We start from the raw sequence: 243932 nt of genomic DNA on the forward strand, positions 1-243932 counted from the left end.
CACCAAAATGCCATTCTACATCAGTTCTCTATATGGTCATTTCACTCAATGTTTATTAATCTAAAATTTGCATTCTTACGTGAAAAGATGCAAATTAGAGATGCTTTCCTCATGAGCTACCCTCTCTTACTATGAAACCCCAAGAGAGTACTGTTCATAAATGAACCATACATGAAAGAGGAACTATAGGAAACAAAACTATGAAGACATGTCCAAAGAAAGGCAAATTTTAGGAATGCTAAATTTATCACTTTTAAAACAAATAATCAATATTGGTAAGAATGTTGAGAAACAGATACTCTTATCTATTGTGGGTAAACTATAAATTTAATATTAAATTTTTAAAGGTTGGTACTGTGTTTTCAAAACTAAGAATCTGGAAGTCTTATTAAAGGCAGATGAAGACCATGGGGTCTAGAGTTGGAAGCCCGTCTTTAAATCCCTATCCATTACCTGATATGTGACTCTTGACAGCTTTCTCAACTTCTCTGAACCTCAGAATCCTCATTTATAAACATTGGGATAATAATATCATCAACTCCTTAGGGCTGTTGTGAAAATCAATTGAGATAATATCTGCAAAGTATTTATCACAGAGCATATTAATTTTCTATTACTACATAGCACACCAATACCAAACTTCAGCAGCCTAAAACAGTAAACATTTCTTATCTCATGGTATCTGTGGGTTGGGAGTCTGAACATGGGCCGTTGAAAAACGTGAAACAACTTAAATGGCCATCATTTAAGAAACGCAGACTCAATGTAGCTGAGGCATACTGTGAAGTGCAAGAGGGTAATTGAACTATCAAACAAAGAGAAGCAGATCAGAATTCTTCTGACTCCCTACTGATGCTTTCAGACCACAAAGCCCATACTGTTATCAGACAGAGTGACCTGAGTATAACGATAACAGAAGTCGTAAGCATAGAAGCAGTAGGTAGTATAAAACAGCTCTTTTCAAGCTCCAGTCATGTGGCCGTACCTGCCTCCTCCTCTCCTTACCTCTGGCACTTGAGCTCTTTATTCCATCCCTTCATTCCTTGAGGACAATGTGAGGTACCAAAGTTCTGTCCTCCAATTCTGCACTATTAGTATGTTTTGTTCCTCAAGGTCTAAGAAAATTACCCATCCAATATTCTGGCTTTACAAATACTTTGACTCTCACAACCCACTTTAGCCATTCCTTACCTATGGCCAAGCTCTCAATTTTGACAGCATCTCAGAAATCTCAGCTTCCATCTTCCTCTCTGAGTACAGTGTTTGATGCTTTCTACTCTCTCAAATTTTCACTTCACTTTCATTAACTTTCTCCTTCAGAAGGGCTTCCAGAGCCTGGAACTCTATTTAATCTCCCATTGCATCAGGTCCTTCTATATTCATATTTTTTTGGAGAGAATCTCACTCTATTGCCCAGGCTGGAATGCAGTGGTGTGATCTCAGCTCTCTGCAACCTCCACCTCCCCGGTTCAAGCAATTCTCCTGTGTCAGCCTCCTAAGAAACTAGGATTACAGGCACACAACACCACACCTGGCTAATTTTTGTATTTTTCAGCAGAGAGGTGGTTTCACTATGTTGGCCAGGCTTCTCTCAAACTTCTGACCTCAAGTGATCCACCTGCCTCAGCCGCATTAATGCTGGGATTATAGACGTGAGCCACCATGTCCGGCCCTAAATCTATCTTTCCCAGTACAGCCAGATCCAATGGCCCATCCCTTCAAACATTCTCTTACCTCTTGAATTTATTTTATTTTTACTTTAATTATAAAAATATGTATATGTGTGCTGGTTATTCCCCATTACTTCCTTCACCCCTCATCCAGTCCCCACTCTTCTCTGTCTTGCTCTAGCCCTGGGAGGCTAACCCCTGTGGATTGCACACTTCAAGTTCCCATGCCACATGGCTTCCAGTTGGATTCAATCAATGGAAAGCACCAGCAAGATATTAGTAGGGGGGAAGAAAAACAGGTCAGGGTGGCACTTACCTCTGTACACCAGCTCTGACACTCTGGTTCTGACACTGTGACTCAAACCGGAAAAACATGAAACTCTACTTATACCCTTCTCCCTTCTCCTCCATAAAACAACAGCCTTAAGTCACTAGTATGGGGCAGCAAATTCTGTCACCCCAGGGAACAAATGAAGATCCACTGCAGCTTGAGAAAGAACAAAAGAAAAAAGGGTGAAAAAAGGAAATAAAGAGTAAAAGAAAAAAAGGTAAGAGTTCTGGGCCCAGAATACTGTGCTAACACAATTAACGGTCTCCTACCGCTGGAGGGGAACAGAAAACTCCCTCCATGCAAGATCTGCCACACGTACAAAACAGAGTTTGGCTTCCATGGAGAGGAAGAGCAGGATGACTGAGATGCCACACTAAACCCTGGCACAGAAGACCTAAGACTCAGACTATATCGGGATAACAGAAAAAAATACCCTGAACTCCACCACTAGATTTAGCAAGTACCAAGTAAAAATCAACAATAGACTACCTCTAGGGGCAGGGCAAGAGCATGGAGAGAGATCCCTCTCTCTTGAGAATTGGTGCACAAGGAAAGCAGAAAACTAAAACTAAAGCAGAACATTGAGGAAAACTCTCTGGTACCACAGTCCCCATTCTAACAAGGTTAACAGAGGAATTTGAAGGAATTTGAAGTTAGTGGTGTACAAACATGACCACAACAACAGAGCACCCAAATCTAGCTCAACTCCTGACTCAATTGACTCAGCCTCTGTCATCTACCATTACCATCGCATATACACACTAATGGTCTCACAGAAGAAATTGTGTGTCCGTTTCCAGGCACAAATACTGATATCTCATGATCTGCTATCCTACATGCAATGGACAGCATTCTATTAAAAATTATAAGACACTCACACAAAGGTAAGGGAAAAACCCACTGCCAAAAGACAAAGCAATTAACAGTACAAGACTAAGAGATGGCCTAGGTGTTTGAACAACCTGACAGGAAATAAAAAATTACTATGATTAATATCTTACAGGTTCTAGTGGAAAGGATGGATAACACGTATGAACAAATGAAAAATTTCAGCAAAGAGAAAAAGCCAATATAAATGCTTAAAAGTTTAAACACACATAATAATGGAGATGAAGCAGGCCTTCAATGTTATCATTAGTAGAACTGACGCAACTGAGGAAAGAAAAAGTGAACTTTAATGGTAAGTGAATTACAATTACCTAAACTGAAATATAAAGAATAAAACAACAGAACAGAGCATCCAAATGCCATGGGACAATATTCATGATCTAACATTCATGTAATTAAAAATCCAAGAAAGGAGAAACAGAATGAGGTAGAAGAAGTATTTGAAGAGAGTATGGTTTAGAATTTTTTGAAAATAATGAAATATATCAAACTATAGATCCAAAAATCTTAGAGAGACCCAAGTAAGATAGAAACCCCCCATCAAAAGCACATAGACACATCATATTGAAACTTCAATATATAAACCCAAAGAAGAAGAGAAAGTCCTGAAGGCAGCCAGAGAAAAAGAACATATTGCATCCAGAGAAACAAAGGTAAGAATTACAAAGACTTCTTGTTGGAAACTATACAAGCCCAAAGACAATGGAAGGAGATCTTTAAAGTGTTGCAGTTGGGAATTGGTGTGGGGGGGATGGGGGGGTCGATCTAGATTTCTACACCTAGCAAAATTATCTTTTATGAAAGCAAAATTAAGATTTTTTTAAATAAACAAAATCTGTTCTGAACAGTAAACATTTAACAATAATAAACAGTCCTTGCCCTCAAAAGAATGATGGTGTCTAATCAGGAAGATAAACTTATAAAAAGAATTGTAATATAATGTTGTATATGAAGGAAAGATAACGAGTTTCATGTGAATGACATCTGTGTCTGTAAGATGTCCAGTGAGCAGATGAAAATCTGGGTCTGGATTTCACGAGAGAAGAAGGGGATCTAGGATTCACTGATACATGGTTAGCAGTGTTTCAGGAAACCCTGAAATCACACTGGAAGAGTGTGTCATGACAGAAGAGAAAGGAGATGGTCCCAGGATGGAGCTGGAGAACACCAATACTAAACAACACAGAGAAGAAGAACTGTGCTGGGCTCCAGATTCATCTGTTTTCTTAAACTAACCATGAGCCAAGAAACAAGTGGAGGAGGCCAGATGAAAAGCAAAGGAAGAGCTAACACCATTTGAGCTCTTGGTGATGCCAGATATTGCTCTCAACACTTTGTATCCTTATTCTTATCAATTTATTGTATTTAATTCTCACAGCAGCCCCATCAATCAGGTACTTTATCCCATTTAACAAATGAGAAAACTGAGGCACAGAGGAATCCTGGGAAAGACTCTTACTCTCTTCTTGCTGGACACGAAGGAGATAGGATGTCATAGCTCAGACTGCCACAGTCATCTATGACCACATGAGACCAGAGTATGGAACCAACACTAATGAACTGGAGACACAGAGATGGAGGGAGGGGAAATCTTATTTAGATGACATCACTTGAGTCCTAGGTCAAGTTGCACCTGAAGCCATACTGATGTGAGCTACTACATTCCCTAGTCTAGTCTTAATCCCATTTGCATTGTGCTTACTGTTCTACCTGGCACATTGAGGGCAATGGCATTTGTGACAAGAAGGAAAAAACAGTTCTCTGTGACTTTTTCATGTAAAGCCAGGACCATGGTTACGTTGTGAATAAGGTCATGCAGCAAAAATAAACAGGGAGCTTTTCTTATTTTCTTCTTCTTAGACAGAGTCTTGCTCTACCACCGAGGCTAGGGTGCAGTGGCATGATCTGGGCTCACTGCAACCTCTGCCTCCTGAGTTCAAGCAATTCTCCTGTTCAAGCCACCTGAGTACCTGAGACTATAGGGTCATATAGTAAGTGACAGATATGGATCCTGATATGGTTTGGCTGTGTCCACACCCAAATCTTATCTTGAATTATAGTTCCCATGATCCCAACATGTCTTGGGAGGATCCCAGTAGGAGGTAATTGAATCATGGGGGTGGTTACCCTCATGCTGTTCTCATAATAGTGAGTTCTCACAAGATCTGATAGTTTTTATAAAGGGCTTTCCCCACTTTGCTGAGCACTCATTCTCTCTCCTGCCACCTGTAAAGAGGTGCCTTCCTCCATGATTGTAAGTTTCCTGAGGCCTCTCCAGCCACGTGGAACTATGAGTCAATTAAACCTCTTTTCTTTATAAATTACCAAGTCTCAGGTATTTCTTCACAGCACATAAGAATGGATTAATACAGATTCAAAGCCAGATGTTTAACCCACACCCCTGGTTCTTCCCACTGTACTATAAAGGTGATAGGAAGGAAGCATTGCTATATTCATAGCCACACAACCCTCAATCACATTAGAAGCTTAAAACCTAGAGGAGAGGTGGGTATCCCAGCTTTTTCCAAGAGACTGATAGAGGTTAATGATGAAGGATTTCTGGCATTGACTTTCCATGACATGCAGGGACTCATATACCCTGAAGGTGTCCAATCCAGACCTTGGCTTCACATTTTGTTTCCTTCTAAATGGCAATGCTGGCCCTAAGGTCATTTTTCCTCATTCAGCAGAAGCCTGCTGCATATCTGTGGAACCCGCCTAACAAAATAGGACAAGTAACCCAACCCTAGGAAGGTGGGATTAATCATAGATTTTAAAAAATAATAATATAAGGTATTTCTTTAATCATGAACATAATTTCTATTAGTCTGGAAGAGCAGAACTTAGCACTAAAATGCTAGTTCTGCAAAGCCAAGTAAGACACGTTACAAACTGAAATAGTACGTTATAATAAATGAAGGGTCTGTTTAGTGGCAGGAGGGACGGTCTTCTTAGCAATGCTCTACCCCAAAGATAGTTTTTCCTGCCAAAGATGGTAAAATCATTGTACTGAGAGTGTAGGACCAAAGAATAAACAGCTTTGTCTAGTGCTTTGGTTTTATTTTAACTACCATATGAGGAAGGACAGATAACTGGTATTTCACATACCAGAAATTAGAATGGAATTTTTAGAGTGTTGGAACAGGGAATTTAGCTTTTCGTAGGAACAGAATTTAAAACAAAGGTCGATTTAAGTTCAGTTACATCTAAATTGATTAAGAAATACAGTTTATAAACCATTATTACCTTTTATACCAGTCATGTTTTATAATTTTCCATAATTGTCTAAAACATATTCCATGGTTCTTGAGGGACACAAATACATGGCAAGTTTACCTGTCACATGGGTCAAAATGGCAAAGACCTTTACAACCTAGGATAGCAAGACCAAGTTTATTTGTGACCTTGTCTCCATCTGATTACTTAGTAAATATTTAGCTCTTTAATGGCAAAAATATATGAATTCTGTAGCTTTTCATATCAGCAAATAGAAAGGAAAGCAATTTACGGTGTTGGAATTAATGGTTTCCATGTCTCCTTGAGAACTTCCCTGTAAAAACTGATTTTCTTCATAAAGGAAGACTCATATTTCTGTTTCCTACATTTCTTTCTCAACGAGAGAACTTGTATTACTCTGTTTCCAGAGAAGAGAAACACACCAACAGACTGATGGGGAAAGGCAATGAGAATAAACTGTAGGACTAGGACCAGAAGAGAGAAATAAGAATGCAGATTTCTAGGCTGTGGGTCTGTGTGGCCTGAGACTCTGCATTGCCAATCTGCTTCCCAGTGACTCTTACAGTGCTGGTCTGAGGCCCACACTCAGGATAGTAAGAGTGCAGAAAGCATCCCTGCAAGTATACCCCAAGGCACTGACTCTTTGGGTGGCTGGAGCCCTAAACTGGTCACCTTCAGCCTCTGCAGCCTCCACTGGGGCTCCAAATCTTGTCAGTTTGCCACAGTGTGTAACAAAAGTATGTTCTTAGTGTGCCCTGATGGGTAAAAGGTCAGGAAACACTGCTTTAGAGGTCTGGAGGTGAAGATTTGACTTTCAGAAGCAGCGGCCTAAGAAAAACTTTTTAGAGATCATGCAGAGGGCAAAATGTGGAAGAAAATTTGAGTAAAAACAAGCCTAACATGGGAAAGCTCTGAGCCCAAGAGAAGGCAAGGCCAGAGTAGCTGTATATGAATGCACTGTAGCATGGTGGTAAACACTCATGCCTTAAGAGACATTCAAATTTCAATTTAAAATTAAATGAAATACAATAGAAAAAGAGATATTCAGGAGTCAGAGAGGTAAAGACCAATATGAAATATTATAATAAACACGGGCCTGGATCAGAAGGATGGGATTTGGAAAAAGTGGGCTAGAATCAGATTTGAGATTAGCCATTCCTGGAAGGAAGAGTTTGCCAAAATCTTGAAAAGGAATTGGAATTTAAGCAGGAGCACACCTCTGTCATTATATTAGATGATTGATACGCATGTGACTGCTTTTTTTTTTAAAAACAGACTTTATATCATTCATCCATAGTTATATTTTTGTTCTCAACTCATTCCTTTTGTTGTTTCCAATGATTAGAGCATTAAGGAATGTCTTCACATATTGCAAATGAGTCCTGGATGGTGAACCTTGGGCATACTCAGCCAAGTATCTGGTCTTAACGCCTCATATAAGGACTTTCCTTAATTAGGTTAGTCCCATATCCAGTACTTAAAAGAGATCTCAGTGCCTGGTTGCTTGCAGCAAAGAAACTCTGTGGTTAAGTCCTCTTGTCAGTCTTTCCCCAAAGTCCTGTACCAAACAGGACCTTTATCAATCCACTGGTTCCCACACTGAAGACGGAGGCTGTGAGCTATGCTCTTTGTCATGTTAGTGTCATCATACCATTCCCTGGAGACTTTGTCTTCACTCTCCCAGCAACACCAGTTCGGCCCTTTCAGCGGTTCAAGTTTATCTTCCGTCCTTTTCTTTCCTGGAATGCTTCTTGTATGCTTGTAACTCTTTGACTTACAGAAGTCTCAATATGGCCGGGCGCAGTGGCTAATGCCTGTAATCCTAACACTTTGGGGAGCCGAGGCAGGTGAATCACGAGGTCAGGAGTTTGAGATCAGCCTGACCAAGATGGTGAAACCTTGTCTCTACTAAAAATACAAAAATTAGCCAGGCACAGTGGCAGGCGCCTGTAATCCCAGCTAGTTGGGATGCTGAGGCAGGAGAATCACTTGAACCCTGGAGGTGGAGGTTGCAGTGAACCAAGATCACACCACTGCACTCCAGTCTGGGAGACAGAGCAAGACTTCATCTACAGGAAAAAAAAAAAGGCTCAGTATATGAATTAAACCTATTTGCTGTTTATTCCAATATGGTAAATAGTTCAGACCTGTAAGGTTGAGTCATTCAGTCCAACCCACTTGATATCTCAGACTTTCTCCTTTCTTCCTTCTTTGTGTGTTAAACAGGCACAAATTGAGCTATAATCAAAGTGCAACTTTATTTTTATCACCCACTGACTTTTTAAAATCAACTCCCTGTCACTGAATGAAAATTTGATAGGTGCCATGGCCTCTTCTGTTCTTTCTTGGGTTGTAGACTCTCCTGGGGTTCATAAATTACAAAACAGATCAACTGAGTAATTTGAATGCTCAGTCCAAGACATTAGTCAAAACTTCAAATTTGATTTACTGTTAAATACACCAAATATGGCTGGGCATGGTGGCTCACACCTGTAATCCCAGGACTTTGGGAGGCCAAGGCAGGCGGATCATGAGGTAAGGAGTTTGAGACCAGCGTGACCAACATGGTGAAACCCCATCTCTACTAAACATGCAAAATTAGCTGGGTGTGTTGGTGGGCACCTGTAATCCCAGCTACTCAGGAGGCTGAGGCAGGAGAATTGCTTTAACCTGGGAGGTGGAAGGTTGCAGTGAGCCAAGATTGCACCACTGCACTCCAGCCTGAGCAAGAGAGCGAGACTCCATCTCAAAAAAAATACATATATATATACCAAATATATTCTCCTCCTCCAGTTCAAACGTATTTTCTTGCAGTGGTAAAAAGTGATGTGGTTGATTTTGTCTTATGACCATTGCTTACAGCTGTACAAGTTGGGCACTAGGCAACTCGGGGGGAGTGGGAAATGTCCACCATTCATACTCATAGGCTTTTTCCTATGTGCACAAAAATGCTGGTTGGTGGGGTGCTTCTTGGCTTCTTCCCTTTCTCTCCACCTGCTCTGGCTTGCCTGGTCCAAACTGGTGCCCCTCTCAGTTACAGTTACACTATCTGCTCTGGCCAAAGTTTAAGGCTGGTGTTCTTTTATAGGCTCTTCTGATCTGGGGGAATTCTCCTGCAGGCTAGTCTAGCTATGATTCAGTCATGGGTTTGGGGAGTGATACCAGTTTTCCCTTCTGGCAGCTTCCAGTCCCCACAGCTCTCCTTTCCTGGGAATTTACCCACGCCCACTTGCACTGTTGAAGTTCCCTTCTCTCTGGTGAAGACCGTCTTGGTTAGGACTCAGACAGGTCCAGGCCAGCTCTTTTTCTTGTATGTGGGAATTGCTGCAAGTCCACCCCAGCATGACACCTGTTGCCACCACATGTGAGTTCTCACAGGTCGCCTGTGTTCTCAACTGCAGGGAGCACATGTCAGCTCTCCAGGGGGTCCCATGGAAGCCCTCTCACCAGGCTTGAAATGGGGGTAGCCCTCACCTCTCATTGGAGGGGAGTGGGGCTTACAACCAGACAGCATTTCTCTCCAAAGAAATTCATTCATGCTTTCTCCTTGTTCCATTCCAATCCTCTATTTCCTTAATCTGGCTAAAGGGCTCAACAATATGGAACAGTTCCACACAATTTTCTGTGTAAATGAAGAAATCAGTCTTACACTTGTTTTGTTACCTGTTGGTAATTGTATTGGGGCATCTTGAAATTAAACCCAAATTACATCCATTTTAGAGCCACTCCACTCTGCCTGTCCTAGTACTAACTAAATATTAAGAGTAAACAGTCAGGGGAAATTACAGTTCTCCTTTTCCACTCAACAGGAAAGACAATAGCAATGCTCATGGGGTCATAACCTCTGTCCAGCCCTGGGCAGCCAAGCTGAAGCTCTACTTGGTGTTCTCTCAGGCACAAGCTCCACAAGAGGCAGGCAGGCTTCTGGTCCAGTCTGTGATAGTATGATTCTCTCCATCAATTTGGTAATTCTCCCAGGGCTAAAGAACCAAGTGTTACCAAGTTGAGGAAGAACCAAACCATATCAAGTTGAAAAAAACACCCTAAGACAGATACATATCCCAACGCATTTGGCTTTTGAGATGAATGTGAATTCTTGTAATTACATTTTAATGTTGTCTTTCACATTTTGGGGAAATTCCTCTCAAACTCTCGCTGCTAGCCACAGAATGATTCCAAAACGATATCTCTTCTTTGGTGGCCCAAACTTCAGCACACAAAGGGTTTCAGAGAAGCTCCCAGTGCTCAGAACTCCATAGTCAACCTTTATGGGTGGAATTGAGCTTGCAAAGCAAAGGTACTGCTGTGTATTATTGCAAGGAGGAGGTACGGGAAGGAGGGCAATCTCTGTGGCTAACGGAGTCCTGACTACACCACTGAACAATGGACTGGAAAACCTAAAATCAAAGTGTTTCTGTTCCTGCCCTGAAGGACTCCAATAAACTTAGTGTCCCAGGAAATCCTAGTCCAGTCCAGACTGGAATCTAGAGTCTGGCTCTTTGAAAAACCTGTGGGCTGGGACCTCTTCCAGGTGTTTATTTGTCCAGGGTGGTAGGCCTAAGGGGTGTGTATGTGTTTGTGTACATGCATATCCAGCCCCCTGGATTATTTTTGAACCTCTGAATAAAAATTTGAAGCAGATACTGGAAGAAGTGTTTTCATGAGGGAATGTGTACAACTCTAGCCACTTGAGATACTGCTTTGGAACCCTGGAGATGAATGAGGTGCAAAGTTAGAGATGGGACTATCCTCCCCAATTTTTCATTGAGTCTAGGACTAGGAGATGACACCTTAACCTGGACACTGTTCTTACAAGGCACAACACAAGGTACCACTTGGGTCTCTCAGACTGTTCTGTGAATGGAAGACAGTGGCCAGGAAAGCCAGAGGAGATGGTAGCAGATCTCTGCAGCAGCTGTGCCTGATGGACTGGTCCCTGAGGCAGCCTCTCCCGGTCTCACAAAATGCCTAAGGCTGGGGGATGTCACCTGATCAGGTGAGAGCATGAACAGGAAATGTAGAAGACCAACTGTAACCATCCTTCATGTGCACCCACAGACAGATGCAGCCTTGATTCCTGACATTCAGCCAAGAAGCAGCATGTATACAATGGGAGCTCTTATGAAAACAGTTGAACCTGGTTATAACATGACTCATATTGCATGGGTTAGGGCTTATCTGGGGCAAATTCTGACTGAAAACCAATCCAGCACCTACTCCAACCTTGGGTTGCATAGAACCATCTTGAAATTCCCTCTGAACACGCAAGTGCAAATTCTGGGCTCATTTCTGGAAAGTCTGACTCAGCAGATGTGAGGTGAGGCCTGGTTATCGGCCAGCAAGCACCCTCAGGTGCTTCCAAGCAGTGAACCAAGGCCCAAGCTTTGACAAATACTGTATAATAGTAATAAACCACCCAGCTGGCTCATATGACCAAAAATTGAAAACATTTTAATTCCCCTGATAAAATGAAGATGAACATCTGCACACCAATGGTTACCTTGCCCCTGTCCTCAAACAAGTTGTTTCTGGTAGCAGGAAAAATCTTTGAAAAGGGTCTTGGTGCTGAAGTTCTCAAAGGTGACAAAAGTGTCCACCTGGCTGCCAAATGAAAAGCTGGCCTTTGCAAACAGGACCAATCTGAGGACACTTGCAACTTCCATATATATGCCTTGTGATCAGAATAAGGTCAGTCATGAAAGGACCCTTGAACAAATGAATGAGGCAGACAAACAAGGTGCCATGGCTTTGTGCTGGGGGTAGAATGAAGAAAATCTGTTAAGTTGTCCGATGAGAAAGAAGACACAAAGGAATCATCGTTAGTGAAGGAAACTAACACAATTGTCTTTATGAGCTTTCAAGAGAGAACAAAATCTTCAGAAGCTGAGTCCCCAAAACTTCAGAGCCCTGGAATGAAAAGTGAGAGTGGTATGGGAGGTAATAGGCAGAGTAACACAGCCTAAAGCATGGCCTTGCCTGACCAGTGATAAAGGAGCTGTCTACACAATGGTGTTACCAACTTGAAGGGAGTTGGTATCTGCCTTAGCCTGAGGAAAAGCCGGAAGGCATGAAGTAGGGAAGAGAAAGAAGGTCTGAAGGGTGAGCTGAGAGAGACAGGAAGCCACACAGAGAGCTAGAGAGGCAGCGGGCAAAGCAACAGCCCAGAAGGCAGCCCTTGCCAAAATACCAAGCTAAGCCAGGGGTAGTATTCTATGTAATGTGTTTAATTGTATTGCTGCTGACCTATTTCCAGCTATTATTCAGTTAATATTCTAACTTCCTTGGACAGGCATAAATTTCAGGCTTTTTTTCATTCCACAGTTCACTGGTTCTCCAGCTCTAGTGTGCATCAGAATCACATGGAAGGCTTATCAAAATACAGGTCTGTGGGCCCCGACCCAGGGTTTCTGACTCAGCTGGGTCAAGACCTCGGAAATTGTATTCTCACAAGTTCCACGGTGATGCTGATGCTGCTGGTCTGGGTACCACACTTTAAAAACCACCGATACAGAGCATCCTTCCTTTAAATAGGTGAAAGATCAAAGGAAGCTGGAGACACAGAGAAGGAGCCTGGTAGGAGGCAGTCTGTGACAATGGAGGTAGGGCAGGTTACTCCGTGCAGACTGATTTCAGCACCCATGGGAAAGTTAAGAATAAAAAAAGTTTATATCAGCAGATTGATACAATAAACTTCGCATGCGGAACTTACTGCCTTGATTTGAAAGCAAATTTATCAGTCATTTACACCTTACTCTGAGCAAGTTTTAAACTTCATATCTATATGTCAGATTGTCACCTGTGAATATAGACCATTTTACTTCTTCCTTTCCAATTTGGATGTCTTTTATTTATTTATTTATTTATTTTTATTCTGCAGCTTAACTGCTCTCACTGGAACTTCCAGTACAATGTTGATTAGCAGTGAAGAAAGTGGGCTTCCTTGTCTTGTTCCTGAGTTAAGTGGGAAAGCTTTCAGTTTCCCACCATTGAGTATTTGGCCATTCTTGTGTTGCTATAAAGAAACACCTGAGGCTGGGTAACTTATAAGAAAAGAAGTTTAGGCAGGCAAGGTGGCTCACGCCTGTAATCCCAGAACTTTGGGAGGCCGAGGCAGGCAGATCATCTGAGGTCAGGAATTTGAGACCAGTCTGACCAACATGGAGAAACCCTGTCTCTACTAAAAAATACAAAATTAGCTGGGCATTGTGGCACATGCCTGTAATCCCAGCTACTCGGTAGGCTGAGGCAGGAGAATCACTTGAACCTGGAAGGTGAAGGTTACGGTGACCTGAGATTGTGCCATTGCACTCCAGCCTGGGCAACAAGAGCAAAACTCCATGTTAAAAAAAAAAAAAAAAAAAAAAAAGAGAGAGAGAGAGAGAGAGGTTAAGAGGTTTAATTGGCTCTTCACAGGAAGCATGGTGCTGGCATCTGCTCAGCTTCTGGGGAGGCCACAGGGAGTTTTTACTCATGGCAAAAGGTAAAGTGGCAACTTGTACATTACATAGTAGGAGCAGGAGCAAGGGGGCTGGGGGAGGTGGCACACTTTATAACAACCAGATGTCATGAGGACTCACTATCAAGAGGACAGCACCAAGCCATGAGAGATCTGCCCCCATGAGTCAAACACCTCTTACCAGGCCCCACCTCCAACATCGGGGATTACAATTCAACATGAGATTTGGCAGGGACATATATTCAAACTATATCATTCTGCCCCTGGCCCCCCAAATCTCATATGCTTCTCATAGTGTAAAATATAATCATGCCTTCCCAAGAGTATCCCAAGGTCTTAACTCATTCCAGCATGAACTCAAAAGTACAAAGTCTCATCTGAGATGAGGCAAGTCCCTTCCATCCATGATCTTGTAAAATCGAAAGCAAGTTATTTACTTCCAAGGTACAATGGGGGTACAGGCATTGGGTAAACATTCCCATTCCAAAATTTGGCCAAAAGAAAGGGAATCATTAAAGGGAATCATTTGGCCAAAAGAAAGGGAATCCAGCCAGGCAATCATTAAATCTTAAAGATCCAAAATAATCTCCTTTTGTTACCAGGGGTTACCCAGTCCTCTTAGGTTCTTGGCCTCTCTAACCTGGGAGAATGGAGAAAGGGGCCCCGGAGGCATGGTGAGTTTACCATTGGAATATCATGGACCCAAAGAGTTTTGCAGGAGAGCGATTTATTACACACACAGGGAGAAAGAAGACAGCTATCTCACGCTGTCATGGGAGGGGAACCCAGAAAGGGAAATCCGTTCAGGTAGGATTTCCTCCACCAGATACTCTAGGTCATCACTCTCAAGTTCAGGCTTCCATAGGTCCCTAGGACATGGACACAATACATCCAAATTCTTTGCTAAGGCATAACAAGGGTGACCTTTGCTCCAGTTCCCAATAAGATCTTCATTTCCATCTGAGACCTCGGCAACCTGAACTTCACTGTCCACATCACTATCAGCATTTTGGTCACATCGATTTAACCAGTCTCTAAGAAATTCCAAACTCTCCTTCATATTCCTGTTTTCTTCTGATCCCTCCAAATCCTTCCAACTTCTGCCTCTTACCCAGTTCCAAAGCTTCTTCCACATTTTCAGGTATCTTTATAGCAATACCCCACTTGCAGTACCAACTGTCTGTGTTAGGTCATTCTTGTGCTGCTATAAAGAAATACCTGAGTCTGGGTAATTTATTTTAAAAAGAAGTTTATTTGCTCACAGTTCTACAGGCTGTATAGGAAGCATGGTGCTGGCACCTGCTCAGCTTCTGGGGAGGCCTCTGGGAGCTTTAACTCACAGAAGGCAAAGTAGGAACATGCACAGCACATGGTGGGAGCAGGAGCAAGAGAGAGCTGGGGAAAACAGAGGTGTCACACTTTACAACAACCAGATCTTGTGAGAACTCACTCACTATCGGGAGGACAGCACCAAGCCATGAGGGATCCGCCCCATGACCCAACACTGCCCACCAGGCCCTACCTCCAACATTGGGGATTACAATTCACCACGAGATCTGGCAGGGTCATAGAGTCAAACTATATCATCAACTATGAGTAAAACTCATATCTGAGGAGGTTCAGAGGGTAAGGAGAAGGGAAAGGCACAGAGACTGGAAATGGCCTATAATTTATTCATTTTAACCTCATTTTACCCATGGCTCACCTGAGGCTAAGAGTATTTATTTACTTATTTATGTTTTGAGACAGGGTCTTGCTCTGTCACTAAGGCTGGAGTGCAGTGGTATGACCATGGCTTACTGCAGCCTTGACCTCCTGGGCCCAAGCAATCCTTCTACTTCAGCCTCCTGAGTAGGCAGGACCACAGGTGTACACCACCACACATGTTAATTGGTTTTTTAATTTTTGTTTGGGTGCAGTGGCTCATGCCTGTAATCCCAATGCTTTGAGAAGCTGAGGCAGGTGGATCATGAGGTCAGGAGATCTAGACCATCCAGGCTAACATGGTGAAACCCTGTCTCTACTAAAAATACAAAAATTAGCTGGGTGTGGTGGCAGTTACCTGTAATCCCAACTTCTTGGGAGGCTGAGGCAGGGGAACCACTTGAATCCAGGAGGCAGAGGTTGCAGTGAGCTGAGATCGTGCCACTGCATTCCAGCCTGGCAGCAGAGCCAGACTCCATCACAAAAAAAAATTTTTTTTTGTAGAGTCACAGTCTTCCTGTGTTGTCTAGGCTGATGTTGAATTCCTGGCCTCAAGTGATCCTCCTGCCTTGGCTTCCCAAAGTGTTGGGATTATAGGCTTGAACCATCATGCCCAGCTGAGAACAAGTTTTAAAAGCCAAGTCATCAAGCAGGATTTAAAGTTAAAGCTGATGACCTAGTTTTAGTTCCAGTCACTGCTCTATATGGACTTGGGCAAGGTTCTTGCCTTTTTGGGACTTTAGTCTCCTCTTATAAAATACAAGTGGCACTAGATTGTCAGGTGGCACCCTGAGAGTAACAGCTTTCAGGATAGCCTGGGCTGACTACAGGATTAAAACTCACCAAGACTAGCCCAACCACAAACTGGGATTACATGCCTCTCCTTTCTCTCTCAGCACTCATTCCTTTGTACACTCAACTCAGATCCAGACTCTTGTCTACACTGCAACTCCTTCAAACCACAGATAAATATATATTCCCATTTTATAGATAAGAATACTGAGGTTCAGAGGGGCTTAAGTAACTCATATAAGGTCACATGGCTAATAAATAGTGGAAGTGAGATTCTTCTTCTGACGGAAGTATTTCATCTTTCTGCTTTACCACTCTTTGTACCAGGTTTACCACTCCCAACCTGGTACTCTTTTCCACACACCACACACTGAATCCTGGTCTCAGCCTAGCATACCTGGCAATAGCTCCATTTGAGCCTGTGCCCTCCTTTCATGCCCTCCTCAGTTACAAAACCCTAAAGCCAGGAAGGGGGCATTTCTTAACCTGCCTGCCTCTTCCCACTCCTTAATCTGCCTGCATAAGCAGATGGTCCCACTGTCTTCTGATGGGCTGTTTGTGAAAGGTGTGAGCTACAGGTTAGAATAAGCTCTGTAATTTATTCCAGTCACAGGAAACTTGAATATTAGCTACAATGCAACAGGAAAGCAGCCATGCAGGAGTAATACAATCAAACATTTTGTTCAGTCCAAACATATCTGCAGAAGGGAAAACAACTCTAGCTGTCTTCTAGTCTGCAGGAGCCACAGAGTTCTTTGTATTCTAGGCATGATACCTGACATACTGTCTCCAGGACAAAGATTCTAGTTTGAACATTAAGCATTTCTAAACTTGGTGTCGGTTAAAAGGCAGTAGCACTCCTCCCTAGGTAAGAAGGGTGCTGAGGCATGGTCCTGAAATGAAAAGCAGGCGGGGCACCCCAATGGCAGAACCCAGGAGTGTCTTGGACACCTTATTAAGTGACCTCACCACCGTCAGGGATAAGGCCACCAGAAAGGCACCTGACTACTCAGGACCACCTTGTCTCATCTGCTGAAATGCAGAAAAGCCATGCCCAATGAGGGCTGGGAAATGAATGTACATGAAGGATCCCAGCATTGCTAAGAAGTGGATATGAGAGTCCATTTACAGTTTTAAATGTTGTGTAAGGAATGTAATCAGAATAGAAGTATTGAAAGCTCCCTCCCTGGGTGAGGGACACAGAATGAGAAGGAAGAAATAATGAACTCACTTTGAATTGTTTTAAAATGGGGAGTCTGGGCCAAGCACAGTGGAGTATACCTGTAATCCTAGAACTTTGGGAGGCCGAGGCAGGAGGATCACTTGAGGCCAGGAGTTTGAAACCAGCCTGGTCAACATAGAGAAACTCTGTCTCTACCAAAAAAAAATTAGAAAATTAGCAGGGTGTGGTGGCGCATACCTGTAGTCTCAGCTACTTGGGAAGCTGAGGTGGGAGGATTGCTTGAGCCCAGGAGGTCAAGGAGGCAATGAACTATGATTGTGCCACTGTACCCTGGCCTGGGTGACAGAGTAAGACCCTGTCTCTAAATCAATAAATAGGGGCCAAGCACAGTGTCTCGCCCCTGTAATCCCAGTACTTTGGGAGGCTGAGGCAGGTGGATCACTTAAGGTCAGGAGTTCTGGACCAGCCTGGACAACATGGTGAAATCCTGTCTCTACTGAAAAAATACAAAAATTAGCTGGGTGTGGTGGTGAGCACCTATAATTCGAGGTACTTGGGAGGCTGAGGCAGGAGAATCACTTGAACCCAGAAGACGGAGGTTGCAGTGAGCTGAGATCGCACCACTGCACTTAAGCCTGGGTGACAGAGTGAGACCATATCTCAAGGAAAAGAAATAGTAGAGGCTGTTTAAGATGTATTTCTTGCAGCCATAAAAAAAGATGAGTTCATGTCCTTTCCAGGGATATGGATGAAGCTGGAAACCATCATTCTCAGCAAACTAACACAGGAACAGAAAACTAAACAGTGCACGTTCTTACTCATAAGTAGGAGTTGAACAATGAGAACACAGTGGACACAGGGAGGAGAGCATCACATACCAGGGCCTATCAGTGGGGTGGAGGGGTAGAGGAGGGATAGCATTAGGAGAAGTACCTAATGTAGATGACAGGTTGATGGGTGCAGCAAACCACCATGGCACATGTATACCTATGTAACCCACCTGCATGTCCTGCACATGTACCCCAGAACTTAAAGTATAATAAAAAATAAATTAATTAAGATGCATTTCTTATAAGTAATTGAAGCCATGAGTAGGAGTGGCTTAGGTGATTTTGTTATTTACTGTTTCATGGGACAGAAAATGGGTGATAGGAGATTTCAAGGCTGGTGCAGCCATGTAGCAGTATATTCAAGTCCCACGCTTCTTTTTCTTTCTCCTCTTCATGATCAGAATCTTGGCGTTCTGATTCCTCCTGGTGCTTGCTGCCTCATGGTCACAAGATGGCTGCCACTGTTCCAAGGATCATATCCACACAGAACTGTTTGAAGGCAGGGGCACAATGGGGTATGCCTGGCAGAGACATTCTTTTCACAAGCCTCACCCTTAACGAGGAAAAAATATTTCTCCACGAGACTCCAATAGACATTTCTTTATTTCATTAGCTAAACTGGGCCACTTGGTCATTTTGAGCAAGGGAGTCTGGGAAACCAAGTATGTGGCTTTCCCAGCTACTAACATTGGAAGTGGGAAAGGGCTTGGAATGGCTTTGGTAGACAGCTAAGAGTATCTGATATGTGAATAAATCAATGTGTGATCAAAAAAATAAAAATTCTTCCCATCAGGCCAAAAAAAAGGTTTTAGAATGTATCTACAGTTTTAGTAAAGAGAAAGTTTCTGATTTTTTTTAAAAGGCCTATGTATGTATGTATACACATATATACACACACACATACATATGTGTATATATATGCACACACACAATAGTATATATAGATACATCTCCACCCACAGGGCAGCTTCAAAATTCTGGATTCCTGACCCAATTTACCCCAGGGAAAGATCATGGATATGTACAAAGTTATATGTATATATGTGTGTGTGTGTATGTATATATATATATATATATATATATTTGTATATATATATATATATACACACACACGTATATGTATATATATGCACACACATATATACATACATATATATATGTGCATATATATGCACTACTTCTGCCTCATCCTGCTCTGCTGCTCTGCCAGGCATGGAGGTCAATTACAGAGTTGATCTGGAGAGAAGAATGACCCTCTCCCTTTTGTGTTACCCTCTTTGTGCTTTGTGCCCAGCACAGACAAGGTTTTGTAAAACTACTCTTTGAAGCTCCACCTTCAGTTCTATCTGGGAAGGTTTGTATAATGACATCCATGCTCCATTCAGAATCTCTGCCCCATCCCATCACTTAGGGTACACCCCCCTCAGGTCTGTCTCCTTCTCCCGGGTTGGTTCTCTCTGAGGAGAGCCTATGCATAGATAGATACTTTGGTTGAGCCACCATCACCCAAATTCATGAGTAGGGCCTAGTCTCAAATTGAGCTCTGTACTGCAAGTGATAACCAGTCTGAATTCTACACATTGCAAGGAGAGACTTTCAAGACAGAGGGGCAAGAAGTCGGCACCCTCGAGCGATCAATACAGTTGAGGAGACTGCAGGATGAAATCTACCGGGGCCAGGGACTTTTCCAAGCAGTGACATACTGTGCTGTTAAAGTTATTTGACTTGTCATTTGTAGAATGAAATACAAATTATTCCTTATTAGGGCTTATGATTTGTTCATTAGCCTTAAAAAGAAAATGTTCATGATAACAGCAAAAAAGGATGTTAAACTTACACAGATAATTAAGGTGAATGGAATGTCAATTGCTCCTAATGCTGTCAGCAGAGCAAAGCTATCTTATTTGTTAAGGAACACAAGAATATATTTCCCAGCCAACTACAATGTTAGATACTAAGAACATTTAGAAATTGATGCTAAAAATGTGCACAGCCAGTCTGCAAGATGGTACTGAAAACCTACACAATGAAGAGATTGTTAAAGGTGATATAGCAGGAAGCCATTAGCTCGGCCTTAGAAGACTTATTGACTTTAAGGTCCCTCTAAGCTAATGGAAATGTTCCAGCATAGAGTTAAAATTTTAGTACTAAATAGAAGCTTTGAGATAGTAGCTTCAATTACTGAGTGCTTATTGTGTGCTGGGTGCTATTTGAAGTGTTCCACATATTTACACAACACAAGAAGTTCATACTACTGTTCTTTCACAGATAATAAACTCCAGGCACAAAGACAACCAATTTGCCAGTCACCTGGCCAGCAAGTGGAAAGCCAGGATTTGAACCCAAGCAGTTTGGCCTTAAAGCCTGTGCTCTTCCACATCTCACAGTGCAGTGTCCCACACCTCGAGGCACCGTCCATGGGTTGCCAGTCAGTTACCTGCATCAAGATAGATTTAGGTTTCATAGGATGCAGCATCTCATGACCCCCATCTCCCAGGAAACCTGCTCTCCAGACCCAATTGTACAAATACCCCCATCTTGTCCTGACCAGAGATACAGCCCTCCTCAGACTGAGAAGGGCAACTCCACATACCCAGGGCCAAAGGACCTCACGTGACCCATCCTGGGATGACAGACAAGTGCTAGTCCATCCCATCTGTCTCCAGCTCTTCTCAGAACAGGCTGGAGAAGAAGGCTCTCTTTCTGACATTTCTGACCCTCCCCTCTCTACCCAGCTGGTGGATTAGCAAATATCAAAGTCACAGGTATTCGTGACTAGTCCAAGCTGCCTGATAATTAGAAAAGATGTGCGGTTTTGTTGGTTGTTTCATAACTGCTTGGGACCCGTTTATGGGAAGAGGCTCTTCCTCTTTCAGTTGGTACCAAAATGCAGGGTTTCCCCTTGATGCCATCCCCTAGATTTTCATCTTTGTACAGCCAGCCAGGAGGAGAATTCCTCCAAAGGCTCCTGCTGGGAGTTTGCCATTCTAAAGGGCCAGGGCTGAGCACATATATCTTCTGCGTCCAAAGGCATCTCTCTTGCCAGACACCAAGTTCCTCTGGAAACAGAATCTTCTGTCTTTAAAATCTGCATCCTCAGTCCCCTCCGTGAAGGAGCAGGCGCTGATCTGAGAAACCAGTGGTTCAAGGGCTCCACCATGAGGAAGTCAGGAGACAAGCCCTCAGGCAAGACATTTCTGTCATTTTCAAAAGCAGGTGCTACCCACAGGAAGGCCGAGGCCAGAGATGGGGACTGGGGACCAGGGGAGCAGCCAGTCATGGCTCTGGCCTGTCTGGTGAGGAAAGGGACTTGGCACAGTGTCTCTCCTATCCCCTCATCTGCCCTGCCTTTTGCTTCTCCTGGCACCAGGGAAGGCAGAAGGCCATGGCAGCTTCTGCTGGCTTTCTCCCCGCCCCATGCTGGGCACATGGGGGCTACTGATTGAGTTCTACATTGGTAGCAGCTGGGAAAATGCTAAAGCTATTTCTCCATCTAGGAGAATCAGATGCAATTAGCTTTGCTAAATTATCCCATCAGCTCTGTCCACTAAATTCCCCACTGACTGCAATAGCGTTGCCTACCAGCTGCTGCAGTGTCTGACCCTCACCTCTGCTGGCTTCTCCCCTGGAGCAAGATCACTCCTGCAACTACCAGCTCGCACCATCCCCATCCCAGGCCACCAGCCCTGTGAGATGGGTTGGAACTCTGTGCCGATTAGAGCTCACTGGGGGATTATGGGGAAAGCATAGGCTTTGGTATCAGTTAGAACTGGGAGAGAAGTCTGGTTCTATCTGTATCACTTTAAACAAGGAGCAGAACCTCTCTGAAACTCATCTCGAAAATGAGAGAAATGTTTTATTTCCTTTTCTCATTTATGTGTTGACCCTACTCTGAGGGCAGACATTGTGCCTGTCTTGTTCGTGGTTTTATCTCCAGCACATAACACAGTACCTGGCGCTTAGAAGACAATAAATATTTTGGAGGGAAGGAGGAAAAAGTACTTTTCCAATAGGATTAAGAGCACTAAATGAGATAACATGTAAGAATCTGGGTTACATGTGCTCTATAAATGATAGTTTCTAACCACTAGCTTATTATGATTATATGACACCAGACTTCTTGATTCAACTAATTATAATTGTCACTTTATCATTCATTCATTGAAGAAATACTGAGCACCAGCTACAAGTCATGCAGGACAATAAAAGTGTAAAGATGATGGCCCTACTTTAAAGCAGTTCAATTACAATTTCAGTACGCCATGTGCCACAGCAGTCATAAATACAGAGAGCCATGAGCACACACCTAGCCAGGAAAGAAGGCAGGAGCAGAGAAAAATCTAGAGGTGGAAAAAAAACTGTCTGTTGAACTCTGGTGCCCATTGACAAAGCTGAGTCCCTGGAAATGAGTAGTTGATGAATTTTATCACACAAAACATATGCTTGGAATAATTTTTTACCAGTCTCTTTCCTCAGAGATGTATCTGGATGTTGCCTTTAGCTAGTTAGACTCTGTCTCTTGGAGAACAGTATGAAGGGCAGTCCAAGTTCTCTGAGACTTTCGGCTCCAACAGAACCAAACCAACAGACTGTGGGAATTAGAAACAGGTGCTGCCTATGGTCTGTTTATTATTAGTCTGTTCTCCTATTGCTGTAAAGAAATACCTAAGCTTGAATCCAAAGGCGGAGGTTGCAGTGAGCCGAAATCATACCACTGCACTCTAGCCTGGGTGACAGAGCAGGACTCCGTCTCAAAAAAAAAAAAAAAAAAAAAAAGAAAGAAAGAAAGAAATACCTGACACTGGGTAATTTATAAAGAAAAGAGGTTAAATCGACTCACAGTTCCTCAGGCTGTGCAGGTAGCATGGCTGGGGAGGCCTCAGAAAACTTTCAATCACAGCGGAAGGGGAAGCAGACATGTCTTACAAGCCTGGAGTAGGTGGAAGAGAGCAAAGCGGGAAGTGCTACACACTTTCAATCAGCTCTCGCAAGAACTCACTATCTCGAGAACAGCAAGGGGGACGTCTGCCCCCATAATCCAATCACCTTCCACCAGGCCCCTCCTCTAACAGTGGGGATTACAATTCAACATGAGATTTTGGTGGGGACACAAATCGAAAACATGTCAGTCTGGAAATTAAATAAATTGAAGCAAGCATATCTTTATTTTTCACCACTTTATTGCCCTGAGATCTGGGCAAGACTTCCTGGAAAACTCTAAACTCTTTGAGCAGCATCTAACATTTTACAGGGTAGACCACATGATGTGTTCTCAGGTTTCCAAAATTTGTCATATGCAACCACTGGCCAGACATGCCATTGTGAATTTCACCTGTACTATTTCTTTTATTAATGCTTTTAAATTACTTTTTTACTTAAAACATGCCTGTAACCCCAGCACTTTGGGAGGCTGAGGCGGGCAGATCACTTGAGGTCAGGAGTTTAAGACCAGCCTGGCCAACATGGTGAAACCCCGTCTCTACTAAAAATACAAAAATTAGCTGGGCTTGGTGGCGTGTGTCTGTAACCCCAGCTAGTTGGCAGGTTGAGGTAGGGGAATCACTTGAACTTGAGAGGCAGAGAGCTGGGATCAGTGAGCCAAGATCACACTACTGCACTCCAGACTGGGCGACCAGAGCAAGACTCTGTTCTCAAAAAAAAAAAAAAAAAAAAAAAAAACTTTTCAAAGAAGATTTTCCAAATGTAATTAGCAAACAAGTGTCAACTGCCCTTGCAGTCTTGATGTCTTCAAACATTATTGCCACTTCAGTCATGAAGTGATGCTCAAACACAATTCTCAGCAAGCCATGGAGCATGACCTTGAGATGGACAAATGAAATTCTAAATTGACACCTGCCAATGGAGTGTGTTATGGAGGATGTGTAGGTCAAAGGGATCATATCCCACCAAAAATTGTCTTGGCTTCCACCAGCTGTAGGAATAGAAATTTGGGTGCACTCAGTGAAAAGATGATGGGATTTAAAACACGATGCCTAGGTTGGGGTCATGCCTTTACCACTTACTAGTTGTGTGACTTTGGACAAGGAACTTAACTTCTCTGAGCTTCAAGTCCCAAATAACATTATTATCATCATAATAGTGACATTATGACAACCATTTCTCATAAAATTGGTGAACTAGTGAAATGATTACAATGGCATGACTGCAAAATCACCTTGTAAACTATAAAGTATGCCTATTTATTAATTTATTGAGAAATCTTCAAGATATAGTGAAGCATACACTTTACTGTCAGAACTTGGACATTATCACAATTGATAAGAGACTATTGAGAACACAGCCTTTGACCATTACTCAGACAACTGAGTAGGCAACTGGAGGATGCTTCTCACCCCTTCTTTTCTATGATGTGTAAACATGCTAACCTGGAGAAATGATCAGAGAACAGGAGATGTGGTTGTGAGAGTTGGCACAGGATGCAGAAAGCCCAGATACACAGTAAGTGCTATCCTGCCATAAACATGTCATCTAGCAAGGTCCCATAAAACCAGGACAACTCTCCTTCACATGGTGGATCTTCGTTGCCCTCCGACTGTACCTCAACGCAGCCAGTTTTAACAAGTTAGTACCACCCCCAGCCATCTACAGTCACTTCACAATAGTCCCCACAGTGCTGTACACGTTCCCATTCCTAACCCAGCCTCACTTGTCTATCCCTCCCAAATGCTGGCCCTGAGCCTTTGGTAACCCCTGCTCCAAAATCAGTCAGTCAGGGCCTCCCTCTGCGGGCCTTATGTTACCTGAAACAGGGCATTGCCCTGGGAATTATTCCCATGTTGCCTTTCAAAGGAAAGCTTTTCTTTTCTCACACCCCATGGACCTCTTGGATACGTGGGAAAAGTTGGGCTGGGGTCCTTTTTGATCCCCCCTGACATCTCCAGACCATGGACACTCCATGCTTTTGCCACAATCCTGCTCTTTTAAGACTCACAACTCAGCTATACCTCCCTCTCCTACTCCTCATCTTGTCCTCTTGACAGTACCCCTCTTTCACTGAAGACTTAAAACTTGGCTCTCAAGATCCACCCAAGATGCAAAACCCTGGACTCTCAGCTCCCGACATTCTCATCACCAATGAGCAGACCTGCTTCCCCAGCATCAAACCCCAGCTACCTTCTCCCACACTTAACATGTTCTGAACCACCAATTCTATCATCTCATTCTGACCACAATCTCATCCCCTTCAAGAGCACCTGTTCACCTATGCCCCCCACCACAGTTCTTAGACCTAATCAAGACCCCAAGTCTTCTCATTCATCTATTTTCTCCAAATCCATGAGCCTCTCTTCATGTCTCTCTATCCAGCTAAGATTCCAGAGTCTATCATATTACTAGTAGTGGCATTTCTATCAATAGCCTTAACTCTGTTCCTCATCTGCACTTCCATACATAGAAAAATCCAGGAAAATCCCATTGTGAAAGCAACAATCCAGTTTTTATATATTTGCATCCTAGCAACAAATGTTGCTAGAGAAAAACCATACAATAAAGCAAACTGAATCTACTATGATCTTCATCCTCCACAATTGCTCCTTCATACCTCCCCTCACTGCCCCTACTCTTACTTCCAGAGGAGGTGACCTTATCATCTCTTTCACAGAGAAATTAAGTCAACAAACAAAGCGTTTACAATGCCCCTTCACTAAACTACAGAGATACCCCATCACCATCCATCCACCTTCCCTAGTTTCTCTCCTGATGCAATAGAGGAAGTGTCTGAGGTCAAGCCCTTCACCTGTGCTTTCCATCATCCCACCTTCTCCAGAGGCATACATTACCTTTTCACATCCCTCTTCTTACCTTTGCCAAGATTGTCTTACTGCATTCTTACCTCAAGAATTTTTCTCAATCCCAACTCTCACTTTGGGGGTTTACAATCAGCCTGCTTTTTCAGCCCTGCAGATTTAATTTCTGGAGTCTTTTGATTTCCTTTTGTTTTTTCCTACAAACTCACCAATTCTTTCCTGAGTTCATCTCTTTCTTATAATTGAGGAAATCGCTAATAATTTCCAACATTGTTTTTGACATGTCTTTCATATGTCCACTGGATCCATTCTCCACCCTGCACCTGGAGGCTGATCTGTAAGGATAACGTCAAGCTCCCTTGCCCTTGCTCCTAGTTGGTTTTGGCTAATGGGGAGCCATTGAAGGAGATAGGAGGCAAGAGGAAGAAAGTGAGAGTATTTTCTGGCTCCTTCTCAGCCAAGTTGCCTTAGGCTTGCTGTCTCCCTCTAAATGAAGACCACATCTTATCCACAATTCTCTCCCCCAGGTTTAACTCCTCCCTCAAACTTCACTCCTTGAATGCAGGGGTGGTAACGGCCCTGTAATTAATTGGTAGCCCCATGTACTACACTATTCTCTACTTTCTAAACTGTCTTTTTGTCAAACTTCTTTTGAATTACCCTAACTTGAATTGCCGTCTATTCTTGCTGAGGCCGATATTCACATAAATACCCTGATTATTTCCAATTACTTTTTTTTTTTTTTTGCTTCCAGGAACCAATTTCTGTTGTAACTAGAATCCTTTCAGCTGCAAACCAAGAAGCATAATTTGACCTATCTTAGGCCAAAAGTGGCATTTATTACCTTGAAAATGAAAACTATGCAAATAAGAATACAGTTGGGCCTCACAGGAGTTTAGAACTAGGACTCTCTCTAGCTTTGTCATTAGAAAAAAGTGGCTCTCCTTCTTCAGTTTCAATTAGAAAAACTAAGTAAGGACCTGGCCTGGCCTGAATCACATGCTTAATCCTGTGCGCAGACAGATGGAGTACTTACTAGTACTGGCAGCCCTGGGAGAACCACGTGGTGGGAGTGGGAGCAGCAGTCCCCAGAATTAAATGGCTGTTACTCCCAGACATTTTCAATCACTCCCTGATTGTAATGACTCCACAGCAGAAATTATATTAGGAATTTATATCTACTGGCAACTTCTTAGGTCTAGATTTGGGGCTCCTATACTGTCAAATTTTTCTACTAACTGAGAATATCTCTATGAGTGCAAAGTCCACAAAGTAAAAGATATGGTCACCTCTTTGTGAAATGGGGGTAAAGGTAGAGAAAGAAGGTATGAAAAAACAATTGTGCACAATGGAGGTCAACTTTACCAGGAAATTGTAGTAGGAATACCAGATAGTACTGAGATAGGGTAATCATGAATTCATAGAGAATCCAATTGCCTTGTATGACTTTTTCTCTGGCAGCATTTGGCTGCTCGGTTGCAAATACTGGAAAAACTAAGTTGTTTCATTCAAAACAGACTTGGGGATTTTTCTAAATTTTTCTATGCATGGTAAAAAGCAGATAAGAAACAGCATTGAGGGTACTGATATGAGTGCTACAACTGGTAATACGGTTTGTGGAATCTCAGCTGGAAACAGAGAGACATGAAGAGAGACTTATAGATAGGGGGAGAAAGACAGGTGAGAGAACTGGGGGTCTCATTTAATGTAAAAACTGTGGTTGGGGCGATAACTGAACAATACAATCATGTATTTATCTGCAGACACAAACAGCAAATACATACATTCCTTTATTAGGGTAGCCCTTGCACTTATAAAGAAATCTTCCTCAAAAAGAAAATACACAAAATGATGAAGCTACGATAGTTTATTTCAACATACTAAACCAAAAAAATAAGAAAACAACTCATTTATTTGGAAAAAAACAAATTCTGTACACACAGGGTAGACTTGATTGACCATAACGTATTTCAGGAAAAAAAAAATTAGATATACCACACATAATAAAGCTTTCTATGTACACAGTAAATAGTAAATAACTTTGCTAAATGACTGGACCTTTGAAATAATGAAAACACAGTTGCAAAACAAAGTACATAAGAATATTGTGACCTCATTTAACTGTACAGAAAGCAATCATTCTCTAGCCTTCCATTTTCACTTACATTTTCTTTAACAGGATTAAGCCCCAAGTAGAAGGGATTAAATCCTTTCTTCATAATGCCTCAGGAATATTAGATTCTCTTCCAAATCTTTAGCTGTTTACAAAGGAGCAGACCACTTAAAGGGAAACGGTGGGAAACAAAGAGATTAGAATTCTGTGCCACTCATCCAGATTCTGCTGAAGATGATTTCCCAAGTCCACTATCAATCCACTCAACTTCGTTTAAAAACATAATACCTAATTGTAGGACTAATTTGGCTTTCATTTAGCGCATCTGCAGCTTTATCATTAAAAATCAGCTCCTGACATTAGCCCTTAGCTTAATATCCACAAATGAAATTTGGGAATTCTATGACAGTAATGTTAGCATATTTAAGTGTAAAATGCAAAATGATTTATTTTAAAATATGCAAATGGCTACAATTTCTCAATAATCACTTTGTTCATGCACAAAAATGGCAACAGAAAAAGCAGAAAAATCTGGATGTTCCTAAATGAGACAATGAGACAACTGTAAAAATTTCATATATTAATATCAAGACAAGACTGGGGCCAGCTTACATTGTAAGAAAAACTATTATTGTATAAAATTGGACAGCAAAACCCAGTTCTGTCTAAAAGCAATGGATCAAACTATCTTCTCAAGTCCTTCCTGGCCATATTTCTATGTGCTACAATGAAACATTTTTAATAAATGCAATCTATCATAGAATTACAAGTTTTTAGATTCCTAAATAATGAATTTAATTTTAACTAGTATAGCAATGATTTAAATACAAGTGCTGTAAAAAAGAGAAAACAGTCGTAAACACAATAACACACTCTTAATTTTTTTCTTTACCTGCAACATAATATTTTAAAAAGATTCCACATCTTCTTGATTCTTTAAGAACTAAGAACCAAAGTATTGAACATAATAAATAAATGTGCAACCTGGAGGCCTGGAAAAGGATATAGAATACCAAATAATAAACCAGTGCATTAAAAATCCAGTATTTCAGTATTAAGACTTCTTCATCCAAATCCAGTTAGGTTTACTGCTATTATAAATATGGTTCACATTAAGGCATTTGTCATTACCTATAAAAAAGATTTGGATTCAAAACAAAGAAATATACACTGTACAACTTTTTTCTTTCATTCTGATGTTATATATATTATCAGTTTTAAATGTTTAGTTTTTGTATGGTAATATATAAATATCTTTAAACATATTACCTGAATATAGTTCAAATATTTCTCTATATTTTGATACTTTAACTTATATATTTAAAGCATATTCAATGAATGAGGAAATAGACAAAAGTAAATCAACATAGACGGCAAAGGACTAAATATAAGACATTACCACCTCTAAAGAAAATACTGTACAGACAGTGACGATGAGCGGATCTTGGCCAAGTCATTTAGCTTCCTTGAGCCTCATTCTTTCCATCTGTAATATTTCAATAACAGTTGCTCTGTTAAGCTGTTTTGAGATCAAATGAGATGAAGTAAAAACACTTGACAAACTGTGAAGCAATGCAAAAATAAATGGTATTATCATAGGCCAAAAGAGCACACGTTTCTGACAGTCTCTCCAATGAATAAAGTTATGGCCTACTCCTTTTGCACTCACTTGAGAACTCCCAGTTTTGATTAGATTGTTATGGAAAGAATGGAGCCAAAATTTATGTAAAGAGAAAATCTCTAAGTTTTAGCATCCAGAATTATATAAAGTACAGTTTGTTGGGAATGGGAAACACCTACCTGAAGGGGTATACAGAATACCAAATCATAAACTAATATATTAAAAATCCAGTATTTCAGTATCAACACTTCTTCATCCAAAGATAGGTTTAACTCTAACTAGGCTCAGGCTACCTCTTGATACTTACTAAAAATAAATAGGGGCAGACTTCTCAAAAACCTTCGTTCCTCGCCTTTCCTCAGTCTCTTCTAGAGGGTCCTCCGTTTCCCTCACCATTGGCTTTCATGTAGCATAGTCACATTAAAAGAACTATCTCTTGGCTGGGCATAGTGACTCACACCTGTAATCCCAAGAGCTGGGAGGCCGAGGTGGGTGGATCACGAGGTCTAGAGATTGAGACCATCCTGGCCAACATGGTGAAACCCTGTCTCTATTAAAAAGACAAAAATTAGCTAGGCATAGTGGTAGGCACCTGTATTTCCAGCTACTTGGGAGGCTGAGGCAGGAGAATTGCTTGAACCCAGGAGGTGGAGGTTGCAGTGAGCAGAGATCGCACCACTGCACTCCAGCCTGGTGACAGAGCAAGACTCCATATCAAATAAACAAACAAAAAAACAAAATAAAACTATCTCTTATAACAGCTCAAAAGAGTTTTAAAAGCATAAAGAAACACAGCCAAAGTCAATTGCTGGTACACTATTCAGCCTGGCATAAATTTGAAACGATTCAATAATCCCTACCGTGTGCTCTCCTTTTCTTAGTCCATAAGCCTTTCCTCTACGTGTAAATGGTTCTAGGCCAGCTTTTTCCAACCTTTGTTCTGAGGAACACTAGCTGGATGAGATGTTAACAGGTGAAAAACATCTGTGTTACGTATGTTGGGGATTTGCAGGGTGAGATAAATTTATGTGCCACTGAATTGCTCAGTCTTTGATGACTATACTTGCTCAAGAGAATGAAGTGTTCAGCATTTCCCAAACTCATCTGAAAACAGAATCCCTTTGTCCCCCACAAAATATCTAGAGGGGCTAACAGCTCCTATAATATTCTTTGGAACATGCTACTCTAACCTGATTCTGAACATTCCAGGGCTAAATCTGGCAATAGTTATATTTTTAATTTCTGAAGAAGAATCATTTTGCTTACAAAGTCAACCACCAGGATAACCTCCTGGTTTCTACTCCATAGTAGGCTTCCCAAAGCAACTAAGAACTAAATTTTCTTTACTACATACTGAGGAATTCAAAGAACCTATTCTTGTGTTAACGAGAATTATGTTCTTTTTAAGGAGATACTTATGTTCTTTCCCCTAAGCATTAAAAATACAAAGATCTAATTCTAGATCCTAGGACCTAGAATCACAATTACTTTAAGGAAATGAGAGTATTTTATTACAACATCACTGCAATTAATATTATCAGCAACATGATAATCAGTAGTGGTGTAACAGTAGTAGTGTTGGTTAAGCATTTAGTTTTGTATCCTAATCCTCATATCCACTCTATGAATTTAGGACCCACTATTACTCCCATTTTAAAGTCAAGTACACTGAGGTTTACCAAGATTAACTGACCTGCCAAGGATCACACACTAGAGTTAACGACAGAACCTTAAACTCATGTCTGGCCCCTCACCCACACTCTTAACTACATAATGCCATTTTATATTTCAGTGACAAGACAAAAGCATTTAGGTCACATTCTTGTTAAACAGGAAAATTATATAAATGCAAACTGTTTGGAATAGGTTTTGGATTTCCTTTAGAGCAAATCCCCAGTTCTTTAAAGAATATACTTTTAAGGTTTTTTTTTTTAAAGCAGAGGAAAGTAGACTACTATTTATCAATGACAAGTTTATACAATTTTAAAACAAGAGGTTTTTAAAAATCTGCATCCAAGGTGAAGACGTTGTCTGTGGTTTCTGCCATAACTGCAAAACGCTGATACTCTGAGACTCGTTTCTCAAAGAAATTTGTTTTTCCTTCTAAAGAAATGTTTTCCATAAAATCAAAAGGATTTTCTGCCTGAAAAAACTGAAAGAGAAAGAAATGTTATTAGACATTCTGAAGAGATCAAATTACATCCCCCAAGAAGGGCAAAGATGACAAAAACAGAGGTCAGGTTTCTCAAAACCTGTCTAGTCAGCTTTAAGATCACATCATTCCCCTAAGACTTGGGAGGCACTCAAGGGTGACAAATTTTAAGATGATCAACATCAACTACTAACACCTCAAGAAACTACACTAGCATCTCTGGTATTCTAACAAATAGAAAAAACAACTATTTCAGGAAATAAAATATTTAATACTAACCAGTTGAAAATGTTCTTGCAGCTTGAAACAGCCAATACAACATAGAAACTATGAGCATTTATAGGTACTACTAATAGATAATCACGCATATATGATACTACAAAATGTTAAATTAGCAACAATCTACTGTGGTTCTAAACATGCTTCTTAGTTCATAAGAGAAGAGATCATTGCAAATTGAAGGGACCATGATCAGGGAAGACAGAATAAATGTTATTCATAGTGACTAGATGTCTCCAAATAAAAAGGGGGACTATGCTGGCAAGAAGCTTTTTACTGCTTCAGAATTCAAGAAGCACAGTGGCTCACGCCTGTAATCCCAGCATTTTGAGAGGACCAGGTGGGCGGATCACCTGAGGTCAGGAGTTCGAGACCAGCCTGTCCAACATGGTGAAATCTCATCTCTACTAAAAATACATAAATTAGCTGGGCATGGTGGCAGGTGCTTGTAATCCAAGCTACTTAGGAGGCTGAGGCAGGAGAATTGCTTGAACCTGAGGGGTGGAGGCTGCAGTGTGCCAAGGTTGCACCATTGTACTGCAGACTGGGCAATAGAGCAAGACTCCATCTCAAAAAAAAAAAAAAAATTTCAAGAAGCAGACTTGGGGATACAGCTGTGGGATATTTCAGTGAATCACAAGGAGTAACAAAAGAAGATTTCTCAATTTAGGAGTATCCCAGCAAAAATATGAACACCACAGATAAACATATATTTAAGTAACTCGATTTTAAATATGGGCAGTGTTTAAATAGACAAACTGATACTTCTTTTAAAAAAATATACAAAATGAAAAGATGTTCAACATCATTATCCACTAGAGACATGCAAATCAGGATCACACCTACTCGGATGTAATTTTTTTTTAAAAACAGCTAGTAAGTGTTGGTGAGGATGTGGAGAAATTGGAACCCTCATACATTGGTGGGAATATAAAATGTGCAGCTGGTTTAGAAAACAGTCTGATAGTTCTTCTAATGATTAAACATGGAGTAACCATATGACACAGCAATTTCACTCCTAGTTATATACTCAAGAGAAATGAAAACATGTCCACACAAAAATCTGTACATGAACGCTCATAGTAGCATTATTCACGATAGCTCAAAAGTGGAAACAAACTAAATGCCCACTGAATGGATAAATAACATTTGATATATCCATACAGTGGAATATTATTTGATCATATAAAGGAATAAAGCACTGATACATGCTGCAACATGAATACACCATGAAAACGTTACACTAAGGAAAGAAGAGAACCATAAAAGGCCACATGCTATATGATTCCATTTGTATGAAACAGAATATACAGAATAGGCAAATCTATAGATACAAAAATTAGATTAGCGATTGCCTAAGGCAAGGCGGTTAAGGGGAGGAAAGGGGAGTGAGTGACTGCTAATAGGGACAGAGTTTCTTTTCGGGGTGATAAAAATGTTCTAAAATAGGTTGTTATGATGGTTGCACAACTCTGTGACTACACTAAGAACTACTGAATTGTACATTTTAAATGGGTGAATTGCATGCTATGTGATTTACATCTTTAAATAAAGCTTTAAATATCTATATATCTTTTTTCAAAAAAAAATCTCATATACTGTGTGTGGCTGAATGAAATTCTGTGAAATTCCCCATCAGAAATTGTGTGTAAAAAGTGAGGTAAAATTGGAGCTGTAATACACAGCAAGATACAGTGAAAGACATTCAACCAATAGCCATAGACTCACTGGATTTTAGAACTGAAGACTTTTCAAAAAATTGGATCTAAGCCATTCACAGCATGGACAAGGTAACCAACATCAAACTAAATTAAGTGGCTTTTTTTTTTTTTTTTTTTTTTGAGATGAAGTTTCACCTTTGTTGTCCAGGCTGGACTGCAATGGCACAAGCTCGGCTCATTGCAACCTCCGCCTTCTGGGTGCAAGCGATTCTCTTGCTTCAGCCTCCCAAGTAGCTGGGATTACAGGCACCTGCCACCACACACACACATACAAAAAGCCAATTTTTGTATTTTTAGTAGAGACGAGGTTTTACCTTGTTGGCCAGGTTGGTCTCGAACTCCTGACCTCAGGTGGTCCACCAGCCTCAGCCTCCCAAAGTGCTGGGATTACAGGTGTCAGCCACCGTGGCTGCCCAAGTGGCTTGTTTTTGACACACAGAAGTACTCTAGGCCGGGCACGGTGGCTCATGCCTGTAATCCCAGCACTTTGGGAGGCTGAGGTGAGCGGATCACATGGAGGGAGGGAGAGAGAGAGAGAGAGAGAGAGAGCGGGAGAGAGAGAGAGAGAGAGAGCGCGAGAGAGAGAGGGAGAGAGCGCGCATGCACGCACGCAAGAGAAAGGGTCTCTACTCTGTTGCCCAGGTTGGAGTGCTGTGGCACAATCTCGGCTCACTGCAACCTCTGCCTCCCGGGCTCAAGTGATATTCCCAGCTCAGCCTCCCAAGTAACTGGGACTATAGGCATGCCACCATGCCCAGCTAATTTTTTGTAGAAATAGGGTTTCGCCATGTTGCCCAGGCTGGTCTCAAACTCCTAGACTCTTCCACCTCAGCCTCCCAAAGTTCTGGAATTACAGGTGTGAGTCACCGTGCCGGGCCTAAAGGGTATATTTTTAATCTCTAAGTAGATGAAGCTTTTTGGCAATTTTTAAATCAATTTCTACTTTTATTGCATTAAAAATTTATGGCCGCCATAATTTCTGCTTTTTAGAATTTATTCAGATACTTAGAAGCCTGTGGAAAAACAAAGTTTTACATTGTAATTAGATCTTCTTCTGCAGGAGGCAGCATGTTTTACATACCTCCAGTTAACTAGTTCCCAAAAGGAAAATTAGACCCAAGGGTCAGTGGTTTTCTAATAGACCGCAGAACATAAATGTTTGGATGTGGGGATATGGTGGTAATGGGTTAAAGAATAATGAATTCGCTGTAAGACTTAAATAAGTAAATTAATTTTCTAATAACAAACATATTGGTAAAAGTTATGAGCAAGCACAATTTCTTTCAATATACATAGTTTATAAGTTTAGGATATTATATTAATATAGTTACACTCTAATTATTTCTCATTAATTAGTAAACACAAAGAGGATCTTGCAACTCAAACATTAAAATGTAGTTTATCTTACCAAAAAACCCTTCACCCAACCTGACTCATTAAGTACTTGGGTGGTTATCAGAATATAATTCTGCTGTATCTGCTAATACAACATTAGCAAGATAGATAAAGATTTACCACAGCATCATAGATTTCATAAGGATTCTCATTAAAGACAATTTAAACTTACATTTTCATGACAAGAAATCAAAATCTATAATTTCTAATTACCATGGTATAGTACATAGTGAATTTCTGTGTTTCACGTAAGTATAAAGTGATCATCTAGTGTGAATTTGCTATGTGTCTAATATTATTTTAACTGCTTTAGGTGTAGCAACTCATCAACAATCCTTTGTAGTAAATATTACTATCTCTGTTATATAGGTGAGGAAATTCAGATAGAGGTTAAGTAACTTGCCAAAGGTCGGTCATATAGCTAGAAAGTGGTGGAACCCAGGATTCAAACACAGATAGTGTGGCTGCAGGCTCCATGTCTTAAGTAATGGAAAAACCATATGTTTTGATGAAATTCTGGTACATTATCTTTGTTAAATGACAAAAATAACTTGGATAATTCTGTTCAAAACGTTACATTATGACAGTTAATGTCTTCCTAATAATTATTCCCTATTTAAAAGTATTAACTCCCAAACTACAATATAGACACATGGGGATTTATATGAGGGTGAATATATATATGGATATTAAATCTAATTCCTTGAAAATAATTTTATTAAATATATAGCTGCAATTATTAAAAAACAATTTATTGAGCTTATTAGTTCTAATATTTACCAACCTCCTGCTTCTGTTATTAATTTTAAATTTCAAAGGATTTTGCAAAATCTTGTTCATACGAAACAAGTCTCTGTCATGGACATTTAAAAAATAGAATAGTATGCTGCAAATGCTTTCAGTAAAATGTATTTTAGGGTCCTTGCCTTCCTATAATATCTTAACTAGTAGTAGTACATTTTTAAACACCTTACCTTTGAAAATCCAAGTTCCACAAGTAATCTGTCAGCTACAAACTCAATGTACTGTTTCATCAAAATGCAATTCATACCAATGAGGCCAACTGGCAAGGCTTCTGTTAAAAACTCCTGGATGAAAACAAAACCAGAATAAAGTACAAACAAAACTATAAAAATATATTTTCCAAATACAAAGAGGATTTTCGTTTTATTTCTAAGACACTGATTTTGTCCAGGGAAAATATATTAGGATAAATTCTTTCAATGTGGCAAATAATGGCCATAAGTTTAAAAATGTTTGGAGTATTGGCCGGGCGCGGTGGCTCAAGCCTGTAATCCCAGCACTTTGGGAGGCCGAGGCGGGTGGATCACGAGGTCAAGAGATCGAGACCATCCTGATCAACATGGTGAAACCCCGTCTCTACTAAAAATACAAAACATTAGCTGGGCATGGTGGCGCGTGCCTGTAATCCCAGCTACTCAGGACGCTGAGGCAGGAGAATTGCCTGAACTCAGGAGGCGGAAGTTGCGGTGAGCCGAGATCGCGCCATTGCACTCCAGCCTGGGTAATGAGCGAAACTCCGTCTCAAACAAAAACAAAAAACAAAACAAACAAACAAAAAAAAATGTTTGGAGTATTACTATTCACAGTTTTTCATGTTTTCAAAGAGCCAAAATAAATGGAAACGAACTAACAAATTACTGGATTTCTTAAAGTAGCAGATATGAAACTTGGATTGGTATGCTTTCTCAATAGAAAAAGGGAGATACTTTGTTCTAAAATATCTAGAAAAAGATTCAAAGATGATCATCATAAAGAACATAACTATGGAAGGGAGCTAGAAAAGAGAGAAAAACTCAATTAACAAAATGAGAAAAAAGACAGAAGCAGATTTGGGGGTTGGGAGATAAAATGAATTCCAACCATACTGAAAGACTACAGTGGTAAAGTGTTAATAGAGGAAAAATAAAAATAACCACTTGGATTTAGTTGACAAAATTATTAAAGATACCAATGTGCCTGTTATGCCTTTTTCCTCTTCCAATATACAAACTATGCCTGTTAAACTATGCAGTGTTAAAAAAAAAAAAAGTAATTTTAGAATGATAAAAACACATTCTAAGTAGAGCATATAGCTCTTTCTAGTAAGAAATCTTTACATACTTTAACTTAATTGTTACTATTCATTAACTTACTTATTCATTCTATAAAAATTTGTGTATGCTTCAAGCTAGGTACCTTGCTATGCTATTAAAAATACAAAACAAATTAAAAAATCATCACTGTTCTCCAGTCACCAAAAATATAAAAATACAAAGCTACTATAATTAGCTTATAAATTATAAACTGACATAATAATTGTAACATATCATGTATTGGTATTATCAGACTGACCATATAAAATTGCTGGTATTTTTGTTGATCTACAAAATGACAATTTCATATGAGTCAATCTAATAGCGGTATGAACATCAGAGAAAGAGAGATGTGCTAATTACACAAACTTCCTGGTTTACCTGCTCAATTTTGACAGCATCAACAATGATCTCTCTGACCCTTTCTTCTGAAGGTTTATTTACTAAGTATTGAAACATCAGGCATGCAAAATCACAGTGAAGTCCCTAAAAGGGAAGAAAAATGTCATTGTCAAATAAGTTTTAATCAGCTACTTGCACACAATGATGGGTCAAGCATTGTATAATGTGGTTCTAGGGATATAACACAGAACTTCTGGGAAATGGAAGAGGGGTTAATAGGACTAGGAGCTTCCTTCCTTCAAATCTCATTAAATGCCAATATAATAATCTATAATAAAATTTTCAATGGCAGCAAAACTTAATTCATCAACATTATAGAAAAATTAATTTATGAACAAACAAATCTGCAAATAAAAGCATTTTGAAAAGGAAAATAAAGAAAGCCTGAAATGAAAATTCATTTTTTAAATTTCAGAAATAATTAAGGAATGATTAAAAAAGCAGTATTTAAATAACAGACGAAACTCAGATTTCAAAAATACAAAAATTATAATTAAATAAGAAAGGCTCATAAAAATGAATCCAGTTGCAATGAAAATGGAAACTAGGGGGGACGATCCAAGATGGCCGTTTAGGAACAGCTCAGGATTGCAGCTCCCAGTGAAAGTGCAGAGGGTGAGTGGACGCCGCGTTTTTATTGCCCACAGACTAGGAAATTCCCGGGCAGAGGAGCTCCATGGTTGCCAGCGCGGCTGTGCCGGCCAGCACCGCTGCTTTGCCCCGCGCGGCTGCTTTGTCGGCGCCCCGGAGCCGCGGTTCTCCGTACAAAATACACTGGTCCCGGGGCCCTTTAGGCTGGCAATTGGAGCCACGGGAAGTCGCCCATACGCTGGTTCAAAAAGGGGACTGAGCAGAGAACCAGGACAGTAGATTCCAGGGCAAAAAAAAAAAGAAAAAAAAGCACCACAAACCTCAGTGCCGCTGTTTAAGCCAGCGCAGTGAGTGGCCACAGGGGAAAACAAACAGACCCCGGCGCCTCTTCAACAGGCGACTGGAACACCAACTTAAAAAAGGCTCTGAGGCAAGGAGCCAGGCGATCAGGCCCGGCTGGCCCCACCCCCACAAAAGAACAGCAACCAGGAACTCTGGATTGAGAATTTCACAGCAAGCGCAGCTGAACCCGGGACGGTCCAGCTCTGTGGGGGAGGGGCGTCCGCCATTACCGAGGCAGCCCGCCGTTGCCGAGGCAACCCGCCATTGCGGAGGCAGCCCGCTGTTGCCAAGGCAACCCGCCACAGCAGAGACTCTGCCCCAACAGAGGCGGGCCACCATCGCCAAAGCAGTTCTAACTACACCCATATAAACAGGACTGCAGGGAAGTTCACTCGTCAGCGGGGCGGAGCCCACAGTAGCTCAGCAAAGCTGCTATAGGCCGACAGTAACTAGGCTGCCTCCTTGCTGGGCTGGGCAGGTCTGAAGGAAAAAAAAAAAAAAAGGCGGCAGCATAACGGAAACTCATAAATAAAGCCCTAAATCCCTGGGACAGAGCACCTGGGAACAAAAAGCAGTTTATGAGTTCTGCTGCAGCAGACCTAAAAGTACCTGCCTAGCAGCTCTGAATGAACAACAACAGAGCTCGCAGCTCATCATTTGAGCTCCTATAAAGAAGAGACCGTCTCCTCAAGCAGCTCCCTGACCCCTACATATCCAAAAAGACACCTCATAAAAGAGAGATCAGATTGACACTAGGCGGGTATCCTTCTGGGACAAAGATAGCAGAAGAAGAAAACTGGTAACAACCCTTGCTGTTCAGCAGCTGCTGCAGGTGAACCCCAGGCAAGCAGTGCCTGGAGTGAACCTCAGTAGACCTACAGCAGGGGGGCCAGACTGTCAGAAGGAAAACCAAGAAACAGAAATAACCTCATCATCAACAAACAGAACATCAATCTGAAAGATTTGAGACCCAATCTGAAAGCCAGCAACTACAAAGTCGACAGGTAGATAAATCCTTAAAGATGGGAAGAAGCCAGCGCAAAAAGGATGAAAACACCCGAAACCAGAACACCTCTCCTCCTAAAAGGGATCATAACTCCTCACCAGCAAGGGAACAAGGTTGGATGGAGAACGAGTGTGATGAAATGACAGAATCAGACTTCAGAAGGTGGGTAGTAAGAAACTTCTGTGAACTTAAAGAACATGTTCTAACCAAATGCAAAGAAACTAAGAACCTTGAAAAAAGATTTGACAAAATGCTAACAAGAATGGACAAAACAGAAAGGAATATAAGTGAATTGATGGAGCTGAAAAACGCAACACGAGAACTTCGTGAAGCATGCACAAGTATCAACAGCCGACTTGACCAAGCAGAAGAAAGGGTATCAGAGGTCGAAGATCAACTCAATGAAATAAAACGGGAAGGCAAGACTGGAGAAAAAAGGGTAAAAAGGAATGAACAAAGTCTCCAAGAAATGTGGGACTATGTGAAAAGACCTAATCTACGTTTGATAGGCATACACGAATGTGACGAAGAGAATGAATCCAAGCTGGAAAATACTCTTCAGGATATTATCCAGGAAAACTTCCCCAACCTAGCAAGGCAGGCAAACATTCAAGTCCAGGAAATACAGAGAACACCACAAAGATATTCGTCAAGAAGAGCAACCCCAAGGCACATAATCGTCAGATTCACCAGGGTCGAAATGAAGGAGAAAATACTAAGGGCAGCCAGAGAGAAAGGTCGGGTTACCCATAAAGGGAAGCCCATCAGACTCACAGCAGATCTCTCAGCAGAAACCCTACAAGCCAGAAGAGAATGGGGGCCAATATTCAACATCCTTAAAGAAAAGAACTTTCAACCCAGAATCTCCTATCCAGCCAAACTAAGCTTCATAAGTGAAGGAAAAATAAAATCCTTTGGGAACATGCAAGTACTCAGAGATTTCGTCACCACCAGGCCAGCTCTACAAGAGCTCCTGAAAGAGCCTCTACACATATAAAGGAACAACAAGTACCAGCTCAACTAAAGGGCAAAACAGCCAGCTAGCACCAAAATGGCAGTATCAAATTCACACATAACAATATTAACCCTAAATGTAAATGGACTAAATGCCCCAATCAAAAGACACAGACTGGCAAATTGGATCAAAAGACAAAACCCATCGGTGTGCTGTATCCAGGAAACCCATCTCACATGCAAGGATACACAAAGGCTCAAAATAAAGGGATGGAGGAAGATTTACCAAGCAAATGGAGAGCAAGAAAAAGCAGGAGTTGCAATTCTCATCTCTGATAAATTAGACTTTAAAGCAACAAAGATCATAAGAGACAAAGAGGGACATTACATAATGGTAAAAGGATCAATGCAACAAGAAGAGCTAACGATCCTAAATATATATGCACCCAATACAGGAGCACCCAGATACATAAGGCAAGTTCTTAATGACTTACAAAGAGACATAGACTCCCACACAATAATAGTGGGAGACTTTAACACCCCATTGTCAACATTAGACAGATCAACCAGACAGAAAATTAACAAGGATATCCAGGACTTGAACTCAGACCTGGACCAGGCAAACCTAATAGACATTTACAGAACTCTCCACCCCAAATCCACAGAATATACATTCTTCTCAGCACCACATCACACCTACTCTAAAATTGACCACATAATTGGGAGTAAATCACTCCTCAGCAAAGCAAAAGAATGGAAATCGTAACAAACAGTCTCTCAGACCACAGTGCAATCAAGTTAGAACTCAGAATTCAAAAACTAACTCAGAACCGCACAGCTTCATGGAAACTGAACAACTTGCTCTTGAATGTTGACTGGATAAACAATGAAATGAAGGCAGAAATAAAGATGTTCTTCGAAACCAACGAGAATGAAGACACAACATACCAGAATCTCTGGGACACATTTAAAGCAGTCTCTAGAGGAAAATATATAGCAATAAGTGCCCACATGAGAAGCAAGGAGAGATCAAAAATTGACGCCCTATCGTCAAAACTGAAAGAGTTAGAGGAGCAAGATCAAAAAAACTCAAAGTCTAGCAGAAGACAAGAAATAGCTAAGATCAGAGCAGAACTGAAGGAGATAGAGACACAAAAAACCCTTCAAAAAATCACTAAATCCAGGAGCTGGTTTTTTGAAAATATCAACAAAATTGACAGACCACTAGCCAGATTAATAAAAAAGAAAAGAGAATAACCAAATTGATGCAACAAAAAACGATAAAGGGGATATCACCACAGATTCCACAGAAATTCAAACCATCATCAGAGATTATTACAAACAACTCTATGCACACAAACTAATAAACCTGGAAGAAATGGATAAATTCCTGGACACTTGCCTCCTCCCAAGCCTAAACCAGGAAGAAGCCGAAACCCTGAACAGACCCATAACAGGGTCTGAAGTTGAGGCAGCAATTAAGAGCTTACCACCCAAAAAAAGCCCAGGTCCAGATGGGTTCACAGCTGAATTCTACCAGACATACAAAGAGGAGCTGGTACCATTTCTTCTGAAACTATTCCAAACAATACAAAAAGAGGGAATTCTTCCCAAATCATTTTATGACACCAACATCATCCTGATTCCAAAACCCGGCAGAGACTCAACAAGAAAAGAAAACTACAGGCCAATATCCATGATGAACATAGATGCAAAAATCTTCAATAAAATACTGACAAGCCGATTGCAACAGCACATCAAAAAGCTTATCCACCATGATCAAGTAGGCTTCATCCCGGGGATGCAAGGCTGGTTCAACATACGCAAGTCTATAAACGTAATTCACCACATAAACAGAACCAAAGACAAAAACCACATGATTATCTCAATTGATGCAGAGAAGGCCTTTGACAAAATTCAACAGCCCTTTATGCTAAAAACACTCAATAAGCTAGGTATCAATGGAACGTATCTCAAAATAATAAAAGCTATTTATGACAAACCAACAGCCAATATCATACTGAATGGGCAAAAACTGGAAGCATTCCCCTTGAAATGTGGCACCAGAAAAGGATGCCTGCTCTCACCACTGCTATTCAATATAGTATTAGAAGTTCTAGCCAGAGCAATCAGGCAAGAAAAAGAAATAAAGGGCATTCAAATAGGAAAGGAGGAAGTCAAACTGTCTCTATTTGCAGACGACATGATTGTATATCTAGAAGACCCCATCGTCTCAGCCCCAAACCTCCTGAAACTGATAAGCAAGTTCAGCAAAGTCTCAGGATACAAAATCAATGTGCAAAAATCACATGCATTCCTATACACCAATAACAGACTTAAAGAGAGCCAAATCAAGAACAAACTTCCATTCACAATTGCCACAAAGAGAATAAAATACCTAGGAATACAACTAACAAGGAATGTAAAGGACCTCTTCAAGGAGAACTACAAGCCACTGCTCAACGAAATAAGAGAGGACACAAACAGATGGAGAAACATTCCATGTTCATGGTTAGGAAGAATCAATATCGTGAAAATGGCCATACTGCCCAAAGTAATTTACAGATTCAATGCTATCCCCATCAAGCTACCAATGACCTTCTTTGCAGAACTGGAAAAAACCACCTTAAACTTCATATGGAACCAAAAGAGAGCCCGCATAGCCAAGTCAATTCTAAGCAAAAAGAACAAAGCGGGGGGCATCACACTACCAGACTTCAAACTATACTACAAGGCTACAGTAATCAAAACAGCATGGTACTGGTACCAAGACAGAGACATAGACCAATGGAACAGAACAGAGGTCTCAGAGGCAACACAACGTATCTACAACCATCTGATCTTTGACAAACCAGACAAAAACAAGCAATGGGGAAAGGATTCCCTGTTCAATAAATGGTGTTGGGAAAGCTGGTTAGCCATGTGCAGAAAGCAGAAACTGGGCCCCTTCCTGACACCTTACACTAAAATTAACTCCAGATGGATTAAAGACTTAAACATAAGACCTAACACCATAAAAACCCTAGAAGAAAATCTAGGCAAAACCATTCAGGACGTAGGTGTAGGCAAGGACTTCATGACCAAAACACCAAAAGCATTGACAACAAAAGGCAAATGGGACCTAATCAAACTCCACAGCTTCTGCACAGCAAAAGAAACAATCATTAGAGTGAATCGGCAACCAACAGATTGGGAAAAAATTTTTGCAGTTTACCCATCTGACAAAAGGCTGATATCCAAAATTTACAAAGAACTAAAGCAGATTTACAAGAAAAAAACTAACAAGCCCATTCAAAAGTGGGCAAAAGATATGAACAGACACTTTACAAAAGAAGACATACGTGAGGCCAACAAACATATGAAAAAATGCTCATCATCACTGGTCATAAGAGAAATGCAAATCAAAACTACATTGAGATACCATCTCACGCTGGTAAGAATGGCGAACATTAAAAAATCTGGAGACAGCAGATGCTGGAGAGGATGTGGAGAAATAGGAACACTTTTGCACTGTTGGTGGGAGTGTAAATTAGTTCAACCATTGTGGAAGACAGTGTGGCAATTCCTCAAGGACATAGAAATAGAAATTCCATTTGACCCAGCAATCCCATTACTGGGTATATATCCAAAGGATTACAAATCGTTCTACTATAAGGACACGTGTACACGAATGTTCATTGCAGCACTGTTTACAATAGCAAGGACCTGGAACCAACCCAAATGCCCGTCGACGATAGACTGGATAGGGAAAATATGGCACATATACACCATGGAATATTATGCAGCCATCAAAAACGATGAGTTTGGGTCCTTTGTGGGGACATGGATGAACGTGGAAACCATCATTCTCAGCAAACTGACGGAGGAGCAGAAGATCAAACACCGCGTGTTCTCACTCATAGGCGGGTGTTGTACGATGAGAGCACATGGACACAGGGAGGGGAGCACTACACACTGGGGTCAGTTGGGGGGAAAGAGGGGAGGGACGGTGGGGGATGGGAAGCTGGGGAGGGATAGCAGGGGGAGAAATGCCAGATGTGGGTGATGGGGAGGAAGGCAGCAAATCACACTGCCACGTGTGTTCCTATGCAACAATTTTGCATGTTCTTCACATGTACCCCAAAACCTAAAATGCAATAAAAAAAATAAAAAAAAAAAATCAATCAATAAATAAGAAAATGGAAACGGAACAATGATGAATATCACCTGAAGCCATATAAAACAGACAGAATCTTACACATAACTCAACCAAAAATGAAAATAAACTTGTGAAAAATCAGAGTATGGTTATACAAATACAATAAATAGTACAGAATGTTAAGTAACTGAAGAATAGACCAAGGAGAGTCAACCTACAATAATCAGGACTCCAAAACACAAAATAGATAGTATAGAGCTGAATATAAAAAAAAAAGAAAATTTTAAAAATTCAAAATAAAAAAAGAGAGAGGTCAGATAAAAAGATGGAATTCCCAGGCCAGGCGTGTTGGCTCATGTCTGTAGTACAGCACTTTGGGAGGCCGAGGTCAGCAGGTTCCTTGAGCTCAGAAATTCGAGACCAACCTGGGCAATGTGGCAAAATCCCATCTCTACAAAAAATACAAAAATTAGCCGGGCATGGTGGCACATGCCTGTAGTCCAAACTAATCAGGAGACTGAGGCAGGAAGATCACTTGAAACTGGGAAGTCAAGGCTGCAGTGAGCAGAGATCACGCCACTGGACTCTAGCCTGGGTGACAGGGAAACTCTGCTTCAAAAAAAAAAAAAAAAAAAAAAAAGGAAGAAAGAAGAAATTACCATCAAGGCTGAAAGCTGTTAACGTGTTGATTAAAAGTGACAGACAATCTATTACAGAAAGCAATACCAATCAAAATCCCGAGGCGGGGGGAGAGAGAGAGACAGAAAGGGGGGGTGTGGGGGGGAAGGAGAGAATGAATGAGTGTGTGTGTGTGTGTGTAATTTATTTTAAAAGGCTTTAGAGGAGAAAAGAAGGGAAAGTACGCTTGGAAGAGTCCCAAGTGGGCATGGAGGTCAAGTGCCTAAATGGAATTGTTTTTAATTCAAAAGTTAATCTGGAAGGCTGGGCACGGGGGATCATGCCTGTAGTCCTAGCACTTTGGGAGGCCAAGGTGGGCAAATCACTTGGGCCCAGGAGTTCCAGACCAGCCTGAGCAACACAGTGAGACCCTGTGTCTACAAAAAACTTTTTTTTAAAATTAGCCAGATGTGGTGGTTAATTAAACACATGTAGTTCAGCTACTTAGGAGGTTGAGGTGGGAGGACTGCTTGAGCCCAGGAGGTCGAAGCTACAGTGAGACAGGGTTGTCAAATAAATGATTCATTCATTAGAATATTATATATTTAACAAAACTATTATTTTCAAAAGATTCTAATGTCATAGAAAAATGATTGCAGTATTTTGCCAAGTGGAAAAAGAACATCTCAACTCCTAAAAACCTAAATGATTACAATGTTTATGTATCTAAATAGAATATAGAAAAAAGTCTAGAAAGAAAGAGATTTTAACAAAACAGTAAATGTGGTTCTGTGTGTTGAGATTAATTTTTTATTCTCTCAATTCTCTATAATAATCCTATATGACATTTCTAATAAAAGTTATTAGAAATTTAAAGACATGACAAAGCAAAAAGTAATTATATGAAGCTTTTATGGCATTTAAAAAATACTTTCATATACACTATTTTATTGCATTCTAACAAAATGGTTAAATTATATAGTTATAGAAACCAAGGTTCAGAGAAGTTAAGGATTAGCACAGGCAATAAATGTAAACTGAATGGCTAAAATAGCCAAAAACACTAAGAATAGAAAGATAAATAAGACAAGGTACCTGCACTAAGGAACTTAAGGTCTAGCAGAGGAAAGAAATAAGAAGTACAATACAGGCTGTGGACTCTAAGACACAGACAGGTTCAGGTTTCAAATGGATACATAAAGGAAAGAGTGGACACTTTCATCTAATTGATCAGGGAAGTTCTGGGATGTCTCTTCTGAGAATGTAATCCAAAAAAACTTAAAAAAAAAAAAGGTGGTAAGAAACATGGAAAAGGTATAGGAGGCAGAGGGAGACCAGGTTTAGTTGCTGACTGCATGTGGCTGAAAAAGAAAAGAAGCAATCTATAATGACTCCTAGATTTCAAATTAGTTAACTGGAAAGAAGCGTAAAGACACTCAGTGAAACAGGGAAAACAGAAGGAACAACAAATTTTTGGAGAAAGATGTTGAGTTTGATTTCTGAAAGAAAAGGTTTGAGATACCTGGGGGAACTTCAAGGGGAAAATGTCTAACATGTACTAGCATACATTGGTTTGGGACTTAGGAAAGAATATCTGGGACAAAGGGAAAGTTTTGGGAGTTATGAGCATTTAGATGGTAGCTGATTCCATGGGAGTAAATAAGATCAGTCAGGAGGGCATGTACATGCCAGAGTGGGAACCTAGGAGGATACTGATATTAAGAATGACCAGGAGACTGAGGAAAAATGTTAAGAGGCATCAGAGGAAAATGCAGTGTCTTAAAAGCAAGAAGGTGTGACTACCTATTTTAATTACCACAATACGTGTGTCACCACAGCATTTTTCAGGAGAAAGAAAAATAAATGGGAGGGGCACAGTGGTTCATGTCTGTAATCCCTGCACTTTGGGAGGCTGAGGCAGGCAAATCACTTAAGCCCAGTAGTTCAGGACCAGCCTGGGCAACATGGTGAAACCTCATGTCTAAAAAACAAAACAAAAACAAAAACAAAAAAAAAACAAAAATTAGTCCAGGTAGGCCAGGTACAGTGGCTCACACCTGTAATCCCAGCACTTTGGGAGGCCAAGGCAGGCAGATCATGAGGTTAGGAGATTGAGCCCATCCTGGCTAACATGGTGAAACTCCATCTCTACTAAAAATACAAAAATTTAGCCAGGTGTGGTGGCACACATCTGTAGTTCCAGCTACTCATGAGGCTGAGGCAGGAGAATTGCTTGAGCCAAAAGTTGGAGGTTGCAGTGAGCCAAAATCACGCCACTGCACTCCAGCCTGGGCAACCGAGCTAGATAGACTCCGTCTCAAAAAAAAAAAAAATTAGGCCAGTTATAGTGTAGTATGCCGGTAGTCCCAGCAACACAGGAGGCTGAGGGGAGGAGTGCTTGAGCCCAGGGAACTCAAGGTGGCAGTGAGCCATGTACTCTCCGTACTCCAGCCTGGGTGACACAGTGAGATCCTGTCTCAAATAAAAAGAAAGAAAGGAAAGAAAAATAGATGAACATCAAATATGAATGCAAATATAACCAGAAAAACATTCCATTCCTTACTTCATCTCTGCTGATGAGTTCATTGGAAAAAGTGAGTCCTGGCATAAGACCTCTCTTCTTTAGCCAGAATATAGCAGCAAAAGATCCTGAGAAGAAAACTCCTTCTACAGCAGCGAAGGCCACCACTCTTTCCCCTGGGAGACATAAAATCGTTTCAGTTTTTGAAATATCACATACTGCAAACACTGGCACATATATATATATATATATAAACAATAAACACCACAACTGTTTTGCAAAGAAACAAAATACACAAGTTAGTACCACAGCCAAAGATCTCCATAGGAGAATATGTGCCACCTCCACCTACTGGAGCAGAAAGGTATGCCTCCTTCAAATCCTCTGTCAGACAATGAACTTCTATAGGTCTTATTGTCTGGACACAGAATGGCCTTCCATACTCAAAACAAGAGGTGATTTACATGTGCACCACACATGACTGTGAGTGCAGGTACATGCATATGTGTGCAGTATGTATACATATGTGTGTGTATACTGGACTGGAGAATAGATGGTAGACTTTATGACAAATGTCCTCCTCTGAAAGGAGGAGAGGTTGCTTAAGTTTATTATTTTTAGAAACCTATGGTATCTTAGAGACTATCTGTAGACATTTCAAAAACCATTGGCATGCATTTGCAATTAAAAAAAGATAAACCCAAGTGAGGATAATAAATATATCTGTTAGATAAAAAGTCCCCATAACATAAGCAAAAATACTGTTTTCTGCTAAATATAAAAGGGCCAATTTTAAGGGTTCGGCAAGGACTTTGTAGAGGTCCATCTCCTATTAATAAATTGTCTACAGTGGCATCCTATCTGTAACATTACCAGGATGATCAGAGGTCTAACCCAAAAGGTCATTCACAAGGTGCTTATGTCACCACACTGCATATGCTTGAGAAAAGTATTATGTATGTCTAAGGAAAAAGGTTTGGTCTATAAAACTGTGACATAAAGGCAGCTGAGTGCTTGAGTGCATACAACCTTTTTTATAGGTGACATCACAGTTTATATCTCAGTACATGTCACAGGACCAAACACAAAGAAGTCAATAAACGAGTCCTAAACTGACTTAATGGAACCTATGTAAGTACCAGATGACAGAAGACATTAAAATCCATTCTAGGCCAAGCGCACAGTGGCACACATCTGTAATACCAGCACTTTGGTAGGCCGAGGTAGGGGGATCACTTGAATGCAGGAGTTAGAGACCAGCCTGGGCAACATAGCAAAACGCCTTTCTCTACAAAAAATTTAAAAATTAGCTGGGTGTGGTGGTACACACCTGTAGTCACAGCTACCCGGGAGGCTGATGTGGGAGGAATGCTTGAGCTCAGGAGGTCAAGGCTGCAGTGCACTATGATCACACCACTGCACTCCACCTGGCGACAGAGGAGCCCCTATCTCAAAAACTGTCGTTGTTGTCATTGTCATCATCATCACTATTCTTAAGATAGAGATTTGTCATTAATTTAACATAAAACTTACTGTATCTTTTATCTTACTATTAGGATAACTGATAGTTATTGATACATTTTTCATTGGCATTAAGGTAACATCACATGGACAATTATCTGTAAGGGAAGTAGACTATAATTAAATGCAAACACAAATATGTGAATAAAAGAAAAATTGATATTTATATTTTTATTAGAGACAGTCTTACTCTTGTCACCCGGGCTGCAGTGCAGTGGTACACTAATGGTTCAAACAGTCTCAAACTCTTGGGCTCAAACAATGCTCCCACCTCAGCCTCTGACATAGCTGGGACTATAGGCGTGTATCACCATGCCTGACTAATTTTTTTACTTTTTTAGAGCTAAGGTCTCTCTACGTTGCCCTGGCTAGTTTGAACTCCTGGCTCAAGCCATCCTCTCATCTCAGCCTCACAAGAAGCTGGGATTACAGGCGCAAATCACTATGCCTAGTGGAAAATTGGTATTGCAACCATTCTATACATTCATGTGAATACTAAAGAATGAAAATAGTAACATAGTTATAGAAGGCTATTCCTTTTTGGAGATTAAAGGATTATAAATGGTACATTTTACAATTTTTTTGAGAACATAAGTGAAGTAAAAAGAGGCTTCCAGAACATTTTTTCTAAAAACTACAGTGAATGTAAAGGCCTTAAGATTCATTTCAGAGAGGGGAAAGTAGGATATATTTTTAAGATACAGCTGACCTCTATGATGGCAATGTACTAAGATTGTGTGACTAATACTTCTTTGGGCTTGAAATGAAATTTCATTACATATATTAAGATTTAATCTACATATGTTTTAAAGTTATTTAAAGAGATTTTAAAAATTAAACAGGATGGGTCAGGTGCAGTGGCTCACGCCCATAATCCCAGCACTTTGGGAGGCCAAGGTGGGTGGATCATGAGGTCAAGAGTTCAAGATCAGCTTGACCAAGATAGAAAAACTCCATCTCTACTAAAAATACAGAAATTAGCCAGGCATGGTGGAGGAGGCCTACAATGCCAGCTACTCAGGAGGCTAAGGCAGGAGAATCACTTGAACCTGGGAGGTGGAAGTTGCAGTGACCTGAGACTGTACCACTGTACTCAAGTCTGGGGGACAGAGCAAGACTCTGTTTAAAAAAAAAAAAAAAATTAAACAGGATATCTCAATTTAAAAAAAAACTATGCAGATATATAATTAGGAAAATTTTAGCTCTATAGGAATTCAATCTCCTTATAATGTAAACTTTCAGACAAACTAATGATGTTTTAAAAAATATTCTCAGTTTCTTTTTAGCTCAAAATAAAGGCTTGTAAGAGTCTGGATATAAGGAAAAAATAGTTGCTATGCTGGATCTTAGCGCAAAAAGCACTAAGGTCACCAAAAATGTTAGGCAAAACCCTGAGCCAGATGAAAGAGCTGCCCTTGTCAACTTATAGCTACCAACGGTGCAGGTGGCCCAATCAGTTCATAAAACAGCACGTCCTCAGCTGGTTAAAGTAAAGTAGCAGTGTGCAGCAAAACAAGGCGATATGTATTTTCAGGTTATTGTCTTTTAGCTCCACTCCCAAAAAGGAGAGCCACCAATGCACTATTCACTCTTTTCCCTTTCTCTGTTCCACTCTCCACCCATTCAACTCCCCCTCCACAATTTTGGAACATGTTCTTTCCTCTGAGACCCTAAATTAGAACCCCAAATGGGGTTTGCCTTGAGATTAAGCAATACGGATAATCTAGCTGGTATCCTCATGTAGTTACGTGGTGACTGCCAGCCTTCCTTCCCCAGTTTCTCTATTTCTAGGTTGTCTTTCTTGGGTAGTTCATGAAATACATGCTTTCCGTGGGCCTGCTCATCATTTTCCATCACTATCTATCCATACTAATATTTTCAGTGTATATGGAACACTCTGCCTTTTCCCTTCTTTTTTCTCTAAAGCCAGCATTTCCCAAAGTGTTTCTGAAGCTCCTTGTGAGGGAAGCAGCTGAATACAAAATGCAGATGCCTCAGTCCCACCTGGGTCTCCCACATTACCTTTGGCAGGTTACTTAAAGAGTTTTTCCACAAATTCTCCAGTTGAATTTTATATATATTGATAACCAGTGCTTTCCTCCTTCCTCTTTTTAAAGAAAATTTTTTTAGAGTCTGGGTCTTGCTCTGTCACCCAGGCTAGAGCACAGTGGATCACAGCTCACTGCAGCCTCAAACTGCTGGGCTTAAGTGGTCCTCCTCCCTCAGCCTCCCAAGTAACAGGGTCTACAGGTGCACGCCACCACACCTGGCTAGTTTTTAAATTTGTTGTAGAGATTGGGGTCTTGCTTTGTTGCCCAGACTGGTCTTAAACTGCTGGCCTCAAGTGATCATCCTGCCTCAGCCTCCCAAAGCACTGGGGTTACAGGCACGAGCCACTGAGACTGGCTGCTTTTCTCATTCTTGAAATAAACTGAAGGCAAGGAGGCAAACACATCTGTTTCATCCCTGATATACTACATGCTGGCCGATATACAGACTACATCACTGGTTCTTGGGTGTAGTCCAGGAGTCCCTGAGAGATCCACAGACCCAGGAGATCTGTGAGGTCAAAACTATTTTCATAATAGCATTAAGGGATTATTCACGTTTTAATTAACAGTCTCTCATACTTTACAATGGTATTTTCTAGAGGCTACATGACATATCCATAATAATTTGAAAAGCTTAACAAAATATTCCTCCCTTTTCTAACTATAACACATATTTAAATGAGGCATATTATATATATATATATATATACACACACACTGCAACAAATTGAATGCAAAGGCAGATATGGTACTCCAACTGTTTTCTATTAAGTCAGACTTTAAAAGATTTATAGAAATATAAAGGAAGGTGCTACTCTTTTTTTGGAAAATATAGAAACTTATAGAAAAATGTTATCTGTATTAAAATGTAATGGGTTAATTACTGCTATCTTAGAATGTACTAATAAATATTTTAAAATTTTCTCAATGTTAATTGCTAATGCAGAAATATCAATAGCTATAACCTACCCAAATAAAGGCACTCTGGAGCTCTCAATAATTTTTAAGAGCACAAAGGGGCCTGAGACCAAAAATTTTGAGACTTGCTTCCCAACATAACAAATAAAACCAGAAAATAAAGAACACCAATTAAAAATAGATAAGAATGAAATGGGTACTTAGAACTATCCAAAAGATATATAAATATTTTAATTATATTTAGTAAATATTTACTGAGCAACTACTATGTATAAGACATAATACAAGATACTTCCTTAAAAAATGATACAGGATCTCAACTCACCAGAAGGGTGTTTGCATTTAGCTTACCTATGAAAAATAAGACTGTTATTACAAATTGTTTTTTGTCCTGGTTGACCACACTAATCTTTTTGAGAAACTAGATTGTTTCCTGAAAATGTTAAGATTTCATTTGCTTTAAATTCCTAAAATAGGCCAGATGAGGTGGCTCACACCTGTAATCCCAGCACTTTGGGAGGCCAAGGCAGGTGGACCACCTGAGATCAGGAGTTCAAGACCAGCCTGTCCAACATGGCGAAATCCCCATCTCTACTAAAAAATACAAAAACTAGCTGGGCTTGGTGGCAGGCGCTACCAAGCCCAGCTACTTAGGAGACTGAGGCAGGGAGAATTGCTCGAACCTGGGAGACAGCAGTTGCAGTGAGCAAAGATCATGTCACTGCACTCCAGCCTGGGTAGCAGAGTGAGCCTCTGTCTCAAAAAAAAAAAAAAAAAAATCCTGAAATAAACTTAAAAACAGGTATAAACTGTGGATTGCTATAATATTATCTTGTTAGATTCTATGTGACTGACTCCTATTTAACTGTCATTATGTGCTAACATCTTGACTTTTCAACTTGCAACTTATTAAGTAGAATAGATAACAGCTTTATTTTTATGACCAGTTTCTAATTAATCATTAGGAATAATGATTTTGATAAAGGTGCATTTGAGACATTTGTACTCCTTTTCCATGCTGTAACTTTTTGATTAGTACTGGATAGTCACACCACATAAAATACTGTCCTATCACCTGAGGCAAATCTGAACATACATAAATTAGAGCCACATACCAAAAGTAGATTTTCTATCTGCTATCCATCGCAAGGCCCAATCTGCTTTTTTCTTAACATATGGCATGGTTTCAATGGCATTAAATAAAAATTCCCTATAAAAACAAAAGAATGAATAGCAGAGTTATTCACTTGTTTTTCTCAATTGGACTACACTGTAATAGTTCAATCAGAGATAATAATTGTAACTCTATGGTATGTTACCAGATCTGTAGTTTTTCTACATTTTTAATTTTTTATTTACATTTATTTTCTTGCCATAAAACAGAAATAAAATTCAAATTATTGATTTAGATTTGGTCTCACACAAAACCAGCTAAATTTGAATATTCAATTTCTAAACAGAAGATGCTACTGAACAGTTCTTAAAGATAAAATATCTAAAGGTTAACTGGTTCTATAACAAGTTTTTTTTTTTTTTTAAGCCAACACATTATTAAGCAATAGAAAATATTATGCTCAGAAACTTCCATACTTGAATAATCTTTCCTTAACACTGAGTTTTGGAATAAATTCTGCTCTGAACATAACCAAGCAATAAGCAATATTTCATAAATAAAATCCCAACAATAATACCTTTTCTTGGGATCTCTGATGTAAGTGTCTATTAGCAAACTGTACATCTCTGAATGAACATTCTCGATGAGAATTTGAAAGCCATAGAAACAGCGAGCCTCTGGAACCTGCACCTCCTGACTAAAGCGCTCCACCTAAGAAGATAAGGGAAACAGATATATCCACTTCTATAGGCTCTCGTTAAACACTGCAAGTCAGAATCTGGACATCAGCATTATCACTTAAAAACTGCCTGTCATGTAAGGAACAGGTCAGAAAGACCTTGTGGATTATTTTAGGCAGCATCCTAGGCAATACTGCCTATCCATCAATCCTCCATGGTAAATTAAATTCCTAAGCATTAAAAAAATTGACCTGTTAGGTAGAGATACTGCCTATAGAGCCAAATACATTTTAGAACATCTACCAAAAATAATGCTTTGCTTTGTAGAACTGATCTAAAGTCATTTTTTTCCTGACAGTAGAGGGATCTTAAAGCCTCTTCGAGTTCATGATGAAAGTTCTTATCTTTCTTTTTAAGAAGTTATGCCTCCTGATCAACCATAATCAAGTTTTAAAATGGGGAGCCAGAACCCAGTGTTCTATTACAGAGCATAATTATTATAAAGGTTATTAAGGTGCAGGTTCTCTATTAAGCTTACCATCTGAGGGTAAAAATCAAACTCATGTTAATGCATTGTAAGTAGTTTTGACTGGTATGGTATGTTTATGCTTGGTTTCATAATAGTTTGCTGGTCAAAGGATAATCAATTCATCAGAAAAACATTTAAAGAGTTAAGCTTCATCTAGTTCATGTTTTAGACATCTTTTCTCTGGCTCAATTTAATAGTCTTACTGACATTATCACCATTTAACTGCTAACGGAGAACAAAAGTTAAATCAAACAAAAACCTTACCAAATTTTCATTTACAATTCCATCACTGGCTGCAAAAAAGGCTAAAATGTGAGAGATGAAATACTTCTCATCTGCTTTAAGCTTGTTCCAGTGAGGCAGATCCTTTGATAAGTCGACCTGGAATAAAAAGATATTCAAAAATTTTAATTTGGAGTTAAGTTCTTCTCAACGTGTTTGGGAAACTAACTTCCATTGTAAAGTTAAGTAGGAATATGCTACTACCAGTAAACTATGGAAAAAGAAAGATGTCAGCATTGCAAAGAAATAAAACAAAAACATTATGTTAATAATAGTGTATTGTATTCAGAATGTTTGTTAAATGAGTAGATTTTAGCTACTCTTGGTGGGGGAGGGGGAAATAGCTAACTATGTGAGGCAAAGGAAATGTTAATTTGTTACACTATGGTAACCATTTTACTACACATATATATATATCTTATAACATCATGTCCTACACCTTAAACATACACAGTAACACTTACCTTTAAAAAATTATAACAGAATTGAATTTTCTGGCCAATTAAGTTGGCCAGGATGCACTTTAAAAATATTAAAATGAACATAATCTAGTGGCACTGGAGCAAATGAAAGAAGGATTAAAAGAGGTGGAGGGAGAGTAAAAACTAGTCAAGAAGGCACTGAAGTGAATAAACTAATGCTTCTCAACAGTCATTGCTTTAATATTTTATATAATATTTGCTATGGTGTTAGATAGATAATTAGGCACCTATTAACCAACTGTAGCTGCTACTTTACTACCAGGTAATCTACTTTTATATCCAGAAGTAATGCTAGGCAGGTAACAACCTGAGTTTTGTTTCTGTTTTGTTTTGTTTTTTTAAAGAGACAGGGTCTCACTATGTTGCCCAGACTGGTCTCAATCTCCTGGCCTCAAGCAAGCCTCCTACCTTGGCCTGTCAAAGTGTTGGGATTACAGGCTTGAGCCACCAGAAGTGGCCAACAAACTGTTTTTTAAAACAGTTTATAGTGATGGCTTCCATTGGGAATGGAAATATATGTGAAAATGTTCATTAGAATTAGTCCTTGGAATCAAGGGAGATGTACTTTAGAATTTGGTGAAATGTACAATTTAGAATTTGTCTATTTTTTTAAATTTTTGAGATGGGGTTTCACTCTGTCACCCAGTTTGGAGTGCAGTGGCACAATCTCAGCTCACTGTAACCTCTGCCTCCTGGGCTCAAGCAACCCTCCCACCTCAGCCGCCAAAGGAACAAGTAGAACCACAGGCACACAGCACCATGCCTGGCTAATTTTTTGTATTTTTGGTAGTGACAGGGTTTTGTCATGTTGCCTAGGCTGGTTTCAAACTAGTGACCTCAAGTGATCGGCCTGCCTTGGTCTCCCAAAGTGCTGGGAGTACAGGCCTGAGCCACTGCATTCAGCCAAAAATAGTTTTTAAATGTACCTTGTCTTAGTCAGTTCTGGGGGCTATAACAAATTACCATAGGCTGGGTTGCTTAAACAACATCCTTTTTATTATTATTATTATTTTTAACATTTCTGGAAGCTGGAAGCCCAAGATCAGGATGCCAGCATGGTTGGGTTCTTGGTGAAGTCCTCTTCCTGGTTTACAGATGGCCACCTTCTTGCTGTATCCTCACATAGCAGAGACAGAGAGAGAGGTTCTTATCTCTCATGTCTCTTCTTATAAGGCCACTAATCCTATTCATGAGGGCTCCACCCACATGACCTAATTACCTCCCAAGGCCCCCCCCCCCAAATGCCACCAGACAGCATATACAGACATAATGACAGCATATATCATTTTGATAGGGACAGGAGGCAGGGAAATTCTGGGAAGAAGAAGGTGGTCCCCAGCTAGGGCTCCACCCTCAATCCTGGAACTTCGGCCCAAAGTGAGAACATGCATTCCTATTTTCCCATTCGAATGTTGCCTTTTCCAAAACCACCCATGGCCGGCGCTTCTCCCCTACTCTGGGCCCATAAAAACTCCAGGTTCTGCTGGCAGAGAAGAGGAAAGAAGAAGAGGAGAGGCAGCTGGAAGTCAGAGACTATGGTTGAACATCGGAGAGAAGCAACTTAACTTCAGAGGAACAGCTTGACAGCATTGCTTTGGAGAGGAGTCAGCCAGGGATGGTCAAACTCCAGGGGAAGATTATCTTTCCACTCCATTCCCTTTTCAGCTCCCCTTCCCACTGAGAGCCACTTTCATTGGCAAGAAAATCCTCTGTATTCACCACCCTTCAATTTGTTCACATGACCTGATTTTTCCTAGATGCTGAACAAGAGCTTGAATGCCACAGGTGCAGATGCTAAAGGCTGTCACAATGACCCTCTGTCCTTGCAGGTAGAGAGCAAATGCTTCATGTGAAAAGGCAGAGGGCACACTGAGCTGTTAAAACTTAAGCCATCCTTGGACAGGAAAAGCTAAAAGACGGTTGACTATAACACGTTCCTTCTGGGGTTTCAAGGGTTGTGGGTACTCCCCATGGATGCTGCCATGGGGTAGGGCCGGCATGGAGTTTTCCTCCTGCCAGTGCCCAAAAGCACTTGCCCAAGCTCCGGCCCTGCTCACCTGCATGCTCCCTCCCTCAAGGGGTTGAGCACAATGAGTTCAAGTGAGTGGAGTTTGCCTCTGCCAGCACTGAAGCAGCCAGCTAGCTCCAGCGCCCATACTCCAATTTCCGCCCAAGACGGGATCAGAGAAACTATCCTACTTCAATTTGGTCAGAAAAAATATTTTAAATATTTTCCATAATTCACATCGTAAACATTTGAAATATGTAATTGTCCTTGTCTTTTGCCCTTCTTTTATTTACTCTAACAAAGCCTCAATCTTTGACCTCCCCAAAAAAGACTAATGGCCCATTCTTTTAATAATGTGTTATTTTCTAAAACCCTTTTTCCCATTAATTTATTCTTTGTTTGCTAAGCACTTACTGCACATCAGACACTGTGCTAAGCACTGGGGATAAAACAGAGCAGGATAGGGAAATATTTGTCTTCATCTCTTAAAACATGCAACTTAAAAATCAAGTTCTGTTCTATTAAAAGCTCAACTCAGGTTTAACTGAAGGACATCTCTCTTTGTTCTTATATATTATAACCCTCCACTTTTTTTATTTTTATTTTTTGAGACAGTCTCACTCTGTTGCCCAGGATAGAATACAGTGGCATGATCTTGGCTCACTGCAGCCTCCACCACCTAAGCTCAAGCTATTCTCCTGCCTCAACATCCTTAGTAGCTGGGATTACAGGCACCTGCCACCATGCCTGGCTAATTTTTGTATTTTTAGTAGAGACAGGGTTTTACCATGTTGTCCAGGTTGGTCTTGAACTCCTGACATCAAGTGATCTGCCCATCTTGGCATCTAAAGTGCTGGGATTACAGGCGTGAGCCAACATACCCAGCCTCTTATGTATTATATACTTGATATTAAATGTTAATATTGTAATATGCTTCCTCTTAAATATTAAAATTATTTCTTTGAATACTTGGTTTCAAAAGCCTTATAAATTTTATTTATACTACATTGGTCATACTCCCTTCATGCCTAGCTTTTTCTTATTTGAGCAAATTCTCAATTTCATCATTTAAATACTGATTCCAAACTAGACAATTACCATAATTGCCTGAGTGGCTTTAAAGAAAAAAGTCCCAATCCCCAGACTTATTGTCTTTTTATCAGGGTTTCTGTTGATCAGTCATATTTAAGAATTAAGCTCAACCATTTAAGCTGATTAAATGGTAACTTACATAATTTGTTTAAATGAAAAATATGTAAAACTAAAAATGTGTTTGGCTTATCTTCAAAATATGTATTTGAATCTTCCTATGTTACCTACAAAACATGTACCAAATTTCAGTTTTCAAAAACTAATGTTTCTTTGTTATAGGTCATATATTACCTTTACAAAAAGATGCAAGTTAATTTCCAAATTAATCTCAAGAATCCTAAGAATCATAAGTACCTTTTTAACATGATGAATAAAAAAGCCACCTGTGTATTCCACTTGCTCTCTGAACCATATCTAACAAAAAAACTTTCTAAAAACCACAGACAGTTAGGGACAGTCAGGTGTGTCAAGCATTATGACCCAGTATGAAAATATCGGGTGTTTTTGTGTGGTTGGTTTTTTGCTCCATATGTCAACTATAATATAACAAAGATGTTGACAATATAACACTCCAATATAACAAAGATGGGTAAGTGGGTAAAATTAGTATAATAGAAGCCTTGAACATTGGTGCCTTCTGATTTAACCTAGAAAGGTTAAATCTTCTCCCTTTCTGTATATAAAATAATAATTTACATTTATTTAGTGCTTACTAAGTGCCAACTACAATTTTAAACATCTCATTAATCCCCCACAACCCAAATAGCCAAGTACAATTAGCCTAATTTACCGATGAGGATACACAGAGAGATTAAGCAACTGTCCCAGTTCCACAGCTAGTAAGTAGTGGAACAGGATTTGTACCTAGGCAGTCTGACCCCAGAGCCTACATTCTTAGCATGTGTTTACATTTATAGAATTAATTTCTTGAAAAATAGATTCAAATATATCTATCCAAATAGCTACATATATCTATAGAGATACATATACAAACACATACAGATACAGAACGAGAGTGTTCTATACCTGTAGAGAACAAGAGTGCTGTCAAGGTACTACCCATCATATTTAAAGATGAAGAAAGGAACTATTTGTTCAGTTAGACTACAGGGCAATCATTTTCATGACCACTGTCCTTATCGACCAGCAAATATTTTCTAGTTTGCTGTGTTCCGTAAATGATTTCCTAGGTGGAATTAACAAAAAGTATTCTACAGCTGATCTATTAGTGGCAAATCTGTCACATTTGATGTAGCTGAGGACATGGCCAAATTGGGAGCAGCACTGTGAATTCCACCGCCAAGAAGATCAAACTCTTCATGTGGTAGCTACTTTTCTACAATCAGGTAAGTCTCTCAATTGAAAGCAGGGTTGCTGCAGCTTTCACTCATTTTTTGACTATAGCTGCAATTTTTTACTTATTCTGCTGACCTTATAAGACCAGTCAGACTAGCCTTACTTGGCCATACTAAACTAAAAGTATGTTTAAAAACAGAAAATGTTCTAAAATCGGGCCAGATGCAGTGGCTCATGCCTGTAATCCCAGCACTTTGGAAGGCTGAAGTGGGTGGATCACAAGGCCAGGAGATCGAGACCATCATGGCCAACATGGTGAAACCGTGTCTCTACTAAAAACACCAAAAATTAGCAGGGCATGGTGGCACACACCCGTAGTCCCAGCTATTTGGAAGGTGAGGCAGGAGAATCCCTTGAACCCATGAGGCGGAGGTTGCAGTGAGCTGAGATTGTGTTACTGCATTCCAGCCTGGGTGACAGAACGATATTCTGTTTCAAAAGAAAATAAAAGGTTCTAAAATATATTGGAAATAAAAATCTGGCAGAATTAGATGCCATTGTTGCAGCAGAAAACTTGTTTATAGATAGTAATCTAAACTAAAACATTGAGAACGTTGTATTTAGCCTCAGTAATTCCAAAACTTAACTTCTACAACTGATCTTCGGCAATGTGTAAGTTAAAGTTTTTCAATATCCTGTAAAACAAGAAGGGAACACTGCACTATTGGACATGAATGCTCATGAAGGCAATGCCACGTACCTCTTCTGCTGTCCAGAAGGAAGCCTGTGCCTGTTTATACATTTTCCAAATATCGGGATACTGGATTGGGAAGATGACAAACCGGCGAGAACTCTTTCTTAGAAGTGGCTCTTCATTTGACTTTATTTCATTTTCGTTGCTATCTGAAGATGATCTCTTTGAAAAATAAAGCACAAACAGCCATTTTATATAGACATTTCCTCTTTATTCATACCTAAACATTCATCTAGGGAAGTCAGGGAGACAGTATTGTTGGAGAGCCCGCCTGTCTGGGTTGAATCCTTACCGTTGCCTGATAGCTAATACTGTTAGAAGTGTGTGTGAGACCACAGGAAGTTGCTGAACTTCTCTGACCCTCAGTTTCCTCAGCTATAAAATAATTCCTGCCTCATAGGTTGATTCCGATGATTAAAAGTGCTTTAAACAAAACCTGGTATATAATAAGCACTCAAAAATTTATTGTAATTATTGTTAGTTTGAGGATAAGTACAGAGCTAGACCCCATAAATGTCACGATGGGCAAATTTCTAAGTTTGTAAACAAAATGTCCCTTAGAGCCTCTCTGATATAGAATGCTGGAATGAATAAGCTACTGGTATAAACTACTTATGACTTTCTTTCTACTTTTCACAATACTATAATGCTTATCTGAAAACCCATTACCTACAACTTAATCTTTGTTCATTTTAACCTTCCAGTATTCCAATTTGTTACTGGTATCTACATTTTAACATTACTGCAGATGATCTCACTGTGGGCTGTCTCAAAGCTTTGTGAATAAAGTGAGAAACACATACCTATATTCATACTGCTTCAAAACATGACGACACACTAAGAGTAAATGGTGCCACATATATATTTTTTAAATAGTAGGAACATCAGAAGAGGATCAGAACAGATGCACGTGCATGAGAACGAGTATAAACAAAAGCCATACAAATAAGCTAAACATATATGAATCAGGATTAGAACACAAAAATTCTAGACTCCTAACCCAAACTGTCTCCCTCTACTGTGACAGGCCAGTTATGTTCCTTACTCCTGCCCACACCCACTGTCACCTCTCCAAAGCAAGCATTATAGCGGAGGAGGCTAAGGCTTATCAAGAAGAAAGCCCAAAATATAAGCATAAGGCTATGCAAATACAGGGGGGCTTGCATGCTTTATACCTACTACCATCACAGTATGGATTGTCTTGATTTTAACTACTTGTTTAAAGGTGTGGGCCTCCTCAGATACAGCACTTGAGCCCTGGAGAAGAGGAACCAATTTTCGTTTGTTGTGATGTTCCCAAAGCTTAGTACTATATCAAGCCTGTTAGCTAAGTAAATGGGCTGCTAATTTCTCTTCTTCCTGTGCTCAGATTTCGAGGTACCTTTAGAAAATTTAATTTAACAGAGGACCACAATATATCAGTGAGACAACCTAATAACCACTAAAATCGATCACGTTTCCCCCTCTTCACATCACCCCAAAGGCCTGGTTTAGGTTCTAGATATAAATACATAGTTCACTGCAATTTAATTCCCTGTTAATTGTCTATAGTTTCCTGTGCTTCTTGAAAGTAAAAACCATCTTCACCCTTGTAGAATCTCTTGTGCCTAGCACAGCACCTGGCACGTAGGTGGTACTCATTGCGCAAATACCTCAGCAATTTTTTTAAGACTGGGTCTTGCTCTGTCACCCAGGTTAGCGTGCAGTAGTGTGATCATAGATCACTGCAGTCTCAAACTCCTGTGCACAAGCGATCCACCTGTCTCAGCTTCCCAAGTAGCAAGCACTACGTGTGCATGTCACCACTCCTGGCTAATTTTTAAATTTTTTGTAGAGATGGGGGTCATGCTGTGTTGCCCAGGCTGGTCTCAAACTTCCAGCCTTTGCTATTTTTGTTACTGAAATTTGGGATATACTGAAAGTATGAAAGTTGGAACTCCAACCCTTTTGTTATTGAAAATTGGGAAGGACACCACAAGTAGTCACTCTAGCACCAAAAGCCCTGACAATGAATGAAGCTTTTAAATGATAATAAATAATTGATCTGCTGAAGACTAGTACCTTTAAGTTAAAATAGAAGTCACATTTGTATATACCATCTCCTTTTCTATCCTGATAACCTGTAGACTGTTAAGAGGAGAAGCTGGATTAGGAGTGTATTACAAAGGATTTTGCAATGTGAAGAGAAGGAGGTTAACCAACATCAACATTTGAGTTGGACTAGAGATGACATATTATTTCATAGTGCTTAGATACACGCACAAACATGCATTTAAATACAATTGCAGAAAGTTCATGCATCTTGAAACTCTAGGCTCTCCAGGGTACCCTCTGTGGGTACCCTCTGATCTAAGGGCCCGTATTTTAGAAGAAAAAAACAACATGAAAAAAGATATGATGGTGGCCAGGCGTGGTGGCTCACGCTTGTAATGCCAGCACTTTAGGAGGCTGACGCAGGCCGATCACCTGACGTCAGGAGTTCGAGACCAGCCTGGCCAACATGGCGAAAACCCGTCTCTACTAAAAATACAAAAGTTAGCTGGGCATGGTGGTGGGCGCCTGTAATCCCAGCTACTTGGGAGGCTGAGGCAGGAGAATTCCTTGAACCCAGGAGGTGAAGGTTGCAGTGAGCCGAGATGGCGCCAATGCACTTCAGCCTGGGCAACAAGAGCAAAACTCTGTTTGAAAAAAAAAATGATGGTATGTGACATTTTTAAAGAACTAGAAGTAATTTTCTAAGTCTGGACTTCATGGTATGTGGGGAGCAATGGGAGGAGATGAAACCTAAAAGGCAGCAGAGAACAGTTCCCAGTGGTTTTTCCAAATGTGCTCTGAAGAGCTCTGTGATCTCCCTAATGTCATCATGATCACCAGGAGAAAATTTCACTTTTAAATGTTTCCATCCTTTTAAAATAGTAATAAAAATAACTGAAACATGTTTTCTACTGTACGGAAAGGAAATCAGCAAATCACCAATGCATAAACTTGTGTTTCCAGGTTATCTTTCTTTCCTTTTTTTTTTTTAAGATGACCTCAGATGAAAGTTTCTCTGGGTACCTCTGCTTAACTGAAGAAACACCATGAGAGTGAAAAATAAGCAGTTTAAAAAAATAAATAAAAAACTTGTAACCATTTGTATGGATTTTTCAGAATTAAACCAAGCTTTCTTTTTTCCAAAACCAAACAAAATTGAAAAAACAATTTTATAGTGACAATAATACAGTAGAGACCTTATTATTCAAAGTGATCCAAACGGGTAGTTGAAAATTGGCTAACGGTAGGAATCATAAGAAAACAATGTGGCTTAAACACGTAATTTTTTTTTTTTTGAGTCTTTCTCTGTCACCCAGGCTAAAGTGCAGTGGCATAATCTCAGCTCACCGCAACCTCTGCCTCCTGGGTTCAAGTAATTCTCCTGCCTCAGCCTCCCAAGTAGCTGGGATTACAGGAGTATGCCACCACACCCAGTTAACTTTTTTATTTTTCATAGAGATGGGGTTTCACCATGTTGGCCAGGCTGGTCTCAAACCCCCAACCTCAGGTGATTTGCCCACCTCAGCCTCCCAAAGTGCTAAGATTATGGGCATGAGCCACCGCGCCAGCCTAAACACATACATTTATATTTATTTTTACTAATCTTCTGCCATAAGGTCAAAACTTTTTGTTTTTTTAGACTTGGCTGATTGAAGCCCCAAGTGTTTTGAACATTCCACACCATAATGTATCACCTATACTTTCTAGTTTCAATATTTTTCTTTTTTTTTAAGAGACAGGGTTTTGCTCTTTTACCCAGACTGGAGTGCAGTAGTGTGATCATAGCTCACTGCAGCTTCAAACTCCTGGGCTCTAGGTAACTTCCTGCCTCAGCCTCCAGAGTAGCTGTGACGACTGACACATGACACTATACCTAGTTAACTTTTTTTTTTTTTTAATTTTTGTATAGATGGGGTCTCGCTATGTTGCCTAGGCCGGTCTCGAACTCCTGGCCTCAAGCCATCCTCCTGCAGCAGCCTCCCGAAGCACTGGGATTACAGGCACAAGCCACTTTGCCCAGCCTCTAGTGGAAACAGAAATATATCAGTGCCGCTGAATGCAGTGGCTAGCCAGGTGTGGTGGCTCATACCTGTAATCCCAGCACTTTGGAAGGATGAGGTAGGCGGGGATCACTTGAGGTCAGGAGTCTGAGACCAGCCTCCAGCCTGGCCAACATGGTGAAACCCCATCTCTACTAAAAATACAAAAAATTAGCTTGGGGTGGTGGCACATGCTTGTAATTCCAGCTACTTGGGAGGCTGAGGTAGGAGGATTGCTTGAATCCAGGAGGCAGAGGTTGCAATGAACCAAGATCACTGCACTCCAGCCTGGGCAACAGAGCAAGACTCCATCTCAAAAATCAAAATAAAACAAAAATAAATATATGGGTGTATGAGAGAGCAGCCTACTAGCTATAGAAATTCTAAAGCTCATGGGTATCTATATATTTTACAGGGTTAATTGAGCAAAATTGTTTAGTAGTAATCTGATTTTTTTAAAATTTCGGAAGTCAAAGTGGTCTCTGATATAAAACACTTTGGCATCTAACACCTCTAACATGTATGCTATTGGGAGCCACTGAAAGTTTTTAATCAGGCAAATAACATAATCAGATCTGTGTTTTAAGATCACTTTTGTAGAAACATGGCTAGATTAGAACAGAAATTGGAGGCAGACGGAACAATGAAAAGATTATTGTACTACCCATATCTTGCCTGAACTAGAAACACACAAAAAACTGATTTCAGAGATATTCAGAAGTAGAATTAATTATTCTTGCTAAAGAATTTGGATTTGGGACAAGGGGACAAGGAAGAGCTGCCCTTGATGCTCCCAGCTCCAGTAACTTGGGTAATAACAAGAACTAAAAGGCACACAGAAAGTGCTCAGTACCTGGAGAATAAATGAATAAATCAAAAATCTTGCTTCTCACATTAGATGTTTAACAGTTTAATTTAACTCCTCCCACCAACCCAAGCGACAACAAAGTTACACAGTATCCTTACAAAGTCCACTAGGTCATTAAAAAAGATAATGAATTCAGTATCAAAATGTCCAGTGAGCAGTTAAAAATAAAACACTAGGCCAGGTGCAGTGGTTCACGCCTGAAATCCCAGCACTTTGGGAGGCTGAGGCGGGTGGATCATGAGGTCAAGAGACAGAGGCCATCCTGGTCAACATGGTGAAACCCCATCTCTACTAAAAATACAAAAAATTAGCTAGGAGTGGTGGCATGCACCTGTAGTTCCAGCTACTCGGGAGGCTGAGGCAGGAGAATTGCTTGAACCCAGGAGGCAGAGGTTGCGGTGAACCGAGATCGTGCCATTGCACTCCAGCCTGGGTAACAAGAGCGAAACTCCGTGTCAAAATATATATATATATATATATATATACACACACATAAACACTATAGCACAGGAGTGATGGAGCTCCCATTAGTGGTTGCCAAGGGAATGGATGTGATTATTCAGGGAGAACATATAGAACAGCAAGACAACTGAGGATCCAGCCTTAGAGAATGCCGGTATTTAAAGGGCAGATGAAAGAAGAGGAGCCAGCTGTGATTAAAATCAACTGAAATGGATGCAGGACAAGGAAAAGCAAAAGTAGGAATAATGTGATCTGGCTAAAGCAAAGGATCCAGACTCTTAAGACAAAACAAACTAAGAAGTCAGGAATTAATTTTGTGGCCAAAGATTTTCAAACACTGGAGGTCTGGAAGGCTCATACTCCAATTCTCCCCATTTACCCCCAACCCCAGGTGCTGGCATTCATTGCAGGGTACAGTTTGAAAATCTGTACCCCACAGATTTGGGGGTACAGTCATGGAGAGTTTCTGAATGGGAATTAACATGAATAGTGGTGGCATTAGGAAGACTCATCAGAAACCCATGTATAGGATTAATTCGATACATATCTAGATTTTCCTCGCAACTAAGGGACCAATTTCAAAGATGGAAATGAGAATCTGAATTAAGATGTGGCAGTTAGCATGAAAAAAAGCAGCTTCAACAAGACTTTGCCAGCCTGAGGTGACTGCCAGGCTTTTTTGTAGGAATTGAGGCCCTTTGGGGAGTTTTTTGGGGGGCCAGGGTCAGTGACACAGAGGCACTGGTCCAATAAAGGATTAACTTGGCAACAGTAGTTAGGATTAAATGGCAGGTAAGACGGGAGATAGAGAAACAACCAAATTATTGCAGGTGCACAGGTGTAAAGTGATAGAATCTGAAATAAAGTTTAGCAGAAGGCATTCCTTAGTGACATTCTACTGTATTTTCCAGAATGGTACTTCCAGTTTCTGACTGACTCAATTTCTGGTCACCTAGTTGGAAGACATGCCTGGGCATGTCAGGAAAATTTAGGTCAAGATTCCCCAGCAAGCACTTACGATGTCCCAATCTAAACCGGCATCATACATGGCTCTTACCTCTCATTCAGCCCCAATTCCACCACTTCTGTGTCTTTGTCTTTATGTCTCTTCTACTTCTGTAAAATATCTGCATGTTGTCATAGTCATATGCTATTTCTAAGCATCATTTTCATTATTCCATTCTCACAAAATCTGACAAATGGGATGCCGGCCCAGGTGCAAGAACTTGGTTTTAAATTTAGCTCCTCTACTGAATCCTGGGCATGCCATTTAGTGTTTTTTTGGCCTAAACTTTATCTTGAAAATAGACTACAAATTAGATTAGCAATAGTTAACTCTGAGAAACTGACAAAAACCATGGTGCCCGTTCTCAGAAGATTCACATCTGCACATCTAAAATCTACACACCACTTCAGGAGATTTATAAAGCCACTTCTAGCCTTTCTATGGACACTTTAAGACAGTAGGGTTTTGTTTGTTCGTTTTAATATGTATACCAGGATCACGTGAAGTACTTGTTAAAAATGCAGATCTCAAGAGATTTTGATTCACTATGTTTGGGGTGTAGGTCCAGCAATTTACGTTTTTCACAAAATACTCCAAGTGACTTGATGCAGGCCTCCTATTACGCACTCTGGCATCTAGAAAAACAAAGTGCTTAAGGCATCCTAGCATCTCAAGTTAAAAACTTTTGGATCAGCTGCCCACTAAAATTCATTCTGAATCTAAAATTCCGTCTGTCTGGGTCTGTATCACCGAGATACAAGTAATAACTAACACTTAACTTCTAGGTGTTAAGGCTGAATCACTGCTGGTGCCATTAGCACAAACAGCAGTCTCAATTTTCCCCTTTGAGTGGGGAAGTTGATAATAAATGCATTTATTTCAAAACAGGAAGAAAAAGCTTGAGGGATATTTACAGTTTAATTAGTTACTAAATGCTTACAAAAATCAAGCCAAATAAAATAAAAATCCCAAACCTGGAATCTACAACTTTCTGAAGAAATGTAGGGCAAAGCATGACTCTCTTGGGGTGGAAACATTTGTTTCCTCCAAATCTTCACAGTATTAAATCAAAGATAGCACACGCAGAAACCGGTTTCAGTAGTATAAAAAGCACTTCTCTTGTTCACAAACGGCTTAGAAGTACTTCCAAAATGACAGTATTTGAAAATTATACAGCAACAGTTTAAACTACCATACAATCCAACAGTCTAACAAATCCTGGTTTATTTACTTTAGGTACTTTTATCAGCATAAGATCTGTGGAGAGGACGAACAACTTGGGCTTACTAAGCACCTACAACTCTCGTGGCACTTTGCATAAAGCATTTTATTTAATCCTCTGTGAAGTATCACTTCCACTGTATAAAGGAAGAAAGTGACACCCCAAAGATTCAGTTACTTAAGGAGCCGGGCCTGAGCAAAACTGGCCTCCTACTCTGATTTTTTCACTGGGAGGAGGTCATGAGGATTTCGTGTCCCCTTCTGCCCTTCATCTTCACCCCATCCACCTGTGTCAATTTCCACACGCGTTCTCCAACTCCTTGTCACCATCTCAAACGGTATGCATCTCTCCAGCACGGCCGCCAGTCGTCTTTCCTTGCCTCAGTTTCCCTGGCCAGGGCTCCAAAACAGGGAAGGAGGGTGGGAGAGCGTGAAGCGGATAAACGCAGGGGCAAGCCTCGCCCCGGCCTGAGGCCTCCGAGCGTCGTCCTTGGCTGGCTCTGGGGCAGAGCAGCGGAGCGGGACGCAAACCCAAAGTGGGCTCCTTCCTCCGCCCTCCCCAGGCACAGCAGCCTCCCTGTCGCTCGCAACGACGAAGCCAGGCTGCGGCGAAGGCTGGCGGAGAGGCCTGTTCTGACCGCGGCGAATAACATTTCCTACAGCGGTCTGCAACTTGCAGTCTAACGGGCGGGCGTGACTGCGGAGCGGGGGATGAAACGACAGCGATATTTACCTCATCCTGATCCAGCCTGGCCGCTTCCGGCCTTTCCGAGTCGCCCATTGCGCAGACTCTGCCGAGGCTACAGGCGCTGAGGGAACTGAGCTCCGCAGGCCACCTCCAACTACGACAGGACCCAGGTGGCCCGCTTGTCCGCTGGGTCTGCCCACCCCCAGCTCTAGGGACCGGGTCGGCCCCGCCCCGGCCCTGCTTTCTCGCCTGCCCATTGAGGGACTCTCCCTGCGCCGACCCGGCCCCGCCTCCCCCGCCTCGGGACTCCGCCTACCTCAACCAGCCTCGCCTCCCGTCTGCGGCCAAAGGGATTCTCCCCGCCTCGGCCGGCCCCGCCTTCCCTGCCTTGGGGCTCCGCCTACCTCTGCCAGCCCAGCCTCCCCGCCTGAGGCCTAAAGGATTCTCCCCGCCTCGGCTGGCCCCCTGCCTCCCCGCCTGCGACCTAAAGGATTTTCCCCGCCCGCCTCGGGGCTCCGGCTACGTCTGCCAGCCCCACCTCCCCGCCTCGGCTGGTCCTACCTCCCCGCCTGCGACCTAAGGGATTCTCCCCGATTCGGCCGGCCCCCGCTCCCTCGTCTCGGGGCTCCGCCTACCTCATCCAGCCCTACCTCCCCTCCTGCGGCCAAAGGGAATCTCCCTGCCTCGGCGGCCCCGCCTCCCCCGCCTCGAAGCTCCGCCCACCTCGGCCAGCCCCGCTTACCACGCCTACGGCCTAAGGAAATCTCTCTGCCTCCGCCGGTGCCGCCTTACCCTACTGCACCGCCCAGTCACTCGCCCGCTTTTCCACTGCGCGACTCCCACTGCTCTGTACGGCCCCGCCTACTTCAGCTAGCCCCACCTCACCGCATCGGCCCCGCCTCCCGCCTGCCCACTGAGGGATCCCTCAGGCGCCTCCGGGCCCCGCCTCCTGCGCTCGCCCTCTCCAAGCGCCCACCCCTGAGGAGCGCGACCCGGGCCAACTCCGCATCGCCTTCCCGCCGGCGCCGTGAGGGAGTCGGCCCGCGGCCCACGCCCCCGACCCCACCTCGCCTCGGCCTACTCGGGCTCCAGTCCCCTGGTGCGGGAGGCGTCCTGCAGGCCGGCTCCAGATTCCCCAGCTCGCCCTCGTGGTGCCTCAAGAACATGTACTTTGCGTTAGCCCGGCCTGTCCTGAGAGACTGCGGGAGGCGAAGGGAACGCACTGTTCCTGTGAGAAGCGCCGGGACCGGGCAGCCACACCGCCGGACGCTTCGTGAGGGAAAGGGCTGCCTGGTTTCGTGTGTAAGCAACCGAAAAGGGAAAGTGGCGGGCGGTAAAGTGTATGCGCGTGTGAATGCGGGCGAGGGAGAGGGGCACGTTACTAACATCAGGAAAATATTTTGAAACCTCTGTTCAATTGTTTCAACAAACTTTTTAGTGATATTGATTGATACTAATCTTCCTGAGGGCCGGGCACTGTAGAAGGTGAGGGAATTCACCATGTGGAAATGAGCTAGTTGAATCCCCGGGTAGATCCAGCGACTCTCCTCGCAGTGCGGGTGAGGAACCGAGTCAGGCCGTTCAGGTGATCCCGCTCCGAAGTCGTAGCCTCCAGGGTCCCCGGCCATGACAGTCCTCTGCGTCACGTCATGGCAGCCGACAGTGACTACTGGTGGTGGCAATACTTGGGTTCACTTAGTAATGCCCTTCTCGCAGAGGAACTAGCTAAAGAAAACTACCACAGGAAGAGAGAAAATAGTTTAGTCTAACAAAAGAAAAGTGGAAGAGAGATTTGTTGAAGTAGCTTGAAGCTGAAAGACTGACCGGATCTTGTTATGATCCAAACAGCTTGCACCTGTTTTGTGTCTGGCTGGATGGTAAATGGGATCAAGGTCTCACTTGAAGCGTTGAAAATGCTGAAAGCTCTTTCTCAAACCTGCCAATAGAGTGGAGATAGTCTTTGCTTTAAGAAAGACACTCTAGGGGTCTAATGCTGAGTGAAACTTTTTCGTCTGTGAACTTTAATAGGCACATAAATTCTTCGAGGCCATTGAGTCTCGATTTACTAAAGGCCACGTGGCAAATAATCAGATTCATTTAAAGTCATCAAACAATAATTGTGTTTCGGGCATCATGTTCCCTCACTTATTAGCTATGCTACCTGGGGCCACTTCTCTGAGACTCAGCTTTCTCATCTACAGGATAAGAACAATAATCCCTTCCTCATAAGGTTGTGCGAATTTGATAATATATTACTTGTAAAACACTTACTGGGGTGAGAATTTACCTTGATGCAATGGTAGCTTCCAAGTACATTATGAGGCAGGCCGTCCCAGAGGGTCGAGGAACTCAGATGGCTGACTTCAAAAGGCTGAGATCAAATTGAGATGCCTAGAGTCACAGTTTACTAAATCAATTTATTTTCATTTTAAATAAGTTTATTTAAACAAGACATTTGACTTGAAAACTAGGATTTTTTTAAGAATAATGTATCACTGCTGAAAGATTGCCTTACATGTAACAGCTGTGTACAAAAGAGTTACAAAATTGCCCTTGGGTGGAATAAAGTAGCAGACTCCTTTTTTAGTCAAGATGTCCTGTCCTTGGAACACATGGTATCTTTAGCCTCCATCTCCAACTTTACAGGTGTGTCTATTTCATTGATTCGTTGCCCATTAAAATCTAGAAACTCATCAGCCTCATTGCCAAACCCTGTTCACAATAAGCTTTCATTAGTTTACTAAGTGGTATATGTCTTCTTTTTTTCTTTGAGACGGAGTCTCATTCTGTTGCTCAGGCTGGAGTGCAGTGGCTGGATTTTGGCTCACTGTAGCCTCTGCCTCCTGGGTTCAAATGATTCTCCTGTCTCAGCTGCCCAAGTAGCTAGGATTACAGGCACCTGCCACCACACCTGGCTAATTTTTGTATTTTTTAGTAGAGATGGGGTTTCACCATGTTGACTAGGCTGATCTCAAACTCCTGACCTCAGGTTATCGGCCCACCTTGGCCTCCCAAAGTGCTGGGATTACAGGTGTGAGCCACTGCACCTGGCTGGAATATGCCTTTTAATCTTAAACTGCACCACAGACTCATCCTCCCCTGCATCCTTCAAATTAATATGATAGTTGTTCTCAATCTTGTCTCCTTCCTTGGGCTTTCTGTCAACCAGAGTTTTCTTAGCTGCCACTTCACAAAATGGGTACTAGTTCTGTGCCAAACAAGCACACAAGCTGTATCCTATTGGATCATTTTAAAACATTACCACAAGGGGAAGGAGATGGAGTGAACTAACATATTTTGGGTAGGATGTGGGGAGGGAAGAGAGTGGAAGGATTATACCATTTGAACCTTAATGTTACTGTTCATATATTATTTGATGCATCAGCCTTCCCCGCCAGTAGTGTAGTTACAAGGACCATAGTGAGGATGAGCAAGGGTGCTCAGCAGATAGAAGATGTAGTCAGCATACACTTTCTTTTGGAAAACTGCAGGAACCCGACCCCAGCTATAACTTGCCATAAATTAACTGCTGAGCAGCTATGGTTATTATCTGTGTTTCTTGGACAGAGCACATGTGGGGCCAGAATGGGTCTCAACAGTGAGTGGCTGATTTAGGGATAACATAGTTGTCAGTTTGGCAGTAACGTGATCATTACGTTATGAATATTTAAGATTTACTTGGGGCCAGGCATGGTGGCTCATGCCTGTAATCCCAGCACTTTGGGAAGACGAGACTGGCGGGTCACCTAAAGCCAGGAGTTTGAAACCAACCTAACCAACATGACAAAATCCCATCTCTACTGAAAATACAAAAATAAGCAGGGTGTAGTGGTACATGCCTGTAATCCCAGCTTCTTGAGAGGCAGAGGCAGGAGAATCCCTTGAATCGGGCAGGGGGAGGTTGCAGTGGGCCAAGATTGTGCCATTGTACTCCAGCCTTGGAGTACTCCATCTAAAAAAAAAAAGTGCTTGGCTTTACAATAATAAATGAAACACATTACAATTCTTCAACTGAAGGAGATATCCAAAAACTTTTATGTTGTTTTGTGTTGTGTGTGGGGTTTTTTTTGGTGGAGTGTGGGGGGTTAAAACAGAGCAAAATAACTTACTAGAATATAAAGATAAGACCTGAATGAGCATGCCACTAATGAAGAAGGGAGTCTTTTCACAGAACCATATTTTCTCCCCCATCCTATCTTCATCTGGTGTGGATCAAAAGAAACCATTGGCCATTTGGTTAAAAAATCCAATACACTTTTATGCATTATAACTATGGCATATACAATATGCCATAAAGACTATATGAAGATGTAGAATCCTGTTACTCCTAGAAATCTTGCAGTTACTCATTTAATTTTATACAGTTACATTGTGTCTAATATAGTTACTTTACACACAATAAAGTAATAAGAGGAAAATGAAAGGACAGAGGAAACTACTGTAGTAGTCAGGGTATGGTGGAACCAAATTGCAGTTTTCTAATTGAAAATGCATTCTTGGTCCTTAAGAACAGAGTTCTGAGATAAAGTAGCACTCTCCTTTTTTTAGTCAAGATCTCCTGTCGTTGGAACACATTAATTGAATCTTTAGCCTCCCAACTTTACAGGTGTGTCTTATTTCATTGATTGATGGCCCATCAAATCTAGACTCTTAGCCTCTTTTTAACACCTTTTACAAAAAGGTTTTTTTTATTTTAATTTTATTTTTTTTTTTTTTTTTTTGGCTGAGTCCTGCTCTGTTGCTCAGGCTGGAGTGTAGTGGTGTGATCTCGGCTCACTGCAGCCTCCACCTCCTGGGTTCAAGCAATTCTCCTGCCTCAGCCTCCCGAATAGCTGGGATTACAAGCGGCTGCCACCACACCCGGCTAATTTTTGTATTTTTTAGTAGAGATGGGGTTTCGCCATGTTGGCCAGGCTGGACTTGAACTCCTGACCTCAGGTGATCCACCTACCTCGGCCTCCCAAAGTGTTGGAATTACAGGTGTGAGCCAATGCGCCCAGCTGGAATGTGCTTTTTAATCTTAAACTACACCACTGACCCATCCTCCCCTGCCACCTTCAAATTAATACAGTTGTTCTCAATCTTGCCAGCTTCCTTGGGTTTTTCGTCAACCAGAGTCTTCTTAGCTGCCACTTCACAAAATGAGTACCAGTTGTGTGCTAAACAAGCACACAAGCTGTATTCTATTAAATCATTTTAAAACATAACTGCAAGGGGAAGGAAATGGAATGAACTAACATATTTTGGGTAGGATGTGGGGAAGGGAGAGAGTGGAAGGATTATACCATCTGAATCTAAATGTTACTGTTCACGTACTGTTTGATGTATCAGCCTTCCTCACTGGTGGTGTAGTTATGAGGACCATAGTGAGGATGAGCAAGGGTGCTCAGCAGATAGAAGATGTAGTCAGCGCACACTTTTCTTTTGGAAAAGTGCAGGAACCTGACCCCAGCTATAACTTGCCATAAATTAACTGCTGAGCAGCTATGTATATTATCTGTGTTTCTTGGACAGAGCACACGTGAGGCCAGAATGGATCTCACCAGTGAGTGGCTGATTTAGGGATAACATAGTTGTCAGTCTGGTGGTAACATGATCATTACCTTATGAATATTTAAGATTTACTTGGGGCTGGGTGTGGTGGCTCATGCCTGTAATCCTAGCTTTTTGAGAGGCCAAGGCTAGTAGATCACCTGATGTCAGGAGTTCAAGACTACCCTGACCAACGTGGAGAAACCCTGTCTCTACTAAAAATACAAAATTAGCCAGGCGTGGTGGTGCAGTAACCTGTAATCCCATCTACTCGGGAGGCTGAGGCAGGAGAATTGCCTGAACCCAGGAGGCAGAGGTTGTGGTGAGCCAAGGTTGCACCATTGCACTCCAGCCTGGGCAACAAGAGCAAAACTCTGTCTCAAAAAAAAAAAAAAAAAAAGATTTACTTGGTCCTTCCAGACCTTTTAATCTAAAAATGAAACTCACGTGTTCCATTATTTTTTTGTGTGTTCAATACATATATGTTCAATTCATCCTTTTTTTAATTATACTTTAAGTTCTGGGGTACATATGCAGAATGTGCAGGTTTGTTACATAGTTATACATGTGCCATGGTGATTTGCTGCATCCATCACTCCGTCATCTACATTAGGTATTTCTCCTAATGCTATCCCTCCCCTAGCCCTCCACCCTCCGACAGGCCCTGGTGTGTGATGTTCCCCTCCCTGTGTCCATGTGTTCTCATTGTTCAGCTCTCACTTTTGAGTGAGAACATGCGGTGTTTGGTTTTCTGTTCTTGTGTCAGTTTGCTGAGAATGATGGTTTCCAGCTTCATCCATGTCCCTGCAGAGGACATGAGCTTATCCTTTTTTATGGCTGCAAAGTATTTCATGGTGTATATGTGACACATTTTCTTTATCCAGTCTATCATCGATGGGCATTTGGGTTGGTTCCACATCTTTGCTATTGTAAACAGTGCCGCAGTGAACATACGTGTGCAGTGTCTTTATAATAGAACGATGTATAATCCTTTGGGTATATACCCAGTAATAAGATTGCTGGGTCAAATCGAATTTCTATTTCTAGGTCCTTGAGGAATCGCCACACTGTCTTCCACAGTGGTTGAACTAATTTACACTCCCACCAACAAAGTAAAAGTGTTCCTGTTTCTTCACATCCTCTCCAGCATCTGTTGTCTCTTGATTTTTAATGATCACCATTTTAACTGGTGTAGGATGGTATCTCATTATGATTTTGATTTGCATTTCTCTAATGACCAGTGATGATGAGGGTTTTTTTTCATATGTTTGTTGGCTGCATAAATGTCTCCTAATGAGAAGTGTCTGTTCATATCCCTAGCCCACTTTTTGATGGGGTTATTTTTTTCTTGTAAATTTGTTTAAGTTCTTTGTAGATTCTGGATATTAGCCCTTTGTCAGCTGCATAGATTGTAAAAATTCTCTCCCATTCTGTAGGTTTCCTATTCACTGTAATGATAGTTTCTTTTGCTGTGCAGAAGCTCTTTAGTTTAATTAAATCCCATTTGTCTATTTTGGCTTTTGTTGTCATTGCTTGTGGTGTTTTAGTCATGAAGTTCTTGCCCACGTCTATCTCCTGAATGGTATTGCCTAGGTTTTCTTCTAGAGTTGTTACGGTTTTAGGTCTTACATTTAAATCTTTAATCTGTCTTGAGTTAATTTTTGTATAAGGTGTAAGGCAGGGATCCAGTTTCAGCTTACTGCATATGGCTAGCCAGTTTTCCCAACACCATTTATTAAATAGGGAATCCTTTCCCCATTGCATGTTTTTGTCAGGTTTGTCAAAGATCAGATGGTTGTAGATGTGTGGCATTATTTCTGAGGCCTCTGTTCTATTCCATTGGTCTATATATCTGTTTTGTTACCAGTATCATGTTGTTTTGATTACTGTAGCCTTGTAGTATAGTTTGAAGGCAGGTAGCATGATACCTCTAGCTTTGGTTTTTTTGTTTTCTTTGTTTTTTTCCTTAGGATTGTCTTAGTTATGCAGACTCTTTTTTGGTTTTATATGAAATTTAAGGTTTTTTTTTCCAGTTCTGTGAAGAAAGTCATTGGTAGCTTGATTGGGACAGCATTGAATCTATACATTACTTTGGGCAGTATGGCGATTTTGATGATGTAGATTCTTCCTAACCACGAGCATGGAATGTTTTTCCATCTCTTTGTGTTCTCTCTTATTTCCTTGAGCAGTGGTTTGTAATTTTCCTTGAAGAGGTCTTTCACATCCCTTGTTAGTTGTATTCCTAGGTAGTTTATTCACTTTGTAGCAATTGTGAATGGGAATTCACTCATGATTTGGCTCTCTGTTTGTCCATTATTGGTGTATAGAAATGCCTGTGATTTTTGCACATTGATTTTGTATACTGAGACTTTGCTGAAGTTGCTTGTCAGCTTAAGGAGATTTTGGGCTGAGACGATGGGGTCTCTAAATCATGTCATCTGCAAATAGAGACAATTTGACTTCCTCTTTTCCTAATTAAATACCCTTTATTTCTTTTTCTTGCCTGATTGCCCTGGCCAGAACTTCCAATACTATGTTGAATACATTCATCCTATTTTTAACATGCCTCACAGCATAATTATTACTATTTATACTTCATACATCTTACAAATTTCATTATGTCTAATGAGCTATTTGCTCCCATACTTAGTTTCTCTCATTTTCTATGGCAGAATTGAATATTCTTAAACAACATAGCAAAAGCATATCACAGTACTTAGAATAGTATAGGCAGTATGAGTTTCCCCCAGGATATTCAAAGTTATTGGGAGAATAAATTAAAAAAAAAAAATTAAATGTGTAACTGAAAAGGCTCAAGGAGTAGGAGGATTCTACATCTTCATGTGGCCTTTAGGGCAAATTGTATTTTCCAAAAATAGCCACATATAGGGCACGTTGGGAGCCAGATGTAAGGCTGAGTGCCTCACAGGGTTGTGGGGTAAGCTTTATGTTGTGCTGAGGCGCAGGATCCGAGAAATAAAGAGACAGGACACAGAAGTAGAAAGAAAACACAGCTGGGCTTGGAGGGCCACGCCACCTATAAGCAGAGTTAGGCGAGGCCCTGAATGTCCAGAAGCATGAGTATTTATTGTGTATAGGTTAGGGGGCAGGGCAGTGAGTGAAATCATCTTTAAGGATAGTGATAGGGTTGTGAGCAATAAAACATAGGGTTCACTCTTATTAGGTCACCTAGGCCAGGAGGTGGACAGTGCACAGCAAGTGGCCCATTCCTACGAAGGCAAGGGCCATATGCAGTAAGGGGTCTACCCCCATTAGGTTACTGAGGCTTGAAGGTGGGCTGTATGCAGTGAAGAAGGTGCAGTGTGTGATACTTTTATTTATGGGAAAACTACTTCTAAGAAGATTTATAGGAGGATGCTTTAAGTCACATAGCAGTGACAGAGCTGTTAAGATTACTGCCACCTTTTGGCAGCTTCTAATGGATTCTATGGGAAGATGCTTTTTTTTTTTTTTTTTTTTTTTTTTTTTGAGACGGAGTTTCACTCTTGCTACCCAGGCTAGAGTGCAATGGCGCGATCTCGGCTCACCGCAACCTCCGCCTCCCGGGTTCAGGCAATTCTCCTGCCTCAGCCTCCTGAGTAGCTGGGATTACAGGCACGCGCCACCATGCCCAGCTAATTTTTTGTATTTTTAGTAGAGACGGGGTTTCACCATGTTGACCAGGATGGTCTCGATCTCTTGCCCTCGTGATCCACCCGCCTCGGCCTCCCAAAGTGCTGGGATTACAGGCTTGAGCCACCGCGCCCAGCCAGGAAGATGCTTTTTAAGCAGCACAGTAGCAAGAGCTGATAAAGTTCACAGTTACTAAGGTGGATTGCTGTTCTGAGGGCAGCCTTTCATAAGAACTGGAGCAAGGTCCTACAACTCCTTTATTAGGAGAAGTGGCTCTTGCCTCAAGCCTGCCATACAGCGGGTATTTTTACGATACTGAACGCTGCCGCCTGGGCATAGATTCTTGTTCTGGTATAACTGTTTTTCCTTTAAATTATGCTCTGCACTGTGTCTGCTCTAGGCATTCCTCTGATTATAAGCTGCTTATCCCTTAATTTATGCTTTGTACTGTGTCTGCTTTAGGCATTCCTCTGATTATGAACTAAGATATAAGTATATATGTAGGGAAATATTTTTTAGGCACTCATACTATCAATTATTAATGATTATATATAGAGGATTATATAAAGGGATTTTTTAAGCCCTATTTCTATAAACTAATATATGATTATGTAAAGGATTATATAAAAGGAAATAACTGAGTAGTAACACTATAAAGTGAGATATTCCTCAAGCCCTAACTGTGCCAGGGTTCTGCTTAGCTTTCATTCCTTGGTGCCTATATGCGGGGTTACCCACCGCCGCAGCAGTATTTCTGGTTCATATGCTGTTCCAGAACTTGGATACACCTCCCACTAGAAGGTGGCATCTAATGCACTTCCCTTTGCATATGGGTTATCGATACTAACTTCTAACAAGTAGGATACAGTCAGGTGCCACATAACACTTTGGTCAGTCATGGACTCCATATGTGGCAGTGCTCCCATAAGATTATAATGAAGCTGAAAAGTTCCATCACCTAGTGACATTATAGTCATAGCACAACACATTACTCATGTTTGTGGTAATGCCACTGTAAACAAATCTGTGTTGCCAGTGTATTAAGTATAGCTCATATGATTATGTACGCTACATAATACTTGATAGTGATAATCTATATTACTGATTTATGTATTTAGTACAGTTGTCACTATTGTAGTGTATATACTTATATATATAAAAAAAAATCAGTAACTGTAAAATAGCTTTAGGCAGGTCCTTCAGGAGGCATTCCAGAAGAAGATGTGGCAATTATAGGAAATGACAGCTTCATGTACTTATTGCCCTGGAGACCCTCCAGTGGGACAAGATGTGGAGGTGGAAAACAGTAATATTGATGATCCTGACCCTGTGTAGGCACAGACTAATGTGTGTGTATCTTAGTTTTAAACAAAACAGTTTAAAAAGTAAATTATTTTTAAAAATAGAAGAGTTTATAGAATAAGGATATAAAGAAAAAAAATTTTGTGCAGCTATACACTGTTTTAAGCTGTTATTACAAAAGTCAAAAAAACTAAAAAAATTAAAAAGTTTGTAAAAAAGTTACAGTAAGGTGAGGTTAATTTATTGAAGAAAGAAAAATATTTATATGTTTCATGTAGCCTAAGCATACAGTATTTATAACATCTACAGGAGTGTGCAGTAATATTCTAAACCTTTACATTCAATCACTGACTCACTTAAAGCAACTTCCAGTCCTGCAATCTCCATTCATAGTAAGTGCCCTTGTTATACAAGTGTGCCTTTTTTTTTAACCTTTTATATCATTTTTACTGTACCTTTCTGTGCTTAGAAACACAAATACTCTTGTGTTACAATTGCCTACAATATTCAGTACAGTAACATGCTGTACAAATTTGTAGCCTTGGAGCAATAGGCTATACGATATACCCAGCCTAGGTGTGTAGTAGGCAGTACCATCTAGGTTTGTGTAAATAGACTCTACAGTGTTTGCACAACAGTGAAGTCATTTAACAAAAACTAGCTCATACAGACTACATGGGAAGCCCACGTGGAAAGCAGCTGAAGCACCAGCCAACAGCTGACATCAACCTCCAGATGTGTGGATGAATGAGCCTTCAGAGGAATCCACCTCCTAGCTGTCATACCTTCCAATTGAAACCCCCAGACATTATGGAGCAGGAAAAACACCATCCTGCGTTCTGTCTAAATTCCTAACCCACAGAATCCATGAGCGTAACAAATGGTTGTTTTAAGCCACCAATTTTGGGATAATTTGTTATGCAGCCATAGTAACTGGTCCAGCATCCATTCCACTTAGATTTCTGTGGTGATCACCTACAAGCTAGCCTTTTGTATAGAAAATATGTAATTTCAAGCTACTGCTGTCTTATGTATGTCATTCACTGAAAAAAATCCTCATTTCTCAAACTTGATGTCTCAACCCCCTCCGCTTTTTTTTTTTTTTTTTGAGTTTCAACTCGGTTGCCCAGGCTGGAGTGCAGGCATCATCTCAGCTCACTGCAGTTTCTGCCTCCCAGGTTCAAGGAGTTCTCCTGCCTCAGCCTCCTCTCCTGAGTAGCTGAAACTACAGGAACGTGCCACCTTGTACAGCTAATTTTTGTATTTTTGTAGAGGTGGTGTTTTACCATGTTGGCCAGGCTGGTCTCAAATTCCAGACCTCAAGTGATCCGCCTGCCTCAGCCTCCCAAAGTGTTGAAATTACAAGTGTGAGCCACCATGGCTTTTAAATAAAAAAACTCACTGCCACTGTATTGTTACTTAAGTATATACAAACCTAAGACCAGTAATAAACTCCTTATTCTTGGAGCTTTTATAAATTAAATACAAACAAGAGTATAGAAATGGTAAAATTCCAATTTACAACCAAAAGCAATGCATCCATTGCTTTTTGATGATGTTTTGCTGAAACTATATTGCATAAGTGTGAATTTTACAGTGACCATTAATGAAGCATGTTCTTTTGCATTCCAGCCATGGGATAATTTTTTCTGCAACTCTTTATCAGTTGCCTTTCATAAGGAACAAATGCATCATTTACATATTCCACTCTAAGTTTTTTCTATTGCTTGACATCAGTGCCATCATAAATGGTCAACCAGGTAATTCAAGATGCTGCATGTATATAAAGAATCAAAATAAGATGCTTGTGGAAAGTTGGTAGATCCTGAACCCTAGTTTGAAAACCGCTAAACAGGTCTATATTTAATGAGTCATTCATTTATAATTCAGGAGACTCCCATATGAAGGAAGGTGAAAATGTTGGAGGTAGATTAGTTTAGAGCTAATTGGAATAGGCCAAGTGCAGGCTAAAGCAAGCTTGAAATAAGGCAGTGGTAGTGGAAAATGCAAGAAGAATGCATGCATGGGAGTTAAGTAAATGTACTCAAGATGACTTGATCAGTGGTTGGATATGGAATCTAGGGTAGAGGGAGGAGTCTAGGATGACAAGTTTCTAATCCAGAGACTAGGCAGTTAGCAGCTCCTTTTGCCAATGAAGTCTTAGTAGGAAAACAATGAGTTGTTTTGGGCATGTCAAGATCATGATTCTCATGAGATCCAACTGGGGGTTTCTAGTAATGTGGTCCAGAAGTGACTGGCTTGGCCATAGATCTGATCCAGCTCTGACAACCTGAAAGCCATACTTAGCAACCCTTCAAATGAATAATAAGTAAAGCAGTTTTTGCAAAAGAATCAGCAAGCAATACAGATTTTTAAAAAAGATTTCAAGTGCAGTACAAAGAACATTTCCCACTTAACTATTTCAGAATAAGTTGCTAATATGTATAGGCTAAATGCAGAAGAAAAGAAGGGAGACAACTTTCTTTTACCCACTATAAGTGTGAGCACTGGAAGGACAGTAGTTTTGGGTCATAGAGTTGGATAATAGGACAACATTTCAAAGGTGCAGAGTTCCAGGTGAGATAAAATCAACAGGTTACAATAGTGTGTTCCTAAATTGTATTTAAGTTGGTCATTTGATCCTTTCAATAAATTTAACATTCTACTGGGCACTGGAGAGGAAAAGGTAATTGAGACACAGTTTTTACATTTAAGGAACTTACAGAGGAGAAGGGGAAATCAAGCAGATACATTGTTCAGAGGGAGTACAAAGAAAGAGTAAAACAGTTTTGTCAAGGTGGAGGGCAGGTCAAGGAGAGCACCTCAAAGAGGTGGATAAACTAGATTCTGAATTATTAATAGGAACTAACCATTCCAAGAGGGGCCATAGAGAGTGGGCAGTAAGGTCAGAGGGAGCAGTATTTATCCAGGCTTCAAGGTGACAGAGGTCATAACCCACTAAGGGACTGCAAGTCTTTCAGTATAACAAGGTAGCAGGTAAAGATAAGGTGGTAAAGCAAGGATTCCAATCATGAAGGGCCTTGTTGAGTTTGAACTTAATCTTACATGGCCATCCATGGAAAGTCAGTGTATTTTAAAAAGGTGAGTAAAATGGTTAATATGCATTTTAGAAATTGCTGTGCCTCTACGTATTAAAAAGAGCAAAACAATAAACAGAAGAAACCAGTTTGTAAGCTGTTGATATAATCTAGGTAAAAGGTGGTGACAAAGTTAGGTCATGACAGTGGATGTGGAGAGATGTAAATGAATTCAAGAGTTCAGCATTTAACTATAGGGCTTGGTGGTGAATAAGAATGTAGGGGTAAAGAAGAAATTGAATGATTCCGTTTCTGACATGGTAACTAGATAACTTACTGATTCATAAATGAGTTTTGATGAGGCACTGTTGTAAACACTGGGCTTAAGAGAAGTGAACAAGGATAGAGTTTCTGATAGCCTCTGTCATTGTGGAGGGTCACTAGGAGAAGTCAGATGATGAGCACGTAAACTAGTTTTGGATAGTACATGGATGGATCAAGGGTGGTGAGAGTTGGAATATCTGTGAAGCATTCAGGGTAAAGTCATAGCTGTAGGAGGGCAGGCAGGGGTCCTCTTGTTACTGCAATCAACTTCTGTTCGTTTAGGGCATTAGCAGTAGAACAAAGTACAGAATGACAAAAAAATTACACAAAAACCTTAGTTCTTTTTCACTTTCTTAGATCACTTAAACACTTTAGTTGCTGTACCTTAATACTGGCAACTTTCTGCCTCCCTTAAACAGGTGTTCCAAGATCTGCTTAAGTTTTATTTTAAAAATAAGAGAATATGCTGCAGCACTTCCAAGAAGTTCATGTGATCAAGAAAACTTACATTACTTCTCATCCAAGTCAAGGACCATAGCTTTTCTATATAGTGCTCTACTACCTCATTTATTATAGGTAATATAGTAGTTCCAGATATTTGGCATCTTTTAGAAATAAATTCTTGCATTCAAAAAATATGAGTGAGGGCCAGGCACAGTGGCTCATGCTTGTAATCCCAGCACTTTGGGAGGCCGAGGCGGATCACAAGACCATCTGTCTCTACTAAAAACACAAAAATTAGCTGGACATGGCAGGCGCCTGTAGTCCCAGCTATTCGGGAGGCTGAGGCAAGAGAATTGTTTGAACCCGGAGGCAGAGGTTGCAGTGAGCCAAGATTGCGCCACTGCATTCCAGCCTGGACGAGCAAAACTCCGTCTGGAAAAAAGAAAAAAAAAAAAAAAAAAAAAGTGCTTTGTTCAAGGCCCTATATTTTGGGTTATGGAATTTAACATCTTAAACTTTTTCAACATCAGACATATCTTTTTAAATGCATGCTTCTCCACTTTATTCCAGAGTATATAGAACAGTTTTTAGTGGATAGCTATCCTGACCTCAAGTAAATGTTAGCCTTGAGTACTATTTTTTTGAATTGGGTAAGGACGCTGGCATGTATGTAGCAGGCACATTGCAGTATTCAGACTTCTAGACCTAGTGCTAACCAAATGTTTCTATATTAAATGGCTTATGTTGTGCTTTTTGAATGTTTTCTAGCTTCCTTAGGCTTAATTTTGCTACTCTGATCTGTGTTAAAGCAGAAACCTGATGATCAAAACCTCCAGGAATCAAACTCTCTCCTTTTAATCACTGTACTTGGACTTGAGTGCCTATATTTTGAGGGTATTATGATTATTTTATTTTCGCTCACTCCTCCATACCCCAACCCTTTTAATAGTTGAGGATCATTATGACTGTTTTTATGTGGGCAGAATTTTTAAGAAAACACAAATTTAGTTATTTGTTCCATAAAGTTACTAAAAAGTAAATATATTAAAAGTGATCATCACATAACCCTTCCATTTCTGTAGGTAGTAACAATGTCTGTGATTGCATTAGACAAAACTGAACATGTAAAAATGTCCAGTTGGCTACCTGGGAGGCTGAGGCACTTCGTTTACAGATAACTTTCTTAAGGCTAACTCAAAACACATCTAACCAGAACCATGCCATAAGCTTGCCAGAGAATGACACTGCAATTAAACATCATAAATAGCCAAATTTCATCTTCCCCATTAAAGACAGCATTTCAGGTACAAATACATGGCCTGGTAGTGTTTTTCCTGGAGATCCTACTTGTATCAAAGTCAGCCTGTAGCAGTGCTACAGTTTAGCTGCCAGAAATAGCGTCTGAAAAAGTTTCAGGAAATTGTTATTTTACTTTACCCATGAAACACATATCTGCTCTTCTGGAGCAAGCAGCTCTTTACACCTTATGAGAAAACTTAAAAAGTTAAGCTTTTCGGTTGGGCGCGGTGGCTCACGCCTATAATCCCAGCACTTTGGGAGGCCGAGGCGGGTGGATCACAAGGTCAAGAGATCGAGACCATCCTGGCCAACAAGGTGAAACCCCGTCTCTACTAAAAATACAAAAATTAGCTGGACATGGTGGCGCGCGCCTGTAGTCCCAGCTACTCGGGAGGCTGAGGCAGGAGAATTGCCTGAACCCAGGAGGCGGAGGTTGCGGTGAGCCGAGATCGCGCCATTGCACTCTAGCCTGGGTAACAAGAGTGAAACTCCGTCTCAAAAAAAAAAAAAAATAAAAAAAAAAAAAAAGTTAAGCTTTTCATTTTAAGTGCCATGGTTGATTTCAGACAGGTCTTCAGAGTTCAAACTGTTATCCTTGGGGAAAATTATGCAGGATGAAAATGTTTTTTAGAAATAATTAGCAAAAGTACGTGAATTACTGCCTTTTCATAATGAAGCCAGGACTTTCATTGGAATACTTGATTATTCTATGACCAACTCACTTATAATCATACCTTCCACAGTAAAGTATAACACTATATGTAGTATATACAGGCTCCAGAATGCCTGGAGGTGTAAATCACTTGAGCACTAACTAGATGTGTAACTTTGGGCAAGTTGTTTAACCTGTGACTCCACGTCTCTTGAGGATCATTAAGAGTCTCTTTCTCATGGGGTCAAATGAGATAATACATGTGGAACACTCAACAAAATGTGGCCAGGCACGGTGGCTCATGCTTGTAATCCCAACACTTTGGGAGGCCAAGGCGGGTGGATCACGAGGTCAGGAGATTGAGACCATCCTGGTTATCCTGGGCTAACACGGTGAAACCCTGTCTCTACTGAAAACACAAAAAATTAGCCAGGCGTGGTGGCACGCACCTATAGTTCCAGCTACTCCAGAGGCTGAGGCAGGAGAACTGCTTGAATCCAGAAGGCAGAGGTTGCAGTGAGCCAAGATTGCGCCACTGCACTCCCCAGCCTGGGCGACAGAGTGAGACTCTTTCTCAAAACAAAAAAAAAAAAAAAAAGTATGGCACATAGTAAGTACTACAATAATAGTAATTTAGAGAAACTTCATTTTCACAGTCAAGTGTTTTTTGAATTTTAAGAGGTAAGAAGATATTTTGCTTAATCCAAGATACCTTGAGGTAAATGTAAAAGCCACATTTTAAATACATTTCTATTGTTTTTCATACAGATATCACTTCTGTGGTTATCAAATGGTTTCGAATCTATGTTCATGCCTACTTACATAGATTGATGAAAAAAGTAAAAAATATTTTCATTCACTATTGAAGGCACTTCCAACCAGCCCCTTATCAGGAGGAAGAAACCAATCTAGGCCTAGTTTATCAACAGATGTACTTTTTCATAGGTTGTAAGTAGGAAAGGTTTGGCTCTCAGGAGCTTTCAACAGGGCATTTATATTTGTAAATAAAAAGGAATGTTCTTTGGGCAGTGTTTCAGAATCACCTGGGATGATCTGAATGAAGAATTGTGGCCTCTACCAAAGACTGAAGCAGAAAGGGAGCAAGAAGATAAGGAATGCCTAAGAAACTGCATTAACAAACTACAACTGAATCTTACAACATACAGAAGCATGGGAACTACTGCCTCAGGTAAGTGTCTCAACCTGAGTTTAAACATAGGAATTGATGACTACCTTTAACATATAAAATATTATCTTCATGGGAGGGATGTTGTTTGAGGGCAGCTACTAAATAGTCAAATCATTCTTTTAAAATACCCTCCCAAGTCTGCCCCAGTTATCCATTACACTGTATAGTCTTGTATTCAGATGATGTAAGGGGAAAAAATGGTAGCAGCAAACTCTGAAAACACTCAGTAAAGTTCATTCTTGGTCTTCTCTTCCTAAATTTGTATTCAATTGTTAAGTTTAAACACTAAACAAGACCAAAAGAGAACTTTATTTTACATGTCTTTATTTTACATTTAGAACCGTTTTATGATTTACTTAAAAAAAAAATCTTTTAATATTACTAAAAGTTTTTTTAAACCAAAATCTTGATTTAGGAAGACTTAAGACATTGTGCATTATTTTAAATATTTTCATTATTTCAGTAACTATTAAAAATAAATTCACAAGTAGGGTTTCAAATGTCCTAATCATATCTAGTTTGTTCTCATTTAATATTTTATCAATCCCATTATGTGCATACAAAGGTTACGGTGATAAATTGTATATCTTTCAAACACATTGATGCTAATCAGCTCTTGATCTAATTACTATTTCATTTATTCAGAAATAGCATTTAGACATAAAAACCAATGTCTCGCTTTGTAAAATAACCTTTGGCTAATTTACACACATCTAATACAGCGTGTTATATAAGTTTTAAGTAATACAGTGAGTCACTACTATCATTAAGTTTTAAATATTTTTAGTGTTAACAGGGCCGAGAATATCATGTGGTTCAGTCTTCTGAAGAAAGCTATATAATAAAATCATGGTGCCTTTGAACATGAAGACTATCCTCAAGGCCAGAAGTCCTACAAAGGAACTGAAAGGTAGGAGAGATTCCAGAGAATTGCTGTCCTCATTTTTAACATGTAAAGTGACTGTTTTAAGTCACTTCATTGAAGACTTAGTAAACAGTGTTATTATGCCACTGAATAAAGCTACTTAAACCACAATAATTTTGGGATATTAATCCTAGACTACATAATTAATGGGTCATCAAAAAAAGAACCTGTCTGTTATTAAGTGTAAGTAAGTTAACTTCCTATGCCAAGTAAGGGTCACACTTCACTTCCCCCATTTGTAAAAAGAAAAGGTGGCCAGGCCAGTGCCATTCAGGATTCTCTGCTAACTGTAAAATGTGGACTGATTTTCTTCTTTTTCTTATAGTCCAGATGTATATAAACTTCCAGTTCTTTAAATCAAAAATTTTTATGCATATAACCATGTCAGTGTATTGCCCTTAGTTTAAAAATGTACAACTACATAAATAAAAACTATTGTTTCTTCAATATTACTTGACATTTCTTCTGTAATTTATTTATTTAAAAAAGTAAATGTAACAAGATACTTAAAAAAGGCTAGATACAAAAGTAGTTAAGCTGCTCACGAACATTTAAAATTTTCCAAAATGTATCTTCAATAATCATGATCTTATAAAACATTTTACAGTTATCAGAAAGTGCCCAGGCTGAGTTTACATAACTGAAATACCTTAGTACAAATGTCTAGTTAGAACTGAAGTGCAGTAACCCCTTGACTGACTGCTCATTGAAAAAGGGATACAAAGAAAAGGTTGATTGTGATTAAAGTATTGTGCATTGGCCCCATCGTATGTACAAAAAAAGTGCCCTCACTCAAATGAGCAAATTACATGCAAAATATTAGTGATATCATTTAATATCCTAGAGCTCAATGCAGTCAAACCGCAATAAAAGTGGTTTTTATAGGTAAAGTGATTTCATCTCTTAAGATCTGAATGTAGAGAACTTTTTTACAAGTTCCATATACATGATACACAATTGCAGCCAACCACAAATTAAACACCATAAAAAAAGTTAAAATGAAAACACAGAACATACTTAATTTTTTATTTTGAAATTCCCTATTCCCTCTATACAAGAACCTTTGCTGAAACACTTTCCACAAAGGCAGCAGTGAATTTTCAGAACATTTACATTTTTTTTCCCCTCAGCAAAAAGATAAATCACAGTGTAAATTATGTTGTTCTGCTGTCATCTTTGGCTGGGGTTAGACCCAGAAGTTGTTGACTAGCAAACCAATATAGCCAAATGTTGCTAGTGTTCCTCAGGCCTTTAAGCTATAAACTCAGCAAGGAATGTTTGCATTTTATCTCTTTAAGGTACCACCCGGGGGGTAGGGGGTATGACAGCATTAACTTCCATAAACTTTTATAGACAAATGGAAAAAATCTACAAAATTAGCTAGTAATAATATTACACAGCAATACACTTTTTATACTCTACACAAAACCAAAATTCTTGGTCTTAATGGCGAGTAACAATTTCTGTTTGAGAATCTGTTTAGAGGAATAAAGTGGGACATAAAGTCGAGAAATGCAAGTATTTGCAGTAGGAAGATGTTGGTCATCTGGTGGTCTTATTGTGATTGAGGGCATAGGCTGAAATCCTTCTTCACTGGCTGGCAATGATGGGCTTGATGTCCAAAAGTAAACCTAAACAGGAATTTAACAGGTTAATATTTAACTTTTAACTGACAATATATACAGAGCCCTATTATTATGTTAAAACCTAAAAGGAGTTTTGTTTTGTTTTTTAAAATACAGGGTTTCACCATGTTGGTCAGGCTGGTCTTGAACTCCTGACCTCAGGTGATTCGCCTGCCTTGGCCTCCAAAGTGCTTGGATTACAGGTGTGAGCCACCTGGAGGAGATATTATTTTAAACTGAGTTATAAATGGAAAGGGATCATTCATACCTCAACACAGTTTTTTTTTTTTTTTTTTTTTTTTACTTTCCCCCCAAAGGGAGTAAGTCTAGAGTTAGAAAGTCATTTTTCCCCCCCTCTACTATCTCAGAGCCTCAGGATTTTCACCTGTAACATGAGGCTATGGGACTAAATGGTTTCTAAGAGCCTTTCTGGAAGCTGAATTCCATAAAGTGTCTATTAGTGGAAAAAAGGCACAAGGCTGCCCAACAACAAAAAAAATTCACACAGGTTATCTTAAAAAGTTATTTTACTCTAAGGAGCAAATAATAAAGCAAACAAGTATTTACTGCTACGTTGTGATACAGAATCATTTTATAATAGTTATTATTGGGGAACATCTATGCATCAGAATTGATGCAATATGCCATATAAACACTAAGTTTTATCTATAATAAAACTTGGTGCAATACAGTTTAAATGATGCTCAGTAAATGTTATTAATAACTTATACTTTTTAACTTAAATATAACCAAGGATATGTCTCCCTGAAATATTTCGCTCAAGATGTAACATCCCTCATCAATCCATCCATTCACACATACGAATCATTCCTCAGTGTCTGTATCTTGTTTTTTTTTTTTTTTTTTTAATCCCTTTATAATGCACAACTTAACAGTGAAGTATATCCAATTTCCTAGAATAACTAGGAAACCTTGTATGGGAAAGCTCATCTAGAATTCTATATAAAGGGAGAGAAAAAGAAAAGTATCAGGATCTATAAAATCTGAAAAGAAATCCAAAAGAGGTACTCTAGAGATGAAGCTGATGCAAACCACTCATTTCACAGATAGCAAACCACTCATTTCACAGATAAGAAACAAGCTTAATGTAAAGTGTTTTTCCAAGGATGAATGTGGTTAACCAGGGAAGATGACCTCTGCTGGATCTCCAAGAAGATGGAAGAAGATAAACACTCTTACTAGTGAATTGTAATACTCCAGGAGGGAAATAAACTTTGCAGGACTAATTAATTCATGGGAGAGCTGTTTCAGAAACCCCACACTTAAGTCCTCTACATGGAACAGGATAAAACCAACAATATGTGAAGAATGATTTCGCAAAAGAGAAGGGTAAGGGGGAGCAAGATACCATGATATACTGCTTATACCCTAAACGTAGATTTTCAAAAAGAGTTTAAGACTCACAAATTAAAGGTGTTGGCAGGAAATTTTGAAGCCTTTATAGAAGGAGATTTTTTTTTTTCTAAGATTGAGTCACTAGCAAATTTTTCTTTCAGTAGAAGGCAGAAACTGCCATGAGATTTAAGTTGGCTAACTGGACTGAGGAAATATGGGTTTAAAACAGCAGAAAATTAAAACTAGGGAATAGAATAAAACAGATAACTTAGAAGTTATACCGGATAGCCAATCATTTCTGTTTCTGTTTTTGGTGGTTCTTACAGACTTGATATGGGCCTTGTCTTAAGGAAACACGGTGCCCTGAATCTAAAGACTAAAGGTGGTAAAACTTAAGCTATTAAGATGATCCTGAAACCAACAGGGACAGGTATGGTATTGGTACTAGTGGGAACTTCAATAGCCACAAGACTGGGCACGTCAAATACTGACCAATTATATCAAACACACCTGGGGAACAACCTAAGTCAAAATTACCAGGGTGGCTAAAAGCTGAGAAATGAACTAGGTGGCAGCTAGAACTGCTGAACAAACCTATCTTGTCATAGCAGAGAAATATTAGAAGGCTCTCACAGCCAGGTAAAGATTCAGGAGTGCTAAAAGCATGAGTGCCCCTCCACTCCCAAAATAAGCTCCTCCCTAAATGAAGGTAACTGGGAATCTCCAAGTTTTGTTCTTTCCTGCACAAGTAACCATTTCCCTTTATTCAGATAAAATGAAGGATATATCTAGAAATCTGATCATTTTTTTCCATGAGTAGTCCAGTTTAGAACTAAGGCTGGTTAGACAGGGAAAATGTTCCAGGAACCAGGAAGAGTAAGAGTATAGAAAGGATCCTCCACGGTTTTCTTGATAAGGAATGTCCTTCAAATTTCTACAAGAAAGTCTGCAGCATAATGCCTTTCAAGATTAATGGGCAGGATGATTTGGTTATGGTTTTACTTGAGGGTGGACATAAGTTCCACTGACTCAGTAGACTTTCCACTAAGATCAAAGGTACTGTTATCTATAATTCTAAGTTAGCTGGGACTCTTTACTAATAACATTTTGAAAGACTTAATACCCACATATCACAAGCTACTCTCCTCTTAGTAAGCAGAAAACAATCAAGTTTAGTCAAAAGGATTAAGGATGTATACAGGGAGAAACATATGTAAGCAGTACAATAAAAAAGATAAAAGGCCATGTTGCAACAATAAACTGGTATCTTCTGGGACTAGACAGCATATTAACAGCTAAACGTACTTCACTCTGCTTAGAGCTTTAGTAATACTTCAGATATTGTTATGGAGTAGAAAAACAAGAACTTCCTTATTTGTGACCTTCTTAAATTGCTCTACCCAAAATTAAAATGACCAACCATAAGAAAAGGCCATCATACACGGTATTTTTAAGTTTTATATTTCCTTCTACAAATCTCGTGAACTTACAAGATCTTGTCGTTCTGTCATGCTCATCTTCTCTACTATTGACCAGAACCAACGCTTGAACTGCAGAAGTTTCTCAGCATTTTCTCCTAAGAATGAAAAATGTAAATAAAATATACTCTATCAGTTGTTATTATCTATAAAATATTATTAATCTTATAGGATACAAGATTAAAACATTAAAACTGGGGGGTCTAATTCCTAATACAGGGAATTAACAGTATTTGCATAATGTAAAACCTCTATAGTTCATTAGTCAATCCTGACTCAATATGACCAAAACGGCAAACCACCAGCCTCAAAATTGATATTCACATGACTTTTATCTATATGTCACTATTCTTAGGACCTCAAGAAATGAAGATTCTCATTCATTCACTGGGTGGGGAATGCAGAGAGGGGAGACCAGAGATTCTGCAAATCCAAAATGCTTTCAGATGCCCATGCTGCTGATCTGAGGATCACACTTGGAGTGGCAAGACCTCAGGCAGTTTCTTTGGATACTTTGTTTTCCTTCCTAAATTTTTGGTTTGTACATGAGACAAATTCTTACTAGTATTAAAAACTGTATTATAAAGTAGCACAAAAATGATTACAATATATAGTTTAACTAAAGCTGCTTGCAAAATAGGAAAAATAAAGGAAAAAAAACAGTACCTTTGTGTACATAATAATCTTGGACTATAGGTATAATGCTTTCAGAGAACTTCTTGGAGCTTCTAATGTATAGTCACAGTTAAAAAGCCTATTCCTAGACCATAGGACTTTTAAAAGAAAGAACTGCAGCCAAACACTGGAGATAAAAGTTTTTCTTCCAAGAGAATTATCATTACCACTCCTTATTCCTCCTAGATTCTCCACGTTTGTGTGCTACTCTGTTTTTAGAAGTATGATTTGGGTCCAGCTCTATAAAGCAATCATCATACAAATTCTTTCATTAGGGAGTTTAAGCAACATGAATCAGAAAAGCCGGGAGTTGTCATATGTATTCCTTTTTCTTTTGTGAGACAGAGTCTCACTCTGTTGCCAGGCTGGAGTGCAGTGACGTGATCTTGGCTCACTGCAACCTCTGCCTGCTGGGTTCAAGTGATTCTCCTGCCTCAGCCTCCTGAGTAGCTGGAACTACAGGCACGCACCACCATGCCCAGCTAATTTTTATATTTTTAGTAGAGATGGGGTTTCACCATGTTGGCCAGGATGGTCTCAATCTCCTGACCCCGTGATCCGCCCGCCTCGGCCTCCCAAAGTGCTGGGATTACAGGTGTGAGCCACCGCGCCCGGCCAGGGATTCCTTTTGCTTAATCAGTATATACAAATCCTTTTTTACACAGTTGCTCACCACGAAAAATTTTTTTGTATTCCTATTTTTTGAAACCTAGAAAAATTAAGCAGTAAAAAGAGTTAATAACCTAATACTAAGCCATCAAAATACTATTTAGTTCAAACATATCTTTTAAAACAATGTAAAAAAAATTTTAATGCTTAAATAATACAGCAAATTCCCAAGCCCTATAAATAGGTCTAAGAAGCAGAAACTCAGAAAATGCTGACTGACCTATCTGTATAGTTCATTCTTTAAACATTTTTTAAAATGTCCTACCTGATTCATCATTGAAGGAGGTAAAACTGATCAGCATTTGCACATTGACTTCACCGCAGCCATTTACCAAAAGCCTAAAATCTTCTGCCGTTAAATCTTCTAATGAATTTTTTGGAAGCACATCTAGTAGACCTTTCCTCATTGCCTAGAGAATTTCAGAAACAATACTTCATTTTCCATGTAACATTCATATTAAAGCACAATAACTAATTTTAGCAGCCTTCTCTAAGAATGTTAGTTCCCATTTTAAACCAGAGAACAAACAAAATTCAGTCCTGTATTTTTTATTTGAGATTCAAAAGAGAGACAGGAAGTGGGGAGGAAAGGCAGAGTGAATAAGCTATAGGTTCAAAAGTGAAGTAGTATTATGTACCAGTGGTTAACAAATAATTTTTAAAATTACATTAATAATGAACAGGCTAGTCATTAAGAATAGCTTCAATCTGTCAAAAGTGCTATCCTGTCAGCATCTTAGGAAAGACACAGTGACAACAATAAATCTCCCAGATACAAACCCAAAAGCTAGAGGCTTACTAAGAAATTACCATGTGCCAGGAATTGTTCTGAGTACCTTACCTAATTCAATTTAATCTTATCCTGATTTTTCAAAGGAGAGAACCACGGCACAAAAAACTTAATTTGGTAACATCATGTGCTAGAGGGTGGTAGAGCCATGATCTGAACTTTGACAGTACGACTCCAAAGACTGCAAAATTATTGTAGCACAGGAATCAGAAACACTCACCACCACCAGTCATAAATCTACATAAACATTTTACCAGCTGGGCACGGTGGCTCACACCTGTAATCCCAGCACTTTGGGAGCCCCAAGTGGGCAGATCACGAGGTTAAGAGACTATCCTGACCAACATGGTGAAACCCTGTCTCTACTAAAAATATAGAAATTGGCTGGGTGTGGAGGCATGCGCCTGTAGCCCCAGCTACTTAGGAGGCTGTGGCAGGAGAACTGAACCCAGGAGGTGGAGATTGCAGTGAGCCAAGATCGCACCCTGCACTCCAGCCTGGTGACAGAGCGAGACTCCATCTCAAGAAAAACAAAAAAACATTTTACTCTGGATGGGGAACAAATTAACATAGTAGGATTGATGTTACTCTTTAGAAGGGCCTGACTTTAGGGTTGGGGTTAGCATTGGCTAGTGTCTGAGAACTTGCTTTTTGGAATATTCCAATATTACTAACTGACAAGGCTGGCTGGAGCTACGAACCATGCTCTATCAGACTACCTAGACTATTTGTGCAAACAATACAGTTCAAGATGAATATGTGCTTTCTTCAGGGATTCTGGAATTTCAGTAATTGTGGCTGGTTGTGCAGTCAGAAAATGCCCATGGAACTCGCCTCCAATGAAAACAGAGCTCTGACTCCAAAGTGGGCTTCCCTAAGCACAAATAATATATACATGACGATACATCTCACTGGTGGAAGAAGTGCATTCTCTGAAATAGCTCACGCCTCTCCTTGAGAGAAAACTTTGAAAGCCTGCACCTGGATTCCTCCACTGCCTAATGTTTTTTTCCCTGCCGATCTTGCTGTGGGTCCTTTTGCTACAATAAACAATAACTATGAAGTACAACTGCTTCTGAGTCCTGTGAGTTCTTTTAGCAGGTTACCTATAGTGGCTTTGGTTAAAAAAAAAAAAAAAAAAAGAGGAAAAAAAAAAAAACCCAAAGGTATTTGTGGTAACAAAATGATTGTTTTAGGGTCCTACCACTAACACAGAAGGACAAAGGACTATCTGACCAGAATCTAAGAGATGGAAACATTTTAGTACAAAAACGCAAAGCCTTTGCACCTCTCAGTCTGTCTCACTGACTACCACTAAAACAGTAGGTCCCTAAAACAGTCATTTTGGTACCACAAGCCCCTTTTCCACACTTTTGTTTGCCAAAACTACTTTCTCACGATGACATGGTTTTTCCAAGTAGTAGTATCAAAAAGTACCTGGTTTGGATTCTTAAACTGAGGTTTAATTTACATGGTAAATAAATTCATTTTGGTTTAAAAAACTTGGCCTTTTATAAACAAGCTGAATACACTTTGCTAGTTTACCACACATTAATACACAAATAGCTTCATCAGATCATGCAACACACTTTAAGGAAAACACTTACATGTAAGGGCTGTTCTGCAACTACCAACATTCTGTGTTCTGCGTATTTCCGCACATACTCATACACATTCTGGGGAGTGACTGGTATATTTACACCATTAGGAATGAGTTCAACCTGTGAAAAATTTACCAGTGCTATTTAAAGGCAATTTTGTCAAAGCAGTAAAATAACAGTGTATAAAACTAGTTTCTAAAATTTTAAAATATAAAGACAATTCTTTATTTGACCATCATCTAAGAGAAACATTTTAGGCCAAAAGAAAGTACAAGCCTTCTACCTCAGTCTGTCTCACTCTTGATCCATCTTTATCTCCTACAGTATCTATTTCTTCTATGTATACAGACATTCATCTCTTTCAGTCCCTAACTAAACTGTCTATACATAAGACAAGCACAGCAGTTTAACCAAATTCTCTTGCCAGATTCAGAAAAGTATATATTGCTTTACCTGTCCTCCACCTTCTTCTTTACATAGGTCAATTGCAAATGCCAAATCCATTGCTGAGAAAACAGCATCAGCATCTGAACTCTGAGAAGCAAGGATTAGTTGCCGCAAACTCTCATACATTACAGGGTCAAAAAAAGCAAAATCATGCCAATTGACCTAAAAAAATAATCATATGAAACTCAGTTATGAAAGGAACAACATCTTCGTTCAATTAATTAGTAAATTAAAATAATATGATATAGAATTTTATCTAATTTGAAGATATGCTGATAAATTTCCCCCGAGTATATTACTGTTTAAAGAGGTAAGTTTAATAAATTTTGGGCTCTGACAATATTTGCTTTTCAAAGTATAAGTGTTATATTTTGAAAAAACAAAGCAAAAGCATAATAGTTTTAAGTTCTACAACTGCAAAACTTTGCACACACGTGGCTCTCAACAATATATACCTTATTCTTGATAGTAACGTAAAATATAATTAAATCCAGATGATAAATCTGATGCTCAAGGAAATTTAGTAACTTGCCCCCAAGGTCACTTTACTGGGTTAAACCTGAGTCTATCTGATTCATGAGCTGTTTACTAACTCCTGCTGAAGACTCAATATATCAAAAATTGTGTGTTGTCAAGCTTTGAGTCTAGTTCTTTAAAGAAGAACATTTTAGCCAACACGTTAAGAATTTAATAGGGTCAGAGTTAAAAAGAAAAAATCATATTCTTGTACTAACAGAAATTACTCATCAGTAGGTCTGATTAAAGAGAATTATTAGGAGACTAAGCTTTAACACAATGCTTATTTATCAAATGTGTGACATGTACCTCTGGAAAAAGACTATAAATAAATCCTCAAAGCCTCAGTGACATGATGACTCACACCTGTAATCCCAGCATTTTGGGAGGCCAAGGTGGAGGAATCATTTGAAGTCAGGAGTTCAAGAACACCCTGGTCAACACGGTAAAACTCCATCTCTACTAAAAATACAAACATTAGCTAGGTGTGGTTGTATGTGCCCGTAGTCCCAGCTACTTGGGAGGCTGACAGGAGAACTGCTTGAACCTAGGAGATGGAGGTTTACAGTGAGCCAAGATCATACCAATACACTCCAACATGGGCAACGGAGTGGGATTCCATCTCAAAAAAAGAAGCTGTTGATAGGTTCTTAGCTGCAACTTTGAAATGACAAACAGCAAGTTCTCAAATAACATTTCATTAGAATGTTGATAAGAAAAAACTGCTTTCATCATACATCATTTCAATTAAAGTTGAAGTTTCCAAGGACCTATCGAGGACAGTAAGAACTTAATCCCAGCTACTCAGGAGATTAAGGTATGAGAATCGCTTGAACCTGGGAGGCATAGGTTGCAGTGAGCCAAGATCGCTCCACTGCATTCCAGCCTGGGTGACAGTGTTTTCAAAAAAATAAAAAACCAACAACTTTGTCTATTCCATTTATTTTGTTTCACATAATTTCTCTAAATATTTTTAAGAATATAGGCGGTTTTGTTTTAAATCAAAAGCTGAAAAACTAGCATTGTACATTAATTTTAGAGCAAACGGTTTTTCTTTCCCCCCTGCTATCACAAAGGGAAGTGCAGGCTATCAAACTATAAAAACACATAAAGAAGGTAAGTTAATTCCATCACCCAGAGATCAGTATTGAGCATGCTGTATTGTACTGCTTACATTCTTTGGCTACTCCCATGTGCTTCTTATATGTATTTTTGAAGTTGAAATGCTTTCCCCCCCCCTTTTTGAGATAGGGTCTCGCTCTGTCACCCAGGCTGGAGTGCAGTGGTACAATCATGCCCCACGGACACCTCAAACTCCTGGGCTCAAGCGGATCCTCCCACCTCAGTCTCCCAAGTGTAGCTGGGACCACAGGTGCATGGCACCACACTCAGCTAGCTTTTTAAAATTTTGGTAGAGTCAGGGTCTCGTATGTTGCCCAGGCTGGTCTCAAACTCCTGAGCTCAAGAGATCCTTCTGCCTTGGCCTCCCAAAGTGTTGGGATTACAGATGTCAGGCATGAGCCACTGTGCTTGGCCTGGAAGGCTCTTTTCAATGCTACTACCTTCTCTACACTTGGTACAACTTACTGAGTTGTACCAAGTAATAGTGGATACAATTTACTGAGCATTTACTATTTGCCAGGTATTTACAATGTTGTGTTTCTTACCAATTTATAAATTGGGAGACATGGCAGAAATGTCAGCACATATTTGTTTGCAACAGGATGTAGGTCTGTCAGACCTCCAATGCCACCTGTGTTATGCACTCTGCTACGCCATCTCCCCACAGTCTTTTCCTGTCTCAGTAATTTATTATTTTTGTTGACCATAATTGTTTAATGAAATGTTTTATAGTTATTTACAATGGCGGTAATGCTTTAAGACTTAATAGTAAATGAATGCTATGAACAGTATGCTAACATTTTGATTACTTTTATAAAAGAAAATTTTTGCAATTGTGAATGCAACTGGGTTCATCAAAATCACTTACTTTTCTACCAAGCAATACTTTAATTACATGTCTATTCAATGTGATAGGACATAGTTCATTCTGTAACAGACACAGTCCAAGAATCCTAAAAATAAAGACAGAGAAATAAGATTTAAATAATTCTAGAATACATATGCCCCCGCACACATAAATATACATATTAATATTTTCAGAAATTCTCTACAGCCTCATTTCTATCCAGTATAAAGTACAGCATATATACTTTAAAAAAAAAAAACCAAACCAGGAACACCAGCCTGAGAGTGTTTTGTTTTTGAGACAGGGTCTCACTCTGTCACCCAGGCTAAAGTGCAGTGGCACAGTCATGGTGGCTCTGACCTCCCTGGGCTCTACCCCAGCCTCCCAAGTAGCTGAGACCACAGGTGCGCACCACCATGCCAGCTAATTTTTTTTGTATTTTTAGTAGAGATGGGGTTTCGCCATGTTGCCCAGGCAGGTCTCCAACTCCTGGGCTCAGGTGATCCTCCCGCCTCAGTCTCCCAAAGCACTGAGATTACAGGTGTGAGCCACCGCACCCAGCCTACATACATTTTAAAACAAATATATTTTAGAAAATCTCATAAGTTGAAACTTTTTAAAAAAGTCAAACACAAGATTAGAGTTCTTTTACCTGCCAATGTTTCTGAAACAATTCAACCTTGCTTCTGTGTTCTTGCCAGGCCTTGGAGTATAAAATCCTCTTTTTCCAGGTTGGTAAAACAAAGGGGCATTGTCATCACCATCGTCTGTATCATCTAAATCCATATCTACTACACTTCGACTAGAGCCATGACGCTTTCGGTTTTCCTGCTAACAGAGAATATCAGAGTAAGCCCCAAGATTCATTGAAAAAACAAAACATATGAAATGGTTCTCCGAAATCATTCAAATGAAGTCAGGTAGGAAGAGCAACATAAATATTTAAATATATGTGTGTAACAAAATTAAAGGTAAATAAACTTTTAATTTGCTCTTTCAGAATGTGACTTACAAAGCTTGTGTATTATTAAGTCTTTAACGTCTCTGTTGTTAAAATAAAGGCATTTAATGAAACTCGGGTAAGCTTCTTTCACTTTATTGCCTGAAGTTCTTTTCACTTGATACGGAATTCTTTCATCACTTTGAAGAGTTTGCATTTTGGCCTCCATACTTTCTAGTGAGAAATCCACCGTCTTTCAAATCACTGTTTCCCTATAGGTAAAGAACCATTCTTTGGCTGCTTTCAAGGGTATTTCTTTATTTTACAGAACTCTGATTATAATGTATCTGGACATGGTTTTCTTTCAATTTATTCTGTTGAGTTCACTGACTCTTGAATCTGGAAATCTATGTTTTTTTAATCAAATTTAGGAAGTGTTCAGCCATGATTTATTTCTTCAAATATTTTTTCTATAGCAATTTCTTCTCTTCCGCTGAGTAGTGACATAAATGTTAGAACTTTTGAAGCTGTCCCACAGGTCTCCCTGAAACGGTCCTTTTGTTTTAAATATTTTCTCTATCTGTTCTTCAGAAGGGGTAATTTCCATCTATCTTCAGGCTGACACTTTCCTGACACCTTCATTTAGCTACTCACCCATCCTGTGACTTTTTTTCTTTCAGATGTTGCACTTTTAATTCTAAAAATATCCCTTTGTTCTCTCTCTTGAATTTCCAATGTGTCTGCTGAGAACCTCTATCTTTCCATTCACTAGTGTTCACCTTTATCTTGCAGAACATGGGATACAGTCTTTGATAATCCCAACAAGTGGGTCATCTCATGAACCATCTACTGGTTCTTTTCCTGGGAGAGGTGGGTCAGTCTTTCCTGGCTCTTTGTATGCTGAATAATTTTAGAGTGTATCCTAGACATTGTAAATGACTTAGTTGTGAAAACTCTAAGTCTTATTAAATTAATATGAATTTAGTAGGCAATCAGCCTAGTTAAGTTCCAACTGAAGTCTCACCTTCTGTGTGCAACTGTTCCAATGCCAACTAAAAAGCCTCCCATACACTATATGTCACTTGTTTTTGCAATGTTGGCACCAGCTACTTCTTTAAAGAATGACTCCTAAGATTCTATAGTCTTTCCCTCGCTGCTCTTCAATTTGTTACATTTCCAAAGTAAAGCTTAATTTAGGCTGTGCTCAAATGGATGCTAACCAATGAGTGGGATTACACTGAGGCCTAACTAAGCCAATCTTATTATTTGATTCTATGCATGACACCAATATATTTGTCTTTGCTTCTGTCTCTGTACTGTAAACATTCATTTTATTTATAAAGACACAGTTTCTTCAGAAATTCCGCTTTTACCCCCTTTAAATTTTCTTATAATTTAAATTCTGTGATTATCAGCACATGTACAAAATGTTCCTTACCTGTACCTTTTCTGAGGAGTCTATTAATCCAAGATCCAGGATACTATCAGCTCCATTTTCCCTAAAAACAAAAAGCCTTTCACATTCCAGATAATGAAGACTTCTAGAGTTTAGTGTGTAATTTAAATTTAAAAGGAGAAAATACATTCAAGTTTTGAAGTCAATAAATGCCCAATGCACCCACTAGTACTAATGCAGTAGGAGCAGAGAAGTTGGTAATACAAATCTTTTAAAAAGTCTATTACTAGATGCTACGTGTATGATTCAAGATAATGGACTAAAGGCTACCTGACTAAATGAATGTAGTCTTCATGGGGTGCTGGAACACTTCTACAATGCTCAGAGGGAGCACTGTAGAAGAACAGAAAAATGTTCAGAAAGCAATGCAATAGGAATAAAATTCTCTAGTGAATTTAATGATTCTATAATACTAATAAATTCACTGTTTACTCCATAAAGCCAGGTGAAAGCCATCAATATTGTATACTGGTTGCATTCAACAGAAAACATGACTAAATATGCAACTCTTACATATATTCACAAAAATCTTTTTATCAAAAATGCATGTTGTTCTTGAATTTTCTATAATGGACTAAGCTATACCAGCGTGCTATAGCTCCAGAGACAGGGCAGAAGAATCAACAGATAGTACATAAAATCCAGAGAAGAAAAGTAGGAGCAAAGCAAATAAAACACATTTCTCTCAGTAGTCTTTGGCTTGAACCATTAAAAGGCTGTGTAAGTGGCTGTTTAGCTCTAGTGCCCAGCCTACCGGCTTATACATCTCTAGGACTGTATCTACTCTAAATTCCTAACTCAAAATCATGATTAGGAAGAAAAAAATACAAATTTTCATCTAAAATAATAAACACTTGGAAACTGGGTATCAAAGTAGCCGCAAGATAAAAGCTATAGCATAAATGTGGCCAGTTTCCTTTTTTTGAGACAGTCTTGCTCTGTCACCCAGGCTGGAGTGCAGTGGCGTGGCTCAGCTCAGCTCAGCTCACTGCAACCGCCATCTCCCGGGTTCAAGCAATTCTCCCTGCCTCAGCCTCCTGAGTAGCTGGGATTACAAGTGCCTGCCACCATGCCCCGCTAATTTTTTTAAATTTTTTTAGTAGAGACAGGGTTTTGCCATGTTGGCCAGGCTGGTCTTAAACTCCTGACCGCAGGTGATCTGCCCGCCTTGACCTCCCAAAGTGCTGAGATTACAGCCACAGTGACCAGCCTTATCTTCCTAAAGTCACTTTTACCTATCATCTTGGAAAAAGGGATATGTAATCTGTTAGATATTTTTTAGATTTTACATTAAATTCATACTTTACAGAACAGAAGGCAAAAACTTGCATGAATTTTTAAGATAAATCAGAACGCCTAAAAGAAATTCATAGTTATGACAAAAACTCAGGTAAAATGTGGCCTTTGCCATGAGGGTATTCTGATAAGTGAATTTGAGATGTACTTCTTTCAAGTAATTTCTAAATAACCTATAACTACTAAAACCCCACGTTTCTAATACATAAGAAGAAACTAAGCTGTCTTACTAATGGAATTTAAGCTATCATTTAAAAATACATTAAAAACATTTTTTAAAGTAAAACTACATTTAACATCTTATACTTTATGACATAAATTTTAAGATATGATGGCACCCACGTAATGAAAATAAGTAGTTGACGTGTAAAGTGAAATGCCTCCCCAATTGTACACACCGTCCATGTGCAATAATGAGTTCCATGGCCTCATCCACTCTTGCTCTCAGAGAATCTTCACTTGCTAGAAGGAGAAGCAGCTGAGCTGGGGATAATTCCAATAGCATGCCAGTGATTTTACTTGCAAATGCCTATAAATGATGAACAAATGTTACTTGACTACTCTCTAAAACCTCTTATCTAATTATGTCTACAATCTTTTATTTTAAAAAAATAAAAACAAAAAATATAAGAAACTTGGGTAACAAATACCACAATTTCAGAACCAGTAAGGTCTTTTATGAAACTGGAAGATCAATTATAGAGAACTCTGGCAGGGAATAAACAGTCCATGCACTACCACAATCTTATTAAGGCTACTTATAATATTTGTATGACAAGTTTTTTTTTTTTTTTTAAGTTTTAAATCTCTGAGTTAAACATACATATAACTTCCTTTTTTTTTTTCTTCTTCATTAGAGAGCCAGAAATATCTTTTATTTAGCGTAGAAAAAAGGGGGTAGGAAAAAGATACCTATGTTTAAGGTTGATGACTTACTGCAAGAAATAAGTTTTCTCTATTATTCTTTTGCTATAAAATATATACATACTGTCATGCATAAAGACAAAAAACATAACTAATTTGTGTTTTATATTGTATAAAAGAAAACTCTTGACAGAACATTCAAAATACAATTCTCCCTGCAATACTAATCAGCATTAATGTGTTCCAACTACAGCTTGCTAACAGATAAAGTCTACTCCAAAAGTAGTAATAATTTGTTCAAATGAAAATACAAATAAATATAATGCACAGCAAATTCTTTAGCATGGAAGGAAGGTAGAATGGGTCCCAACCTAAGGTGGGTGGAGAAAAATAAAAATTCAAGCTATACAGTTATCCTCCAGTAAACACTGCCTTATTCCCTCCTAAGCTTCCTTCTTACTGCAGAACTAAAAACAGTCTTCAACCATGTGGTTTTGCCAGTAGCTGACAATTTTTTTTAAACACCATCTTTAATTCAAAAGCAAAAAAATATTACAGCCAGTTAAGAGGTGACTAAGTACACAGTACACACTGGTTGCATTGCTTGTACACGAGGGTAAAGCCTCTCTCCAAGTGCCTGTCGATGTGCTGGCAAAGGTTCAGGATCATCGCTAGGATTCCCTTCAGAGGCTGGTCTAAAGGGCCTAGTGTCAATGGAAAGCTGTCTTCTAAAGTCTCTGTAAAAGAAAGAAAGCTGTATGACTTCACTTCCTTTGACTACCAAGTAAAAATATTAGTACGACTAGTAAAAACATTAGAAAACCAGAGCATATAAGTTAATCAGTTATGGTACCAAGACGGTAGAATGCCAAGACATTATCGCTGGGAAATAAAGATTATCTAGACCTTGTTATTTAATTTAGAAATTTTATTGTAAGGCAATAGGACCTTAATATATTAGATATCAAGAGTCCACACACAAATCTGGAAATTTTAGTCAAAAGTAAAGTGCAACCCATTCTGATGAGAAAACTTCAAAGATTTAAACAGCACAATCTGCCAAAATTAAGATTTTGTTTTGTTTTATGTTTTTGAGACAGAGTTTCGCTCTTATTACCCAGGCTGGAGTGCAATGGCATGATCTCAGGTCACAGCAACCTCCATCTCCCAAGTTCAAGGAGTCTCCTGCCTCAGCCTCCCAAGTAGCTCAGATTACAGGCATGCACCACCACACCTGGCTAATTTTGTATTTTTAGTAGAGATGGGGTTTCATCATGTTGGTCAGGCTGGTCTTGAACTCCTGACCTCAGATGATTCACACGCCTCGGCCTCCCAAAGTGCTGGGATTACAGGCATGAGCCATCACACCTGGCCTGAAGAATTAAGAATTTTAAGATAAACTTAGGACAGAATGATATGGGTAAAAAACTTCAAACAGGCCAGGTGCGGTGGCTCACGCCTATAATCCCAGCACTTTGGGAGGCAGAAGCGGGTGGATTACGAGGTCAAGAGATCAAAATCATCCTGGCCAACATGGTGAAGCCCCGTCTCTACTAAAAATACAAAAAAATTAGCTGGGCATGGTGGCACGCACCTGTAGTCCCAGCTACTTGGGAGGCTGAGGCAGGAGAATTGCTTGAACCTGGCAGGAGGAGGTTGCAGTGAGCCAAGGTCGCACCACTGCACTCCAGCCTGGCACCTGGTGATGGAGTGAGATTTCTTCAATAAATAAATAAATAAATAAAAACTTCAAACAATTAGGAACTTGAGTCAGATAAATTTAAAATGAATACAATTTCAATACAATTTCAACTGCCTCTAGGTTTTTAAAGCAGGATATTAGTTAATAGACTATTCTTATTGTATTTTATTCTTAGTTACTACACATAAATTCAAAATTAAAACTTTACTTTTCTAAAAAATCCATAATTAAGATTCTTTCATTTACAGGCCTATCTCCAATTCATTCAAACAGGTGGTATTGAATAAAAGATACAAAATTTACCTATCCCGGTCCCTCCGAGAACCTGCTCTCAAGCCACTACTCCTCCTCATTTCCCTTTCTCTCTCCCTTTCCCGATCTCTCTCTCCTCGGTTCCTTAATCTTTGCATCAAACCTAGAAGAAAATGAGAAATATACTTTATTTAGGTGAATGCAAATGCAACTGCCTTAAATTTCAAAGTCAATGCAAAGAAACAAGACAAATGTAAAAAAAAAAAAATGTCAGCTAAAGATCATCCTTCCCTAGCATCTGTGTTGCTAACACCTTTCTCTCACTATGGTTTTCAAGGTTGGAAGTGATTGTGTAGAAAGTACCTGGCACATAATAGATGTTCACTCAATATTTGTTAATGAATTTTCTTCCTTGTCATGTCAAAACTGTGAAATAATATATAGCAACTGTGGTTATGATAGTGTCACTGCAAATAATCCTGAAATTTCTTACATGATTAGAGTCATTTAAATATCCTCTGTTCTTAGTTTTTGGCATGAAAGCATTAAAAGCCGCCAGAATATTACCTATTATTTTTTTTAAATTCCTAAGCCCAAGCTAGAGTATGGTTTCCAACAAGTGTACAGAAAAGATACTTCTGAAATGTTATGGTTTCCCAGTTTCCTCATTCATATCTCCGAATTTTTCATTGTAACATTATAGAAAGTGAAATGGTGAAATTGATGAAAACCTAGGAACGCTCAGCATTTTTTCACCCTCAATCCTTTCTACAACTCATTCAGCCTCTAACCACCTACAAGTCTGATCACTTCTGTTCCTGGTTGATATGAATCACCAGTTATCATTTCCTAAGGCTTTTGTAATGTTCACAAATTTTAAATTTTGCTCACTGTAATCTTAAATCTTAGCTAAGGGTCCTAACCCAAAAGTGCTGATCCTTAGCGAAGTAATAAGCTTGCACCGGGATTTTTTTTTTAAAGTCTTGCTAAACAGTGAGCTTCATGACACAGTTGATTTACATTTGGTTACCAAGTCCTTATCTCACTGGGGACCAGTAGCAAGTTTGGAAATCGTAATTTGAATACCACTGCTCTTAGAATAGCATCTTTTTTCTCAAATATCTGTGTGAGTTAAATAATGAAGTGGAGGAAATGCTGCGATTTGCTTGGTGAATTTTTATATCATCATGTATCTTACAACCTCTTACCCAAGCCCCCCACAACATGTAACAACTGAGATGAAAAACTAGCATAATCACAAACATTTATCAAAATAAATGTGTCTGTAAAAGATCAAATTGCTGTCAACTAGAATAAACAAGATTAAATCAATCTAGAATAAAATAATTTGAAAATGTAAATTTATGCACTCACACGTATATAATCCACGATTATCACTGTTGGTTGATGAACAAGGAAATAATTTTTATGACACTTGTTATGTGTAGAGTACTTACTTGTATGGGTGCCTTTGTTGGCATTTTGTATACACTCTAGATTTGGCAATTTTTCATTTGACAAAAATGCTTGTGCAATGGCTGTATAAAAACTTCGTGCTACACCACTGCCCTCTCCTGGCTCATCCTTAAATGTGACTTTTACTCTATGTACAGCCATTGGTGTAGTAGCACATCTTCGACCAAAGTGATTGTTAAGCTGCCTCATAGTCTGTTGAATTAGAAGATCTCGATCCCGATCAACCTATTAAAGCACATCAAGAAGTCAAGAAGTAATAAATTCAATGTTGGAAGATAGCTTGAATTTTTCTATGTAAAATCTGAAAATCTAGTTTTAGCTTTTCCTTGAGTTTAACTACAAAGTAATCGAAGTTCTCAGAAGCTTATCCATTACCAAACACAACACTTTAAAGGACACAAGACTGTCTTGCAAATTAAATCAGGACAACAGAATTTAATGCAATTCTAACACGTGCTTTCAAAGGTCTATTGGAAAACAATAATCTGTTCAATTGTGGGATACACCAAAATACCAAATGGTCAGGGATGTTAAAAAAAAAAAAAATGCTAGAAAAAAAACACAAATGAATTCCTTGATGACAAGCTAAGCGGGCAGGAGGCTGCAGGGGAATTAACCAAACTGGAAAAATTGTTTGCACCTTCTCTCACAAAGACATCTATTCATTAATGAGTGTGTCTATCACCTACAGCTACATTAAGAGCCTCTGAAATCTAAGAGAAGGCCAACTTAGAAAAATAAAATGAGCAAAATGTATTAACTGAGTTAAATATAACTATCCTAAATATATGAAATGTTTAACTTTGCTTAAAGTAAGAAAAATTCAAATTAAAACTATACTGAGGTGCTATTTATTACTTATCAGATTAGCAAAAATCTAGAAATTCAACAACTGCTGGTAAGACTGTGAGGAATCAGGCACTCTCACATTGACTGTGAAAATGCAAAATTATGCAACCACTGTGTAAAAGTATTCGTCAATGTCTAGCAAAATTATATGCACATGCTCTTTGACCCAGCAATTCCATGTCTAAGAATCTATCTCAGGGACACACTAGCAAAAAAAACCCACAAGGCCATTCATCACACTATCCTAACAGCAAAAGACTGGAAACAAGCTCAAATACCTAGTCGGCAAGGGACTGACTACAAACCTGGGATAACAACCCAGGCTGCAGTATACTAAGCAGCTATAAAAGGAAGGTAACAACATCTCACATTTTCTCTGGGCTATACTATTAACTGGGAAAAGCAAGATGGGATAAAATATACAGTATGTTTGGGTAGGTGAGAGGTGGTATGTAATTAATGCACACATATGCTTATATTTTTTAAAAGGGAGGGAAGGAAATAAACTTTTAAAAAATGGTAAAAGAGACAGAATGGAAACGAGACTTATATCCATTCTAGTAGAGTTCACTTTGCCACACTGTAGATATTTTACAATGATTACAAAATAAAACCAAAAAAGGAAACCCTAAAATCGGAACACAAAATGAAACAAAAGGCCCTAATCATAGAGCTGGTAGCAAAATCACACAAAGAATTACTTCAAGTGACTTTAAAACAAAATTATTTAATGGTGTATCTCTAACTGCATATGATCTAAGGACAAAAATCTGCAAATAAATTACTTTGAATAATCATTTTGTTAGTGGTAGTGTTGATGTTATAATTCTTTTTAAGAGACAGTTTCTCACACTATGGTGGCCCAGGCTGTCCTTGAATTCCTGGACTCAAGCGATGCTTCCAACTCAGATTCTAGTGATGTAATTCTAAGACTGCTTCTGTGTATCTTGGGCATTAAACCAAATGAGTAATTTGATTAATGTTGTTAAGTTGGATATTCAGTTTGAAAGAAAGGAGATAAAAATATAAGAAGCAAGGCCAGGTGGGAGGCCAAGGCAGGTGGATCTCTTGAGGTCAGGAGTTTGACACCAGCCTGGCCAACAGGGTAAAACGCTGTCTCTACTAAAAATATAAAAATTAGCCAGGCATGGTGGTGGGCACCTATAATCCCAGCTACTCAGGAGGCTGAGGCAGGAGTCTCGCTTGAACCTGGGAGGTGAAGGTTGGAATGAGCCAGTATCATGCTACGGTGCTACAGCCTGGGTGACAGGCCAAGACTCCATCTCCAAAAAAAAAAAAAAAAAAAGCAGCAAAAATAACAACCACCACCCTGTGGTCCTAAATCTTGGATTTGAATTGGTAGTATCAATATTAATTTCTTGATTTTTTAAAAAAGAACAAATTAAAGTGCATTTTCAAACTGTATCAATTAGAAAGGCCTAGATACCACGATCAACCCATTAGCAATATGCAACGCTAGAGCACAGACTGTAATCTCAAAACACAATTTCCTACTAAAAGGAGTCAGGGCTACTTGAAGAAATGGCTGAATTAAGGTCTGTAACAAGAAATGCACAAGATGAAACACACCAGAAAGTAAGAAAGTTATCAAAAATTATTGGGGTCATGTCAAAAGTACTCAGGAATCAAAACTGACTCAAGACTTCCACTAGCCAAAAGAAGACATAATTTGAGCATCAATATGAGTAACAGTTTCAATGGAATTGAACACATCAAAAAATGTTTTATTCAGTGAATGCATAATGATACTTAAAAACTGAAACAAAAAGAATTCAGAGGATGCTAGGAAACCAAACTGCCAGAGAAAACCAGTATTCTAAATTTGGTGGTTACATTAAAAAAAGCTTGATGGTTAACATTTCTTTATTTTCTTTAAATTTTTAACTGTAAGTACATAACCCTAAGCAAAGCTATTATTATTTTGCATGTTTTAAAATTTATATAAGTAGCATACTATAGGTATAGTATAAAAAAATCTGAATACCTTTACCTCTAGTGATAAATCTCTTGACTGTTGGTTTCTCAGTTTTTCCATTTCTCTACGGAATTTTGATTCTTTTACCTCAAAACCACCCAATTCCGTTAGGATCTTAAAACAAAAAAGAAAAGCATTACAGATTATTCTCTGAAATATGTGCTTATCAAGCAGAATGGAATTTAAAGTGCACAAAATACATACCGATCCAGGTTCTGCTCCAACATCTTCCATGAATACCCTGCCGAACAGTTCTAAAGAAAGGCGCCAACGTCCCAGGAGCATATCATGGGAAATAACCATTCCCATAAAGCTACACTGTGGCCTGTAAGAAGTTTGGGTGGGGGGAATAATTTAGCCAATTTCAAAGACTGACTGGTTTTTGTACAACAGTAATAATTTACTTTTTTAAAAAACATTCTGAGTTCTTAACTTCTTTAAACTGTGTCCTGTCTACTACAGAACTTTTTCATAGCTACTTGTTCCCTGCAGAACTTAGTATTTTTTCCTTCCTTATTCCTTCTGTCTTCCACATATGAAAAAATCCCTGGGCTATGTTTTACCTTCATCCTTCATTTTACCTCCTCTCCTTAAAGTCCAATGTCCATCTCCATCTAGCCAACTCCCAGATCCACCTCCAGTTAAACTTTCACCATGAACCAGAATTTCCCTTTTTAAAATATATTCACATCAGTGATGCTCAATTCAACCTCAGCATGGCTAACATTTCATATGGTTTCTTCACCACAATGATAGTTCTCCTGACTTTTTTTCAGTAGTACCTCTTTCCCTATTGCCCAGACTTAAAGCAGATTTTTTCTTCCTTCTGTTCCTTCAAAGTGATCAAGTCCATCTTAAGTTTCTCTTCCTTTCCATGTTGTCCTTTCTATCCCCGAAGCCAACATTCTGCCTCAGCACCTTTCCCTCAACTAACTGAAATTATTAATAATAACAAACGGCTTTCTAACTGGCCTCCCTACCTCTAATTCTCTCCAATCAGTTTCTGCACATTCTAACCATCTCAATTCAATCCATATTGCTTCTAGGAAGCTTGGGCCACCCAAGTCCACAATTCTCCCCTGCCTTATATGATTGCTAGACAATGTATACACTGTATATCTTATTTTCAAAACTAATGTGTTAGCTCAAATCTAAGCAAAAAAATTATTATACCATGTAACCAAAAAATATAGAGTCAAATCATACAGAACCACTGTATAAACTAACAAATTTTTATTAGATAAGCAAAGAACCTACCTCTTGTAAGAGAATTATAACCTTGGCAAAGGAGCACAGATAAGTGTGAATCACAAATCTAGAAAGTTCTACTCTTTCTAATTATTCAGTTTCCCCTTAGCTGAGCTGATAATACCAAGTCTGTAAATGGTAACTAGGCATGGATATATATATACTTTAACTGTGTATTGAACAATAAAAACAAAGGATCTTAGCAAATACCTGAAAGATGTAAGAGGTGGCCCTTCACTTTCGGTAAGTCCTATTTCTGCTAGTAAGCTACTTTTTAATTGTGCAGCAAGATCATGAGCAGACGGCCCTGGTTTTGAACTCTCAGCTTCTTCTGGTAACACGGGCTGCTCTTCCCCTTCTTTTTTTTGCCGGTTTTGCATGTTCATTACATTTTTCAGATTGGCAGCATAAGACATTTTTGTTGGAAGAACCTATGAATATTTACATTTAAAAGTTACAAATTAAGGGGAAAAAAAACTAATTAGATTTTGTCCTCAATTTAGTAATATGGGAATCATATGCAAGTTTTTTTTTTTTTCCCCCACTTCCTGGAGTTTCAGTGGTTCTTTTGTCTGATGGCCCTGGCTGACCACCAATTCTAATGCATTTACCAAACCCACCTCAGATAACTTTTTTTTTTTTTTTGAGATGCAACCTCCCTCTGTCACCCAGGCTGGAGTGCAGTGGTGCAGTCTCGGCTTACTGCAACCTCCGCCTCTGGAGTTCAAGCGATTCTCCTGCCTCAGCCTCCCAAATAGCTGGGATTACACCCAGCTAATGTTTTTTATAGTTTTTGTAGAGATGGGGGTTTCACCATGTTGGCCAGGGTAGTCTCAAACTCCTGACCTCATGATCCGCCCACCTCAGCCTCCCAAAGTGCTAGGATTAGGGGCATGAGCCCCCCACCCATTTTTTTTTTTTTTTTTTAAATTCACTTGGCTGGGCATGGTGGCTTGCTCCTGTAATCCTAGCACTTTGGAAGGCCAAGGTGGGTGAATCGCTTGAGGTCAGGAGTTGGAAGCCAGCCTGGCCAACATGGCAAAACCCCATCTCTACTAAAAATACAAAATAATTACCCGTGCGTGGTGGCAGGCACCTGTACTCCTAGCTACTTGGGAGACTAGGCAGGAGAATCACTTAAACCCAGAAGGTGGAGGTTGCAGTGAGCCAAGATTGTGCCACTGCACTCCAGCCTGGGTGACAGAACAAGACTCTTTGTCTCAAAAAATTTAAAAAATAAATAAATTAACTTCTTGCCTTGGAACTTCACAGAATTTTTAAAGGAATCTTGATAATATTGGCGGTACTTAAGTCTCATATATTTTTAATATTTTCAGTAGTGCATTCTCCTTTATCCCTGAGATAATAAAAAAATCCTATTCAACTACATGTCTTCTAAACCTGCTTTTTAGTGTTTTATTACATTTTCAGTGGACAAACAGTAGCATTTAATTTTAGGCTCCCAAATCAGATCAAAACTAGATATACTGCTTAACTAGTTATGTGACACAAACATTCCCACATAAAATTTATTTACTCTCTTCAAGGCTCAATTTCTTACCCATAAAATTAGGGTGATAATGCATTCTACCAAACATCGTTATAAAGATGGAGACCAATGCCCAGGAGACAGAATTAGTCGACAAATATTAGGTATCATTATTAATGTTACCTCATTTATCTACAGTCTTGAGTAAAATTAGTTCAGCAAGTTATAGCCAAAATTACATATGTCATCTATATATTTTTATTATACATGAAAATTTAAATTTTCTGCCACATACAACAATCAGCTCTGTGAAACGGACAAAGCATATAAGGAGGCTGCTATTTTATGGATGAAGTAATCTCACAGCAAGTTAATGACAGTGTTGGAATTCTTCCTATTGTATCACAAGGCAAGAATTTCTGACACTTCTATTATATCAGAAAATATAAGACTCTGAATTACTGCATTTCTAAAAATCTGTATGCTGGAACAAGTTGTCCTTAATAAATAATATATTACAAAAACTTTTACTGTCTTACCTCTAGGCAGTTTCTATCCACTGTAACCTCCATTAAACATTTCCCACTACTGGCAGATGAAGAATAAAGACCCTGACTTGGACGGCCAAAAAGATCCTCTTTTCTAGCATTTGGCTGGAATTTTAACAGAAATATTCTAGTTACATTGAATACTTAAAGAAAAAAATTAGAAAAAAACCTTATGACTAATTTGTTTAATTCACCTGCAGCAAATGTGGCTGATCAGCCAAGGGGATGGCTTCAGCCAGAGGTACTTCAAATGGATTTGGGGGTATACACCCAAGGAATGTCATGGAGTCTGAACGTCGGAAAAATGGATGGTTTTGGCCAGTTTCTGCAGGAAGAGAGTCATCATCCTTATCATTCAAAGTAGCACCTAAACATAAAAAGATAAAATTTTTGTTTTTTAGGAAAATTATTTAATTACTAGATTAGGATAACAGACCTCTAATCTGCTCAATCCAAAATTCCTATTACCTCTTTTATAAAATTGTAATGCCACTCAAAAACAAGTTAATAGTCCAAAATTTTGTTATTTTTTCAAAGTAAATGTAACAGTTTAATATGGTTACAATGGTAAGTTTTATGTTATGTGTGTTACAATAAAAAATGCAAAATAAAAATCAGCATTTAACAATATTGTGCCCTTCTGTATTAGAGAGAGGTTTCCTATATCCTCCTCTTCATCTCCTGAGATACCCACCACCCAAATACAGTTAGATTAATGAGTATATTCAGGACCCAACTCACTGACAACTCCAGGGGAGATGATCAGGAGCTGACACCTGAGCATCTGCTAAACAGAGTAATGTCTGAGCAACTTACGTATCTCAACAGTAAGTCAGCACACTAGCACCAACTCTCCTTAATGGAATAAAACTTTGGCAGTGCCTTGTTTGCGTATAAACAGCAGTAAGCTATGGCTGGGTTCTCAAGAAATCGGAATTAGGTCAATTGTCTTTCTATAGGCCTAATAAAAGTACTCGTTGATAATAAGAAACTGGAGAATGCATTATTTGGCACCAACTGAAATAACTGAAACCCACAAATAAACTTCACTAGACTCAAGTGTTGTGGTATTAGAAGTTTTGTAGAAAAGTCTGGAGTTGGGATATTTTCTCTTTTCATTGCATTAATTACTAGAGTTCTGATATCTGGAAGTTGTAACTGGTAATTCTCATTTTCTTGGCTAAATCTATTTTGCATCAATATTAAAGGTTTTGCTAAGATTTTATTAAATGTAGTAAGAATACATTAAGAGTAAAGGTAACCATAAAACTAAGACAAATACAAGAAGACATAGATTTTAAAAATATGGTTGGAAAGTTTATAACATTTCTTTAATACATCCTTAGTTTCAAAATGTATAATGCAAGAATGTGTAATCAAAAATGGACAGAAAATGTAAGAAATGAGACATAGAGAAGAAAAGAGAAATTCCCACCCAGACAGAAAATAATGAAGTTAAAAAGCTTGAAGGGGAACTACTGAGGCAGCCATTTCTTGGATTAGCAGATTTTCTGTGCACTAACTTTGATTGGTGTCATCATCATTTTCATGTTCTGAATCTTCATTATCAATACCCAGTTCCAAGAGTTCTCGCGTCCTTTAAAAAGACAAGTGAGTCATTTAAACCAAGTATTTGTATAATATGAACAGAAGCAAAAGTAAGGCAAATACAAACAAAAACTCACTAATAAGATCACGAATGTATCTAACCAATTTCAAACACTGCAGTATAGTTTCAGAATCTGGGAAATGGTAGAGTGAACAGGTTTATGTACTATCATTACAAAATGGACTCAACAGAAGAAAAAGCAAATCACCCAAGAAATAATGAGTGCTTAAACAAACTCTAACAGAAAACATGGGTTGGGCATGGTAACTCATGTCTATAATCCCAATACTTTGGGAGGCTAAGGCAGGAGGATCACTTGAGGCCAGGAGTTCAAGACCAGCCAGGGCAACATCATGAGACACTGTCTCTTCAAACCATTAAGAAATTAGCCAGGCATGGTGGCATATGCCTTTAAGCCCCATCTACTGGAAAAACTAAGGCAGTAGAATCACTTGAACCCAAGAGTTCAAGGTTGCAGTGAGCTTTGATTGCATCACATTCCACCCTCAGAAACAGAGTAAGACCCAGTTTCTTTTATTAAAAAAAAAAGGGGGGGGGGGCGGGCAGGCACTGTGGCTCATGCCTGTAATCCCAGCGTTTTGGGAGGCTGAGGCAGGTGGATCACCTGAGGTTGGGAGTTTGAGACCAGCCTGTTCAACATGGTGAACAAAATATACAAAAAATACAAAATGAGCCGGGCGTGGTGGCACATGACTGTAATCCTAGCTACTTGGGAGGCTGAGGCAGGAGAATCGCTTGAACCCAGGAGGTGGACGTTGTGGTAAGCCAAGATCACGCCACTGTTCTCCAGCCTGGGCAACAAGATCGCTAACACCGTCTCAAAACAAAAAAAAAAAGGAAAAAATGAAAAGATAGACAATCAGATAAAACTATCTCAAGCAAGAAGTTTAACTGGATTCTTAGGTTTCCCATTTTAAGAAGAGTGGCAGTGGGGAAAGGTTGGCTAAACTCAAGCCCATCTTCCTACATGAAATGGTCCTGTACTATTTCTCTTTTGCAATGCTATTCTCCTTACCCCAAAATCTGACAATGTACTAAAGGAGATCATACCAAGCAAGTATTTCTTAAATCAACCTCGTGGCAGGTATGATACCTTTTGCGTTCTAGCTGAGGTGTGTCCAATGTTGTCTGCTGATTCATTGCCTTAATCCAGTATATAAGGGCTTGAAAAACATATGCCACATGCTTCAAAGAGCAAACATCCAAAACTGGAAGAACATCAGAATGCTCATCATTATGAGACCGCATCAGAGACAGAGCATAATTTAGGAAGTCTCCTCGTGCAGACATCATTCCTTGACGGGCGCTAAGCAAGGTGGCACGTCTATAAGAAGAGAAAAAAGTGAAGAACACCACAAATATGAAATTTACTACTATCATACATATGCAAAATTAGGAGCTGAGAATATTCATAAATAGAAAGTAATTAAGCCTGTCGCTCAGCTTTAGAAATATAATCACTGTGCATGATTTACAGACTTACACTTTGTATAGAAAAGGAATTCCAATATCCTTTGGAATGGAAAAAGGAACTCCTTCCCTGAAGACAGTGATTCTCCATCTTCAAGGTCCTTCAAAATCACCTGGAGGGCTTACTAAAACAGACCACTGGCCTAATCCCCAGAGTTTTAGTAGGTATGGGGTAAAGCCCCCGAATTTGCATTTCTAAATAGCTCTTAGGTGCTGTTCTAGGGATCATACTTTGAGAATCACTTTATTAAAATGACACTAAAAGCACAAGCAACACAAGAAAACAGATAGCCTGGGCAATAAACACGGTGAAATCGTATCTCTAGTAAAGATACAAAAATTAGCTGGGTGTGGTGGCGGGCACCTGTAATTCCAGCTACTTGGGAGGCTAAGGCAAAACTGCTTGAACCTGGGAGGTAGCGGGTGCAATGAGCCAGGATCATACCACTGCATTCCAGCCTGGGCCACGGACTGAGACTCTGTCACAAAAATCAAAAGAACGAAACCCAGATATAACTGGACTTTATGAAAATTAAAATTGCACTTTCAAGCATACCATCAAGAAAGTGAAAAGATATTCCAAAGAATGGGACAAAATCTTTCCAAATTACGTATTTGATAATGGGCTTATATGCAGGATAAAGAACTCATACACCTCAATTTTAAAAGACAAGCCAATTTAAAATATGGGTGAAGCCAGGCATGGTGGCTCATGCATGTAATCCTAGCATTTTGGGAGGCCAAGGTAGATGGATCACTTGAGTTCAGGAGTTTAAGACCAGCCTGGCCAACATGATGAAACCATGTCTCTATTAAAAGTACCAAAAAATCAGCCAGGCGTGGTGGCGGGCGCCTGTAATCCCAGCTACTCCGGAGACTGAGGCAGGAGAATCACTTGAGCCCCAGAGACAGAGGCTGCAGTGACCCAAGATCACACCTTTGCATTCCAGCCTGGGCAACAAGAACGAAACTCAGTCTCAGGATCCAAATACGCATTTCCCCAAAGAAGATATGTGAATGGCCAGTTAGCACATGAAAAGATGTTCAGCATCATTGACCATTAGGGAAATGCAAATCAAAGCCACAATAAGTTACTAGGTCACACCCACTGGGATGGTTGTAAAAAAAGACAGATAATAACAAGTGCTGGTGAAGATGTGGAAAAACAAAAACTCTCATACATACACTGCTAATGAGAATGTTTTCCTCTTTGGAAAACAGTATTGCCAGTTCTTCAAAGGGTTACAAATAGAGTTACCATATGACCCAACAATTCCATAACCAATTTCAGTTTTCAAGACAACTGAAAACACATATCTACACAAAAATCTATATACAAGGCCGGGCGCGGTGGCTCAAGCCTGTAATCCCAGCACTTTGGGAGGCTGAGGCGGGTGGATCACGAGGTCAAGAGATCGAGACCATCCTGGTCAACATGGTGAAACCCCGTCTCTACCAAAAATACAAAAAAATTAGCTGGGCATGGTGGTGCGTGCCTGTAATCCCAGCTACTCAGGAGGCTGAGGCAGGAGAATTGCCTGAACCCAGGAGGCGGAGGTTGCGGTGAGCCGAGATTGCGCCATTGCACTCCAGCCTGGGTAACATGAGTGAAACTCCGTCTCAAAAAAAAAAAAAAAATATCTATATACAAAGGTTCATAGGAGCATTATGCGTAACAGTGGAAAGGCAGAAACAACCCACATGTCCAACTGATGAATGGATAAACAAAATATAGTATACTCATACAATGAAATATTACTCGGAAATGAAAAAGAATGAAGTACTGATGTATGCTAAATATAGATGAATCTGAAAATTATTATGCTAAGTTAAAGAACCCAGTCAGAAAAGACCACATACTATATAATTCCATGTACATAAAATATCCAGAATCCACTGAGAGGGAAAAAGATAATGGTTGCTTAGGGAGGCGAAGGAAGGAAACATGAAGAATGACTGCTAACAGGTTTCCTGTAGATAGGATTAAAACATTACAAAATTCATTGTGATGAAAGTTATACAGGACTGAAAAACAATGGAACTAGACACTTTAAATGGGTAAATTATATGTAATATGTGAAGCATTACATTAAAGCTGACAGAGAGAGAGGAGGGAGAACACTGCCACCAATCAAGACCTGTTATCAGAATTCTGTGTTCTCTGGGGTAAGAACTACAGCCTAACAAAGATAAGGCTTTTGTCTCTTTGTGGAGCAGCCTTTCTAGGACAGGAAAGCTGCTACCTCTCAAATCTCTATCTCTAGTACAGTTATCTTTGCCAAGCACTCAATTCTGTATACTTGACATTTCTACCAATTTTTTTTGCCCAGTTCTCACATGTTCAAAAGCAAGTTTGTCCATTACACCTACCCTAGGTTTTTCTCTTTAATTTTCCTACTAGTTATTCAGAATCAAGGTCTAAATATAAACGATGCTCCCTCCTACTTAATCCCTCAACAAGGCCCTAAATTCTGTTTATGATTTCAGTGCTTATCACCCCTCCTTTTGGTCATCACTGCCCTACTTTAGTAACTATTACCTCTGCCGTAGATGCCTATCACTGTCTTGTTTTCCAAGTAATCTCCTAGACCCTTTTCTTTCCTCACTGTATGATCTACCCAGAGTTAACAAAAGTATTTATCCTGAGGCAGAGCTAGAACCAAATCCTTGAATTTTGACTTTAGGTATGAAGCACTTTTACTATATTACTGTTGTTGCTCTAATGTTCAGTGTTTGCACTGATACCTACTCCTGAAAAAAAACACTTTATAACTGAATAAAAAGAACATAACAAATATATAGATATATATTTTAATTATAACTCAACAGGATAGGGGAGGCAGAAAAAAAGAAATGTGAATTGAAAAACGAAAGAGCAGCACTGGTAATCACACATACTTTCCCCCTCCTGAGTACAAGGTACATCTACATCCAATCATAGTCAAATTAACTTTCTAAGGTGGGGGGAGTCTTGGGGATGAGACAAAGACATAGACCAACAACTTCAAAAATGAAAAGTCTTTAGTATCATATTCCTATGATGTAAATGGATTCTTAAAAATAGCTTGGAGAGCCGGGCATGGTGGCTCACACCTAGGCCGAGACAGGTGGATCACCTGAGGTCAGGAGTTTGAGACTAGCCTGGTCAACATGGTGAAACCTCCTCTCTACTGAAAATACAGAAACTAGCCAGGAATGGTGGCGGGCGCCTGTAATCCCAGCTACTCGGGAGGCTGAGGCAAAAGAATTGCTTGAACCCAAGAGGCAGAGGTTGCAGTGAGCCGAGATCGCGCCATTGCACTCCAGCCTGAGGGACAAGAGTGAAACTCTGTCTTGGGAGGAAAAAAAAAAATAGCTTGCATGATAACCAGCCTATTATGCTTCAACAATTTAAGTAACGCAAGTAAGTCATTTCTTTCTCACAATAAGATGAGGTCTTACATAATAGCAATTAAAAAGCTTTAACCTTCCAAGATATAAAGGTTCTATCTAAATATGTAAATACAGATACTCCTCGAGTGAAGATGTGGTTATGTTCTGATAAACTCATCATAAGTCTAAATGTATTTAATATCCCCCAAAACCCCATTATAAAGTCAAAAAAGATTGTAAGATGGGGATCCATGGTAAGTTGGGGACGTTCCATATATGCGAAGAATTTCATACCGTCTGCCTTCAAGTGTTCGTAAGCTAGCTTCTTCTCGCGCAGTCATCCTCTCTCTTCTCGCTGAATTCTGAGAAGCGTGAAGAGGATGATTTGGATGCCCAGGATCACCAGCAGATGCTAATGCAGAACCATAACGTAATTGAGCTTCAGTAGAATCCATAATACTGACCATCCAGTTCCAAGTGGGAATAAGCTTTTCTTCTACATAGTTCTATGAAGACCAAACTAAAATAGTTAAAACTATCCAAATAGAACTAAATTCGATATAGCAGCAGTATGTCAACATTTAAATGTTTAACATTTAATTCCCCTAATACTGGAATTCTCAGAATTGACAGCCAAAAAAATATATTGGAATGAGAAACTTCACAGTGGGTTCATACCTGTAAGTTTACTGCATCTTGGTAAGTCAATTTCACAGCTGCTGGAATCTGAGAGTATACTAGGTGATTATACTTAGGAATAAGGCCCATCAAGTCCGAGATTTGTCTAATGACAATGCTGTAAGCCCTGGCTAAGCTGCTTGCAGATGTTAGGTAGCTGCTGGCGTTGCTAGCCTCCAAAGCAGCTGCTGCAGCTGCAGCACTTGTACTGATGGTACCACTCCGGCGTAAGTTTGAAGGATCAATATAAATCAAACCCGCTGAACTTGCTATAAGGAAAAAAGGACAACCACAATGAGCTAATGTCAAGTGCTAATTGTGCTTCTCTGGCATTTACTTATGTAAATCTAAATGGTCAATTGTGGTAGCGGAGTCAAAAACTTTGCCTAAACCACACTATTTTGGGGAGGGGGTATTGAGAGAACAATAATTAATACAAAGTTCTCAACTAGGGGAAATCTGATCCCCACACCACCACCCTACCCTGCCAAAGGGGATACATTTGGCAGTATCTACAGACATTTTTGGTTATCACAACTGTGGGAGCCAAGGGGAGGGGAAGAAGGCTGAGATAGGTTTTACTGGCATCTAGTGGGTGTAGGCTAAGAATGCTGCTTACCATCCCACAATGCACAAGATGGCCTCCCACAGTTATCCAGCCCAAAGTTTCAATAATGCAGACTCGGAAACCCTGCTATTATCATATGCGCCTCATTTTTATATCTGAAGTTCAATAAAACAATGAGCAACTATCATAAAACTAATCTGTTCCCTAGATGAGCATGCACAATTTTAAAAATCTATTTAAGTATTCTTAGGAATACCAAGTTTTCAGACTTGCCTGCTGGTGTAGATGTACTGGAAGGGGCTGTACTCGCTGCTCGCTGATGCTGGGTGTTGCGGACAGCCCACTGCATTGAACGGGGAGCTTGGGCAGCACCATTGGCATGGGAGCTATTTGTGGTTCTTTCTAATGGTTCATCGAGCATAAAGGTCTCCTGTTCTATGTCATCACTCTGACTACTACTGCTATCAGAATCACTTGAGTCATTTGATTGAGAATCATCTTCAGAAAAGAAGGCAGGAACACTGCTTGCTCCTAAAATTTTTATTTTTAAAACCAAAAACATTGTTTTTGTTAAAAATTAGAATTATAATGTATCCCCCTCATTCAGGAAAACATACATATTAAACAGAATGCCAGATTGTATTCAATAATCCACAAAACCCACCACTAAAATGGTTTTTATTAGAAAACAACTTTTGGCTGAATGTGGTGGCACATGCCTATAATCTCAGCAACTGAGGAGGCTGAGGTAGGATGACTGCTGGAGCTCAGGAGCTCAAGACCAGCCTGGGCAACACAGCAAGATCCCATCTCTTTAAAAAAGAAAATTTGCCCGATGTGGTGGCTTGCACCTGTAGTCCCAGCTACTCAGGAGGCTGAGGTAGGAACTCAGGAGTTCAAGGCTGCAAAGAGCTCTGACTGCACCACTGGAATATCCAGCCTAAGTGACAGAGTGAGACCCAATTCAAAAAAACAAAAAAGAAAGAAAAGAAAATCAAAATCCTTTAAATGAACTTTAAAATCCATTCATTATTTAATAGCCAGAAAAGTTGGGGTAAGAATTATTAAAATAAGACTTTCTTTACTAATATCCAGAGGACAAGGATGAAGTTATAAAAATGCTTAGCTACCCTTATATATATCACACAAAGTATGAACCAATCCATGCTGAATACTCACACAGCCTTAGCATAAGTTGTCAGGATAAGGTGACATACCTGCTTCTGAACCAGCAGTTGCTGCAGTGACAACACTTCTGCGTCCACTAGCATTATCTTGGTTGCTATGGTTACTTTCACTATCACTTTCTGTTTCAGCTGCTGCTAGCAAGTCCAGCTCCATATCACTCCCTAAAAAATATATTTAAATAAGAAAAAAGCACAAACTACTATGATTTAAAACAGGGTTGGTTATGCCAGAATATCATAAGGGTGGGAACTAAGAAGGCATGGGGGGTGGGAGTTGGGGAGAAGGGGAATGGTGTGAGAGAGAAGGGATAGCTACAATAAAAATAAGGAACTACTCAACCTTTGAAGAATGACTAGGGAAATTATGGTAGTCAACAGACTAGCACAACAGGACAGTGCAGGAGAGGACTGAAAGTAAATATACAAATCATTGCACCTAGGTGTAATTAAGGGTGATTTATTTTCCTTTTCTCTTATTTCCAAATGTTTCATAATGCGACTACGATTGTTTAAAAAAAGTCTTTTAAGAAAGTGACTTAAACAAAAAGGAAAAAGGGAAATCATTTTATATATGTATTTATATAGCTCCTAAAATTTTGAAACAGATGCTACAGAAACACTTGGCAGAAACTAAGTTGACCATTTCACTATACACTCAAAAGAGGTTTCTCTGTTTTAAAAGTCCCTGATTTATTCATACAGAGTAATTTCTCAAATAACCTGCATACCGTCTTCATCATGCTCATCATGTTGTCCCTCTGCCTCAGCATTTTCTTCCCCATGTTCTTCCTGTTCATCATGATGATCCTCTTCTCCAGCCACACCCTCCACCACCTCAACCTAAATCCAGAATCTTATTTGTAGACAATCAAAGTACATAATAAACCTGTATCCCTACCAGTGTTCCCCCAAAGAAATTAGTTAACTAAAATGCAAAGATCCCTAACTATAGAGAATTCTAAATCATATACCAAGCAGTTTTGAAAATCTTCATTTGTTAGTGACAATTTGCTGTCAAAAAATTATATCCACAGGTCCCAAAGTTTATTACTGAACATATACAGAACACTCAAATTAGAAGTTTAAAAATTATACTGGAGGCAAGGAAGAGAGTTAAATTTTATATACTGTGGCCATGATAAAAATTTACTTCATAAATATGTAGTATCCTCTTTCAAATGCATTGCACAAAACTACTAAATTTTTCTAACATTAAGAGTATCTTGGCCGGGTATGATGGCTCACACCTGTAATCCCAGCACTTTGGAGGCCAAGGCAGGCGAATCACCTGAGGTCAGGAGTTCAAGACCAGCCTGACCAAATGGTGAAACCCCATCTCTACTAAAAATACAAAAATCAGCCAGGCATGGTGATGCACACCTGTAATCCCAGCTACTCAGGAGGCTGAGGCAGGACAATCACTTGGACCCAAGAGGCTGAGGTTGCAGTGAGCCAAGATCAAGGCTACTGCACTCTAGCCTGGGTGACAGAGTAAGACTCTTGTTTTAAAAAAAAAAACAAAAACAAAAACAAAACGAGTATCTTTGCTGTTAACAAACAGTATCTTCACTCTCAATCCTTAGGTAAAGACAAGTTTGTGTCCAGTTTCCTAATATCCAGTAAGTCACGAATTCTCAAAATAATTTTATTATGTAAAACCACAAATAAGAATATACAACAAACATCTACAAACTGGATGCAAATGCATATAATAATCTCAAGCTACTATTAATATAGCTTCTGACTACTATTCCTTTCCCACAAAATAAAAGCTTTTTTAATCTATCACAATTAAAACCACCTCTTCCACATCTGCTGAAACAATATCATCCTGTTCTTCATCTCTGCCCCGAACAGGCTGTGACTGGCTGATGCGCCTCTGCTGTGGATTCCTGATGATGTAGGATGACTGAGACTGACTGGAGCTGTAAGCAATCAGGAGCTTGTGAGTATACTGCTGCCACAGTTCAGAAAGGCAACACATACTTTTATTTAACTCATTTATTACATGTGAGAGACACTTGCTAGGACCTGACTTTAAATCTGGGAATTCTTATAAACCATCAATACTTAATCTATAAATCAGAAAACATAAATCTCAGAATATGCTTTTTCTTTTTAAGTCATTTCAAATCCGTGTTTATGCACATATTTGTATGAGTCCATCCCATCGAAAAATTCTACAGGGAGATTTTTCCTCCTCCACCAGCAGTTCTCAGTTTCCAAAGGCTCTGATAGCACCATTTGTACACTAACTGAAAGTGTTTAATGCAAATGATCTAACCTTTAAGAGATCTGATATGACTTCTACTTTGCATGAGCTTATTAACCAGTTATTTGCTGATGTGTGTGGGGAAAAACATCAGTTCAAAAGTATGATTTTAAGACAGAGTCATAACCAGAGGCAAAGTGGCAAAAGTTTCACTTCCCTGAACACCTGACTTAGAAACAACCAAGAAAAGACAGTTGACTGGATTATAAAAGGAAAGGGAGAACCAGAAAATACAGCTTAAAGTGCAGACCAGAGATCTGAAATTGGTGGCTAAATAACCATGTCATCTATTATTTATAGATTAAGAAATGGGGGGGTAAAAAGATGCTGAAGTCAAAAGACCTTTAAGTGATTGCACTGATAGGTTCTTTCCTAACCATAGTTGCTATGAGAAATGAGAAGCCAATCATACCTTAGAGTCAACTGAAACACCATGCCTTCAAACAAACAGATAAGTAGTCTCAATATGGTGTTTAACACTAGAGCTATAAGTAACTGGTAAAACAGAGATCATGAATTACAAGAGTGGGCTAAGAGAAAATCTATAGAAATAAAAAAGGGTATTTCCAACCACTGAAGAGATTTCAATATTAAAACATAAAAGTTAGCACTGTGTGAAGCCATAAAAAATGAACATTTCTTTTTTAAAACAAACATCCTGGAACAAACACCCAAAAAAAACTATAGTCCCCTCAAAGTGGTTACTTTAAGAAGTTATGCACTTAATATGTAGAATACTACCAATACAGGCTGGGTATAGTGGCTGATGCCTGTAATCCCAATGCCTTGGGAGGCTGAGGTGGGAGGATTGCTTGAGGACAGGAATTTAAGACCAGCCTGGGCAACACAGCAAGACCCAATCTCTACATACAATTTTTAAAAAGTTATTTAAAAATACCAATACATAAAAAACATTACAGTTGAACATCCCTTACCTGAAATGGTTGCGACCAGAAGTGTTTTGATTTTTTTTTTTTTTTAATTTTTTTTGGAGTATCTGCATTACATACATTTATCAACTGAGCATCTTCAATCCCAAAATCCAAAATGATCCAATAAACATTTCCTCTGAGCCTCATATTGGTGCTCAGAAAGTTTGAGGTTTTGCAGTATACTCAACCTGTGTAACTCCCCAATAGCTGTGTGTCTTCAACTTTCTTCCCAACAGACTTGCTGGCACAATGAATCACAACAGGCCTGAAAACCTAGTCTAAAAGGCCCTGATATTATACTTCTAAGTTTTGGGGACTTCTAGTTCCAGCAATTTGGTAGATTAATTGTACAGAGAAATGCCTCTTGTTAAGGAACATCTACATATGCTAGATACTAAAAAAGGAAAAAAAAAAAAAAAAGTACAGCTATGCTGGTGATAAAGAGAAACAATTATACTGTATAAAGCTTGACACCACTTATCCCAAAGGCACCTGCTGATGTCTCTTGGGCTACAAGAGCTTCAAAGAACCACAGACTTCACATAAGAGTCTGGAGGCTAAGCAAAGGATAGGAAGTCATCACAGGAATCTCCTCTTCTGTCTCCCTCACATATATAAAGCTAAACATAAATCTTAAAAGCACAACACCATTAGGGAGTGAAACAGAAAATCATACCTCAAGAGACTTCCTTATCTCAGCCATGAATGGATGCAGAAAGAAAAAAGGTCTCTTTTTCAAAACTTCTAACTACAAGTCTGCATTCTAGAGAGTTCAGGACTGCAGTCTACACTGTAAAGTTGGTTTCAGTGTCGGTTAACTGTGTGGTGACTCAACGCTATCAGCAAGCACCAAGCAGTCTTCCTCCCTACTCTGCCATCTACTATTCAGAACACACACAGAAGGGGAAGAAAAAAAAAAAAAAGGAAGTATCTGTCAAGACTGAAGTCCCATATCTAAACTTTAGCTGTGTTACATTGGAGAAGTCACCTAACTTCTGTGAGCCATAGTTTCATCATTTTACAAACTAGAATGATAGTGATTACCTATAACTTATTGGGAAAATTAAAACAGGTAATATGTCCATAATGCTTAGAAAAGTTCCTAGTACACAATAAAATTTCAGTAATTGTTAGTTACTGTTATATGAGAGAGATGGAAGTAAAGTAGAAACACATTATTTACTAAGAATTAACAAGAACATTTTCAAGAGGTGGAAAGAAGCAACAGAAAAAGCAGAACTACTATAAGACTTCACTCTCGATGGGATGAAATATACCATCTATTATCCAACACAAGTGAAATCCCAGAAAATGGTCAAGTCTGTGTTTTTTTTTGTTTTTTTTTTTGAGACGGAGTTTCACTCATGTTACCCAGGCTGGAGTGCAATGGCGCGATCTCGGCTCACCGCAACCTCCGCCTCCTGGGTTCAGGCAATTCTCCTGCCTCAGCCTCCTGAGTAGCTGGGATTACAGGCACGCACCACCATGCCCAGCTAATTTTTTGTAGTTTTAGTAGAGACGGGGTTTCACTGTGTTGACCAGGATGGTCTCGATCTCTTGACCTCGTGATCCACCCGCCTCGGCCTCCCAAAGTGCTGGGATTACAGGCTTGAGCCACCGCGCCCGGCAAGTCTGTGTTTTTAAACTTAAGACATCCTTGAAACACCAGTCAAAACACACCCTTTATGGGTAAGAATACATACAATGTATAGCATATGTAGATGTTCCTTAATAAAGAACTTTTAACAGTTGAAGAAAACAGCACTAATTCTTAATTATCACATGAGATCTCCTTCTTGAAGATTTAGGAAGCTGCCTCAAGAATCAAGCAAAGGGAGTGGAATAAAGAGAGTTTACGAGTATATAACACTTTAATAAAGAGGCTAAGAACAAGATGACACAAAATATTGAAACTTAGTAGGAACAGTTTCATGGACAGTGTTTAGAAATGAGATGATCCCAAAATCTGTTCAATAGCCATCAATTTTTTATGTTCTAAAACAAGATCAAGGGAGGAATACTAAGAATTCACAAAGTAATACCACTTAAGTAATTGATGAGTTCCTCACAGGGTATCAAGATTAGGAACATGATATATCCAAGCAGATCTCACTAGCAGAAGCATTTAATAATGGGATAGGATTTGACAAATCTGAGGATATACAGCTTGATTTATAACAGTTTTCAACAAGTCCTAGAGGTATATCAGTATCAAGGATACTATGGAAGAGCTCTGTCAGACAAAACTGGATGTAGATTAAAGGGACACCTGACATTAAAGCAAAAGTCGGGACGCGTATACTGGCCTAGAGGAGAATGATGAGAGCAGATATTCAACACCAACCCAGATCAAACCCAGAGATGACAAGTTAGGAACTACCCCAAATACTAAAGCAGGCCATCCTTACTAACAGAGATGTTTTCCAGAAAAGGGTCTTTAGAGCCTAAAGGTCCTTATTAAAACATTCACACATGCACATGATAATAAAATCAGACTTGAAAAACAAACTACACTAAATATTTGCCAAAGATCTAGAGCATTACTACTGATAAGGATGGCCCCTAAACCAGCAGAACTGGTATCACCTGAGAACTTGAAAGACATATGAAGTTGGAGTCCCCACTTCCAGACCTCCAGAATGGGCATCTATATTTTAATAAGATTCCCAAGTCATTTTCATACATATTAAAGTTCTAGTTTCTCAACATTCTGATTCAACAAGCTTACAGTGTAACTGGGGAAACTAGCAAACAAATAGAAAAGATAAATGAGACTTAAGAATAAATAATCTTATAATCAGAAACATTCCTCATGGAGTTATTTTAGCCCTGTCCTTGATAATACAGCGGTTGTAGAAAAAATATTTAAAATTCCAGCTTTCTCGTTATTTTATATTACACAAATGATCACGTACACCACCTGAGTGCTTATGCAAAGGTTTTAGTAAGCCAAACATGACATTTCCAGAGAGAGAATTAACTGGAATCTGTTAGCTGGTAGCAGTTTACCTGCTAGACTGATCAGATGATGGTCGTGGTGGTAGTGGTTCCACTGAAAATAATTCTTCACTGCCTTGCATGGCATCTATGCTGGTACTAGCCAGAGTAAATGGTGCAGTTGGACGAGCAATCCCCATTCTGACAGGAACAATCAGTGACTCTGCCACGTTGCACAATTCTTCCACAGCATAAGGTAGCAATGCTTGGAATACACGCTTGCATTTTCCAATTGGTTGTGGAATAAAGTTGCTAGAACAAAACGAGAAATTTAACAATCTATCTTTTCATATGTATAAATCATTATCACAAAAACAGTGTGAAAATTGGTATCCGAGCCAAAATCAAAAAGGATGCCTTACTTTTTCTTTTTGGATGAAGCCATTTCCACACTCAGAATGACAAAAACTCTTGCCACTGAACGTAGAAACCTCATTGTCACAGCAATAGCTTCTTCTCTACGTCCAGGTGTATATTTGTTTTGGAGTTCTTTCACTAGTGTACCTAGTAGAGTATCTAAAAGCTTTAAAAATTATAATCACTCTATTAATGTTAAGATATTTCATAAGATGTTCAGAAATTCATAAAGTTATAAATGCTAACACTTTTTCAGTATTAACATTTCAAATTAAAATCTCAAAACAAATTTAACCAAAACATTTATAAGGTCAATTTACGAAATATACCTACCAATACAGTGAGTCCTAAATGTATGATTTCTTATTTTTTGTCCCATAGTCCCATATATATATCAACTAATATTTAGATGAACAATACCAACTACATCAAATCAGAATATATTTAACTCACTCTAGGGCACTTTCCAAAACAGTAAAGCAGATTCAAATATTTATGTGAATAAATTCATAATCACATCTCCCTCACAGAACCATTACTTTCTAGTCTCTTTTCTGTGCACAGTTTCTTGTATAAATATTAATTACAGAGAACACCCAATTTTCAGAGTTTGGTTTTTTTAAATGTTACTTACAATAAGCTTTATTTTTAAATTGCTGCATCATATTCTAGTAAGTGGTCATGCTAATAATTTGATTCAAGGGTACACTATTGCTGAGCTGATAAGGTATTTGTTTTTAAATTTTACATTATTCTGTGACATGCGTTTATTTTTCTCATATTGTAAATTATTTCTTTATGACAGGTTCTGAAGGCACTGATAGTTTTATGGCATTTGACATTGCCAATTTGTTTTCCACAGAGGAAGAAATGCAATGCCACCCCATTCCTATCTGAGTGTGTTATTACCATAACTTCATTAACACTGGAACTGAAGCTTTAAATTCTTTTCTACTTTCACAGCAAAGAAGAGTACTTGAAAAACATACTTTTCATGTACTTCTAATACACATTCAAAGAACTTACCAAAATATCTGCTGTACACTTAACTATAAGGCAATGAGTGAAACAGTCCAGCCGAATTGTGCCACTTTGCTGATTGAGGTATACTTGCTCTTCTGGCAAAAGATGGCCTATTCTACTGCTGGCACTAAGACTTGAGGAGGAAGGAAAGACAGAATGAACTGTAAAAAGTCTACACTAACACGGGAAATACATATATCTAAGAAGGTTTTAATGAATACATACGGGTCTTTATTCTCCTGTGACCCAAACATAATCATAGATTTCAAGGCATTCCAGTCCTGTAGAACACGTTCCAATGCAAGCTGGGCAAATCTTGGAGGCTCTAAATCATGATCAGGCATATCTGAATCTAAAATGAAAAAGAAATAAGTGAGCAAAACAAAAATGAAACATTGCTTACCACATGTGTCATAAATGTCTAACTTACTCACCTTCAGGACTGGCTGTTTTTCGGTTACGATCTTCCCTGATGCGAGGTGGCCTGTACTGGCAATGCTCCACTGTCTGCCTTGCGACTGTCTGTACTAAGAATAGTAAGAGGTGTTCTCCCCTGCAAAATAGAACACTGCTGTGAGGAGGGAGGCTGAAAAGCTACTCCGGTGTGCTGCGCTTTTTTAACTTACTGTAAATTGTCCTAAAAATCCTACTTGCCTGCTGTTTGGCAGAGTGACCAGATTAGTAGCAGTGAGCAGGCGATAAAGTAGATCAAGACGAGCAGATTTCTGTCCAGCAATAAGAGTTTTACATTTACATTTCTCCCAACAATCACAGTAGGCTGTTGGAGACGTCCGTTTGAGTCTACAGAGAATTCATACACAAGGACAAAAACTGAATTTTTAAAATATACAATGGTTTATGTTGACATTATGAAGGCATAAATCACTGAAACTAGAGACAGCCCTTGTTAATTTCTAAATGCAAAGTATAACTGTAAAAGCTTATATAACAAAAAGGATCACTCAGTAGTAATGGTGTCCATAAAGCAACTTCTCATTCTTATGAAAAGAGGTACTCTAAGACTCAGGTATAGTCACTTTTGGAATCTCTTCATGAACTCAAATGCAGCTCAAGTGTTCCTCCTGTATGCATCTAATGAGTCCTGTAACCCTACTGGCAGATATTTCTTGCTCTTGCTTGTGGTCTCTCACAGGACTGTGAACACTGTCAGGACTATTCATGACCACCCTGGCATCTAGTACACTTGGCAAAAAAATCAATAAACAGATTATTATACTTTTAGATGCTTAAAATAAGGAAGACAAAAATAGCAACCAGAATTCTCTTAACAAAAATTATAAACAATGCAATATCCATTAACATTTTTCACTTGTCCTATACAATTACTTAATGGCATGGTAGATGGTTTTTACAGTCCAATTCTCTATTAATCATAACATTTGTAGCCCTTTATACTATGTCCCTATCCATAATCCTAAAACACCCCAGATGTTAGTGCTAGGGTATTTCCTTGCTTCTTAGGTTTGTGAAAACCAACAGAACTAGCTGTGGCAACTGTTGCTGAATGAAAGGTTGTTGCATTTAGTGTAAGTAAGACACAGTTCAACATTCACCCTTACTCCCTCAAGGCCTATGGCAATTTTCTTCTAGTATACCCTATTAAAGGGGGCCTGAGAATTCGCTGCATAATAAACTCAGGAACATTCTGTAGATCCATTTCTCAAAAGACTAATCTGAACCTAGTTACAATGTATAATCACTTACTTTTATTTAAGGAGGGTTACATTAGAACTAGAAAAGAAATCAAACATTTCAAAGTATACTTGAAATCAAAAATCACATATACATAAACTGACTTAAACAAGGGAAATGTAATCTCATGCTTTCTGAATTAAAACATAGCTTAGTATAGACTTCCATACAGCAATATAAATCTAAACAGTTTATAGTATTAAACTGAAGAAAACTAGAATGGTACTCACTTGCAATCATGACCTTTATGACAAACCCTTGCACATTCTGTACAACAACAAAGTGATTCCAGCAAGCCACAAGTTCGACACTCAAAAATATCCTAAAATTAAGAGTGTACTTTTAATGGAATAATTAAAAGTGTGCATATATCTCATCATCATAATTATTTCTGATATTTTCTGAAACAATTCAATCTCAACAAACAAAATTATGTGCTTTGGAAAACTAGGTATTATGAAGAACTACAACAAATACACAGTTTATAACTGTATGCAAACAGAAAAAATATATCATCCCCAAAAAGACTTTATAGTTATAATATCTATAATCAAGATTTGTGGGTCAGATACTACCCAGTGAAAATTTTCATGATATGCCATATTTAACTGAGCAATCAGCTCTTTTGCCTCATTTACTTAGGAATTAAATCAACTTTCTTTATATCAGACCTAACAATTCCAAAGCTGAAAACTGAAAGTCTAGTGATAGTCATAGGGAAAAAAGACACAAAGATATAATTAATACAGGAAAATGTAAAAATAACTTACCTGGTTAATATGCTCTGCTCCAGTCCATGTAAAACTGCAAGTGTCATTACAACATAAGACATATAAAGGAGAGTCATCAGGGTTGGTACCTGATGGGCAAACCATTCCCATGAATACATCTTCCTCTTTTTCACTTGAGGATACTTCAGCTAAAAAAGTAAGAACATAGCAGTTCATCTCTCAGGAAAGGACTTAATTAGCCATCCATTATCTTCAAATGGAAAGGCTTTAAGTGTATACAGAATATATATAAAACCAGAAATTATATATAGTTTTAAAAAGTGATATACAGAGACAGCATGCAAATAAATCTAACCAATTCTGAAACAATATCAAGTAAAGCATAATTATATCATACCCGCATATGACGACAATACAAACACACTATACATCAGCCACCTGAATCCTTAGCTCTGTTTCAGGCAGTTAAGATTCAAGTCCTGGCTCTATTTAGCAAATCACAGATCATATCATAAACTATCAGTGTTTTTAAAAGATAACTACCTTAACCTTTCAAAGGCTGGATGGTAAGAACTAACAATCCTTAATGCTTTCTATTTAGCAGGAATTCTAAGTCATAAGTAACAACAAGACATCTCCCTATTATTCTATAAAATGGTATTAGTTAACACCACTTAAGTACCAAGAAGTTCTATCAGTAATCCACCTTTATTTTCCAAAGATTTTACACTGTTCATTATGGAAGATTTATTTTTAAATCAATAAATTTATATTAGCTATTTTTTATGGAAAGTTAGAAGACATAGTACATTTGAAAAAAGTATAAACACACGAATTTCATACACACAAATCTTGATCTTTTCCAGTCAACTGTATCATTTACATATACAGAAATTCAGTCGGAATAATTATGATAATATGTGTACAGAAGTTGAAAAATACGCAACTCATTAGGGTCCGTAATTACCTTTTGCAATTTTCTGAGCAGTTTCTAAGATGGTAATTGCAGCAGGATAAGCTCGGCCACTTACAGCTGACATAAATGGGGTCATCCCTCTTGCATCCCTAAAATAAGAAAAATTATATGTAAAAATATTAATTACTATTTTCCTTCCTGATTACAAATGTTCATGATAAAACGAAAAACTAAATTTTTAGTCTTTAACATATAAACATACACCCTCGATCAAGCTAACATAAAAGCCAGTTTATACTCATTTAATGTACACTACATGATGTTGCAACAGCCTCTTTCACTGAACAGAGCTTAGTAGTAGAGGGAATATCATGTTGGATTCTGATAAATCACTTTAAATTTACTTAACTGTTGTCCCTACAGTATAAGAAGATAAACTTTAACAGTAAAAGCTAAGCTAAGCTAAATCTTCATATGAAAAACATATCAAATCCTCTTACTTGGCAGAAAGAAGTTCTCGTAGATAGGGCTGGAGGACCACACTATCACATAACAATTTTAATATAAAATGAGCATTCGCCTTTCGATCCTTGGATTCTACTACAGATGGCTCTGTGGAAGGACCTGTAATTAAGCATACCCATTTGGTACAAAACAAGAATGAAAAAGACAAAGTAAAAGAATATTCTGGGTTACTCTGCCTATGGGGCACATGAGCACATAGACAATGGGGCACACTGCCTATTGTAGTGCAAAGAGCAGTTAGAATTTTTTTAAAGAATATTCTGGAATAATGTATCAGGCATATAAGCTACCAAAACAATATTCTAGCATCAGTAATAGATTAACTTCATCACGAAGAATTTAAACCTATGAACAACATTTTACAAATCTCATCTGATTTCTGAATATATATACATAGACACCACATATTTGAACTGACATACAGAAGGTAATTCAGAGAATTAGATGTTTCTCAAGCAAAGAAAAGGATCTGCAGAACCCTACATCCAAAGTGTGTCCTTTTTTCTTCCAGGTGACTAGGCAGACAAAGAGTACAGATTCTTACCTGGAATTGTGGAGGTGCTTGGTCCTTGACCAGTACCGGTCGCTGCTGTGGTAAGAGATCCCACAGCGGGGGCCAGGATAAAATCAATGTCACCATCTTTCAGTAAACAGAACAGTAGGATGTATATCATTATAGGCAACATATTCCTAACATGCTCTCTTAACTGGCCTTAAGGCTTTTCTCTGCAAGCCAAAGGTCAAATTGGATAGAGTTTAAGTGGAAACTTCTTTTCCAAACTATAGGAGAAGGAATACATAAGGCAAATCTATTGACTTATCTTGATATATTACTAATAAAGGAATAACTGAGCTTCTTACTGGTACAGAAATAAATATTTCATTAAAAGTGAAATACCTGACAAGAGTTCTGGAATAAATACAAATACCTTAAATCTAATTTTATAACTAGTTATAATATTCATTGTACTATACTTTCAAATATTTCAAATTTCTAAATATCCCTTTAAAATGTTAAAATTATTTCATGACCTGCTCTTTTTGTTAAACACTAAATGAAATCAAATAATAGATCTTACCAGGATCCATCGCAGGAGGGTCAGGAACCCAACTAGGGGGAGCTATGGGGGGTGAAACTGGATCCTGGTGGTCACTGGATGAAGCTCCAGCTTCATGTCTACCCAAACCAGCTGCTCTCAACGAACGTCTCATCATTTCCCGTAATCTCAAACTAAAAGAACATGAACAAAATCAGAGCTCACTACCACATCTACACACAATGAAATGGTGTAACTTCTCATCTGAGAAGATGAAAGTATGTCCTACAAGCAAGCACTCCAGGCAAGGGATGTGAAGTACAAATGCCAATTCTGGAATCACAGAATAAGTCAGTGAGGGATAGAAATAAAACTGGGGGCTCCTAGTACACCGTTCAGCACTAAAATCACTATATTAAGCTCCCACACAAACTTAAGCAAAGGGAACGAAAGCTGCGGTGAAGTAAGATTAGAAATAATCTTTCATACAGTTCAGATAAAAGAACAGCTAAACATTAAAACAAAAAAGTTTCTATCCCCCGTTTGTAATCAGTTAAGAATTAAGTTTTATAGTAGACATCAGCAATCATACTGGTTAGCACAAAACCAGTATTGTTCAACGCTAAATCCCTTTTATAATCTCAAAAGCAACTGAACTAATATCCACACAATGAGTAGTTTTAAAACAAAGACCAATTTAAATTTTTATACAAAAAAAAAAAAGAATGTTTTAACAGTACAACTTGCATCCCAAAGAAATTAATGAATGAAACTAGAGTTTATAAAATGTGTTGTTAGATTAATGTGTGGGCATGTTTTTTTCCTCCTGCTATAAAAAAAAAAAATACTACATAGGTATACACATCATTAAAAAGAAAAAGAAATAATCACAAACACAGAACTTGTTCGGGGAACTGGTAACTACCTGTATTAAAATCTATACTTTACCTTTGAATAAAACCTTACAACAGCTAAAAAATTAATACATTTAGAACTAACAATGATTTAAGAGAGAGCACAAAAGGCAAATCCCTTCATTCAGCCACAATTTTAGCGCTTGTAAATCGATAAAAACTTCATTTTGAGGGCCAGACAACACAAAGGGACTTCATTCTCCCGTGCAGAATGAATCTCAAAGACATGACATTCTGATGTGAAAGACCTAATACCTTACTAGATAAGTGTAATACATCTATAAATAATTTCAAAGATTTTATTAATGTTTAAATCTCTAATTGCAATTATTATTTAACTGAGGATAAATGTGTTTTTCCATATCAATACATTTTTAATTTTATAAGGAACTTTTTTTAAAAGCATTCACAAAAACTACTTTTAGAGACTATGTTCAGGAACTTATCTACTTTATAAGGCTTATTATTGATGTACTTTTTAGAATAAAAACACTCTAGAAGATTCTGCAATGTAAATGTTTCTGTCTCAAATAATATGTTTGCCATTATAGTATTCACTATTAAAAAATAACTACAGTTAATTCTTTTATAGTATCAATGTCTTCTATTTTCCAATTTAGAAACGTGAGTTTAAGAGTTTTTATAATGTGGAGGGAGCATGGCACAGTGATTGTTTCAGTCCAGGTCACTTCCCTGTCCAAAGACATCACCCAGAGGAAATGGAAGACTCCTTACCAGTAACAGTACACACCATGGTGACTGTTCACACTGTGATGCTCCTATACAATTTTAATTAAGCTCAACATACTCCTGGTATCCTAATGTGTCTCACTCAAAGTACAAAAAAAAAAAAAAAAATCAGCAATAATTGGGAGACACTGCAAATAACCCGAAAATAAATGCATGTTTTGGCCTTATCAAGAATGCTTACACCAGAGTCACAAACTCAATGGCTAATGGGTCAGAAAGGTAAAATAATTAAGGGCAGTCAGGTGTAAGAAATGGGGGTAGTGACAAGCTGGAAGCACACATGCTTATCTAAAGGCATTCAAATTAAAAGGAAAAATATTTTAACATTGCGCAGGCCAAACAAAAAACATATATGGGCTATTCTCCAACTTCTAGCTTAAAGCAGATTAAGAATAAATGAAGATAAATTGAGACCACAGTCTCATCTTGAACTTGCAAACTCCCAACTTTGTTGTTGTGATGTAGTCAATTCAATATTAAATGAGGGGGCCATTCCTTGTCATTTTTAAAATTGTCCTTAACCTCTTTTCTTCATTAGGTCTTGGGAACATTTTTAAGTACAATGCCCAGCTCCTCATATAGATTCTTAAAAAACAAAAAACAAAAAACAAAAAAAGAAAATTATTCTTCAAGATGTTGTACACAATTCATGAAGATTCACCTGTATCCTCAGTGGCTGAGGACAATACTGAGGAGATACCACCTTGGCTGCTAAGATTCAGAGTTTTGACATTTCTTCGTATAGGCTTGCCTGGAGTCATCGTATTTTCTGACAATATGGAAGAATTCAAGGATGATGTAATTTCCTCTTTGTAAGCACGTTATATCCATGCTACAGAAGCCTTAGAATCCAGTCATGTTCAAACATAACACTGTGACAAAAAAGCGAAGGTCATGTGTCTTCCAGATTAACAATCTCTAGAGTACATACACCTGCAATCAGATGCATCAATCAAGCTTTCCACTAAATCTGCCCTTTGTACTCAGGAACTATTGAGTCACATAATAAAACTTCTGAGTCAAATCATCATCTGAAGGCATTTAACAGTATTCCATTCAATATTGAAATTGCATCAGTTTTGAGCTTACAGCTCATGAATCCCAGCCTGCATACTCATCAAGGGGCATCGCCTAGAAAATCCATTGGAGGCTAGAGGAGGGTTTCACTTCAATGAAGCAGTCTGTGGACTTCCTACTGCCCGGCGTGGATAATAAGACTCCTGTGCTTTCATCTGTCCAACCGGAAGCCCTGAGTTTGAACTGGTTAAGAGCACTGCAGTGAAATCTTCGGCAAATTCCTCAAAGGAGCTTACTCTGCAAATTATTTCTGTGAGCAACACATCACCCACTCTTGAAGCTCCTTTTAGTCTTTGCCTTCAAAATAATCCTGACATGAAAAAAAGATGGCAGCACTGGCATTGGACCAACCATATCAGAGTCCAACTTGATTTGCACCTGTAATTTCCCTGAGGAAATGAAATACCTGAAATAATTCAGACACTAATTTCTTCATGAAGAATTTAAGTTGTTTTCCACTTTAGAGCAAACACTTTGTCTGCCTATAGTCCTGAATAAATAAACTGGTGGTAATTTCCATTTTGTTTAGTCTACATAACGTTTTTGCACTGTTTTAAATTATAATTTGGTCACCCATGAATACTTTTTGATAAATCTCACTTCAGGATGTTTTTGAACCTGGGAAAGTATCAACTTGGATCAATCAACTTGGTAGCCTTCCTGTTGCCAATTTAAGAAAACACATTTTTAAAGGAATAGATAACTATGGAACAGAAAATAGGCAAGGAGAATCTTCATTTTAAATAGACTTTACAACCTACCACATTAGCACATACTGAGCAGTGCTTCCATTAATGATCCTGTCAGACAATAAATGTGCTTTTTCCTACAGAAAGAAAACTATATCCTGAATTCTTCATATTCATTATCTAGTCAAATAGCTAACAATTTTTAATGTGTTATAAAAGTTTGTCCATCCCAAAACTCAGCCTGAAAATTTAAACACCAAACATCCATAATACACATCAGCCTTTCATTTTTTTCCCAGATCATTAAGATGTCTGAGAAACTGACCTAAATAAGCAGTCTGAAACAAAAGATTAAGGTTCCTTCAATTATTATCCTACTTGTTCTCCAACTAAAGAAAATAACTTCCTAGGAAGCAAGAATAATGAATTTAGAACAAACTGAAAGAAATAAATTTAAACTACTTGTCTAAATTATCTCAAATTTTTTAAGTGTTCCAGCTCTACACTTAAACTCTAATTTGTTATCAGATTGTTTTTCCCAGGGTGTTATTGGGAGGAACAAAAATGAAATAAAAAAGGACCCACCAATCCATGTATATGACAGGTAAGAGATACACTGCTTTCTGTACTTGGTTTTTTCCTCCAATTAAAGTTTCCTGGTAAAAATCACATTACCTTCGGCTACTTGATGATCCAGCCCGATTACCTGGGCCATTACTTGAAACGACTGATATTGCATTTGCAATGGCCTCAACAGCAGAAAGCCTTTCTGCAAATGTATTTCTTTCAGAACGCTCCGCTTCTGAAAAATAAGAGAAAAAATTAAGATCAATTTAAGTTTCAAAACTAATACGCTGAGTATTTACAGTCCACTAAACATTAATCTCTATATATTTAGTACTCTAATTCACATACTAGATAACCAAGTGTTCAATTTTTCCTCCTTACAGCAACAAACACTTAAGACAGATTGAACTATATGACCTTTCATATGTGATTTATTTCCTTATTCTGCCTTACTTTTCAATCTCCAAAGATCATTAATAAAAAGACTGAAATTTAGCTTTAACTATTAAAATAGAAAAAGACCGAAATTTAGCTTTAACTATTAAAATAGAAAAAGACCTACTTACCAGTATTTCAGTCTTAGTTTTATATACTATGTATATAATCCTTACTGATTTAATGATAACGACATAAAGGTCAGAAACCTGCAAAGCACTATTCAAAAATGTAGCTACCAGAATATCATCAGCAAATTCACAATAAGAAAAACATTATCAATTACATATTTACACTTTGTTTTCAATTTCTCCCTTCATTTAGCCAATTAAAAACTTCATGGCAAAAAAGCTTGTTTACTTTCCAAAAACATGTAACACCTCATTAAGTGATTTTTCTCATCTACATTCTGAAAATTTAGATAAAAGTTGCCTCAACGTAACTTGCTAAATAATTCCCGTGTAGTAAAAGTCATCTGCAATTACAAAATAAGTGAAGTTCATTTAGCATTACAAATCCAATTCATATATATCATAGAGAATAGTATTAAAGACAATGAAAACACACTGATGAAAAATTTTACTTGTTACATATTCATCTTTACTGTCTGAGAAAGTAAAAAAAAAAAAAAAGTACAAACAAATTATTTACAGTGATTTGCTTTTCTTTAACAATTATTACATTTTCAAAATTGTCTAAAAACTCCTTTCAAAGGCCTTGCTACAGTTCTTAATCTCACCCTCTTCTTCTTTAGTTTCTTTATTGCTGGTTGGAAAGCAAACTGATACACAAGCATGCAAAATATTTCGATTTCCATCACATCTGTGGCTGATGAACGTCTGTAGCATCTGTAGATTCTGCTCTAAAACAACCGCTTGCTCAAGATTCATTAGATATTGTCGACAGGCCTCATAGTCACAGCGCAGAATGTGTTGCATTAAAGTTTGTTTCTGTGCTCAGATAAATTAGGGGGAAAAAACCTCAATTAATTTGAGTAGCACATTACATATATTAAAAATTTCTCACAGCCAACACAATAACATATAATCAGATTTGCAAATAAGTAGAGATAATTTCAGGTGGCCTACCAAAAGAAACAGAACGTAAGGGTAGGCTTATGCAGAACATACAATCAACAGGAATAGAGATCGGAGGGTAAACTTTCTGTTAAGGACAATATTTCTAGCTTTCTCAACTAACTCAACTCTGCCACTGAAACAGGAAAGCAGCCACATACAATGCATAAATGATTATGAGTAGTTGGATTTGGCCTTCGAGCCAGAGTTTGTCAATCCCTGGTTTTGTTTTGTTTTTTTTTTTTTCATGTTATATAACTGTCTAATTAGAAGCCTATTAATAATGATAGCCAATTAAGCAAAGGATATAAATTTTATTTCGGGCTTACTCTCACCTTCTTAGGCTTTTGTGTGTGTGTGAGACAGAGGCTCACTCTGTTGTCCAGGTTGCAGTGCAGTGATGTGAACATAGCTCACTACAGCACTGACCTCCTGGGTTCAAGCAATCCTCCCACCTCAGCCTCCCATGTAGCTGAGACCAGTGGCATGCACCACCACAGCAAACTGACTTTTTGTAGAGTCTTGCCATGTTGCCCAGGCTGGTCTCAAACTCCTGGGCTCAAGTGATGCCCCCACCTCAGCGTCCCAAAGTGCTGGGATTACAGGCGTGAGCCACCCACATACCTCTTATGCTTTTAAAAGTTATATTAAAACCAAAACCTTCAAGTCTGCAGAAATCATGACAGGTGTAATTTAATTACCAAAGACACGGTGGTATTGATAAGTATTTATATAACAGATCATTAACTATCTGACAAAGAGCATGAACATACCAAGAAGTTCATTCTTTCAGAATGGAAAAACTATAGTTATGGAGTATTTAATGAATTGAATATAAAGCTTTAGTTTTATAAAACAAAGTTGTTCATTTTAACTGTAACTAGAAAAAAGCAGGCGAGAAAAGGGCATGTGGGAATATAAAGGGAAAAAAAACTGCATTTGAACAACCTGCCACCTTCTGGAAAACTGTCAAAATAAACTCTCCCCTCTCCCCAACTTCAGAGTGGGTGGAGGAGGTGTCCACACAAGAAAACACACCTAAACAACTATTTTCAGTACCAACCACATGTGAAATAGGCCACTTTGATTGTGAAACTAATGATGGCTCTGAAGGAACCTCATCAATAGCAAGCTCCAGTACACGAGGAGCTTAATTCTAAACTTGCCAAAACACAAGGAAATTTATACATAATATGTTGAGAGAAAATGTCAAAGTCTCCCTGAAGAACAAAGAGCAGAGTACTTCCAAAAGGCAAGTAAAATCAAGATATTTTGGTGTACACTGATGTAATGTACACTAGAGTTTCAAGCAATAGCTAGTTATTTAGTTAGAAACAGCTACTCCACATGAAACTCTCATCTCCAAACTGTCAGACTGTAGTAGATGGGCTCTCACACTGAGGATATTAGTATTTAGTTGTGTTACAAGCAGAAAAGTTCACTCTGCATCACTGTATGTTATATTTGTCACTTATTATTATTTTTTTTAATTATACTTTAAGTTCTGGGGTACATGTGCAGATCATGCAGGTTTATCACATAGGTATACATATGCCATAGTGGTTTGCTGCATCCATCCCCTCAGGTCACCTACCTTAAGTATTTCTCCTAATGCTATCCCTCCCCAATCGCCCAACCCTCTGCTATCCCTCCCTTAGACCCCCAACCCTCCTACAGGCCCTAATGTGTGATGTTCCCCTCCCTGTGTCCATGTGTTCTCATTGTTCAACACCCACTTATGAGTGAGAACATGCAGTGTCTGGTTTTCTGTTCTTGTGTCAGTTTGCTGAGAATGATGGTTTCCAGCTTCATCCATGTCCCTGCAAAGGACATGGGTTCATCTTTTTTTTATGGCTGTATAGTATTCCATGGTTTATCTGTGTCATATCTTCTTTATCCAGTCTATCACTGATGGACACTTGGGTTGGTTCCAAGTCTTTGCTATTGTGAAGAATGCCACAATAAATACATGTCCATTGTCCTTATAATAGAATGTTTTATAATCCTTTGGGTATATACCCAGTAATGGGATTGCTGGGTCAAATGGTATTTCTAGTGCTAGATCCTTGAGGAATTGCCACAGTCTGAATTCACTAAAAAATTTCTTGTGGGTCTACTGTGTGGTAGGTCCTAGTCACTGAGGTGCAAAGACTAATGATGTCACACCTTATCCCTACCTGCAGGACGATGACTCTACCTGTCAGATGCTGACAAAGAGATCACAGAATCAAATGCCAACACTTGATGTAATATAAATGAGGGAGGAAAACTGTGTGTAAAAAAGATAACGGAAGCTGTATATTAAATGACATCACTAGGACTTGGAGCAACAAACTCTAAGTAGTAAGGACCGCAATGAATTAGAAAGACCAGACTAATGTTTTTGAGATGTAGATTACGAGGCCCAATTACACCAGATCTAATTTTTTGAGAGCAACTGAAAATCTGGATTTTATATATAAATCCTGTGATTTTTTCAATGCTGGTAACCAATCAAGAATTCTAAAATGATATGAACGCTATTTCTAGGCATCAAGTTCAGACCACCACTACCTCTGTATCATCACCTCCTTATAATTTGAAACCACTAGTGTAGCAGGTTATAAGCAAAGCTAAACTAAGAATGAGTCTAGGTCTCTAAATAAAAGCTTACAGATAGTGCTCATAAGCACCCGGATTCAGTCTATTTTAGATGCAGTTCTAAAAAGTACTTCTCACCTCCAACCTAATGGAGGGTGAATATGCTCCCATATTAAGTTGCATTTCCATTCTTTATGGAAAAACTGCTCCAAAAAGTTGTATTTATCTTCAGTTTCTCACTTCTCATTTTCTCCTAAGCTCATTCTAATGATGCTTTCATCAACAACGACCTAGATGGAGCCAAATCCAAGTCAATATTCAGTATTCACTTCACTGACCTACTGCATCATTTGACACAGTTGATTCCTGCATCCTGCTTGACACATGCTCTTCATTTAGCGTCCAGGACACAACTCATTCTAGCTTTCCTCCAACCCTGTAGATGTTCCTTCTCGATCTCCTACACTGGTTACTCTTTATCACCCTGAAATTTAAATGCTAGGACTGTTCTCATGGCTCAGTCCTTGGACCTTTCCTCCTCACAACCTCCGTAATCTCGTTCAATATAATTCCTCTAAAATACAACTCCGAAGTAAATTTCTCCAGCTTGATCCTTTCTCTCTTGGTCAGACTTACACATCTACCTTTCTACTAACCACCTCTCCTCTTGGTTCAGGAATTTGTCAGATATCTTCACCAGTCTAAAACCAAATTCCTAAACCTTCACCTTCACTTCCATCAGTAGAGACATATCAGAATTTCTTCATACTCACTTCTTCTATCAGAAGAGACGTCTTAAACTTCACGTCTAAAACCAAACTCTCATTGAATCTTCTTCACCTCTACAGTCTTCAACTCAATAAATGACAACTTCATTTTTCCAAAACCTTTCACCCTCTTGCTTCATCTATTTGATATCCTACATTTAGCCCCTAGAAAATCCATTAGTTTTACCTTAAAAATCTAGTACAGTCATGTGCTGCATAAAAAAAATTATAGTCAGTGATGGACCGGATATACGACTGTGGTTTAAGATTATAATGGAGCTGAAAAGTTCCTACTGCCTAGTTACATTGTAACTGTCGTTAAATCATACTGCAACACATTATCCACGTGTTTGTGGCACTGCTGGCATAAACAAACCTACCATACTGCCAATCATATAAAAATTTGATAATGATTTAAAAAACTAGGTTACTGGTTCCTAAAGTATTTACTGCACTTTCTTTGGTTATTTTAGAATGTACTACTTCTTTTTTTTTTTTTTTTTTTTTTTTTTAACTAAAACAGCCTAAGGCAGGTCCTTCAGGAGATATTACAGAAGGCATTGTAAATTATACATTTTTTAAAAAGATAAATTTTAAGAACAGAAAAAAGTGCTTAATACCTGGGTGATGAAATAATCTGTACAAAAAGCCCTGTGCATGAGTTTACTTGCAGTAAAACTTCACATGCACCCCCCAGGTCTAAAAGTTTTTTATTTCAAAAAGAAAATAAACATCTGCCCCCAAAAAAAGTATCTTAAGGATATAAAGAAAGTATTTTTTTATACAGCTGCACAATGTGTCCGTTTTTTATTCTGTTTAAGAGGGTCTCACTCTGTTACCCGGCTAGAGTGTAGTGGCACGATCTCAGCTTATTGCAACCTCCACCTCCACCTCCACCTCCACCTCTCAGGTTCAAGCGATTCTTGTGCCTGAGCCTCTTGAGTAGCTGGGATTACAGGTGCAACCACATCCAGCTAATTTTTGTATTTTTTTTTGTAGAGACAGGATTTCGCTGTGTTGCCCAGGATAGCTTCAAACTTCTGGCCTCAAATGATCTGCCCACTTTTGCTTACCAAAGTGCTGAGGTTACAGGTGTGATCCACTGTGCCCAACTGTGTACAACGTGTTTTAAGTGAATTATTCTTACAAATAAGTCATAAGGTTAAAAAATAATTTTAGCATAGCTGAAGTGTACAGTAATAGCATAAGCCTTCACATTCACTTACCACTTACTCACTGACTTACCCAGAGCAACTTCCAATCTTCAAAGTTTCATTTGTGCTAAATGCCCTACACGGTGCACCTTTTTATCCTTTAAACTGTATTTTTACTATACCTTTTCTAAGTTTAGATATATGTTTACGTACACAAATACTTATCACTACATTACAAATGCCTACAGTATCTAGTACAGAAATATATTATATAGGTTTGTGCCCTAGGAGCAATAGGCTTTACTATCTAGGTTCATGTAAGTACACTCTATGATGTTTGTACAACAACGACATCACCTAACAATGTATTTCTTAGAATGTATCCCTGTCATTAAGCAATGCATGACTATGTATCTAGAATCTAGTCACAACTCACTCATATCTCCATCCTCTGGGCCAAGTCACTATCATCTCCCACCTGGATTATTACAATAGCCTCTTAACTGGCACTCCTACTTACTCACATTCACCTTAATACTCTCAGCACATCCTAAATGATCCTTTTAAAATGTTAAGTGATATCAGGTCAATCTCGACTTAAACTGTTCCAACAGCTTCTAATGCATTGTCTCCACATCTAACAAATACTCAACTACAACAAACCACATGTCTAAAACTAAATTCATCCACCGGGCGCAGTGGCTCACGCCTGTAATCCCAGCACTTTGGGAGGCCAAGGCCGGCAGATCACGAGGTCAAGAGATAAGAGACCATCCTGGCCAACATGGTGAAACCCTGTCTCTACCAAAATATAAAAATTAGCTGGGCATGGTGGCGCGCGTCTATAGTCCCAGCTACTCAGGAGGCTCAGGCAGGAGAACTGCTTGAACCTGGGAGGCGAAGGCTGCAGTGAGCAGAGATTGCGCCACTGCACTCCAGCCTGGAGCCTCGCAACAGAGCAAGACTCTGTCTCAAAAAAAAAAAAAAAAAAAAAAAACCTAAATTCATCCTTTTCCCTTATCCCATTTGTTCCCCGCTCCTATACTTCCTCTCTACCATCAATCATGCCCAAATCACAAACTTTATTCTTTTCATTCGCTGCTAAAAATCCAGTTACCAAGCTTTATAGCTTCTATTTCCTTAAACTCTCTTAAATCCATCCCCTCCTTCCAGATTTCCAAAAGTTGACGTTTACTTTGTTTCTAATCTGCATTATTGCCTTAATTATTTATTTACTTATTTATTTATTTTGAGACGAAGTCATGCTCTGTTTGCCCAGGCTGGAGTGCAGTGGTGCAATCTCAGCTAACTGCAACCTCTGCCTCCCAGGTTCAAGTGATTCTCCTGCCTCAGCCTCCTGAGTAGCTGGGAATACAGGCATGTGCCACCATGCCCGGCTAATTTTTGTATTTTTGGTGGAGATGGGGCTTCACCATGTTGGCCAGGCTGGCCTCTAACTCCTGACCTCAGGTGATCTGCCCACCTCCGCCTCCCAAAGTGCTGGGATTACAGGTGTGAGCCACCACACCCAGCTGACGTTGACCTTTTTATCTGATCTCTAAACTTCTGATCTCTATCAATTGCTCTCTAAACACCCATCAGCCACTGCTAATCTTTTTTAAAAAATCAGAAGCATGTCATTCACTGGCTTATAATCCTCCTCCTCCTAGCTTTCAGGCTCAAGTTTAGGTAACATTAGGTGAGCACACAAACACCTCAGTGCCTTGTCTCCAGCCTTTTCAGTTGCTACTAACTGACCCATAGGACACCTACCAGAATTCTGGTCATATCAAAAGAAAGTACACTTTCTCATTAATAAGATTCACAAAGGTTGCTCTTGGTCCCTGGGAGGACACCTCCCAACTCCATCCCTATGTCTAGGGGACCCCCATTTGATCCATCCAGATATCACTTCTTTAAGGAAGTCTTCTGTACAGTCACAGTATGATTTATCTCTCTCCCCTTTGTGCCCCTACGACATGTGCACACCTTGCTCAAACACTTCAATTACACCATAATCACTGATTTACTTGTCTATGTTGTCCTAATAGACTATTAGCTCTTTTAGGGAAGAAAGGGGCAATGAATGATCTATTTAAGATTTTTGCAAGATCTATTCAAGATTATTTAGTGGTGTTTTCTTAATTAAAATGCCCAGTAGTTTCAAAATTCGAATTACCTCTACAGCCATGATGATAATAGCAGCTTTCTTTTTGATTGTTGAATTGGCAGGAAGATTTATTAAAGAATGCACACCCATTCCAAGACTACTAATCGGTGGAAGATCAAGCCAATCAGGATCCCTTATTCCTCCCATGCAATCTTTGGCCATTGGGTAGATAGTACCATTTCCATCTCGAAGAATAATGGGAGATTCCTGTAATAATGGGAAAATGGTAAACTTTGACTCCTAATCAAAAAAAATCTATCCCATTTTTACGACAGGCATTTGTTTCCAAATTAGATTTTAGTAATAATAATCAAGTAAGAGAAATTGTATTAAAATGTGCTGAATATTCTAAACTTCTGAATAATTTACTATCAAGTTAACCACAGCCAGACCCCCTAACTTCCCAAAAATGCCAGTGTTGTCATCACTTTTCAAAAGCAAAACCAAGCCTCTACCTGTCCAGCAGTGAAAATGGCTACATTCCTCTCATTCTGACCAAGGAAAGCAATGCTACTTGTAGGAAAATTATTTTCTTGTTCTGCTTTTCCTGTAGCAAGATCAAAGATACAGTACCGGACCCAATTTCCAGTCTTCAGAACAGCATGAACACCTTCAGAAGCACATAAATGAGAAGAAAAAATGTTATATATCTTATCTCTAATAAACATCTACTGTATTTTAAAAGTTAACTTCTCTGGTCACACTTTAAGTCAAGTCAAACAGATACATGCCATTCCATAATGTTACAGATAGGGACCAAAAAATGCCAATGCCTTGAATTATTTTCTCATATTCCCATTTCCTGAAAAAGTATTAATGAAATATACAATTTGCCAGCTGAAAAAGTTACAACATTTACCTTTGGAGTCTACATTCACTGCTAATATTTCTGTTTTTTCAGGTATACAAAGCTTTTTAGGAGTCCTTTGGAAACAGTCGGGAACCTTTGGTGTTCCACCAGTTTTCACAACCTGCAAGACACAAAAGGAATTTTGCTTTTCAATACTCCATAATAAACACAAGGAGTCTGTCCCAGTATTCATCTGCTGAATGACTTCTTTACACTTACCTGCAGTTCATCAATTCTAAGTAACCTACAATCCTGCAGGAGAGAGGAAGGGTCAGCATCTGGACCAGAGCTGCTCTGACAATTTGTATTACTGGATGTTCCTGGGAATTTTACAGCAACATAGGCACCATCCACTTTTAGCACCTGGAAGTACAGGCAAATTCAATGAACATTAACATTAGCGTATATAAAATCAACACGCAAATTCTATTCGCTGAACTAATTTAACATAAAAGGAATCCAATTCTTTGTATGTTTCTTCAATGATCACCAAGTTATAAAAATTAACCTAGACAGATTCACCAAAGCTTTGTTATTGACGTCTATATCCAAGACTCATATGCTGGAGAAAACTGACCCACAAAGCCAGTGATTACAGTCTGCAAATGTTTTCAGCAATCAGCTGAAAAACTTAAGTATATAGCCCATGAAATCTTCCCATCTCCTTCCTCTCTTAATTATATTAAAGCAGTTTTCGGTCTGACAGAACTTTCTTGACAATGGCAACGTGCTATATTGGCAGTGTCCAATATGGCAGCAATTAGCCGTAAGTGGCTACTGAGCCCTTGAAATGAAGCTAATGTGACTAAAGAGCTGACTTTTTTAAGTTATTTAATTTTAACAAATTTAAATAGCCACATATACAGCTAGTGGCTACTACATGGTCAACACAGGAATAGGGTCAGTAATGCACAGAAAGACAAGCACAGAATTTAAAACCAGGACAAATCTGGGTCCCACTTCTGCTACTTGATGCTTTTAAGGCAGTATCTTATTCTTAGGAAAAAACACCTACTCATAAACTACAGGTCTATTTTGAGAATCAAATGAAACAGTATATGAGAAAGACCTTTGTAAGCTGCAGAAGCTGGTATATCTGCTCTTTCCTTTTAAGTATAAATGAAAGACTATCACATTTCAGAAACTACTGAGTAATCACAAAACCTTTACTTTGCAGATATTCTGCAACTGCAGGTACATTTTAAATATGTGTCAGTAGAAGAGTGAAATTAACAGCATTCAAGCTGATAGTTTCATAGAAGGCAAAACTTTCTTCGAGAAGAGAAAAAGTGGAAGGTGATTTGTAGTAAGATTTTTCAATACTAAGGAAGAATTTTAAATGTAACGGAAGATGACCTCAATTATAACTGTCTAACAAATCCAAAGAATGGGCTGTATCAAAAGGTAATATATCTCTGTGCAACTTTTCTACAAATCTAAAATTATTCCCAAATAATATTTTTTTTTAAAAAAGCAACATATCATCCTAAGTGCTCAAAGAGAGGCATAATCTCTTCGTGTGTCAGGGACAAAGACAGACCTGCATCAGATGCAGGGGTGCAACTAAAGATACCACTGAAGATGGTAAATGAAACAGCCCTGAAGAAAGGACTCAGGTATCAGCCACAAATCCTTGGGTAACCAAGATCAATACAATACTGTTATTAATTAATTCTTAGCTATTTTGAACAAACCTTGCCAACAGGAACATTCTTGACATCTTCCACAAAAACCACTTCCCGAAGAGACCACTGCTCTTCATTCACCTTTTCCTCTTCTTTCGGTGCAGGGGTTGACCGTCGTCGTTCTTAGACAACAACAAAATGGTAAGTACCAAAAAGAAAATGTAAAAGAGACTTTATAGATTTCATCTAAATTTATATGAAAAATTACCTTTAAAGGGATACATAAGTGAAGTTTCTCAAAAACTTCCTAAGCTACTGCTTTATGGGGTTTTCTGATCAATCTGTACTTCAAATAAATTCACAGTGAAGAATAGCTATAATCATGTTAAACTGTATTAACACTATTATAAATAAGCGCAAAGCAATAGGGTAAAATGTATTTTGTATTCTCAAAATTAGGGTTATCTGACCGAAGTTTAAAAAGGAAGATCTGCCAGACTGTTAAAACTATCACATAACTATTAAAGTTTACACTATAAAATTTAAGGAACTTTTAGAAAAATTCTTTCTATCCATGGTGTGGTAGTAAGTCTAGGTTTATAAATTCTACAGATTTTCAGCAAAAGTTGTGACCAAGACATAACCAATTTACAATAATAAGAGTCTCAACAAAAGTGAGTAGACAGATTAGCTAGTGGCAATTATTTCCATTACTATAATGAATTTCTCATTTTTTATAAAACTCTAATTCTGAGAAACGATGGAAATAGTCAACACTGTAAATGCCATCTTTCTATTCAAAGAAAGTTATGCAAAGAAATCACAGAAGTAGAAATACAAATTATACAAAAAGATATAAAAAATAGTATGAGTTGTTTTAAATCAGAAACAAACTAAACACAGTTGTCTGCCTGAAACCTTATTTTTGACCAATGTGTACAACAAATAAAACTTACTATATGGCATTGATGCACTGCTGGCAATTGAGGACGCATCACTACATGTGGATGCTGGAGACGGTGGAGGGCCCATTTCTGTTTTCACTGGCTCCTGCTTACTTTCAGGCCTGAGATAAGAAATAAGATTCTCCTTATAAATAGGGAAATGAAATAACAGAAACTAGAATTTTTTAAGACAAGTTTTTTTTCTTAGAATGAATATCAAAAACTTTAAATTGTGTACTTCCATTAATTTTTTTTCACTGTGTATTTTTAAGACTCAAGGAAAAAAGGCACACAATGTATGCTTTCAAACTGGTTTAATATGGGAAGGAAAAACATAAAGGCTGTCAACAACTTGAGACAATAATTCAGATAAGCTTTATCTAGAAATAACAACAACATTTACACTTAATTTATCAACATAGCTTTATCAAAGCCTTGTGAGCAAACAAGTTCCACACTGCTAAGATTTGGTCATGACAACTTAACTGGAAAAGAATGGTAAAGGCAAGTAAGTAAAATCCTATTGGACCATTAATTTCTTAGAGTTCAAAGGAGAAACACTATTCACAATGATATATAAAAATTTATTCTTAAACCATCCCAGTGACAAGATTAAAAAATTAGCCCTCTTTAGTGAGTTATTTAATACTCTGTTTAAGAAAGTAACTACAGCAACTAAACAGCATTCTACAGATAGTAAAAACATAATAAATATTTTTATTCATTAAACGCAGATGTAAGTTTTTAATCAGAAAAGTCAATGATTACTCACAAATCTGTTATTTATATACCTGTTACAATCTGGACTATCATCTTAACCCTCTTGTTTCTTATGACTCTCACCAGAAATTTCACCTGAGTTTAGAAATAATCCAAAAGAAAACCGGTATGATTTTCACTGGCATCTTAAGAGTGCTCAGTATGAGCACACAGTGAATACTCCTGGCTGCTCTACAAATCCTGTGACGGTGGGGAGAAGCCAATACTGACTAATCACTAACATACCCTTAAAGTGAATGCATTTCAATGACTAGCAAACACGGGTACTACTGACATGAAAATGACTATGTTCTTAACATTTAATTTCACTTAGCTCCTTTGCTAATAGAAATGGCTGATTTCAAGGAAGATCTTTAAAAAGTTCATAAATCCCAGGCTTTAAATAGCATATTCTAATCTTGTTTATATTTGTACACATCAAAATTATTTCAAAAGTTCTTTATAAAGTTCACAAGGAAAATGTTTTGTTACTTTTTAGTACAAAATTCAATGCAGTTAGGAGAAAAATCTATAAATCTTTTTTTAAAAAACAAGACAGAGAAAGAACACTAAAACTGAAAGCAAAACCTTAATTAGGTATGAAGTTCAATAGCTTTGGTTTGTTAAAAATTACATTTAACTTAACAGTAATCACTGTTTCTACATTTAAGTTTGCACTTTTAACACTGAGAGGAATAACAGCAGTAAACTTATTAAATTTATAATGATAACATCTGAGTATACGTGGAAAGTAAACCAAAAGATTTTAGAACTTTAAATATCTCTATGTACAGTAAAATCCCTATCATTTCTCAACGCCTGAATACATTTACGAAATAAAATACATCGACATTTTAAATGTTATTTCTGGAACATGATATCACTACAATTCTACATATCTGTACTGGTCATCTATTTTTATAAGATTACGAAAAATAGTTATTTAAAAATTTTAGTAAAGTTTTAAAGTTCATGTACCAAACAACCAAATTATAGTACAAATCATTATTTTTAAAGATGAGTAGATTTTTCTAAAAGCACAGGTGTTAAGATCTCTGTATCACACTCCAAACAATAAGCCAGCCCCAGAATGTGGCGCTATACAAAACTCAGCGGTGTTTCTATTCACATATCCCTTCAACCCAAAAAACATTTACAAATTCTTTACAGATATTTCCCTCTCCAGTACATTAACCTGTAAAACTCTTTTCAATAATCAAAATGTAGGCAGGATGTTAGGTAGAAGATGATTACACAAGGAGAGAGGAGAGTATTGGCTTAATAGTAAGGCTGAAACATATTATTACTGCCACAAAAATACCTGCAAAGGATACAATCTTAAACAAGGACATCAAAAGAGAACATTGTCATCTGGCCATCAAAATCAACTATTAATATAAAAATATTAGCCATGTTACAAACAGTAAAATTTAGCAATTCCTTTCAAATTTCCTAGGAATCTTAACAAGACCCTATCATGTTAGGAGTTTACAACTTCACTATACGCCTCTAAGTCTTCTTTGATTATTCCCATTCATATGCAGAGCAAACAAGGAACTGGTATAAAAGTAAAATTAGTTAATATAGTACTTACTTAGCTTCAGTAGTTTTGCTAGCTTTTTCCATGTTTTTCAAGCTTTCAGGAGATCTAAGTTGAAATCTACAGCTGTCATTCATATTCCAAACTGACTCCATTAAGACACCAACTTTAGGAATCCCAGCACTAATTGAAAATGCAACTGCTCCAGCATGATAAAGAGGATTATTTCTCAAGCATACCTAGGAAACAAAAGAAAATTGCCATCAAGATGACACAGCTTTTAAAAACATATAATATTTATTCCAAATGGATGAAATACAATACATAAAAGTACTGGGCTTCCTAGGTTTCCCAATATAATCTTATTTACACAATCAATAAGGCCAAAAAAGCATCACCTTAAAGGTCTTAAGAAAATGTTTTTCTAATATTAGGCAACAGGAATAATTTCAACATGTTTGCTAAAAATTTAGCATTAACTTTAAATTTTCATACAGCAAATATCCCAACCATTCTGCTATTAAAAAAACAGAACAGGTCAGGCACAGTGGCTCACACCTGTAATCCCAGCACTTTGGATTGAGACCACCCTGGCCAACGTGGTGAACCCCGTCTGTACTACAAATAAAAAAATTAGCCAGGCATGATGGCGTGTGCCTGTAGTCCCAACAACTGAGGCTGAGGCAGAAGTATCACCTCAACCCAGGAGGCAGAGGTTGCAGTGAGCCAAGATCATGCCACTGTACTCCAACCTGGTGACAGAGTGAGACTCCATCTTAACAAAAAAACAGAGCAGAAATAGCAGAGAAGCAACTAAAAGGGGCTAATAAAACAACTATACTTCTTGTCTGTTTCCCACAATTTGGAATAGCTGGTTTCCTTAATTCATGATAGGCTCTACAACTTCATCTCTATAGATGTTTCTTTCTCCCAGAAGACTATTGTTTCCTACTGGCCAGAAGGTTTCATAGATAATTTTTCTTTTAAATTAAAAAAGAATATATAGACATTAGAGTTAGAAGTTTAACTGGGTTCAGGAGTAAATAACCTACGGAGATGGAAAAAAAAAACACCTCTCACTATCAGGGACTAACCTCAGGTCATACTCTGAAAACCAATGGCCTTCAAGACGGCACTGTCAAACCTACCAACAATAGCTCCATCTTAGATAAGAACATAATTTCTGGAGATACCTTTTGATGTCTCCAATACCCTCTTACTATGTGACAGATGACCAGACACGTATATGAACATCATGATTTTCACATAAATGTAATTAATTAAGTGGCTTATAATTAAATGAAAGAAACATAAAATGATGGTGGTACATCTGAGAAGTGAGGGAACTGGAAACATTGGCTTAGAAGTACAGTTCTGTCAAAGAATAGTTGTGTATTATTAACTGTAACTTTGTGGCATAAAATGAATAGTTCTTAAGATGACCTATAAATGCAGATGCAGCTGAATACCAACAGTTCTTTTTGATGTTAAGACATGAATATTTTCCTTGTTCTATATCTGTAACTGCCCTCAGCCTCCAGTATTCTATAGGTTTAAAACACAAACTTGGTTCTACACCAAGATATTTTAATATGCTATCTTTCAGCAATTTAGTGCCAAGCTTTTAGTTAAAGCTTTTCTTCAGTGCATCTTTAAAGTATTTTTTCTGTTCTCCCTGCCTACAGTAATGCCATCCTACCTGCTGATATGGCAGCTGCTGCAACATCCTGCTAGTACATGAATAAGCAGGATGAGAAAGGGGTGGGAGCAGGTAGAGCAAAAGAGAGCAGTCCCTGTCCAAAGAAACTAATACAAGGCTGATCAATAATGTTCAAAATAGTGGGTAATCACTAAAAATGTTCTGATTGGAAGACCAACAGGCAGAAGAAAACCATGAGTAAGACCCCAAAAAAGGCATCATGAAGAAAGAGAATAAACTGGTACATTTTACTAACTTGTAATGAGAAAAAAAATCCTGAATTGAAACTGTCAGATGAAGAAATTAACACTACATTCTGTAAAATTATCATTTTATCTCAGTTTTAAGGATTATTAAGATTTTAAACATTCATTAACAGCATTTGCTAAAATGAATATAAGGATTAAGTTTTACCCAGAAGATAAGCCTCAACCACAACGTAATGAATTAGAAGTATAAAAACAGTTCTCAGACTTATTTGATCTCAAGGCCTCTTCACTTTTTTTTTTTTTTTTTGAGACAAAGGTCTGTCTCTGTCGCGCAAGCTGGAGTGCAGCGTGACGATCTCGGCCCACTGCATCCTCTGCCTCCTGGGTTAAAGTGATTCTCCTGCCTTAGCCTCCCGAGTAGCTGAGACTACAGGCATGTGCCACCACACCTGGCTAATTTTTGTATTTTTAGGAGACAGTGGGTTTCGCCATGTTGGCCAGGATGGTCTTGAACTCCTGACCTCAAGCGATTCACCCACCTTGGCCTCCCAAAGTGGTTGGATGACAGGCGTGAGCCACTGCGCCCAGACCCTTGTTTCAATATTTAGAATTACTCATAACCCTTCTCCTCCCACTGCCCAAGATGCCGAAAGGAAAGAAGGCCAAGGGGAAGAAGGTGGCTCCGGCCCCTATTGTTGTTAAGAAGCAGGAGGCCAAGAAAGTGGTGAATCCCCTTTTTGAGAAAAGGCCTAAGAATTTTGGCACTGGACAGGACATCCAGCCCAAAAGAGACCTCACCCACTTTATGAAATCGCCCCACTATATCAGGTTGCAGCGGCAGAGAGCCATCCTCTATAAGCGGCTGAAAGTGCCTCCTGCAATTAACCAGTTCACCCAGGCCCTGGACCGCCAAACAGCTACTCAAGCTACTTAAGCTGGCCCACAAGTATAGACCAGAGACAAAGCAAAAAAAGGGGCAGAGGCTGTTGGCCGGGGCAGAGGCTGTTGGCCCGGGCAGAGAAGAAAGCTGCTGGCAAAGGGGATGTCTCCACTAAGAGACCACCTGTCCTTCAAGCAGGAGTTAACACCGTCACCACCTTGGTGGAGAACCAGAAAGCTCAGCTGGTGGTGACTGCACATGACGTGGATCCCATTGAGCTGGTTGTCTTCTTGCCTGCCCTGTGTCGTAAATGGGAGTTCCTTACTGCATTATCAAGGGGAAGGCAAGACTGGGATGTCTAGTCCACAGGAAGACCTGCACCACTGTCGCCTTCACACAGGAAGACAAAGGCACTTTGGCTAAGCTGGTGGAAGCTATCAGGACCAATTACAACAAAAGATATGATGAGATCCACTGTCACTGGGGAGGTAATGTCCTGGGTCCCAAGTCTGTGGCTTGCATTGGCAAGCTTGAAAAGGCAAAGGCTAAAGAACTTGCCACTAAACTGGGTTAAATGTACACTGTTGAGTTTTCTGTACATAAAAATAATTAAAACAATGCAAACTTTCCTTCAAAAAAAGAGAATCACTGCATATCCCAAAAACCTTATGTTTATATATGGGTCATACCTAGTTTTAATAATTAGTAATTTAAAACTGAGTAAATCAAGCATATTATTTGAAATTGAGAAAGTTTTAAATATTTAACAGTAATAAAACCCCATGTTCATGTGAACAATTTTATGAAAAACAGGTTTTCCAAAAAAAACAGCATGAGAAAAATAACATCGTTTACATTTTAGCAAATCTCTTAATGTCAGGCTTAATAGAAGACAGCTGTATTCTCACATCTGCTTCTGCATTCAATCTGTTGATACCTTATTCTGACAAAAGCATATAGGAAGCTAATTCAGCCTGAGACAAACATGTAACAGAAAAAGGAAGGAAATTTTCAGATTCCCTGAAAGGGCTGAAGAGAAGGCAGGCATATATGGACCGTACTTAGAGAACCACTAACATTTTAAGAACATCAGCTTCCAGAAAACAGTACCTGTAGAAGCCTAAAATCATCTCAGAGTAAAAAACCACAAAGTGGTAGAAATGGGGATTTGACAAAGTTGCCTGCCTCATGCTGACAATATCCCCAGAGAGCAGTATCTTTCAAACTGTTTAGTCCTTAAGAATCACCCGAAATGTTTGTTAAACACAACAGTGCCTGGCCCTACCACCAAACAAGCTTAAACATTTCAGGTAAGAGGTTCTAGATTCTGCATTTAAAAGTACCAAGTGATTCTTAAAACCAGGAACTGGCAGGGAGTGGTGGCTCACGCCTATAATCACAGCACTTTAGGAGGCCAAGGCGGGTGGATCACCTAAGGTCAGGAGTTCAAGACCAGCCTGGCCAATCTGGTAAACCCTGTCTCTACTAACAGTAGAAACATTAGCTGGGTGTGGTGGTACATACCTGTAATCCCAGCTACTTGGGAGGCTGAGGTAGGAGAATCACTCGAACCCAGGAGGTAGAGGTTGCAGTGAGCTGAGACTGCGCCACTGCACTTCAGCCTGGGAGACACAGCAAGACTCCACCTCAAAAAAAAAAAAAAAATCCCAAAGAACCTTGCCCCATAGGGAAACCTATTGACACTGGGCCACAATCTATACAGTATTACTCAACTACTGAATGAAGAAAAAACAACGTGACACATACATGTTACTGGAAACCAAGTCTTCAAATGATGCCCGTCTGTAAAATTGCTTACAAGGGAAGAAAGTGATGCTGAAGAGAAATGAGGTCCCCTTAAAACAGGCTTAACTCTTTCCTTCTTTCCTTTTTAGAGACAGAGTCTTGCCCTGTTGCCCAGGCTGGAGTACAGTGGTGCGATCTCGGCTCACTGCAACCTCCCCACCCTGGGTTCAAGCGATTCTCCTGCCTCAGCCTCCGGAGTAGCTGGGACTACAGGTGCACACCGCAACTCCCAGCTAATGTTTTGTATTTTAGTAGAGATGGGGTTTCAATGTGTTGTCCAGGCTGGTCTCGAATGCCTGAGCTCAGACAATCCACCCACCTCGACCTTCTGAAGTGCTATGGTTACAGGTGGGAGCCACCATGCCCACCAAGATAGGCTTAATTCTAATCACTTACCTGGGTACCAACAGTGATGTTCGGCATTGAAGAAATACCAGCACTGGATTTAGGCTTTTTGTTTTTTGCTCTAGCTTTCTCCAACATTTTCTTTCTTTGACTAAAAGGTACTACACCCCTGAAAACAAAAAACATAAATTCGTCAAATAAGCAGTAAAACAGTTCATTACATAAATCTGAAATTAAACATATTAACAGTCAAGCATTTCTGGTATTTCTCCAGTATTTTCCCCTCAGGAAAGTGTTAATATGTACAACTTCACCTTAATTATTAATAACTGGATCTGCTTTCATTAAACCTTTATAATTAAATTTTATGGAAAATTCATCAATTGATTTTTTTTTTTCCTTTTTGAGACAGGGCCTTGCTCTGCTGCCCAGGTTAGAGAGCAGGTGGCTGATCTCAGCTCTACCTCCTGGGCTCAAGAGATCCTCCCGCCTCAGCCTTCCAAGTAACTGGGACTACAGGTACCCACCACCATACCCAGTTACTTTGTTCGAAAGTCAAACATCCCTTCCATAAGGCATTACCTTTTAATTGACTTTCTGATGTTGGTATTCCACTACTCAAAGCACCTCTCTACACATATACAAACATTCGCTGATAAATTCCTCCTCCCTATAGACTCACCACCAATATAAATTGTTCTCCAGCTGAGCGCAGGTGTAAAGGGCACAGCAATGTAAAGAAACTATCCGCTCTCCTTGAAGTTCAGAGTATGTCTGTGCAGTGTGCTCTAATTTAGAAGCCACAGAACTTAAAGTTTCATCCACCCATGTAGCAACCTAAAGAATAAAATATTACAACTTTAAATAAAATCAAGCCATCTTTCCAAAAGGATTGTGGTAACAACTAGCGCAAGACATACATACTTTGAAGCTCTAAAATGTTTTGAGCTAAATGCTGTAAAAATAAGTAATTCAGAGAGGTTCTTAGTAAAACTAGAAACTAAAACACCTTCCTCACACAGATCAAAACAGCAGTTACTGAAATGAGTGTCTAAGGCCATCTTTAAGGTTAGGAGTAAACATTTGCTCCAACAACTTTTTAAAGAATTTAGTGACTTTAGGCCAGGTGTCAAAAGCCTGTCATCCTAGCACTTTGGTAGGCCAAGGAGGGAGGATCACTTGGGGCCAGGAGTTTGAGACTAGCCTGAGCAACACAGTGAGACTCCGCCTCTATGAAAAAGTTTTAAAAATCAGCCAGGCATGGTGGTGTGTGCCTACAGTACTAGCTACTCAGAAGGCTTGAGTTCAAGGCTGCAGTGAGCTATGATCACACCACTGCCCTTCCGCCTGGGCAACAAAGCAAGACCCTGTCTCAAAAATACAAAAATAACCGTCCCCCACCACCAAAAAGAATTTTAGTGATTTTAAAGCCAAACTGATAATTTGAGGCACAATATTCATACTTTCTCCATCTGTATTTCCTAGCTTCTCAACATCTTTTCTTAGCAATTTTCTTGAATATTTTTGCCTCTCCTTAAAGCAGAAAGCTATTTTTACAGTTACAGTATAAACTAGCCAACAAAAATATACATTAGATTATTAACGCTTGAGACACTTTGTATTCATGTTAAGACAGAAAGAGAAAATTAAAAGATGGAAAAGGAGCAAAAAAAAAATGTTTAAAAAAGAAAGAATTAAAGCATGAAATGTTTATCAATGCAAAGCGTTTCATACCTTGTTATTTTCTGTAGCTACAGTTGCTCTTATGCTATTTGCCGACAGGAGGACTATCTTTTCATTGGTTAACCCCAAAAATGTTGCTCGTGGATGATGTAATGAAGGATTCTTTTAAAGCATAAGAAAAAAGATTACTATTTTATTTGTTGATATGTAGAGTTATTTAATGCAAGACTTCATAAAATAAAATACCTGGGCATTTCTGTAAGGCTCAGATTCACTCCATTTCCACTGATAAAGTTCTCCTTTACTGCTGACAGCCAAAAGTTCAGAATATAGAGCCCCAATACAGATGAATTTTGTTCCATCCTATAAAGTAAAATACAATGCTATAAATAGAAAAACTGCCAAATCTAATGATATAAACACTGTCACTTTAAATCACTTCATCAGATCTAGATTAAGTATGTGAACACATAAACCACAACTATACAAAGTTTTTAGCATGGCCTACAAGGTGTTCAATTAAAGTGGCACTGGCTCCCTCGATTAACTCACTCACCTCCATTCACACTGGCCTTCTTCCTGTTCTTGTACCATGTCCGCTGCGACCCTACCCTAGGATCCTGTCCCTGTTGTTCCCTCTGCTTGTGTTACTGTCTCGGGTGACACTCCCTCAAGAGACTTTCTCTGATGACACTATGTACACAAGTACCACTCTCTCATTCAGTTCCTTATACTGCTTTCTTTTTAACTCACAGCACTTCACAACTTGACATGTTTATTTGTTTACAGACTATCTCACTCAAGTATAAGCTTTGTCTTATCACTGTAACTTAAGAATTTAGCATACAAGTAAGTGCTCAATCAATGTGCTGACTGAGTGAAGGGAAAAGAAAAACAAAATAAGGAGCTAAAGCAGAGAAAAACATCAAATCAGAAAACTCTTTTGCTGTAAGCTCTTTCAAGCTATGGAAACAAGTACCGGTATTTAAGGTGATTCATTCACTTTTATGTTGATATACATGCAATGAGTTGGAATACAATTAAATCATAAAAAGCTTGACCAATAAATGTAAATAAATAATAATTTTCTTTAACAAAAAACCAAAGATCAGAGCACAAGCTACCTAGAAATCTCACAGCAAAAATTACCAACAACAGATTTTAGGTTGCAAAAATGCTATTGGTCTGTACACAGTACTTCTCTGCTCTCTTTGGGATTCTGGCTCCAGGGTATGATAAACAAATGGTGTCTTTCTGGTTTTCTACCAAAATCCAATCTTATTTGATCAAATGGGTTATAGTGCTCAGCTAAAACTTATAAAGTCTACAAGATTTATTAATATAACACAATAATAACAGGTTATGCCTCAATGCTGTACAGAAATAGTAATAATTATAATTTTATTGGTAATAATAAAAAGTAGTAATTCTATTTTATAAAAAAATATAATTCTATCTTATAAATAATTCTATTTTATAAATAATAGAAATATAAAAAAGTAATAATTCTATTTTAGCGGTACCAGTTAACCTGATTTTCAAGTCACTTTTATTGGGGAATGGAAAAGAGACCAAATTTGGAATTCTCGAAGTTAGCAATTCTTCCTTTACCTTTACCATGGGAGATCTACAAACCGTTACTGACTTTCTCCATAGAAGCTGCATCAAAATTTACCTTTCTACTTCATATTATCTTCTCGATCCTTTGGTTAAGAATTAATTATAATGGAATCAGACTAAGTCCAAAACCTAGATCCAAAACTTAGGTATGTGACTTCAGGTAAATTACACATTTCTCTAAAACCATTTCTTCGTCTCTAAAATGGGTATCATGATAATGCAAATCATGGTGAGGGAAAGGGAAGCGCAGGGTGAAAACCAAATGGCGTAACATATATAGTTGACCCTTGAACAATATGGGTTTCAACTGTTAGGATCTGCTTATACATGGGTTTCCTTCAGCCTCTGCCATCCTTAAGACAGCAAAAGCAACTCCTCCTCCTCTAACTCTTTCATCCCCTTCCCTCAGACTTTCAATGTGAAGATAAGAATGAAGATCTTAATGGCAATCCACTTCCACTTAATGAATTTAAATATATGTTCTTTTCCTTATGATTTTCTTAATAACATTTTCTTCTTTACTTTATTGTACAAATACAGTATATACTACATACAACATAGCAAAATATGTGTTAATCAACTTTATGTTGTGAGTAAGGCTCCCAGTCAACAGGGGGCGGCTGTAAGGAGTTTAAGTTTTGTGGGAGTCATAAGTTACGTGGATTTCAACTGCGTGAGGAGTGGGTGCTCCTAATCCCCTCACAGTTCAAGGGTCAGCTGTATAAAGTACACAGCACAGAGCCCAGTGCAAAAAGTGCACAATTAAATTTGACTATGACTAATCTCCTCCCCTAACTTCATCTTTGACCCACCCAGAAAATGCTAGTTCTCAGGCACAGACTTCCTCAATATTCCTAGCTCTAGATGTGCTTAATGAAAGCACCATTCTTATCTCCTTCCTTCTCCCCGTCTCAGAGAAAAAGGGTCTTCCTCCCCTATTTAAAGATAACCCACACACACACTGGATGCAACTCCTTCTCCTGTCTCCCAACAACCATCCAAACTAATCTCTCCTTCAGTCCAAAGTGGTAAAGTGAATTATTGCCTGGCATATGTTTCATCTTGCCAGTTTTCAATGACGGTTACAATCTTTTTTCCAACTCCCAATCAATGCCCAATGTACTTAATCAGTACATCTTCTCTTTATTCTCATCAAATAATTTGCCTCTGTTCATTATCTGTTCTGGAACCCATCCTCTCCCCATTTCACAGGTCACCATTCTCTACTGGTCTTCCACTTGCCCTCATCATCATTTTTCCATCTCCCTGGCACTGCCATGCATTCCCTGCCACAGATTCCTTGTCCCTGTATTCAAACTGTGCTTCACCTTCCAGCCTCAGTGACTGCATCCACTACAGCATCATGTTCTTAAATGGGTAAATCTCATTATCTCCAGACTTACCTACAGCTGTCTTAAAGAGCAATCCCCATTTCCTGCAAAGCTTTGCCTTCCCTGTAGCCCCCATCTCTATGAATAACATCATCACCCACCCGGTAATGGGAGACATGACAATCGAATCGATTGATGAGCAGAAAAGAAGAGTTGAGGGGTGCTCCAGGTTCCCACGTCTACATTGGTCTCAAATTCTTCTCAGACTCTTCTCTTTCCCCATACCCCTGCTTTGGTTGAGATCCTCACAATTTCCTTGAACAATCGTTAGCATTCTCATAACTGACTTTCAATTTTTCCTGTTTTTATCTTTCTCCCATCATGCCAGTAATGTTCACCTCCTTAAAACTAACCAAATACAACAAAACAAAACCCCATCAATCACATCAAGTCACTTCTCCGAGGACTCTGCTGGCTTCTTAATTACTGCAAAACAATATCCTAACTCCTTGCTTGGCAAATTGTCCAGTCATCTCTATCCTACCTCTTCTCCTACTCCCCACCACATAGCAGCAACTGACTTTTTCACTGTTCCTCAAACACATCATGGTCCTTCGTGATGCTAGGCCCACACCTAATACGTTTGGAATACCTTTGTGTCTTGGTCAATGTCCACCTCACCTTAAAAATGCTGCTTAAATGCCATCTCCTCTATGATGCCTCTGCCAAATCTCTCAGGCAGTATTGGTCATTTCCCATTCTGAACCCCTACAGCACTTTATTCACACTTTCAGTCTAGCGCTGGTCACATTGTGATCACATTATATTCTCCCTGAATGTTTGTGTTCCCCACTGAATTTCTTGTGGAAAAGCCAGTATCATACTCACAACTATATTACTATATGCCAGCTTGGTATATGGCACAAAGCAGGAACACACTGACCAATTGCTGAATGAACAAACGAATCTTAACTCCAGCTTCTTTGGATAAATGCCTTACTAGAGCAGCACAATCCTGAACAACCATCCCAATAACAAGACCATGGTGCATGGTCAATGAGGCCCTCTTGGAAGTGACTTGCCTTTACCTTTCAGATAGGCCAATGTTCCCCAGGGCAATAAGGCCTGAATGAGCCAATTAAACTCCCAGAGGCACTGAAAACCCACTATGGACAAATGACAATGAACAGCACAACCACCACCACAAGAAGAAGACAAAAAAAATCACCTACTACTTCTTGCCTGCTTCAGATTTATCCATATAAAAGAAATGTATTATACATAAGGAAATATGAAACAATCAAATACATACACAGGACAGTATTTTAGCTCACTCATTTCATAAGTCATAGAAAACAACAGTTTTATTGTTTTAATGAAATATTAATTGCTGCTTCTGAGCAAGGTGACACCTGCTCAACTCAACTAGAGAAAGTGACTATGCATGTTTCCTTAAAGAACAGTAGTTTGTAGCTCTATTTTTCAACAAAAAGAGGTTGAATCAGTAAATCTGCAACCGTCTAACATAAATGGGTCATAAATTCAACTAGAAATCCTTCCCCGAAGGGCGAGGCAAAGTATTAAAAATACAAGACATAACATAGTGGCCAAAGCTTTTAAAAAAACACTTGGCCAAACAACACCAAGTCTATTAACTGGCCACACCTATGTTTACTAATTTATATTCTGAAAAAGTCAGCCTTTCTATTGCTAAATTTTGTGCCATAAAACTTGGTTTTCACATTTTTTCTACTACGAGCAAATATCGATTTTATCATTAGGTAGCAGCCCCAAATCCTATGACTAAATATAATGTACTGCATGTTATGATTAGAATGGATGGCAACTACAGTATACACTGTGCGATTTGGCCAGCTGTGTCTATTCACACTGCATTTCTCTCTGCCTATCCACTTTTCCATATGCTTTTTATGCCCAGGTTCTTTTCCTTTTTATGATCATTTTTCACTTTGCTCTTACTTCGTATTAAATTACATTTGTGACACATCTAGTTAATCCTGGAAGTTTCCAGATGTCAATAAAAACAAGGACCTTCCCCAGCCAAATTCACTTTTAGAATCCTCTGCCTTCATTCTCCTCAGTGTGAAAAACACAATGAAGGTGATGCAACATAAGCAGCAAGTCTGATCAGCTGGTTCCAACAAGGAGGTTGCTCCAAAGAGCTTAAACAAGGGGTCAAATGAAATAGATCCATTTCCTCTCAACACCATTCAAAGAAACAGAGTAACATACAACCCTACAATATAAAAGTCTGGTGGGAATAAATCTACTTATTGTTTCCTCTGGATTAGGTAAAAAAGATCCAGAAGAGTAAGGAATATTAATGTTTGCTTTTTTTTTTTTCTAGCAGGAAGACAGAATCTCACTCTGTCTCCCATGGTGGAGTGCAGTGGAACAATCCTGGCTCACTGCAACCTCTGCCTCCCAGGTTCCAGCGATTCTCCCACTTCAGCCTCCAAGTAGCTGGGATTACCAGTGCATGCTATCACGCCCAGCTAATTTTTGTATTTTTAGTAGATACAAGGTTTCACCATGTTGGCCAGGCTAGTCTCAAACTCCTGACCTCAAGTGATCACCCCACTTTGGCTCCCCAAAGTGCTGGGATAACAGGCGTCAGCCACCACGCCCTGCCAGTTAATATTAATTAACAGCACTGAATTGCTGAATTGCTTTTGCTTCTTCACACAACTCTTACCAAGCATGTCTCTGGGAGCTTAGTGAAAATACACAAAGTGTGCATCCCTTAAATTGAAAAAGTTTTGTTACGGTGCACAAAGCAAAGTTCTTATGTTCAGCTTCAGCAAGTTTACCTAGAATAGATTTCTCTAACTTTTCTCCCTCCTTTCCCTTTAACTTTTATTACTTAGCTCTTTGTGTTTGACTTTTAACAATCTCTACGGCTATTGTGGCTGCATCTTTCCCCTTTTAAGTCCATTTAGATTCCTTTTATTAAAATATATTTTGGTCAGGCGCCATGGCTCATGCCTGTAAATTCCAGCACTTTGGGAGGCCGAGGGAGGCAGATCACTTGAAGGAGGTCAGGAGTTCGAGACCAGCCTGGCCAACATGGCAAAACCCTGTCCTCTACTCAAAATACAAGAACTAGCTAGGCATGGTGGCACATCCCTGTAATCCCAGCTACTTGGGAGACTGAGGCACAAGAATCACTTGATCTTGGGAGACAGTGAGCCAAGATCATGGCACTGCATTCTAGCCTAGGCGACAGAGCAAGACTCGTCTCAAAAAAAAAAGCACCTTTTCAAATATCTGTCTAAATAAATTTTATTGTGTATATTTGAAGTTTGCAACATGTTATAGGATACACGTAGATATTTACACAACTGTCATCTCACAGTTACTATTTTGTGACAAGAACAGCTAAAATCTACTTAACAAAAAATAATACAATACCATTTTATTAACTGCAATCCTCCAGACATACACACAGTTCTAGATGTGCAGCCTACATGTCTGCTACTGTGTATCCTTTAACCCCATTTTCCCTCCCTCACACCCCACTCCTTATCAGCCCATGGTAACCACTGCTTTATTCTCTACTTCACATATAAGTGAGATCATGCGATGTGTTTTTTCCCTGTATCTGACTTATTTCACTTAGCATAATGTCCTCCAGGTCCATCCATGTTGCATGTTGTGGCAAACGGCAGGATCTCCTTTTTTTAAGCTGCGTAATTTTCCTTTTCTTCTGTTCTCTCTCTTTCTGTATCCATTTGTCCGTGTGTGTGTGTGTGTGTGTGTGTCTGTGTTTCTTTATCCATTTGTCCATGAAGGACCGTTAAGTTTTTTCCAGATATTACCTATTATAAATAATACTACAATGAACATGACAGTGCGGATACTTTTATGAGGCATGATTTCAACTCCTCTAGGGATGTACAGAATAGGGATTGCTGGGTCCTATGGTGGCTCTATTTCTAACTTCTTTGGGAACTTCCATACTGTTTACCATAGTAGCTGAACCAATCTACATTCCCAACAGCATACAAGGGTTCTCTTTTCTCTGTACCCCTGCAGCATTTGCTATCTCTTGTCTTTTTGATAACAACCATCCTAATGGGTATGAGATAGTATCTCACAGTGGTTTTAATTTGCATTTCCCTGACAATTACTGACATTAAGCATCTTTTCAAAAATCTATGAGCCATTTTTATGTCTTCTTTGGAGAAATCTCTTTTAAGGTCCTTACCCATTTTTTAATCAGGTTATTTTTCTGCTATTGACTTCAAGTGTTCTTATAAATTCTGAATATTAACTCCTTATGAGATGTATTGTTTACAAATATTTTTTCAGTTTATAGGGTGCCCTTTTATTTTACTGATTGTTTTTTACTATATACAAAGGCTTTTCGTTTCATGTAGTTCCATTTACTTATTCTTGCTTTTGACGTCTGAGTTTCTGGTGTGAAATCCAAAAAAATCACTGCCATGAGCAATGTCAAGAAGCTTTCCTTATGTTTTCTATGGTGTTTATAGTTTCATATTTTACATCCAGGTCTTTTGTCTATTCTGAGTTGATTTTTGTATTGTCTAAGATAAGCATCCAATTTTACATGTGAGAATCCAATTTTCCCAGTACCACTTATTGAAGAGGCTATCTTTTCCCCATTGGGGCCCTTGTCAAAAATCAGTCAATAGCCGGGCGCGGTGGCTCAAGCCTGTAATCCCAGCACTTTGGGAGGCCGAGGCGGGTGGATCACGAGGTCAAGAGATCAAGACCATCCTGGTCAACATGGTGAAACCCCGTCTCTACTAAAAATACAAAACATTAGCTGGGCATGGTGGCGCATGCCTGTAATCCCAGCTACTCAGGAGGCTGAGGCAGGAGAATTGCCTGAACCCAGGAGGCGGAGGTTGCGGTGAGCCGAGATCGTGCCATTGCACTCTAGCCTGGGTAACAAGAGTGAAACTCCGTCTCAAAAAAAAAAAAAAAATCAGTCAATAATACATGTTTGAATTTATTTCTGGGCTCTCTATTCTGTTCCACTGGTCTATGTTTCTGTTTTGATGCCAGTACCATATGGTTTTGATTGCTTATAGCTTTGTAGTATTATTTTAAATCAAGGAATATGGTGCCTCTAACTTTCCCATTATTGCTTTCACAATTTGGGGTATTTTATGGTTCTTTACAAATTTTAGGATTCCTTTTCTATTTCTATGAAGAATGCCATCCGAATTCTGATAGCGATTACATATGAATCTGCACATTACTTTGGGTAGTATGACTAAGTTTAACAACACTAATTCTTCCCATCCATGAAGCTCCCTGGGCTCAAGTGATCCTCCCACTTCAGCCTCCCAAAGTGCTGAGGTAACAAGCATGAGCCACAGTACCTGGCCAAGATTTATTTTCTTCGTTTCTTTTTTAGCTAGGCTGCTATTTTGTGTATAGGAATACTACTGATTTTTGTATGTTGACCTTGTATCCTGCAACTTTACTGATTTTAATAGTTCTAACAGTTTTTTTTAATGGAATTTTGGTGGTGGGGGCTGGGAGCCCTACATATAGGATCATGTCATCTGCAAATAGAGATAACCGTACTTCTTCCTTTCCAATCTGGATGTCTTTTATTTCTTTTTCTTGTTTGATGATCATTAGTACTTCTAGTACTATGGTGAATAGAACTGGCAAGAGTAGGCATCCCTGTCTTGCATTAAATGTTAGTGGAAAAGCGGCCGGGCGCAGTGGCACACGCCTGTAATCCCAGCACTTTGGGAGGCCAAGGTGGGTAGATCACGAGGTCAAGAGATTGAGGCCATCCTGGCTAACACAGTGAAACACCATCTCTACTAAAAATACAAAAAATTAGCCAGGCGTGGCGGCACACACCTGTAGTCCCAGCTACTCAGGAGACTGAGGCAGAAAAATCGCTTGAACCCAGGAGACAGAGGTTGCAGTGAGCGGAGATCACACCACTGGACTACACTCTAGCCTGGGTGACAGAGCGAGACTCCACTCAAAACAAAAAAAAAAAAAAAAAAGAAAAAGTTAGTGGAAAACCTCTGAGTTGCTTCCTGTTGATTGTTAGCTGTGAGTTTTTTCACATATGGACTCTATTAAATTGAGGAGCTTTCCTTCCACAACTAAACTGTTAAAAGAGTTTTTATCAAGAAAGAATGCTCAACTTTTTCAAATGCTTTTTCTGCATCAATCAAGGTGTTGATGTGATTTTCAGGTTTCATACTGCTAACATGATCTATCACACTGATTAATGTGTATATATAAAGTCAGACTTAAATGCCAGGAATAAATTCCACCTGGTCATGATGTATAATCTTGGTATGTATTGAATTCAGTTTCCTAATTTTTTTTTGGAGGATTTCTGTATCAATATTCAAAGATATTATTAGCCTATGGTTTTCTTTTCCTCTGGTGTCTTTGTCTAGCTTGGGCCTTATAAAATGTGCTTGGTTTAGATTCTTGTTGGAAGTAGATTGGTATAAACACATATATAATTATAATTTACATGTAGACATTTGGCAGCATATTACTACATTTCTAATCTGGGAAAAATAAATTGCAAAAATGACTGAGAAGTAAAAATGGGGCCATGTTATAGAACCACCTAATTGAAAGATTACCTCTTCTCACCAAAGTAACTGAATTATCAAAGCAATTCCAGAAATACAAAATAAAACGAGCAGTCACATAAGCCAGAAAAACATTAAAAATCAGCAGACGCAACAGATGGTTAGATGGATAGGTGGATGGATGGAAGCCTGGAAAGAATAGCTAGAGAAGGGTGAATAAAGGGAGGGGGAGAGAGAAGTAGGTGGAGTATGGGAGAAGAGAGGACTGAAGAGAGGGAGGGAGAGAGAAGAGAGAAAAGGAGGATTCTAGGGAGTAGAGAGAGCATAAGAAGAAAGCTGATGTTTTGGTGTAAAAACGTTCAGAAACCAGTATAAACTTGGCTAGTTCAACTGTGAACATCATGACTTTGGACTTAGAGCACAGGCTTAGGCACTCCCCCCTTCTCACTTTGGTACATATAGGCTACCCTTAATTTCCTATTGCACTAAATTATTACTATAATAAAATGTTTTCATAACTTGCATTCATTCTATACCAGTCAGACAAGGGGCAGGCATGATCTGCATCTTTTTGGTCTGTGCCCAATTCACTACTAACAGAGAACCTGGCACATAAAATGCAATTGCCACATGAACCTACTTGGACATACCCAAACTGGGCTCTCTCACCCTCCCATGACCTGCAGGAATCGCCTTGTTTTCTCTTCCTAGGATAGGACCATGCTTCTCCTTGCTCCTTGTACTTTACATATACTAACTCATTTAAATATCAGAACAAATCCATAATGTAAAAATTATTACTATCTCTATCTTATGAGAAAACCAAGGCAGAGAAAAGTTAAAGAACTTGATCAAGGTCACACAACTAGATAGTGGCAGGGTTAGGATAAGAAATCCAGCAGTTTCACTTCAGAGTCCACACTCTTTGTAATCATTCTGTGCAGCCTCCTGCGATTTCCCAATGCCTCGTGTGCTACTGTGTAGCTATTATGCATGTATGTAAGGACTCTATTATGGTACTCATTCAAATAGATAAACATTATTTTTCTTCTTCCTACAAACTCTGGCCTAACACATAACTTATATTTCCTCAAGGTTTCTAAATTAATAATGACTGAATGACCCTCACTTCTGTCTTCATGGAGCTTTCAAGATCCCTATGATAATTTTTAATTATGCTTTTATATTAGTTTTGACATTTAACTCAAAGACTATTTTGGGAAATATTCATATTTTACAGTCACCTCAAATATTTTCAGTTCAAGACTATACCACAAAACCTTAAAGAGAAGAGAATATTCTACCATTAAAAGAATTCTATGAGCTTACAAAATGGTAAAATTGCCGGGCGCCATGGCTCATACCTGTAATCCCAACACTTTGGGAGGCCAAGGTGGGTGGATCATCTGAGGTCAGGAGTTGGTGACAAGCCTGGCCAACAGGTGAAACCCCATCTCTATTAAAAATACAAAAAATTGGCCGAGCATGGTAGAGGTTGCCTGTAATCCCAGCTACTGGGAGGCTGAGGCACAAGAATCACTTGAATCCCGAGAGATGGAGGTTGCAGTGAACTGAGATTGCATCACTACACTTTAGCCTGGGCAACAAGAAGAAAACTCCATCTCAAAACAAAAAAAAGTAAAATTTGGAGAACTAGCTGTACCTCGAAACGGATGCTGGGAAAGTAGGTACTAATCTAGCTTATTTACCAACAGAATTAACTTTGTACCCTAACAAAAGGCAAAATGAAAATCACTACGGACACTAACAACCACATTTAACATATAAGAGTGTTGTATTAGGTCATTTCTGAAATTCTAGGATGCATATTTTGACTATTCCCACTCCTTTAAAAAAAAAAAAAAAAAAGCTACTTCTTTCCATATTTAAAAAGTAATTTCATTGCTGAATCTGCTATTTACAAGCCATATGAAATAAGCAAAGACATGAAGTTTGTTTATCCATAAAAATGAATGGATCAGAGGCAAGCCAAAAGGTCTTTTCCAGCTATATTCCAAGTTTACTATTGTGTACAAAATTAAGACTATCCTTTAGCAGCCTGATAATGTCAAGAATGTAGAAAGAACTCTTTCAGTCAAAATAATGCAACAGTTACCATGATTTTTTAAAAAAAGAAAACCCCAATCAAGATTATAAAGAAAGCCACCTTTTAAGAGTATTACTTTGGATGACTAATCATCACCTTTCTCCTGCACTAAACCTCAAAAGTTTCCTAAGACAGGCTCAATATCCGATCTTGTGATTATTATAGCACCCAAAAATAGCCAGGTACTAGGCAATCAGCAGCAATGTCTGTTTCATGAAGGAGATAAAATGATAGATGCATGCTCTCCAACTGCTCTGGTTTCCCAGTGTTAGTCTGAGCATGACATTCAAACTGTTCTGAGCTGGGAATTCCTATTGGACCCCTCATTAGACAAGCCCCTATTCTTGGAAGACCATTCTCATCTGGTGCTGGTACCTCCTCCACCAGTGGTAAATACCAAGTGCATCCTGACACCCTACTCCCTGCATTCTCTACCTACCTCTCTATTCCCTATCAAGCCTTCCCCTAAAACCTTGTGCTCCTCAGGAATCACTACCCCTAACTAATTTTGGGAAACCTATATAGGTCTCACATATTGCCAGTTTCTTCAGATGGTATTTATCATGTGCCCCTGTATAATATTTTGTTTTCCTAAAGTTTCTTAAAAACAAGATCTTCTTTCCCTTTAATAGTTCTCTGCATTCTCTTTTATCATTCAGCCCTGCAAACAAGCACCTAATGGCATTTACTGATCACTATGCTAATCCTTAACAGTTTAATTAAAGGCTTAAGCTACTTTCTTGCCCAGAATTCAAGTATGAATTTCTAGATTTCAATCATGTGCTAGTAAAAAGTGTTTTTTTTTGATGTTGCTGTTTTAAATTTGGTGTTTAAATTTAAAGACTATAAAAAGAATATAGGTAGGATATACTTTGTTTCACATACCACTCTTCTTCCATTCACTCAGTGTCTAAACAAACCAAGGACATGATGCACTAAAAGTCTATACAGTGCCAAGATTTGACGATGCACTTAAAACTGTCTCTAAAAACAAGGTGTACTTAAAAACATATCTACCATATTTTTAGCAAGGCCAACAAGCGCTAGTTAAATCTAACAGAGGGTAGAATGGCTAGGGAAAAAGCTTGCTAAACTTGTACTATTCAGAAATATTTTTGTTAATCAAAAATAATACATGATAAAGAAGCCTAGATTAGTAATGTGATGGCCCTATTTAAACATAATTCTTCAACAGTCCTCGTTTACTTCCAGCCAATATGAAATTCACATAGCTCTAACATGATCCAGGCAAAAGAAAGAGGAAACGGTAAATGATGTACCAACAGAGAGAGAGGAAAAAAAAGTAAAAGTCCATTGGTTTAAATCACTCCCTACCACACGAAGTAAAAGTAGAACTCTGGAGATTTCTAGTTTTAGGGAAATAAGTAAGAGAATGCAATTCAGGGAAAGTATGGCAGCTGCCAAAGAAAACAGAATAACCTTTTGCTTCCAAAGAGACTGATTAAAATTCATGTTCCTTCTTGCATTCAAGCTTCCTGCATGAGCTGAATGCAGAGAAAAATAAATGAACTACTACAAGACTCACAGTAACTATGGAAACATAAATTTGGAAAGTTAAATAATATATCCCTTCAATATCCCAAATTCAAGTTCAAAATCAAAGAAAGAAAAAAAATTTGTATCAGACTCTCTTTATCTGAGAGTAGGGCCTCAAAGTTTCCATGTTCTTTTAGTTTATTTCTGCTTTAGAAAATTTCCTACCCATATGGTTCTGTAAATAAGAAGAGACACACTAAAATACAAGTGAAAAACATGTGGGTTCCAATGAGAGCCTCTGAAGACAAACTATCAATTACATACACAACCATCAACAGAATGCATCAACTCTGTTTCACTTATGGCAGTGATTTTTTTTTTTTTTTTTTTTTTTTGGCATTCAGTGTGGTATGGCCATAGACGGCAGTGATGTATTTTCAAAGATTCAAATCAATTACCAAATCCTAGATACTTTCTACAATCTAGTCATTGCACTGCTCCTCAGGATGCACAGCATGACTCCCCTTGCCCATTCCTGTTCAGTCAGCTTGTCTCCTACAGCATTCACCACAAAGGATCTGTCAGAACTCAATGCCACTAAATGGCATAGTTAATTAATCAAAGAAACACAGATCCCTAATCTTGTCATGATGTACATGCTGTATCAATGACCAAAAACATGCTCTGCAGGAACTGGTGTCCACCTGACTTCATAAATTTGACAAAACAAATTTCTACAAAGGAATGTAACATCACTTCATTGGAGTAATTACTACCAGAAAAGAAGTACTGGAATAAAATGCTGATGTGTTTTCTAGAACTACCATCCTAATTTCTCTGATTTACTTCATGAAGTAGTAAGATACATTGCACCACTGAATATATCTCACTGAGATGACTCATGGAGGGCCAAATAAAGATATATTCTATTTATATTTTAAAACAAAGCAAAAATATTGTTTGATGTTTGTGTTTTTCATTGAGTGATAGTACAAAAACCAGAATAAATAAAATGGAAACCGTGGAAGGAGGGGTTGTCAGGGACCCATTTAAATGGAAGTGCTAATTTTTTCCAAATACCTTATCAGGCCACCACTGCAAATCTTCTCCTAGAGATACTGGACTTTGAACAGGTGTATTCTTCTTATCCAGGTTTGGCTCTCCTTCCTTGCTGGTAGAGCCCCTTTCATTATCAAATGAGGCTCCATCAAGCCACCTTCGTTCACGTAAACGTAAAACGGATTCACGTTCACGCAACAGCTCAGAGTCTCTCTCTAAGGGAAGAAGGAGAACTGGTATGCAATTGGGTCACACCAGTGGGATAAAAGTAAGCCACTCTCTAGTAAAGACCCTTCAGGATGCAACTAACAGCAGTTTATCTACTCATAAAAATTTATGTAAATGTATATCTAATAAGGCTGACATGCAACATTCAAAACATCAACCCTTTCAAGTGAATGTATGAAATTATAACCTAGTATTTTAAAAAATTAGAGGCAGGCTTTTCTATATTTCAACTACATGTTTTTAGAGTGGAACTGCTTTATTTTGAACTATATTTGTGTTTTTGTAAGGGTTTTAAGTTATTGGCTTTCATGAGAAATGCTTACTATGAACTCAATTTATGTATTAGAAAATATACACTCCTTATTTGTCTACTGGTAGGTTTAAAAAGCATATAAATTTAGAACTTCCACATGTTAGGCATATAAGCAAACTCAAAAAATGTACTCATAGAAAAAAAACTAAAAAGGCTAAACTATGAATCCATTTTTAAAAATCCAAGCCTCTATTTAGAGTAATTTTATAGAATGGATTTTTACAAATAAGTCTTATTTAAATTTTTTTGAGGAACCAAACAGGCTGTTTTTAAAAAAAAAAAAAAAAAAAAAAAAAATCTTTATAAAATGATTTCCTTACCAAAATGCTTCCTGTGGCTATTGGCCTACAAAAAAAAGCCAGTTTTTTTCCGAGTTGCTCATACATTGCTTTTTAAATAAAGTAACCAAAATAAACTTTCTAAGAGTAGGATAAATAAGGATTAGAATTACAATAACTGAACCATACAAAAATGCCATATATATAGGCCAAAAGTGGCCAAGTATTAGCTATTTCATATGGTTCAGACTAAAAGTAATGCCTACGTAGGACGAACATATGAAAAGAGACATTTGGCCAGGTGCGGTGGCTCATGCCTGTAATCCCAGCACTTTGGGAGGCCGAGGTGGGTGGATCACTTGAGTTCAGGAGTTCCAGACCAGCCTGACCAACATGGAGTAAACCCGTCTCTACTAAAAATACAAAATTAGCCAGGCGTGGCAGTGAATGCCTGTAATCCAAGTTACTTAGGAGGCTGAGGCAAGAAAATTGCTTAAACGGGGAGGCAGAGGTTGCAGTGAGCTGAGATCATGCCATTGCACTCCAGCCAAGGCAACAAGAGTGAAACTCCATCTCAAAAAAAAAAGTGGGGAGGGGAGGGGGGCGGGGAAGGGGGTATTTAAAGTAGTTATTTACATGGAATATTTGAAAATACATTACTTGATACATTTAAGGCAGTAAACTATACATTTATTTTTAAATTCATAAAGCTATTACATAGTGCATTCCATATATTAAAAGATCACCACAGATCTGTTATTTTAAAACTCTAAGTACTAAGTATATACAGCAAGCGCTTAACACAACACAGCATATTTTCCAGTTTAAAGATCAGTAAATACAGGTAATTTCTGTTATCTGAATCAAGTAGTTTTACCTTCTGGAAAGTAAAAATATTGACAACTATAATGTAAGCAAGCTATACACAAACATGTACAGAGAAAGGCAGGATTAATTATTTCAAAATCTTTCTAATCTCTACCATGTACTTTATCTTTTAAGGATTTCAAACTTTTGAAACTAACATTTTAGGTGGGGCACAGTGGCTCATGCCTGTAATCCCAGAACTTTGGGAGGCTGAAGCAGGTGGATCACCTGAGGTCAGGAGTTTGAGATCAGCCTGGCTAACATGGTGAAACCCTGTCTCTACTAAAAATACAAAACTTTGCTAGGCATTGTGGTAGGTGTCTGTAATTTCAGCTATTCAGGAGGCTGAGGCAGGAGAATCTCTTGAACCCAGGAGGTGGAGGCTGCAGTGAGCCAAGATAGCACCACTGCACTCCTTCCTGGGCAAGAGTGAGAATCCATCTCAAAAAAATAAAAAATAAAAAAGCATTTTAATAAACTAAACATTTCTATACATTTAATATTGATCCCAAACACATTCTAGTAAGTTTTTTCATATTTCAGTATTTTATCTAACCAGGATTTAAAATAAACAGATCACTTATTTTAAACAAATAAACTAGGACTTGTTTTCTGAATGCTGCATGTCACTGTGAAGTAGAATTCTGCTTTTAGTTCAGAATCCATATTCCTAATTCAAAATACAGTTAGGTAAAGTCATAGTCCTTCACAACAATTCCACAACGTAAATAAGATCAACTCTAAAATATTACTGTGGCTCTTCAAAATAAAAAATAATTAGTTTCAATGTCAAAATATCCATAAAAAACTAGTAATAACTGTAACATTAGAAGTTCAAATACCTAAGTAGATTCTACCAGTATCTTTCCATACTGCTAGCCTGTGATCAAAATAAATAAATGCAAAATTACCTCGAGATGAGCCTAGCCTGGAAAGCGATGAACGACGAAAAGAAGGGTAACCAAAATAGCTAATGTCTTCAGAAAACATGGCATCTGCATCAATAATGACACTTGGGTGGGCAGAATGAATGTCAGCATCAAGGAGAGACATAAGATCCTCTATAAACAGAAACAAACATCACTGAAGCATATATACAAAGAGCATCTGCAGGCTATTGAAAGATATCTGAAAATTAAAATACATTAAAACTACAAACTGACATCACCTGAGGAAAAACACAACAACCTATATTAACAAAGATTTTAATGAACATCAAATGCATAAATGTTGTCTGAGCTACTTACTACACAATCACAAGAAAAATAGATCACTCGTTAAGATACAACACTTGTGATATCACAGAGATAAGAGAGTCAAAATCTAAATGTAGTTCAGTTATTACATATTTTCAGTAATAAGGGCATCAAAAAACAATATTCTAGAGGCATGTGCCACACAGTTATAAAACTATGCAAATGCAACCATGTCTTTACTGGGAACAAGCACAAATCCACTAAGTGAAAATACTTCCTGATTTTTCCCTTAAAAGAAACTTTACAATCAAATCAAGCAGCTCTACGGTGAAAAATATCTACCACCTTGAAAAGAATACACAGAAGAGTCTATTGTAGTACGTTAAATTCCATTCCTCAGTCAAAAGAGCACTCCAGAAATGAGAAAAACATGACAGTGAACCACCAACCTCCAGGCAAATAAGATTCACTGGCTGTATCATCCCCATCATCTCCATCTTCGTCATCCCGGCTAAGTAAATTATTTACAGCAAGGTTCACATCAAGATTTGTTCGCTGAAGTTCTCGAATAATGACACTTCTGGATTTGCCTTGTAAAACAACTTGGGCCTGAAATAAAAAAAGAAGTGCTATGGTAATTTTCTTTTGATTAAATTCTTTATCAAAATCAGCTTTCTAGGACCAGGTATGGTGGCTCAAGCCTATAATTCCAGCACTTCAGTAGGCCAAGGCAGGCGGATCACCTGAGGTCAGCAGCTCAAGACCAACCTGGCCAACATGGCAAAACCCCGTCTCTACTAAAAAAATACAAAAATTACCACCAGCCACGGTGGCTGACACCTGTAATCCTACCACTTTGAGAGGCCAAGGCAGGCAGATCACGAGGTCAGGAGTTCAAGACAAGCCTAACAAGGTAAAACTCCATCTCTACTAAAAATACAAAGAAATACAAATAAATTAGCTGGGCATAGTGGCGTACACCTGTAATCCCAGATACTCAGGAAACTGAGGTAGGAGAATCACTTGAATCCAGGAGGCGAAGCTTGCAGCGAGCCGAGATCGCACCACTGCACTCCACCCTGGGCAACAGAGCGAGACTCCATCTCAAAAGAAAAAATAAAATAGCCAGGCATAGTGGTGTGTACCCATAATTCCAGCTACTCAGGAGGCTGAGGCACAAGAATCGCTTGAACTCAGGAGTTGGTCGTTGCAGTCAGCTGAAATCATGCCACTGTACTCCAGCCTGGGCGGCAGAGTGAGACTCCTTCTCAAAAAAAAAAAAAAAAAAAAAAAAAAAAATTCAGCTTCCCAGAAAAACCATATTTCCAAATTCATGATATGAGTCATGACTACAATCCACCATATTCAGTAAAACCTCACCTTGTCCTGTCATCTGACATTAAGTATTCTACAAGATACATACCTGTGAAATCAGCTCCTCTGGAATGACAGACGCTGGAATAACTGGTTGGGGCTGACTGCCCAAAAGACCAGACCCTCGATCCCGTCCTGTTCGAATAACTCGGGTCTGTCGGCGGGAATCTCGAGCTCCAGCTGACGACCTACCAGAGGATCCTCCACCGCTTCCGCCCACTCCAGAACTCCAGCGGCTACTAAATATTAAAGAATTTATAAAATTAGCATTTTAAACAATCATTCTGATTGCATGGGTCTCATTATTATTATTTTAAGCTAAGATAAAGTTATTTCTCTAACTGACGTAACATGTTATATAGTGTTTTAACAAAGAAAAGGTAACAGAACTGACCTTTAAAATAATAATAGTTTTGTTTTTCTTTTTTTAAAGAAATGGGCTCTTGCTATGTCGCCCAGGCTGGGGAGCAGTGGTTATTCACAAGTACAAACAAAATACACTACAGCCTAGAATACCTGGGCTGAAATGATCCTCCTGCCTCAGCCTCCTGAGTAGCTAGGGACTATAGGCATGCACCAGCATACCTGACAATCATCTCAATTTTTTTGTGTTTTTGAGATGAGGTCTTGCTATGTTGCCCAGGCTAATCTCAAAACTTCTGGGTTTAAGCAATCCTCCCAAATCAGCCTCCCGGCTAGCCGGGATTATCGGTATGTACTACCATGCCCAATCCAATATTTTAATGCTTAAATATAACTTTGCTTTTTATAAAGATAAACATCACACTTTTGCATCCTTAAAAATTATTATTTTTTTTTTGAGACAGGGTCTTACTCTGTCGCCTAGGCTGGAGTACAGTGGCATGATCTTGGCTCACTGCAACCTCTGCCTCCCAGGTTCATGTGATTCTCCCGCCTCAGCCTCCTGAGTAGCTGGGATTACAGGCGCACCACCACAGCCTGGCTAATTTTTGTATTTTTAGTAGAGACGGATTTTCACCATATTGGTCAGGCTAGTCTCGAACTCCCAACCTCAGGTGATTGGATCGCCTCAGACTCCCAAACTGCTGCGAAAAATAATTTCTTAAAGCCATGTACATGTTTCTAATCACAACTATAAAATAAACACATTTTACCTTTGCATGAGAGACCTATGAGACTTTACCAATGTTGTTACACAGAAAGTAAAATTCAGAGTTTAGAATTGAAGTGCTTCACATGAAACAGAACATTCATTTTGCTAAGACAGTATTGTATTAATATTCAGCACTATCAACCACCTTGTCCAAGAGAAAGCTGCTATTTAAATACGTTAATTTTTTCTTATAAGAAAAAAATTAGAAAGGGCATGACATCTACATCTTCACTTATTGCCCAAACATTAAGAAAATTCAAATCAAGTCATTTAGATAACCATAAAATGATTTGCCTTCTGCACTTAATCACATCTTAAAGAAAATGGTCACACAGCTTTTTCAATTAGGGTAGAATCTGTTCTCTTCAAAATGAATCTAATACTTGGAGATCATTTGACCTAGAGAGAGGTATTTTACTCTCAATTCCTAATATACTCACCTAAGGCTGAAACCTTCAAACTCCCAATGCAAACAGACTTCATTTCAATTTGATTTTCCAAACCGTTCCCCACTCTTAAAAAAGTTTGGAATATATTAACCAATAACAATTCTCAAATCAGTATACATCAAACTTCTGTGGTTTCTCCTCTTACTTCACTGGCAAAGCCCTATCTCTGGCTAAAAAAAAAAACTATTTAAATAGTTTCCTCAGTAAAATGAAAAAATAAACCTAGAAAAGCTGTTGTCATCCTTTTGTTCTGCACTTGCTGATGCACACTGCCAATTCACGTTTATGCAGTATCTGTATCTATAGCCTAAGAACTGCCCAAGATTACTTTGGAGAAAAGCAATATAGTGCATCCTCAAGGCTGCAGTATGAAACAGCATTTATTTCAGCTAATGAATGTCATGTTTAAATAACTATTCATATGCCAGATGAAAAACAAGGGGTTTCATTACGAGTACATTACATTAACAAGAAAAGGAAATTTAAAAAACACTCCAGGTTGGGCATGGTGGCTCACGCCTGTAATCCCAACACATTGGAAGGCCCAGGCAGGAGGATTAACTTGAGCCCAGAAGATCATGATAAGCCTAGGCAACGTGGCAAGATATCATCTCCACACAAAATAAAAAATTAGCCAGCCATGGTGGCACGAACCTGTAGTGCCAGCAGAGGCTGAAGTGGAAGAATGGCTTAAGTCCAGGAGGTGGAGGTTGCAGTGAGCAGTGATTGTGCCACTGCACTCCGGCCCTAGCTACAGAACAAGACTGTGTCAAAGAGATAAGACAAGAGGAAAAAAGGGGAGCGAAGAGGGGAGACAGAAGAGCAAAATGAGAAAGGTGACAGCAAGGGAAAGGGAGAGGAGAGGAGAAGAAGGAAAAGGAAAAGAAAACAAGTGGCCCTTACAGCAGCATCAAAAATAAAACACTTCAGAATAAAACCTAAGACTTATACACTGAAAACTAAAAAACGTTGCTGACAGAAATTTAAAGAAAACACAGATAAGGAAGATAGCTTGGGTTCATGAATTCAAAGACTGAATATTGCTAAGATGCCTATACTACCGAAAGCATTCAATACAATCCCTATCAAAATTTCAGTGGCTTTTCTTCTTTAACCAATAAAAAAATTGGCTTGGCATGGTGGCTCACATCTGTAATCCCAGCACTTTGGGAGGCCAAGGTGGGAGGATCGCTTAAGCCCAGGAGTTCCAGAACAGCCCTGGCAACACAGTGAGATCCTGTCTCTACAGAAAAAATCAAATCATTAGCCAGGCATGGTGGCACGTGCCTGTGGTCCCAGCTCCACCAGAGACTAAGGCAGGCAGAATGCTTCAGGCCTGTAGGTCAGGGCTTTGAGCCATCCATGCCTGTGCTACTGTACTCCAGGGTGACAGAGCAAAACCCTGTCTTTGGGAAAAAAAAAAAAAAAAAAAAAAAAAAATTGAAAACTTTGTCCTAAAAGTTCACATGGAATCTCAGGCAAGCCCAGATAGCCAAAACAGTTTTGAAAAAGAACTAAGTTGAAGGAGTCACACTTCACATTCACATTTCACGATTTCAAAGCTAAAGTATTCAAAACAGTGTGGTATGGGCATAATGACAAAAAGACCAATGAAACAAAATGGAACCCAGAAATAATATCTTAGGTGCTAAGACTATTCAAGGGGGAAAAAAATAGTCTCTTCAACAAGTGGAGCTGGGAAAACTGGATATCCACATGCAAAAGAATGAACAGGGATCTTTGTATTATACACAAAAACTAACTCAAAATGAATTAAAGACCTTAACCTAAGACCTAAAACTATAAAACTCCTATAAGAAAACATAAGGGAAAAGGTTCACGGACTTGGTGATTATTGCTTAGATATGACACCAAAGGAAAACAGGCAACAAAAGCAAAAATAAACAAATGGCACTACATCAAACTTTAAAACTTTGTGTAACAAAGGACACAATCAACAGACAACCTACAGAATGAGACAAAATATTTGCAAATCATATATCTGATAAGAGGATAACATCTAGAATATATAAATAACTCCTACAACTCAACCAAAAATAAATAAATAACCTGATTAAAATATAGGCAAAGGACTTGAAATGACTTGAAATAACATTTCTCCAAACATGATATATAAATGGCCAACAAGCATATGACAGGATGTTTAACATCATTAATAATCAGAGAAATCCAAACCAAACAACGATGAGATATCAATTGATACTGATTAGGACGGCTACTATCCAAAAAAAAAAAAAAAAAATTACAAGTGTTGCGAGTATATGCAGAAACTGGAACCCATGTGCACTGTTGATGGGATGGTAAAATGGCACAACCACTTTTGGAAAACAATATGGAGATTCCTCAAAACATTAAAAGTAGAACTATGATCCAGCTACTGCACTTCTGGTATATACTCAAAAGAACTGAAAGCAGGGTCTTAAAAACTTGCACACCCATGTTCAAAGCAGCATCATTCACAACAGTCAAGAGGTAGAAGCAACCCAAATGTTCAACAAAATGTGGTACATACATACAATAGAATATTATTCGGTGTTTAAAAGGAAAGAAATCCTCTCACATGTTATAACATGGATGAACTTTCAGAACATGAGAATAATATTCAGAACTGAAATAAGCCTGTCACCAAAAAACAAAACACAAAAAACAAATACTTAATGGTTCCACTTATATGAGGCATCTTAAGTAGAAATTCACAGAAACAAAGTAGAATTGGTGTCTGCCAGCTACTAGGGGGAGAGAAAAAAAGAATAGTAGTTATTTAACAAGGAGAGAGTTCCAACTTTACAAGATGAAAAAGTTCTAGAAAGCTGTTTCACAACAGTTTGGACATATTTAACACTACCAAACTGTATACTTAAAAATGGTTATAAGGGTAAATCTTACGGTTTTACAATTAAAATAATAACTTTTAAATCCATTTAAAAGTGAAGTTGTAAAGAAAGCACTACTCTAGAAAGTAGACATGTTTTCTTTTCAAGTTATATTAAGACAATTATGCATCAGAAAACAACACAGAACCAATGAAACATAGATAGGGAATAAAATCAACTACTAATCAACTACTTGTCCACCTGTAGTCCCAGCTACTTAAAAGGGTAAGCCAGGAGAATTGCCTGAGCCCAGGAATTTGAGGCTGCAGTGAGCTATGAACACACTACTACACTGAAGGCTGGGTGACAGAGTGAGACCCTGTCTCTAAAAAAAAATTTTTTTTAATTTTTTTTTTAATTAAAAATCAACTATTGGCCTGGACAGTGACTCACACCTGTAATCCTAGCACTTTGGGAGACTGAGGTGGGCAAAGCACTTTAGGTCAGGAGTTCGGGACCGCCCTGGCCAACATGGTGAAAACCCATCTCTACTAAAAATACAAAAAGTAGCCAGGCATAGTGGTGGGTGCCTGTAATCCCAGCTACCTGGGGAAGCTGAGGCAGGAAAATCACTTGAACCCAGGAGGCGGAGGTTGCAGTGAGCTGAGATCATGCCACTGCACTCCAGCCTGGGTGACAGAACAAGACTCCATCATAAAAAAAAAAAAAAAAACCAAAACACAAAAAAAACCCTCAACTATTAAATCAGCATTTATACTTTAAAGTTTCCTATGAGTTTTAAAAACTAAGTCTTTCAGGAAAAATTAATCTTCAGGCATTCAAGAGCTAAATACACAAATCATTTCAACGTGAAAACAGGAAAAATCACACTAAAGACTCTTAAAAAGATAAAATTATGATAACTATATATGCCAGTTTAAGTCTACTGGCTAAGCCTAATTATTAATTTCACTCAAAAATATCCCTGTTCAGACAATAAATTACATGGCCATCATAGATAAAAGACTCAATATTTTCACTAAGAAATACATCAAATACTCAATATTTTCACTAAGAAATACCATTTTTTTTCCACAAGCAAGTACTATTACAAGCCTGATGAGAAATAATATCCAAGTACATATCTGCTCCTGGGCAGATCTCACAGGCATCTCAAACTCAAATCTCCATGAGAGGTAGATAAGCTAAGTAAACAAGGGAAGCCAAGGTAACAAGGAAGAGAGACTATCTGCCTATCTAAAAACACTCAATTTCTTTTCTTTAAGTACTGCTGATTTAATCCATTACATCACCAGCAGCTGCCAGTTTACAATCTCTGCTACACAAGCCCTTGATTGAGTTTAAAGACAACTGTCAAAATCTCTCTCGGGTTTCTCCATTCACCTGTTACCACAGAGAATAACAGGTATTCCCACTCTGGCCTGCTGCGCAGTATTTTCTCCTATCAGAATCCAAACCACCTAACCAGTCTCCAAATCTCAGTCTCCCCTGAACATTCCTCTAACCAGCTCACTATCTATAAAGATTAATGTGTTAAACTAAGCATATGCTAATAGAGGTTTATTAGTGCTCACAAGACAGTACTGAAATCAGTTGATTCCTTTTATCTATAATTACTGTTTGAGATATAATTTTTAGTATTAAACTAAAAAATACTGGGAAAACCTTTTACTTTCTGTGGTATGCTTATCAAATTAATCCTACAATTTTGATACCTTCATATAGTTCTCAAGGTACACAGAATGACTCAAAATGAACTAAGATTTATATCTCACCTACTATGGAATTAGTTCACAGCCTGCAAGCTTAAAGCCCATGGGCCAAACCCTGTCCACATAGTTGGCTGGTTTAAAATGTGTAGGTATCATCAAAAACAAGGAAAAGTCTGAGAAACTGTCACAGTCAAGAGGAACCTAATGAGAAACGGTGACTAAATAAAATGTGGAATCCTGGATGGGATCTTAGAAGAGAAAACGGACATTACGAAAAACTAAGGAAATGTGAATAATCTATGGACAACTTTAGTATCAATATTCATTAATTGTAACAAATGTACCATACTAATACAAGATTTTAATAATCGTGGAAACTAGACATGGGGTACATGGGAACTCTCAGTACAATGTTTGAAAATTTTTGTCAATCTAGAACTGCAGGCTGGGCTCAAGCCTGTAATCCCAACACTTTCGGGGACTAAGGTGGGCAGATCTTGATCTCAGGAATTTAAGAACAGCCTGGGCAACCTGCCGAAACCCAGTCTCTATAAAAAAAATACAAACAATTAGCCAGGCATGGTGGCACATACCTGTAGTCCCAGCTACCTGGGAAGCTGAGGTAGAAGGATGGCTTGGGCCCAGGAGGTGGAGGTTGCAGTGAGCCAAAATCATGCCACTACATTTCAACTCAGGTGACAAGAGCCAGATCCTGTCTCTAAATAAATAAATAACCCTGTCCTAAATTTGTTTTTAAAATGTGAATACATATGTGTCCACACACACATTTGAATAATGTATGTAACTGTGTATATATGTATATTTATTTCCATGAAAATATCAATTAGTCCCAACATTTAAGATAAGAGATAGCACACAATCCAGATTTGCAGGTTTTCTTAGGACAAAATAAGCCGGGGAAGGGGCACAAGGATTTGAATTTGCCAACCATGGCCCCGTATTCTCCTGTAGCAAAAACCAGTTTACCAGCTGCCTCTTTTGGAAATGGGGAATCCAGTGTGTCAGAATCCTGCTACTTACTAACCATCTTACCCATCTGAAGGGGAGCTTCAACTATTTGCAAGTAAAATTATACATTTCAATTCATGTACTATTAGCTCAGATTAAACCCTAAAGGAATATGGTAGCTCAAATCAATGAAAAGCAGCTTATACCTATCATCATTGTTAAATGGTCACAAGTAGCAGAATAGGAACTTTCAATACTAACAGGTCCATTTTCACTTTATTATTTATTAAACACGAATAAACATCTTCTGTTTACCAAATAAATCTGGTGCTCTTACCCTTAAGCTGGTTTAAAATGAGTTTAACAAAACTACCTAGAAGATTTTTGAAATACCTTGGAGGATAAACTTAATTATTAAAGGGAGAAAAGAGTAGCAGCCAGAAATCTTTAGCACGCAAATCTGACAATTAGCAAAATCATTGAGAAAACAACAACAACAAAAAATTAACCAGTATGTATTCCTAAAAATAATCAGTCAAAATAAATGATCAATTCTCAATTATCCACGCTGGCTGGGCATGGTGGCTCATGCCTGTAATCTTAGCACTTTGGGAAGTTGAGGCAGGCAGAGTGCTTGAGGTCAGGAGTTCAAGATGAGCCTGAGCAACATGGCAAAACCCTGCTCTACTAAAAATACAAAACTTAGCAGGGTGTGGTAGGGCAGGCCTGTAGTCCCAGTTATTTGGGAGGCTGAGGTTGGAGGAACACTTGAGGCCAGGAAGTTGAGGCTGCAATGAGTCAAGATCACATTATTGCACTCCAGCCTGGGCAACAGAGGGAGACCCTAACTCTAAAAAAAAAATCCACGCTTAAAATAAACAGCACCGATGGCTGGGAACGGTGGCTCATGCCTGTAATCCCAGCACTTTGGGAGATGGAGGCAGGCGGATCACAAGGTCAGGAGCTCAAGACCAGCCTGGCCAACAATGGTGAAACCCCATCTCTACTAAAAGTACAATAATTAGCTGGGCATGGTGGCACATGCCTATAATCCCAGCTACTCAGGAGGCTGAGACAGGAGAATCGCTGGAACCCAGGTGACAGAAGTTGAAGTGAGCTGAGATCACAACACTGCACTTCAGCCTAGGGAACAGAGCAAGACTCCGTCTAAAAAAAAAAAAAAAGTACCAATAATCCCAAACTCTTTCAAATGTGGCTTTCAAAGAGACCACTCACTACTTGATCCAAGACAACTCCTAGCAGCAAACGTGAGCAGGCCTGGAAACTGCAAGATGGCAGTGGGGACCAAGGTCTCTGAGGTCAGTCTCTTATTGGATTATATTTGGCAAATTTGTGGTTTAAAGACTCCCCTTTGAGGACTCAAGATTTCCCTGTCCCAGATTCTCTAATACATGTTATAAGTTGCAAGCTTCTTTAAAGTTAAGTGTAATTAACACAGAAATTGAAAAAAACAGCACTGTACAAATCAAGGAAACACATTATAAAAGAAAATATGTGTGATTCGAAATGTGAAGTCTGACTCCTTCAACTTAGTTCTTTTTCAAAACTGTTTTGGCTATCTGGGATTGCCTGAGATTCCATGTGAACTTTTAGGACAAACTTTCCAAAAGAAAGGGTATTAGTGGACAACTGGGGAGATTTAAATGAAGTCTGTATATTAAGCAATGATCAATGTTAATTTCTTTGTTTTGATAATATGGTTATATAAAGGTAAAATGTTAATATATAGGAAAGCTCGGTACAACGTACGCAAAAATTCTTTGTGCTATTTTTGTAAACTTTTTTGAAGGTCAAATTATTTCAAAATGAAAAGTTAAATTTAAAAATAGAGTAGGCCAGGCACAGTGGCTCACACCTGTAATCCCAGTACTTTGGGGTGCCAAGGCGGGTGGATCATTCAAGGTCAGGAGCTCGAGACCAGCCAGGTCAACATGGCAAAACCCCATCTCTATAGTAAAAATACAAAATTTAGCTAGGCATGGTGGCATGCATCTGTAATCCCAGCTACTCGGGAGGCTGAGGAAGAAGAATTGCTTGAACCCAGGAGGCGGAGGTTGCAGTGACCCAAGATCATGCCACAGAACTCCAATGGCAATACTCCATCTCAAAAAATAAAAATAAAAAATAAAAAAATAAACAGAGTATGAGATTAGGAACAAATGCCAGTATATAAACTAATAAACAAAACCTGGGATCTGTAGACTTTTACTGTAAAGGACCAAATCATAAATAGTTTAGGCTTTGGGGCTAGTCTGTCCCAACTACTCATCTCTGCTGTTCTAGTACAAAGGCAGCCACAGATAGTAAGTATGGCTGTCTTTCAATCAAAACAAGGGTGGCTGGATTTGGCATGCATGCTACACTTTACCAATCCTTGAACTAAACAAAAAAAAAAGTTCGTCTTTAAGAAAGGTACTATTTGGCAATAACAGGTAGTAATTATTCTTAAATAAATATAATCAAAATTTTTCCTGTTTTATCACATGAAATAAAATTTCATTTGTTATTACATGCTACTTTCAGAATTCTTTTTTATACACTGTGTGCCTAGGACCATTAAAAGAGCATACATAACATTTTAGTAAAGACAAGTGCTTTATTTAGTATAGCTAAAGAGTATCCTCAACTAAATAACTTTCCTCACATTCCAAAATAAATTTAGTTCAGCATGAAAACACAAAAGCAAGAAAGTAATCATTTTGGGATTTCCGCCCCCCCCCCCCGGCCTTTTTTTTTTTTTTTTTTTGAGATAGGGTCTCTCATTCCCATTGCCCAGGATGATGTACACTGGCATTATGATGGCTCACTGCAGCCTCAACTTCCTGGGCTCAGGTGATCCTCCCACCTCAGCCTCCTGAGTAGCTAGGACTACAGGCATGTGCTACTGCATTGGGCTACTTTTTTGTATTTTTTGTAGAAATGGCATTTTGCCATGTTGCCCAGGCTGGTCTTAAACTCTGGGCAACAGAGTTTCTTAAACTCAATAAATCATCCACACACCTTGGCCTCCCGACGTGCTGACAGGTGTGAGCCACCACACCCAGGTCCAATTTTCAAATCTAACTTTTACTTTACATACCAATTTGTGGTATGTAGATAGGGAAAAACAAAAAACAAACAAACACAAAAAAAAAAACACTGCTTCTTCCTCCATTTAATTATATTTTGAAACTAGTTAAATTGTTTCTAGCTTTCTGTGATCTACCTTTGAACACATATCCTGACTGAAGTAGAATAATCTAATCATTAACTGGGTATTTACAGAAAATCTGGCCATTCAAGAATCAAGGTATAAAATGAATAAAAGCATCTGGCTTGAAATTTTTATACGGTTTCTTCAGTTTAACAGTATATAAACTTTAGATAAAAGTGGCTGGCTGCAATGGCTCCCAGGTGTAATCCCAAAACTCTGAGAGACCAAAGCAGGAGGATCACTTGAGACAAGGAGTTCAAGACCAGTCTGGGCAAAAGAGCAAGACCCTATCTCTACAAAAAATAATAAAATAAATAAGGTTTAACTACATGATTTACGAACTTCATTAAATTGATTCAGAAGGAACTACCAGATTTGGATGCCAGAAATAAATAAATGTTAGACTTTCTTTTACCCAAGAGTAAGTTGTAAGAGATAACCAAAGATAAAATCATTTAAAATTTTAAATGAAATAAATGGCAGGCCAGGTGTGGTGGCTCATGCCTGCAATCCCAGCACTTTGGGAGGCCAAGGCAGGTGGATCACTTGAGGTCAGGAGTTCAAGACCAGCCTGACCAACATGGAGAAACCCAGCTCTCTAAAAATACAAAATTAGTTGGGCGTGGTGGCACACGCCTGTAATTCCAGCTACTCGGAAAGCTGAGGCAGGAGAATCACTTGAACCCAGGAGGCGGAGGTTATGGTGAGCCGAGATCACGCCACCGCACTCCAGCCTGGGCAACAAGTGCAAGACGGATGGACGGAAGGAAAAAGAAATAAGTGGCATAAGTGACATTATAAACACATGTAAACAATATGCATATTTTTAAAAGGTCAAGAGCCCACATTAATTGTAATTAGCCTGTGTGGGCTGTTTTTATCATGGTGGCTCAACCTGCGCAATATGAGCTCCTGCCCAGTGTTCAGGAGAATTTTCCTACTTCATCACTAGATATAATATTGAAGATGATCATTCAGACTGAGAGTATTCACAGGTACAGACCATCTCCATAAGATGGTGCCTTCAACTGGCCACAACTTACCCCAAGGTGTTGCCTGCCAGCCTGCCCAGAGTCTCAGAACCTGAGAGAAACCACGGGGAATCGCTTGTCCTACCAGGCCTTGACGTCCTCCCTGCCCCCGAGTTGCTGTTCAACTTTGACCTGGGGGAAAACAAGAGGTAAATTTTTGAAGACCAATATTTTTAAAATCCTTGTTATTTCAAATTGCATTGCTTAATTTGGAAATGATCTATAAAATGATTTCAGTTAAAGGTAGACTTGACTTGGTACCTACCAAACATGTAATATCATTCTTCTGGTAACCTGTTTCTGTTAAGTGATTACTGGCTTCCCTGCTACTTTTAATGTTACTGCTTTGGCTATGAATCATTGCTTGCATAAAAATTAAAATCAAACTGGAAAGTAATAGTTTCACTCTGTTTTGAAAGCATCTAATGCTGGGCGAGGTGGCTCATGCCTGTAATCCCAGCACTTTGGGTGGCCAAGGAGGGTGGATCACCTGAGGTCAGGAGCTCAAGACCAGCCTGGTCAACATGGTGAAACCCTATATCTACTAAATATACAAAAATTAGCTGGGTATGGTGGCGGGCACCTGTGATCCCAGCCAATCAGGAGGCTGAGACAGGAGAATCACTTGAACCCAGGAGGTGGAGGTTGCGGTGAGCCGATATCACGCCATTGCACTCCAGTCTGGGTAACGAGCGAAACTCCGTCTCAAAAAATAAAATAAAATAAAATCATCTAATTTTCTGTGATGCTTTAGGTTGAGGGTTACCAAAATCAAAACACAAGTTTAATACCTAAGAGCTAAATACGTATTAAATAGAAAGGACATAATATCTTACCCATCATTATTATCAGGTTTACCCAATTCCAATCTGTCTGGCTGTACTGAAAAACCAATCCTGCAAACTCTACCATCCTAAAAGCAAAGAAAAGAGAAGAAATTCTCCAAGTAAAAATGTGCATCAAAATTTGAATTTATTCAATCAACAGATTCTGTGCCCATCACTGTCAATTCAGAAGAAAATAAACTCCCTTCCAAAAGGTGCTCACACCTGAGTTAGGGAAATATACGACACATACACCATCAAGAAACCAGCAGAAACTAATTTACAACATCTTAATCTGACAAAATTCAGAGTAAGAAAATGACTGGATTTGGGAGACTCCCCCATTCTGTTACTAATTAGTTTCATGCTCTGGCAAATCATGTAAACTTTCTCTGGGTCAGAGGAGGACACAGAACTGGGAGATCTTCGAAATGAGTAACTGCTATTTTCCTGGGATAATGGAAGAAATACAATGAAGTATAATTCTATTTTAACTGTTTATTTTTCATTTCTCTATCTTAGAGTGAATAATTTACCTCAAGAAGAAAGGCAGCATGATTTGGTCCCACCACACACTGTTTAATAGTAGCCTGTTCCAATACATTTAAAGGGGGGTGGCTGGGAGATTTAAAAAAAAAAAAAAAAAGAAAGAAAGAAAGAAAAAGTAAGTAAAATTATTTTTTAAATGGTAAATACGTCATTAAGTTTATTCTTAAATTCAATTATACAAAAATAGTTGGCAAAACCTCTTTTAAACTAATATTTATTTTAAAGCAATAATTGAAAAATAGTATCTCCATAATCATTTATAGTATCTCCTTGTATGCCAGATTTAAAAAAAAAAAAAAAAAAAAAAAAAAAAAAAAAGTATAAATGCAATCTATAATTCAAGTAAGCCTAACTCAAAAAGGTTAAAAGATTCTTAGTCTAATAATCACATTAATCTTAATCACATCAAGCTACCACCTAAATATGAGTTTTTTCTTAATAAAGAAAAATCGTGCCGGGCACGGTGGCTCAAGCCTGTAATCGCAGCACTTTGGGAGGCCGAGGCGGGTGGATCACGAGGTCAAGAGATCGAGACCATCCTGGCCAACAAGGTGAAACCCCGTCTCTACTAAAAATACAAAAATTAGCTGGGCATGATGGTGCGTGCCTGTAGTCCCAGCTACTCAGGAGGCTGAGGCCGGAGAATTGCTTGAACCCAGGAGGCGGAGGTTGCGGTGAGCCGAGATCGTGCCATTGCACTCCAGTCTGGGCAACAACAGCGAAACTCCGTCTCAAAAAATAAAAAAATAAAAAAAAAATCGTTCTTTGTCAGAAGATTTAAAATATTTTAATTCTTACCTGTTCAAATTATATTTGTTCAGCTTCTCAGAAACTTCCCGTAACCTTTAAAACAAAACAAAACATTAACAAACAACATGTATAGATCTTTTGTAAACAAAATAATTCTGACAGGTACTTGTACCATTATGTTGGTAATTTCCAATAGTAGTACACAAAACAATTGCTATGGTAAGAATGTTTTTCATCTTCTTTCATTTTTGTCCCAAAAAGATCACAAACAGACTCTGCGATTCCCTTCCCTCACCCCTGCCCTCCATTTGCAACCTCAAGTAACAATAACAATCGTACTAATCCCATTTTCCCAGTAATCCCAGGTGAGAAAACTGAAGCTTCTAGAGTTTATAGAAAAGGTAGCAGTAAAGCTGGTACCTGAACCAATGCCCAGCCAAAGGCTCATCTGTTTAAAAACAAAACAAGAAAAAAAAAAAAAAACTGTTATCCATGCCAAGAGATTCTTGAGTGCACATGGATACCATGAAATGAAAATAGAAAGCCGAATTGACTTAAGGCACCATCTCAATTTCTGGAACGGTCTTATAACCGAAAACTGAATAAACCACAACATCAATGTCTTTATCTATATAAAGTAAGGATAACACTCACTTTTAATAGCATTTAAAACAGTATTGAACAGGTTTTTTAAAATCTGAAAGGGCTACATAACAAAGATATATTAACTTGTATTTTGTTATGATTTTGTTGTTTCTCTTAAGAAAACAGTCTTGAATATAAAACACGGTAATACCTAAAATAAACTAGGTACTTTGTCAACCTAAGAAAGTCATTTTACAATGTAAAGATGTAATCAAATGTAGAGATTTTAAGAGTTCAATTCTATTAAGTTATCGAAAGAAAAATACTGCCTGATCTGATCTTTTAAAACTTTTTTCCGAAATAATTCTTGTAAAAGTAAACCGAGAATTTTAGGAAGCAATGGGAAAAATTAGAACATTAAATCAATAGAAAAGTCCATGAATTCTGCTCTCTAAAGAGTAACAAAAATGAATCAAATCAAATTTCAATCATTTGTACTAACAGAGGAAAATGTTATACATACTCCAAAAATAAATGACATGTTAGAGCCAGTTTAGAGTAACAAAAATGAATAAAATCAAATTTAAATCATTTATACTAACAGAGGAAAATGTTATACATACTCCAAAAATAAATGACATTTTAGAGCCAGTTTAGGACTTAAAAACTGCCACAAAGCATATATAATCTATGGACAAATAAGTATTTCAGTAAGAAATTCAATTACGAGTCAACTGTTCTTTAACTTTACCCTGTTAAGTTCTATCCTCCTAGTGAAGAGCATCTTTCAAAGGCACACAGTAACTAATACCGAATTGTATTCAGTGGCTAAAGTAACTTGTAGCTAAACTAACAAAGTACTTCGGTAGCTAAAGTAAGGGAGGAGTCTCGCCCCATTGCCCAGGCTGGAGTACAGTGGCGCAATTTCTGCTCACTGCAACCTCCATATCCTGGGTTCAAGTGATTCTCATGCCTCAGGCTCTCTTGGGTCGCTGGTATTACAGGCGCTCACCACCACACCCGGCTAATTTTTGTATTTTAGTAGAGATGGGGTTTTGCTATTTGGGCCAGGCTGGTCTCAAACTCCTGACCTCAAGAGATCCACCTGCCTTGGCCTCCCAAAGTGCTGGGATTACAGGTGTGAGCCACCACGCCCAGCCTAAAGTAACTTTCATATTTTATTGCTCTCTGAAGAAGTCGATACTTACTGGTGATGTTACTCTCACTCCTAAAGAACAGCATCTGATCATGTGTGATTTGGCCCCAAGTAAAATACATTTTCATTTTTGTAGCCCAGTTTTGCATTTACTTGCATTAACAAAACATGTTTTCATCGGTCCAAGAAAGCTAAGCTTTTTCAAAGAATTCCAGTTTGCCCACTTAAAAAGTACACTTCTGTGTTCCAAGATAAAATACTTTAAGAATAATGCACTGTTGAACCCATGAGCTCTGAGAGTAGACTAACTAGAAAATAGGGAGAAGATAAACAAGGGTAGGTCTGCTCTGGAGAGTAACAGCAGCCTTTAGAAGACCCTAAGAAGCAGCAGGAACTCTCACTTTCCTGGGTCCACATTTACTATGAGTAATTTACAAAAACTTTTCACCAGGGTACAGCCAGAGGGTTAGAAAGGGCTAAGAGAAGTTTTACTTCGCAAAAACCACAGTAGTGACACTTTCAGAAGATAACTTGTTCAGTGGCATGCAACTAAACTCGTTCATTTCCATTCCTTTGTTAGTAGCTCAAAACTGTCTCCAGAGCTGTCACAAAATATATACTACTGGGAGAGAAACAAAAAGTGTCAAGGCCTTTTTCAAAACTGGACAATGCCTGCTATTAAGAATTAAATGTTTCCATGGCTCCAAATATCATTCCAAATATATATTTGTAAAACTAAAATAAGCTTTGAGGATATCAGAATGCTAAAAAATATTTAAACTCAAGAATTCAACAGCTAATTTCAGGCTACTGGGGAGACACAGCAAATGGTTATTGCTATAATTAAATCTTCTAATCTTACAAGTCCTGGTGAGACTCATAACCACACCTCAAATACACATCTGAAATGCACATCAATTTGTACTGGAAACAATGCCACCAAATAGCAAGAAATCTGGGATTTACTCCCAAATCATCTACCACTACCTGGGCTCACTAAAAGTCCACTAGGTCTCAAGTTCTCATCTCTGTGAAGAACTGTTTTAGTCATCTCTGGTTCTGAAAATTCTAATTCCTGAAATTCTTATTTTTTGTCTTTTTGAGACTGGGTCTCACTCAGTTGCCCAGGTTGCAGTGCAGTGGTGCAATTACCGCTCACTACAGCCTCAACCTCCCAGGCTCAATCTATCTTCCTGCCTCACTTCCTGAATAAATACAACTACAGGCATGTACCATCGCACCCAGCTAATTTTTGTATTTTTTGTAGAGACAGGTTTTTGCTATGTAGCCCAGTATAGTCTTAAGCTCCTAAGCTCAAGGGATCCATTCGTCTTGGCCTCCCGAAATGCTGGGATTATAGGCATAAGCCACCGTGCCCAGCCTCAGTTCTGAAATCCTTATGAATGTATGAAAAGCAAGTGTATCAATGGAAGATATATATGTCATGTTTACACAGAAATAGCACTATGATATTCATTTTTTATTGTACCCATTTGAAACTTTCAAATGCATTTTATATAGACATTTAAAATACTTCCCCAAATATCAAATTTTTTAAAACTCTTAAATTCAGTCGATAGATTTACACAAAATGTATCATCCTTTCAAATCTCAAGACACTTATCCTGACTAAACTGGGCCCTACAAATTAGTTTATATGAATCCAGATAACAGTGACAAATAAATCTTCACCCCCAAAAAAGTAAACTATAAGAATACTTGATTCTCTTTTACATCATAGAGTCCTCAGTAGACAGGCAAATCACGGAATCACTGCAGGCCAGTCATAACATTTGTTTAAAGTTGCTGAACTATCCATGCTGTTCCCCTCCTATAGCCAAAAAAAAATTATTTTTTTATTTTGCTAATTATTCTATATAATTATTAGAGACTCACCCACTTTAAAGGATCTTCATACAATGTTTACAATAAGCAATACTACATAGGCAATAGTAACAAGTTTATCCTCTCTTTAAAATAAACTCGCACTAAAGCTCACCAAATTCTATTTCAGAATAAATCTTTACATACGGTTATGAAAAACAATTTTAAGAGTACAACACAACATTAGACAATAACCTCATTGGCTAGGGGCAGTAGCTCATGCCTGTAACCCCAGCACTTTGGGAGACCAAGGTGGGCAGATCACCTGAGGTCAGGAGTTCAAGACCAGCCTGATCAACATGGCGAAACCCCGTTTCTACTAAAAATACAGAAGTTAGCCGGGCATGGTAGTGCACACCTGTAGTCTCAGCAACTCGGGAGGCTGAGGCAGAAGAATCACTTGAACCTGGGCACGGGGTGGAGAGCCAGTTTCAGTGAGCCAAGATGGCACCACTGCACTGCAGCCTGGGTGACAGAGCAAAACTACGTCTCAAAAAAAAAAAAAAGGAATATAACCTCATACAGGTGAACTTTTGTGAGGTAACACACAATGAACAGGTTAGCAAAAAGCTTCTGACAAGCCTTAGTACTTTACACTTCTACTCTCTACATTTATTCTATATTCTGATTAAATAAAGTATTTCATTCCTTTAAATGTATAGATCATTTTACAGATCTGGAGGCTGAAATTTTTCTTTAAAGCAACAAAATTAAGGTAACACCAAACTGATGTTAACAGAGACAGGAAAACAGTGTAACGGTACTTGCTAAAAGCTAACATATTTCATTGCTATACCTGAAATCCCCTATAATTTCAGTCTCATTCTCCCCAAATTTAACATTACAATTTCAAAGATAATTTATCTTCTCACTTATCCTGAACTGGCAACAGCACTTAATACTGGTTCTTCAGTTTCATAATTCTCTGCCTACCTCTGACACGTAACACATTTGCATGTTCAGACAAATACCCCTAAACTGCATTAAACCTGACGGATCCTTTCTTGCTGAATTTCTAAAGAAAAAAAATCCTACAAGGCCTCAATTCTCAAAGACAGAAAAATATTCCTGACATCCCATTTTCTACAAGGTGATGGTTTCTAGATACCTGGAACTGTTAGACAAGGTACACCTACCCATGTGTCATGATTCTCAGCAATCTTCTTAATGGCAAGAGTGGCATCATCTGCCACCAGTGCATTTCCTCCAGTCTTGTTCCACTTATTTCCCACCCAGTTCAAATGCCACCTCTTCCACAAACCTTTCCTGGTAGTTGTAATTTCTTTTCTACAGAAGTCTACAAATTCTTCTTATATCTAGTCATTTGTGTTTCTATCTGAACTGTCTTCACAGACTCTAAGCAAAGACAGAATACAACTTGCCAAGTCTTTTCTTATCCCTCTGCTTTCTGGATACAGTTCCAACAATGAAGAAAGTACATTACTGGTACACAACTCATTTCAGAAGCAGAAAATGTTCCAGATCTTAATCTCAACAAAACTAACTCTCCAGGTCTTCAATCTCAAATTAGACAAGTGAACAGTGTGAATATACAGATTTCTTTTAAGATAGTTGCCCATAAAACTCTTAAAAGGTCACTTAACATGGAAGGAAAAAAAACACTAAGTAACTCAATAAATCATATTAGGAAACTGCCTTTAAAGTGACCCAACCCCAACTCTGGATATCCACTCATGGAATAAAACTTTTCCATACGTATATAATTCTATTTTGAAGTAAAGGGCTTAATAATTCATGCAAAGAACCAACAGATACAATCAGGGAAGGCTACCTACAACACTAAATCATAGACTCCTGTACAAAAAGTCTTAAAATCTGTGACCAGACATATTCTGATAGAAAAAGAAATACTGTAGGAATCTAATTTCTGGCATTTCTCCAAAGGCAAACCGTCTAAATCTTAAAGCCTAAGTCTTAGAGTGGTGGTCTTACCCATGCCTTTTCTGGGGGGGAAGGGGGGGCACAACTGCTGTGTACTACATAGATGGCAGAGACAAGCACCTCTCTAACAAGACAACCTTTCTCTAACCACAGAACATGGTCCTCGGTTAAATTATGCACTTTCCTAAGTACACAGGCAGTCAGTCCTCAATTTTCACACAGTTCTTTTACACAACTCTTGGACCATATCATAAACACTGCCACTTCTTAAATGCTTCTTCTCATGCCAACTGTTTCACGTTATAACTGATATCAATAAATTCAAACCATCATATGGTGGTCCCACCTGCCAGCCACAATAGCTGGGGGAAAAGGTTATATAAACTTTGGGTCCTTTCTGATGATCATTTACTTGTGCCAGCATCTAGAAGGCACATTCCCACTCTAGCCCCACCCCCCAGCAAATTGAGAGCCTGAGCTATCGTCAGTCAGTCATCATGCCCAGCCTAGGAGGGTTTTCTCTGAAAGTAAACCCTAACCTTTGGTTGTGATGGAAAATACCTATAATATTCTTTTAACACAGTTTCCTCAGCACCTTCCTTTCTTCACCCCTTATAATGTTTGATTCTCAAACTTATTAAATATCAGGACCACCTTATACTCTTGAACTACTAAGGACCACAAAAAGCTTTTGTTTATGTGGGTTACATCTGTTGATGTTTATAACACTAAAGTTAGCCCATAAAATTTCTGAATATTTTAAAAATAAACTCATTACATATTGACACAAATTACCTTCCTATAAAAAATTTTCCCAAAAATATCTAACAGGCGGACTGTTTTACATTTTTGCAAATCTCTTTATCAGGCTTCATACAAATTTGATTCTGTGATCTGCTTCTGCCTTTACTCTATCACAGAACATTGTTTTGGTATATAAAGTATATGAAGAAAAGCTGGCCCTAGATATAAAAGTTATGGGAAAAGTGAAGTATATTCTAATATCATTTTCTGATAACCACAGATATTATTCTTTGATATTATACCAAACTTCAACAAGTGATTTCTTAAAGGTTGAGAGCAATGTGGAAATCTGAAACCTATCAATGAACTTTGAATTACTCAAGCATGATTTTACCATCTGAACCAGTGTACACTGGTCATCTGGAAAACATTGATTTATTGACTGACACAAATAATCAAAAATCACATTTGCTAATGTTACTAATCTACAGTGACAAACTTCCAGTAATGGGTACAAGTTTCCCAAAATTCTAAAATTTGCTTGAAAGCTCAAATTTACCACTATAAACAGATAACTTCGTTGTTTTCCTTAAAGTAACAGGCTTACTTGTTCATTTTCAGGAAATGTCTGTTAAATATCCAAGTCTGAATAACTATTATTTGTCAGTCAGTCTCAAATAAAAATGGTTTCCATGAAGAAAGGGTACAACTAAAACAAATGCCAAAGTGCTTTTAAAACGATCTTATGCTCAAAGGTAAAGATTTAATAAAGTTAGTAACTTTTACTGTTTCATCAAGAACACTCTGAAGTGAAACTGGCTTTTTCCCCCTACAAGAAACACAAAGAATATAATGACAATTAGTTGTACAGTTTGGTGCCACTGCTTTGCTTTCTGTCAAAAAGCCAGTATTTTACCCACCACTGCTTTTAAACCACAGCACAGATGTCAAAATGTTGGAAAAGTCTCGATTTTATTATAAAGACAGTTTTGACCTCAGAGCCCCTGTAAGAGTCTTGGAGAGCCCCAAGGTCCACAGACACACTCTGAGAACTGCCATACTGTAAATGCACGGTGCCAGTAAAGTGACCAATACTAAATCAATGGCGGGGGTGAAGGGGAGGAGGAATTAGTAGCAGTTCATTCTTCTTACTCAAACAGCCACAAATGCCAACCAAAATAACCTCCTACTTATATACCTTTTAAATGCTTCTTAAATTATGGATATTCTTTTTAACTGATAGATATATTTAGGGAGTACATGTGATATTTTGATACATGTATACAATGTGTAATAATAAAATCAGGGTAGTCAGGATATCACCTCAAACATTTATCATTTGTGACAAGAACCTTCCAAATCTTCTCTTCAAGCTATTTTGAAATATACAATGAATTATTGATAACTATAGTCAACATACTATGCTACTGAACATTAGAACTTATTCCGTATTACCGTATTACCGTATTTATGTACCGGTTAACCAGCCTCTCTTCATCCCACCTTCCCTGCTACCTTTCCCAGCCTTTAGTAACCACCATTCTTTCTAGTCTACACCTCTTAGAGATCAACTTTTTTTTAGCTCCCACATATGAATGACAACATGTTTGTCTTTCTGTGCCTGGCTTATTTCACTTAATACAATGTCCTCAAGGCTCATCCACGTTGTTGCAAATGACAATATTTCATTATTTTTTTATGGCTGAATAGTATATATACACCCCTTTTTAAAAATCCAGTTATCTGCTGAGGGGACACTTAAGTTGATTCCCTATCTTGGCTATTCCGACTAGCGCTGTGATAAACATCTCTTAAATATATTGATTTTAATTCTTTTGGACATATGCCCAGCAGTGGGATTGCTGGATGATATGGTAGTTCTATTTTTAGTTTTTTGAGGAACCTCCATATTGTTTTCCATAATGGCTGTACTAATCTACATTCCCACCAACAGTATATGAGAGTTCTCCTTTCTCCACATTAAATTATGAATATCCTTTTTTGTTTGTTTAAAGACAAGGTCTAACTATGTTGCCCATGCCTCAAACTCCTGAACTCAAGTGAGCCTCCCACCTCAGCCTCCCCAGTAACTAAGAGTAAAGATGCATACCACCACACCCAGCATTGGATATTCTCTGATACTACACCAAAACTCAACAAGCCATAGTTTCTCAGGAGTAAGTTACAATGTTAAATCTGAAACCCTCTCAATGAACTTTTCATACTGTTAGAAAAATCCATTAGTCTAATTCTGCACTTTGAATACATTGTTTGTCCATACCTGATTCTGGTTTTGCTGTTGCTTTTTTTTTTTTTTTTTTTTTTTTGAGACCAGTCAGGGAATCTCACTCTGTCACCCAGGGTGGAGTACAGTTGCATGATCTCAGCTCACTGCAACCTCTGCCTCCCAGGTTCAAGTGATTCTCCTGCCTCAGCCTCTTGAGTAGCTGGGATTATAGGTGCCCGCCACCATGCCTGGCTAATTCTTAGTAGAGATGGGGTTTCACCTTGTTGGCCAGGCTGGTCTCCAACTCCTGACCTCAAGTGATCTGCCCACCTCGGCCTCCCAAAGTGCTGGGAATACAGATGTGAGCCACCATGCCCAGTCCCTGAATCTGTTTAAATTATAAAATGGTGTAGCAGCTGGGTATGATGGTTCATGTCTGTCTGTAATCCCAGCAACTCACGAGGCTGAGGCAGGATCTTTTGAGTCCAGGAGTTTAAAGTGAAATTGAACTATGATCCCCACTGCACTACAACCTGGACACAGAGCCTAGCAGCTATAGGCATCTGGGTTTGACACATAAGAATTAAAGAATTACTCCTTCACACACTGAACAAGGTTATTTCCTTGGTGAAAAGTAATCTGACCAGTCTTAAAATTCAGATTTCAGCTTGTACATTGATCCCTAATAACCTTTACTCAGTCACAAGCCTTAAACCACATTTGGTCTCACTTTTCTCACATACTGCCTACCCAAATAAATCTGTGGCAAGTAGCAAACATCTGACTTTACTCTTGCGTTAACTGACCCCAAATTATACAAAAGACAAAAAACAAAAGATGTTTTTTGTGAAGTAAGTTCCATCTGTTGGCTTCTTGAATCATAGTTTGTAAGGAGGACTTACACTTTTACTTATTTATTATATTCGCTCCTGTTGCCCAGGCTGGAGTGCAATGGCGTGATCTCGGCTCACTGCAACCTCCACCTCCCAGGTTCAAGGTGATTCTTCTGCCTCAGCCTCCTGAGTAATTGGGATTACAGGCATGCACCACCACACTCAGCTAATTTTTTGAATTTTTAGTAGAGACGGGGTTTCTCTATCTTGGTCAGGCTGGTCACAAACTCCTGACCTAAGGTGATCCAACCACCTCGGCCTCCCAAAGTGCTGGAATTCCAGGTGTGAGCCACCATGCCTGGCCACTTACACTTTTATTAAAGCTTATGAAGATGATAAATGCCAGTTTATATATAATGCATTCACATTATCCTAAATAAGAATATTCACCTTCAAAATGCATTCAAAAAGAAAATGAAATTTCTAAATATTGTAACTTCATAAAGTGATATAATTTTTTAATGTGAACTACTTCTAACTATTCCCCTTAGTATCATTTTTAGTTGAAACTGTCAAAAGATTTCTATTAAACTGAGAAAATTCATGTTTCTCTAGTTTGCAAAGAAAAATGCTCTGCAAACTAGAGAAAAATTACATTGTATTCATCATTTCATCAGCTAAACTTTTTTAAAAATTTGTACCCACAACCAATTTCTTCCTCTAACCTGAAAAATATTCTTATTAGAAATTCCTATATTGTATCACAAATAACACTTTTCCTAATTAAGTGAAAAGGAGACCAAAATCCCAAACTACTGGGGCCATTTGAAAGATAAACACATCTCTGAAAAACAAAATGCTGAACAAGCGCATGCAGACGCACGCACACACGTGCGCACACACACACACACACACACACACACAAAGTCATGTTCCTTTAAATCAAAATCAATCATGTCATTTCCACCTCCATTAGAGATAGGAAAGAGGAAAGAATACACATGCCAAACATTCTTTTCATGCTAAGAAAAGATTCAAGATATGGGCCTTATACACTAAGTATTCTTAATAATTTCTTAAGTCCTTCTGTCTTATCTAATTTCATTTGCTTAACAGTAAGACTCTACATACATACATACATACAAGAATCAAATTATGCTAGCAGATAGGACCAAAACACTTCTTCAGAGCTCCTGACCAAAAAAGTGTCGCATCCGACCAAAATTTCAAGGGAATATACTTGGCTTTCTTTACCCACAGACCATCCACATTTTGAATACCTGTGACTTCATTCCTTAAAGCATCTGCCAAATGCAGGTAATGTATTCAAATTATTACAAATTCAATTTTAACTCTACATACAAATCAAACATCTCATGAGATAGCTGATGTACTTCATAGCATAAATACTGCTATCTGGCAAGCTATTCAGTCCTTGAGAAAGAACTGTAAACTGAGATAAAATATCTATAATGAAATCTCGATTTCTCTAGAGAAACAAGACAATCGGGGGTTATATTCCTGATCAAAGATCTTTATGCCATTAGATTCTGGAGATTCATTGTACAAGATTTACTGAGATGGCTTCTTGTTGCCATTTTATTAATATCAAAGATGAAATCGCAGTTTTGCTGCCTTTGAAATGGTCATTTTACATCCTAAGCTGACATCTCATCAGTCCCAGGCACCACACCTGCCCACTTGTGAGGGATCAGCTTGGTGAGGTGCGAAGAGCATGCTTTAGTGTCACAGAAACCTGGGTTTGATTCCATCTCTACTGTTAACCGGCTCTGGAATTTTTATAGGGCTTATTTTAACAACCCAGAGGCATGAAAGGTTTCTTAATCTATTAAATGCGGATAGAACTACCACTTGTCTGGTAATGTTGCTGTAAGGACTCAAGATAATTTTGTAATGTACCTTGGAAAGGGCAGGCAATTAAGTGTTCAATAAATGGCAGCCATTATTAATATTACTCAACTGTATTTTTCATCCTTGGATAGCTCACTATATTGCAACTTCAACTCTGCCAAGTTCTGGTTTGAAGTGGTTCTCAAACTAAATAGGGCCCAATTTGATTCCTAAGATCTGCTAGGAACTTGAGGGTCCAGGGAATGACAGCCAAGTCTGGGAATTCTTGGAAAAGGAAATCTGTGAACACACTGTAACTCTTTGTTTCTTATACATGAGTTTTTATTTCAGAGTTTTTTCTCTTCTTGTCACTACTGTCACTCTAACCACATCTCTCTTTCTCTTCCAGATGCAGCCTGTACTCCAAACACAATTCCCTAAATTATACTCACAAACTACTCTCTTCTTTTTGTTTACATACCTATTCCCTTGCCCTTAGAATATCCATATCCCTTACGAATGGCACTGTCAGAAAAAAGAAAACAGGTAGGTAGGTGACAGATATCAGACAGATTGATAGAATAACTATATCCCTACTGCCTTCTGCACGTGTAGCTACTAGGCTCAAGCCTACAACGAAATGAACTGTGGGAAACCTTAATTCATTCACCCTTTACTCCAGGCTAAACTAGGTATTTCTCCGAATTCCAATATACCTAGTGCATACTTCCCAACAGCTTTTCTTTCTTTTTTCTCTTCTTTTCTTCTCTTCTCCTCCTCTTTCTCTCTCTCTCTCTCTCTCTCTCTCTCTCTCTCAGATAGAGTCTCGCTCTTGTTGCCCAGGCTGAAGTGCAGTGGCGTGATCTTGGCTCACTGCAACCTCCACCTCCTGGGTTCAACTGATTCTCCTACCTCAGCCTCCCCAATAGCTGAGACTACAGGCGTGCGCCACCACGCCAGCTAATTTGTTTTGTACTTTTAGTAGAGACAGGGTTTCACTGTGTTGGCCGGGATGGTCTCGATCTCCTGACCTCGTTATCTGCCCACCTTGGCCTCCCAAAGTGCTAGGATTACAGGCATAAGCTGCCACGCCCAGTCTCAATAGTGTTTCTTATACTCAAACTATTTGTATAATGAAATATACAAGTATCTCTCTCACTGCCCAACAAACTCTAAGGTGGCAAGCATTATGTTTTACTAATTTCAAAATCCCCAATACCTGACACATAGTAAATGCTTATTTATATGGATGGGGGGCTGAATACAGGGACATTCATGTCTTAGCTCTAAGCTCTACACTGCTTCAAAATGGATTTGAGACTTTTTAAAAGCCTTTTGAAATTTTTTAAATGTTTAAAAAATAATTTTTGGCCAGGCACAGTGGCTCACGCCTGTAATCTCAGCACTTTGGGAGGCCGAGGCGGGCAGATCACTTGAGGCCAGGAATTCAAGACCAGCCTGGGTAACGTGGCAAAACCCCACCTCTACTAAAAACACAAAAATTAGCCAGGGATAGTGGTACACATCTGTGATCCCAGCTACTTGGGAAGCTGAGGCACGAGAATCACTTAAATCTGCGAGACGAGGGGCCGGGCGCGGTGGCTCAAGCCTGTAATCCCAGCACTGTGGGAGGCCGAGGCGGGTGGATCACGAGGTCAAGAGATCGAGACCATCCTGGTCAACATGGTGAAACCCCGTCTCTACTAAAAATACAAAAAAAAATTAGCTGGGAATGGTGGCGCATGCCTGTAATCCCAGCTACTCTGGAGGCTGGGGCAGGAGAATCACCTGAACCCGGGAGGCGGAGGTTGCGGTGAGCCGAGATCGCCCCATTGCACCCCAGCCGGGGAAAAAAAAACGAAACTTTGTCCAAAAAAAAAAAAAAAAAACCTGCGAGACGAAGGTTTCAGTGAGTCAAGATTATGCCACTGGCTCTCCAGTGTGGGCAAGAGTGAGACTGTCTCAAAAAATAAAATAAATGAAAAATAAAAAGTGGTTTTAAAACACTCTGCTATGTGACCAGTATTCACAGAGTAGGTTTTATAAAACACACCAAAGAAATGCTGTCCTGCAAAATAATCCCCCTGCAGGCTACATTACAATTAAAATGGTGCTGTTTAGAGTATGAGGAATTTTTGAAACTCTGAGAATTAGCCCCAGAAAGAGTTTACCAGACAAACAGGAAAGTCACTCAGTACTTTATAGTTGTGGGATACTCTCCCAGTCCTCTCCCCTAAGAAGACAATCTTCTTTCTCCTGTCTCTCTCCCTCCTCTGTGGTTTATTTCATCTGGGTTGGTGTTAGGGAAATGTGCTGCAGGGACCAAAAGGAAGCTGGAAGCAATAGGAAAGGGAAGGAGAGCTCATCAGGAAGCAAAATTACAGATAAAAGCCTATTATAGTGCAGAGCCTGGCTAAGTGCCTTACACTGGTAACAGAAATCTAAGGGGTGAAGTGCCTTAACCTGAAAATTACAGAAAGTCTGATCACTGGACATTTTCCAATGACAAGTAATACAATAAAATGTTCTAACACCTAATGCTTACCAGAATAGAATAGGAATAATTGGATATAAACATACACATTAAATTTCTTCTTTGGTTTTGGCAATCATCAGCACTGTAGCTTTCATGAAAAGGCAAAATTCGTGCCAGCCTGGTCCTAACCTAGACACTCAAAAGCCCTGGGTTTTGACTCCCAGCTCTGGCATTGTGTAACCTTGGTTATGTCATTTAACATCTCTTGCTCTCATGTTTCCACTTCTGTCAAAAATATATCTGTTTCACAAAGTTGTTTTAAGAAATAGGTAACATCACATGCAAAAGTAATGTGTACCCTCTAAAATAAGAATGCCTAAATCTGGCTCATCATAGAAATCCCTGGGGAACAATTAAAAGGACATATTCTTAGGCCCCATTTAAACATACTAAATCAGAAACCTCTTAATACAAGGCTCAAAAATTTATATTCTAGCTAAATAAATATTGGTACATGCATGAAATATCTCTGGAAGGAATAACACTAATCACCTATGAGGAAGGTAAATAGAAGGTCAGGAAACAGAAGAGGTACGGAAGCTTTTCATTGTATGCCAATTTACAATTGTTTATTTTTAGATCACATGAACATATTACCAACTTAAAAATTAAAAAAAAAAAAAAAAAAAGTCTACGCATCCGAAGTAATTCTGATGACTCAACTAGGTTTGGAACTCACTACTCGAAAACACCACAAATTCACACAAGGATTAAAATAGTTACAAAAGTAGGAGTCCATTTAGGGAGATATTAAATAAGCATACTATTTCAAGTTTGGGGACTGTTGCTTAGGACAGCCCTCCTTAGAAATTCACAATTTATACACCTTTATTAAACCTCCAATAAACCCTACAATGAAAAAGCCTGTTATGCTTAATCTTATGCCTCCAAAATTAAAGCTAAACATGGAATAGTCGCTAGGCTAGTAAGATCTTGGGCAACCACAGGACACTGGTTTGAGAGCTAAGGCTCCTGAAACAGAGCATGTCTTAGTCATCTCTCTACCCCACAACCCAAGGGAGTGTTATCTAGAACATAAAAACCTCCTCCAAAAGGTAGAGCTCAACAGTGACAAACTTCTCCTGTCTTTTCTCCTCTCCAAAAATGGTTTCCCACTTCTCTTACTGTTGATCAACTAAAAGGATTTTTTAAAGAGAATAAAAATCTACTGTGCCTAAAATCATATTGTTAAAAAATGTAAAATACCTACAGCCAATCATGTTTTAAACCCAAATAATACAGCAGTAGGCATTTTTATTCCTTTAAGTGGGAAAATAAAAGATCTTTATGATTCAAAAGCGCCTTGTTTTAGGAGACAGCAATAGATTACAGTATTGTTTTTCCTTCTCCAATATAAGCAAACTCTACTGGGCATCTTTATTCTATAAGCGAGACTAATCAACTGAGCTGTACAATCAAACCACCTAACAACCTTATTTTTAACCAAAAACCTACAGATCTGCATAATCAGAATGGGTCTGACAGCCGTATTAAATGGCTCTTTGAAGTCTGCACCCACTTCAATGCACTCTAATGGATCTCTAATCTAGAAACCCTTCCTTCAGGTATCTAAACCAAAGAGTTAAACAAATGTCATCAAAATTTAAAAACTGCCACATTTAAATTTGCCACAGCCAAATTTAAGGACTCTAATATTGTGTTTTACCAGTATGGGGCACAAATGATTCCTCTTTATGTGGTATCACAACTACCATAATAACAAAGGCTTGGTTTCAGCCTTCAAGGATCCACCAGCAAATGCTTCCAGTTCTTTGTCTTAAAATAAATATTAGGTTGGTACAAAAGTAATTGCGGTTTTGCCATTAAAATTGGAAGAACCAAGCCAGGCACGGTGGCTCACGCCTGTAATCCCAGCACTTTGGGAGGTGGAGGCAGGTGGATCACTTGAGGTCAGGAGTTCAAGACCAGCCTGACAAGCATGGTGAAACCCCGTGTCTACTAAAAATAAAAAAATTAGCCAGATGTGGTGGCGCACACCTGTAATTCCAGCTACTTGGAAGGCTGAAGTGGGAGAATCACTTTAACCCAGGAGGGGGAGGTTGCAGTGAGCTGAGATCACACCACTGCACTCTAGCCTGGACAACAAGAATGAAACTCCGTCTCAAGACAAAGAAAGGGGGAAATTAAAAAAAAAAAAAAAAAAAAAAAATGGAAGAACCGCAATTACTTTTGCACCAACCTAATAACTCAAATGTACACTGACCCCTCAATAGGTGGTTCCTGGTTTACGGACTAATATTACTGACCAAGTAGCATCTCATCCCATCTCAGCATCCACTCTCACCTTCTTCCAGTAGATGCAGGGCAGTGGAGGGGGACAACTTGGTCTTTTAGATAGTGCATGGATATGACAGTAAGAGAGCTAACCTTGGGAAGGACTATGAAAAAGAGCTGCCTACCTTCCAGTCCCTAATTATCTTCCCCAAAACTGCTGTCTTTTTTTCCATGCTTTTTAAAAAAATGCCTGGAAATTACTTACTAGTCACAGAGATACATCTCAAGGCATACGAGTTTTTTTGGTATAATCAGCTACTTCCTCTCTTCAGTTTTCTGAAAGGGGAAGATGGTGGAGGAGTGAGTAGGGGTATATGCAAACATTAAACTGATCTCCAGCCAGATGCTCTTTGTAACTGCCACCATCTCTAACTGCCCTAGTAATTAATCACTAGCACAAATGTATGCAAAACTCAGTCACCATCATCATAGCTACAAACACAATAGTGTAGCCCTCCTGTTTCCCACAAAAATAACTGGCATCTGTTTAATACTTTGGTGTGTATAAACAAAACAGAAAATAAACCCAACAAAATGGAGGAAGTCTTATTAGAATGTTATCAATAAACACTATCAATTCACACTTGCGATATACAGTTCCTTTGTCCCAGACTAAATTCTCTATACCTCCTTCTTACCCTGACCACTCCAACAACCCTGATTGTGGGCAGTCAGTGAAAAAACTACAGGTGTGGGTGGTCCTGTTATCTCCACTTTCTCTCCTTTTCATCAAAAGCTGGAAAAAAAAGTGAGTAAAACTAAAACAAAAAAAGTACAAAATACTTTTTAACAGAGTATTTACTGAATATTATACGCAGATATGCAAACCAGTAGAGTGAAAGAATGGCTAAAATAGAGGTGGTGCATTGAGTTCACCCTGAGGAAACTACTTCTACTCTAACTATGTAGCTATGAAAGGCAACTGTAAAAAAGAGAAAACCAAAAGACAAAGCTGAGATGAAATACAAAATGAACATCTCCACACAAGAAAAATAGAGTAATAGACTGGGTGCCAGAGCTGGGTTCATCTTGGAAGCCAGTTAGGCCCACAGTTTTAGTAGAAAACTTTGTAACTGAAAATTTTAATAGTAACCACTAAAATAATGGAAATATGGTCTACGACTTTCGAATCAAAAGAGGGAGGGAAAAAAAGGAATGCAGAAAATTAATCATCTAACAGAAGAGAAAAAAAACAAATACTTCCTGAGTGCCCTCTAAGGTTTATAAGAAATAAAATGAACTATAAAATATGGCAGGGAGGAGGTGAGGTAGAGGAGACCAACAGAATCACCTGTGAAGGGACTTCTCCACATACTTGGGAATACCACCCTTAATAGTGGGCCACAGTTACTGAACCCAGTGTAACCTACCCTTCAGGAAGCCTACCCCTCGGGGGAAAAAAGGAAAGCTGAGAACCACTGATTCGAATCCACACATCTCAAGTAGCTTACAATCTGCTTTGTAAAAGCAAAGTAAGTAGAAAAACATTGCAAAAAAAGAAATAAGCAACACTAGGGTAGAGGGGGAGACACACACACACAAAAAAGGAAAGAAAACACAAACTCTAATTACAATGATTTTGGAAGAATTTTTTAAAGCCTGAAGATCAACAGAAGATTTGCAAAATTAAATCTTGAGTAAGGCTTGAGTGCATTTTGTTAAGTTAGTTATTAAAAGTGCATATCCTGGGATATTCATTTTCAGGAGGAAAATGTAGAGTTATTACAAAGTCAATAGCAGGCTTCAAGCCTCTCCTTGAGAGCAAACAACAGGACCACAGCCAAGAACCACAGATACATGGGCAGAGACTGTAAGAAAAGCGTGTGCGCTAAAGAATTGCATTTAAAAAAAAACGCTGGGTATGGAGAAGTATATTTAGAGAAAATAGGAATGATTTTCATGCATGTAACTTCTAGTTAAATGTACGTATATCTCAAATACTTCCTGCAATTCCACTAAGATGACAAATTTTGAAAGGCAACAAATGAATTTTAAAGTTACAAGGACAAAAACAGGAAGAGAGAAGTCTAGTGCATTCAACAAATTTTGGAATCTGGAAAGCTGACAGACAAGTGGCCAATGACTTCATGGCAAGAGAAAACTTTTAAACTTAAACCCTACATGGTAGCGGGAAGCCAAAAATGAACAGGTCAATTTTTAGGAATTGGAGGCATCACATTCCTCTGAATCCTGAAGGTAACGCAAAACAGGAAAACTGTTAGAAATTAGCATAGGGAGCATTTAAACCCCTAGCTCCCCACCCTCTAGAAAGGAGACTGCTCCTCTTCCAGAGGCTAAACATTTCCTGCTTAGCAAAACTGAACCAGAGTGATAGGCTAGGAATACACTCAAAATTGGGGTGGGAGGGAGAAGGGGAGTCAGAGACCAGAAGGAAAAGTGAAAACTGTCTATTGAAATGAGTAATCAGCCCCCATCCCAGAATGCTTGCAGCCACACTCTTACCTGCCAGGATTCCTCCTTAGGGAAACAAGTCCAACAAGGAAAATATATATATGTTTAACAGAATATTTTTTAAGAAGTTGGTCTGATGGAAAACGGGAGAAAAGGTAAGAAAATCAGAGTAGCTATGAAAATGTCACATATCCAACCACCAGAAATTCCAAAAAGAGAAAAATAATAAAATGAATGGAGAAAGAAAAGTATTAAAGAAATAACATAAAAAAATTTCCTGAATGACATGAGCTTCCAGAATAAAGGGACCATTAAGTATGTGGACCCAAAACACAATGAATGAGTAAAGGACCTACATCAAAGTACATCAGTGTGAAATTTCTCAACACCAGGGACTGAAAGAAGACCCTAAAATATCTTGGAGCATGAGGTCATAAGGCACAGGGTTAGGGGGGATGTCAAGCAGAAACAATCAAAATAGCACTGAACTCCTCAAAAGGAATACTGGAAGCATGAATGAAACGATGCAATGCCTTCAAAATTTTGAGGAAAAATTATTCCCAACCAGACAATGTACAGCCAAAAAACAAATTTGCTTTCATCTTAATAAACCTGGCCGGGGACAGAGGCTCATGCCTATAATCCCAGTGGCTCATACCTGTAATCCCAGCACTTTGGGAGGCCAAGGTGGGCAGATCACCAGGTCAAGAGATTGAGACCATCCTGACCAAAATGGTGAAACCCCATTTCTACTTAAATAAACAAACAACAACAAAAATGGCATACCAAAAACAGAGTATGGACAAGCCTTTTTGAAAACAACACAAAACTTTTTAAACAATCAAAACTGGATCCAAAATCCCTTAAAATGTCACTAAAACAGTTAAGTGGGAAAAAAAAAAAAATCAATCCTGCCTTTTTGGGTGAAGAAAGTACTGTACATAGACTCATTAACTGGTCCAACCAACTTTATAGCAATGATTCTCATCTTTTCTTCAAAGGTGATAGAACATTAAAGGTACTATTTGTGTTTTAAATGTATACAGGGCAATTTTAATCACCTTTCAATATTTTAAAGGTTAGTATACATCAACAGAAATCCTCAGGAGTGCCTTAAAAACCTGAATTGTGGCTGGGCACGATGGTTTATGCCTGTAATCCCAGCCAATGCAGGAGGAACACAGAATCCATGAGTTTGAGGCCAATGTGGGCAACACAATGAGACCCCCATGTCTACAAAAAATTTAAAAATTATGCTAGGCATAGTGGTACACGCCTATAGTTGCAGCTACCTGGGAGGCTGATGTAGAGTATCGCTTTTCAGCCTGGGAGGTTGAGGCTGCAGTGGGCATGACTGTGCCACTGTACTCCACCCTGAGTGACAAAGCAAGACCTTGTCTTAAGAAAAAAAAAGAAAAGAAAGAAAAACAAAAAATCTGAATTGCGGACATGAACAAGTAGAGGTAGACAGCCCATTGTTACAGGGTCCCAGGCTCCATGAAGCCACTGAGAAGCCCCAAGATGCTCTAAAAGGAAGCATAGCATCATGTAAGACAGAAGGCATGAGAATATAATACAATGCTTCGGTCAAGAGTAGAAGAAATGGGTAAACAGTAGATGAAAGACATGAGTTTGGGGTGAAGAAGAGCAAAGACCAAAATAAAACACACACACACACACACACACACACACACACACACACACACACACATATTTAGGGACAAAAATCTCTTTAAAAACCAAAGAACTCTGCTGAGCTGCAAAGGAGTTGCAAGTTCTACCTGAAACCAGTAAGTCTAAAAGGTTCTTGACCTTATTTCCCTAAACTCTTACTATTTCTTGAGTTATTGGCTTGACCAGACAAGCACAAAAAACTCTAAACCGTAACAATCAGGTCCTAAAGGCCTGACTTTAAACTAAATCAAGAGTTTTGATCTGACCAAGAAAGGGTTACTGAGTCCCTCAACACATACAAAAAATAATTTGAAACAAATTCATTTCTATGATGGCAAAGTTTACTTAGACATTTGCATTGACAGGGTATTACAAGACATAATTTGCTTAACACAGAGCCTAGTAAAAAATGCTAGCTGCTCCTGCTGTTTCTTCCATTACCATTTCTGATTGAAAGAAAGACTGTTAAATGGGACTCATAAAAAGGAATTTGAGGACGCAGAACTGCCGTTATTACAACTGCTACTATTTGTGATCAGTACCACTTTGGATGAAAGGTGAATCCAAATATCAATCATTATGCCCCATTAAAAAATAAGTACTGAAAGACATTCAAAATAAACCTCATAACTAACTCACTACAACACCTGGACATAACTGAAGTTAATGTATAAACTGATCTGTATTTCATATTTACTGTAAAAATAATGTGAAGCATGTGATCTATCAAAATCCTGGTTACCTCAGCTTCTCCCAATGACATTTAGAAATACCTCTATCCCACCCAAGTGACATATCAAAAATACCTACGAAAAGTATAATTAAGGTACCACTGTACAGGGAGCACTTCTTCTTTTGACCTCTTCCAGAATTTCAACTTTTTTTTTTTTTTTTTTTTTTTTTGAGACAGGGTCTCACTATGTTGCTTAGGCTGGAATGTAGTAGCTATTCAGACACGATCATGGTGCCCTACAGCCTCAAACTCCTGGATTCCAGTGATCTTCTGCCTCAGCCTTCCCGGTAGCGGGACTGTAGGAACAAGCTACTGTACCCAGCTAATTCCATTCAATTTTACAATTAATCATCTACTGCTTTGAAGTGTCAACTCTGATACTGCTATTCTACCGTTTACATTTTTATTTTCCCAACTTTATAGTAAACTTACCCTTAAGAATAAGGCCTGTGACTTTACTTTTTGTACTTCCAAGTATTTAGTACAAAGTAGGTACTGTGTGGATTGACTAAAGATGCTATAATATTATACAAAACCAGAGACCAACTGTTCACAATCTTTCTCACCCAAACACATAAAAGATAGAAACAAGGCTGGACGCGGTGGCTCACGCCTATAATCCCAGCACTTTGGGAGACTGAGGTGGGTGGATCACCTGAGGTCAGGAGTTAATAAAGACCAGCCTGACCAACATGGAGAAACCCCGTCTCTACTACAAATACAAAATTACCTGGGCATGGTAGCACATGCCTGTAATTCTAGCTACTTTGGAGGCTGAGGCAGAAGGATCACTTGAACCCGGAGGCGGAGGTTGCAGTGAGCTGAGATCACACCATTGCACTCCAGCCTGGGCAACAAGAGTGAAACTCCAACTCCAAAAAAAAAAAGATACAATTCAGAGTCACTATGGTACTGATTCTAACATGGTATGTACAGCTCACCATCTCACACCCTAGCATGCTAGGATGGAGAAGTAAAAGCTTCATAAATAGGTACTGGCATACTGGCTCCAAAAATGAACCGTGGTCCCTTTTTCAACATTCAAATGAGCATGGATGCCAGGCACGGTGGCTCACACCTGTAATCCCAACACTCTGGGTGACCACCGCCGGTGGATCACCTGAGGTCAGGAGTTCGAGGCCAGCCTGGCCATCACGGTGAAACCCTGTCTCTACTGAAAATACAAAAATTAGTTGGGTGTGGCAGCACACACCTGTAATCCTAGCAACCTGGGAGGCTGAGGCAGGAGAATCGCTTGAACCCGGGAGGTGGGGTTGCAGTGAGCTGAGATCACACCACTGCACTCCGGCCAGGGTGAGAGAGCAAGACTTTGTTTCAAAAAAAAAAAAAAAAAAAAGAGCATGGAGACTGTCATTTTATACATGGTCTCCTCTCCTCCATCAAACCCCATGCAAGAGGGGAGAAAAGATATGTGATGATGATCCTGTCCTCTGCCAACAGATGAAAATTTTGATACAATTTTTTTAAAAATTTCAGGTAGACAAAAGGTTACAGTTAATGTACTGTTTTTAAAGGCTGGAGTACAGGCCTTTACTATGACATTTTGTTTTTATCTACAAATATTTAAAACTTTAGTTCATATAAAACTGCCCATGAGTCTCAGCAGCAGGTCCTGTTGATGTGGCCTAATGACTAAAGACCTGTGCTTAGAGACCCACCACTACACAGCTGTACGGCATGGGAACCACACTATCTCCTTCAACTCAAATTTCCCCAACAACACTATCAGGATGTTAAATAAAATAACGTTTGGAAAACACAGTGCTTCATGCATAGTAAGGAGTAACAATCCTAAAAATAACACTTAAAATGTGTAAACTTCCTGATTTACCTGATCAGCCTCTAAATATTATATAATTCTAGCCCAGAAACTTACATTCCTCAATCTCCATAGGGAGACCTCCACAAAACAGTGATTTACTATAATGTCAGTTTTTACCAGTGCTCTACATAATTACATAAAGAAGACTTCTGTATCAATTATAAAACTCATAGTCCATTAGGTTTTTAAAATATCTCTAATGTAAAAGATACCCCAACATTTATGTCAGACCATGATTAAGTTCCTGGTCAGGCACAGTGGCTCATGCCTGTAATCCCAGCACTTTGGGAGGCCAAAGCAGACAGATCACTTGAGCCCAGGAGTTTGAGACCAGCCTGGGCAACACAGTGAAACCCGAAACCCCGTCTCTACTAAAAATACAAAAATTAGCCAGGCGTGGTAGCCTGCACCTGTAACCCCAGCTACTTGGGAGGCTGAGGCATGAGTATTGATTGCTTGAACCTGGAAAGCAGAGGTCGCAGTGAACTGAGATCACACCACTGCACTCCAGCCTGGGCAACAGAGTGAGACTCTCTCTCAAAAAAAAGAAAAAGGAAAGGAAAAAAAAGGAAAAAAAAAGCTCTTCTGTGACACACTGAGCTTTGTAATTTTTTAGCCATTGTTTTTGTTTGGCTTCAAGAAAGTCTAAAAAATGATTCTACTTAATTTGACATTTCACTAACATTTCTACCATCTTTCCCATCCAGAACTTCTTACACCTTTCCCTCTGAATGTTAGACCTTGGCAGACCCTTAAAAACTATCTGGTCTCATATCCTCGTCTTATAAGTAACAAGGCTTTCAGATATAAGGCCCATTTTGATTAGAAACAAAATATGTGACATTAAGATTAAATACAGTGCCACAACATACCAAGTCCCCAGTAAAATGCCTGACACACAGCAGGCATGTAAACTATTAAATAAATATACACAATAGTAGTATTTCAGGCAGATGTATCTCTGAAAATAGAAAACAGCCCTATACACAATAGTTGTAGTTCAGGGCAGATGTATCTTTGAAAATAGAAAACACTCAGCCCTAAAGCATCTAATTAAATGGATGACGCCAAGTAGTTCTTTTTTCTTTTTTTCATACCACAAGGGTAACATGCTGATGACATCTTAACAAGGTTTGAGGGTGACACATCTCACATATGCATATGAACACCCAATCATCACACTTACAGACTAAAAATCCTGAGTAGTTTCTACAAAATACTATTTCACAGAAAATGCACCCTGAATCTGAATAGTCATAGTAAAGAACTAATCCCTAGCTTACATTTCAGTCTCAGAATACCTCAGATGTTTCACATTTCCTAAACAATGCACCTAATCAATCACCTGACTATATGAGTAATACTAATGATGTCAAAGGAACACATTTACAGTATATTGACTTGCCTTGTGATTCTGACCTAGATGCTTTTGAGAGGTCTCTGTGATGTTGTATTGTTCAACTGTTGTGTCCATAACTCTCTGGAAATTGCATTAGTAGTTACACTTCCATAATATGCATTATTCTGTCCAATGCCATAAATGTTGTCTTTATAGTTTGTTTTCAAATACACGGCATCAGTCTTTTCTAAAACATTCTTACGACCCAAACCTCTTTCTAAATATTATGCGTTACTACTATCATTTTTCTTAAAGATCACAGTGGTTTAAAAGAAATCTATAAATTATTTGATACTTCTCCCATCAAGAGGTAGAGTCTAATTACTCTTCCTCATATATAAGCTAGCCTCATGACTTGCTTCTCACAAAGATAATGAGGCAGAAGTGACGCTGCAAACCTTTAAGGCTAGGTCATAAAAAGGAACTGCAGCCTGGTTTTATTTCTTGGGATGCATGCCTTTGAATCCCTGAGCTGCCATGTTAAGGACTCCGGCTAATTGAAGTCTCCATGTTAAAGAGACTACACAGACAGAGATGCCTGGGGAACCCCAGCTGTTGCAGACCCCAGCTGTTTGAGTCTTCAAATGAAGAAGGCTTCTAGATGACTCCAGCTACCATTTGACTGCAACTGCATGAGAAACAGAGTAAGAACCACATAGCAAGTACTGTAAATTCCCAGAAGTGTGGGATAATAATATATGATTGTTGTTTTACCCATTAAGTTTGGGTTGGTTTATTGCTCAGCAATAAAAAACTGGGATGATGAACAAAGAGAAAACCTGAACACTTTCTTGGGCCCTGGCTCCATTGGTATATGACTAATGTCTCATTTATGCTTCATCTTTACTATCTTCCTTACCATCTTCCTTTTATTGTACTACATTTAAAAAACAAATTTCCTTCCTATTAAGGATTTTTTAAAAAACAAAAACTTTCTATTAGTTTACATCTATGAACTTCCTTCAACATTTATTTCAAATACTTATTTATAAATGTATTTAACCATAGACTCATCTGAATAGTAAATCTTTACTCAAAATAAAAGCTAATCCTTATGTAGCATCAGGAAGCAACACTTTGGGCGGGGCATGGTATCTCACGCCTGTAATCCCAGTACTTTGGGAGGCTGAGGCGGGTGGGATCACTTGAGATCAGAAGTTCAAAACCAACTGGCCAACATGGTAAGCCCTGTCTCTACTAAAAATAAAAGCATTAGCCTGGCATGGTGGCAGGCGCCTGTAATCCCAGCTACTCAGGAGACTGAGCCTAGACTGTGCCACTGCACATCAGCCTCAGCAAAAGCAAGACTCTGTCTCAAAAATAAAAATTTAAAAAAAAAAAAAAGCCACACTTTTATATATCCTACTAAATAATACAACTGACAGGACAACTCTCAACAATCACACTCGGTAACGCATAGTGATAGAATGTTATTTCCCCATCCCTGCAATCAGGAGACTGCATAAGGAAACACAAGCTGACAAGGCCAAAACCCTCATCGACCATCAATTTCTTAGAAAAATGGTCTCCAAACATCCCTGTAAATTTAATAAGTGCACAACCTGGCCTATAGCTTCCAAATCTTTTGAAGTTAAGCCACTGTTAGTCATTAATCTGACAATACCATGTAGTCCAATGCAAAATATCTGCAAAATGAAACTGCAAATCTTGCAAAAGGTACAAGACTTCATGAGGGCTACAGAAAGCAATGTTGAGAAATTCATCAATATATACATACACGTCAGTGACAAACAAACAAATACACAGACCAATTAAAAGACAATGAAAATCAAGGCCGGGGTGGTGGCTCAGGCCTATAATCTCAATGCTATGGTAGGCCAAGGTAGGGAATCCCTAGAGCCCAGGAGTTTAAGATCAGCCCTGGGCAACATAGTGAGACCTCGTCTCCACTTGGGAGGCTAAGTTAGGAGAATCATTTGAGCCTGGGAGGTTGACACTGCAGTATATGGTGATGGTGTCACTGCACTCCATCCCGGGCAACAAAGCAAGACCCTGTCTCAAAGAAAAGAAAACTGGGCCAGGTGCAGTGGCTCATGCTTGTAATCCCAGCACTTTGCGAGGCGGAGGTGGGGGGATCACCTGAGGTCAGGAGTTCAAGACCAGCCTGGCCAACATAGCAAAACCCCATTTCTACTAAAAATACAAAAATCAGCCAGGCATGGTGGCGTGCACCTGTTATCCCAGCTGCTTGTAAGGCTGAAGCAGGAGAATCACTTGAACCCATGGGGGCAGAAGTTGCAGTGAGCTGAGATCGTACCACTTCACTCCAGCCTGGGCAAAAGAGCGAGACTCCATCTCAAACCTTAAATAAGTAAATTTCCATCATATAGATAGACATTTTGAGAACAGGTGGAGAAAAATGAATACACACTGAGTATAAGAAGATATTAGGGAATGTTTGTTAATTTCCTATAAAGCGTGATAATGGTAAAGTGCTTGTATAGAAAAATGAGAAAAAGGTTCATATTTAGAAGATATAAGCACATGTATTAAAAAAAAAGTATTACAATGACTGCAACTTTCAAATAATTCAAAGTTATTTACATACACACATATTTTGCAAATATAGCAAAATGTTAATAAGTTAGGCATATCATCACCCTTATTCAGCCAAGAAGTTACAAAAGATACCTATCTTTATCTCTCTATAATCCTTAAGATTAAATAGGTTTTCTTATAAAAGAGAGGGGAGAAATATGTCAGAAGCATTCAAACCAGAACAAATCCATCTTGAATTTTAGAAGCTGGTTAAAATACAGCTGAGACCTAGTGGGCCGCATTCCCAGATGGTTAGGCATTCTACATCACAGGATGAGACAGGAGGTCAGCAAAAGATACAGGTCATGAAGGCCTTGCTGATAAAACAGGTTGCTGTTAAGAAGCCGGCTAAAAGCCACCAAAACTGGGCGGGCGCCGTGGCGCTCACCTGTAATCTCAGCACTTTGGGAGGAACACAAGGTCAAGATATCGAGACCATCCTGGCCAACATGGTGAAACCCAGTTTCTAATAAAAATACAAAAATTAGCTGGGCATGGTGGCATGCACAGTCCCAGCTACTCGGAGGGCCGAAGCAGGAGAATCGCTAGAATCTGGGAGGCAAAGGTTGCACTGAGCTGAGATGGCACCACTGCATTCCAGCCAGGTGACAGAGCAAGTCTCAAAAAAAAAAAAAAAAAAACCTCAAAACCAGGAGGGTGATGTGAGTGACCTCTGGTAGTCCTTACTGCTACAATCCCAACAGTGCCATGACAGTTTGCATATGCCAATATGCCAAGGCAACATCTGGAAGTTACCCTATATGATCTAAAAAGGGGAGGAACCCTTAGTTCAGGGTAACTGCCTACCCCTTTCCCAGAAAAACTCACGAATAATCCCTATTATTCAGGAAACAACATTCTATCAGTATTTGTTACCGGTTGTGACTGTTGAGAGTTGGCCTGTCAGTTGTATTATTTACTAGAGTATATGCTACTGTTTAACATATAATCAAGAAATAACCATAAAAATTAGTAATCAGCAGCCTTTGGAGACTGCTCTGCCTACAGAATAGCCATTCTCTATTCCTTTACCCTCTTAATAAACTGGCTTTCACTTAAAAAAAAAAAAAAAAAACTTAATGAATCTAGAAGGTATTATCTACCTTCTAAAAGATTCAGTTTGTTCTTTCAATTCTTCTGCATGTTTGAAAATGTTTACAATACTGGAGAAAAATAAATAAATATCTCACTAAAACTACACACACACACACACACACACACACACACACACACACACCACACAGCCAAGGATCCCCATTTAAGGAAGGCCTCCGAAAGGAAATACAAGAAGGAAGGGTGAAGTATAATGTGTTATCTTTCAACGTTATCAGGACTATTACACACCAAAAAAACAAATTCCAAATACTTGATTCATTCTTTATATTCTAAAGATCAGAATATAGTGACAAGAACTAGTTTTTATAAAAATAAAGGATTCTGCTTAGTTTTGAAGTTCCAATTAATTTAATAGAGACATATGCTAATGTATGTCAGGTACTAGGGATGTAAAGGCAACAAAGAGCCTGTTATCAAAGAGGTCTCCTCCCAGGTCACTCAGATGACAGGCACAAACTGAAGAGCAAGTTTAAAGAGAAGCACTGCACTGCACCAAAGATAAGAACCTGTAATAAATCACTTAAGGATAGTACAAACAATAGGTAGTTCAGTGGCTTTCCTATCATTTTTAACTGATTACGATTTTTAATAAGAAGCCACTTCAAATAGATAAAATGTATGAAAATTAAACACCACATATTTCAAAAGTGTTTCATGCAAAATCATGTCACTAGAATGTGAGCTTCACAGAGGCAGACATTTTTGCCTGTTTTCCTGACTGACGTAGTCCAAGTGTCTGGCCCAAAACAAGCCCTCAGTAAATACCTGTTGACTAACAATGAAGGAATGAAATTTTAAGTCAGTTTTTTAAAAAATGCCTTGTGGGAATCTTCATTTATATTTAAATTATAATGAAAACTCTGGTCAATTTAGTAGGAAAAAGGGGGGGGGGGCTTAAATTTTAAATTTTACCACAATTTTTTTTTACAAGTTATCTTCTCCCTGAATTAATTCTGAATGTAAAAATGGAAACAATAAGGGCCAGGTGTGGTGGCTCACACCTGTAATCCCAACACTTCAGGAGGCCAAGATGGGCAGATCGCTTGAGCCCATGAGTTCCAGAGTTCCAGACCAGCTTGGGCAACATGGCAAAACTCTGTCTCTATTATACAAAAAGTACAAAAATTAGACAGGAGTGGTGGCACACACCTATAATCTCAGCTACTTGAAAGGCTGTGGGAGAACTGCTTGAGCCCAGAAAGTGAAGGCCGCAGTGAGCTGAGATGCACCACTGCACTGCAACCTGGCTGACAGAGTGAGACTTTGTCTCTCCAAAAAAAAAAAAAAAACAAAGAAAGAAAAAGGAAAACAAATTCTTGACCAAAGCCCAAAAAGGCTTTCATTATACACCATTCCTTTGGGGCAAGGATGTGAATAAATATTCTATAAGCATGAGCCACAAATTATGCCCCTGCAACTGATCCCATTGGATTTGGTTTAACATCAAAGCTCAAAACAAAGTTTTTAAAATAATAAATCAATAAAATAATCCCTCGTTAGTCTTACACAAAGGATTATATACCTGCCGGGCGCAGTAGCTCACACCTATAATCCCAGCACTTTAGAAGGCCGAGGCAGGCGAATCAACTGAGGTCTACAGTTCAAGACCAGCCTGGCCAACATGGTGAAAACCCATCTGTACTAAAAATACAAAAATTAGCTAGGTGTTGTGGCACACATCTGTAGTCCCAGCTACTCAGGAGGCTGAGGCAGGAGAATCACTTGAACCCGAGAGGCAGAAGTTGCAGTGAGCCAAGATTATGCCACTGCATCCCAGCCTGGGCAACAGGGCAAGACTCCATCACAAAACAAAACAAAACAAAACAAAACAAAACAAAACAAAAATCATACTTCTTTTAAAAAGTTTCTAGGGCCAGGCACAGTGGCTCATACCTATAATCTCAGCACTTTGGGAGGCTGAGGCAAGAGGATCACTTGAAGACAGGAATTCAAGACCAGCCTGACCAACATGTTCAAACTTCGTCTCTACTAAAAATACAAAAATTAGCTGGGCATGTTGGCACACACCTGGAGTTCCAGCTACTCAGGAGGCTGAGGCACAAGAATCACTTGAACCTGGGAGGCGGAGGTTGCAGTGAACCAAGATCCTACCACTGTACTCCAGCCTGGGCAATGAGACTCTGTCTTTTAAAAAAAAAAAAAAAAAAAAATTCTAGAGGAAAATATATTTTAAATGCAACTAAAACACTATTTTTTTTTTTTTTTTTTTTTTTTGAGACAAAGTCTCACTCACTCTCTCACTCCTGTCACCAAGCTGGAATGCAATGGTGCAATCTCAGCTCACTGCAACCTCTGTCTCCCTGGGTTCAAGCAATTTCTCCTGTCTCAATTCTCCTGCCTCAGCCTCCCGAGTAGCTGGGATTACAGGCACCTGCCACCACACCCACATAATTTTTTGTATTTTTAGTAGAGATGGGGTTTCACCACATTGGCCAGGCTGGTCTTGAACTAACTGACCTCCGTGATTCACTCACCTCGGCCTCCCAAAATGCTGGGATTACAGGCGTGAGCCACTGCGCCCAATTGGAATTAATTATTTTTCTGTATTAAAATAACATATACTCATATACAGAAGTATACAAAATACAACACCATATTAAGAAATATCAAAAGTAATCAACCATAACCCAGAGGCAAGTACACTGTCATTTTGTTTTAGCACTTCTTATGAAACTTTAGTCTTTACCACGGTTAATATCATAGAGTTTTTCATCTCTTAGATAGAAAAACACATTGTCTTTACTTCATCTCCATGATATTACTGGTCTATCCAAAAGATTTGCAGTCTCTTTTCCAACAGAAGTGAGGCATTTCAACTGAATCATCCATTCAAGCTTGGTCGTCCTCATTAACAACAGCAAACATCAACAACTTGGCTGGAGAGAGGTGAAGTACATTCTTTGTAGCCATGAAATCAAGCAACTTGCCTACATGGAAGATGGAATTCACACCTCTTAGTGCATTAGTTCCATTACTGTATGCCTAACCAACTAAATTAACCAGTCATGGCCAATGTATGGCCTACCACATCAAATTTACTTGATCATGATATTACCAAAATCATTATCGAAGATAATTAACAAGGTATCCTTTTCTACAAGAAAATTATTCAACTGATTTGAAACTCTATGTACTCAGTAGTCTAAGCATTCTGGGCATCTTTTAGTTCCTCAAATACACAGCACTCTTTCACCTTAGGGTCTTCACATGTGCTGTTCCTTCTGCCAGAGAGTTCTTCCAGTTCTTAACATCTTGTCCTACTCTCACAGCTCCCTGTACCAGGCCTCAGCCTACCTCCTGTTCATTCACTATTCCAATTCTCATTTTCAACACTTCTTCAGGTAGGCTTTTCCCTGTCCAAGACTGAACTGGTGATTCTAGTGAAGAATCCTGAACTCTCCTCTTTCACTGTACTTGTCACACTGTCCTATAATTGTCTCTTTTTCATGAGCTAAACACCACCACCAGACACCCAAGACTAGAGCTGACAGGTAATAAATAGAAGCCCCCAAATCCTCCTGAACAATTAAACACTCTTTTAATGACTTCACACATATAGATACACGCCCTTTTACATACATATACACAAACAGCACGTTCATATTTATAATTACATATATACACAAATGCACATATACACAGAGTATGTGTTCATATCAATATATAATTATATACACATATATAGAAAAAACAAGTAACTTCTTCTACCCTTTCCAAAGGAAAAGCAATAAAGCTAAGTTAATGTAGGTTGGAGTCTTTGCCACTTAACTAAGTGGCTAAGCACTCCAGCCCTCAGTTTCCTCAGCTATAAAATAAGTCAGGCTCGGTGGTTCATGCCTGTAACCCCAGCACTTTGGGAGGCCAAGGTAGGTAGCTCACCTGAGGTCAGGAGATTGAGACCAGCTTGGCCAATATGGTGAAACCTCATTATCTACTAAAAATACTAAAAATTAGCCAGGCATGGTGGCGGGCACCTGTAGTCCCAGCTACTTGGGAGACTGAGACAGGAGAATTGCTTAAACCCAGGAGGCAGAGATTGCAGTGAGCTGAGTTCATGCCACTGCACTCCAGGGTGGGTGACAGAGCAAAACTCCATCACAAAAAACATCCTAAAATCCTCCTTGGTGTAAAGTTTTGATGAATATCTCAAAAATGACATTCTATTCAGCAGTGTCAAGTCACCAGGTAATATCTTTTGCAGTCTAATATACAGAATAACAGGTTTCCTGGAAAATATAAAAAGTTTCTTATTGAGCACTTGGCAGTACTAGGACCACCTGAACAGCCTTCCCCAAAACAAGAGCAACACTCTTAATCCATTAGAAATCAAAGGTAAACACTTTCAAACTTAGAAGGTGATACACCACCATCGATGCACCTTTGCTTTACCACACATTTCAATTAACTGTATCCCATACGAAGCCTTCCCCACCCAATTTATATAGAAAGCATAATCAGAAGAAAATATAACTGGACTAAATTCATGGTAAATTAAATGCATCAGTCATAGCAGACTAAAATAAGGGGTGGGGGGCAGGCGCAGTGGCCCACGTCTATAATCCCAGCGCTTTGGGAGGCCAAAGCGGGCAGATCACCTGAGTTCAGGAGTCCAAGACCAGCCTGGCCAACATGGTGAAACCCTGTCTCTACTAAACATACAAAATTAGTCAGGCATGGTGGCGGACGCCTGTAATCCCAGCTACTTGGGAGGCGGAGGCAGGAGAATCGCTTGAACCCGGGACGTGGAGGTTGCAGTAACCCAAAATCACATCACTGCACTCCAGCCTGGGCAACAGAGCGAAACTCCATGTCAAAAATAAAATAAAATAAAACAAAACAAAGTAAAATAAAGGGGGAAGGGGTGGGGAAGTAATACAGAAGAGCTGGGGATGTTTTCTAAGAGCTCCTCTTCAGTTACACTAACCAAATAGCAAACATTTAGAACACTCTATTTTTTTTGTCTACAACTCCTAAATACCTATTAGAACAAGTACAAAAAAAAAAAAAAAAGTAGAAAAGCAGGATTGAGGCAGGAAATAAAAATCAAACCTTAAAATGGCAGAACTGGCCAATGTATATTAAATGTAACTCATCAAACAGTATCTATAGTGCTACAGTCACAGATTCAAGGCTGAAATGAACTTTCAGACATTAAATATACTACTTCATCTTACAAATGAGTAAACTGGAACTCACTGCATGAAAATGACTATGTGACTGGTTAGTGGAATGACCAAGCCTTTTAACTCCAATTCTAGTCTTTCCAGTTCTCAGGGCTCTCTCCCATAGAGCCTGTTTGTGGTAGGTACACAGTATCTTTCAGATACACAGTATCACTCTTCAAATGCTGTAGGAATTGTAATGCTTGAAAATGAGTGTCAAAATCATAAAACAAACTTTCCAAAGATAGATAAATTTATTACAAAACTTAAAGGGTTTAACAGATACATCTAAGTTCTGATTATTATTATTATTTATTATCATTTTTTGAGACTGAGTCTCACTCCGTTGCCAAGGCTGGAGTGCGGTGGCCCAATCTCAGCTCACTGCAACCTTCAGCTCCCTGGTTCAAGCGATTCTCCTGCCTCAGCCTCCCGAGTAGCTGGGATCACAGGCATTCGCCACCACATCCAGCTCATTTTTTTGGATTTTTTTTTTTTTTTCCTGGAGACCAAGTCTTGCTCTGTCATCCAGGATGGAGTGCAGTAGCACGATCTCAGCCCACTGCACCCTCCAACTCCCAAGCTCAGGCAGTTCTCTTGCCTCAGCCTCCCTAATAGCTGGAATCGCTGGCACCTCCCACCACACCCAGCTAATTTTTTGGATTTTCTTTCTTTATTTATATATATTTTTTTGAATTTGAGTCTTGCTTTGTCGCCCAGGATGGAGAGCAGTGGCATGATCTCGGCTCACTCATTGCAACCTCTGCCTCCCAGGTTCAAGCAGTTCTCCTGCCTCAGCCTCCAGAGTAGCTAAAATTACAGGCTCCCACAACCACGCCCAGCTAATTTTTGCATTTCTAGGATACAAGGTTTCACAGCGTTAGCCAGGCTCATCTCTAACTCCGGACCTCAAGTGAGCTGCCTGCCTCGGCCTCCCAAAGTGCTGCGATTACAGGCATCAGCCACCGTACCCGGTCAATTTTTTTGTATTTTTAGTAGAGCCGGGGTTTCACCATGTTGGCCAGGATGGTCTCGAACTCCTGACCTCGTGATCCACCTGCCTCAGCCTCCCAAAGTGCTGGGATTACAGAAATGAGCCACAATGCCTGGCCTCAAAAATATATTTTTACCTATTTCCTCTCACCTTGGGGGTCTTAGAAAACTAAGTATGATAAATTCTATATCCATTAAAATAGTTATATCACATAAATATATACAAACATAAATAATCTTGAAAATATTTACTGGCAGGGCACTTCATAAAATTAAGTATTTTTTCACACTGAGGAAAAAAAAGAAAGAAAAAAATTTTTTAATTAAGTACTTTTGCCAGGCACAGTGGTTGACATCTGTAATCCCAGTACTTTGGGAGGCTGAGGCAGGAGGATTGCTTGAGGCCAGAAGCTTCAGACCAGCCTCAATAACATAGCTAGACTCCATCTCTACCAAAAAAAATAAAATTAGCTGGGCATAGTATGCATAAGAGTACTACCTACTCTGGAGGCTGAGGCAGGAGAATCCCTTGAGCCCAGGAGTTCAAGGCTGCAGTGAACTATGACTGTGCCACTGCACCCTTGCCTGGGCAACCAGAGCAAGACCCTGTCTCTAAAATATGTTTTAAAACTTAAAATTTAAAAAAAAGAAACTATTTCTTTTTTTTTTAAATATACTTTTTTTTTTTTGAGATGGAGTCTTCTCTGTCGCCCAGGCTGGGGTGCAGTGGTGCGATCTCAACTCCGCCTCCCAGGTTCAAGCAATTCTGCTGTCTCAGTCTCCTGGGTAGCTGGGATTACAGGCGCGAGCCAAGATGTCCACCTAATTTTTGTATTTGTAGTAGAGACGGGGTTTCTTTTTTCTTTTTTTTTCTTTTTTTTTTTGAGACAGAGTTTCGCTCTTGTTACCCAGGCTGGAGTGCAATGGCGCGATCTCGGCTCACTGCAGCCTCCTGGGTTCAGGCAATTCTCCTGCCTCAGCCTCCTGAGTAGCTGGGATTTCAGGCACGCGCCATCAGGCCCAGCTAATTTTTTCATATTTTTAGTAGAGATAGGGTTTCACCATGTTGACCAGGATGGTCTCGATCTCTTGACCTCGTGATCCACCCGCCTCGGCCTCCCAAAGTGCTGGGATTACAGGCGTGAGCCGAAACTAAGTATTTCAAATAAAGACAATGTCAATCAAAGAGACAATGCTTGGTCTCATTTTTAAGTACCTCTGTGCTAGCTAGCTGCATTTGAAGAGGCCACAGTGTCAATCCCAGCCTGTGTACAATGAGCAAACAGACTCTCTGCAAGGTTCAGGTATCCCATCATCCCTCCATCAATGCCTATAAACCAAAATTCATCAGGCTCAGGAGAACTGAAGGAAGAGGATAAACCAGTCCCCACACCCTGCAATCTTGTCTTCAAAGTCCTTCCTAAGCAACCATTAGATCCTTCTTATCACTTGTATTATCAACTGGCACTTAATTCTTTCTTTAAAGGTCTGCCTCTTCATTAAACTGAAAGCTTCACCATGAAGGCAGAGACCAACCATCTTTGTATTTCAATGTATACACAGGTTAGCTGGCAAATATCTGTTGAATTGAGTTAAAGAATAAAAATCTTTTTACCACTTTCCTTGTTCATTTTTTTCCCATTCATTAAGTAAAAGAAATCACAGACAATCATAGATTCACAGTTCTTTCTCCCTCTGAGTCATACCATAATGCAAAAACCCTTTTCCAAATACTCCATGTTCATGGATTGGAATAATCAGTATTGTTAAAAGTCTACACTATGCAAAGCAATCTACGCATTCAATGCAATCTCTATCAAAATACCAATGACAGCTGGGCACAGTGGCTCAAGCCTGTAATCCCAGCACAGGCAGAGGCAGGTGGAACATAAGGTCAGGAGATCAAGATGATGCTGGCCAGTGAAGAACTGGCAAGTGTGGCCCTATTTGCTCCCATCAATTAATGTTAAGACAAAGAAAAGAGGGTAAGAGCCTTTTTACACAGTGGTCTTCGAGCTTTGGTGATCCTGATGATGACAGTTCAACGCGTAAGAAGTACTGCTTTAAACCAAGAGACCTCCTAACTGGAAAAGTCACCAAAATAAATGACTTTAGTACAATTTGGTTACGTTATGTTACTCATTCAATTTCAATTCAACTGTCAGAAAAACCTTCTACTTAAAAAAAAAAAAAAAAGGCTTAAACATATCATTCCCCAATCCCAAAAAAATGCTGTCACCTCTCAGAATGTCTTAATCTTGACCAAAGGAAGACAAAGACTGAATCTTCATGTCAATTGAAGCTTTTTACATTCCCAGAGCCCTCTAAGAGCAGAAAGACCCCATAGAGAAAAGCAAAATACCAACTGTCACGGAGTCCCTGCCACTCTAGAATTTCATGAAACCAGAAACATTCAGGGATGGTATGGGGTGGCTGCTAATTCCTGTACTGAACTACAGTACTGACTCCTGTCTATGAATGCAGGTATCATATGTACTCTTTAGTAGCTCTCAAAAGTGGCAGAAAGATGAGCAGGTGCCAACAAAATCAGCCCACATGTCATCTTTGACCTGCAAACCATGGCCTGCCAACCTACACAACAGAAGCCACTCATTTCTGTTTCTGCATCGCCTAGGCAGTGACAGAATCCTACCAGGAATCATTTCACATAGCAGCCATTTGGGTTCGGCCTCCTACTGGAATCTACGGGAGGCAAAAAATAAAAGTACTTCCCCCAAAGAACAACTACGGAAACAAAAGGCCTCACTGCCCATACCCCCCCCACTCAATTATTCTCTAATCTACAAATAATAATCAGTACACCAGGCCAAGCACGGTGGCTCACCCTTGTAATCCCAGCACTTTGGAAGACGAAGGCAGGCAGATCACAAGGTCAAGAGTTCGAGACCAGCCTAGCCTATGCAATGAAACCCCGTCTCTACTAAAAATACAAAAATTAGCAGGGTGTGGTAGCAGGCACCTGTAATCCCAGCTGGAGAATCGCTTGAACCCAGAAGACAGAGGTCGCAGTCAGTCAAGCTCACACCACTGTACTCCAGCCTGGGCAAGAGAGCTAGACTCTGTCTCAAAAAATAATAATAATAATCAGGACACCTGATAAACAAAAAAAAAACCACTTAAGAAAAACATCGATGGATCTCCTGAAGATGAAGACAAGTTTAAACATCACTAGAAATAAAAGCATAGTAGAAGAATGAATGTTTAGCCAGGCATGGTAGCTCATGCCTGTAATCCCAGCACTTTGGGAGGCTGAGCCAGGAGAATCACTTAAGTCTCAGAGTTTGACACCAGCCTGGGCAACATGAGGAAACCCTGTGTCTATAGAAAATACAAAAATTAGTCAGGTGTGGCGGCACACACCTGCAGTCCCAACTACTAGGGAAGCTGAGGTGGGAGCACTACTTGAGCCTGGGAGATTGAGACTGCAGTGAGCCAATATGGCATCACTGCACTCCAGCCTGAGTGACACAGCAAGGCCCTGTCTCAAAAAAAAAAAAAAAAAAAAAAAAAATAAAACGAAGAAGAAAAGAAAAAAGAGAGAGAGAATGAATGTTTAAACTAGACTCGCAGGCCAGGCACGTGGCTCACGCCTATAATCCCAGCACTTTGGGAGGCCAAGGTGGGTGTATCAGGAGGTCAGGAGATCGAGACCAGTCTGGCCAATATGGAGAAACCCCATCTCTACTAAAAATACAAAAATTAGCTGGGCTTAGTGGTGTGTATTTCTACTCCCAGCTACTGGGGAGGCTGAGGCAGAGGTTGCAATGAGCCAAAATCGTGCCACTGCACTCCAGCCTGGGTGGCACGGCAAGACTCCATCTCACCAAAAAAAAAACTAGACTTGCCCACAATTTCATAAAAATTGTTTGATTGGTGTTGCTTCCTTAAAAGACTTAAACTAGGGTTTCTAGAGGCAGGTGATGATATAAAGCAGTAATTGGACAAATTCAAATTCTGGACAAGAAACAAAGCCAATATTACAATATAAGAGAACAGATAATCAGCTGAAAACCCCTAATAGCCCTCTCCCCAAAACCTTCCATATAAAACAGTTTTCATCATTTAGAAATTAAAACAACCCTACCATATTGTCTGTGCTTTCTTAGCTTCTTCCATCAAATTAACTAAACTCAAATTTAGCTTTTCTTAAGGCTTACAAAACTATCTTCCTCCACTTCTCACTTCATAACCAGGAGGCTGAAACAGAAAAACACCCAAATGAACTTCCACCATGCCCCTATGCAAGAGTCTTGGAGACACTTAAGTAAAGCCATCTCTGGAGTTCCAGGTTGTCTGTGAGGTAGACCTGGTATCTGAATTCAAGTAAAGACCTGGAACACCTCATCGCCTGAATCCTGGAACAGCAGATTCATCCTGGAGCAGAGCCAATTTCTTGAAACAGTATGTTCTCAACACTTCCCCTATATCACAGAAAAGGGGCCCGAACTCATGGGGAAGAAAATAAAAACTTATCTACTGGTCCATTTATCACAGTACTTTGAAGACTAGCCACAACCGTAATCTTTACAACTAGCAATCTAGAACACAACTATTACATTTAATGGAATTTTAAAGTATAATCTTTCTACATATACTAGTATGTTTTTTAATTAACACAAAAATTTGCTGTCAAGAAAAATCTAGGTTTTTATTATCAGTGGACTTTTCCTTATGAAAAATATTGTAATGAATTAAAGCCAAGAAAAATTTCAGGCCAGGCATAGTCTCTCATGCCTATAATCCCAGCACTTTGGGAGGCCAAGGTGGGAAGACAGCTTGGGGCCAGGAGTCTAAGACTAGTCTGGACAACACAGCAAGACTCTAATTTCAAATAAATAAGTACGGGCCAGTGGCTCACACCTGTAATCTCAGCACCTTGAGGAGGCTGCGACGGGAGAACTGCTTGAGCCCAGGAGTTTGAGACCAGCCTGAGCAACACAGAGAGACTCCATCTCTACAAAAAATTTAAAAATTAACCAGGTGTGGTAATGCAAGCCTGTAGTCCCAGATACTCAGGAGGCTGAGGCAGCAGGATCCCTTCAGCCCAGAAGGTTAAGGCTGCAGTGAGCCATGTTCACACCACTGTACTGTACTCCAGCCTCAGCAACAGCACGAGAGCCTGTCTCAAAAAAAAAAAAAAAAAAAAAAAAATTAACATAATAAACAAGAAAAAAATCAAGATAGAGAACAGCTAGAAAGAGCAAACGACCCAATTTCGCATCAGCTAGAAAACAGATTTAAAAATTGTGGTACAGTCATACAATAACTACTACTTTTGTTTGTTTTGAGACAGAGTCCCACTCTGTTGCCCAGGATGGAGAGCAATGGCACAATCTTGGCTCACTGCAACCTCTGTCTCCCCAGTTCAAGCAGCAAAATACTACTTTTAATCCAAAAGAAGAAACTACTACATGCTGCAACACAGTTCTGTCGCAAAAGCATTGTTCAAAGCGGAAGAAACCAGACACATGATTCCACTTCTGTGAAATTCAGAAAGGAAAAAATTACACTGAGAGGAAGCAGAACAGTGGTTGCTAGGTCGCCAGGACCTAGGGGGAAGTGACTGAAAATACAAAGGGACACCAGGTAACTTTTTGGGGTGATGAAAATGTTCCATACCTTGACTGTGGTGGTGGTTACACAACAGTACACATTTGCCAAAATTCATCAAACTGTACACCTAAAATGAGTTAATCTTACTGAATGTAAAGTATAACTAAATAAAGATGAAAATAAGAATAAAGTCAAAGACATTTTATTAAGTGAATAATACTATCAGAAATGAACCAATACAGTACTTTAGCTGTGCAAGTAACATAAACGGTGCATTTACGAGTAAAATAACATTAAATATGAACACTTTCTTTAATATCCTGACAAAATGACACGTTACAAACCATAGTTATCTAAGAATTTATCATAATTCTCATTTTGAAGGCGTTTTGTTAACACTACACTGATTGCCTCAAGAAAGTAGTAAGAAATACGATCTCAGAGAATAATTTCTTGCAGCCAAGTTCAATAGATTATATCTCACTTCTAATTAGTTTATGAGAATGTTGCAAACTTTTCACATGACAATCTTATTTCTCAACGTGACCCCATGGAAAATCACTTAATTTCAAGAATCCTATCTTATCATCATTACCTAATAATCACAAGTGACTGCTGACAAAATGCTGTCATACCGGAGGTTAAGAAGCTATAGCACAGGCCAGGCACAGTGGCTCAGGCCTGTAATCCCAGCACTCTGGGAGGCTGAGGCAGGAAGATCACCAGAGGTGACTAGCCTGACCAAGATGGAGAAACCCTATCTCTACTAAAAACACAAAATTAGCCAAGCGTGGTAGCACATGCCTTTAATCCCTGCTACTCGGGAAGCTGAAGCAGGAGAATCACTTGAACAACAGAGGCAGAGGTTGTGGTCAGCCGAGATCGTGCCACTGCACTCCAGCCTGGACAACAAGAGCGAAACTCCATCAAAAAAAAAAAAAGTTATGGCACTGAGGCCAGGTGCGGTGGCTCACGCCTGTAATCCCAACGCTATTGGAGGCGAAGGCAGGCGAATCACCTGACGTCAGGAGTTCGAGACTAGCCTGACCAACATGGAGAAACCCTGTCTCTACTAAAAATACAAAATTAGCCAGGCATGGTGGTGCATGACTGTAATCTCAGCTACTTGGGAGGCTGAGGCAGGAAAATCGCTTGAACCCAGGAGGCGGAGATTGCAGTAAGCCAAGATCACACACACCACTGCAACCTAGCCTGGGCAAAAAGGGGGACACTCCGTTTTTAAAAAAAAAAAAAAAAAAAGCTATAGCACTGAGCTTTAAGGAACTGAATAATTCCCCAATGTGATCCAGCCCCTTCTTCTAAGGTTACAATCCAAACAATTTTCTCTTATTTTATGAATATCAACATTTTCAACATGTTAGAACCCAATCAGCTTTAGTGAGTAAAATTATCAAAATTGTCAATCAAAAATAAGCATTTATGAGACAACAGGAAAATCTCGACAACACTGTTATTAAGGTATTTTTCAGGTTTTTTTTAAAGCTACATATTTTGAGATACATAGTGAAGACACAGCAGTTAAATTACCAGATGGAGGAGAATAAATGGAGAGAGGGTTGAAATCAGATTGGCCATGAATTGACAACTGTTGAGACTGGGTGATGGGTACATGGTTGTTCGCTGTACTATTCTCTCTACTCTTGTATTGCTTAAAATTTTCCGGCCAGGCGCGGTGGCTCAAGCCTGTAATCCCAGCACTTTGGGAGGCCGAGGCGGGTGGATCACGAGGTCAAGAGATCGAGACCATCCTGGTCAACATGGTGAAACCCCGTCTCTACTAAAAATACAAAAAATTAGCTGGGCATGGTGGCGCATGCCTGTAATCCCAGCTACTCAGGAGGCTGAGGCAGGAGAATTGCCTGAACCCAGGAGGCGGAGGTTGCGGTGAGCCGAGATCGCACCATTGCACTCTAGCCTGGGTAAAAAGAGTGAAACTCCGTCTCAAAAAAAAAAAAAAAAAAAAAATTTTCCAAAACAAAAAGCTCAAAAATAATACTCAGGGGAAAACTTAAAAATCAATTCTAAAAATAAATCAACAATTCATAACTACAGTGAGCCAAGAAAAGACGTTATTTTCATTTGACCAGAATGCCAAGGAGTCAGAAGGACAGAAACGTGGATGCTAACCAGAGTCTGTTTTCTTAATTAAAAATATATATACGATGCAGCCAGGTGCGGTGGCTCAAGTCTGCAATCCCAGCACTTTGGGAGGCCGACACAGGTGGATCACGAGGTCAGGAGTTCAAGACCAGCCTGACTAACATGGTGAAACCCCATCTCTACTAAAAATACAAAAATTAGCTGGGAATGGTAACGCGCGCCTGTAATCCAGCTACTCGGGAGGCTGAGGCAGGAGAATCACTTGAACCCGGGAGGCGGAGGTTGCAGTGAGCCAAGATCGCACCATTGCATACCAGCCTGGGTGACAGAGTGAGACTCCGTCTCAAAAAGAAAAAAAAAAAGAGATGTATAATAAAATGGGGGAGGGGAGACATGAAGTATATTCTCCTGCAACATAAAATTTCTAGACCTACTTCTGTGTCACTCAACATTTTTCAGCAATTAAATTTTTCTTTAGAGACTATTTCCTAAATAACCTAACAGTCTAATTGTTAGGGGGCAAAAACCTGACCTTTCCTAATTTGATCCATTATTCCAGTTGTATTCCTGTGTATCCTGTAATTTTCTTCACAAGTGTCTGTTTATTCCTAGGCCTATGATTCAGTCACAGATTTCCTGATTTATAAAATTGCTCTGCCCTTGTTTTGATTTTCTATTTTGTTTGGCTATTCTACAGAGTTTTTAATCTTACTTTCCTTAAATCCATTTAAACATTTCAGTTAGGCGAGACTGTATTTTTCCAATACAGTAAATCTAATATTGGTTTTTTTTGTTTGTCTGTTGTTTGTTTTGATGGAGCCTCACTGTGTTACCCAAGCTGGAGAGCAGTGGCGCATTCTCAGCTCACTGCAACCTCGGCCTCCGAAGTTCAAGCAATTCTCCTGCCTCAGCCTCCTGAGTAGCTGCAACTACAGGCATATAGTAGTAGAGATGGGGTTTTGCCATGTTGGCCAGGCTAGTCTCAAACTTCTGATCTCAGATGATCCGTCCACCTCCGCCCCCCAAAGTGCTGGGATTACAGGCATGAGCCACCATACCCAGCATAATGAATTTAGTACTGTTTTTAGGTAACAATCTCAATAATAAAATAGTGAGATTTCCCATTGATTTGGTGATATGATGCTCTATCCCACACAACCTAATGCTGGGGGGGCGTGGTGTTTGTTGATATTTTATTTTGGTTTTTGGTGCAGCACAATGAAATTTCAAGTAGCTTTCAACTATTATAACCTCTACTCACCACAACCTTTGTTCTGCTTCATATAATCCCTGGCATATCTTCTGGCTCCTACTGAGGGGGTGAAGATATACCTGAGTTTTTAAAACCTAAAAGCTCTTAATAAACATAATGAACACTCACTAAATGCCAAGATGTGTGCAGAAACGCACTTTCTATATCAACACTATCCAACAAAACTTTCAGTGATGGTGACACTGCTCTGTATCTGCACTGTCCAATTCAGTAGTGAGTAGCTACGTGGGGCTACAGAGCACTTAAAATGTGCCTAGTTACGGATGAAGTGACTTAAATTTTTATTTAATTTAAATTAATAATTTTTTTTTTTTTTTTTTTTTGAGACAGAGTCTTGCTCTGTCACCCAGGCTGGAGTGCAGTGGCGTGATTTCAGCTCACTGCAACCTCTGCCTCATGGGCTCAAGCAATTCTCCTGCCTCAGCCTCCTGAGTAGCTGGGATTATAGGCATCCACCACCACACTTGGCTAATTTTTGTATTTTTAGTAGATATGGGTTTTCGCCACGTTGACCAGGCTGGTCTTGCTGAACTCAAGTGGTCCACCTACCTCGGCCTCCCAAGTGTTGGGATTACAAGTGTGAGCCACTGGCCAGGCCTTAACCTTAAATAATTAAGTTTTAAAAATTAAGAACGTATACTGCGGCCAGGTGCAGTGGCTCAAGTCAGTAATCCCAGTACTTTGGGAGGCCAAGGCAGGCGATCACCTCAGGTCAGATTCGAGACCAGCCTAGCCAACATGACAAAACCCCATCTCTACTAAAAATACAAAAATTAGCCAGACACGGTGGTGCACATCTGTAATTCCAGCTACTCGGGAGGCTGTGGAGAGAGAATCCAGGAGGTGGAGGTTGCACTGAGCAGAGATCAGCCACTGCCTCCAGCCTGGGCAACAGAGCAAAACTGTGTCTCAAGAAAAAAAAATACATACTGCTTAAAATATTCTTCGTGAAAGTCATTTTCACTTATTTTTATAACTAAATGCACTTAAGATCATCTAGAACAGGCTTCCTCTACCTTACCACAACTGACATTTTGGACCCCATAATTCTTTGTTGTGGGGGCTAACCTGTGCATTATAGGATGTTTAGCAGCATCTCTGGCCTCCATCCACTAGAGGCCAGTAGCAATGTCCCAACTGCGACAATCAAAAAAATGTCTCCAGACACTGACCAATACGGGGAGGGGGTTGGGTGTGGGGGATGCAAAATCATACCAAGATGAGAAGTACTAATCTAGAACTAAGAGTCAATTCTGCTGTAATGCTAAGGATATTCTAGGGCAATTTTTTTGAGTTCCTGTTTTGCTATCTGAAAACAAAGCAACACATAAAAAGTTAAAAGTAACCATCTCTTTGAATGTTTTCCACAGAATCCACATTATAATATTGATCTTTCCCATCCACTGTCTCAACTGTTCCTCCCTGACCTTGAGGCGAGTGCTACACCTAATTCACGGATTGATGTGGGGGTTCTAAGAGGTAAAATGACTAGGCTACCAGCACAGAGTTTCAAACTTCTATCTATAGTATCTTACCTTTTGTTACAGCACCTGAAAGGGAAACTCACTAGAGAAAAATCCTTTTGATCACAACAATCTCAATAAAGACTGTTTATGATTGCACAATACATTGTAATGCCAAAAGGCAAAGCTCACAGGAAAATTCCACATACAGAAAAGCAGTAAGAGAACTGGTTTGTATTGTAACTAACCTGCACCTTGAGGAATAATTCAGAACAAGGACAATAAATGCCATAACCACATCACCTCAAGACCTCTCCTAACCTAGTAGCAGGAAAAGGTTAAGAGGCTCAGCCTCTGGGGGGAAAAAAAGGCATAAACCAATCAGGAGCCCTGGAGAGAGCAGTTGATGGGAAAATGGAATCAAAACTCTAAGACAGGTGGCTGCTTGAAGGCTGGGATGTCATGTCTGAGACAGCAGAACCATTCTGGAATACAAGCCACCTGAAGTGGAAAGGAGCCCTGGACTCGGGGGAACGGGGAGTCAGAAGCCCATTATGTGGACCTCAGCTATCTCTCAGTAGCTGTACCCCTGGATAAAAGCTGTAAATCTCTGGGCCTATTTTTTCAGCTCATTAGAGAGGCACTTTCCAGGCTATTAGTGAGCAGGCCTTTCCAGCTCCCCCCTCAAGCTCGACATGCAGAACCACATTCTTTGTACTGTTTTGCTGTTTCTCTGAGACAATGTTTTAAGCAGGAACATAATACTAATTCAAGAAATTCATTGGAAAGGAAATCAAAATGTCCAAAGTATCTGAACACCGAATAGTTTCAATCAGCTCAATGAATATTTGCTTGAGGGTCCAGCATTCTGTGCCAGGGACCTTGTAATCATTCTGGGAAGTCACAGCCAACATCCTTTTCTTTCCACCCCGGCCATCCCCACCTCTCTTCGTCAACTTCATTCAGCCATCACCATTATTATTCATTATTGGCAAGTTTGAAAACACAAATTATGAAAAAAAAAAAATAGATACTTTTTATGCTTTGCACATTTTAGACACTTGAGACATCAGGCTATTATGCTGAACAAAATATTTGACTTTTTAACAGGATGTGGGTAAAGAAAGAAAACGTATTTGGAGAAGAAAACACTAATGTTTTGAGGACCAGAAGTTTTCTTCAACTGAGCAATTTATTTGCAGTACCATTCTGCCTGTCTTACTACTTTTAGTGTCAAGTATAAAGTATATCTAATTACACCCTTTTCATATCTATCATTTATCATTTCATTTGTGACTCTCATACATTTCTCATAATAAAAGTCAAGCTACAGTAGCAGTCTCTTTTTTATTGCTTACTAAAACTTGGTAAAGTTTTTATCTTTAGATGAAAATATGCTTATTCCAGTTAATTAAGAGGTTCCAGAAAATCAGTTTCTTTTGGAAACAGATTCTTCTCAAGTGATTGGTTCATCCTATTACTTTGCAACTAGATATGCAAAAAAAATCTTTCCTTTTGAAAAGGAGACACAGAGCAGCTCCTACCACAAATCAATTACTTTAAAACTAAGAGTATGTGACTATCTTAAACGCTGCCTTCACAAATCTCAACAGACAAGACATGTTTACTGCTACTACTAGATACAACCATATAGGTCTTTATAATATCACCTACAGCACCTTTCTATTTTTCAATTACCTGCCACCTTGATGCACATGACTCAACTCCACTTAACTTTTTCCTAATTTCATGAAATGAAAAGTCACCATGATCTAAATATTTTTAATGTTGTATAATGATACAAGAATCAAACAAAGCTGATTGTTTATACTTGGAATGGAAAAAGAATTAGCATTTAAAAAGATATATTACTTGTAAACTTCTCAAATAGCTGAAGCAAAAGGAATGCTCAAAAATGAATCAAAGTGCCCAACACAACTGCAAAATAGGTTTTGGCATGCACAGCCAACTGAGTAGCTAGTCAGGATTCTTGGTACATAAAGTTAGGACTAATATAGAAAACATGCCCTACTTCTCTCCTCTCTGGTGCAATTTTCTAAGTTACAAGACAAGCACTACCAACATGGTTCCATTAATGACCGTAAAGCTATCCTCACTGCTAGCCTGTTTCTAAATTTTACCAAAAATTTTTGTTAATGTCCCCAAAAGATCTTTAATGAAGTAAAGTCAGAGTAAAAACCACATTAACAAATTGTTAAATAAAAGTTATTTCAGTATTTAAAAGAACTATGTGACAACTCGAGTGTTTAGTATTTTCAGTAAGTATTTCAAAAGGTTGCCAAACATGTTCAACACAATATGGCTACGGCAAAGATTAGCAAATCCGAACCCAGTGCAGAAACTAAACCACAAGCTCAGGATTTAAAAGCTGTCTGCTCCACTTGAGGCGGTCAGACATACCGAGACAGAGGTCAGTATCTTAGCAGCAAGTTAGGCCTCCTCCTCTGGGAAGCGCATAACAACAGGGCATCACGCAAGTCAAGTCACCCGGTCACTTAGGAAAAATTATATCTAACTTCTATACTTGGAACCAGATGGCCTTCTATTCGCAAAAAATATGTAGAGAGCAGTGAAGTACTGGGGGAGAGGAAGAGGTAAAATGCTCCACTTTCTGATCCTGGAAACATTTAGTCCATCATTAGATCTGAGTCTTAGATTCTAAGACACGCTTTAATGAAGGCCTCCCTCAACCTCCTGAGTCTGTTTTGCAACAGTGAAGGAACTTTTCCTGCTTTATCTCAGTTCCCTGAGAGCATGCGGCACTGCAATTCAATATCCTAAACTGGCAAGGAATCGTGGAGGAAGAAAGGGAGAAATCCAAACCAAAACAGCCTTCTTATAAAAGACAAAAAAATAAAATAAAATCAAAATTCATCCTCTGCCCATAGCAAGCCCAACCCAGAAATTTACAGCGTGTTAAGAAAAGCAGCATTGCGAACTGCAAACGTAAGAGTTTTCCTTTGACACTCTACGCTCGGTTTTCAGCTGTCAAATTACAACTCAGGAAAACACTATCATTAGAATAGAAAAGGAAACAAAAAAGCTCGCACCACAGGGGCTGGTAGCAGGAGCTGCCAGCACCATTTCAGGAGGAGAGCAAAGGGAATCCAATCCAGTTCCCCACCCCCGCTAGAATCCATTCCCTCCCGGGGCAGGCAAACCTCACTGCAGGGGCTCAAATTTAATAATAATAACAATAATCATGGCGCTTCCTCCCTCACTCCCTCCCCCCAACCATCACCTCCCGCCCGCCCCCAGCTATCTGCCGGGAATAGGCTTCTCCCCACCGCCCCACCCCGGGATCCCCAGGTCCAGACCACCCCACCGGACACAGCTGCCGGCAGCCCGGACCAGCCCAGCCCAGCCCAGCCTACCCCGGGGCCCTTTGCCCCACTTCCCCTCTTCCCTCTCTTTTTACCTCCACCATCCCCCATCCGCATTGTCTGTCTCAATTCAACTTTGACTAATATGGATTCCTCGAGCCTGGGCCGGGCAGTAATTACAGCCTGCCCCCCGGGAGCCAGAAACCGCCCCCCCATCTCCGCCGAGTTCAACGCTGCTCCTCGCGGGAGGGGGGAGGGGGTTTACAGCGCGCTCTCCGGTCTACAACGAGGGTCCGGTCTACACCGCGCTCCCCCCGCGACCCCTTGTCCCTGGGACCAGAAGTTTGCCCCGGAAGGAGCCTAGCAGGAGGCAGTAAGGACCCCCGCACCCCACCCTAGCTGGCCGGCCGGCGCGTAAACACCCGCACCCGCCCGACGCGGCCCGTGGGGGAGGGGAGGGAAGGAAGGGCGCCCCTCCCCCGCGCCCGCCGACCCGCCAGCCCTATTACCTGTCATTGAGCTGGTCCTCGGTGCCCGGCAGCGGGTGAACCACGAAATGGATGGACGTCATGGTGCTTTCCTTCTCGTCCTCCTCCCGAGGGCGGCCCCCTCCCGCTCTCGCCCGCCCCCCAGCCCCCAACCCCTCCCCAAAACCCACAGCCGCCGCCGCCTCCCAGTCCTCAAATGGAGGGAAGCAAATACGCAGGGGCCGCAGCCGCCTCCCTGCTGGGCGTGTGTCCGCGGCCCGGAGGGGCGGGCAGGAGGGCAAATCCACACGCCACCCGCTCCCCCGACAACTGCGCGGAGTGCGAGGCTGGCGGCCGGGACCTGGGGCGCGCCGCCGGCCAGCGGCAGCCGGGCGTCGGGAGAGGGACGCCCGGTCGAGAAGGAGACTGGCGGCTGCCGGCTGCGGGCTAAGGGGACAGTCTGGTCCCGGCGGCGGACGGGGTCCGGACTAGGGGACGTGGGGAAGGAGACGAGCCCGCACCGCGCGTCACTAGCGAGAAGCCGCCGCCGCCGCCGCCACCAACACCGCCGCCGCCATCTTCACTTCTGCCCCAGTTTCTCCGTCTGGCAGGCTCCGCTCCGGAGCGGCGGGGGAGGGGCGAACGGGAGGAGGAGGAGGGAGGAGGAGGAGACCGGCGGGCGGGGGCGCGGCGGCGAGAGGCGGGGCTCCGGGAAACGGGCGGTAAGGCCCCCTGGATTGGGCGGCTCAACGTCGTCGGGCCACGACGCTGTAAAGCGCGTGCCGATTGGTCCGTTCGGCTCCCGAGCCCAGCCCCGCCGGGGGTGGGATGGCTCCAGAGTGTTCCGGAGAGCACGTGTTAGGGAAGGAGGAGGCGGCGGGCGAGCCCGCCGGGAGGGCGAGTAAGCGTGTGTCCCGGAGGAGGTGGGAGGGAAGAGGCGCTCTCGCGTGCTCTCGCCCGGATTCCCTGGGGCAGCCCTAATTATTTGGCGGACCTTTAGGTGTTTCTTGTTGCTTCTCATCCTTCATCCGCAGTTGTATTTGAAGTGGAAAGGTAAAATCAGTTAAGGGGCAAGCATATATATTAGCCTTTTATTGGAAAAGTAAGGTAGTTATGTAAGGGCCTTTCCAGAGATAGTAGGATCATGGAGTTGACTTTGTGGCAACTTCTATTATCACTCCGGCCTCCCCAGTTTCCTCACCACCACCACCATCAGATTTTCACAGGAAATGTGGAAATTTCCACTAATTTCCTGATACAAATGATTCGTGGTTTTTTATTACTTTTAAATGAAAGATGATACACCTGTTCCATAAAGGAGTCAATTTATGATCAGTGGGATCAGAACGGAAAATTCTTTTTCTTTTTTTTCTTTTTTTTTTTGAGACGGAGTTTTTCTCTTGTTGCCCAGGCTGGAGTACAGTGGCGCAATCTCGGCTCATTGCAACCTCCAGCTCCCGGGTTCAAGCGATTCTCCTGCCTCAGCCTCCCCAGTAGCTGGGATTACAGGCATGCGCCACCACTCCCGGCTGTGTTTTGTTATTGTTGTTGTTTAGTAGAGATGGGTTTCTCCATATTGGTCAGGCTGGTCTCGAACTCCCGACCTCAGGTGATCCGCCCGCCTCAGCCTCCCAAAGTGCTGGGATTACAGGCATGAGCCACGGCACCCGGCCCACAACGTAAAATTCTTGAACAGGCCTGAGGTCGGGAGTACGAGACCAGCCTGGCCAACATAATGAATCCCATCTCTACTAAAAGTACAAAAATTAGCCAGGCGTGGTGTTGCACACCTGTAATCCCGGCTACTTAGGGGGCTGAGGCAGGAGAATCGCTTGAACCTGGGAGGTTGCGGTGAGCTGAAATTGAACAGCTGCACTCCAGCCTGGGCAACTGATGGAGATTCCATCTCAAAAAAAAAAGAATTATCGAATAAATGTGTTTGGTTTTTTTCCTAAGGAACCAAATCATGGCTTTCTTTTTAAAGGTTTCTATGACCTCCTTTAAAAAACTGAGTACCTCTTTGAAACCAAAAACTGAGAACATGAAGTTCCTTCTACAGAGGTAGTATGTTAATGAATTACACACACACAGTTTTGCTTAGGAAGTTCTTTTGAGCAACATATTTGAAAAATTACTTATAAATCAGGATAGACCAGGTAATCCTTGAGGCAGATAATGGAACACTTTTGTAGGTCACCAGTTCCACCACTGGCCCAGATTAGTTTAGACTAAAAAGTCATTTCAAAGGCCGGGCGCGGTGGCTCAAGCCTGTAATCCCAGCACTTTGGGAGGCCGAGGCGGGTGGATCACGAGGTCAAGAGATCGAGACCATCCTGGTCAACATGGTGAAACCCCGTCTCTACTAAAAATACAAAAAATTAGCTGGGCATGGTGACGCATGCCTGTAGTCCCAGCTACTCAGGAAGCTGAGGCAGGAGAATTGCCTGAACCCAGGAGGCGGAGGTTGCGGTGAGCCGAGATCGCGCCATTGCACTCCAGCCTGGGTAACAAGAGTGAAAATCCGTCTCCCAAAAAAAAAAAAAAAAAAAAAAAAAAAGTCATTTCAAGGTCACTATTAGAAGTCCCTGTGAGCCCTGGGGAAGGAGGGGAAAACAGTAGACACAGCTAGATTTCAAGCCAAACAGATCTAAAAAAAAATTTTTTTTTTTTGGTGATGGAGTCTTGCTCTGTCGCCCAGGCTGGAGTGCAGTGCCGAGATCTCAGCTCACTGCAACCTCCACCTCCTGGGTTCAAGCGATTCTCCTGCCTCAGCCTCCCAGGTAGCTGGGATTACAGGTACCACCACCATCCCTGGCTAATTTTTGTATTTTTAGTAGAGACAGGGTTTCACCATGTTGTCCAGGCTGGTCTGGAACACCTGACCTCAGGTGATCAGCCCGCCTTGGCCTCCCAAAGTATTAGCATTACAGGCATGAGTCACTGTGCCAGGCCCAGATCTAAATTTGAATTCTTTTTCTGCTACTTAACTATGTGGCCTTACTTAGATTTACACTAGTTAGATTTGGCCGGGTGCAGTGGTTCACGCCTGTAATCCCAGCACTTTGGGAAGCTGAGGCAGGTGGATCACCTGAGGTCAGGAGTTTGAGAGCAGCCTGTGCAACATGATAAAACCCCGTGTCTATTAAGAATACAAAAATTAGCTGGGGGTGGTGGTGCGACCTGTAGTCCCAGCTACTCTGGTGGCTGAGGCAGGAGAATTGCTTGCTTGAACCCGGGAGGCAGAGGTTGCAGTCAGCTGAGATCTCACCACTGCACTCCATCCTGGGAGACAGAGTGAGAATCCATCTCAAAAAAAAAAATTAGTTAGATTTAACCTATCATTGCATCTTTTTTCTCATTTGTTAAATATTCCATAGTAATAGATCTGTCTACACAGTGAGGTCTAAATAAGATAATGTATGTTGGACATCTAGGGCAGTTTATATACATAGTAGGCTCAGCAAATGGAAACATTTATTTGTCTGGTGTTCCACTTGTTTCTTTTTTCTTTTTCATTGTTTTGTTTTCTTTGTTTGTTGGTTTTTTTGAGGCAGGGTTTCACTCCCATCACCCAGGCTGTGGTGCAATGGCATGATCTGGCTCACTGCAGCCTCCTCCCGGCAGGCTCAAGCAATTCTTCTGCCTCAGCCTCCCAAGTAGCTGTGACTACAGGCACTGGCTACCATGCCTGGCTAATTTTTGGCGTTTATTCTTTTGTTTTTATTTTTGTTTTTTGAGATGGAGTCTCGCTCTGCTGCCCAGCCTGGAGTGCAGTAGCGTGATCTCAGCTCACTCCAACCTCTGCCTTGCGGGTTCAAGTGATTCTCCTGCCTCAGCCTCCCCAATAGCTGGGACTACAGGCGCATGCCACCAAGCCCAGTTAATTTTTGTATTTTTAGCAGAGATGGGGTTTCACAATGTTGGCCAGATGGTCTTGATCTCTTGACCTCATGATCTGCCTGCTGTGGCCTCCCAAAGTGCTGGGATTACAGGCATGAGGCACAGCGCCCGGCCTAATTATTGTATTTTTCGTAGAGGCAGGGTTTTGCCGTGTTGCTCAGGCTGGTCTCAATCTCCTGGGCTCAAGCAGTTAGCCCACCTCGGCCTCCCGTCTATGTTCAACTTTTACACCTTATACCTCTTAATACTTGAATCACACTATAGGGTAAATTATATTATCCTTGTTATACAGATGAGGACACTGGGGCTCAAACACCTGAGGTAAGTGCTGAAGCTGAGACTGAAATCCCAGTCTTCTGACGTGGATTCCATTGTTCTTTCCACTATACCACAGCTGCCATCCAGAAGTTAATAATTTAGAAGGAACAGTGTATTCAAAGCCAATAGGGAAAAAAAATGATATGATAAATGGAAGAAGAGTACTGTGGAGGTTAAAGGAGGAAGTGATTCCAGCCAAGAGAATTAAGAAAAGCACTTAAGCTGAGCTTTTTTTTTTTTTTTAGATAGTTTCACTCTTGTTGCCCAGGCTAGAGTACAGTGGCATGATCTCAGCTCACTGCAGCCTCCACCACCTAGGTTCAAGTGATTCTCCTGCCTCAGCCTCCTGAATGGCTGGAATTACAGGTACCACAACTCCTGGCTAATTTTTTGTATTTTTAGTAGAGACAGAGTTTCACCATGTTGGCCAGGCTGGTCTCAAACTCCTGACCTCAGGTGATTCACCAACCTCGACCTCCCAAAGTGCTGGGATGACAGGTGTGTGCCACCACGCCCGGCCAAGCTGAGCGTTCAAGAATGTTCTGAACAAATAGTCTTTTTAATCTAGTTTTAAATCTAGTCTTTTTAGAATTGGCCCAAACAGACCACACCATGCCCATACTTTGCGTCTTTTCTCTTTCTTCCAAATCTCTAGTGGTCTTTTCATTATGCTTTTATCCTGCTTTCAACTTGATTTACCCACTCCTAGTTTCCTAGAACTGAGACTTTCTCTCCTGGTTGAAAGTTGGTCAGCTCCCTCTAGACAGCCTCTTGGCAAACTGCCTATCTGGTCTTTGATAACCATCTTGGCATTGCTACCTTTTTGTTGTCCCAGATGACATATTAGGAAGAATTTCCCTCTCCCAGGGCTCTAACATCTTGGTGGGTCACACTTTGAACAGAGAAAAACAAGTAAAGGTGTGGAGTTGTGAAAGACCATCATGTGTGGGCGTGAGGAAATACAATAAGAGAATGGAGATAAGCAGGGGTCAGCAGAAGCTCTTTGAAGAGTCAGAGTGCAATACAACTACAACCTTAGAAAATAGACTCGGAGGCCCGGGCGCGGTGGCTCAAGCCTGTAATCCCAGCACTTTGGGAGGCCGAGGCAGGTGGATCACAAGGTCAAGAGATCGAGACTATCCTGGTCAACACGGTGAAACCCCGTCTCTACTAAAAATACAAAAAATTAGCTGGGCATGGTGGCGCATGCCTGTAATCCCAGCTACTCAGGAGGCTGAGGCAGGAGAATTGCCTGAACCCAG

At 39.3% G+C, this 243932-nt stretch overlaps 2 protein-coding genes and 1 non-coding gene across 15 annotated transcripts; all 3 read right to left on the minus strand.

Annotated features, from left to right (window-relative positions):
- Positions 1-30717: 30717 nt before the first annotated feature.
- On the minus strand, positions 30718-69582 carry RRM2B (ribonucleotide reductase regulatory TP53 inducible subunit M2B). Of its 7 annotated transcripts, none has more exons than XM_032251336.1 (10): positions 69575-69582; positions 68897-69005; positions 60540-60695; positions 54884-55000; positions 53988-54121; positions 53412-53506; positions 47849-47982; positions 37616-37720; positions 36113-36226; positions 30718-31743 (listed from the first exon to the last, which is right to left on the minus strand). In XM_032251336.1, the coding sequence occupies exons 2-10, from the start codon at positions 68942-68944 to the stop codon at positions 31591-31593; spliced, it is 1056 nt and encodes a 351-aa protein (XP_032107227.1). In that variant the 5' UTR covers positions 68945-69005; positions 69575-69582; the 3' UTR covers positions 30718-31590. The 7 variants fall into 7 exon arrangements, with proteins under 7 accessions (XP_032107227.1, XP_032107215.1, XP_032107238.1 ...); XM_032251324.1 differs by lacking the exon at positions 69575-69582 and adding an exon at positions 69487-69503; XM_032251347.1 differs by lacking the exon at positions 69575-69582 and adding an exon at positions 69413-69429.
- An 18056-nt stretch (positions 69583-87638) lies between these two features.
- On the minus strand, positions 87639-239007 carry UBR5 (ubiquitin protein ligase E3 component n-recognin 5). 7 transcript variants are annotated; one of them, XM_032251304.1, is made up of 59 exons: positions 238495-239007; positions 190334-190378; positions 189523-189604; positions 188999-189075; positions 188175-188294; positions 176847-177036; positions 175873-176032; positions 175139-175288; positions 172563-172774; positions 158605-158721; positions 158410-158520; positions 157358-157512; positions 156727-156844; positions 151791-151975; positions 149450-149559; positions 148563-148675; positions 147088-147231; positions 146878-146989; positions 146474-146628; positions 146028-146225; positions 139011-139221; positions 137945-138071; positions 133882-134033; positions 133347-133442; positions 132778-132901; positions 132329-132426; positions 131401-131549; positions 130861-130952; positions 129572-129718; positions 129352-129470; positions 129143-129269; positions 128921-129050; positions 127900-128060; positions 127550-127789; positions 123138-123261; positions 122065-122176; positions 121367-121498; positions 120423-120680; positions 119582-119850; positions 119198-119409; positions 115155-115385; positions 113955-114028; positions 112626-112798; positions 112423-112536; positions 110605-110825; positions 109351-109471; positions 109162-109260; positions 106283-106526; positions 104877-104988; positions 103464-103608; positions 102406-102536; positions 100694-100754; positions 98968-99143; positions 98337-98421; positions 95837-95992; positions 95390-95503; positions 93258-93402; positions 91661-91746; positions 87639-88820 (listed from the first exon to the last, which is right to left on the minus strand). In XM_032251304.1, exons 1-59 carry the CDS (start codon positions 238554-238556, stop codon positions 88608-88610), a joined length of 8397 nt encoding a protein of 2798 aa, XP_032107195.1. In that variant the 5' UTR covers positions 238557-239007; the 3' UTR covers positions 87639-88607. The 7 variants fall into 7 exon arrangements, 6 of the variants coding, with proteins under 6 accessions (XP_032107195.1, XP_032107194.1, XP_032107198.1 ...); XM_032251303.1 differs by having other exon boundaries at positions 98968-99146; positions 238495-238994; XM_032251307.1 differs by having other exon boundaries at positions 87643-88820; positions 172563-172756; positions 238495-238556.
- Positions 214055-214157, minus strand: LOC116536199. Its single transcript, XR_004262532.1, has one exon. It is a non-coding gene; the product is annotated as a small nucleolar RNA U13 (small nucleolar RNA).
- Positions 239008-243932: the final 4925 nt, after the last annotated feature.

The sequence above is a fragment of the Sapajus apella genome, unplaced genomic scaffold (genome assembly GCF_009761245.1).
Source record: "Sapajus apella isolate SASKATOON/1434 unplaced genomic scaffold, GSC_monkey_1.0 scaffold3, whole genome shotgun sequence".
NCBI lineage: Eukaryota > Metazoa > Chordata > Mammalia > Primates > Cebidae > Sapajus > Sapajus apella.

Coding starts and splice junctions, on each gene's coding strand:
- RRM2B (XM_032251324.1), bottom strand. Junction 54,122..54,883: donor GAATTGTAAATGAAAATTTG/GTAAGGTTTTTG, acceptor TTATCTTCTTAG/GTGGAGCGCTTTAGTCAGGA. Junction 37,721..47,848: donor AACTCATCAGCAGAGATGAA/GTAAGGAATGGA, acceptor CTTCCCTTTTAG/GGACTTCACTGTGATTTTGC.
- UBR5 (XM_032251296.1), bottom strand. CDS start 238,556: ATGACGTCCATCCATTTCGTGGTTCACCCGCTGCCGGGCACCGAGGAC. Junction 120,681..121,366: donor AACTGCTGGTTCAGAAGCAG/GTATGTCACCTT, acceptor TAAAAATTTTAG/GAGCAAGCAGTGTTCCTGCC. Junction 88,821..91,660: donor TGACAGAACGACAAGATCTT/GTAAGTTCACGA, acceptor ATTCCTGTTTAG/GTTTACTTTTGGACATCAAG.